The following is a 242,100-nucleotide window of genomic DNA, read 5'->3' as shown; positions in this document are numbered from 1 at the left end:
GTTGCATGACCATTTTAGCAGAAGTGTGACTGCTCAGGATAGAATTTTCTTACACTGGGTGTTCCTCCTCTTCAATTTTAAATTGAAAGAGTTTCTGAGAATAAAAAAAGGGGAGAGCAGACTTTTCTTCCTCAGCGTATTTGTTTTGATAGCGGTTTCACAGGGGGTTGCCCCTTGTGTGAATGTTCTCATGGCAAAGTTTATTTGAGAAAGTTCTAACCCCTGTTGCTCCTTCCCCTTCCTCTCTGTCCTCCCTTCAGCTGGTCCTGGGCAACTCTCTTCTCTGAGAGGCAATGGTATGAGTAATGGCACTGAAATAGTCTGGATTAAAAAAAAAAAAACAAACAAACAAAAAAACAAAACCAAAACAATAACTCCAAAAATACATCTTTTGTTTCCACAGAAAATGTCTGTGTAATATCTCCATTGTTCTGGAGCAGCAGGTAATTTCTGAGAAATGAACTATTGGTTTTCCTATAGAAATATGCCAGATAATAATGGAAAAGATCCCAAAGCTAAAGTTTACAGTGACTGCTACTGCAAGTCTTTGTTTCTGGATACCTCCCTTGATAAATCCTGCAGTTATGCTCAGAGAAACGCAGAGCGCTCCCAGTTATACCTAAAGGCAGCAGGAGCCATAGTTTGACTCTTAACACCATAAAACACTGACAGGCCACTAGCAACTCAGGTTGAGCGCAAAAAATTACTGCATAATTTTGAACAATGTTGAAACCCAGATTTCATAAGACCAATCATAAGTGCAGAGATACTAATTATGAAGAGGGCCATATTAAAGGGCCTGACATCCACATCTTCTAGCAGCCTGTGAATGGCGAATGTAGAAGAGATGATTTTATATATAGAACAAAATATAGGGGGAAAATGGAGCTAAAATAGATAATAATAATAATGTGCATCCTGGGAAAAAATATTTGGAATAAAGCCAGCTTTCATCTATTTGTGTATGCTAAAGGCACAAGCACAACTGCTTTCCTCCCAGTGGAATGTTTGAGTGATTGCCTGAATGAAAGAAGAAAGTCCTAACTTTGCACAAAAATAAGGCTCAATAATATAGTTGACAACTCAGCAGAAGCTTAATAACCCAGTAAAAAATATTGACCTTTGCAAGAATGATTCCTTCTTGACTAGAGCAGTATATTAGAAAATGCACATTTCACTCATTATTATTATTTATAAATTCTCTTGTATCATATTGGAGGAATAATGCTTGGTGTCTGGTTTTAGAGAAAAAAAATGACGTTTAAATTATTGTTATAATAATACAGGATTGAGAAAATGTTATTTGTGAGAAAGCTCCAAATGAGGTGGGGAAAGAAGCCCTTTCATCTCCCTCAAGTGAGTTATCAGGAAAGTTTGGAAATAATGAGACAGTTGTGTCCATTTAAATTAATTCATAGGATTCCCTACCTGGGGAGGGCTGTCATCTTTTTGAGTGTTGATTACCTCTGTCAAGGAAATTGATTTTTGCTATTCAATGCTGTCATATTGGTTAAGGTATTAAAACTGAGGCTATTTACTCAGATTAGGAATATGATATGGAAAGCTACATGGGTACAGAGCTCCCTTGAAGATCAAATTCTGAATGCAGAGGATGTGGGCCCAATATTTTGTTCCCCCTCACAGAGATGGGAAAGGCCTATGATCACAGGAGAAAAAGAGCTACTGTTTTTATGGCACACAGGTCGTCTTCTCTCCCCCTGTAAAAGACTGAATGGCTTTGCTATAGCAATAAGAAACCTCTGTTAGAGATAGATGACCTCTGTAAACTCAGATGGCTCAGTGCTGATCCATCCAAGGCAGCTCTTTCTACAGCGATACAGCTTGCTAGTGCTCTAAGATGAAGAGGCAGCTGTCCTTCATGGCTATACAGATACTACCATCGGGCCCTACCCCAGGGAAGTTACTTTAGAATCGGGGGGGGGTTGACCCATGTCATTCACAGTTGGTTGGGAAACTTGCTTTGACCTGAGTTAATGGATCTGCCATTCAGTTTGTTCCTTTGAAATTTGATTTAAAGAGATCCCTGGGTTGGAGCAAAGCTCTACAGACTTTAGTGGGCTCCATCTGGATGTTGGGCATTCACCTGTGCAGAGCAGATGACAGGACTTTGGGCATAACGTGGAGTGTCTCGTACAATTTGAAGATGCGACTGATGAGTGCTGTCGTGACCAGCTTGTGACTCAATTTCAGCCATGCAAAACGTAAAATTAGAACTTATATAAATGCACTGCATACAAATACCAGCAATCTCAAAGTCCTACATTACTTAAAAAGAAAATGCCTCTGTGAAGCCACTGCTGCTTTCAAAGGTTTTTGTTATCTAAGCCAAATGCAAAGTAGTTCTTTTTATCTTCAGAGCACTCTATGCATATTAATTCATTCCTGAAACATCTTTGCAAAATGGGTACTGTTATCTCTCACCTACAGATAGACAAATTGAGACTGTGTGATGGGAAAACATCAACACCCAACGAAGTGAGCCAAGTTTCTTTACATGTAACCCTTCACCTCTCCACGTACATCCACCCTGGAATACCAAAGTGGTTTTAGATGTGGTAGCCAGGTACTTTCAGCAAGGTGAGTCATTTAGCCCATGTGGTACATACCCTGCTCCAGAACCTGCATTGCTCAAGTGCTTGAGTGGGTTCAGAGCTTGTTCCCTGTTTCTCCAGTGCTTGGTATTAATAGATCCTCACTATAAATAGCTGAGGTTTAACATCCACTTTCTGGTTTTAATTTCCTCAGCCCTGTGCTCTCCTTCTGACTGTCTGCCAGGCCTATAAACCAAAAAGGCAATTTGACTCACTAGACCCAAGATGAAAACACTGCCTAAATATGGGAAAACTTTTCTTCCCCCAACAATGTTAGCTCAGTAAAATAGAAATGTTCTTTTTCTGGTAGAGAACTTGGATTTCCTTTAAAGGGATTGCATCCTTTTACAGACTGTGTTCAAAATCATGAATATAAATCTGTGACAGAGCCCAAATCAAGATTCTGGAGTTTCTGAAGTTTCAGGTCCCACATCTATGCAGTTATGTTTAGCACTATTTATACTTGAATATAAAAGCATGGCACATTTCAGTATGGTAAAGTTACAGCCCTTTGCAGTGCATAAAGCCTCGGATGTATACTGTAAAGCTTGCTTGAAGTATTGAGTTCCAAAATTAGACAATGCTAAATCTCTAGAGGTAAAAATATATTTTAAAAATGATAAATATGAATGGAATGCTATTTTTGAGATTCAGGATACAAGAGAGAGTTTAAGTGGAACAGGAGCAGCATTTATATCCTTTTCACAGCCTTTGCTCCAAATAATCACATTTCAGCCCCAACAGATCCAAGGGAGTCTGTGAAATGCGGAACAGAATGAAGGAAAACAAGGGTGGATGAAGCTAACTTAAGAAGAGTCTGCAAATGCAGCAACAGCTTTGAAGTCTCTCTCTCTGGTTTAAGTCACTATAAATTATTGAGAAGCATGCTGAAACTCCTGTGCATCTACCATATGCCTTATTAGAAGGAATCTTAAGTACCTGCCAGATCGGTTTTTACAGTAAGGAAAAGAAACAAAGTTATGGGAGTATTGCAATATTGAAACCGGTATATTCTCTTCCAGAGCTGGAAGTAATAATTACACCTTTCTTTTCACAACATGTTTTATCAGCCAATTGCTCTCCAGGTGTTGATTTGTTAAGGAGAGAACCAAACATTTTGCTTTACTGTTTAGGTAAGCATGCACAGAGAGACAATGGTTAATATTTAATGTGTAGAGCACCTTAGCAGTACACAGCTCTTTATACAAAGTACGAGCCCATACATCATAGCACCAATGAAAGAGAGCAGAGCTGAGGCTAAGCATTGGGAATAAACGTAAAGCAATGGCAAAGAGCACTTTGTTTCATGGTCACACATTTCCATGCGGACAGAGCCTCTGCTCCCAGTGCAGCCCTTCCCAGAGCTTGTGAACCTCGCGTAGGGAGCAGGCCAGAGGAACAGCTCATAGCAGCCACCAGCTCCTTCCACACAAGCTGCCACCTTTTCCCCAGGAGTCACTACCAACTTCCCCATCACTTCACCAGGCATGGGCACCTCTGAGAAAAGGGAGAAGCTGCAGGGCCCAGAAGAGATGGTGGCTAGGAGCTGGCTGCTGCCACCACCAGCTCCCCAACAGCCCCTTGGAAAAGCACACCAAGGATCTCGCTGGCACGTCTTTTCCTGTCAGGCCACAAGGAACTTGTGGGCCATATCAGGAGCAGCTTTGCCTCATTTATTAATTCACAAATTTCAACAGTGAGTTTAACTTGATCTGGCAAAAAGCTAGAGAGACTATTGATTTTGGATGTGAGGTACACCTGACAGAGTTGTCACTCTTGCCCTGGGAATCAGCCCCCACTAAAATGTCTCAAATGGGAAAGCTTAGACCATGGTTTTTAAACTATTTTTCATAGTGGCTGTTGGCTTTCACTGCAGAAAGAGAGAAGAAATGGGAGGAGAGTAGAACGTTTTCTCAAGTGTGGCTTGCTTTCTCTCCCTTGTTTACTAACATGATCTTATAGAAGTTTGTTTTCACCTGTAGTTAATCCAAATCAAAGCTGAAGCACTGCTGCTAATGGTATCTAAATGTCTGACATTAATTGGATAGTGGGAAACATATTTCATTAACCTGTGGTGGTGATAATGAAGACTATTCTGACTTCTAAAAGCAGTCTTTGTTAAATGAATGCCATTCTGCAAGACTTATCTAACCAAATTGATTAAATAGCAATTACTCCCTCTAAGCAGCAATCCTGCAGTAAAACTAAGGGATATGTGCGATAGCTTTATCCCAACATGATTTCAAAAAATTCCAAGAATTTTCTTGCAACAGACAAAATGCTTCTGTGCAGCAAAAAAGGGGTAAGACAAAATTAACATCGAGGCAGTACGTAGCAGCAATGTTTCTTCCTTTGATTGTCATAGTGCTGTTCTTGCAGAGCTACATGTTAGCATTCATCTGTGTGGTAGAGAAAGAAGCCCTGGCTGTAGGGAGTATAAATAGGATTCTTTATTACAGTGGCTGGAAGCGGATAAAACCTGCTGTTGGGTAGTCCCCATAGCTATCTTTGATAGGCCCCAAAATGACAACAGGAGGAAACAAATAAAACACAACAGTGTTCCCTCTTATACAGTCAAGCAAGACAGAATAGAGATTTGTATTAGAAACTTCATTGTCTGGGTGAAAAGAAACTGCCATGGATATTCTTCTGAGGGCTACCTACCCATCCATTTTTGTTCCACCAGTTAATATCTAGGATTTGTCTAACCCCCCTGGAGTGCTCGTCATGGGTTACTCCTGATGTTCGACTCCTAATTCACGCTGTTGACCCCGCACCTCTTTCTGACAGGGAAGTAAAGCTGTTCCTAAGATAAGGTGTGTTCTAGACTTTTCGATGGGGAGTAAGTAACAAAAGAGCTGTGTGCGTTTTTTGGCATAAGCCATTGCAATGCTGTACGTTCAGGGTCCCCACCCTGTTCTGACACACACACTGGGTGCTGCACAGGGAACAAGCATCCGGCTTGAGTCCCTCTCATCTTCGTAAGCCACTCCCCAGGCTAAGAAGCCTGCAGCCTCAGGCTGAAAGTCACATTATGTCTTTGAATGCTGGATTCCGTGTTTGCCTGCTGATTTAACTGAGGTTAAGTATCTGCCTTGCATTTGCTTGCTTATTCTGTTTATCTATCTGTTGCACACACTGCAGTTGCTTTGTGCATTGTAACTGCTGCTGCCATCAGAAGAGACTTTTCATCTGGAATGTGCATGAAGGCCTGAGATGAGTGAGATTCTTCTCTAATTAGTATCCTACTCTATCTTTTGCTATATCGGTTCTTGTTCTTCATTATACTTCCCTGCTGGCAGAACTGGTTTGTGGGTTATACAACATGCAGTTCACAGGAGATTCAAAATGTATGATGAGTTGTACCCTAACTTAGGCAGGACTTGGCTTGGTTAGCTATGTATTTAAGTATGGGTTTTCTATATTACAAGCTACATTTTCATTTTATTTTTTATTTGGAGTTTCATATCTAACAGAGAATGGCATTTTTCTGTCAGACCTCAGAGAAAGTACTGTCCAAGTCAGCAATAAATAAGCTACTGTAAATAAGCTAATGTTTGTGATGTTTAGAAACATTATACATGTGTTTTTGTTAGGTGCTGAGTTCATGCATCTTCTTTCTCAGGGTCCTGTAGATTAATGCTCTAAAAATATGTTACTACGTAGATCTACCGTGGGGTACAGCACAAGGTAGTACGCAGAGAAACCAATGCTAGAGGCCATAAATTGAATCCAGGAACAGATTTATTGTGTATCTGAGGAGAAAATAAAGTTAAACTCCAGCAGGAATAAAGAAACTTTACCAGAGGCAACAACAAAAACAGTCTCACTCAAGGAGTTAGTCAAAATCAAGCCTTCTGAAGGCTGCTTCCATTAGGAGAAGTAAAGGTTAATACAAAGAGGTTTACTGGAGGAACAATAGTTTACATACAAAAAGTGAAGCATTTGTTTTTTCACAAACTAAACAAAGATTGCCTATAAAGTCCTGTTTCCCTGAATGCTTTGGGGCTGCAGCAGCATGAGATAAGTGCTTGCAAGCCTTTCACATGCCAGAAGAGCTCTTTCAACTTTTTCTAGAGGCTAAACCTTGCCAACTGTGCTTGCCTTCCTTCTACACCTCTGCGTGCTTCCACAGGGTTCCTGTTGTTCCTCCCGCATGCAAATAGGTATAATTAAATCAGGTCTCCACCACTGCATTTCTTACCACCCCCACAGAAAGCTTTGGAACCACATGGCCCAAGCTAGTGCCCACACTTGAACGGGTTAGCTGTGGCTTACTGGTTACCTCCGTTACCATAGAACAGAGGGGTACATAACTCTTCCCGCACTTCGCCTAAGGTAGGAGGCACATTGCAAGGCTTTTATTCAAGTCGTGTCATTTTCTGACTCTCATATATTTTAAGCAGAATTGGCAGCACCGTCTATGTTTAAGGTTATTCAGTGTTTTCTGTTTTCGGATCCCTTCTCCAGTTATTACACTAAATTTTTAATCATTGAGGGTGACGTTTTCCAAGATAATATCTATCTCAGATTGACATTTCACACTTAGAAAAATGTTTTGCCTCTTGCTGACATTGCCAAAAGACTCTCTGTCTCTCCCTGGAGATGGAGAACAAGAGAGACTGAGAGCAGTGTATAAAAAAGGAGGAAGGGCATGCCAGAAGGGGCGGTCGGTTGTTACCCTGTTAAAGCAGGCAGAACGGACCCGTTGCTGGTGTACAGCAGTTCAGAGCCAGCTTGAACCAGCTGCTCCAGGTCTGTGCTGTAACTAACTGAAAAGAAAAGAGACAATTACCTACTCTGAGAAGCCCGTACTGCACTGCAGTGTACAAATGCTCTACAGTTACCATGAATTTACTGGCTGCATGAATTTCTTCTATCACAGGCTGTCACCTCACTGCTTTAAATACATCAGTGTGCTTTAAGAGGATTTTCTCAAGAAAATGAGCATTTGTGACTGATCTCCTGGTGCCACAGAGTTGTCACGATTCTCTTTTCTGAGGAGACCTTTATTTTCCAGAGTGACATTGTAATAAGTTACTGCTCACTGATAACATCACAGAAAAAAAAATTAACATAGTTCCTACCATTTGGTTGGGATTTGCAGGGTGTGTGCGTTTGCCCTTGCTTCCTTAGCTGTTTAACTCCCAGGAGCAGAGCTCCCTGTTTAAAGAGGCAAGTGCAAAGTCCAATAATAAGTGATAATTATGCCTGGCTAAAGATCGGCAGTCGAGCAATCGGCTAGTATTTGGGTTAATCTCAGTTAAGTTACCACCTATAAGAGAAACAGAGAAAGGTCTTCTGTTTTCAGTCTTGCTTTCATTCCCATAAGCTAACATTTTGTATTTTACTACTGTATTGACATCTTGGACAACTTTGAACAAAGCACTTTTTCCCATAATACCTCATTTTCCTGCCCTATCAAGAGGGGCTGATACTTCCTCCTTGGTGAAGTGCTTTGAGAATTATTACTGAGAGGTTCTCTGCCTCTCTTGCTCTCTCCTTGTTTAAATTGGTGAGCTAAAGATTACTCGGTACTAGAATGAGTCTGAGTCCAGAGGAAGATTCAAATGCACACCAGTGTTCTGGAAGAAGATTTTTATCTGAATGAGTTAATGACTGATCCTCGGTACACATCCATGAACTGTACATGGCTAAAGTTTACAAGAATCTCTAGCTCGTTCCAATAAAGTCAGCAGGTACCAGTGCTTTTCATAACATAAGTATATTCATCTCCATATGCCCAGCCCAGGTCAGGTGACTGAAGTCTGGAAAAAAATCAGTCTCTGAGTCACTGCTTTTTTTCTATGTTTGCAAAAGTAAAACCCAATGTTTGCAATTGCAAGCACACAAATAAAATCCAGGAGGTGATCTGACTGCCTCATTTTTAGTGGAAAACGAAAGGGGTGGCTGTAAGATATCAACCCTCTTCTGGAAGAGAATAATTTCACAAAGAGACAAAAAAAGTGAGATCCTTGGCACATGGTGGCAGTTGTCCCAGCTACACCAGTTCCCCCTGTGCTTGTTGCTGACCTGCTCTCTAACACTGAAACCAGAAGACCCACTCATTTAACTTCTGCCTTGTGAGCCTTTGCTGCTGCACGTGCGGTAAGGGTAGCACCACCATGGCGTCTCTCTGCTGCCGTGCCTCCCACGGGTCAGACATGGCTGGTGCCTCACACAGGTGGTCCCCTGACATCAGGAGAAAGTGTGTTACCATCAGGTCCTGCGTGCCAAGCAAGCCTGCTGGAAAAGACTCAGCAGGAGCCTCACACCGTAGCACAGGACTCTGGAAGAAGGTGATGCCCCATCACGTGGTTCCCCCATGCAGATGTGGCCATGTTGCATGCACGACTTTGTAGGTGCTGACGAAAGGTGTCCTTGTCCCTTGGGAGACAAGGAAGTTGCAAAGTCAGCAGCTTGCCTGAGCAGTCCATAAAATCTTATTGCTGAAGATGTAAGAGCATAAGGATGGCTGTATGGATCAAATGAAAGGTCTCTCTTGCCCACTTCCTGTCGCTGACAGTGGCCAAAAAAGCCGTAAGAGTGGGGCAAGTGCAGAGTGGTACTTGCCCAGAATATTCTTCCAAGCCCCAGCAATTCATGGGCTTCCTGGCAACTGAAGGCTGTGTTGGACCATTGGCAAAGGGAGAACATCCCTGGAGCGTAGCTGACTGTACTCCCTCTCTTTTGTGAGGAAATACTCCAAGTATGGCTGATGGCAAATGAAGCAGCATGTTACAAAACAGGAGGCCATCTTTTGAAGAAGCCCTAAAACCTGGGTTTTCCAAACCCCAGGAAATCCTTGTGTAGCGGGAGCACCACTTCGCAACTGGTTTGCCTCTAACTGCACCGCATCAAGTTCCCTGACAGACTCAAAAGCTCTCATACCACAGGCTGCTGCTACCCACTCTCGTGGCAGCACAGGTGCAGATGTTGTGCCTCCAAACATCATGTCCCTGTTCAGCAGGTAAATAGGTGCGTTCAGATGCTGTTGCTATAGAAGTGAGCCTACTCCCAGGTCTCAGCAGCATAGCCTCTGATTGTCTTTCTCAGTTAACATTAATTAAAATTTAGAGGGGGAGGCAACTGCTTTGGCCTGAATGAACCATTTTAGCTGGAATCATTACTGATGCAAGTATTGCAGCTCCATCCCTGGCATCAAAACTCACTTTTAAGCGCTAAGACTCAGACGTCTTTGAGAATTTTCTCGTTAGAAGAGGGGGACTGCATTACGGCCAACTTCTTTTCACTACACTGATAAATCTTACAGAAATTGGGCCTCCTTCCAGGGAAGGCATTTCAGCGGTGAACGGTGAGAGAAGGCAGCACAGGAAGACGGTGGGGCTGTGCGTGAGTGGGGGGCAGCGGGGCCAGCCGCGGGGCCAGGCGATGGGCCAGGGCGGGGGCCGGGGAGGCGCCGCACCGGCCGGGAGGAAGCGGAGCAGGTGCGGCGCCCGCGGCAGCTACTTCCCTGCGCGGGCCGCGGGGGGAACTTGAGCCGCCGGCCCGCGGCCGCCCGGCTCGGGGAAGTTGCCGCGCAGCCCTGGCCCGGGACGGGCGGCGGAGGGCCGGGGTCCGCCATACCGGCCGCTGGGCAGGTAGCGCGGGGCGGGGCGGGGCGGGGCAGGGCAGGGCAGGGCAGGGCAGGGCGGAGGAGGCGCCCGGCCAGGTGCTGGCGGGGAGGGCAGGGGCGGGGAGCGGCGGGCAGGTGAGGGGCCGGCGCAGGGCGGGCGGGGCGCGGAGGGAGGGAGGTGCTGCCGTCGGGGCTATGCCGGCCCCGCCACCCCCGGGGCGGGAGGGGCGCTGAGGACCCCGCGGCTTCTCCCTCACTCTCCCTCTCTCCGTCTCTCTCCCTCCCCGAGGATGAGCGGAGCCGAGGGCGCGCCCTTCAGGCGGGCGGCCATCCGCAAGAAATCCAGCCCCGCCGCCGTCTCCAGTGGAGCAGCACCCACCTGCCCCGCGGGGCCCCCGCAGGGGGCGGCCGCCCGCAGGACGCCCACAGGTAACGGCCCTAACGGTTCCTGCGGTCCTGGCTGCTCCCCCGGCCTCGCCGTCAGGGCGGGCGCAGCTGTCGTCACCGCAGCGCTGCGGGGGCGTGCGGAGGAGCCCCGCGGACCTGGGGAGGACCTGGCGGGCAGGCCCGGGGCCGGCTCGCTCCGGGGGGAGCGGGGAAGGCGGCAGCGCCGTCCCGCAACAGATCGCTGCCGCGCGGGTTCGGTTTGGGCTGACTCCCACGGCGAGCTCCCGCGGCTTCCAGTGCCTGTTGGGCTGGCAGCGGGCGGTCTGGATAAATAAAAGGTTCTGTTTCCTCTTCAAAGTCAGGGAAGCGGCTTATTTAGTAAACTTTCGCCGTGCGTGCCTGTGCGGGGAAGGATGAGGGCTTGCCCCGGCGCCCGGCGGGAGGAGCCGCTTCTCGGAGGGGCTGAGCTGAGGCGGGGGGAGCGGGGGGCGGCCGGGCTGGCGGGGCGGCCGCAGCTCAGCTCGTACCCTCAGCCCCCCTCTCCCCACGAAATGTTCCGTACTTTTAACAGCTCTTAGACGGGCAAGAAAGCAGTCTTCCTCCTCTGACAGACCCGTGCCTCACGCCTGCCCCTCCCCGCTGCCTCTTTCTTTGCCTCTTTCGGCAACAAACCTGTGTTAGACTTGTTTGACCTTATGCTTCAGAAGGCAGCTGCTATGACGTTAATGCGGTACTATGAACAGGGACGGTCAGCTGAGGCTGGTTATCTGTGTTACCTTGGCCATGCTGTAAAAATAAGCGATCATAAAATTCAAACTTAAGAAGGTTGTTGCTTATGGGCAAGTTAAGGCACACGCCCATTTATCTGTCTAAACCCTGTGATTCTGTGATGTGACAGCAGGTGTGACGCGCTGTGCTTTATGCTTGTGGTGTCACGGCAGCTTGGCTTTATTCCATGTGGAAGGACAAAGTGAATGAAATAAAGCTTGAAATCTCTGACATATCCTTATTATATTGTTGGGAATGATGACATGCCAAGTATAAAGACAGGGGTGTTTTGCTTGGGGACTGTCTTTTTACAATTTCCCGGGCAAGCGGCTTGCTTAATTTAACAATGAGCATGCACAGATAAGAACAGGCTATCACGATGCTGTTCATAGTGTGCTTTATTGTAGCTTTACAGCGTATTGAGTTTAGATAAGTGTGTGAATCCACAATTTTTTATTGGTGGTGGGATTTTTTTTTTCCAAGGCTTTACTTGCGTGTTTACATCGGGAAAGAGGAATTGGCAGTTGTATTTGTCGTATGTAGAGTCAATGGATTTCATTCTCCTCTAACAGAGGTACGCTAACAACCGGAACCCTGTCTTTTCTGTTAGTTTCTACTTTAATTTCATTAGGCTTCTGTAGTTGCTAACTGTTACCTTAAGACTCCTGGGTAACAGTTTCATACTCATCTACAATCTTTTATTGTTGCTCTTTTTGTCTGAGCACACACCAAACCCACCAGGTGATTTTTATTTACTAAACATATGGGCCATCGCAAGAGCAACATGCTGCTTTTCCGATGTCCCTGCACTGCAATAACCGACTTCATAGTACTTTCTTGCATTATGATTGCTATATATGATTATAATATGAAAAACTCACAAAATTAAGATAAGGAAATGAATCTCAAAGGTGTGGGAAGTAAAAGGGAGACTCGGTGATGATTTTTAGCTTTTCTCATGTAGGTACATAAATCCTCCCTTTTTTCACTCATTTCTTCTAGAAAATGAGGTGAAGAAGCCTTGTATATACAAACAATTTCTTTTCTCTTAGTGGGACTTTGGCTCCCTATCTGCTCCTCCTGTTGGCAGTGGCCACTGTGGCATGTGCTCCAGCATCCTGTAATCCCATTATAGCTTTATAGCCTCCCTCTCTGTTCTTTGTAGTCAGAATGTGACTGCGCTTGCTTCTGTTGCCGATAAAAGGTGATCGGACTGCCTTGATTCTGCAAGTATAAACTTTAATCCCCAGGTGCAACATAAAGCTGGGTGTGTTCTTTTGCCTGTCAAAAAAAAAAAAAAAATTCAGGTGTTTACACTTCTCTGGCTTGCAAAATGCTGACTGGATTTTAAAGGGGTTTTCTAATGTACGAGTATGCCTTTGACCTGCTTGAAAACCTTAGGGGGAAGGAGAAGTTAGTGCAGCCCACACATCTCCAATCCTTGTCTCTGCCAAGCGTTGTGAAATATGCTGGCTACTTACGGTACTGCTTGGGGACAGGACTCTGGCAATTGTCTCAGATCTGTATCTGGAAAGCAACTGGAGAAACTAGATGTATTACATGAGCTATATTTACTTATAAATGCATTAGAAAAAACCTGGATTATATATATGGCAGGCATATCGGAACTCTTCTTAGACTAGCACAGTGTATGTTAATTAGTGAGAAGACTTAATAAGAGCTATTATAACTCCTGTACACTCAATAGTTTCCTCAGAGCCTTTGACATTGGCCTGATAAAGTAGGGAATATCACAGGTTTTCTATGCTGGGAGACAGAAGATCTGGAACTATTTCCATTCTTGGTGGTGTTTGAAAAATTTCTAATGCTGAAAAAGGCTACTTAAGGTTTCCGTTACAGCGCCAGACTTTTGTTATGCACTGCAATCTGTGTCTGACTTCTAACAGAAAAATATATCTCCTTTTCAACATACTATAGTCCAAGTCATTCAGGTTCATTGTCGTGCAAAATTGCCACTGAATTTTGTTAGTGTTTCAGTTTGAAAAAGCTTGGTGTGTTTAACTGCCTACAGGACAAAGCAAAAATTACTTCTTATTAGAAGTTGTCGTTAATTTAAAGGTTTGGACAAAAGAGTACTTGAATCTTCAGAGATACTTTGAAATGGCTGGAAAATGTCAAGGCTGATATCTGGAGACAGGCTGGAGAAGAGCGTTCAGTGGAGTAGCACGATTAATAATCTGTTTTTGAAGGGAATAACTAATGCGGATCTGGTGTCTTTTTTTTCTGCTAAATTAGAATTCAGAGTTGATACTAACTCGAACAAATCTTTACTTCAAATGCATGGATGCATGTTAACTCAAAATTAGCTATCTGCCAAGATGCAGGTGTAGGCTACTGCTTGCTTGTTCAGCACCTTACACAAGCCAAGAGCTCTGCAGAGTGGCAGTACTTTGATTCCACATCAGATTAAGCTATCCTAGAAGCTTGCATCTCCACTTAGTTGACTTGATTTAGCTGTGTAGTGAAGACATAGCTCACAACACAAGGACACAGTAACTGGCTTTCATAGCAAGAAATCACTTCTTCCAGCTATCAGTACAGTCACCTTTGTCCTTGCTGCATGTAGTCTAGGTTAACTTCTTGTGCAATTCAAATCCTGCACCAGTTCCTTGGCTTTGTTCGCTGAAGTGCAAATTTATACCCTTTCTGGACTATTTTCTTCTGTTCCCTTTTTCCTAAATATATGTCTGCTGGCACTGTACTGTATATTGGCAGTCTCAGACATTGCAGCGTGCCTCTTAGGGAGCTGAGGTAATTTGCATTCAGGACAGCATTCACTGCAGCAAGGTATCTGCAAACATTGACGGAAAAAAAAATAGTTCCCTGCTGCTACTGGTGTATCTCTGCCTGTTAAATGGATATGATTTTATGGGATGATGTTAGCAAAATTTCAGTAGTCTTCTGAGTTTCCATCTTGCAGTGGGAGATAACTAAATGAGACTCTAATAGCATGCTGCTCTAGTCTATGAAAAAAGTCTTTATTGTTCAGGAGTTTATTCTTTAAAAGATTGAACAACAACTATGCCTGGTCTGAGAGTTTTTCATTGTTGTTGTTTTTGTTTTATTTTTGAAAATAAAGTAATGAACTTTGGGCTATCATTCTCCTTGCTCCTGGCTTTGTGTTACCCGCTGCATTTTGTTGACTGGTCTGCAGTGATTGAAAATCTGATTACTATACAGTGTGTTCAGGGAAAACCTACATGATCATTAGGGTTAATCTAAGCAGTGATTAGAACCTGTAGATGCATTAGACACTACCACGAAAGAGAACTAGTTGCCTTGCACGCTTTTCTGGTGAATGCAGTGGTTTTGAAATTTTTCTGAAGTTGAGATTTATCAAGGAGGGCTGATACTTCAAAATACTGAAAGAGGAAGGTGAGCATATAGGAAATTGCTTCTAAATATTCCTCTCCCTTCAAAAATGAAAGTAAAGTACAAAAAATTGCTTTATGCGGAACTTGCATGAAAATACGTTTTCCTGTCTCTTATTAGAGAGCTTCCTGTTTCTGTGGGCCAGATTAATCCCATGTTCCTCCCACTGAAGCATAGTGGTGTGTGCAAGTGCCAGGAAATGGAACTTAGCTTTCTGAATATAATTTTACTATTTTCTTATTCGTTTCTTCTCCCGCTTCTCCTCCAAATATTTAGGATCAAAATAATCCCTTTAAAGCCAGTAAGTGTACTGTTTGGTTCACAGACTGTCCAGGAAAGTCACTTATGTGTATCTTGGGTTGACTTGGTGAGGCTGTTTAGCCCTTCCCAGACAACATCTACTTTACCCAATGATTGTTATTGGTCTTGTAATACTGAATTCCTTGCGATCAGGATGGTGATTTCCTTAAATAAATTAGAATTTGTATTCACAACTGCTTGACTTGCTAATGACAACGCACAAAGGGTTTCAAAGAAGAGTTACAACTGGATGTGAATTTGCTGAAAATAGCGTAAGTCTGCTCTTTGCTGGGTGGCCTTCTTTAGAATATACTGCAACAGCGCAAAATTGCAGAAGTGCTGGTAAATACCATTGCTGAAGTGCTTTTAGGTGTAGTTGAAATTGGGAAAGTAATAGCTTGCACACACAATGCAAATTAGTTTGTTGTACAGAATCACAGGAGCAGGTTGCTTTTGCAGATAAATGATTAAATACGGTTGGGAGATTTTTGGATTGGAAAAGGAGAGCTTGCTCGAGGAATGTGTTACTTTTGGGTGACCAGTAAAACACAGATATTGAGACTGTTCATACAAAAAATGTAATGATTTGCCCTTGGCTATTATTTTGTCCCTTGCCTGTCAATACCTGTGCTGCTGAAAACTGCAGTTGTCAGAGTTTTCACCTACTTCTTAAGTCATGGTGAGGGACTATCTCATCTCTCAGCATTTCAGTCAAAACTCTGATTATAACTGGGCAGTATTTTTATTTGATGCTGTATGTCGGTATGTCTTCAGTACAGTGTGATCTGTGATAAAGCGTTCCAGCTGCTGTATTTTGCAGTGTTATGTCTTAAAGTAGCATTATGCGTTTGCTGTATAAGACAAATTATCTTCTCAGGGCAAAGGATTTGCCGGAGGCAAAGGAAAAATACGAAGTAAGCAAATTTTAAAATAAGATACTTGTGGGCTTTTTCCTCTAGTTCTGTTAATGCTGGGTAGATTTTCTTCAAAACATTACTGTCCATTCAATATTTTAATCAAATTACTAACTGTGAATCTTGTAGGTGAGACTCCTTTTTCTACGAGGGGAAAAAATGGCTTTCTGTTCCAGTATGGGATACTGTATGTAATATCTCTCCTGAATATAAGGCAGTCCAGGATGAATAGCTACACTTAGATGATCAGAATGATCCCTTCCATCACGTTAAATCTATGATTAAACTTTGCCTCCAGCTCTTGATGGTCGAAACGTTTTAATCAAATGCATAGCTGTGGACAGCTCAATATATTCTGGCAAACTGGATCAACAAACTTCTGTACTTCTGACAAGGGGAAGAGAATTCTGTTCAGACAGGGTATCCCCAGAGCGGTAGTTTTGTCAATAACCCAAGCAAGTAAAAGGAGGAAATCGAAAGAAACTTTTAATGATTTCTTGAACTAGCTGCCTTGGAAGTAGCATTTTAACAGAGATGGCTTTAGCAGAAGAAATGACTTTGGAAATTAATGTAGGGAAGGGAGGATGGGGCTTTGTTGAAATGTTGACAAATCGAGTAAAAATCAGAGATGTGGTCCCAGCGTACAAATACACAACAGTAAGGCAATAGCAGAAGGTACAGAGAAATGAGTAAAAGCAGAGGAGGAGAAAAACTAAACTGCAACAGTAGTGTGCAAAGCCAGACATGTTAAGAAATGTATTTTTAATGAGTTTCAGAGCAATTTGACCCCTCTGATTACAGTGAAACTTGGTAAAATGGGGCATAAAACGGATTAAAATTGGAGGCAGAAGACATGGAGTTGAAGGTAGGGCAGAGCAATGAAATAGTGTTAGTTACTTTAGTGCTGAGCATGTCACAGATGTTAATGTAAAATATGTTAAATAGCCTGGAAAGAAGGAAAAGCGTGGTGAAACTGTAATGTGAGATGTGAAATCCTGTGATTTATTCCTGACTTCTGAACAAATGTTGTCTTGCAGCAGAGATGATAATGCAGCTGACTTACAGGTCTAGCCTTCCCCATGTAAGTACCTGCTGGCACTTGCCCTCCCTCTCAAACAGATGGTAGTGTGCCCGGATGTAGATGAGGATCGCAGAGAGAAGATGGTGACCAATGATTAAAAATAATTGACTGATTTAGTAGCTGGATTTCTTCTGGCCTTAAAGATTTGGCTTTTTCTTAATTGAGCATGTGATGTTTCTGTGCTAGGCTTTTGGTTCTCTTGGTCGCTGTTGTGACTGAGTCCTCATGGGAGGGACTTCCAGCTCCTGTAACAGTACCCAGCCTTGTAGCTGTATAATTATGTTGTAACTCTGTCTGGCTCCTGCATACTTGAAACCTGCGGGGTTTGAGCTGCCCCGAGTGCTAGGGCTGCGGTACCGGGGCTGCTGGTGGCCCTGCTGTTGGCAGCTGTCCTAGGCCCTGGTTTAGTGCTGTGTGCCTTCTCTGGACCAGCTGGATTTCTGATTAACCTTCTGTGTGATTTCTTTGGGGACCTTGCAGCACTCGAAGGAAAAGTCAATATAGAAGTTCCTAATGACATCTTTGGACATATCTTCTATTTCTGTGAAGCACGAGAGGCCTCGATCTGGGCAAACCTGAGAGCAGATCCTCCAGCCCATACCTGGTGGCTTCTGGGGGTAGAAGAGGGAGGGAAGGAGTGCAGAGCTCCCTGCCACTGCTCCTGGTTCTGGCTGAGGATCCTGACCCAACCGGTCTCTGTTCCTTGCGGAGACTGTTTAATCTTTAAGCTCCAGCTAGTATGCTGGGGTAAGGCAACTTTTTATTCATTTACTTAAGGGTCATGTTGGTAGCTTTTATCTTTCTACTAGGCTGAGGCATTCAGTTGCCTAAGCTGTTTCTGACTCCTAGGTTCTCTTCCACCATGAAACAGGTATCTTAAATCAAAAATCAAAGTTACGGTCTACTGCAGACTTAAAAAAACCCCTATAAGTTACCTGAATTGTAAAATTGTTAAATAGTATTTGAAGATAAGTTTCTTTTTAATATTTTGTCTTATATCAGAAGGGCTTGATGACAATTTCTTGCAGTGAGTAATCAGAATGTTTTTCCTCTTTGCTCTCACAGGCCACCATTCACTATCTGGTCTGTGACACTTTAGTTTCTCAACTGAATGTTAATATATGCATTATTTGTATTAACATCAGTAGTTGAGTCAGGAAATGAAACTTACTGGCTAATTACATTCATCTTCAGAACTGGTGATTTAAGAATCAAAACAAAGTCACTGATAGAGAAAAAAATAAATTGTTTTTGATAGAACTGAAACTTTTTTCAGTTTTATGCAATTATACTGATAGCCTTTTCTTCAGTTGACTATGGCCAAAATGTCCCTATCTTAATACAAGGATACTGTATACTCCTTTTCATTCAGTTTGACACTTTCATCATTAAGAAATTATATTCCGTCTGTGAAGGTAGACTCCTTTTGTACTTCAGCTACTCTCCTATGGGCTAGCAGTACTATAGCATTCAAGAAAGTTATGCAGGGTGACAGACACCTGAGGATGGTTTTCAAGAGTTCTTGGGAATCCTTTTTATGTGCCCTTTGAATGCCTATAACTTCTTAATTCTTAAAAAAGAGGGCTTTTATGTCTTTAAAACAAAAGCATTCTCAGGTAAAAATGTGATTTTAGGGGAGGCTTTGCAACACACCTGGTTTTTGTGGTATATACAATAAAATGAGAGTTGCTATCAGTGCATACAATTATTCAGCATTTATGTTCTGGCTTGTTTTAATTCTAAATATTGAACTATGTGACTTTCATTAAGATTCATTTTAAATTTGAAAGCAACTTGCATCTATTTACTACTAAAAGTAATTGTCCATTTTAGAAAAGAGTGGTTGTTAATGCCAAAACTTAATGAAAGTCAACTTAATCTGACCCAACTGTTACTCTGTAATTACCTTCACACTCTCTTGAGTTATGCATGATAATGCAGTAAATAGTGTTCTTTATTAATCTATATCTGATCCAGTGGACAAATATGCTCACCAGTCTTACAAATGAAGGGCATGCTAATGCCTGAGCTGGCTGTTAACATGCTGTTTAGAGACCGCCACGCTAGGTCAGGTAGCAGAAGGTAATTGCTGTAGTGCTCTGCGGTGGCTTTTGTGGTTAGGGTGAATGGAAGGGTGTAAGCAAGTCAAAACACAACAACCCAAGTGCTTGGTTGTGCATGTAATCTTATTTCTAAACTTCCTTATATCATTTCCCTGTCCTGTATCAAGCGTAGAGGCTATCTTCAGAATAACATTCCTGACGTGCAGTCAAAGGGGGAGAAAAAAGTCCATCCCATCTGCTGTGTATAGCCAACAAGAGACCTGGCTAGTATTGGCGTGGGCTGCCCTTGGTGTTCAACTTCAGCGTGGAAAATTGCCCCTTTAAGTGTTTGTCTTATATATTTTCTGTATAAGGACTTTACTGCTTGTGCACAGGATATATTAAAAGCGTTTTGTTCATGGAAATGAGAATAATATTAACATTGTGTGTATTAATAAAGAATTTAAGGGAACTTCAAAACCCAAATGAGTTACCTCTTCCAAGGATTTTGATAGAGTTCAAACAAACAAGTGTCTGTTCATCCTAACAGTGGAGAATCATTACTTCCTGGTTTTAACAACTGTTAACTTTTAACAGTATCATCTCTGCTTTCCTTATGTGGCCTATACCAATGGTGTAGTTAACTAGTTTTATATGGGTTTTTTTGGTTGTTTTCAGCAAATGCAGTTGAGCTGTAACGGAAAAGTAGGGAACCGTTTTAAAATCTTACTAATATTGGGATGTCGGAATGTGGTATGTAACGTGAATATCGTGTCCTCTTTGTTATTTCCTAAATGCCATTCAGCAGTTGTGTTGGACTGGATCCTGATTAACACTAATCTTAATTGGGTTTTGTGCCTCATGTAAGTTACAGAAAATGTTGCGATAGGAAGGTGATAGGTTCTAAATGAAAAAGGGGAAAAGAAGGGATTAAGTAGTTTCACTGTGCATGTCTTATGATTTGCTGGTTTAAATATTTATATCATTTAGAAAACTGAAGAGTATTTTTAGGGGTGTCTCACGCATCTCAAATTGTCAGATTACTGTTTCCCCCCCAGGGTTAAACAGTGATGTTTAAAGGCATTTGCCAAGCCCTTATTGATTGCTTGTATTCTGCTGGAGTCAAGGCGTACATGTTCAGCATTCATCTGAAATAGCACGTGGTATTTGACAACTGTGAGGAGGACCATGATCCTCTTATGAGACATCAGAAAGCCTTCACAGTCTTCTAGAATTTCTTTGATACAAATAATTCAGACTCTTATTCTTTAAAATTCATGACTTCTACTGTGGTTTTCTGAGAGAATATTAACATAGCCCTTTCAAAAAGGGAAGTATTTTTAAACCTGACACAGAGAAAAATGGCCAGTGTCAGGAAGACTGGGTTGGTAAATGCTGCTGAAGTACCTGCATGGGGAACAGATCTGGGGCACAGCAGTTTAACATAACTCTTTTCCAGTTAATGTGTCTAGGCATGATGTAATGAATGTTCAAATTTGGTGGTTACAGAATCCAAACTGTCGCTTATAGAGAAGTGACTACACAGCACTGCAAATGAAAACTCAAGTTATGTTGTTCGGGGCCAGTAAGTGTCATAAATGCCCCTTTGTAGTGCCAGGCTTTCCGATTCTTTCCTTTTGCCTGGAGGTGCTTAGGACATATTCTACAGATCAGGAAAAAATTACAGAAATTCTCTATTAGAGTGACATTTTGGAGAGAGTGTGCTGGAGGAAAAAAAAAAAAAAAATCAGATTCCCTCTGCTGCCCTGTGGTGTAAAGTGCTGTTGCTCACACCGATGCTGGCTTAAAGAAAAAGAAAAAAAAGTAAATCTTTCACTATTTCCTTCCTTTGGTCCCAGGGAAGGAGATTAGAGACCTGAGCAGAAGTAGGTGACTTTTGCCCTGCGAAGACTATGGGACTGCGTATATTTAGCAGTTTTCTATTTTCCACAGTGCTCTGCTCAGTTCTGTTTGCTAGTCCAAAAGTACGTATAGGAAGAAAAAAAACAGTCCTGCCCCTCTCTGCTTCCCATATGTTCATTCTGAGGTAGTCCTTTGTGTCACTAGTATTTGGGCTGCCATTGTGCCCACGTACCACCCTGAATCTATAGTTTGGGATGGAAATGGAGGAATATCTCTAAGCATTTTTGCCCCCTGAAGAAATCAAACAAAGTAGCTGTCTGCTATCAAATGTTAGCTTCAGTTTCAGGAAGGAAAAATGCCTTTTAAATATGAAAAATGAGAATATGTAATCCTTGCTAAGACTGACAAGGACTGCATGCATATTATAGTCAGTGAGATGATAGGCAACCCTAAACGTGGGTAAGGCTAGCAGAGCTGGAAGCTGAAGTACACAGAGCTGAGGTATCTGAAGTACTACAGTTGGATTTTTTTTTTTTTTTTTTGTACATGTGGAAGGGCAGGTTGTTTGAAGTTAAAATACAGTGTTTACAGTGGCTCAGGGCATAGAAGCAGGATCAGCTTTCTGATAAGAGTTTTTTCCAGGTATGGTACAAGGGGTTAGAAAAGCAGGGGACTGCAAGCTGACTGCATGGTGCTGAAAGGACTCTATCCTAAGGGTTTTTTAATTTTTTTTATTTTTCTTGGTTTATGGGCTTACATTGAGAGAACGCTGATGGCTGGTAAGCATGTTAAACTTTAAATGAAAACTTCTGAACTGCATTACAGCAGCTGCTAACAAGCCACATAGAATAAAACTAGGTAATCTTGTGCTAATGAAGAAGAACCTCCGTTTTTACCATAAGCTCTTGAATGACATATAGATGATTTGCTTCTATTTACTTGAATGTTTGTGGAATGTATACTGTTTTCTTCCCCTGTCTTTTTTTTCTATATATGCCTGTTATACCATTGAATGATCTGCTCTTTAAATTACAATTATATAATTCATTATTTGGGGAGTGTGGTCCTTTATTGTAACATGGTTCCTGTTAGCGTGGGTTGGTTGGGTGGTTTTTTTGGTTGGCTGTTTTTTAGTCCTGTTGTGGAAAACACGATTTTTAAAATAAGTTCAGTTAAAATCTTTTAGCAAATTGGAGGTCAATTTGAGAGACTGTAACCTTGACCTTGCAGGTCAATTGAGAGACTTCGGTGTTATGTAAAATAAAGAGATTTGATATCCATATTTTGTTGGGTTTTTTTTGTTGTTGTTCAAAAGGTTATAGGTGGCTTGCCACAAAAAGAAACTACTGGGGGGGGGGGAGGATTTTTAAAATATTTTTTTTAATTATTATTTTTACAAACAGCAGTGGGTCAGCGTTTAACCATTTGGGTCATAATGGCAATCTACACAAATATTACCTAAAAGTTCCTAGAAAATAAGGAACACCTTCAAAAGCTGAAGTAGAAAATAAGGAAGTAAAAATTGTGATGAAGAAAATATAAAGGTCTCTGAGGAGAATGTATCTAATGCTAGGTGTCTGCCAGCTCACAGCACTCTTGCTGCACAGGCTGCTTCAGCCAGCTGTGGTGCTGCATTGTTGTAGCAAAGGCACCAGTTTCTCAGTGCATTGGCTTTGTTGCGGGCATTGCAGTATAGGTGGGTCTTCCAAGGCACTTTTATTGGTAATCTAAAAATATTCCCTGTGTATAAAACAGCAGGGGGGCAGTCTAATCCCTAATGTAATTTAATTTGATAGACTGTACTGGACCTAAGCATTAGGATACAGTTGGATATGGATATCGTTTGGACGTAAGCATTTGGGTACAGTTAATACCTTCAGGTATTAAATCTTCAATTGCATAGTCTCCTCAGCATGGTGTAAAAAGAAAACAAGCTCTTTCTGTTCTGAACAACTGGAATGAATAATCAAAGTACAATAATCTCTTTTGCAGAATGATAGTCTCTTATTTTTCTTATATGTTACATAGCATGATGAGATCCAGATCTATCTGGATACAATAAGAAATTATCAAAGAATTCACTACCAAGAATTTAATTTAGCGGCAAACTACTATAGGCTGCCTTTTTTGATTCTGCTATTGTTGTTGTACAATGATTATAATGTAAAAGAAATAAGTTGAAGATCCTTTTTGCACAGCATATTGAGTCAATGAGAAGGTTTTTTTTGATGTGACCTTAGACTAGTTTGTTTCTTCCTTCAACTCGTCACTCGCGGTGGCTACTTTTCCTTAGCAAAAACACCATAAGAAGAGTAAAGCCAACTCTTTTACTGTTTGCTCCTTCTTAACTTGGAAGGTGTGTGGTTTTGGGTTTGTGGGTTGGGTTGGGTTTTTTGTTTTTGTTTTTTAAATATTATCCTGTTCCCTAATTAGGACTTAGCAGAGACATTTAGGAATATACAGGCAAAACAGCTTTATGAAAAGATGCATAATGTTTGTTTCCTGATTAATGGATTGTGGAGACTGTCTGCATGTCCCCTCTGATTCGCTTATCTGATATTAAATAGGAGGCAGGTGTTCTATTAATTCTAGTTTTGATGTTTCAATTTAAAAAAAAGAAATAAAAGCATACCTGTGTTTTACAATTCAGGTTAAAATAAATGTAATTTTATATGCTGACCTCATACATATGACAAGAATCTGAGTTTTGAAATCTAAAGTTGAATTTCATTCAACTGCAGTTAAGGTAATTTTAATATAAAGTTAATAAGGTAATTTATATTTAAGTAATTTTATTCAACTTCAGTATCTTTCAAAACTTTGACCATTTTGGTTTACATGCAGAATTGTGCCTTGCTGTGTTGAAAATGTGAAAATGCAATATTAGTACATAGTACCTATGGAAACGTAAAATATGAGCAGCTGCATATTGCTCTTTATTGACAAATATCAGTAAAACATTGTATGAGATCCAACAATATGTAGGCAAGTCTTGACAGATAAATATTTAACTCGGTGTTGGTACACAAGCTTAGGTAGGGATGCTGCACTTAGGCTCAAAACAAGCAGGCAAAGTCAACGCAGTAATTTCTTTGACTTCATAGTTGAATTTAGAACAACCCTATTTCCCTTCCCCACACCACCTCACTGAACTCTTCACCAACTTCTGTTAAAAAAAAAAACAAACAAACCAACCAACCCTAAACTGCTTCCTTGCTGGAACCAGAATGCGCAGGGTGCGGCCTGATTTATTCATTCTTCAGTATGTTCACCGCAGCAGCTATATGCACACAGCAGTGGGGAGGGTGAGCTTTAGACGACGGACTGTTGACGTTTTTCCAGCTGTGAAGTGTTGTGGCCGCTTGCTGCCGTTCTTTGGGCCGGAGCTGGTGGGGTGGCCACTGTCACCGCAGCAGTAGTGCTGTGCTCTGACGGTGGGGGCTACTCCTGTATTTCCAGTTGGCTCTGATTCACCAAAGTTGGTCTGTGTTTAACTGCTTACTAGTGACTATGGCCCTGGCCTGCGGATTGCATTTTGATTTAGCAGTTGCTAGGGGCATAACTTGAAAAGCTGGGGAAGCTCCTTAGAGGTTCTGAGCTTTTCATACCCAGTAACAGTGTTGGTCGTACACAGAATGCTTGTGACTGTATGGAGGAGCACACTCTCTAATGGATTACAGCAGGTCCATATGTCTGAGTGCTGTCATCATCCCATCTGTCTGTTATCAAACTGTTTCGCATACTTCCCTATGTCTTCTTTTATATGTATGTTCAGATGAAGCTCCTCTCCCAGTGCAGGTTTTAGCAAAACAGAAAACTGGCTGACATGGAAAATAACTGCCTTCATGATGAATGTTCATACGTGGAACTTTTCTGAACTCTTTGAAACTCTTGAGTTCTGACCTACAGTCAGTAAACCAGGTTTAGTTTAACTGATTCATTTGCAAATATTCTGTGCCTGGTAATGCTATGATTGAATAGAAATTTGTTGTGCTGAGTAAATTGGCCATGTGATATGAAAGGTAAGGGGATTTCTACCCTATCAGCTGTGTACTTATATCTAATCAGACCTGGTCTTTTTTATGGTCAAGGCGAAATAATATGACCAGGTAGAACATAAGTTTGTTTCCCACAGATGTCATTCAAAAAAATCTCTTTCGCCGATTAATCTGTGATTAATCATAAAATGGTTACATTTAGCAGTAGCTTAGCATGTTAGTTTTCTATCCTTAGTTCAATGTCTAGAATGAAAACAGAGCAATTCACCTCCATATTTCTTTCTCTGTGCGTGGCTAACTTGGAGCTGGAGATCAGTGACAAAAATTTGGAACAGAACATAAACTGCCTGTGGAAGTGGATAAAGATGATTATTGCTGGTAAAAGACCCTTAACCTTTTAGTGGTCAGAATTCCTTTTGCTATAATTCCTGCGCTATCCTTTTCATATCTGGATTGTGGTCACCTATGCTGAATAGTGAAGCCTTCCTAAAGGTTTTCTTTTCTGCTTCCATGGCCGTAGATGCCCTTACAGAAAAACAAGTGTGAATGCAACCTTCTTCTTGTGTTCCCAGGCTTTAAGTAACTTATAACTTCACAGGTACTTTCAGAGAGTGCTCCAGAAGTCTTAAGTGAATCCTGCTCTGAATCTGTCAGTGAATCTGCTGATGGTTGGCAAAATAAATCTCTTGGTAACTTTCTCTCCTGTCCCTCCTTCTTATGACTGAGCAGCATAACAAGGAACGATGTAAAAGTTAATGGGTATATTTTTTTGGACATAAGCAGATGTACTTGTCAAGTGTGCTTCCACCTAAATAAGAACAAATGATCCCTAGGACTGTTTTGTCAAATTGTAGGCCAAAACACTGAATCCTGTACTATATCATGTCCAAAATTAGTAAAAACATCTGACCCGTGGTTTTGAATTAAGTGTGCTGCTATACTAAAGCCACTTGAAAATCATACTTCATCTGTCCCAGGTGTATCTTGTTGCCCACTTCAAATCAGTGACCTGACTGGGAAAGTCAGTCCTGGTTTTACTAAATTATCATGCTGAGCGATCAGCAGTAGCTCTTAGTATGGTGACCGTAATTCTCAAGATGACATGGAGCAATCTGAGATCAATGGCATCACGGGCTGACGATTTCATAAGACCGAAATCTTCTATTTGTCTGCAGTTGGAGATTGGCTGGCTGCTGTTAGATTTCTGGGATTTTAAGTGAGAACTGTGGGGTATTTTGCAAGTGAAATGGAAAACCAGTATTTTTTGGTCTCATTAAAATAAAAGTCTTGATATTCCAAACAGTAAATTTTTCATGGTTTAATTTCTTAAAAAACAAAACAACCTATTGTAGATATCCAAGATTTTGATCAGATACTGGGTCTGTGTTGCTAATGTAATATCTAACTTTTGATTTTTATTTTCAAGCAGCTCTTCATAGCAGGTAATACAGTTTTGAAGGGCTTGAGACTCTTTACAACTTTGTCTTCAAAACCAGCATGGTTTCCCTTGTAATGTTCTCATTTGTATATCTATTTTTCGTTTCAGGAGCAAATTATCAGCCTTAAAAGGTTTTGCAAATATTTCCTTTAATAAAACATTTTTGACCTATTTATTGTAATCTGCGTGATGGCTATAGTTTTACCTCCAGAATTGTCTTCTAAGCAAAAGAAACCTTAAAGGATCAGTAGCCCTCCCTCTCCTTTCAAAAAGCAGGAGCCAGCTACTGTATTTTACTTGATTGGCATCTCTCTCTTATTGGACAAATAAGTATTAAAGCTTCATGTTGCTGTGTAAACCACTCAAAAAGAGTACAGTGCACAAGATTGAAGGTGATGTTTCTATATATATCTTTAGGGTGTTTTCACACCACAGACTATTAAGTTAGAGAAACCAGAACTGCTTAGCTGGTTATCGCTGTCGGACTGCTCTGCTGATACTGAGACTGCCTTGACAGCATTGTGGTGAAGAGACATCCTTCAGAAACATTGACCTTGTACACAGTGAATACAAGATGTTTCAGCTGCAGGGCTATTCCAAAACTGTTTGATATGATCTCATTACTATAATACTTGTGAAACTGAGAAGACATTACTGGAAGCTGTGGTGTCTTTTGTGTCCTGGATCTCCTGTGAAAATGATTTCCTTCAGCCAAGTAACTAAGAGTAAGATGAAGGATATTTACAACAATCTTATATGTATTTTCAGCGTGGATGCCTTGTTCTAAAGATAAACTGGCAAGGATCAGGCGTCTTTTTCAGACATCTGATGGCCCTCAGGTATGAGTGACAAAAAACCCTCTTGTTGATGTCAATTCAGGCTTTCCTATAGAAATAATAGGCAATGCTCAGCAGGCAACCAAATTGCTCTGTAAGGTATGGTGACGTGCAGTCTAACAATATATTCTTCTGGTAGCTACAGAAGTGTGCTTTCCATTCATCCAGACTTTTAATGTTCACTTAAGTATCTACTTTCTGGAGCATGTGTTACACATGCAGAGTGCAACGGTCAGAATGAAGGGGAGGTGTTCTGAGCTCGTGTTGGTTCTTGGCATCTTCCTATGCATCTCTACATAGGAGCAAATTAATATGAGAAGGTATGTCAGAAGATAGGCGTAAAGCTCTCGCTTTGAAAAAAAAGCATATTAATAAAGTAACTGAAAAAGTGCAATATTCTGGTGAACAAAAGTTCTCCCTCATTTTGGCCTTGAAAGCCACAAAAGGAAGTGAAAGACGGCGAGCCCTTCAGTGTGTAGATCGTGCAGCCACCTCAGATGTCAGCGTTAAAAATGTGAGCAGGAAGTCGTTGTGGTATAGAAAGAAGTATCCTTTGACCTAAGGAGACGAAATGAATCCATAAATTCTTAACAAATGCTGTTATATGTCTTCACTGGTAAGTAAATAAATTACCGTGATTAGACAAAACTGCGTCGGAATAGTAAGGGCATGGTATTGGTGTCATCATTTTCCACAGAACTTTTTTCTTAAGGCAAATATTTAATGTAGTGGATATTTAAGGGAAGAAGTAGTTGGGGACTTGTTTACCCAGGAATGTTAAAGTGCAAAAAGAAAAAAGAAAGAAGGAAAAAAAAAAAAGAGAAAAAGATGTAAGCTGTATTCTATTCCGCTGACAATGTTATTTAGAATTAAAATAGCCCTTTAAATTCCCATCTATAGTTAATAGGTGACCTGTAGTCAATAGGATTGATTGTCTATTTCTAAATCATGCATAGGCAAAGCAAAAGTATTGCTTAGTGTGGTTAATCGGAGAGTTGTGAGAGCAAGGTTGAAAGTGTTCCATTCTACAGCTGGGATTTTCTGTACAAATCTAACAGCTAAATAGCCTGTTTTTCTGAGATACTGACCTCTTCTGAAAACCAGTTCACTAATTTACAAGTCTCAATACTGGATTTGTATTTTCTAACTTCAGGCATGCAAACCAACAGATTCAGGTAGATAATTTGAAAGATTAGTGTCAGTAAGTACATGCCTAGGTACTGTGGCTATTTTCGGAAATCCAACAAAAGTACGTATCATCTATAAAAAAGTTTGCCTGCCCCTTTTCAGAGTGTTAAATTGTCAGTAAAAGCAAAATCTAACCTGGCCAAATGGCATCTGCAGACAGCTGTGGTTTGTGCTGCAGTGAAAATGTGAGGTCTAGAATGCAGTAATTAGAGAAGGCAGTCAATACTTGTTAATGAAGGCAGTGCTTGTGATCTGACTTTGAAGGGGGAGCAAAGCAATGCTGCCCTTCCTGCGGTGCCTTATTGACCTGCATCCATGGAATAATTGGCATGCATTCTTTATGAATAAATAACCTATTTTCCAAAAGTGGTGGAAATAGTTCAAGAAAAATGGAAGACTTAGGATCGCAAAGGGTATGTCTGGGTACATTATGTGTGTGCGTGCAATTATAGGGTTTTTTTGGTGGGGTTTACAAGCTCCAATAGCTGCCTTTTAAGAACAATTTTCATGTATTTTTTTTTAATGTAGCTCTGATTTTTGTTAAATAGATCAGTCTAACAGGGTTTTACTCCTCGTAACTTGAAGGAGGGGCATTTAGTCTGTGAACTGCTTGCAGCTGTGGAAGGATAAATGAAATATGAGGTGTTTGGCAGACAAGCTTTAGAAATTCTTCTTTGAGTGATTTAAAAACCTCTCTGAGAAAGACTGCTGCCGTGTAATTCCATTAGCTGTATGGGATGCCTATGCAGTAGCCAGGCATGTTACTGCCCTTGAATTTGCATTTTGTCCACTCCTTTATGTGTGCTGTTCCCATGAACTGTTTTTCCGCTTTTTTCCTGGGATGCCAACCTCTAGGAGGTGATCAGAATAGTCAGCTTGTGTCAGTAACCTCTTCTTTATTGTAGCTGTCAGACCGAGTTTGCCAGGATCAAAGATGGAGAAAGGGTTTCTATTAGAAAATGAGTCTTTGCATGGCATTTCTTTTAAGGCTATTCTAAATCTGGCTTAAGATGAAGAACATGTCACTGAGGTCTCTGTTATGCCATTTAGTTCCACAGTTACAGAAGTAAGTACGAAAGATGGAGAGCTGCTCATTTTCCCATGAAAGAGGAAAACTACTACTTTTTTCCCTTTTGGAGCAAGGTAAATGAAAGAGAGAACTTTCGGGAATTCCTCTATGAAGCATTAGTGCATCATTTTAACCAGTTTTATTCAAGGTAGTTATGCTGCCATGAGCGAGAGAAACTAGTACAAAAACCAAATTCTGCTTCTTCAGTTTATCGTGCTTGTTATGCTTATTAGCATGATTTGGTAGTGATCAAGGCTGTTCTCAGAACCTCTTAGAGCAGCCTATAAACATGCTGGGTAAGGTCATAATATAGCACAGTACTCCTAGAGTGGCTCCACATAAAGCAAAACGTCCCTTCCTTCTGCTGAGTCCTGGGCTCTCAGCATTCATGATTCCTGAATCTGTCACTTGCAAGCCCGCGCTGACGTATATGGATTCATTTATTTTCTTCTTTAAAAAAGCTTCAGATTTTGAAAATATTTTATTTCTCAATTAATACTGAGAGCAATGACCACTTAAAATCTTACTGGTGTTTTAATGGAAAAGACTTTTTGGAAGTGACTTCTGTCAGGACTGCCCTAACTTAACAGTTGCAAGATGGTGCAGTGATAGACCGCTGGTGCTAGTGGTGGGCTTTAGATTGCCAGCCTAATCTGACAGACATTTAAAACTTCTTTGCTGTGGTGTTTACAAGATGCGCACACAAACTTTAGCAGGGTTGACCTGCTCATATGTTGAAACCAGTTCTAGACCTGTATTTATCAATGGCTTACTTTGTACATGGTTTATGTTCAGATGTTTACAGTCCTTTACGTTTTCTGCACGAAACTTAGCGTGGTGGGATCTTGATCTTAATGTGGAGGCTACTGCAAATATCACTTCTGTGCTCATAGATGGAGCGTTATGAGTTCAGCCTTTCAGTGTTTTTTACACTGGTATGACTCAGGAGAGAAAGAAAGGTAGGAAGTCAAGCTTTTGAGTACACTGAACTTCACCAAAATTGAATGCTGCAGTTCAGGCTTATTTTTTGCTCTTTCTCTCTCTGGTAAATCGGCTCGCAGTACTTAACTTGAAGTGCAGCTGGGGCCTTGTTTGGGAAAGCATAACCTCAAAGCACAAGTCTTGTATGACTAAAGAATGAGCTATATTGGGTCTATCTGTTTGTACTGTTTGACAGATGAAAGGCCTTACTTAGATTTAGATGCTTCCTCTTTGCTGCCTTGATGGAGCCATGAAGTCCATCCTCCTTCGATGAGGCTGTGTGTGCTTTGAAGTAAGGAGGGAAGAAAATGATGCTTTAAACAAGGCATTTGTGTTCTTGTAGGAGTTCTGAGAACACAGTGGAAAGAACTGATGTTCTGAGTATGAACCACCATTTTCAAGGGAAAATGTTTGCTTAGAAGAAAGTATATTAAAATTATATTGCTAATTCTAGTTCTGTAAATTTTACAGAAGCCAGGCATAGGGGGAGGAGAGGGAGTTCAGTTTTGTTTTTGTAAATCCAAAGAACAAAGCATAGTTGACTGATATACTTACCATTGTTTCTAGATAAAATGTTGTCTGTCACCCATAAAAAAAAAAAAAACCTTCCCGTCTTCCTAAGCTGCTGCTTGTGTTTCTAAAGTAACTGGGACAAACCAAGCCACCTACATTCAGAAAATCGTAAAAATGTCTATTTGTGCCAATCCTATACTCACTTCTTTTGTAAACTTTGTCAAATGGGGACTTCTTAGTAATAAGCACCTATTACCTCTGTACTAACTTTGAGAGAGACTCCAGAAATATTCAGTTTCAGCATTAGTCAAGTCTGTGACCCCACGGCCTGCAATGATCTCGGGTAAAACTGTAAACACCACAGTTGTTAACTGAAGTTTGCAGCTGTAATGTTCTTTAAGAAGAAAAAAGGGAGGGAAAGGAAAAATGCAAGTTCTTTCCAAACACAGAGTGCAGGTTTTAAGCAGGTTGTAAATTAAGGGTCCTGTCTTGCATTGAGGGCGGTGCTATCTGCAATCTGCTCAGTAAGGCCTTCACAAGAGGCTTAAGTGTTGCTTTTGCCCTGCTTCTTCCACTGTTTCTTCTGCGGGCTGCAGGCTGTGGAGGAAGAAGTGTGGGGGTTGTAGTGTGAGTAGGCTGTAATGTGTGTGTGTGTGTGTGTTCATGTGCTTGTATGTGTAGGAGACTGCTGATAATCATACAGACATGCAGCAAGGGAAATGTGTGTATTGAGGTAGAGCGGATTGGCAGAACAGATAAAAGAGAACAGAAAAGGTTACATGTGAGGAGATAGGGCAAATGGAGTAGGTAAGAAGGTAGATGGTCCATCAGTTGTCCTTTCTGCATAGAATGAGTTTTCTTCTTTGAAGTTTGGTTTGGAAGCAAACACATATGTTTTGCTTTCACTGAATTCAGCAGCTAAACGTGCTTGCATGCTATTTATTACCGGAACCCAAATGAATCATGTGGAGCTCTAACATTCTCATCTTTCTAGCTAATTTACAGGCAACGGGAAATATGCCAAGCTTGTTTGTTTTTTTTAGACTCATAGCTCAATACCTTTCAGTTTCCATACTTGGCCTCAGCTGCCACTGAGCCCTTCCCCAGGCTGTTGTAGAATGTGTGAAAGCAGCCTGCCTGCTCCTTCTGTGCAGCTGATGGCCCTCCGATTCTACCAGTGACTTTCCTTCCAGAAAGGTCAGTCTACCAAGGTGGTTCTGTCATGAGTTCCCCACCCCCAATCTTTTTTTCTTCTTTCATTCTGATTTCTGTAATGGTCTCGTTCAGGGCTTGCCAGACATTGCTTTGTACAAGGCACTGGCTGGCTTAAAAGTTACTGTTCTCTCCTGGCCTCCTGGGACTATTGGAAGTCCTTTTATCTGAGTTGTCTGCCATAGTTCATGAAGTCCTAGCCCTGTACTCTTTTGCCTACTGCCATGTTATGTGATCTTCCTGTGAATTTTTGTCCTTGGCTTTAGGATCCTGACATTGCCTAGAAATAGCTCATGGTCTTTTTTTTTTTTTTTTTTTTTTTTTTTTGCATCAGACTGCATTGTAACTGTGAGATTTGTGGAGCAGAAAGACTGTGGTACACAGCACTGTAACAGCAATGCAAATCAGTTCTGATGAAATACAGTCTTCATGTAGTGGAGGTTCCCTGATCACCTAGGTATCTCAGAGAGCATCTTGTTCCTTTGGGAAACTTGACTTGTGTCCAGTTTAAAAAAAAAAAAAAAAAAAAAAAAAAAAAGTTCCTCAATAATACTTTATCTCCCTGTAATAGTCAAAATTAAACTGGTGAGCCAATGTCAGTGTGTGCAATGAGGTTTATTTTTAAAACTTCTTTCTTTGTCTTAACTGTATTCCAGATACATATTCTTATCTTCATACCTCCAGAAGATACAGTGAGTGTCTGATAGATAACTCTAAACTTGATGAACTTTCTTTGAACTGACTCATCTTGACACTTGAACTTTTAAATATCATTGCATACATATCTGTAGCAGAGGAAAGGATTGGCTAAGAAACACATCTTTTGTTAAGAAGGCATTTTTTAACTGACTTGTACCGTGTGAATATTAATTTTTTTTTTTAACTGCCCTTAAATGTAGTCAAGCCACTCTGTAATTATGACAAACCTCTTTGGTGTCCTGTTCCGTCTTTAGTTTTTCTCTCTCCTTCTGTGTCCCTAGATATGATTCTTGAGGCTGAAGTAGCATTTTTAGGTTCCTGTTTTGTGGGCCAGTTTGTTCCGTAAATAGAAAAGTAAATGGCCGTCTGGCTGCTTTTTCAGCAGGAAGTGTATACTGCCTTAGAGATTTGTCCGATGGTCACTGAAAGTAACGGCCATGCTGATCGCTTTGAAACAGCAGTGAAATACGATAACCATGATTGAATTGCTGCTATTGTGATAATGGTGGAGGGGAATGCTATAAATAATGAACTGTCAGGTAGCAGTAAAACTCTGCCCTTTTTTTTGGTATAATGTTTGTGGTTTCCAGTGGCTTCTACTTTTTGTCATGCTTGTTACATAGATATTTAAGCTTTTATAACAGTACCTGATGATAGTCTTCTGGCAAACAATCACCTTCAATGTGGAGTAGCTTCCCACACACGTTGGGTACTGGTCACCCTTGTAACTACAGAGGAATAAAAATACATCTGCCTGTTCCCTCACAACTGGTAAATTTTAGATCATTCAGTTGCTTCTGATTCAAGAGAATAGGTAGCAGAACTTCTGGCTAAAAGTTTATAGGCTGGAATAAAAGTTTCCTGGTTGCCTTGAGTGGTTAAAATAAGTGTCAGCTGGTTCTGGGGCTGTTAAAGGACATGACGCTGTGCTTGTGGATCTGAGTTTCTTCCTGCGCCTGTGTGATATGATTTTTCCAGCTGACGTTGTATGTGATATATTTGAAACCTAAGTGCAGATGTTATAATGAATCACTTTTTGTTGGTTTGTGCACTTTACATCACTTCTTCCTTCATCATCTGCTTGAGGGGGTTCCTGTTAACCTCTCAGAAATATCACAGAGGTGATTTGATCATCTTTCACATCACTTTTGATATCAATGCTATGCCATACAGACAGATTTTTCTGTTTAAAAAAAAAAAAAAAAAAAAGAAGAAAGTTATACTTTATAGTTTAGTTGCAAGCACACTGTTATGTGGGGAAAACCTTGATACTTTTTCTTGTTGTTTTTTTTTTTTTTTGTTTTGTTTGTTTGTTTTTAAACTAGATTTAGCCCTTTTAAGTCCTAAAATACTTGGAAGTATGCTTGTCACCAGTGCTTCTCTCAAAATCTCAAGAGATAGCATTGCTGAGAGCCCTGTACGTGAATAATCTTAAAATACTGAGAGAAATTTTATATCTGCTGTCTTCCCAGAAGCACCATGCATCACCCAGTAAAAATAGATTTGTGATGATATAGTAGTAGCAACTTTCTCAGTCTAGAAGTTGTTCCCTGTGGAGTGGGATGTGTGGAACTGAATTCAGTTGGGCACATGGGAGACTGGCAGCTCTGTGGGTAAGGATGTGAGCAGGAAAAAAGCAACATTAGTTGCATTTTTGGAATAGTTGTTTTGATGCTGAACCTGGGAAATCACGAGATGACTTTTAACGAAATCCCTGGTATCCTGGAAATTCGCTTTCTTCCCCATGGAATTTTTCCTTACAAGGTCAGTACTTAAACTCCCTAGTGGCATTTTTTTAATATACTTTTAGAACAGCTAACTCTTTAAACTTGGCAGAGACAAGCAGCTGGAGCCCTAAAATGATCCTTGGCAGTTGACTACTGCTTTCCCCAGCTGGCAAGTTTTCCTGTTGTTTTCCGCTTCCCTTTTGTGTCAGGCAGTTGGTGATATTTGCTTGTCCTGTAATGGGAAAGCAGTTTCCTCCACCCCATATTAGAAGAAAGTCTGACTTTTATTTTGATTTCTGGGTCACTTTTTTTTTTTCCTCTCTCATGTAGCTGCTTAAAAACACCATGGGTGCCATTCAGAATTCTGTGTTCGTTTTTCTTGCTTTATAAATATCTGCAGAGCCTCAAGTAATTAATGATTGTTTCCTCCTTGTACGTTCATAGTCAGTGGGATTATTAATGCTATCGTTGCCGACACAGAAGTCTGCACGGAGAATTAAGGAATATATTGAGCACAAAAAAAATTCATTGTAGAGCCAAAGAATTTGAACTTAGATTTCTTAAAGTAATTCAGTAGCTTACCATCAGACTTATTCTCTTTCATCATGGAATTTTTGATGTTTTAAATTCTCCATGTAGGATATAATATAGTAATTCCTTCATTGATTCCTGTTTGGATTACAGTGTTTCCCAGGTTTTGTCATGGATAGATTTCTGTTTCCTTGGTTTGAAGCATCTCTAAGACAAATGCAGATCTGTAAACTGTTTGTGCACTTGAATGTGAGGAAGACACAGTGGTGTGGTGAGCTTTCTTCTTTGAAAAGGATTAACGTGTCCTGTGCTCCATTCTTGTTTTTAATGGATCTCATTTATCTCATAGAGGGTGAAGCCACCTTTCTGAATTGAAGGGTTTATTAAACTTTTACATGTTTTCTATAGTATGGTCTTGATAATCTATGATCTCTCATCTAAGCTTAACCTCTCTATTGCCCCAGAGTACTCCTGTAAGTTATTCTTCTCTAGCCTAAATAAACTGCTTAAGAATTAAGTTAGATGTAAGTAAAAATTCCAGACGAGTGAAAAAGAGTCCAAATTAGTTTTTTCTGAGGTATGAACTGCATTGTTTTATGGCATATTTTAGCAGCTGTGAGTATTGTTAGTTTCCAAATTGATGACACGTGGTGTTCCAGGGAATTTGCTTATGACTTTAGCTAAGGTCCAAGGTGGTGGTGTGCTTCATCCATGGAAATTGTCTGCAAACATATTTTCTGTGAATAATGATAATTTGATATTATTATTTATGCTTTCCTGCTTCTTCCGAATCCCAACCCCGCCTCTGAATAAAAGCCGAAGAACCCAAACCTGACATATTAATCTGATATTTAGTGTGTCCATTTATTCTTATACAAATAGTTGTGCCATGCCTTCATACACCAAAAATGTAAAAATTCTTTTCCTTCCATGAAGTTACTGACTCTAGAACTCTTCAAAGGACCTTTTGGGAAAGAAACCCACCAAAACAGTTTTGCAAAGTTCTTCTTGGCTCTTTCTTGTTTATGTTTTCTTTCTGTCATGTACACAAACAGTTCAGGGCAGGGAAAAAACTTAAAACACTTGAAACTCACCAGATGAAGAAAGATAATGACTAATGTTTACTGATTACGTTCTTGTGGTACTTTAAATTATATTCAGAATAAAGCAATTTGCACAGTGTTAAACTGTGGTATTTGAGCTTTGAGGAAGAGCCACCTTATCCCGCTGTACTTACATTCTTGGAATGTTGCCCTTTGGGTAGGGACAAGATGGTCAGACAGGGGTTCTGGGGATGGCTCTGGCTCCCAAAGCAACTTCAGTAATCCTCTGGAAGACACTGGTCAATTGATAGGCCAGCCAAATTACAGTTATTGCCTGGAAGACAGGGAAAGGAGAGAAATACCTTTCTTCTAGGTTAATACTGGATTTGATACTGTTCCATGTTGTCATTAACTACCTGGACAATGGAAAGAAGGGCATCTTCAGCAAGTTTGTGGATGATACTAAATGGGGTGGGGAGCAGTTGATACAGGTAGGGTAGGGATGCTTTTCAGAAGGATTTTGTCAGGCTGGAAAAATGGATTGTGAGAAATCTCATGCAGTTCATCACGGGCAAATGAAAGTTTTAATATCTGGGTTGGAAGATTTCTGTGCAATAGTACAGGCCGGTGGTTGGAGAGCAGTGCTGCAGGAAAGGACATGGGGAGCTGATGAAGAGAAGGAATGTGAGTCGGGAATGTGCCCTTGTGGTGAAACAGGACCAACTGCAGCAGGTCGAGGAAGGTGAGTCTTTCAGTGACAGTTCTGCACCTGTCAAACCACATCTGGAGTATTGTGTCCAGTTCTGGGCTCCCTGGTGCAAGGAAGATGCAGCAAGTCCAGTTGACTTAGATGATCAGGGGCTGCCACATATGACATAAGAGCCTGACAAAACTGGGTTTGTCCAGAAGAGACGTCTATGGAGTAACTTATTACTATTTTCTGTCACCTAATGAGGTGACAGAGACAGACTCTTTAGAGAGAAACAATGTTAGCAGAAGAGGCAACAGATGCAACTGCAACAAGTGAAATTCCAACTGCACATCAGGGGAAAAATATGACATCAGGGTGGTCAAACACTGGAAGAAGTGCCCAGAGAGCCTGTGGGATCTCCATCCTTGGAGGCACTTAGAGCTCAACTGCCAAGGCCCTGAGCAACTTGATCTAAGCTGGTCCTACTCTGACCAGGGCATTGGACCAGGTGACCTTAGAGGTTCCTTCAAAACTAAATTACTCTATGAGCTGAGGTAGGGGGGAGAGTGGCTTGAACCAGACAGGGTGTGACGACGCTTGTTAGATTGTGATCTGCAAATGTTCCTGTAAAAGTGTAGATGCCTGACTGCTTATCTGGAAATATAAATGGCCCAAAGCATACAGGCAGTTTCCTTTTCTTTTATTTTTTTCTTACTTCATTCAATAACGTGCACTAACACTTAAGGTAGTGACTGTCTTACAGCAGTAAGACAGTAAGAATATGTATTACGGGAGGGGCTGCACTGAAGAAGCCCTTACTGAAATAGTCTTTGTCATTGGCTGCTGTTCTATGTAAGGCAGATAAAGTAGTTTTTTTCCCTCTTCAGAAAAGAAAGAAGCACAAACTCCTTTGTTTTGGATAGCAAAAGAAACCATGAAGAGTGTTACGGTCATGATTCATGCGTCCTCTAGTTCAGCACCTTAGCTGCAAGAACTTTTCTCCTGTGGATGATTTTATTTGCCTTCCATGTCTTCATTTTGTAAGGAAGTTATTCAATTATATACTCATTGAATATACCATATAATATGTGATATTATATCTTGAGACATCTTCCTTGGTCTGTTAGTTACTGTGATCATCTGTCCTGAGGGAACCATAGACTTAATATAAAATTTCTTCTTAAACAGTCATTTTTCATTTTCTTTTTAGGTGTCCAGGTACATAAAAAATGCCAGATAAGATGATAATGTGCTCTATGATTCACATCTTGCAAAAGTGGATTCCTCAAATGGGAGCAGCAAATAGTCATGCCTGTTATAGGTGGGCATTTAGTGGCTTGTGGTTTGAATTGACCGCCCAACTTCAGGCACCTGCTTTGAAAGTCTTTTATGAAAATATCATCATACGGACAAATAGTTTCAGTTCTGTAAGAGGTAAAATGTAATCATTTCCACCCATCCCCCATCACCAGTCAGATAGAAAGGCTCAACAATGTATTCCACCAAATGCCTAGGACATATTGCAATACCATAAGTAGGTTTAAGTCCTCTACAGAAAAGATCAAAGAAATCCTGGGAAAAGGCAAAGCTGACCTGTTTTTTTGTGGTTTGTAAAGGGTTTTTGTATTATTACTTTCTAAAGGTGTGAGTGTAGAACATGGAGCTCTTCTGGCTGCAGTATGTCTTTCAATGTGCAACTGATTTCAAAGTCATGATGAGAATGTCCTTAACCATAAAAAGATTAGGAAGCAGCTAAAGAATAAGTAGCAATGTTTGCACTCTGAAATGGTGAGTCAGAGTCATGGGTGTATGTGACCATGGACTTGGCAAAATGCAGGGCAGCTGTTCAGAATCCGCAGTAAAAGGGAGAGAGACTCAAATGAAAGTGGGTATCTTTTTTTTAACTTCTTTTATGACATTGGTCACCTAAACACCTTTGTATTTAAAAACAAATTTTCAAAAAATTTCTAGTGTGTATTTGCTGAATAGTAATGTAGACAGCATGAAGGTTTTGGCATGAAGTAAACTTAAAGAGCTTTTGTGCTTCTTTAGCTCCATGAGCTATTTCCGGTTTACTTGGCTCTTGCTGCATGAAAAAGTCTTGTGTGCTGCCACTGCTGATTGATATAATTTACAATTTTAATTCAGAGGGACATGTACAGAATGTACAAGTGTAAGGACAATCAGATGTTGGCAACCTGATGTTATTTGAACATGATTAATAATAACTCTGCAGGGCCTGTCTTGTTTATAGACTTAAAACCAAACAAACAGCCTTCCCCCTCACGCCCCCACCCCTGCCAAGCCCTCACCTCCTCTGAAATGAAAACAAACTCCTATGCTTATGGGCATGTTGGTGTTCTCTAGCAGGTCATCTTTTCCTTTAGCTTTCTTGCTTGCAAATCTATGAGCCAAATGATGAACTGGATGAGCTTCAGTTTTTGTTATCAAAACTTTCTTTTCAAGGAGTTTGCGTTTTTTCTTATTGGCTGTTCTACTTAAATTGGATGTTGAGTAGATGAGTCTAAAACTCTGCAAAGCCACTGTTCCCAGAATACCTGGGGGTTTGTCCCTTGGCTGTGACATAGTGTACGAGCAATAAAATCTAAAAAGGGAACACTCAGTCATCTTTATGTTGTTTATTAAAAAAAATAAGTTTATTGAATATAATCAAACATAGCTATTGTTTTGTTATTCCCGTGGAAATGAGAGAGACCGTGGTGCGAACGTGGAAAAAATTCCTCTGCACACACATAATATTTTTACTTATTTTGGGTTAGAGGTTGGTAGTCTTCCTAAAATACAGGCCCTTGGCAGACTTTAGTTTCAATATTCAAGTGAAGATATATGCTGTCAAAGGGGGAAGGGAAAATAGCAAGTATGTTTGCCATCCTGTACTGTACTTAGGCAGGCTTCCTGTGTATCCCGAGAGAACTTCTCAGATCTTTCTGCTCCCAAATCTAAACAACATAATCCCTCAAATCTCCAGAGAGATTGCTGAGGAAGACAGTAAAGCTTCTTGTGGTTTACAGTGTCCTCATAGTCTAAATAACTGTGACTAGAGTCTCTTTCAGCTATTTCTTCAGTGTTTCCTGAGCTCTTGGTGAAAACAAATTGTTGAATTTTCCTTTCTAAAATAAAATATTGAGCAGTCTCTCCCTCCAGTCAAAAAGCAACATAGGTGTTTCTAGCTGCCAGCTGCTGCTTTAGAGGGAGGTGGTAAATGTACAGGATGTATATTGTGTTGAGAGGAACACACTCACGCTCAGTTTGGCAGTCTTCCACTGCTTCTCTGTTGTGTTGAGTCAGCTGAAGTATTCATATCCATTTTTAGCATCACTTTTGATAAATCCCAAATATAGATGCCTTTGGTTTGACAACTGAGTGCCTTAAATTTGGATGTGCTAAATCTCTGAATTCAGGAGTGGATGCATTTTGGAGATTGTTTGTTTTGGATTGTGTAGGACTGAATTAAAAATCTATTCTGGGGTGCTCTGTCTCAGTTCTGTAGCTTCCAGGTATGAATGTCACAACTTATTAAAGTATCTACTTGTTATGGAATGGAGTGACTGATTAGTAGCTGAATCTGAAACCTGTTAGACTAGAGATTTTGCTATATTGTGTCCCATCATAGTATGGGATTGCCATAAAATTAGATTACAATTTACTGGAGCAATAGAAAGAGACTATTTGAAGAGACAAAAACAATCAGTCTTACAGTGCAGCCTTAATTATTTGTCATAAAAGGCTTAATGTAAGTTTAAATAAAATAATAGAAGTTTAAATAAGTGACAGTGTAATATGTGAGGTAATGCTACTGTATGCTAGATAATTGGGGTCCAGAGGAGTTAAATGCTCTTTGTAGACTGTTGGATGCAGGTGTTTTCCTGTTGATGACAGCAATCGCTCCTAATGGTTATAGTGCTGAAATCAAATGTAACCCTGCAAAATGAAAAGCAGAATTTTTGTTTCATTTGTTTCTGTTAAGCTATCATTTCTTTCTATAACCTGAAATTGCAGGAAGAAAGAGCGTGAAAAGTCAGTGTGTCTGCTGTTAAAGTTGCAGGAAGTTGGTAGAAGTAACATGACCAAAAAGATCATTATAATTTGTACTCAGCTTTCCAATACTGGCTTCGGGGCTTGAAGGAAAGGGTGAGGAGGGTGTCTGGGTGAGACAGTGGACAGCGTTTGAGATGATGATGTTTGAACTCCATTTTTTGGGGGGGAATGCCGAGGATCTTAGCCCAGCTAGTAGTTAGGAGAAAATGAGAGAGAGGTCGACTTATGCTAGTAGCATCAGGTGGCTTTCTAGTGAAGAACCATTAAAAAACAATTCCTAAATTCATTAGCAGAACTGTCTGGCTGCACTGTATTTCTATTTCTCTTCTATTAGGCTGAGGTAGGTGTAGTGTGTGCATTTGATGATGTAGTCTTCTCACAGCCATCTTCCCAGGATGCTTCAGGGCTGAGTGCTGGACTATGTAGTCTCCTAGTATTTCTTCCATTCATGCATTTCTAGAACTATCTTATTGATCATTAAATGACGATTTTCTGAAGTCTAAATTTTCGCACTTCATGAAGCAATAGTGCAGTAGACACGTGCTCCACTTTTTGTTTTAGCTCATGGTGCTAAATTGAGGAGGAGGTGCTCTAATGGAGTCTTCCTAGTGCAGCTGTTTGTGAAAGGCACTGTTTTGCAGATACCCTTAGAATGTATGGGGCAATTTGTCTTGACTTTGCAAGCATTTATCCATTTGTTTTTCTGCTTTGCATTATGGTTGTATCTTACTGTTATGAAAGTCAGCGAAGTCTTCAGTAGTTTCTCAAAATAAAAGGACACCAAAAAAACCCAAACCCCCAAAACCACTGTAAAAGATTTCGCCTTTTTATTTGCTTAATTCTGTCACTTTTTTATGATTTCAAACTTTTCCCAATATGAGGGCTGTGAAACTCTTTCATGTGGTTCTTCAGATTTGCTATAATTATTCTTCTGCTGACAGGAGTTGGGACTTCTAATGTATTGAGAGATAATGATACTACCTGGTTTTTCAAGTAATCCTTTTCTACAGTTGATGCCTGTAAGTTGTGCTTATAAGGGGATTCACATGTTACAACTTCAAAGGAAGAAGACTGTTTGAAAGAGGCAGTTAGTTACACACAGTGGTTTGTATGACATAGCTTACACCTCATGTCTTCGGAAATCTGTTGAAATAGGCTTTTTCTTCTGCGTGTAAATGAGCAGTGGAGTATTTAATAGACTTCTAAAGAAGCTGCATGGAGCGGGTAGTGTGACAGGTGAGTATCTGGCTATCTAGAAAACTTTCTACAGAAAGCTGCTGGCATCATCTCTGCCTGATGCCATGGGATTTTGTCATTAGGATTTGTTACTGTGGCGTGCTGGAAAATGTCAAGTCTTTTATTCTGCCTGAAAATTCTCTAGTACCACTTCAGTAATGTAATAGTCAACACAGAAGAGAGTCAGAAGGTTTTGGCAGTCACTGCCTACATGTTTCTATGCTGAATTTTGCATGGCTCAACCATGTAGCACTAGAAGGTTCGGAGGCCTTCTGCTGAAGTTGGGTATAAAGACCACAAGGATGAGAAGCAAAAATGGAAGAGCACCAAATGCAAATTACAAGATTGTCGTGTTTACGAGTTTCCTAGTACTGGAAGATAATAATTAACTCACTGCTAGACAGTTTAATACTATGAAAGGAGTAGTGAGACTACAAGTGGAAGCAACTTATACAAATCCTTTCTCTGAATGTATTCATGTGTTTCTAGTTCTTCACAAACTAAAACATAGAGCCGCTCTTCTACATTGAATGACAGCCATTCTGCGTTGCCAGAGCGGCCCATTATTTTCTTAAGTGAGGGTTCTTAAAATGTCCTAAAGATTTGACTAGAATATAGCTTATATAATGTGGAATAGAACATAGCTATAGAGTTCTCCTCATTGATGGCACTGAGTCAAGTGAATCTTGACCTGTAAGGATTTTATTTCTTTTTAAAGAAACATTTATTTTCTTTGACTTAAGTGCCCACTTGTACAATCTGCTGTTAGTATGTGTTGAAATATTTCTTGTTGCTTATTTCCTGAGCTATGTCAGTAAGTTATGAAATTCAGAACTTCCTTTTTTATATAATGAGTTGATAATGTTCATTCTATGCCAGTTTAAGGACTGTCTCCTAGATGGATAGAGTTACTTGCACAAAAACATTGGAATGTAAGGATTTCTGCTCACAGTACTGACATTCCTATATAAGGCATGGGTAGCTGTAAGTAGATCTCTTTTTTGCCTGGGTTGTTTGTTTGTTTGTTTGTTTTTTTTTTTAATAGCTTACTGTTTTTGAAGTAAATTTATGACCTGTGGGAAAGTCTCAGAAATATTTGAAAATAAAGATATACGTAGCTTTCTCATCCTGGCCTGTAGCTGATGTACTTACAGATCTCTTTTAAAGAATCAGAAGACAGCAGGAGTCAAGTAGGTTCTCTAGTGACTTGTGATCAAACTTGTCTGTGCAGGACTGCATTCTGTAGTCTAGATCTAGTTTTTCTGCTAATATCAACAAGAAAGTATGTTTCTTCCTGTCATTGAGGAAGGAGAAGTCATCTGTTGGCGTCCAAGGGCAGTTGCACTGAATTGAATTCTCATCACTTAGGCGAGGAGGAGCAGAAGCAAAACACAAGTGTGTTGATCCAAGGCAGCTGTCCCCGCAATGAGAAGTTGAATCTCATGACCTTCCTCACAGCACGCGATGGATTTGTGTTCAAATGTGAACTTATTTTCTGGCACTTTCCTAACCTTCCCTTCCTATTTTTCTGTCATATGCAGCCTGAGAATAGTCATGATCTTTGAGACTATGGATGGGAGGGAAGTGGCGCATGTCATTACAGCCCACCCACATCGTTAGCTAGCAGTGCATTGCCAAATGTTCTGTTTTCTTGAAAGTGAAGTTTAGATAATACTTATATCTACTAGTGTGCCTATATTCTAGCTGTTTAGAATGTAAGTACAGGCAGACTGGATGGAGAATATTTCACTGTAGTGTGTATATATACACTATATATACGCATTTATACTATATTGTATTACTTGAGAGGGGTAGAAATGCTGTTAAATATTCATCCCTGTTTGTACTGCATGGTTTTGACTCAATGAACTCACCAGTGCTATACCAAAGACAATCAAAACTTCAAAAGTGTTTCCAAAATTTTTTTTGGTGAGCAAGATCAGTTTAGTATTTCTGCTTTGTACGTATATTTGTCAGTCATTACTCATTTCTCAGAATGTGTAGGAATCTTTCTTTGTAGGTCTGTCTTGATTTATGTTCTTTATTTTTTTTCCCTTATCCTTATGTGTAGCAAGTACTTCTGCAATTAAAGACAATCTATGAAAAGTCTAGATCTTTCAAGGTATTGGAGTGGCCTATGTGCTAATATCCTTCCCTGGCCCCTTGTAGCAAAACAATAAACTCCTTGAAAGATATGGCTCCCTCTCTTTGTTGTATTGTATGTTATAATAATACAAGCCTCCATGATATTGTTACTGCAAGTGGAATGCTGTGCAGTAATAGGCTATACTGGGTCTATTACTTATATTGAAAATAATTTGAAAAAGAGGTGACCTGTGGTTTTGGGCTATATGCCTCTAATGCCCTGTATCTGTCATGGGTCCACCTGGAAGCCCCAGCTGTGACCAAGACCCCCAGTACTCATCAGACTTTTCTAAATAGTCTCTGCCAAAACCTTCATTTTTTTTTGCAGCTGTGAAATTGGTTGCTCATCCTTGTGGGAGGAGGTAGACTGCGAAGAGAACTTTGAGCCATTGAAATAGATGCAAAATAAAAACAGGAATATTTTGGGTGACTCCAGTGGAACACATAGTTACTGTCAGCCTAAGCAGTACTGTAAATTTGGGTTGTAAAAAAGCTAATGCGCTTGTATAAACTATCACAGGAGGTAGCTAGAATTTTTAGCTTTTGGTGGTGTGGTCTTGGCAGCTATGAGTAAATCCTGCAATACTGCTTTTCCTTCCACTTAGCAATGGAGCTGTTGGCTGTGGGCATGGATTGGGCACGCTCCACAATTGCCCGATATATACCCAAGCCTGGATTCTTTAGATGGGTTACTGCTGGCTGATCTGTCAACCTGCTGAAGGGTTGGGCTAATCTGTTGCTCGGTCAGAAAACTGTTACAGACTGCTCAGAAAAGTGTTTGTGTTGGATCTAACGCAGGTGTTTCTAGGTCTTAGAAATCTGTGGCAAAGCGGTGCCCGCCAAGTTTGGTGAGGAATTTAAATCGAATCAATGTGTATTATGTGAGTGGGTCTGCTAAATGCATTTTAAGAATTTTTCTGCGTTCTTTGCCACTAATAGGTTAGCCACCTGCAATGGGCTAAAGCAGAGAGATGCTGATATAATATTTAGTACAGCTCAAATACCACTGCTCCCTCTGTACCTCAGATTACCTCTATGAAGCATAAAGTTCTGGAGTTATAACAGCTTTTTTTCTTTCCAAGTTTAATTGATGAAGTATGAGAACTTCCTGTATCTGCATGGAGGAGACTAGTACGCTGAATATCCGTAACATCTTGAATTATTTTATGGTAGCATGGTTTCTCTACATTTCCTTACTCTCCTACTGTTTGTGGTTTTTATTGAAGGATACTCTATAGAGGAGGGAATGTACAGGCTATTCTTCTTCCAGACACACCATTTCTGTCTTTCTTTACAAGTTCTGGTGGGAGTTGTCCAAGCCAGGGTAGAAGAGCTGTCCTGCAGTTCCCATCCAGACTTCTCAGAAACTCTTCAGTTAAGCCTAAAGAGAAAGGAAAGCCCCGTGGCCACAGTTCCCACCCATGTGCTACTCTGATGTCTATTCTGCTTTCATTGAGATCTTAACTGGTAAATAAAGAGCACAGGGCAGAGCCCCTGGGGTCAGGCTCTCCCCCAGAGCTAGTTTTACTCTCGCATTGCTCAGAACCACGTCCAAAGAGCTGTCTGTGATCTCTCTTTGAGCCTTGCGTGTCTGAGCTTTGGCTGGCTCAGCTGTCAGACGCTGAATGTCAAACCTAGGAGGCTGCTGCTTTTCCATGGAAACGCTCCGTGCGATTGCAGAAATAATAAGGCATGTCTGGTCGTTGCTATGCCCTATTGTTGGATGCTTCCAGACACTGAACTGAATTGTCCTACCTTGACAAACTGAGTTTTCAGCTGAAATCCAGCTCTGCTTTTGTCATCCCTCTTGCTTTTTTTTTTTTTTTTTTTTTTGAATGCAGATGGATTGAAAAGCATTAGTGTCACAGATTATTCTGCTGTTGGAATGCAAGTCCCTTGATGTTGGCTCTCCTATTCTCTCTGTTCATGCACATCTTGCAAAACCAGCTCCAGACCTCTTGCGTCTGGGCAGGTACCACGAATATGAGCTGTCTCATGCCTTGTATGTGCAAGGCCTGAGCTGCAGTATCCTCTTCAGGGAGGCTGTGCTATCGTATATTCTCCTTAACAACTCTTCCGTGCACTACGTTTTACTCTTGACATAAAAATAATTCAATGTTTACAAAAAAATCGTGTTAACTCACTGTTTCTTTGTGATCAGCAATTTCAAAGAGGATTTTCTTTGCTAGAGAAAGGAGTTCTAATCTAGGGCCTCTGGACTGATGGATTTTTTAAGATTACATTTTGCATAGAATCATAGAATTGTTCAGGTTGGAAAGGACCTCTGAGATCATCAAGTCCAACCTGTTAACCTAACTGCCTGGTCCACCTCTAAACCGTGTTCCTAAGCACTGCATCCGCACGTTTTTTGAATACTTCCAGGGACTGTGATTGTACCACTTCCCTGGGCAGTCTGTTCCAATGCCTAACCACTCTCTCCATGAAGAAATTTTTCCTAATATCCAATCTAAATCTCCCCTGGCACAACTTTTACATAATTTACTTTCCATAATACTTTAAAATTATATTCATCAATGTGCCTGACTAACTCTAGATATGCTTTGGTGTTGGCTTTAAAGAAAAAACAATGTTCTTTTCTACAGGCATTACTAACTTGGAGGCACTACTGATACAGCTCAGTGGGAGAGGTGCCATAAAGTATTGGGAAACTAAAGTAATTTCGGTTTATGGAATAAGGGTTTCAGTGTACTGGGCTGGTGCTGTTCCTGATCTGAAAATAACTCTTTGGAGACATGACAGTAGAAGTCTTGTTTTTTCTACTTCTGTGAGAAATTTAATTTCATACCTTGAAAGTTATTCTGGAGGACTGCCTATGAAGGAAGGATAACTTTCAGGCTAGTACACCAAATAGGTCACTAAGATGGCCTAGTATGAGCTCTGTCCATATTTCTTTGTTGTCCTTCATGGTGATTGCCAAAAATAAACATCCACAGAAACAGCTGTTGTAACATTGGAAGAATTGTTGCTGCAGTGGATGGAGACAGTCCATGTCACTGAACTGGTGAGAAGGCGATAGCTCGTCTCCCTGCTGTGAATCCCACTTTTGTAAGCAGTAACAGTTTGGAAGGGAAAGGTTTATCACTCAAAATGGTGACATCACTTAATCAAGCAGCAGCTGTAAGAACAAGAGCAAAACAGTCACTGCACCTTCTCCCACACCCAGCACGAACGTGAACACCCTGTGAGAGAAGAAGAAACTCCATAGTCTTGTTCCTTGTGACGTTGAGGAAGCATATGCCGATGCGAAACCGTGGGGTTTGAAAACACTTGGGAAGTAAGGGGAGTGCAACTCACCCAGGCATGAGGTGTCCGTTTGCTCTTTATCTGTGGAGGTGCTGCTGAGGAAGCATTTGCTGTCTGCAGTGCTATAATTCATTGCTTTCCTTCTGCACAGTACCATGTTTTTTTACTTTAGGAAAACAGCCAATTGAGGTAAGACTGGAAGAGCATCTCTGTCATACAAAGGGATCTTAAAGGACCAGTGAGAAAGCCATAGCCCTTCTATGCTTATCACAAAAAATGTTAAATCTTGGGATTCTGGACAAGTAAGAGGAAATCTTGCAAATTTCAGCCCTTACAACTGCTTACAGAATATTTTTTTTTATACTGCTAAAAATGTAGACATCCTGTTTCCCTTGAAGGGAACTTCCTCAATAGCACATGATATCAAGTTAAAAGAAATACTTACATATTATATTGAAGCTACTTTCTTTTTAGAAACAAAGGTCATGCTATCATAGAGCAATACAATAGACCATCTATCTGCTCTATCTCTGGTGGTAACATACAGTTGGTACAACTGTCAGGAATTACAAGGTTGTTTTAGTAGAACTCTAAGAAGAGGCATGAGAAATGGGCAAAAGTTTGAAACCATGCATGTGTAAGGCCTGGTGTCACTTACTTACATGCTGTGGTTGGCTTTATAAAAAAAGCTTTCAAATCTTATGCAGAGAATGGAGACTAACTTCTGTCAAATATGCCTTATTCTAAACTTACGTAACTTATTTTGGGTGAATAGATTTTAAGCGGTCATCACAAAAAAAAAAAAATCAATTTGAAAACCAGACATTTCTAAAGTCTAGTTTGAGTATCCATCAACCTGTGTAAAATAACAAAGTCTTAATCTACCAGATAGCAGCTGGGACTGGAAGAAGCTGAAGCACATGGTGTCATGGTTATAAAAGACAATATCTTCAGTGGAATCAATTCAGAAGACAGGATGTCAATATGTTGTTCATTTTTCATTAATATGTTCCAGCTAAACCCAGTTTATTCCTAAACTCCTATCTGGCTTAGACTGGGCCAAAGATTAAGGGGAGATGGCAGGTTTTCTTTCCTTTATCTACCTCTCCTCAAAAGCGTCTTGGATGTGCTGTTTTCCTTTCTCCTTTTCAAGTAGTTTGAGTAAAACATTTGTCACATATACAAAGGATACATGGAGCAAGTATACACCAAAAAAGTAACTTACCTGTTGCTTCTGCCAAAATTTGTCGTGCATCCCATTGACTTGTGTGATGGCTGCTGTGTGTAGTTTATGCAAATTTTGGTATTGTATCTGTGTAAAATCAGACGTAAGAATTAAAGAAATTCCAACTAAGACACTGAAATGGATTCTGACTGTTGTTGCCCCTTATTCTGCTAGCAATCCTCCTATGATGAGTACAGCTAGTACTTTTTCAAAAACAGACGGTCAAAGGGTTTTTGTCAGTGTTTGGCATTGGAAAGCCTGTTCCAAAATTGCTTATAATGTTTCAGTAAACAACATCATTTTTTAATACAAAGTTAGAAATAACATAAATCTAGAAAATTACTTTGTAGGTCTCTTTCATGAAGGAAAAAAAAGAAAGACTAAAACTGAACTTGAATCCCTGTAATTTTGAAGTCAGTCTGTTTGCCGAGAATTGTAATTGCTACAGTGTTTTTTTCTTTTTCCAGAAATGCATAAATACATAAAATCTATTAGTATATTAAAACTAATTTCTGAGCCATGGCCTTTTTTTTTCCCCAAGAGGCAAAACAAGAAATGCTATCGGTGTGTTTCATAGCGCTTAAACACTGAAAAGTTTTTATTATTAACAATTGGCAAGTTAAATAGGAAATTGGCTTCCTTACATACATTATTTTACCCTTGTTGCTGATGCATGATTAGGTTTGGTGTCTGTGGTTGCTTAAGAAATTTTTGGTGATGTAAAGATTGATTATTTAGAGGAAGAAAATGGGTTGAAATTAACGGCATGAGTCAGAATGATCTACTAGTCCTGGAGGGGAAGTTGGCGGACCTGAGTTTGGTCCTGTGCCTGTCACCGGTACCTGCAGCACCCTTGTGAGCTCTGCGAGTCCCCTCCAAAGTCTGGGTCCTCTTCAGCCACCATGGTTTCCATGGCGGGGACTCTCGTACGGCACTGTTAGCAGTGATCTGAGAGGCTTCCAGTGTTAATGCACTAGCAGTTTAATGGCAGTGTCTCTTACTAATGCAAGAAATACTTAACTGTGCTTGCTGTGAAACAAAAACATCTTCGTTATGCAGTGAGGATGAGGGAAACTGAAAATTTGGGGCAGGGGAGAAAATTACTGAGCTCTGTGCCTGGAGCCACCCAGAGGAAAAGACGGGCGTTTTTGTGATGGTGGGTTCCAGCACAGGGTTTTTCGGTCTTTTACAGGAACAAACACTGCCCTGCAGGAGCAGCTACAAGATCAAAGGTGCCATTAAGGGAGAAAGGAAACCATTTTCCCTTCCTCAAAAGCATAATTCAGCAGACCTAAGTTAGCATGTAGGAACTTGAAGTCCAAATTTGGCTCAGCTTTAAGTAAAATTAACCACTTTTTTTGACGCACTTTTAGTCATAAGCGCTGCATGGTTTTGAGAGTAAGGGAGAGAAAGTTTGAATGCGTCAGTCAGTCCATGGACTACTGTGCTGCGTGCTTTTTCATATCCAGTGGTTTGAACCTTAAGTATTTTGAGACATGGTGCAGTATTTAAAGGCTTAATATGTTCTTTCAATGCTCTTTTTATTTTGCAGACAAGATCATTGTCGGTTGGTCTTGAAAAGCCACTTCCCTTTTCCCTCCAGATAACGTCGGTGGGAATTTCGCCGAGCTGGTGCACAGGATCTGGCCCGGTGAGAGCAGTGGTTTCAGGCACAGCCTTGATGCAAAAAAAGGCTTTTCCAGACACACCCCCCCGGCAGCCTGGTTGTGCAGCGGAGAGGCACGGCGGTTTTGCCTGCTGCTGAATCAGCGTTGGTCTTGGCAGATGCGGAGCAGATAAGCCCGGCAGAAGCCCTAAGAGCAAAAGCAAGGGTCTGTGTGATTCCTGTTGAGTAAAACCCAGGTTGGGAGATGATAATATTCTGGACCTTGAAATTGCTCCTCTCAAGGAGATAGAGATCAGGCAGCAAACCTTCCCGTCATGCTGAAATGAAATCCGTTCAGGGGAAATAAGCCTGCCTTCAGAAAATCATTTTGTCAGGGGGAAAACCAGTCCTCAACTAATTTCTCTGAACCCTGTGTTTTAATAGTAAATGAAAACTCTCGTTAGCTTCACCTCCATCTTAGCATGTGTTTTACCTCCCTTTCCCCCCTGCACAACGTGGGAATAGGCAGCATCAAGGTTAAACCTGGTTGCAAGCTTTTGTTAAGGTGTTCAGCCTGCTTGCGAAGGCAGGGCACCTGCTAGGCATGCCCAGTGAGCGCTAGGAGCTGGCTCTCCCTTCATTATGGCTTTGCAAGGCTGAAGCACAAAGAGTGCTTGTTGCCCAGTCCCCGGGAGTCTCCCAGTGCTACCACTAGCTGGGGAGGACTGGTTACCATGGAGGCTGCCATCTGTTCGCTCCCCGCTGGAATGTGATTATCCTTGCTGGGTTGGGAACGAGCAAAAGCAGGGGAGCGTGTGCTGTCGGCAATTATCTGCAATGGAGTGCGTTAATGGAAGGCTGAAATTAGCTAGCTGGAGGAGGACATAAAAGGATTTTACCAAAACTATTTATGATTTCTAGCCAAGAAGAGTAAGCTTTTTGCAAGGTCAGTACTAAATTCATTATGTATTCAGGTAATTTTTAATTAGTGCAGTGGGTTTATGATTTAAGGGTGGCAGTACCATGGTAATAATGCTTATTGTTAAGAGGGTGTGTGAGGGGAATTGTATTTTAAAGATCTCTGTTTGTCTGTTTCAGTTCAAGCAGTTTTATTCAGGGTCGTTAAAGTAGTAAGTCAGAACAATAACTGGCCAAACTGACACAAATGGAGCAATTCATATCTCTTTATGAAATGCTGTTCGCTGCCAAGTCTGTTTGATTTACATGCCTTTTCACGCTGATTGCTTTTTGTCTGAGTGATTTCTTTTTGGATGCGATACGTGTTTGGTTTTCATACTGGCACAAAGGGTGAGACGAGGGGGAAATGTTCAAACAGAGCTGGCGATACAATGGATGTTTAGGGTGTTTTATGCAGTTTGCTCAGAGGAAGCAGCGTAAGGGAGGCAGAATGCAGGAGCAGGTTTTCCACTCTTCGTTCCCACCCTCTGCCCCTCTTTCCAACTCACCAACTGACCAAACATTTTGGACTTTCTTTTATAGCGCTTAATTGTATGGAGACTTGACACGAGTTTTCAGGATACTCTGCAAACATCGTGACTGTTTTGATGGCAGGATTTCATTTAAAGGGGAAACCAAAATTAGAATTATATGCTTGTAAGGCTTTTGTGCCCTATAAAAGACTTTTTTGTTGTGCTGTAGGAGCTAGGAATATTAAATTTTTTCATAATAAATGCACAATGAACGTTCATGTGCAGTTCAAATTACTGACTTAAACGAGGAGCGTTAAAAATAATTTGTATCCCAAATAGACAAAATGTTACTTCAGCAGATATTTTTAGTCACGTATGGGCTTTCCCTTTTCAAATAAAGCTCTTATGCTGCATCCCTCTTGCCAGGACTGCCATTTTTATTTGGTACAGGGGAGGATACTACTAGAGGCTTTTAATTAAAACTGTGTCAGTCCTAATTCCACCGATGTGCACTCTGCTTTTATGCACTTAAAATGTCAGTCCACTGGAGCCTGGGAGGAAAGTTACCAATGGAGTTAATAAGTCACGATTGCAACATATTTGACTAGGATAAATTTTTAACCTACGAGCTGCTTTCCAAGTCTTGGTGCCTAACAAAAGTGAGTGTGTGGGAGGTTGAGGGGGTTTTTATTTCTTTGAGTACTTTAACTGTTTGTGGTGTACGAGCTTTTCTTGTGCTTGTGGGAACCTGGTATATGTGCCTGAAGTCCTTTCAGACCATGTCACACTCGCACGGTGGTGGAACTGGGCGAGCACTCGTAATGGAAGCTGTATCATCTTGTAATTAAAAAGACTTTTTTTTTAACACCTTTCTTCTCCATAATATAAGTACTGTGTTGTCATTGAAGTGGATGATTTATGCAAAACTTGCTTTTAATGGGCTGCAGCAGACTTGTTCACACATGCAAGTTGCAGGTCTGTAATTGCGTTGTTAAAAAGAGCGCAGGAGGCAGATTGGCTTTTGTGCTTGAAAAGAGATTGGACTTTCACCCTTCAGATGCTGTGCTGAACCTAGCTGGAGGGAAGGGCAACCACCCCAAGGTTATTCTGTAGCTGGTGTGGGATGTGTTTCTGTTCCCTGGTCTGTTTCTAGTAAGGTAGCTGTTGCTACAGGATTCGCTGTTGCTGTGGATGTAAATTACTGTCTCATTGGCAAGTCTTCACAGACAGCAACACTCCTATTGACATGAAGGTAATGGCTTGTATATCCTTTCTGGAGATGATTTCTCCTGATTGCTAGCTGGTGGTGTGCTGAGAAGCTTGCTTCTCCGCTGCCTTTGGTAAACCTGTTTCAAGGATAAATAGGGGACTTTACATATGGCATTCTCCAGCTCTTATTATATTCTCTGGGCACTGTGTAAATGTCCAAATAGTATTGATCAAGCAATTTTTTTTTTTTTTATTTCAGTCTTGAATGGTCTATATGTGGCTGTTGAATAATTTTTTTCTCTTATTAAATTTTACTTTAGGTCACTAGGTCAGTGTTGATTTGCGGATGCAGGATTTAAAGACTAGACACTCTTTAATCCATTTGAGCATCTGGCCTTTCGTAGTAGACATCCCATTTCCGTGTAACAGAGGAACTGTTAAATGTCTGTTTGAAATTAATTAATTTTTTTAAGATTTTTTTTTTTTTAATCTTTGGTAGATTATTACAAGTGACTCTGATGTTTATGCTTAATGCAAACAAATGAGAGTCAGTGTAGTCTGCTGCATGATCATGCTATGTGATACAGGCTTTGAGAGCCAGCAGAGGTGACGCGTCGCACTGAGTAGTGATTTTTTTTTTTTAAGAGGGTAAGCTCAATTTAGCTACATCCTTAACGAAAAAAGACATTTTGAAGGAACTCCCAACTAAGTAGTGTCTAGAAATACAACCTCGTATACAGTGGGTTCATCATAATCTTGTCTATAATGTTTGTACGTACTAATCTTTCAGGAAACTTGTCATTAAATGGTAAAATCCTGAGTCAATATATAGGAAGCTGGCTTTTGCATATAAACGATCACAATTGTTTGAAGAAAACAGACAAGTCTTTCTGCTTTTCACTTGACACATGACTGTGGAATGCTGTTTGACATGACTTGGATTTATTTATACATTGTGTTCGGGCTGCTACTTGTCGGAGCTTTTAAACACGCTTAGTTTTCAGTACACTTCTTTTCTGCTGTTTACTCGTGTATTCTGAACATTAAAACAAACAAACAAAAAAGCCAAGGCTCTGTACAGTCTCTTTATAGCAGCATGACTATTTCAAGGTTAAAGCCTGCAGCTCCCTCTGAAGGGCCAACTGTTTTGGAAAGTCCTGGTGCCTGTTCACAAACTGTTCTCTTTGCAGCTCCCATGAAATAATGGAGTCCTCGGGATGCTGGATGTGGGAGGATAAACCTGCTGACACAGGCACTGCTGCTGTTGGTCTGTTCGCTGGGCCTTAGTCATGTAACATTGCTTGTGTCTTATGCTTTGTATGGGCGGGGACAAAATGCAGGCATTAACACTTTTTTCCACAATGCTAGAAATTGCTGTACCAGATTTTAGAAAACATCAAATTTGTTGTATTTGTTCTAAAGCAGATCACCGTACTACGCAGGTGCAGTGAGACTATGAGTAACTAAATGTGAGACACTGGCAATGTGCAGATTAATGATACGCCTATGAATTGTGGCAGTTTGTTTTTTTTTAGTCTTTTCCAGAGGGGCTTGTGTTTAGAACAGAATTACGTTTGTCCTTCCTTGTTGAGGTGTCTAGTTGAAGAACTTGAAGACTCAGAGCTGTTCTGCAGATGATTTCAGAAAACATTCCTCCCAGGTAATCCTTGTTCACAGTTGGGAGAAGAACAGGGTGGGGATAAATGACTGGATGCCAGCAACAGTCTATCTTGAAGTGGAATAATTTCTAAGTTTTTTTTTCAGTTCATCCAGTTGCTCTTACTGTGTGCAATAATCACCTGTTCATTTTAAGCATAAAAATACTACTTGGCTTGATAGAAACATGGGAATTGTTTACTTTTTGATGAATAGCTGAGCAAAGTGTGTACTTGAGTACATTTGGGAATGTGGAGCTCAGGACTAGAACGAGCCATTTGGTCACTGAGGGGTTTTGTGTGGGTTTTTCCCTCGTCTCCCTCAGGCACAGGCAGCCATGTAACTTAGATCTCACTTAGATATTCAGTAGACTTTTCTTCTCTCACGCTGAGCATCAGACTGTTACTGGCTATGGGAAACAAACTTAGAAAACTTTAAACTGTAGTAAATGGCCAAAGTTAATATTATACTATGCTTCAGAAACTGAGCAAGAAAGATTGAAGTTATTGCCAATGTCATGAGATTCCTGCAGAAAACTTAAGTAGGCACTTCAGAAATGAACTCTACTAGCAGCATGATGGCTTACATGGACTCAGTAGCTACAACCAGTGCTTCAGAGGAAAGGGAACCCAAAGCAGCCAAATTTTGAATCGGAGGGAAGAGTAGTCTTCTAGTCCTGATAGATGGCTAGTAGAAGTCCTTTTCCAACTTCTGATCTTTGGAGGCTCCTTCGTTGCAGTTTTGTTATGCTTGTTCTTGACTATCTGTAGACATCTGCTGGCTTGTGTATCCTTTGGACTGTACTTTGCTGTGGTTTTCCCACCACCATAGAAGCACTTTACCGTCCTGAAGATTGTATAGATGCAGCTAACTCTGGTATTAAAGGGTGTTGCAACTTGTTTGTTCCAGTTATACTTGTAGTAACACTTACGGGGGGGGGGGGGGGGGGAGGAGAAGAGTGAAACAAGTGAAACAAAGTACCACGCAAGCTTTTTTAGCAAAGGCTCATGAACTGGGGATTGAGGCTTCAGAAGATCTGAATTCCAGTCTCTTCTACAGTTAAGGGTTTTGTTTTGCAGGCGTTGAGTAGTGCCATGGGTGGTGTGGTGTATTCCCTGGAGCGGTGTCAAACATAGCTGCTGTTTAAGTAGTAGAGGGAAAATTAGCTCAAGAGATTGTAATATTACTTGAAAGAACAAGTTGATTCTGTAATGAGTTATTTCTGCAGGGCACAACCTGAACTTCTCACTTGGAATTTTTCTTCCTAGTATCTTCTCCTCAGTCCCTGTTAAAGGAGCAGCAGCTGCCCGAGCATTCGCACACCATTCAGGGAGTCGCACACACACCACGCGAGACTTTATCTGCTAGGACCGGAGTCCCTTCGCAGCAGGCAGCTCCACTGAGCTGACGGGTGCCCCTTTTCGCCTCCTCACTCACACACACACTCACCCTCGAGCGCTTTCGCTCCCCTCAGGCTTGACCCTAGGTTTCCCCGAAGCAGAGTTTCCGAGATGACGTACGCCAGGTGAATTTGAGTCGTACAGTGGTGAACAGCAGCTCGAGCTGGGTGCCTCTGGGGAGGGACCCCGAACAAAGAGATCCCTGGGCAATTATACCCTTACAGTCTAAGTTCCCCTCCCCTCACACAACGGTTCGGTCCAATAGCAATATTTGGGTCTGGGGTCTCTTGTTCCTTATTGGATCCTTTCCCTGTCTCCAGGCAGGACATTCCGTTTCTTATCTTGAATAGTTGCAGCTTCTGCTGATGGTTTCGGCTACCTTATCTTCCTGGTTTGCACTGGTTTCAGGACCTTCCTTCATGTAGCTAAGTAAGAGTTCAGCATATGGTCAGCGCATCTAGGTGAAAGTTCACAGCTTGCAGTCTAAGGCTTCAACAGGTCTTTGGATTCTTATTTAAGCTAAAAAGTGACTTCTACAACAGTCTCAGCATCTCTTATGTGCTCCTACAGTCCTGTCCCATTTCCTACATGAGTTAATATATATATATATATATATTTTTTTTTTTTTTTTTTTCCCCTCTTCCCTTTCTTAAGGAGGTCACCGATGCTCAGGAAGATGGGTGAAAGCATGAAGTGTCTTTTCTGTAATTCAAAATAGTTTGATGGCTTCCCGTATCATGCTTGCAGCAGTTACATTGAGACTGAGATCTATTACCTAGAATAAATAATTTGATGCTATTTTTACTTGCATTCATCATGATTGAGTATTGTATACCTGTTGTTAAGGTCCCTAAAATATCGAAAGGGTTCATAGGTTGTATAAAATTACCTGTTGCCTTTCTTTAAAGATCCTGTGCCACTTTTCTTTACAGCTGTAATAGTTCTTTGGCAGCTCTATGTGCCAAGGCAGTTTCCATGACTAATTTTGATGTCTGTCCTTTTCAGTGGCTCTTGTTTATGCGATTGCTTGGAGCCCTGTGTTGCTGTTATGACTTGGCCACCCACTGTAATGCAACTAGCAAGTGTTTTTGTCCCTTGGCTTGTCAAGATTTCTGTGTTAAGTCAGTTTTAACTGTGGAAGCTGCTGCAAACAAACTCTTAAAGATAGCTGCTATAAGCCAAAATAAAATGGAAGACTTAGTGGTAGAATTAGAGCTTTACCTAAGAATCAAAACACAGTTAAAATCTAATATGATGAAATATTCATAGTCAGCAGTGTGAGCGCTGTTTCCTGTTAGTAAAGTCAGCAATGCTGCACCCCTCTGTTGTCTGCTAGTATCCTGTTATTTTGGGTAAATGCTCTTTAGAAAAACTTAGCCTAGAACACTGTAGTTATAGCACCTTGCCCACCAATTTTTTTCCCATTTTACCACTTGTTCTGCAAGCTGTGGCCTGATTTCTGCAATAACAGGATAATTACTGCTTGCATTTTGATATTTTTTTTTGTGTATGTGTTTATAAAGCTGATTTTATTGATTGCAAAATATAGTCTTTCTAAACAATTGTCTTAATTTTTCCAGACTTGTCTTATTGCTGATATTCCTCTGGTATGACTGAGAATGTTGCAAAATTTTTCTACTGTTGAAAAATTCTGAAAACTAGAATGCTTTTTTGCTTGCTGCTTAAGACAGGAGTAAAACTTCAGTTCGTAGCTGAGGGGTTCTTTTGTGTATGTGTGTGTCTTCTGTGGGACATCCTCAGCTTCTGTGAATGATCCACAAAGCTAACAGAAGTGTGATATTCCTGCGATCTGGTATTAGACATTTTCAGTGCAAAACAATGCACAGGATATAGTCCTGATAAGAGGAAAAAGCCACTCAATCCAACATGATCTACTTAGTTCTTTGATAGTGTAGTTTATTTGTCATGTTTTGGTGGATTAAGATTTTCTTTGTAGATCACTGAAACTGCTTTAATCCAGTTTATCTCAAAACCACGTGGCGTTTTAGAATCTCTTCCTGTAAGAAAGACAAAAATGAAACTTGACTGTCTGTTTTATAGCTGGCATCTTCTCTGATTCTAGGTTTTTAGAGTTCATAGATAGCAGTAAAAGAACTGTGGGGAAAAGCTTATTGATTGCTTTTGTGTCAAAATAAATGATGAAAAGCTATTACCATCTGTCTGATGAGGTCTGGGGTGTGGATAGCAATAAAGGAAATCATAGTTTCATTAGTGCTGATGTGGTCTCTGTGAAGGCTGTGTTTAACTATCAGCACAACTTCACTATGTAAAACAGTCACAACTGTCTCTCATCTTGCACCCTTATTGCACCAAAAGCTGAAATGCACTTCTATGTTCTCTTATTTGTCACCACTGTCTGTATGGTTAGCTTCCTTTTTTGAGAGTTTGATTTGAAGAGCTCCTTTTTATCACTTTTCTCTGGATGCTTGAGATACGCAAGGCTGGATGGACTGGAAAAAAGCGGTACTATGTCTTAACGGCAGGGCAGAAAAAGCTCTGTAAAGAAGGTCCCGATTTGCTGACTATCCTTTAAGTACTAGATTAAATTGGCCTTAACAGGGCAAAGTCAGAAGACTAAAACCGTTTATATATTTGAGGCAGAAAGAAATAGTCACGAACAGATAGTAGAATTTTTTTGTCCTGAGACCCGCTCTACTGAAAGATGTCCCTGCCCATGGCAGGGGGGTTGGACTGGGTGATCTTTAAAGATCCGTTCCCACCCAAACCATTCTATGGTGCTCTGATTTTTAGGAACTTAGGTGTTCTGAAGAAAGTTTATCTGATGCTTTCTGTGATGTGATAGGGAGGACAGAGAAGGGTGGAAGGGGAAAGGCAAATGTGTTGTGCCATCAGGTTTCTTTTCCGTAGAAAGCATGGAGTCAGAGTTAAGGTAGAATAGATTGAAAATGCCTATACTGTCACATATTCTGTGCAAGAAATATAAATGGGATTCAGGAAAAGACTAAACAAATTAATGGTGAATATGTCTTCCAGCAACTGGTAAAATACAGTTGCACAAATGCATCTGCTGACATGGGTGATCCCTAAACAACTGATGCTGGAAGCTGTGGGATTGAGGGAAAGATCATTGTGTGTTTGCTGCCTTCTGCTGTAGGTTACCCAAACATTTGCTACTGCTTCTTTTCAGACACAGAATATTTGATTGAATTATTTTTTTTTTTTTTTCCTGACCACAGTTCATATCCTCTTGTTTACTCCAGAAATGTACTGATGTGTTCCACTCTAGGGTTTATTGTGAATCTTCCATGCTGTTTTTTATTAACTCAAACTGAGAATAATTTGTACTTTATTTTTAGTATCTATCACTGCCCAAACTTGTTTTTTATATGGAAGCAAAATCACTGTCACTGCATTCTGGCCTGTTTCACTTACGAGTCTTTGTACTGTTTGGGTTTTGAATGTGGCAGGGGTAATTTTTAAATTGTGGATTTAGCCTTCTGCTGTACTGCTGAATCTAAGAAAAATCCTGTGTGGTGGTCCTCCTGGCTTGGGTTGTGGGGTTTTTTGGTGGTGTTTTGGTTGGTTGGTTGGTTTGTTTTGGTTTTTGTTTTTTGGCAAAATTAACTGGAAAATGAGAGTCTGTGCTCTTAAGCTGTTTTGCAAAGATGTTAAATGAGCATTATGTTTAATCTGTGAAGGTGAATAAAGACAGGTGGCACAGCAGTACCAGGGTGGGTCACAAGCTTTATCATCTTCCCTTTTTTCCACCCTTCCTTAAAGAAGGGTATGGGTTTCTGTGGCAACAGCTACAATCTGGTCCCCAACCAGTGGGGCACCAGAGCTGCCCTCCTGGCCTCGCACCACTCAGTTCTGCTGGTCTAGCTGTATGTCCTGGCTGGCAGGAGAGCGCAGTGGCAAGCAGGAACGTCACCGTCGGAGGTAATACTGTCGCTGGGTAAGAGGCAGCAGCTGCGGTGGAGTCAGGAGGCCTGAATAAGCAGCCTTCTCAAGGGGGAAGGCATGGGAAGGAGAAAGCAATGAAGACAACATGAGAAAAGGCAGAGCTGCAGGGCCAGAGGGTCCTCTCGTTGTATCTATTTGCTAACTGTGTGTTAGTGTAATAGAATGGATAACACTATAAATAGTAATTTGCTCTTCCCTAAATCATAACATGAAGCTTTCTCTCAATTTTTTAATAAACAAAGAGGTATAAGAAATAGTGAACTGTTAAGCCATTTTTTTTAAACAAGGGAGTTGGCAAATCAAACCCAGTTGATAAAGGCAAAGCCTTTGACCACTTCCCACATCTAAAACCAAAAATCCTTTAACAATTGCTGATCTTTCTTTGCTAGAGAAGATTAATTGAAAAATGAACCACAGATTCCTGGATTATTTTTCTAAGTATGGGAAATACTTTAAGCTACAGAAAAACAGCTTTACGTGGTTAGTGTAAAACATAGAGTTGCCATAGCAAAAGCACTCCTTTTGTAAATGTTAATAGAATAGATGTCAGTGATGTGGTGCTCAATGATCTTCAGTATAGTTCTGTAATTTTGTAGAAGTACAACCATTTAATTATTTGTTTGGAGGGTTTTGTAGTTGCTTGTATTACTTTTATGCTTGGCCTAAATTGCAGACACCAAGATGCTACAATGACAAATGCTGTACAAACGTAGGACAAAAAGGCAGGCTTTTCCCCTAAGACCTCTTATTCCGTGTCCTTTGGGTTTTTGTGCAGCCACAGGCTTTCCCTTTGGGGCACGTGATACAGCTGAGCTGGAAGAAAAGAAAAAAGATGGAAAAATACTGCTGTTTGCTTGCTAATTATGGCATGGTAGTTGTTCATCACACCTGCCTTGAGGTTGCTTGTCTTAAATCCAAATCCTTGCTTGTGAACCAGGAGAGCTAGGGGAGGGAGTGATGGAAGAATTTTTGATTTCAGAACTGGGAGGGAAAGTGTCCTTACAACAAACTTGTTTCTGTTTGGGCTGCAGATCTAGAGTCTTCCATAGTGTTTCTCACCTTGGGGGCTAGTTACCCATCTTTTTAAGGTGCTCTTGTTACTTTTCCTTGTTGCAGTAGTCCTGAATACCCATTCCTAAGGTCCGTCCCTGCCTAGCCCACTCCTGTGTGGACTTTTCCTCCTCCCTTCTTTTTCTGGTGGTCATGTGTTTCTGTAGCTCATTTGCTTAAATCTAGAAATTTTTCCCCATCTTTTTATTCATTATATACCTGCAAATCTTGAGTTGTCATATGGCTGTTTCTTCCTTCCTCGCATGCCTGTGTGTCAAAGCTTGAAGGATGCAGCTTAACAAAACAGGAAATAACTAGGTCTGTGTCCCGGATGGATTTTGTTCTTCTCTCCCACCTTCTTCTGTTGACACTGATGCTCATCTGATCCTATGGGCCACCTCAGCCTGCTAAGTTAACAGAACAATCCAAAAGAAAATGAATATGTTTCTGGCAGATCAGTGAGCTGAACCGGCTTGCTGCAGTGCAAGACCCGGTGCAAGGAGAGGAAGAGCAGGATGTTCCTTTGCCAGCAGCCAGCCACTGGCTTGGCATAACAGAGCTCTTGGGCTGCACACGGACTCTCTCGCCTTGTCTTTTCTGAGGATATTGGGGAACCACGCATGAATTTCATCCTTCGTGTAGCCATTCAAGGGTCCTTGTCAGCGCTTCACAGCTACTGCATTCAGTCATCATTAACCTCTGCAGTCCTCGGGCTGACCCCCATTGCTGCCCCTGGATGAGATGTCGGAGCTGAGTTAATGTGGCAGCCTGGCATTGGGAAGGGCCATCATGTCCCTTCCGCCTATGCTGAGCTATGCTGTGCTCTGATCTCCACCATGCGCCTCCTGGAGCTTGTCACACTGTACAAAACACTGGTTCAGCTTGCTCACCTGGAACAAAACAGTTTGCTTGTCCAGCCCAATGCAAGCTAGCAGGCAATTTCTGTAAGGGAGGAACATGATATAGCTGCAAGGGGTAATGATGGGAGTGGGATATGTTCATCTTGGTAGTAGAAACATTAAACTGAAATGCATATCTAACATTAACCACATCCTTGTGGGCTTCATCTCTCCACTTCCTTGGTAGAGAGGAGAAACTCCTGAACATCCATGTGGTGGTTTCCCTCATTTGTAACTTGTTAGTTGGCTGCTTGACTTTTTAAGCCATTTACTTTGGTGCCACATTTAGGCTCTGCAGTTTTACTATCTGCCCATGGTGATCAGAGGCAGGAAGCCCCCATCGCATACCCCGTTACAATCAAAAGAAACCACAAAGCACCAGTGGTAGGCCTTGCTTGAGCTCTTGCACAGTGCTCAGAAAGAAAGTAGAGGATAGTCATTGCTTCAGTACAGCAAGAAGGTGCAGGTAGGAGGGGCAGATGGTCACCCTCTGTTTAGCATGCCTGGGGCAGTGCATCTTTCTCCCAAATTTTGACCTAGGCCAGTGTATGTTTCTGCATATCTGCAATTCCAAAGGTGTCCTTTGTTTTGTGTGCCTGCACCCCAAGTGAATTTTCAAACTTTTTTTTTTTGCCTTGTTATAGAAGTATCTGTTCAAAACTACAGTGAATAGTATTTAGCAAGTTGTGTGCTTTGGATTTTTTTTTTTTAAGGTATGGTTTGTATCCAGCCTTCTTCATAAAATCACCTGTTATTGATTTTAGACTATCCCAAGATTTGTGAAAAGGGCAGCTTATGGAAGGTCTGACAGAAGTGGAGGTCAGTTTGGGACAAGGGTGTGTGGTGTCTCGCTAGCTAATCCCATTGCCCTTGGAATAGCTGGGAGCCAAGTAGAACCCCTCTGCAGACTACTGTTGGGCTTTTGAGAGAGGCTTTTAACAGCACCTCAGAAACTATTTTGGGATAAGGAGAAAGCATGCTTTCATTTTTGCGTAGGACCAAACTGCTGTGTTTTTGAAGTACCGGGGTGTTCAGGAGAAGGGAGAGGTATAGGGAACAGTGTGAGTCAACCACACCTACTTTATGGGAGCCCTGTGAAAGGTACCTTTTTAGTTGTTGTGGTTTTATGTCTCTGTTGGACTCATTGAGATGTCTAAAGATCTCTCAGGGAAAAAAAAAAGTTGGGGGTTGCTTTCAGTGCAGAGCACTGATATATTGACATTCAGAAGTGTTTATGCTGCATTCTGTGCTAGGCCGACACGTGGGTTACTGATCCTTTGGCTGGGACAAAAAAAATCGCTCTTTCTCCATCAGTGCCTTGCAGAAACTTCATATCGTGTCCTGACGCAGCATCCTCGGCAAACTTCAAACACTTTGTGCCTGAAGTGAGTCTGCAGTAACGAGGAGCCAGCTGAAGACAGCCATACGAAATGTTAGGCTGTGATTCACTGTTGCATGAGCTAATTTTTCAGGGGTATGTGTCAGTGTGGCATGCTGCCCATGCAGCTCCTCAGGTTTCCTAACAGTACTCGTACTCATGTGACTTCCTTCTCAACTCCAGCTTCGTCCCATTAAGAATATTCAAATGAGTTGGGTACATAATTTGAGTCCCTTATCTGCAAAATAAGGAAAGTACTGAGAGAAAGCTTGCGATGTTTAGTTTGAAAAGCGCACGGTGGTGGAGAACAAAGTGCGTGCCATATACTTACTGCAAGACACTTATAAAAACTTCTAATTACTGGAGTGATGAAGTCATATGATAAGCTAATAATTTTGATTTGAGATAACATAGTTTCATAAAACTTAACTAGTCTGCTGTGCAAGTCTCTGGACTAAGAACATGCTGATTTTAGTTTGAATAGCTATCTTATTCATACTAAATGACAGCAACTACTTGTCTTAGTAGTACAATTTTAATTACCCAGTAATGAGAATCTTTTATTTAACTAGTTGTTTTCCATGCCTTTTCATCTGCTTTTTAGATAACTAACTTTCTTTTGTAATTAACTTTTCTTTAAAGTTCACAGGCATGTTCTGGTGACAGGTAAAACATAGCTGTACCTCTTGTTGATGAGTTTTCAACTAATACTTGCCAATATAGCTTTATGGTGCAGTTTGTACTTCGCACGCTTCTGCTTTTAGAATAAGCAAAGTTAGGTATAAAACTCATGTGAAAGCAGGGGAATAGGTTAATGAGATGTCCTCATTGTATCAGTTTTAATCTCTCCCAAATCCCCTTATCTGCTAGCTAATCAAATAGGGATAAAACAATTAATCTTTTACCTTTTTTTAAAAAGGAGGAGTTAAGCATGTGTTTTGAAGATGGGCTTTGGAAACGTCTTTATACTTGTTTTAATGTTGCTCCTTGTGGAAATGAAATAAAATAAAATTCGGTTTTCTTCAGGTTTGTAAGATCCCTTCTCTCTCCCTGAGCAGTAGCCGAGCTGCAGTTACTCTCCGTGGGCTGTTGTGACCCAGGGGTTTGCCTGCGTGGCCCAAGGTGGACCTTTTGGGGCTGGTCAGAGCTCTGACCTCTCGCCTGTTCTCTGCCTCGTCCCCTGTGGCAGGGATGGAAAGAGCACAAAGTCTGGTAGCTTAAATGTCATCCCTCCCACACGCGTCACATTACAAAGTTTGCCACAGTTGTTAGATACGTTTCCCCAAAAGGGAGACTTGATTTCCCGTCTGGCCCCTGCTTTTCCTTGTGTGACCCCTTCTCTTTGCTTACAATGGTCATGTAGCTGCTTATCTGAACCAATTGCTTCTTGTATTATTTTGTAGCCATTTGTCTTACAGTTTTACAAACTATTATATTGCTCGTGTGAAAATTGAAAACTTTATTGCTGATCCCATCTGAATTTAAAATCTGTCACATACTTGTATGACAGGCACTATCAGTGTTTTTTCTGGTTAGGAAGAGTACATCAGGCTGAAGAAAGGCTGGCAAAGCCTCACTGGCCGGTGGATAAACCAGGCTGGTGGGGAAAGTGGTTTGTTTCAAATATGGGAAACTGAGCAGAAAATTTATCTTCGCTCCAAAGGCTCTTCTGGAGAGAGAAGGTGTTCTGTTGTAGATATACTTCATGTAGAAGCCCAAGCAAGGGGGCAAGCTTTGAACTCTTGGAGGTGAACTTCAAAATAGAAATGTAACCTATGCATTGGAGTTCTCTTAGTCTGGTTATGAAACTCAGTTACTGTTATTTTTTGTTTTAATAATGCGTTGATGACCTGGGTGAACAAAATTTTTGTGTGTCTTCAAGGAGCCTGGGATTACTTGCTAGGAATATCAAGGATGGGGAATTGCAACTTTCTAGCCCAACAGTTTAAAAATAAATGCTAAAACAAAAAACAACACGTGCAAATCTTGGTCAAAGTGTTAAAAATGGGTTCCATTTAGATTTCAAATCCGTATGTGTGGAACTTGCATCTGCTCATCTCAAGAAGAAAAATGCACCAAAGTTTTGAAATAATTGGAGGAAAATAGTTTTTTACTGTTTTTTTTGGCAAAACCCGCTCTGTTCACCATCTGTAAAAGAAAGGAAATAATTAGCTGCGCTATTCCAGAGAGCTGTCTCCTCAGTGAAAAACAGATATTCATAACAATGGATTGTTTTGCAAGTGTATACCTCGTAACCCTTGGTACTTGTCCTTCAGAGCAGCTCTGCAGTGGCTAGCCTTGAACGTGAGGACTGCAGTGGCCGGTAGTGGCCGGGGCTGTAGGGAGCTGTGGTTTGGACCAACACAGTGGTTGAAGATGACCTCAGCTGCAGCGAATGACAAGCTGGCTGCTATATTCTGATTCCTATTATCCAAACTGACAGGGCTGGATTTTAAATCCCGGTTTCTTTCTCCTGCTGTGATGAAAGTGTGCCAGCCGGGGATCACATGGTGTGAGAGCTGTGAACAACAGAAGAAAGTTACTTTCAGTAACTTCTCTTTTCAGTTAATCCTTCCACTTTTTTTTAAAAACATGCATTTTCATAGTTCAGAATTCACTCTAATATCTTTGTATTCTACCCTGGAGCATAATATCTAGTTTACGCCATTTAAAAATCGATTTAAAATTATTCTAGTGAATTTTAATCTGTGCCAAATAAGCTAATGTTTTCAAGACAATTCTTTAATGTAGACTTTTTTGGTCACTGCTCCGGTATCCTGTGTGTTGCATTTACTTCATTCTAGGCATAAATTTAAGTACAGATTATGCAATGCAAAAGACTGTTAGAAACATGCATCGTGCAGTATAAAGGGAGAACAAAGTACCAACCAGAGAAATGCACTAACTTGTCCTTTAACCTTGATACTGCTTTAATTTCAAAGAGCAATGCAATTAGTAGTGACAAAACTTTCGTAGTAGCTGAGGCATTAGACAAAACAACTTACAGTAGTCCCTCCTCCTCCTCCTCCGCCTTTCTCCAGCAGTTTGCAGGTTACATAAGCTGATTTCTTTGTTTTTTCTCTTTAATAGTGAACAGACTTCACTCTCTTCTCTAAGCGGACTGGTTTGCATGCTTACGCTTTTCCTCTGAAAACAGGCTTGCCTTCAAAGAGGGAGGAGCATAGCGTTACTGAAAGACTCAGCATGTAAACTGTCGGCATATACTGAACATCTGGTGAGAAGTCCTTTGCGGCAGCTTATAGGTCTTGTAAATAGGATATATGTGAGCCTGTCATAGGGTTATTACCATTGCAAAATCAATTCCTCGTGCGGTGGTACTGGAATAGATTTATAAACAATGTCTTCTGAACCAGGTAAGACTGAACAGGATGCTTCTGTTAAACCTTAATCTCTTCAAGACTTGGGGTATATTTGGGTCCAGGGACACTAAGAGTTAAACTTCCTAGTTTGAAGCAAACAAACCGGTAAACATCCAGCTGCCTTGTGATGCAGTACAGCTGGAATGCTCTGGTGGCTTTTTCCTCCTATTCTCTGTAAATGAGCTTGCAGTCTCTTGAACTGCTTGCCTAATACATCTGCCACACCGAGAACTCTGCTGCTTTTGGCTGGTTTTGCTGCTGCTTTCACCAGCTCGAGACTTTCTTAAAAGCAAATCAGTTTTGTGATGTTTATAAATGGTTTCTGTTTCTGGCTTATCTGCCAGATTCATTGCGCTCTGTTTATAGCTGCAAGGTTTCTATAGGACACTTCTGTCAGTTGGCATTGGCTCTAAGAATTGTATCTCTCACTGTTTTAGGAAGTAGGTGTGCATTTCTGACTTATGCTCAGCTCTTCACATATAATGTTGCAATAATCCATTTAACTGATGCTTATGCTACATTTAATGTACAGAAGTGGCTTCCAGAATTGAAGAATGTTCTCTTTTATTGCACTATCTAGTGAAAGGTTTGGATTTTTTCCATTGCAAATATGCTCGTAGCTGAATTTTTAAGAATACTATTGAAAACACTGCTTTACTTGAAAGCGAGTGCACTTTTCAGTTCTGAGAAAAGTTCAGCTTGGGGTAAGTTAAATTGAAAGGCTTACCCAACCCTAACAGTTTAATATAAGACAGTAAATATTCTGAATTAAGTTTTCCACAGAGAGATAGATGAAATGGATCTGTGGAAGGTTTGTGTTCAGAATGCTGGTCTTCCTCTGGAAAGCCCTCTGAGACTAAATAGAGGGAAGGAAGTTACTGGCTTGAGTGAGTTTGAGAGATTTACTAGAGAAGCTTGAAGTAGATGCATGCAAATGGCTCTACCCCAGCTCTCCTGATTTCAGTACTTGTGGGCATCTGATTTTTCTTGGGTACAAACAATACTTGTTTTAAAATCATTCTGTTGGCTCCTTATCTGTTTTATGATCAAGTTTGAAATTGCCTTTCTCCCTCTAGCTTTTGATAATCAATCAAAACAATGGGAATTGCACCTCTCCTCCCGCTCTTTGTGTCATTTTTCTGTATCTTGAGAAGAATCTACATGGGGATGTAGGAGACTTTTTTTTTTATTTTCACTGATCTAGCTCTTAAGAGCTATTTTCTAGGATCTGTAATGCATATTCTTTTCCTGTACATGTAACCCTAACAGATTTTCAGGAAGCTGAGTGTGGTGCCATAACTACTATTTTCAGTATTACAACTCATCTTCCCTCTTGCCCTTTGGCTTACTTCGGGTTAGTTTAGTTTGCAGAGGCCTACAGTATACTTACGTATAACAGTGGCAGTCTGAATGTCAAATATATTAGTGAAGCTGTGATCTTTGATTTTCTGCAAGATCAAATATGTGAAGTACAAATACATTTGTACGTGCTTTAAGGTGGCATAGGTTATACCATCATGGTATTTTCCAGGCAGTCTATTTCCCGGACTCCAGTTAGAAGTTGTATGAAAGCATTTAATGTAGGAGTGGACTTTGGTACAAATACCTGGCTTGAAGGGTAAGAAGGGGTGAGCTTCTACCAGCCTGTGGAATAGCATATAGATACTCCTAACATCACCTTCTCAGGATGGTGTAGGAGACCTACAGAAAGAGACAGTATGCATAGAAAAGGTGACAGCAGCTAGTTCCAGTCTGTGTGGGTTTGAAATCGAGTGGACAAATATCCCTGGACCCTCCTAAATAGTATCTGAGGGAAGCAGTGAGTCGCTTGCTGAAGCACTGGCTGCCTCCAGTCCGAAAGGGGAAGAAATCCTTCCAGTGCTGACTGCTGGGACTGAGTGAGAGGGGAACAGCACAGCTGAAGGGACAGCGCCTATAGGAAGGTACAAATTCACATGGCAATTTATTCATTGCTATCGCTATGTGCATTTGAGAGCGTGCCTAGGTGCCTAAGCAAAGCAGTTCTTCCAAGTGCTAAAGGCCTGTAACAAATATGGAAGAGACAGAATGTACTTTTTCTGAAGCTTTGATGTTTTTGAAGACTGGAATTTTATAGATTTTTTTTTTTTAGTAGTAGTATTCATAATAGGGTGAAAACATCACTGAAAAACTGATTTCAAGCAATGTAATTTTAAAAAGTTCAATGATACTGTGACCCAGAAGTCAGCAGAGAGTTAAGTTGTTTTCATTAGTACCATCACTACACTTTGCTTTGTGCAGCACCCCAAGTCTTAAGTTAGTCTTTGTGGTAGGTGCTATATAAACAGAGACAGATAGTCTAATGGTTTACATCAATGCTTGTAAACCCAGTGAATTTGTTGAGTCTTTACTAAAAATTCAAAATAGTTATGGAATGCTCTTCTTCCCTATTCCCCTCCCCCCCCCCCCCCCCCCACCCTGGCTTTATGGTTATTATAAAACAAAAGGATTAAATTCCTTTAACATTCAGAGTTTGGAAATCTAGTGCCTGTGTGTTCCTTACAGTTTGACAGGCAACGCTTGACCTTGAGATGGGTAGGTAGTTAGGAAACACAATCTTTCCTTTAGATTGCCGTAAAATATTTAATGCATTGTGACTGCTCTTGCTTGCTTGTAAAAAAGCCCTTACATCCATGACCTGTTACTAAAAAAAAAGAAAAAGAAAAAAAAAAAGTGAAAGGAAAAAAAAAAGGTAAAAGAAAAAAAAAAAGTAAGAGAAAGGAGGAGGGGCAACAACTGGGTTAGGTCATGTAAGGTGTAGAGGGATTGGGGTATTGCCAAACCTTGTATTATAAAAGAAATTAAATGTTTAGCCTTAAACAAACATTATATTTTTGAGAGTAATTTCATAGATTTTATTTGCATTGTTTTGCAAAACCTTCTTCCCCAACATGCAAGCCATCAGCTTTTTTTAATGAATATTTTGATACTCTTTCTTCTGATGCCAAAAACTGAGGCTCTCAGGAAAACAGTAAATATTGCATAGGAGTCAGCAGCATTTTGTTGGGCTGCAGTTCTGTGAACAGCTCGAGTGATCCAGTGGGCAGTTGCTGCCAAAAGGCTGCCCAGTCCCTCCCTGGGACTTTCCCAGACTTTTGGTCTCATCTACGAGCCAATTCAGCTCACTCACACAGCACAGAACTCCTGTGATAAAACCAGTGTCCGCTTGCCTGCTAGCTGCGGGGGGTTACATTGGCCTGGAGAGAAACCCAACGAGTGTCAGAGCCGGTAAGAAATAAGCAGTGGGAGCTACGGGGATGTAGATGTAGCTGCAGTTCGGGTTTGAGCAGCCTTTTTTAGTCTGTCCTGGGGCCTTCAAACGTTTTCATTTTCAAAATGTTTGCACAGTGAAAGGCTGCACATCCCTCAGATGTGTTGGACAAAACTTGAGCTATTACAATATTATTCCTCTTCCGGAAATGTTGAGTTTGATGTATTTTTACATTGCGTGACTTTTTTTTTTTTTAAAGCATTTCTTATCCATTTGTACACTCAAAGATAAATATTCATATGACTATTAAGCTTTTTGGAACAGTATGGTAAATATTCACCCAAGTCTGCATCAAAAATTATTTTAGTTCTCCAACTTAGTAAGTTTTATGAAATGACATTTTAAATTCATCATACAGTTATGTTCTTTTTTTTTTTTTCCTTTTAAAAAAAGCATATTTTAAATGGGGGTCTGGAAAAGACAGGAGAGAGGACTAAGCAATAGAGTTGTTCTGAATTTATATCTCTCGGCCAGTTCATAGCATAAAACGTAAAGCTGTTCCAATCTGTATAATGTTCAAGAGGCAACTGTACTGATGTGCAGGTCTGTCAATCTGGAGTGAATTCTGTGGGCAGCACGGATAGTGGTCGTCTCTGGTAATTTAGGGTTCAGGAATTTGTTCCCCATTTGGATTCCAGGCAACTTGTATTTGACTTCACAGATGGTGGTCTCTCTCTTGTTCCTTATGGACAAGAGACAATGTAAAAGCTGGCATAATTATGGTAGGCTTTAAGGGGACTGGACAAGGAAGGTCCTTCTTCAATAACTTCACAGGAAGGCCCTAAATGTACTTAAACCAGGCTTTTTGTGTCTGTTCTTACTTTTTTTTTCCATCCAGGTCAAAAGCAGGAAGCACTTGAATTCTTGTGAAGTGTCCAGCTTTGGGTTCTTTATATTTCTGGTTTGGTGCAGTGAGCATTCCCAGGGAGCTGCTTGTTTTTTCTGTGTTTCGTAGATGATGGTTGTTAATTACTTGGCAGGGAGATTGAGGCGCTTGGGGAGCCTGACAGTGGGCTGCCTGCCCCTGGCTTGGGGGAAGAAAGGCATTTGCCACCGAGCAACCAGAGTGCCACACAGTTGCGCCGCTCGTGCTGCTGTAAGGGACGACCAACCGCGTGTTTCTCTCCACCTGCGCTTTGTTCTTGATCAAGTTCATCACGTTATATTTACTTGTAATCTTTCACATAACGGGGGGTAGTGCCTGGTAGCCTGTTGTGATGCTATTGTGCAGTTAAAACCCTGCAGCCTCTTCTTTAATTAGGGCATATTACTTTAAATCTCAGGCCACACATTTTTAGAGAATAGTTTTTCGATTTATTTTTTCTCTTCCTTCCCTACTGTTTGCTCCAACCCCACTGAGATGTGATTCAACAGAATTAACGTTATCTAGTGGCTACTTGCTTCTGGAACGGGAGTCTTGTCTTCCTTTCCCCATCACTGAATTTGCATCTTTTCCCAAGCTCCAGTGCATCTAAGGTGAACGAGTGCGTGAAGCTGGCTGCTTTTTTTTGGCAGGGTTACATTTCTTATGGCTTAACTTTCCCGGACTGCATCCTGGGGCTAAATGTGTGCCGGCACTGATGCACAGAAAGTGGTGGGAGCAGGCAGCCAAGAGGAGGGAGGGGAGCGGGTGGAATAACTCGTGTCCGTGACAGCTGGCTGCTGGATGGGCTTTGGGTTGTCAGATGCTGTCCGGACACATGTACTGCCTCAGCAGTTGGATCTGGGAAGCAGTTTCCATCTATCAGTGATAATTTTATTGGCTTGTATTGAATAATTGACTTCTGTTTGGATCTTCGGCTGTTCTGCATTTTGTATATATTATATTACATATTTATATCTTTAAATTACTTGAATGCTATCAGTGTGTATATACAACTTCTGCTCAGATCTTCTGAAATAATAGATCAGTTACAGTTTCAACCTTCTGTAATTAGATTATTTTTTTTTTTTCCTCCCTTTGGGTCTGTGGGGTTTTTTTCGGTTTGGTTTGGGGTTGTTATTTTTTTAGCTTCCTGTTTCTAAAAATGCTTTCTCTTAGCAGTCCTTTTATCAACAGAAGGAGCTGATTTCATGTCTCAAAGCATATGGGTATTTTCTAAAATAGCTCTAAGTTGAGATGAATATGAAATAACTGCGCAAATAATGGCAGAGCAGAAGATGAAAATGTCAGTGACTGACTTGTTAGAGAAGTCTTCTGAAGCAGTATATACTGAGCAACATGGTGAAATTTGTAGTTAGATCAAATGTATCAATTTTTTTTTGAAACCTGTTAGTATTTGTCTAAAAATCTAAACACACTGTTATTTCATAATTGCTTATCATTTGTAGAAGGGGAGGTCTTTTGTCATTGAGTTATCACTGCACTTGCATAGTATGTATGTGTTAATCTATCATCTTGAATCATTCTAATGGTTTGTATGAGATACGATCAGCTGCGTTTTTTCCTCACATGACCCCATTAGTGCAGGTGCTCTCCTTAATATGAAGTTAGACTGTGTTGCCCAGCACTGTGTCATGCTGGTTATCTTATGTATGATAACATGAAGAAAATAAATCATCTTAAGACTTGACAAATAAAGTGAAAGAAACATTTAGGGCTTGGTGCCACAATCCTGGCTCAGACAAGTGATTCTTCTGTGATCAATGAGTCTGCTTATACAAATAGGATGTCTTATTTAGTAAATAGGAGCTCAGAACATTTAGAAAATAATGACTGCCATCTGTGCTGGTGTCAGTTAAAAACTCAGTGAAAAATTTCCGTGTTAAGTAAAATAATAGTTGAGGGGATGTTGCTCACCTCACACAGCTCTACACAGAAAACTAAACGGAAAAAATAGTTTGGGGAAAACTTGGTGGAGGTGCGTCCTGTTCATCTTTTCTTGTGCTAGGGCTCACAATCAAAATAGCTATTAATGCAGTAGGAACACAAGAAAGCCCCGTAAACCTTACTCAAACCCTTCCTTTGTGAAACATGTAGGGAGCTGTAAAGGGGCAGGGAGGAATTGGACCTCAGATACAGGGCTCACCATTTTTCCCATGATCATGACAGGGGAAGAGGTTGAAGGACATAGTCAGGACACTCCTGTGATTTTGTGAAATACTGCCGTATGAGAAGCGGTTCTTGAGATGAAAGTTGTCATAATGTGTTACGGCACTGGCAAAAGGCTGTGCTGACAAGGAGGGAGGAATTACCTGAAGTTACCTGATGTAGAAATGAGACAGTAACAGCAAGGTAGCTGACTTTGGTTACAGGATCAACTTACCCTGCCTTCTCCTGGCATGATGAAGCTGCTGCTGCTTACTGTACCTGTTTTCTTTTTCAGTGTTTATTTTTGTGGTAACCTTGTGGTTCTTAAATACATGAAGCTCATGGTACATGGCTTGTAGGGTCAGGAGCTGTGCTCACCCTTAAGACTTATAGATAGGCTTAATAAAAAGAAAGAAAAAATATTCTCCAAACTTGCTGAAAGAAATATTGACATTATTTTATGAAAAACAAGCCATGAAAAGTCTCTGCAAGTAAAAGAACACTATTGCATATTTTCTTTTTAGATTTTGGACTTGATCATACATGTGCAAAGACCAAAGTGAAAACAAGCATTTGGGGAAATGTTTTGTAATACAGGAACTAAGTATGTTAAAGAGCAGTCCTTGGTTCATGTAAACAGAAGTCCTCTTACTCGGAGCTCTCTCTTCAATCATATGTCTTTCTGGAGATGTGGCTTGTCTCTGTTCATGTAAGAAACCTTCATTATTCATTAAATAGTTGATGAATGACCACCATCAGCAAAGCCATTGTCCCAGCGTGTATGAGTGTAGGTGACTCATAAGAACCTTAGTGTAAGAGATGCTGTGTTTTTGGCAGAGGACCTCAGTCATAAGCTGCTACTTTCAAACCGCAAGCTGCGCATTGGCAGCCTATTCTAAATCAGCATTTTCCAGTCAAGGGAGACCCTGGTGTGCTTCAGCCACTGAGCTGGCTAGTTCTGCCTGCTCCCTCCAGCAGCCCTGCTCCCCTGTGGCAGGGGGAGCAGCAGCGGTAGGTTTCTGGAGCTTTTACCAGCTGAAGCAGCTGCTCAGTCAGTAGCAAGGCCCGAAGGCTTGCTGCCTTCCCTCCCTACAATGGGGGAAGAGGTACGAGTAGAAAACCACAGCAGCAATGACCGAGAGTAAGGTTGTCACATGGTATCTCTGTGACTTGCAGCCTCTGCAACCTGTCTCTGAGCAGTGCTCTGTAATTCCACCCCTGCAGTCATCAGTAACCCTCCAGCTCCTCTATTCCTAAGGTGCCTCAGCATCGGTTTTGCCACCAGTAGCCTCCAAAAACTGGGTGATTAGAGAGCAGTGGCACTGCTAGACTGTAGACAACAGTATGAAAGCAGTGGTCCAGCAGTGGAAAGGTGTAGATGATGGTGGCTGCTGGGGGGCTTGTTCTCAGAAGGCTCAAAACTGTCCCTTTTTAATACAGTTTTAAAAAGCTGTTCACTGTTTCTTTTTCCATTTTATTTTACACGACTAGTTAACATTCATAGTATGTACCACTTGGACTTTATCAAATTAACTTTGATTTTAAAGGCTACACATTTTGAAGATGTGTTGTTGTTTGGTTTGTGGTTTTTTTTTTTTTTGGTTTTTTACTTGCTTTGCATTCCCTTCCCTCACGTTGCATCTCCATATTCCAGAATGTGCCCTCTCTGATGGGGAATGTACTGTAATCAGTGCATGTTGCATGGAGAAACCATAATTACTTCTCAGGAAATAGTTTTTTAGGCTCAGTCTGGGAAAAAGCCATTTGAAGTCCTGTACAGTGCTTTTTGTTTTATTGGAACAGCACCAGCAATGCATGTTATATTACTGTGCTAATCCAAAATTTAGACAAATGTTGAAAGATAATTCTATTAACTGCTGACTTATTCATTTTACTAAGGCTCACAGCAGATGTGCAGCTCTGCCTACATGGAAATGATTATTAGATCGGAGCCAAAAGAACAAAGATCACAGCCAGACAGGACAAGAGACTAAGGCACACTGAGTCTGCCTGCTGCAGCCGGTGTTGGCAGGACATTTGTAGTGAATCTGAAATTCACCATTCAGTCCTTCACTTTGCATGATGTGTAGTATACTGAGACTGAGATCAGGAGATTATTGTTGTTAAATCTTATTTTGATAATATTTCAGTGCTTCCTGTTAAGCTTGGACTTTATATGAAGCAGGTAACCTATTTAAATGTAGTGGCATACATAGCTGGTAACTTGGCAGTAGTAGCAGTTACTATAAGCTGTATTTCAGTCTAAAAATGAAAGTTACTGTGGGAAAGATGGATAGTTTCCTCCAACCAGAACAACTATAAAGCTTGATGAAACGTAGAAGAGGCAACATTGAATGCTTGAGTCTCGTGAATACCTGCAAACCAAACCAGTGCAGTAGTGTCTCATCTTCAACCAAGCAGATAAGTGTATGTATCTACTTTGAATTGGGTTCTATCACTGATGCTCTGCATAACCCAGCTTTCTTTATTAGAAATGAAATTATTTGAAAAGTTAAAGTCGTTTCTCTTCTTAGAAGATCTTTTGTGTTGCGCACAGTTAAACTTGCTGCAGTTTGTTTCTGTTCTCCTGTATTACTGCTCTGTGTGTTTTGTAAGTGTTGTTGTAACATACTTGGTGTTATGCATATCACAATTTGGAAACCTCTGCTCTGTGTTACTATGCAAGATAGCATATCTACCAAGAAGTTGAATATTTTGTAGTTCTTAGCAAGTATTGTGTAGCAAGCATTTGCCCTGCCAGTTTTAAGTTCAACATTGTTTCATCTGTTGAACTTCACCATCAAATGACCCATTCACAGGGGTCACTGAACTAAAAGAGCAATGTAGATACACTTTTTGCTATCTACAATTTACACCTACCATATTTACTTGAAGATTTATTTACTACATGCAATAAATGCTATGAAAGGGAGGATAATATCTGTTCAGTAGTTCTAAGAATGTTCCCATGCAGTAAGAAATAATAGCCTTATATGCTTTACGTCTTCATTATTCCCAGAAAGCAGTCTACCTTCTTCTGTTGAACTTAAAATATTTTCACCTGTGTCTGGAGAATAGCTTTGCAAGAAAAAAAACTACAATTTTGCATTTTACCAGTCTATTTGAACTAATCCTTTAATAGAACCTGATCTGTGTCCTGCGCTTTGCCAAGATTCCACTTCTCAAAGATAATTCTAAACCTTCTGATATTTGCCTTTTATTTTTTTTGGCCAGCATATTCTTGCAGAAAGAAAACTAATTTCTTCAGCGAGACAGCCCTCCTGACTTCAGCAAAAGTTATTTTTTTCCTCTTTTTACAGCATTGGGTTATTAACTGTTTGCAGCATTTCAGCAGTGGCTCACCACAGTAAAGGCTAGCCTGATGTTTAACCTTTAGAGGTAATCTGCACAGAACAGAATACCAATATGAAGTTTTTGTACTATTCTGCAGCTGCAAAGCATTCAGAACTCTGTCACCACTGTGATGGGAGAGGTGAAGATATATCAAAACACAAATGTATGATTACCTTGAGGGGATAACATTTAATAGAATTTGGAGGAAGGCAGATTTTTTTTTGTTTTCATGAGAGAAACTTGGACCTCCAGGCTTCCTGCTCTCCTCCTCCATACCCCTAATTTTCAGATAGTTTGGGCTTAGTCCAGTTATTCTTAAAACATGTTTGGGTATGCATCAACAGTATAAGCCTCTTGGTAACATGTCGGTTCCTCTCACAAACAGGACAAACCTGTGAAGGGTAGGTACCAAGTTACTAGAAACTTATTTTTGAGGGCACATTTGGACACGATTGTGGGCAAAATCCATGACCTGATTTACTAGATTTCCTGCTCATGCCTCAACAAATCTGTTGTTGTAACTGCCTCGGTGAGAGGCTGCTTTCTGCCTTCTTGTTTGTGCTTGGGAAGCTGCTCACTCTTGTCCTGGCCTTGCTACAGCTCCTGTAGTGTTTAGTAAGTAAGCGAGTGGGTTGAATTAGTCTAGTGTCAGTGCTACTTAACACTGTTCTGAACTGATCAGGAGATTGTATGGCTAGGTTACTGCAGCTAAACCAATGCTTTGGTAGACAGACTGTTAGCTGAACCTCCACAGACCTCCAGGGATGAGTAGGAAGGGTGAAGCTTTGCATTGATCTTACATAAAAAGATCTAGCAGTAGAACATCAAGACCACAACCATTATGGCAGGTGTTCTTGGGACTTAACACACTAGGTATACATGACTATATTATTTTAAGAGAAGTAATTTTGAGACTTAAATTTTGCCTCCTGGAAGTCACAAGAGAATAACCCCTTTTCCATAGACTTTGGTTGCATCCAGAAATGCAGCATTTCTTTCATTCACAATGTATGATCAAGAGTGGGATCACAATGGCAGTAAAAATTAGACAGTGCTGGAACATACAGATGCACTATGTGCTGCAAGTGGGACTGAAAATAAATCATAGAATCATAGAAGGCCTAATGGTGTTGAGATTGTCTTCCTGAAGCTTATGGAACTGCTGATGGAGGACCTATCCAATACTAAAACATTAGTTTAACCTTTTGTGCATATAAATAAGCCATTTTTTTCATGTTACTGCTATTTCAAGCTGGCTGATTATGTTTGTCTGAATGTTCATGGCTCCAAGTTATTTCTAATTAGAATGCTCTGAAAAAATAGGTAATGAATCATCTAGTTTCAAACGTTCTTGCAGATGCAAGCATGTTTGCAAGCATTCTAGCTTCTCATTTCCTTGCAGGTGATAAGCAAAATAATTGAGTGCTTATCAAATTTACAGTCTTTATTTTTCTTTTCTGTTAGTTATTTATTACCTTCTCTTTCTCACTTATATTCCTACCTGCCCTCATTTTAATTTTTTTTTTAAATCTTTCCCCACCTTTCTTTTCTCTTCATCATGTATTTAATCGTCCCTGATTATAAGAGGTGGTATTAATCATACACTAGTGAACACAGTAACTAGCTGTTAGTATTTTGTTGCGTATTGCGTTTCTGACTTCAAGTAAAATTTCTCAGCTATTATAATGCATAGGAATAGCAGTAGTATGCAAGAGTTTCTTTAATCAGGTCAGAAATAATTGCAATGGGAATCTATTTCAGCCCAGTAAAAGCTGCAGGTTTTTGCAGCATGTCTGACTTTTTGCATATATAATGGAATTTTAAGTTGTTTTTACAGGGCAACAACGGTATTTCTAAAAGGTGGACTGTGTTACTGCTTACTTAAATGGACAGAATTGAGCAGCCCTACTGAAACACAATGCCCCTTACTGAGCTGTAGTTGGGGAGTTGGAGATTTTGAAGCGTATTAGCTGTCAAATCTGCAGGCAAAATAGTTTTCAGAAAGCTCTAAGACTTCACACCTTCACCCTCATTGCAAAGTTATGAGTGATCTGAATGTAGATTTATAAATTACGTGCAGTTGCCTACCTGACTTGTGCATTGTACTGATCCTGCTGGAGTTACTCTTTCTTAAATTTATTTCTGAATTGCGGATTCCTCAGTTGGAGTGTAAACGGCTACAGTATGGTGTGGGATTCTGTAAGACAGGGAAATTCAGCCTGTCAGCTCTTTGATGGAGACAAGAAAGACTTGCTGGTATGACCCCCTGTACCATCACCTTGGTCTGTCTAAGAACTTTCAGTACTTTCACCTCCATAGGAGAGACAGAAATGGCACTTAAGGTACCTTCTTAGGCATTGAGGAATGGTGTGGGACACAGCTCCCACTGCTGTAGTACAATACAACTTTTTGTGTATGGAGCGATACCCAAGGAAACAGAGCTAAGGAATTTCTGCCCAAGATCACAAATGTCTCAGAAGCTTCTGTACATGGTAGGCCTCATTACATTATCCGCGTTGTTCTGGGACCAGCCACCTTTATGTTCGTGGGAGATCCCTTGCTAATTGAATGAAATGGAAGAGGGAACGATGCCATGTTGCAGCTGCGGGTGTCTTGCATGCATTGTGATCTGAGTACTGGTGCTTCGGTAGCGTGGGTTGTTGATCTCACCATGGACCTCTGCAAGTCTCTGCGTTTGTAGAGGCAGCTTCTTGGTGTAGTTCTACTTCAGTGTTTAAAAGGAAAAATAAGCTTCTAAGAAATAAAGCATAAACACTTGAAAATATTGTTGGAATCCACAAAACGCTGAAGAATCTTTAAGCAGTGTTGAGCAATAGCTATGGCATCTCTTTCCACTGCTGTTCTAAGAGCAGGCTTGGCTGTTGCTAGGAATGGCTCAATATGATGGATTATGTCATCGGAGAGGGAGATGGATTAGATCAGAGGATCCAGACTCTGCAGACCAGCTGTTGTTCAGAAGACATCAGAGGATCACCTTATTAAATGGTTGAGTGGGTTTTGGATTTGCTTTTTTTGAAAACATGCAAAGAAAACCCCACTCGTGCTTGCATTTCTACTAGTACAAGCAAGCAAAGGTAAAATGATGGCAAATAATAAATTCAAGTTTTCAAACTCTACCATAATCATTTTGTTAAAAATGAAAAATTGTGACAACGGTGCAATAAATGATAAATGGGTTTTCCTCCTTTCCCTTGCTCCTCCCTGCAAAAAAGTTGTGGATTTTTTGGATTCAGAGATGAATGAATATTGACCTAAGTGAGATCTCAAGGTCCTTCGTATTATCATTTCAAGTTTTTAATTGTGTATACAGAACAAATTGCTTCCACACCCCAAAACAAAAGTGCATGGTTTAGGCTTGTGTAATCACATTCTAATAAGTGCTTTTATTACAGTTTCCATTGTTTGAATATGTTTTGCTCTATGTTTTCTTCCAGCTTTCTTACCAATAGCAGCATATTGATCCTCTTAATCAGAATAGATTCCATTCTGCTAGGAAGAAATGAAACAGAAGTGTCAGCTGGCTTTGTGCTTTGCTCTTATTTTTTTTTAATACTTATAATAGGAGCCCTTTCTTACAAAAAAGTTGCAATACATTTAGCTAATTTTTGGATGCTACCTTCTGTAATAAAATAAACTTTTTGAATGTATAGCGTTTTGTGGACACTTTGAATACAGAAATAGAATGGCTGAACAAAAATGCTCTTTTTTCTATAGTTCTGTTGAACAAGCACATTGACAATTCAGATAGAAAAAAAGTCTGTTAGAAATTGTAATCTTTCTATAGAAGAGCTCAGGCTAGTGTCGTGGTTTAACCCCAGCCAGCAACTAAGCACCACCCAGCCGCTCGCTCACTCCCCCCCGGTGGGATGGGGGAGAGAATCGGAAGAGTAAAAGTCAGAAAACTCATGGGTTGAGATAAAGACAGTTTAATGGGTAAGGCAAAAGCCGCGCGTGCAGGCAAAGCAAAACAAGGAATTCATTCACTACTTCCCATGGGCAGGCAGGTGTTCAGCCATCCTCAGGAAAGCAGGGCTCCATCACGCGTAACGGTTACTTGGGAGGACAAACGCCATCACACCGAACGTCCCCCCTTTCCTTCTTCTTCCCCCAGCTTATATACTGAGCATGATGTCATATGGTATGGAATAGCCCTTTGGCCAGTCTGGGTCAGCTGTCCTAGCTATGCTCCCTCCCAGCTTCTTATGCACCTGGCAGAGCATGGGAAGCTGAAAAGTCCTCGATCAGTGTAAACTCTGCTCAGCAAGAACCAAAACATCAGTGCGTTATCAACATTATTCTCATCCTAAATCCAAAACACAGTGCTCTACCAGCTACTAAGAAGAAAACTAACTTTATCCCAGCTGAAACTAGGACAGCTAGTCATGGTGGAAGTCTTTTTTTATACCCAGCTCTTCAAAGTTTAAACAACATAATAAATTCCAGTGAAAGGCAAAGCATGTTTTTAGGATGTGACACTCTTAAATGGAAGACGTATATTTTAATTTTCTCTGTAGAGAAGTGTTAGCGCTTAATAAGTGTGTTTGTAGTCATTCTACCTTATATTTAATCCTGCTTCTAACTCTTCGTTTTTTCTATGTATTTGTTTTTCAGGCAGCAGCATCTGTCCAAAGTCCTTAATATTGTCTAGATCTTGTACAACAAGTGCCACAACCAGGCTAGTTGAGCAGAATGTACACAATGAAGCAGCTCAGGGAATAAATGGAAGTGTGCCAGTCAAACAGTCTCCACGTTCAGCTTCAAATCCAAAGCCACAAGGTAAGTAGTCTCAAATATTTTTGTTAGGGAAGTTGTTCTTCATCTCAGACTTTAAGAGAAATAAAGCACCTTGAAAGAACTGTATTTGTCAGAAAGAAAATAGTGGGGTAAAAGCCTGCTACTGAAATACAGATGTTCTGTAAATGCATTATAAGTCTGTAATTTCTGATAATATTTTGCTGAAAAAGGTTCTTAGAAGGAAAGTTGGACTTACTAATATGTTACAAGCACATAGGTCTAGCTACCCTTTTTTGTCTCAAATGTCTAGTAATTTGCTGTGCGCTTACTGCCAGGCAGCAAGTGTTAAATTCATTCTCTGCCCAGGAAGTGGCTAGTACGTAGAGATGGGAAAACGCTTGTAAGCCCCTTGTTTGTATTAAACTATTGCCAGGGCTTATTTTTCAAAAGGATTACTGTATTTGAGCTGAAGGTTTTGATACTATTCTTGGAGTGTTTGGCAGGCTGGCTTCAAGGTAGGGGTGGTGGGGAAGATATTCAGGGCCCTTGGGGTTCTGGCAGAGCTCGAGAGGAGCCCTCCTTCAGGAGTATGTGGAAAGATGGGAACTTTGTGCAGTAAAAGCTAACCAATAATGTCTGGAGAGTAGAACTAGATTTCCCTTCTTTCTGTCCATAAACAGTATCTTCACTTTTAGAAGCTAAATAGTTCAACCTACATGTTGACTTATATATCTAAACCTCAAACCATCTTTTTATGTCGTCTTCTCAGTAATATTGATGATTCTGCTGAGGTTGATCACAACAAAGAGTCAGTATGTTCTGGAAGTCTTGGATTTGAAGTGAATCTGTGCTGATGTCTTTTAGGAGTGACATTCAATAGGAACTTCATTCATCTCAAAAGTTAAAAAAAATTATTTTAGAAGACTGATAGCATGATTCTGCTCAGTGAATTGGATTCTGAGACACAGTGCTGATGTGACAGAAACTAGAATTACTTACAGGAAGCTAGATCACATCTAAATCACGTATAGAAACTAGAATCACATAAAGTCATCATGTAGTGGATTTAATAATTTGTGTATCAATTAATGGGAAAATGCATCTTGAAGAATTTTGCATCACTTCTGAGTTCATCTTAGAGTTAAGGAGGGAACAAATTTATTGGGATGTCAAGAAAGTTTTGTTTACTTAGGGAGAATGAGAGCAAAATAAAGCTGTATGTTTTGTATTGGCGAAAGTTCTATAAAAACAGGCAGTATTGTTCACTAAACTAAGATGTTTTTATCAGTCATATGTAAACATTACTTAATTGAGTAGTCTTTCTGCACCAGTTCCTAGGTCTCTGAAATGCATTCTCTGAAGCTAAGTTAACAAGAGAAGATGTGTTCTTCCTAAGAAAAATATTTTAGAAATCTGTTAATGGATAAACAGAAATGGGCAATCAATAAAAAGATTTTAAGCCTTTGAAAAACAAAGCCAGCCCACTGATTATAACTTTTAGCTGTTAGATAAATTAGGAGTTGGATATTATTGGACCCCATTCATTCAAGTCATTACGCAGCTGTTGTTGCTCTTTCCTAGTGATGACTTCTGTGTTTGTCAAAATTCCTTGCTCCAAAATGTGGCATAGCCAGGAATAGTGTTGTAGTCTAAGAAATGCAGCTGTGTAGATTATATTCAATAATACTGTTGTAAATAGTATTTTGTGCCTGCTTTGTTCATGGGCCTATGTCTTTCTCCATTTATTTCTATTAAATATGTGCATCATATTATAGTTATATAGTGTATCTTTTTGGCCTTTTTATTTAATTGAAGCAAAACAAAATAGAATGAATGAGATAAGCATTTGGGAGTCCAAACAATCCAAGCAAACTGAATTGCTTTAGTTTATTGGTTTAAATGTGGTTGCTCTTCTTCTTTTTTTTTTTTTCCTAAGAGCTTTTCATGTGCAGGTACAGAAACATTTTTGATTTATAGTAGCAGGAAATGTTTTTCCAAATTGTTGTTCTAGTCATGCAAATATTAAGTGTTCTTTCATAATGAAAGGAAACAAGATCACAGACCTGAATTGTAATGCCAATGTATTTGGTTGTTGATGAACTAACTGCAAAATGACCTTCATCTAACCTACCAAAATGTATATAATTAAAATGAGAGATATAAAGATGACTTTGAGGTTGCATTACAAGTGGGGTACAGCTACTTTTAGTAAACTTAGCTTTAATAGAAGAAATAGAACTTTAAGATAGAGGAAAAATGTCCAAAATCTTGCACTTGAAGTGAACCCTGGACTCCGAACCTGTTTTGTCTGTACTTGGTCTCTGAGAAGTAGTTTAAATATTTGGAAACAGATCACTCAGGGTAGCTAGGTCAAGTGAATAAATTTCTGCACAGAATCCAACGTAAAATTCTTTCTTTTAATTTTCATTTTTTTCCCCCTGGCATTTCAAGAAGAAAACAAACTAGCTGTCTAATACACTGACAGTAACAGAGCAATTTTTGTTCCCCAATAATTCTTTCCATCAACAATTTAGCAATTCATATGTCAGATTTTTGTGTTGAATACAGTTTGATTCATGAAAATCTTTGCAAATTTGGAACAAAGCCTGAAACTTACTGAAGGCCGATGAGGGAGTTAAGCAAAGAAATCAGGACTGCGGAGAAAAGCAGTCGCTGTCTGTACCAGCTGTGAAACGTGGTGCTTTGCCTTTGCATCAATGCAGTGCATTCTCTGATAAAGTGGACTAATCCAGACTGGAGGTAGTCAGTGGAAATAGCAAAATACACTACTGAGTTCCAAGGCATGAGAGATGAAGCAAATTGTTAGATAATTTGAAATTTGCCCTTACCTACGAATATTTGGGCAGAGATCTGAACGTAGCAATAGCAGAATGCATGTAGAGTAACATGTACAAATTGACCAGTTTTTTCTAGTTTCTTCTATACCCTGCTCTTTGAACCTCTTGCATGAGCTTTATATGATGCCCTATTACTAAATACTGGGCACTGAAACTGTTGTCTGTACCTGGTAGTTTTATTGTAGAATGGAAAATACGTTGAAATGTCAACACTTCTGCAAAGCAGTGAAGTGTCTTGTCAGTTCAAGACTGTGCATCAGTTGCTCATTTAAATTTTTCTAATGAGTGCTTAGGAGTACTTGTGAATCTCCTGCTGAGGTTGAAGAGGCATTTTTGTTTGGGTTGGAGATGATTTTCCACTCCAGGAGATGGCCTGGTTTGTGCTACTGTGAAATGGAAGGGACGCAAAGCATTCAACACGGAGATTTCAGCAGTCAGTTTTAGCTAACGATCTACTGTGTAGCATCAATCCTGTCCTCCTTTCTCAGTTAATTATAATATAGTCTGTGGTTTTGCAGGTATTCAGTGTCCTGGGCCCAGAAAAGCTGTAAGACCTCTTAAAGGTCTGGGATGTAGACTGTACATCTCTGGCAAATGAAACTTCTACAATTAAAGGTGAACTGAACTAAATCTGAGAGCTGTTTCTTGCTAGACTTCTCCAGTCTCAGTGGTGCTTTAAGAAACCTGTAGCAATGTCTCTTTTATCAAAAAAACCTGTTAAATCCCAAGCATTATTTCCAGGAAGAAGATAAATGAGAGAACAAAGCACATCTGATTTATTATTGGTTGTCTTTATTAATATATTATTGGAAGATACTTGTTCTGCTGTGATATAAAAATACGGACTTGCACATCCTAAAGAGGAGATGACTTTTTCTCTCTTTCTAGGTTACTCTCTTTTCTCTCTTTCTAGGTTACTAGTTACTAGGTTACTAGTTATTCTGTACTGTTCTTGTGAGTGTAAATCTTTGTATCTATCCACCTGTGCTCATTTGACCTTCCTGAAGGTGATGGAGCATGCATGCAAGGAGGCGATGAAGGATGACTCAGCCAGGAGAGCTGTAGTTGCTTACCACAGGAACTTTTAACTGTATTTTCATTGAATCAAAGTGTAGCAGCATTTTTAACTAGCAGGAGTTAAACGCATAGAGGGACATTGAACACGTTACACTTTCCAACAGAAGAGAGAAACGATCTTTGCTAATATGCTTTGGAGTTGGCAAAGGTGGTTGCGCCTCTTGAGCCATTTGTAGCATTACCTCCTATTTCCTTATGTGTATGTACAAAGTTGAACTCACAACTCAGCACTGCAGCTTGAATCTTGATTAGGTATTTTGGCTAGTGTTACAAAGTAGCAGCTACCTGAGCATACTGAGGGGTTTTCTTTGAGTAGCATATGCAGTTTCTATCTCCTAATGAGCTCAAAATTCTACAGTATAGAAACAAGAGTATTTATAGACTCAAACAGAGCTCTCTATTATGCAGGGTATTACAATGGGCCAGTCTTTTCTCTTTTCTTTTTTTCTTTAAGATCCTTGCTGTGTGCACATTGAAAAATAATCTGATTAAAACAAAACACTTCAGAAGTACATTGAGGGGAGAATTAATGGAATTTGTTTTCCATAATTCCTGTTAACAAGGTTGACCTTACAGGAAGGCTTGCAGGTTTATTTTACACTGCTGATTCTTTTCTTTTCATTGATCTTGTGACTGTCCTTTTCCTATTGCTCTGTTTCTGAAACTTAGAGTAGCTACAGCAGCAGCTGATTAGGGGAAATGCTGTCTGTTAGATGGTAATAGGGAGGGGTAAAGAAGAAAATATCTTGCATTAGTGAATTGGCATGGTTGTTTGGTTTGTGGTTCTCCTCTGAAAACATTGCAGGGACTTTCAGTATACGGGGCTTGTCCAGTTTGACCAGAGGTTCCTCATGCTTGCCCTACTGAAATGCTGCTAAACTGGCGGTTTTTCAGTAATAGCCGCAAAAGTGTGCGACACCTCCACAGAATGTCCTAGAATTTGATTTTTGTCCCAGTGGATCCACTATAAAAATAGCTTCCAACTAATTCCTTCTGCTTTATCAGTAGACATTAATTCCCCCAAGTTTAGTAGTTTTAATATATCCTTGTGGGGATATTAACATTTTATGAGATGTACAAAAGAATTGAAGAGATGTACGAGTCCATTAAATAAGAGAATTCACAGGACTGCGGGTTATACAAAATCTATTGTAAGAGCCAGAAGTGTTTCTACAAACTAGCGTAGCATCCACCCAGCGTCTCCTTTCTTTCTGTTTCCTCCCTGAGGGAATGGCAGTGCCCACGCTCAATTACGTGTCCTGCTTTTTCCCAGTCCGCTTGTCTCGCCTTTTTTCAGCTGTCCCATCGCCTTTGTCAGCGCAGCAAGCTATTCAGCACTTGGACAATTATCTGATGCTCGTTGGCCTAATTCTGCCAGACCTTCTCCGAAATCCCTGAGAAGAGGGAATATAGGGAAAGCTGCTCCGCTGCACTGCAGCTGCAGCTGAGCAAATGTATGCAGCTTCTCAGGAGAGGCTTCAGTTGCCACACATACTCAAGCAGTTACACAATTTAATATTCTGCTTGTTTCAGGATTGCATTGTAATTATTTGAAAATTGCAGTATTTTAAGTCATCCTTCCTGCACTGCATCTTTCCCCACACTTGCTTTTTTGCTTGTGTTAATATATATAACATAAACCTTGAAAGGACCGAAGATAAACATATACACAGTAAAAGCATCTGATCTACAGTAATTCTCTTCCTTCTCCCTCTGATTATTTCATTTGTCATCAATTGTAGTTGATGTGATTGAAGTCTTAAGCTTTTTGTGGTACATTCATTTTTTCAGAGTCCCTCATGGTAATTTCAGACTGCAGCTATCACTACAATCCCTCCTAAGAGCAATTAGATTATTGGGAGCACAGATAAATATTACCTTCTATAACTTTAATGCAAGGTAGTGATGGAAAGTCATCCTGAATCAAGTGTTCCTTCAAGTTTATCATAGTTTCTGATAGTATATTTGCAAGAATTTTTTCAGCAACGCTTTCAAATGTCAGTTGACAGGATTTAAGCTAATTCTTGTGGTGCACGGGTTTTCCAGGGTAAGTCACTAAGCTGTTCTAGAGTCAGCGAAGTGAGGAACATGGCTTTTTCACATCCATCTATCGTGTATCCTATACTAGTGCTTAGTTTTTCTACCATGAGAGTTGCACGTGATTGCTAATGCAAGTTTCTGTCCTTCTTCCCTTCATGTTTGCTCCCGACAGGTCTGTGTAGTTACTGGAGGGCCGGCGCCTGCGGCATGCCAGAGCATTGGTGCCTGTGGAGCAGTGGCTGAGCCCCTGAGGCTGCCGGTTCCACTGGCAGTGCATTGCCTGCTCCTGCCCATCTATGCCTTCCTTTTATTAAAGGGCAGATATAGTCTTTATTTTTCACTTCCATATCAAATGTTTTCACTTCTCCCCACAATATGTTTTGGGAGTGTGTGTGGGAATGAACAGCATTGTGGTCTTGGGAATTAAGGACCTTTCCATTAAGTCTCCTCTTGTTGATGCAGCCGGAGGTGTGTTGCTCTGATAGTGGAACACATTCGGGCCCTGTCTGTGAAGTGCTGCTGTTGCCCACAAATGCTGAATAGTTGCTTAAAGAGATAAAAGTTGATTTAAAGATCCCCCAGCACTTGTGACTTTAGTTGTTTTATGTGTCACCTTGTCTTTTGCGTTCTAGCCACTGCTGCACTAAACAGTGGCTGATCATTTACAATCTGGTTAGAAGGAGTTATGGTAGGGATGGGGAAAAAGCAAGAAGAGCAGAAAATATTTTCAGGGAGCCAGGTTTTCAGCAGTATAAATAGACAAAGGTTCGCTGAGTAAAGGAAGCTAAAAGCTGAAGGCAAATACCTTTTCCGCTGACTATTATTATTGAAGTCACGAGGGAGAAGGTAAAGAATGAGAGCACCAGGGTTTTGGGGCAGCAATTTTAATCTCTCTCTGGAGCCCCACGGCACAGCTAGATCCTCTGATTATGCTTACTTCTTTTTTTATGATAAAAACTTGCATTTATGGAGGCCACGTATGTGTTTACTACAGTACACCAACAAACAAGAACCCCCTCCTCCCCAATTTACTAGCTCGTTAAAGTAGCATGTGGTCCGGCTTTTATCCAAGAAATATAACAAGATGCCTGATACCAGCCAGTGCATTAAAAACTATATGAAGTGCCTGTATTGATAAAGCAACTTTACAGTTAAGTAAAGCCGAGAGCATCTCTTCTTCATTACCATAGCAAGTTCTTATGCAGAAGTCTCATGTATGTTCTGGCAGTTCAAAGAAACAGTCCATGAGCGATTGGTTGTTGTTGTTGTTGTTTGCAGTGCCTCCAAAGCCAGTTCATCTGCAGAAGGTGTCACCTGTTACATACCAAACCCCTAGGCATAAAGCTTTATCAAATCAGAAGCCAAGAATGGAGGAAGAGACACCCACCCCCGTTTCTAGTGTCGCAAAGGAAAAGTCCAGTAAAGTGTCAGATCTCATCAATCGTTTCGAGGGAGGCAGGTATGTAATAGAATTTGAATTGGTTTGTAACTCTGTTTTGTGTGGATTATTGGAACTTGAACATGTGAGGAAGAAAGTTGATACCGAGGTAGTGCTCAAACCAATTCCTGCCAGAGGAGTTGATGGCAAAACTGCGCGTGTTCTGAAATCATGCAAGCCAATTGTATATTTGGCCTGTACAAGGTATGCTTTCTCATAAGGTGCTAGTCTTAATTTTTCTTTTAAAACAAACAAACTTGTAGCATTTTTAAAACATCGTGAAAAAATGTCAGCAATTTGAAATAAGTGCTGGTTTTAGAATGAAACTTTGGAGATAATCTTGAATTCTTTTGTTCTTGCAGAAAAAAAAACATTTCCTTTTATAAGCAAATAGAAAAACCTGAAATCCTGATTTTCCTTTTATATTGATGTAACCTCTTCAGATCATTCACATAAAGAGGGTGAACTGTACGAGTTATTTGTATTGATATGGCATACATTCATGTCGTGGTTTAACCCCAGCCAGCAACTAAGCACCACACAGCCGCTCGCTCACTCCCCCCCAGTGGGATGGGGGAGAGAATCGGAAGAGTAAAAGTCAGAAAACTCATGGGTTGAGATAAAGACAGTTTAATGGGTAAAGCAAAAGCCGCACGCACAAGCAAAGCAAAGCAAGGAATTCATTCACTACTTCCCATGGGCAGGCAGGTGTTCAGCCATCCCCAGGAAAGCAGGGCTCCATCACGCGTAACGGTTACTTGGGAGGACAAACGCCATCACACCGAACGTCCCCCCCTTCCTTCTTCTTCCCCCAGCTTATATAATGAGCATGACGTCATATGGTGTGGAATAGCCCTTTGTCCAGTCTGGGTCAGCCCCCCCTGGTTGTGCCCCCTCCCAGCTTCTTGTGCACCTGGCAGAGCACAAGAAGCTGAAAAGTCCTCGATCAGTGTAAACTCTGCTCAGCAAGAACCAAAACATCAGTGCGTTATCAACATTATTCTCATCCTAAATCCAAAACACAGCCCTCTACCAGCTACTAAGAAGAAAACTAACTTTATCCCAGCTGAAACCAGGACAATTCACTAAACTGTTTGCTTCATAGTACTTAGTGATTTTGGTGGATTAGCTTGATATTTTTGAGTTTTGATACTGCCTTTTACAGGAAATATTTGGAACCTTGAGAAACATGAACGACAGTGAACTCTGCTTTCACAAAATAGTGTTACTTGCCTGTCTTTATTTAGATGTGTGTGACAAGTGTTATAAGCTCTGAAACAGAAGTTACAAGTATATCTGCTCTGTATAAAGAGAGCGACCTTCTGAGGAGCATGAGGAGCCAGAGTATTAAGACTTTCACTGAAAGAATTTCCCCTCAAGATGGGGGAAATTTAATCCTTTATACACAAGCAGCTGAGCGTTGCAAAAGTACATTTGCCTAGTGGGATAGAAATCGTTTCAGTGCTTCATCTGCAAGAAACTTCTGTCATTAGGTAGACTTAATTGCACTGCTGCCATGACAGCTGCCAAGATGGGAAAAAGAAATTACTGCAGCAGTGGAGGTCCTGTGAATTCTTCTAGCTCAGATCTCCAGTCCTGTTATCACTTTGTTTCCCAGTCTTCCTCCAAAGCATTGTCCCGGTCTTTTTAACAGTGTAGTATCCCTAGAATAACAATTTTATCCTTTCGGAAAGGAAACTCCTCAGGTTCATCATGCCCTACACCAATGAGCCCTACATTTCTACCTCCTAGGCATGCCTGCTGGTTTGTACAGAAACTCTTTCAATATTATGCAAATAAAGGAAGCTATAAAGAGAGCGTTGAAAACTTTCTTATTTGTAGAATTTTAAAAATAAGGGCATTTTTGTTTTGGGGGAGTTGGGGAAGCAGAGTTGATTTTTGGCCAACATCATTCATTAAGTACACCCAATAGTATCTGGCAATGACTAAATTCTCCTCAAATCTATGATCTCTGCTTATGAGAAACTTCCATAATTAGCATGCCAAGTTCTGGAATATCCTGCTGTCATCATGGAAGCAATTCCTGTTTTTGAAATGAGCTCAACTCACAAAATGTGTCTTCCGTGAAGGTGAACTTCGCTTGTAATTATTGGTCTTCAAATGACTAGGTAGCATGTTCGTGAACTGCAAACTGTGATTGCCAATTATGATAACATATTTTCATTAGTCTGTACAGCCCACAAACATGTAGGCATAGCAAAAAGTTATTAAACCTCTTTGCTGTGTGCATGCAATTGAAAAATGTAAATTAATTCTATCTTGGAGTTAAGCATATTTTTTAAAAAAGGCATAATCTTCATACAACTAAAGGAAAACTAATTTAAATGTTTTTGTTATATGATGGAAAAAGATGAAGCTAGTGTAAGATATTTTTTGAACTTTGTGTATGGAAGTGCAGAATATGCTTACAATATTTGTGTAAACTGTCCTGTAAATAAGGGCTAAACATACAATTCATAAGCAGTTTTCATCTTTCCAGAAGATTAATGATCCATACTAGGAACAATAAGTTAGAGGACAGTCATGGTATCGGTTTGCAAGTTCAATATGGCTTGTTAAATGTACTTCAGACAAAAATGTATAGGTTTTCTTTTGGTTCCAATGATTTTTTTTTGTTTGTTTGTTTGTTTTTAAACTATAATGAAGCCAAGCACTTTTACAGAGTACGCTAACATTTACATTAGTCTAAAATTCAAAATCTCAAAAATAAAACAGAGAAAGAGATAGTGAAAGATACAAACAAGGGATAACATATGTTTTAAGCGGAGATAAAATAGGGAGGGGGAAAAACCTTCAGAAAAGATGCAGCATGATGAAAGGACACTGCTAAATAAGGAAACTGGGGGTAAAATGGGATAAGAATTTAAAGCTCCTCCTGAAATATGCTGAACTAAGGAAAGGGGTGCTAAATGTTCTTGGACGTTTTTCATGCATTTTGTATAATTAAAGGACAGTTAGTGAACAGGCTACTTTTTAGTTTAAGCATTGGCCTGGGACTTGGGAGACCCTGAGTCTTTCGCCATTTCTGCCAATAATCTGGGACGCTTTGGGCAAGTTGCTTCATGTATCGGTGCCTTGGTTCCCTTATCTGTCACATGTAGCTAATCACACTGTCTTCCGCTTTACAAATGAGATTCAAGACACATGAGGATGTAATGAATCAATATGGATGGCACTCTGGGTTTCCAGTAAGAAATGCATGTTTGTGTGTGTTTTAATGGAATAATGCCATTCAAGTCTCGATGGCCGGAACTTCCTAATATCAACACAGGAAAAAATGGTTTGGGAGGAATTGGTTATATGGTGCAACTCTCCTGCTCCCTGTACCAGGGATTTGCTATAATGCCATGTTTAATTTTTCTCTCATCTACATTTTGTTTGTTTGGTGTTTTTAGCCCGTTAAATTCTAGTGATTTGAAGAAAGATTCCTCTGTTCTCCACATTTCTAAATCTCAAGGAAGATATGGGTCAACACCATCACCTCAGCCAAAACTCCCCTCCCAGCACCCACTACAAAAACAGGGAAACAGTAATACCGACAAAACTCAGGTTGCACAGCTACGCACAGCCAACGGAGTAGTAGCACAAGACCAGAGAGAAGATGAGGACAGGAGATTACCTGATTGTGGCTCTGCTATGTCCACCCCAGTTCTGGATAATGCCATCAACAGCAGCTTGATAAATGGGGAAAGAGAAAGTACTTCCAGAGAGTCATTGCAAAGTATGACTGCTTGTGAAGGACAGATGCTTAACAGCTGCTACAGGACTCCAAGCAGTGATACACTGCTCTCATCTGAAAATGAAACTCTAGAAATTAATACTAATGTGAAGGAAGAACCAACTGAGGAAATCAGTAAGCGAGATCAACCTGTAGAAACAAAGGTAAAAAGAGAAATTGTTTTGTTCTTGCTATATTACTACTTTGTGTATTTTCTCTAGGTTTTTATTTACAAAAATAAGAGCAGGTCAGGAACTTGACAATCTTTTGGTTATTTTTCCTCTGAAAAAAGACATGAAAAAAGTTTTTTCCTTTCCTTTTTTGCCCTCTCCCCCTTTCCTTTTTCGCCCTCCCCCCCTTTCCTTTTTTCCCATTAGCTATTTGAGGTGTAAAAAAAACTGAAACTGAAATATGTGTACATGTTTAGCACTATGCTTCAGCTGTGCCAGACTACAAGGGACACATAACAGTGGTGTATATAAAATAAAATTCCACGTGTAGTAAACTGCAGTGACAGGGCTTCAGGCAGAACCGTCGTGCGAATCCTTAACTTGGATGTAGTTGTCAAGTCAAAGCTGGAAAGGCAGTGGCAATCTGCTAGCTATCAGATAGACGCAAGGTTCAGAGTATACTAAATATATGCCTTGTTAGCAAGGAGAACTTAGACCATGATGAATTTGAGCTTCCTTGTAAGGAAGGTTTTAAATAATTAAGGGAATAAGTGGGTGGAAGAAAATCTGTCTTTGGAAAATTAATTGCTGAAAAATTGTGCATATTTCTGCTTCTAAAAGTTTGATTATGCAGTTTTCCTTCTCGTACTGAAACACTGATGGCCAGTGAACATCATTAACAGTTCTGGTCCAGCCGTGCTATGTGTGAGTCGTGGCAGAGGGGGCTGGGCTCTACCCTCCCAGTCTTCCTCTTCACCGCAGAGCCAAACAGCTGAGCACTGATAAAGCCCTTCGCTGCTTGTCAGGAGCACACCTGCAACAGTTAACTACAGACCTCTCCAAGCCCTTGAGTTTGGATACCTAGGGGTCACATACATACACGCTTGAGGGTAAATTCTGCGTGGGGGAAAGGTGGATCTCAAATTCTTGTGTATTGCAGGATAAAACATCCTAGGTAATGATAAGAAGACGCTGGGGTGTGGGGGTTTTCTTGTTTGTTTTGGGGGTTGTTTTTGCCAGTAATGAATGAACGTTATGATTCCCGTTTAAACATAAGCCTGATCACGGTCCAAGGCACCTTTAACCTGCCACACCTCTCATTATGTTTCTATCTCCTGTTTGGTAATGCCTGTTTCCCCTCCCTGTGCCAATAAAGTGTGGAATGCTCCGTGGGCAATGATGTTAAGCTTGAATCCAAGTCACACAGTAAGGTGCTGGCAGCATTTTCAGGAAAAAGCAGAAATGGAAGGCAGTCCTGTTGTAAAGTCCAGGAAGGAACTGGGCAAATGCTAATGGCAGAAATCTCATCAAGATCTGTCTTTGAGCTGCTGGGACCAACATGTGTGATCTGTCCTATATTGACCAAAAGTCAAATTATGATGTGTAACATAACTGTTACCAGATGTATTGTTTGTTGGTGCTTGAAGGGTAAAAAACCCGAAACAAACCAGACCTGTGCAGGATGACTCTTAGGTCAGCATCGGTGGAGAACTGAATCTGTAAAACTGAACTGGGTCACGGCAGCACTTCCTGAGGTACCAGCTTGCTTGCGATACATCCCCTTTAGTCTAGTGAGATTAAGAAGTACGCCTACCACAGGCTAATCGAAGGGCCATGCTTTACAAAATCAAACACTGATTTATTTTGGATTAACGCAACCTATAGATTGAAATCAGTCCTGTGGAGCTCTAAATAGCTGCTGCCATGCTGTCTGGAATAGGGAGAGGGTGATGAGGAACAGGAGAGGTCTGGCAGAGCTTTAAGCTGTTTCTGGGTCCAAACAGGCACTGGGAAGAAGTAAGAACATTTAGACAGTCTGTGATTTTGCTAAGCGCCCACTTAGTCAGTGAAGAATCTTAAAACTGGGATGCAGTCCAGTTGAAGTTGCACTGTGCTGACTTACAGCACCCTTTTACTCTTTTTAATTAAGCAAGCGTAGGTACAATTGAGTAAAAGTAATAGGAGCAGATGCATGTGAGTTATAGACAAACTTTAAATTACGCATCTGTTATATATATTTTGATACTGATGCAAAGTATCTTCTTTATCTCTTGCATGCCCTATTTCCTAATTCAAGGAAGAGAAGAAAGTGGTGCTATCTCTTTGTAAATGCATACATGTACAGCAGAAGTAAATTAAGTCTAGTCCTGGAAAGGGTGAATTAAATTGGGGAATGGTGCAAAACCAGAGCAGCAATTATTTTTTAGACTTGGAAAAGAAAGCTTATTTTGAAATAATGTTGCTCTTAGAATTATTTTTTTCCCCTTATCACTGTAGGTTTGACTCAAGTCAGATTCTTGCAGGTTCTGGAAAAGTTGAGACAAAACTTACTAAATTTGGCATTCTTCTTAAACATTTTCCCCAAATGACCAGAGTAGAGTATGCTTTATTTCTCATATTTACTGAATTAGTTTGAAGTCACAAACCACAAATATCACAAGCAAAAAGACAATTAAAAGTTAAAAGTTTCCTGCCTTGCAGCAGAAACACCTTCTGTCATAAAATTTGGTTTGCCTAAAACGCGGAGGCTGAATAGTACAAGAACACCCCAATCAATTAACTTCCTGAATAACATCTTGTGAGAAATCTGCTGCTAGAGCTAACTGAAGACAAGAAGACAAATGCTTCGGTATTTGTTGTGAGACTGGTAGGGAATAGGGATATAGACTGCATGCATGCCACAGATGGAGAAGAATCCATTACGCATCTTTAATAAAGCTCTTGGTTGATGTCTCCTTTTAATGGCAGTGTTGGGGGCTCTGGTGTTTCAGATGCAAGACCTTGTGGAGATCATATATTTCTAAATGTAAGGTGAAGTTTTGATTAGGTAGGGTGAAACTTTCTTGCTAAGTTAACTTTCTGCCAAGAAATGTTTTACTGTTGCAACACTTCAGAGGTTCTACTGCTTCTTCCTGGCTCTACAATTTCATGGTCCTCTTTAGCAACAGTAAATCATGAACAAAACTGTATATCTTTAGCACCCAATATAAATGCATAAATCTTCTTGAGAAGAATCACTTCTTTAGGGATACCAGGATCTTTACTGCTTTTTTGTTGGTTGCTATGCAAGAAACTCACCCATCATTTGTGCAATGAACTGTTGTATGGAGTTAATATGCCCGAAGGTGATGGTAGCATTCAGGATTTTCATTTCAGGTCTTGCAAAATCTAGTGCTTTCCTTGATTTCAGAAACTGAAGACTCAAGAGATTAAAGGACATTCTCCTGGAAATTTACAGTTATATTCCCAATACTTAGGGAAGAAAGCTTTGGATCATGAAGCAGCTATGGCATGAATGGTTTTAGGAAAGAAAAACCCACTCTGTTACTGTAGACCAAACTCAGCGTTACAAACAAACAAGCACAACAGAGATTGAATGATATTTGTTCATACTCTACATCTGTCCTCTGTTTGTGTTGCTTAATATATTACTGCAAAGCCCTTGGGGCAAGAGCTACACCTAAATAGGAGTGAATCATGTATAGCATCACTGTCATGTTGGTAGGTATGGTTTTGTAGGAGATGGCTCCTGTTTGGTCTGGATAATAAGTTATGGCTATATTGGGATTCAGGTTTATGTAAGCGTGCTTTAAATTAGCAGAATTTTTGCAAGTTTAGGACAATAGAAAAACAGTGTTGGGAAATACGAACACAGATGCAAAAAGTTCATACTCTCAGCAGCATTTTTCATACCTCTTCTTAATTTCAGAGTTCAAGAACAATTTAGGTAAAAATTACTTGCTTTTATTTCTCAAGCATCCATAGTAATGTAATGATTCTAAGTATGTAAAACTTTGTACTAAAGAATATATAACTAGGCCCAGGTGAAATACTCACTGTAAGTATCCGTATAGAGACAGAAGTTTGCAGTCCTGCCTGATGCACCTACTGCTATCTCACACTTCTGATATTTTGATCAGCCGTTGAAATCCTGCACCTCTGTGAACATTCTCTATATATCACACCAATCATTTCTGTTTGTTTTTATCCATTGAGTTGCCATGTGTTAGGGATTGTCATAGAAGTTTGAAATGTTCCCTGAAATCACTGAGAAGTTGTGCTTGAAGCGATAGTGTATGTGTCCAGGTATACCTTGTAGTAAATTTTTGTCTCAGTACTTTTTGTTAACTGCAAAGAACCCAATCTAAATACTAATGTACTAAAAGCGTAAAGAAATCGTAGCAGATAAATATAAAACTTCTCCAGAAAAAAAAATGTCTATTTCTTTCATTTCTATTATCTTATTATTCTACTTGTGAAAAGAGATGTGTGCATTTATGGTTAATAAATGAAAGTAAAGCTTAACTAGTAACTTAGAGAATTAAAATTCCCTTTTACTGTTAATTACTAGATTTGATACAGTACTTCTTTAGGGAGGCATTGAAGTTCTCAGAAGTTGAATGTTAATGTTTTCCATGGTTTTTAAAGTTTTTTTCTTTTAAGAATGTTCCCCCATTATCTCTACAAGGCTTTTCAAGGCCGTTTTGTTGAACAGCTTTAATAACACGGCTCCATGTCATTCTCACTGTCACAAAAAACCATTCAGGATTTGTTTCCAAATTATGTTGTAAGAGTTGCTTCCTGCTACTCGGAATAGCCAAATTCGGGTCTGCAGAACCTGAGCCCCGTCTTGGGGCTTGCCTGCCCTTAGCCCATAGCTTGGCTGCTCCCTGCGTGCCGGCTCCAGGGAAGGGTGGGTGGGCAGCTGGGGGTGGAGGTGCAGCTCAGCTTGGTGTGTGCCATGGCAGAGCTGGGATGTGGCTGCAAATGAGTTCCCTGGCAGAAGGAAATTTGGCTTATGCCGGCTGCAGCACTGGCTTCGCGCGGTGGTGAGTCTTTCCACCAAATGTGCCTTGCTGTGTAGCATGGCGCTGCCAGGACCCATGTGCCCACCCATGCATCTGGTCCCAGTTCACCCCATGTGCTCAGGACAAGTGGCTGCCACTTCTGTCAAGAAAAGCTCTGCAGGAGACGGGTGCCACAACTAGCAAAATAGCCTGTGACCTGTTGTTTCCAACAGGAGGGAAGCTGGAGTGACCTCGTGGAAACCAGGTGTTTTCTTTGGATGGGATACTAGAAAAGACATTGAAGTGGGAGAATGAGTAGGGAGGAGGACAGAGCTAGTAGTAGAAAACACATCTGGGAGTTCATGTAACATGTGGGCAAATATTGAGATGGCGAGATGGGAAACTGAGGACTTCCCTAAAAGAAAACTAGCGATACAATTTTGTGTTGTTCTTGCACTGATCTAACCCTTTAGGTGGGTGTTCTTGAGCTGTAATAAGAATGTGCCACTGTGATTAAAAGATAACGCATCTGTGGTGTGTATTTTTTTCCCTACATAGAAGATTCCTGAGTCGGGTAGTGCGACTGATACAGAAAGGAGACTGAGGTTCAAGAATTAGGAAGATGTGTAAAGTCGATACGGAGGGGATGGGAAAGCTGGGGTCAGAGCATAGTGGGATTTGCCCTGACTTAGGAGTGAGGATTAACTGCTTTCTCTGAATTGCTCAATTTTCAAGGCTGCTATGCGTGATTTTCCCTCTCTTAATTAGTTCAAGTAATTTTCTGAAAACTGTGGATTGGTTCTGTAGCAGTGCTTCAGGGAGAAAGTGGGGTTTTGGGCAGAGGAAAAAAAAAAAAATTGCCAAGGTATCAGTAGCCTCTGTCATTTTGTGCCTCAAGTCCACATGTGAGATCCCTTGTAAATGGCTGCACTAAACGGCACGCTGTGGCTGTAATAGCTAGTCCTTCAGCTCCCTGCAATGTCTCTTGACAGCACTTAAAATGCTGTTCTGTAGGTTACTGTGGTTGCTATGCTGATTTAAACAGATTTAATGAACAGCTTTGAAGTCACTATTGAAAGCCTGTATTTAGGGAGGAGGCTTGCTGTGTAGTGGTGTGACTGTGAACACTGCAGATTAGAATTGAAATCTGTTCAAATTTGGAATACTTATTGAATACTGAAAAGGAGAAAAAAGCCACTGAAGTCCTTTAAATGAAAAGACTGTACTTTAATATTCGGTATTCTGCAAACCATCTTTATAAATGTACTTGCAAATGTTTATCGTACTCTTGTGGAAGGCAGTGTGTGGTTTGAAATCAGAAATAATTCTTTCAAGCTCTCCTCTTTATTTTTTTTTTTTTTATGAAGACTTCTTACAGTTTGTCTAGAAAATAACCACTTTCCCATAAGCACCATGATAAGACTGCCATTTACTTAGGAAAGGCTTGGATGTCATTAGATGTGAACACTTTTGAGCACTAGCACTAAGTCTGGAAGAAAAATCTTGTAATGGAAGTGTCATTTTGTTGAATCTGATGCTTGTCAGCATGAGGGATTTCCCTAATGTTTTAATATTTTAGAAGGCTGTGCTTTCATTGTTTGTTTTGAAGTAACTTCTCATAGCAAGTCACAATTTTATATTCTAATGTATTTAGTTTAATAATGAAATTTAAATGAATGTTTTAAGTTTCCGTTCAGCAGCAGAATCAAAAATATATTTTGTGGAATCAAAGACTTTAAAGTGAAAACTTCCCTTAAGATGCAAAAGTGACTTCCATAACGACCTAGCGAAGGAGCCCTCTAATTGCAGTCAACAATTAATCAGCAATGAGTGTATTGATGAACATAAAACATTTTGTACAGTATTTTTCAATAATTCTGTCGTGCAAAGAACATGCAGCTCAACTTCTGAAACGGGGGTGGGGGCGAACACTGACTCATCCCATCTGTTCCCTTTTACCCTGCAAAACAGTTTTTCCAGCTCTGAAAGGTCAGTGGTACTCGACTACCAGGATGTGAGCTGATCTGTGAAGCAGGGAGTTGGTGCTTTGGCAAAGATCCCTGTACAAACTGAGAAATACTAAATGTTTTAGGCTTTGAGTTTTAGTCAGCAGTTTGATTTTTATCCTCCTCTGACTTTTGTATTTGTTGATTAACCACTGGAAAGTTTGTATTTTCCAAAATTGGTGTGACTATTACTAAACGTAAAACTTGGATTCCAGTTGCATTTTGGACTGTGAGGTAATCATATGTCTTTTCAACTTTTTTTTTAGTATTAAATTATGTTTTCTTCAGTATCCTAAGAGGAGTTCTTATTTTTCTCCAGGAGACAGATGAACAGAAACGGCACAAAATTGCCAGTGAACTTCTGCAAACAGAAAAAGCCTACGTTAGCCGACTTGACCTCCTAGATGGGGTATGTTTTTCTTGAATTTGTTTTTATTTTCTTGCCTTAAATTCACTTGAATAGCTATGCATAAGTGTGCATATAAATGATATAAAAAGGTGGTATGTTTTTCACATTTTGCTGACTTTTTCATTCAGACATTTGCAGTTGCCACGTAACTGCCTATGTTTCTATTTTAAGAACACTAGATTTTTAAAAGTACTAGAATTTTGCGGATATTAACGCAATAGGTTCTCTGTGTGTAAATGTTTCCATAAGCTATAGTACTGCAAACCTCATACTGGTAGCCCTTCTAACAAAGGGGATGGATAATGTTACAGTCCTTTCTTGGCTTCTGGTGACATGGACAAGAAGGGTATCGTTTTGTAATACTGAAGTCACCTGCCCACTACAAAATTACTAAATCTTTCAAATCTTTGAGGCACCTGAACAGGATTTTTCTTTAGTGCCAAGGAACCTAGGAAGATGCCCATTCTAAACTGTATATGCCCTATTTTCTCCACGATATGTTTAGAGTAAATCCTATTGAAGTGAACAGAAATTACTCTTCTGCAAGGAAAGGTTTGAATTCCTGCGCTCTGTAGACTCAAACTGATATTTGTTAAATGTGAAAGTCTCTAGTTCTTGAGTATTTTCCTTTTTAAGCCTTGTTTACTTTCTCATGTAACACCTACATCCATTTTACCTGGATACCTATAGCTATGCATTGCCTTACTCTGTGATACATTTCTCAGACATTGCTGTTTAAATTTCTCAGGTCTAATGCATAAGTCTTGTACACAGAGTTGAGGAAAAAGTAAAAAGCCTCAACTGATATAATAATTGTTCAGACTGCTTGGGGATCTAAGTAATCATCTTCATGAACGTGGATTTACCTAGCTTGACCCACACTGGGATGGGTGTGGTGTGTGTTTTAAAAGACTAAGTATTTGGGGGGAAAAAAAAAAAAAAAGCAGCTTTGATTTAGAGAAGTTTAAAAATAAAAAAAGAAAATGTTTACTTCATTCATAGGTTTTTCTGATGGGTAATGTACAATTCTTTTCCTTGGTGTGATCACAAGTGCATTACTCTTATGCCTGTTTCCCAAATACTAACTGGACAGAGTTCTGAAAAAATGAGTTTCAAGCACAGCTGCTCAACTGCTGCTAATGAGAGGAAAGCAGACAACTGGGAAGGGACTGTTATGTTTCTAAACTTGGTTAAAAAGTTATGTAACCTTTATAGTCTTCAAAGTAATTTGTCAAAATTAACTAACTGTCCTCTTGGAGATGCAGCAAAGTAAGAATGTTTTAAAATATATGTCAAAGTGTATGGCTTTTTTCCTTTTAAGATACCATTGCTGTCTCAGTTGGGATTATTAAAGTTCCTGTCTTCAGACTCTCCTCTTCTTTCCCAAGTCCTTTCCCAAACTTCTGAAGCCCTTTCTAGGGAGAAGCAGTCTATTCAAACACGGGAGAGGGAGATAGAGGGTCCATAGCTCCCCATAAGCACTGTTTTACGTGATGTGCACATTAACAGCTGCACGCGTCTCTAGCCATTTTGTAGCTGCATCTAGCCAGGTAGAGCCCTGTGGGATCTCTTAAAGAGACTATAGTAGAGTCCAGTCAGAACTGGGCTCCTTTTGTGCTTTAAATGGTATGTGGGGACCGCTCATAGTCTGCCAACTACTTTGATTTCAAAAGAATAAGGGGATACGGCATGCAAGCAGAGTGGTTGGGCTAATGGTGATCAGACATCTTGCTAATTGAAGAGAAAGCAAGAGTGGAAAATACGACTGGAAGACTGGGAAAGCTGAGATGATGTAGCTGTTAAAACAGACAGGATGCAAGGAGTCAATCCAAAATGGCACTACTTCAGTTTGGCTTTCCTTATGTCTGCTCCGCCTGCAGCGCTTTCCTGGCTCACAAGAAAAAAATTGGGGTGTAAGGGGAGGAGAAGCTTTTAACTTCTGGTGAGGGAAAGACAATAAATGAGTTTGTCATTACCTGTCTATATTACTGAAATACTGATTTTGCCTCAGTTGGAGTAGGAGGGGTGGATAGGTGGTCTTCCATTGATGAAAGATAATAGGCTGATAGGTTTGGGGCTCTTCTTCTGTATTGCAGGTATTCTATTCCAGACTCCTTGAAGAAGCCAACAGAGGTTCATTTCCAGCTGAAGTGATTAACAAAATCTTTTCTAATATTTCATCGATAAATGCCTTCCACAGTAAATTCTTACTTCCAGAACTTGAGAAAAGAATGCAAGAATGGTAAGAGGCGATTCACTGGTTAATATTCTACTAAAACCATGCCTGTAGAAGCTCTGTCACAGGGTTGAGGTAGGGAAGGTACCTTCATCATTAAGTGCTCCAGGCCCAGGAAGTACTGTGGGTAGGAGAACATCTGCTCTTCCGCTTTTCATTGGGGTCTGACTCAGTAGAGGACTTGTATCATTTGCTCAAAATAAAGGACATGTATCTTGCTGAAGCTGGTGAGATTACTCATGATTAAATGCCTTGCTGAATTAGGGGTTCAGACTGAAACTGTGTGCTACTGGATGAATTCGTAGCACAGAATACAAGACTGAGATAAATAACACGTATGTGTTTTGTGCTACCCTTGTAGCACAGCAACCTTCATCTTTATTGCTTTCTGTAGTAAAGTAGGATGTGGTTTTTGTTTTCTGCTTGAAATCCACATCCAGGTCAGGAATGTTTTGGGGACATCTTTTCCTCAGCTTTTCTTGATAGGACCTCTATTTGGAGCAAGCAAGAAGGATAGCTGAGGTGTAAATATACTCTGTAATGATAATATACTATTGTAGTATCTTTCCCCTGCCTTGGTGTTTGCTATTCTGGAGATACTAAAATATAGCCATGTATTTTTGGTCTCTCACGTAATAGTCAAAAAAAAAAAAAAGAGTCCCAAACCGTTGCTGCTTCCCTAACCTATTTGGGAAAAGGGGACGCCTCATTTAAAAGGAAAAGAAAACAAACAAACAAACAAACAAACAAAAAAAACCCAAACAGTAGAAACTTGTGAATATTGTTTCATCCAGTTGTTTCACTGTAGCACCTGTTTGGTTGCTGTGTTCCATGTTATCTGGGGTTTATCGTGAGGAATTCTAGTGTTTGTCCAGATATGGTTCCCAGGTACACTTTCATAGAACACCTTAATTGTCAAAAATCACACTAAAAAAATCACAGTAAATAATGTATTCTTGTGACATATATGAAAAAAACCTCAGACCACACAGTGGTGCTTTAGACAACAAGCTATGTATCTCCTGACTCTGTAAGATGATTCCCCTTTAAAATAATGATTCTTTAAAATGGAATAGTTACCATGCACAAACACATGGTAGCCCTGTATAGTCTATAATGCCAGAAAGTAAATAAAACCTAAGCATCATGGAATGTTGCAAAGTTTACACTGTAACTTACGTTCCTTGCAGAGTGACTGTGTACAGTAAATCCACCCTTTTCTTCAGATCAGCTGAAAAAATCTGATAGGAAATTCGAATGCCTGGATTAAAATAGGGTGCATATTCATGAGAAGTGGAGTTTAACTTAGTCCAACGATGTTTAAAAAGCAGCTTACACTATATTATGTCAGTGCTGTATATATTTGAAATGAATTTTGTGACGTGCTCTTAAAATTTTGCTCTAGGCACTTCATAGAGCACGGAAGATGGGTTGCACTACATTATGTATTTGCAAAATGCTAAATTGCATGCTAATAATGTGTGTATAATTACATAGCTTCAGAGGTTGAAAGTGCTTTTGCAGATGAGCTTTGACTATTAGTGCAAAACTAATAAATTGCATCATAAGGATATTATCTTTCCTGCATTGCTTGGAAACAACCTCTGTGCCGTACCTGAGACAACCTGTTTAAATGTCCTTAAAACATTATGCTTTTGGAAGGAGTTAGAAGAAAGGGTGCAGTTGAAGAGAACAACTTCTGATCTTTGCTGGAAGAAAAATCTGGGATAATTTTCTGTCCCCGTCACCAGTCTCTGAAATTGTCTGGCACAACAGCTTCTGCTAGATACAGAGCTCACTTTCCTCAGCAGTTCCGTTAATTGGACACAGAAAATACTTAAGTGTGTTCTATCAGTAGGTTCATGCGCTTCTTCTATTGTTCTTTACCTTCCAATAAAACTAGTTGGATAAAAATTTCTGATGCTTTCCCTGAGTTGTGGTTTGTTTTGAAAGCTCAAGGTAAAAATACATAGTTTTGCAACTGGGAAAGCCAATCAGAAGCAGGTTCTTCCTTCTTAGAGGAAAAGGCGGCGTGAATCTAAGCTGATCGGGTGGAAATGAAATTGTCTGGTAGTTGCATTTTGAATGAGTTGAGCAACAGCTGGAGCTGAATATCTCTTTTACAACATATGGCTTGAAAACACTGGAAGCAACCTTGTTGCAATATATTTCCCATGAAAAGAGCATAACCGTGATCCCACATCAAATAACTATCTAACTCTGTCTTTTGTACCTGAGGATGACCAATAGCAGGTACCTGGGGAAGAATATAAGAACACAGTGTGATAGCCTCTGGGAGGAGGGGTGGTGGTAAAGAAATTATTTCACTCTTTCAACACATAGTTTTGGAATCTGTGGCAGTTAGAGAGCTGACCTACTTATATGATTTGTTTTGCTTTGAAACTGCAACTTTAAATTTTGTTGAATGCCTGTTAGCTTGCATATTGGAAGAGACAGCAGCTGTTCTGTAGTCACCTTTGCTGTGCTGTGATTTTACAGACCTTTGCTTGGTTTTCTTGCTGCTGTTTTAAATAAGATGCTACAAATCATGATTAGTAAGTCAGCTATTTCGTGTTTGAGTTTTTAGAATGCAAATATGAATACCATCGTGGTCTGATAACATAGAAATATGAAGTGTTTCTGTACATATGTTACAATGTGAAGTCCTATTTCTTAACCCACGTAATGATGCTGGCTGTGTTGTCTGGCAAGAGTGCAGTGCTGATTTGAGTCCATTGTAATAGTTCTCTTTTGGATTTGTCTATCCAAGAGAACAGTAACTGTCCTGGACCTGATGGCATTTTAGTAGGACTTCATATTTTGGCTCATGGTGTGTAGTGTTTGAATGAGATGACCTAGTTATCTGTACTTGTAAGTCCACCAAGGGAGGACGCTGTTCTCAGAAGGTGCTGCTCTCTGAGACTTCCCCTGTCCTTCCTATTCTTCCAGAGAACGTGGATCTTGTCTTTCTTACCTGAAATGATGATGAATTTGTGCTTTTACAGCCTCAGTCTTTGGACATAATAAGGGACATGAAAAGTAGTTTTGAAAATTTTGAATCTTCAGAAACAGTGAAATTTTAGTGCTCTGTGTAAATGAGCTGCCATAGGTATCGAAGGAGCAGGCATAGCAAACTGTTCTTAATTCTTGGTTTACACAAGTTTTGAGATTTTCTTTTAATGTCTGTGCGGTAATAGTTGTGAAACAGTTAAGTAGAAGTATTCTTTTTTTTGTGCTAGTTTCGTAGATACAACAGATTGCCGCAGTCTTTTCTGCTTTAAGGTTTTTTTTTTAATTGCAAAATTTTATAATTACTTACCTGTTAAATTTATCAGAAAACTTTGATGTCTGTGTTTTGGGGTTTTTTTTGTGGTGTTTTTTTGTTTCTTCTGGTGACCTTTAGAAATGTATTCACATTTTCTTCAGTTCTGTTGGAATTGGCATGATTTGTATTTTATTTTCAGTTAAAAAAATGTGCTGCTACATTGCAATAAAATGACAATCCGGGGAAATAGCATTCAGTGAATCAAAGGAGTGGGTTTTTGTTTTAAATTGCTAGCTTGCCTTTGAAAGTCTATGTGTCTGCTTGCATGTAGAGTGGTTGAACAAATATGTGAAGCTAGTTAAGGGTGGAGAGCCTTGGTGATTTCAGAGAGCAACTTCCCACCCTGTCTTGTCCCCTTCTCTAGCTGCCAGGCCCAGCAGTAGCTCAGACCTCTGCCAGGTCGTACATAGGTGCCCTCTGCCCCCACTGAGGGAGCGGGAGCTGAAGCTGGACTGGCCTTTGCCACTCCTGGGAATATTTGCTATTCAAATAACTTTTTGCTTCTGCACAGCTTTTCTCTTGGAGAAGTGGTATGTTGGAGTAGACTGTTGAAGTAATGGCAGTAGATTGCTTCGCTTTAGACCACTACCACAACATTGGTTTCAGTCTTTCAGAAATGTGGAGGTACCGAGTTTCTGAATCTGTCCTTGAAAATGAAATGTGAAACGTGTTTCGCATTGTAGTTCTCAGAGATGCATGCGTGCCGTTCCGCTTTCTTTGTGTGCATCGAGAGTGCAGCTTCTCTCTGCCTCTCCATCAGTTTCTTCGCTATTCTGTTTTATTTGAAGATGCTATCAATAATTGGGAAAGGTATGGGAAAGTTCTCACAAAAGACTGGAATCCAAGGGATTCTCTGTACTTCATAGGTTTTCTTATATAAATAATGATTTTTAAAAGTTGTGAATACATGTATTTATATAAGGCACAGAAGGGAAGCTGTACAGTATGGATTTAGTCCTCAAACAAAACCACAGGTTAGCTATTTAGAGGGTAAAGTATGCTCAAAAGAAGATAATGTAGTTTTAAGGAACTGCAAATAAAATAAATTAGGTCATGTTTTGTAAACAAAGCTTTTCAAGTTTTTCTTTATAGATAGCTTTTCTTTCTTTAGTGCTCTATGTGACCTATCATGCTTATACATGATCAAAGAGGATATAAACAGTCTTCCATGTTAACTCAGGTCAGTTTTAATGGTTACATTGGCAATCTATATGAGGCGATCGCAAACAGAAGGATTCTCTGTTAAACGCTTGTAACCATTTTATAACTTTGTGTGAATTTCTTTCCTGTTTGCTCTGAGATTCCGCCCTCTTACTTTGCAGGACTACCACCCCCAGAATTGGAGATATTCTGCAAAAGTTAGCTCCTTTCCTCAAGATGTATGGAGAATATGTGAAGAATTTTGATAACGCAATGGAACTGGTGAAAACGTGGACTGAACGGTCACCTCAATTCAAATTCATTATTCAAGACATTCAGGTAATGGGAAGAATAATGTAGATCTCCAAGTAATACAAGCATATATAAAAATATATAGATTTGTGGGTGAAAAGCGGATTAAAGAGAAAACCAAATACCAAATCCCTTAGACTTAAGGGTTGTTGGTTTTGTCTGCTTCACACCGCATTCTGTTTCTTCTCCTTCTCCCTTCACACGTGCACAAATACGCACACAAATCCAGCCTTTCCAGTGCAACATATAGGACCAAAGCATAAAGACTGAAACATGAGAAGACTAAAAAAATACTACATTTTGTTGTAGATGCCAAAAGTAAATACTGTTTTAAGGTAAAATGACCTACCAGTGCAACTATCGATCCTTGCACTGAATCTGTAAGTATTCTGCTGGCTCACACCAGTGCTGTTATGCAGAGCACTACACTTTGGAAGTAAGTATATAATCGTAAATGCTGAGCCACAAAAGGTAAAGAAAGCTTAACAGTTAAGCAATGCACCATTCTTTTCAAAGGTGCGTTTTATGCCCTCTAGTGCTCCCTGTAGGTTTCTCTCTGAATTGGCAGGTATGTGTCTTCTGCAGACTGAACAGCTAGAAATAGGATAAAGTATTTCTACTTAAATTTTACTGCTGTATAGGGTCTTGTGATTCTAAGCCAGGGAAGACAACTATGTGTATTTTAATTTAATCTTTTAATTACATCTAAGATTATGGAAATGAATATGCATCTTAAAACACAGCTGAGGGGGGTTTACATTATAAAAGAAACTCCAAGGCGGCACTCCCTTCTCAGATAGATAAATGAGCTATAAAGGTTTATTTTCAGAGTTGTTTTCTAATACATGGTCATGAACTGCTCTTATTAATTCAGTTGTAATTCTTTTGTCTGAGTTATCACAAAACTAAGTTAAAATACGCTAGAGTTTGGGAGCTTTTATTGGTAGGACTTTTATTTTTGAATTCTACTGGATGCTTAGAAAACTCTTTTTACAATTATTTTTAGGAAAGAATTTCCAATTATTTGGTTTGGTAAAGTAGTTCTATTTTCTTTCAGAAAGTTTCTCATGCATGTTTCAAAATACATTATTTCTGTTTTATCAATCATAACTTTTATTTTACTATATCCTAATAACATTTTTGCCTGCTACATTGAAATACGTTGACAATTTTTTAGAAGGAAAAAGTGTGTGGAAATTTGACATTGCAACATCACATGCTAGAACCAGTACAACGCATTCCACGCTATGAGATGCTTCTAAAGGACTACCTAAGGAAATTGCCTCAGGATTCCCTAGACTGGAAAGATGCTGAAAGTAAGTATCTTTGAGCCATTAAAAGAGCTGTAATAAGATATTTAGTAAGAGGATACTGCAAATTAAAGATATTTTCAGTAAAAATAAAGTGAAGCAGCAAAGTTCCTCTGAAAAGAATGATAGAATTTCTTCAGTGGAGTTTTAGGATTCTTTGAAAAAAATCTGTTTGAATAGTGGATGAAGTTAAAATAAAGCCTTTAGTATTCTCCTCCTGGAGTACCTAAGTTTTGCAACAGTGCAAAATTTGTTTGCTTTGTGCATGTTCAGGGGTTGTGGTGGGTTTTTTCTTTTTTTTTTTTTTTTTGTCAGCATTTTTGCTTGCTTTATGCACATTTGGAATGTATATCTCTTACTTGTAAAAAAAGTGGAGTTATTGTATTTTTAAGCTCCTGTAGGGAAAAAGATCAGCCCATTTTAAAATTTATTCCTCTCTGTATTTGCACAAGAATAGTTCAAGCTTTTTCCACGGATTGTTCAAAATTACTTGCCAGATAATTTTCTGAAATATTTCATTTTTAGTACCGTTACTGTAAATATTTGTTATGTGAGCTGTTTCAACTAAAAAACGTAGTGTGACATTCTGGACTACTTTGAGAAAAGAGGATGGAGAACCATGACTGTTCATGTCACAAAAAATTCTAAGTGCTTAAGCTCTAATGTAATCTGCAATAATTCTCTTCTGATCTTTCCAGATGATAATTTCTTTTTGCTAGCTGACTTTCTTATGGTTTCCACTTTACCTTGGTTAGTTTTTATGGATAATTTAAGAAATTTATTGTAGTGTTGTAATTTACATAAAAGTGGCAAACATAATTTCATAGAATGATCTATTTTTCTGCTATGTAATATATAAATATGTAAAAATGCAGCCTTTTTTGTTTAACTTTTTTCTTTTTCTTCTGTCTAGAATCCCTGGAAATTATATCCACTGCAGCAAGTCACTCTAATAGTGCAATAAGAAAAATGGTAAATGATCCTTGTTTCCTTGTTCATTTTTTAATATGTTATAATTGAGTATTTGGTGAAGCTAGGAGTGTGAATTGCAAGTCTTCCCTATAATGGCAAAAATGGGTTTCCTGGGTTCAAGTGATTGCTCCTACTTAATGTATTTATACAGCTCCTGAGAATGATTGACAAAATTTGGCATTGTGCTTAATTCTCTCAAGTGGAAAACAGGACAGACTAGGTTCCTCTCCTGGCTCAAATAGCTGACCCTGTGTTGGACTCTTAACCTTGTTTCATCTGTTTCCATCAGTGGAAAGATAATGTTTGTAAAGAGTAGTTACTGTTTCTGTACCATATTGGGGTGACATGATAGGTACTTCATTAAGTATGTGAGATATTTTGGACAAAAAATAACGCAGGTGGTATGTATAACTGCATTTTTTAAATTACCATGGAGATAAAAGTACTTGTTGCTGCATCAACTATGTTAATCAATCCGCAGGGCTGACCATACATACTGGGCATATATGTGTTTTTCAGAGCTAACATTCTCCAGTTTTACACTAGCTCCCATCATTTCATTTAAACATGCTCAAAGATCTACATTTTTAATTAATAAGTTTTATAACTGTGTTTTCACTGTAAAGGAGAATCTAAAGAAATTGTTGGAGATATACGAAATGCTGGGAGAAGAGGAAGACATTGTGAACCCTTCGAATGAGCTGATAAAAGAAGGACAGATCCTTAAACTCGCTGCTCGCAATACGTCTGCTCAAGAACGGTACCTTTTTCTAGTAAGTATGGTGGCCTGTATTTGCAGGAGTGGCTGTATACCTTTCTAGACTTGAAAGAACGACCAAAGAGAGAGGGAAATCCTCTCTAGTTGATGTCAGTGTCTTTTCACTAGTGATATTAGAGCACGAATAAACCTTACACTGCTTACAGAAGGGCTTGAAAATGCCATTTAGAATAGAATACATGGTTTTAAATAAATGGAACCAGCATCCAGCAACTCACTTTTAAATAAGTGGCTACTGATTATAAGTGCAGGTCCTAGAGCATGAGAACTTTGATGTTCTCATGAAACTGAAATGTAAGAGCTTAGGATTATAGTCCTGATAGATTGTGTGTGTTGACGTCCCAGCAGGTCTCATGGTCCTGTGGGAGCTTGTTATTGTGGCAGGTCGTCCTCTTGTCAGGTGCCTGTGTCCTGTCTTGGAAGTGACAAACTACAACCACGCTCCCTTACAGCTCTCTTGGAAAAAGTTTGATGTAGTTCATTGCTTCCCATGCATTAAAAAGTCCTAGTACATTTTTGTTTATGGACCTCTGGCATTGCATGTCTTCTGGTTAATAAAGACTAGTAATGGGTTGTTGAGGCACAACTCCTACTTATCTGTGCTTCAAATGAAAGGAGAAACCGTTGAATCCTAAGACCTCAAGTGGGGCTAGATAGCTGATTAAAATGATGTGCACTTCATATGAGAGGTGACAAGTTCAAATGTGCTGTATCTGTGATACAGACTAGACAATAGGCTAGACAGGATTTCTATGAAATATGAATTGACTGAAACAATAATTAATTGTGAGAAAATGTGAGGGGAAAATGTGCGAAACTTAAAAACTATAGATCTAATAACTGTGATTCTGGGCTGGGGCTTTAGACATTTAAACATTATTTAAAGTTCTGACCTTTAATAAAGGAATATTTCTTTGTCCTGCTCATGTACTTTTTTTTTTTTCCCCCTGTGATATTGAGTGTTTCAGTGAATGAAAATTGTAAGACAGAAATGTCCTCCTATCTTGGAGAAAAGACAAATAATGCCCTCAAATAATATTGGTTACAGCTTCTACAAAACCAAATGTTTTTGGTTCAGGGTAAATATAAACGTATACACTGAAGAAAAGAGTTCTTATTCTGCCGTTTAGAGTAGGTTTTGCAGAATTGGGGCATAAGAATGGGGTTTTTCTAACAGAAGGTTTACAATGGTATAAAACATCTAGTCTGACTATAGTTGGTAATAAATGCTGTGAAGACTGCTGTATATACAGAGCAATTATTCTTATATCGACTGAAGCCGTCCTTTAATCCTATTTCTAACCAAATAAGAAAAAGGAGTTGTCTTGCATGAGAGCTTTGGTCTTCTCGTGTATCAACTAAGCAGGAAAGAACCTGCTTTCTCACCCACTGAGTCCAGCTTTGTGACACTGTCTCAGATATCTACGTCTGTGGTTTTGTTAATGCAAGGCCATGTGTTTATTTTTTTCCCAGTTTAACAATATGTTGCTCTACTGCGTCCCCAAATTCAGCTTGGTAGGATCAAAGTTCTCAGTTCGAAACAGAGTTGGCATAGATGGTATGAAGATTATAGAAACTCATAATGAAGAATATCCACATACTTTTCAAGTGTCTGGAAAAGAGCGAACACTGGAGTTGCAGGCCAGGTACGCAAAGTCTTTTTATCTAATTTTTGGAGGATTAAGTACATACACAAAAAAGATTGGACTGATAGACATGGATAAAGATGCAGGGGGCTTCATCTTAATGTCAGTGTTTTGAAAATGGCCGAGGCTGCCAAAAACGTAAATTACCAGTCCAAGAATCTCTTGGAATAGAAGATGCACCTACAGTATATAGTGCATTGCCTTACCTTGCGGAAATACCCAAGATAGCTGTGAAAGGGCTGGCTGGAAAATTGAAAGCAGCGTACCTAACTGATGCAAAGGCAGTCTGTCTGACTTAAGTGTTTTGGGACACCAAGTGTGTTAATCTCTGAGCAGTGCTGCTGCCTCTGGTACCTGAGCCACCTTGGTAAAAATGGGTCTGTCCACCTCAGGGCATGCCCACCCAACGAAACTCCCCACCCCAGTGGGGATATGTCCACAGAACATAGTTTTCCACAGTGGCAGATGGGCACCTGCTTTCCTCCATTCCTCAAGCCTGGTTCCAGTCTACGTGTTTTCCTCTGGTCCCAGGTATCAACCTCACTCTGGAAGGCAAGTTCTCCTTATAGTTCTTGGGTCCTTTTCCTCCAATTGCACTCTTCTGACTGGCACTTTTCTGCTTTCCTTGTTAGTCCTCCTGTCCTCTTCTTGCTGGGTTACCTTCCCATTGCTGCTTTTTGCATTGCCTAGACTAAACCTTCCCCGTCTAGACTGCCCCACTTCAAATAAAGTAGGGTGCTCCACCTCTCCTTTTGGACCTGCTTAAAGATCCTGTTCTTAGCAGTCAGGATTTCATTGCAGAGAGGCAAGGATTAAATAAGCAGGAGGATATCCATGGTAGATACAGTTCTGTGTTGACACCGTGTATTTGGGGACAAACCATAGCTTGCTAGCAAACGAGCTTGCAAGCTACTTTCCTTTATGGAAAAAAATTTGTAATATTTGATGAGAGTAACAGCAGTGAATATAGAAATATGACAGCATGTAGAAATATACCTACACTATAATTGAATTTGAAATTAAATATATACTTTGAAAAATGACAGCAAAAAGCTTTCCACTGAGCTCTGCAAGACTTTTGGGGCATATGTTTGGCTATCAATCGCATCTACTATAAATTGCTGTATGATGTCTTGCTAAGTATTTGGCAAGTTGTCACACCATACGTCCATTTCAATGGTGAAAGATGGCATCTCACTGTACTGTTTGTGAAGTACTTTTTAACTGGAAGAAAAGTGCTGCAACAAAGTAAGTTTATTTTGTCAACTTTCCCGAATTATCAGTAATTAAAAGTTTATTGCATTAGTTTATTTTAGGTGTGAGAAGAACATGTTTTCATGTTTTGTTTTGTTTTACAAGCATTTTTTAGAATGCCTTGTCTGTACAAAATTGTGAAGGAATAAGTACCAAACGAGATATTATTCAATTATATTAGAAAAATCTCAATTAATGTATGAGTATTTTATGTACCTTATACCTTAATGTCCTTGATTCATGAGCTTGTATTAACAGTGTTGTAATGTTTAGTTTACCCTTGGGTTTTTCTTTACTAGTAGGCTTCTATTTATTTATTTTTCAGAATACTATTTGAGTACTTTGTCAATCATTGGTTTTAAACAGCTGCTAGATTATTTCTTTGAGAGGTTGCTGATCTGGTATGACATTTAATAGCTCAGCTTTTGTTTTTTAGTGTAAGCAGGTAGGGAGAATTATTTTGGCTGTTTAGACAGGTTTCTTCTGCCTCGTGTGCAGATGGTAGGTGGGAAGGGGAAGCGCTTGTTTAGGATTCTGCTTGCTTAAAAGTTGTACTAATACTGTGAAACAACATATGAGGAGCCATTTTTATTGAGATGCTGTAAAAGCTCTCTTTCACATCCTTCATAGTAATCCATAGAAAAATACAATTTTGCATGGCTGATATTGCATGGCTACAGAAGTTGGTTTTTTTTTTTGTTTTTTTTTTTTTTTCCCACATCATGATCCAAGGAAGAAGCCACTTTTGAAGAGCCAGATTTACTGTGGTTCTAATTCTCATCTTTCTGCCTTAAAGTTTGCAGATAAACTGTACTCGCTACCAACACTGGCCAGTAGTTTCTAACAGTATTATTACTTGTGATACAAGACGTTTTTCCAAAGATTTGAATGTCAAAGTCCTGCTGATACATTTTAAAGACAAAGCTGTCATACAAGATCAGAGTTGAATATGCTTCCTCTCTCATCTCTGTCTCCTCTGTATATCTTGTCTGTATATCTCATCTGTACTTACTGTTAAGGTATCTGTATCTGCCCTAATGCACATCAGGGAAATTTCTGCTGTTTGGTTTCTATTATTAAAGCAGAGTTTTCCTTTTGTTTTAATTGGATACTCTTCTTGCCACTATACACAAGTTTAAACAACAGCAGCAAAGAAAAGTGTTAAGGAAATTACTTTTGTTGGGGAGGGAGGAAGATTTAAGAGATACACAGGAGAAATGTGTGTTAGCATGTGAACTTGATAGTGCATGAAATGAGAGGAGAAAAAAAACCACCCACACCTAAATTAAGCATTGTCCTCTTTTCCTCTCTATCATGTTCTCAAAAAAAAACTCTAATAATGCAAATACTATTACTACTTTTAAATGCATTTACATTTATCTTTCAACTTGAATTCACTGCTTAATGGTTGCAAACTTGTGAAGCCTGAAGTCATGCTTTTGTTTTCTGGAGAGTTTTTGGTTTTGTTTTTTTTTTTGTTTGATTTTTTTTTTTTAAGTTGGACAGTTAACAATTAGTGTTGTTTTAATTTAAGTTCCTGAGAATTACTTCAGAAGCTAGGCTTTTGCAAGAAGTTGTTGATAGTGAGATAATGTTTCCTGAACTAGTTTTGGACTAATATGTCAAATATTTCTTTTAGTTCTGAACAAGATAAGGAAGAATGGATAAAGGTAAATTCATCTACCTTCTTTATTTTCTAAATGCTTTTTCACTGAAGCAATCAAAAAAGTAACATTCATGTTTTCTGGCTGTAGCTTCCCTCTGCTAATCAATAAATGGTCAGAATGCAGAGAGTCTGTTTTAAGTGTAATATGTTTGAGGAATTTATCCATTGTTTCCTTAGGCGCTTCAGAATACTATAGAAGCTTTTCAGCAGAGGAATGAAACTTTCAGAAACGCAATTGCTAAAGAATATGAAGACATGCCTGTTGAGGTTTCTGTAAGTTGCTGTTATTCCTCTGTAACCGTCTTAGTACCCATTTTGTTCTTCAATAACTGGAAAAAGTTTGGCAGAAACTTTGTTTTCAAGCTCATCATTCTTATAGCAGAGGAATTACAAAGTAGTCATCTTGTTGGTAACTGTTTTTCTTCATAATGCCAAATCTTATAAACAAGCCTCTTTTTTTCTTGAAATGCATAACAGATTACCCTTTCAGTGATGCATAATGATTTTTGACTGGGTTCTTTGTTATTTCTTGTATAGATTTCAAAATGCATCTTGAGCTGTGTTTTGCAATTTCCTTTCCAGAGGAAGAGAGTAATTATTTTCTCTATTTAAAGTACTCTGCAACTTTTTAGACTGACTTTTTTTATCTTCCCATCCTCCCCCTGCCCCGCTTCAGAATGCCGAGCTTGGGAAGAGAGCACCGAGGTGGATACGAGACAATGAAGTAACCATGTGCATGAAATGCAAGGAGCCCTTTAATGCGCTGACAAGGAGAAGGCACCACTGCCGAGCATGTGGACATGTAAGTGCAAAACCCTTGCTGCTGTAGCTGGTGAGCAGGCTTGGGAACAAGTCTAAGCACCTACTTCTGGTGGCTGCTTGTTAGGCTGCAGTTTTTTGCTGTGCTTGTGGCTGAAAGCAGAAGCTGTGTATAGCATACCACAAAGCATCCTCTCTCTGCTTTAGTTGTCGTGGTAAATTTGGAAGTAATTTACAGCAGAGGAAGATGCACGTTTGTGTAAAATGTCCCAAGCTCCTGGACATACTATACCGTTACTCCTGAGTGGCCTCCACTGATCTCAAGTTTCAAGACCACATTAAACTGGCATGAGCCAGCGTTATCCCTGGCAGCACTGGCTGCCTCCTCTTCCCATTCTGCTACCTTCTCTCTCCTCGTCACAAGAAGGCCACAAAGACCTGCAATTAAAACTTTTTCAGTGGATTAACTTGGAGCTGTTCCCAGCTGGGTTCAGTGTGTAACTGTGTGAACATGCATGAATCATCAGGGAAGGAGAGAAGGTTAGGAAAGGGAGAGGGTATTACTGCTGCTTTCCATGTATGATGCTGCTATGGTAATGCATGCCACTTTAAAGTGACTATGAGACAGTGGTATGACTTGAGAGTTTTCAGAAATTAATAAAAGAGCAAACATACTGTGCTTTCTTTTCCTGCCATACAGCAGCTATGCCTTTCTCCAGCAGGTGGTAGTGCAAGCCCAGGTTTAATTTTTGTTTTACAGGTTATCTTGTACTATTTCTTTCTAATGTTTTTATGTGGTATGGAGGCTTACTGCATTCACAACCCTGCTTTTGTGCTTTGCAGGACACTAGAGACTTTTTCAGAAGCTCTGAATTATTGATTATAGAGTTGTCGTCTGTTTGTTTTTTTTTTTTTCCACAGATCATTCTGTCTTAAAACTCCTCTGTTAATCTTAAGATCATACCCTTCCTTTTTATTCCTCCTTTAGTTTAGACTCTTAACTACTGTCCTCTCTTGTAGTTCTGTCATGTCTCCTTCCACTTTAATTTTAAAACATTTTTCCATGAGAATTAATTTGGGTCAGTGATAGTGTCTTTCCAGCAGTGACTAATTGGGAATACTTCAACTAGTATCTCTACAGAATACTAGTTAAGATAGTGATCTAGATTAGTACTGCAGAGCCCTGGTCCACAATAAAATTTTGTTCAGGTGCTTGAATGGTTCAAGTCCATTTGTGTACCTTTCTTTCTTGAAATACTTCACTCACACTTTTTATGCAGGGCATCTCTTCCCCCTGAAAGAACGTTTCTGTGGAAGAATATTTCTAATGAAAGAACTTCTCTCAGCTCTTCTTGCATTTCAGTTTTCTCTATATAATTTGTGAAAAGACAAAAGACTGTGACATTGCCTTATGTATTCTGTGCACTTATGAACAGATTTTGAAACTGTAAATTTAATATTTCTTAGGTTAAAAAATTAACCATTTCTGATTTTATTGATTTTTTTAATGATTAAAAGTGCATCTCAGTTGTACATTTCTGAGATCATGTAGACAACAAAATGGTAAGTGTACCTTTTCAGGTTGGCATCTAAAGAAGCTGAATTTTCTTCCTGCAGCATGGTTTGTGCTATTTTCTGATTCTATTCCTAACTTTAACCTACAGATATAATTGAAAGCCTAATGTGATTTTATACAAAGTACAAGGTTACCACCAGGTAAACAGTAAAAAGCACTTCTAGTTAAGAAGCAGTGGCACAAATTTGGAAACATCATTATTTTCAATTAAGTTACAGTTGACATAATAGGATCATAAAGCAATTATCTTTCTTGTTCTCCATAATTAAACAAAATATTACTGATTAGATATAATAATATTAATTTTAAATTAAATTGTTTCCATAAAGTTTTATAAATACTTAAGTTTTATATGTTTGCTTATCTTTTTTGTTTCTAAGGTGGTTTGCTGGAAATGTTCCGATTATAAGGCACATCTGGAATATGATGGCAATAAATTGAACAAAGTCTGTAAGGACTGCTATCATGTTATAACTGGTTGTACAGACAGTGAAGAAAAGAAGAAGAAAGGCATCTTGGAGGTATGTCACATAAAAATACTATATGTGCATAGTTGCAAATGGTTTCGGCTGATCGGTAGGTGAAAAATTGTAGCATTCTTGCAGGGCTATTTTCTGTTTGAGAAATAAAAAGTATGTGGACCAAATTCATCCCATCCAATAGATTTTTGTTTTTCACCATTCATCTTATATCAGCTTATATCAGCTAATGTCATAAAACATTACCTTTCCTTGTCAATCTTCAGTTTTCTTCTTCTGCACTTAAGCTGTTGTAGCAACAAAAAACACTGCTACTACAATGATTCTTGAAAACCCATACCCAAACTGAAAGAACTGGGCATGGAGGAGAGGGGAATGGGTGAGAATTTTGCTATTTAGAGTCCGAGTAGTAAGATAACGTTTTGATCAGTGTATACAATGTACCTTTTAAGTCATGAGGTTGCTCTCAGCTTTTGACATGTATGAATTCAAGGTCTCAATCAGACAATAAAGACCCATGTTTCTCTTATGATCGGGGGAGAAATAGGCATCTTACAATTCCAATTAACCTTCACATTTCTTAAATTTCCCTTTATAGGCCTTTCCAAAATGCCTGACATACACTAGAGAAATATCATCCTGACTTTGTCAAGACATATATTTATCTTGGGATGTAATAGAGAAGGATTGACTCTTGAGCTGAATACCAATAGAAAAAGAAGGCAAAAATAAGATACAGATTATAATTCCGTATACAGTTCATAATCCATGTTGGCTTGACTACACTTGACTACACTCTCTCATATGAGAAAGAGTAAGGAGCACAGAAATCCACTAGCTTACCGTATAGTCAAGAGTGCTGTTTCTTGGCATGATGGCTTTTTTCAAGGTAGCTGAAGGAGCTACAGTCTCTTAGAAATGGCTGTCTGCATGCTGGGTCTCATGACAATGAAGTGGTTGGTACCGTGTTGCAGCATCCAAACAGCATGACTACTGAGAGAGGAAAAAAACTGATGCAAGGAAATTTTAACACATTATCATTTTGTGTGCTTTCTGTTCTTCTTAGGATTACTATTTAACCTGAGTAGCATATCACACTGTCTTCAGATTTTAAGCAATTCACCTAATCTTTTCTCTAGGATTAGTGCTTGCAGTCTTATATTATTTGTAGAAAAGTGTTTGCATATGATTCTGTCGTAATATTTTGACTGCCAAAATAGAGTAGTTGTTACACTGGATAGTTAGTGGCACTTGAATGCCTAACATGATGTTATTTTAGAAATCAGACATTGTTGTAGATACTAAGATACAGAGAAAGGCTAGCTGTGGTGGCAAAATGAAATCTGGAGTGATCTAGAAGTGTATAATCCAAAATTACTGATGAAAGAAGGAACAGATTACACATGTTAAGGGAGTACACATGATTGTATGTATGTAATATATAAATATTCTCCCTAAATCCAGTCCTTCATGATCCTAGGTATTTGCTCAAGCTCTTTTGCTGATGCTATCCAAGATTTGATATGAATGGTGATGAATTTCTGCTTTTCTGTTCTGTACGTTTTTAGTCTTTATTTAAGGAAAGTTTATTTTCCTTTTTATGCTTTATACTATCTCCTAGATTGAATCTGCAGAAGTGTCTGGAAATAGCGTCATATGTAGCTTTCTTCAGTACATGGAAAAATCAAAGCCCTGGCAGAAAGCATGGTGTGTTATACCTAAACAGGAGGCTCTCGTGCTATACATGTATGGTGCTCCACAGGTATGTACAGAGAAAATGGAAAAGATTTTAGTAATTATTGTCACTGACATCTGAGGAAGAGAAGTCGAACCAGTTGGGAATGGCGGAAAGACCCAAGTGGTTTTTACTAACCTGTATAGTAAACAAGAGGTACCGGGCAGATTAGTTGGCTGTTCTTAATCAAGAACGTTTCCTCCTCCTTAGGATGTTAAAGCTCTGGCTACAATTCCACTTCTGGGCTACACAGTAGATGACACTCCAAGAAGTGCTGACCTCCCGCACAGCTTCAAACTGACGCAGTCTAAGTCTGTGCACAGCTTTGCTGCGGACAATGAGGAACTGAAACAGAAATGGCTAAAAGTTATCCATTTAGCTGTCAAAGGTGAGACACCAGAATGTCAAAATGAACTGCAAGCGAATTTAGAAGAGCAACCTGAATCTTCTAAAACATCTGAATGCTGAAGCTTAAGAACACATGGTATTTTAAAAAGATTTCAATTGAATTTGTGGTTAGCCTTTGTTTGCTCAATCAATTTAAAAAAAAAAAAAAAGAAAAAAAAAAAAGAAACTTCTTACTACCGTACACATCTTAGCACTTTATGTTTGGGAAAAATTCTGGTCTTTTTAGGGATGTTTTTCTTGTATTTATGTTCTGTCAATAAAAGTGATGTACAGGTCCATTTCAGAGACTTTTTAAAAAAATGTGAATGCTATTAAAAATACTTAACTAACTTTACTGTACTACTTGTTTGTCATGATGCAATTTTTTTGAAAATCCAGTTGCTCTTCGGTTAACATTTGCTACTTTCATTAAGAATGCAAATATTGAAGCTTCCTACTTACATGTTAGGACTTGCAACAGGATAAAAGATATACCTCCACATTGCCAAAATAGATCTGTAGTTAAATATGCAGGGATGGTTTGGTTTAATGTATGTAGTTTATAGATTGAATTCCATAGATCTGTACATATGTTGTATTTGCTTGTCTCTTTTTAATTAATGCAAATTGCTTTCACAGGTATATTGGTTTTAAAGTTTCAATTTATCGAGGAAACAATCTAATGATTTTCAATCTAGAAATGAATACCTAAAATACGAGAAGACAATATATAATATATGTACAGTATTAAAAATGTACAATACTTGATTTTTTGCTTTGATTTTGTGATACTGGGTTCCTATTAGTGAATAATTTATTTAAAAAGCATGTTTTCTATTTGAAATTAAACACAGTCCTAAATTAACAAACACTGTTCAGCGATTTGTTTTAATAGCTGACACTTAATGATCTTGACATTTTTATGCATTAAAAAAAAAGCCGTAATGTAAGTGGCATGCAATGGACAAATAAGTTCCAGTTGTGTTTAAAAGAGTAGTCGCTTTTCTTCAGTGTCCTATCACTGTTATCTTTTAAGAGTGCAGCAGTTCATTACCGAAATGCAGTATGTGGTTTGAGAAAAAGCAACAGATTCTAGTGACCCTCTGGGAACATGTATTTTTGCTGTGACGGTTATTGGAACAAAAGAACATTTTGAACTTAAATCTTTTAATTTTTGCAGAAGATTAGCTACTCTAATACTTATTTATGACAACAATCTTCAAGGATTATTGTTGTAAAGCTTTATACAAATCTAGTATGAGGTCTGAGTCTGCAAATCTCAAGTTGCATTAACTGACATTATTTTCATTCTGCTTATGGGAATAAGGACTTGTGGGCTCTACAGCATTAAGTCCCTTATGAACTTCCATTCCTATTAGGGTTTTTGTACATAGAGGCAAATGACCTCCCTAAAATTTTTACTGTAATATCCTTGGATGAAATATGACAAACTCGGAGGCAGTGATTTACTATCAAGCAAGCAATTAAAATCATTGCCATCTTTCCTTTTCTGACCCATCAAAGGAAGTAAAACAGGTAACTTCTACAATCAACTTGTCACAAGAACATTCAGGAGTCTTCTCAGTATAATTGCAATCTGTATTTTAAATCATGTTAAGCTGAAGAGCTCAGGTTCAAGTCCAGTTTTGTTAGTAACATGAGGGTAGATTTAAATTGTTGCTTTTTTTATAATGAGATTCCCAGACAAAGTATTCACTGAACTCCCACTCCCACTTTATTCTTTTTGTGACACTATAGGGGGGAAAAAAACCCCAACTTATTTAGCATTTAACAAAAGATTGTTAAAGTAACCTCTGTTTTTAGCATCACGCGTACATGAGTACACAGTGTCTGTGATTCTTTGGTAAGAATGTCATGCAACTTACTGTTAGTGGGCTGGGTTTTGCTCTCACCTGCACAAATCCAAGATCTACCATGGCCTTTAGACTTCAAAGCTTTACGCTAGTGTTATTAATTATCAGGACATGGCATTGTAGAGTACTAACTCTACAACTGACTTTGTGCATGTCAGTTCTGAATTCTTCCTTGGGTGCTCCATGTGTCCAGATTATTCTGGGTGTAACCCTAGCATTACTTTTATCTGATGTGCAAGTTCTTCTGTAATTCGGTAGGAGACTTTAAGTTATTTCTGCTGTCTGCTGTATTTATCTTTATTTATGGGCAGCTCAAGCCCGTTTTGATTCACGTTGGTGAGTACCATCAAATCTTCGCCTGGGTCTCCCTAGCTAGTACATGCCATCTTCTGCATACCTTAGTGAGGGATGGGGGAACATTCAGGAAAGCAAGAACTCTCTGTGGCTAATTTTCTTTCATGGTCATCTCCTGAAAGTGGGTATCTTCTAAAAAAAAAAAAAGTCTCAGGTGCAATTGTGGGATCTTGGAGGGTCATCTTACCACATCCTAATGTATAAAAACATTGTTTCCCATGTTCAAGTTGTTGAGTGTAAGGGGAGCAGTTGACTTAAAGGAGTCCTCAGATAAGACGGACTGAGCAATTCTGAAAATAATATGATGGTATGACTGTAATCATGAAGTACATTCTGTTTTCTAAGCTCCTGCAAACTTAATTCTGAGCCAAGTAGGAAGACCTATTCCAGCTAAATGATTAGGGAAATTATTAGAAGCAGCAATTTCTGAGCTGCCTTGTTGTTACAGTGATATTGAATATCTGAAGATGCTTGAATGATTTCAGCATCTCCCAGACGAATCCCTGCATTTGAGCATAAACAATTTGAAATGAAGTTATCATTGGGAGTTATTTATTTGAATGTTAGCCTCATGTTTGCTCTTGGCCATTAAAGTTTATAAAGCACAGGATATTTTATTTACCCTAGTGAAACCTATTTCATGTTCTCATAATCAATTGCTTGGTTGGAATTGTTCTCTTCTGAGTCAGAGTGTCTTGGCACTCAAATGTATGGTCCTGTGTGTATTTTGTAGGAAAAGTATGTACCATCAATATTAAAGGAGATCAGAAGATGGAGAAGTTGCATCTAGATTTAACCACCCTAACTGTTTTACTCCATTTTCCACAGACAAGGCCCCCTTACAGCATCAAAAACTCTTTCTTTAACTCTTAAGTTGTAAATTATGACCGCAGAAAAACAAATTCAAAGTAGTAACTGCTGCAGCTTAAGTATTGTGACCAAAGCAGTCAAATTAAAACCATTATTCTAACAAGGTATAGGCTGCTCCCATTTCAGCTGTTAAATTGTTTAAAAAAATTTTTTTAAAGTCATTAAATGTGTTAGCATAAAGCTGTGTGTGCAAGGAATAAATTATAAGTGAGCATTCATTCATAATACATGAATGTATGTGAATGGCTCTGCTGAATTATTTAAGCTTTGCGATTCTTGTGTTCAAGAAGTGCTTGTTTCTCACTTTAAAAGTGATCAGTCTTCTGTGCGATTTAAAGCAGATTAGAAGTTATTTTGTGCATTTTTTACCTGTGTTCAACCAGAACAATGGCTTAATTTTATCATGACATTTGTTTGGAACATATTAATATATTTTTCAAAATGATTTAATATTTTTCCCTTATCATGGAAAAAGTGTCTCGTGACATCTGCATGTCTGCGCCATTCTTCCAGATCCTCTAAAAATTGTTTTCTAGTATCAGGTACTCCTGCTTGGTTGAAGAGCTGCTGTAAAATCTATAGCATCTAGTACTTTCAAATCCCTTTACACTGAGTAGTTTTGTTTATTCCAAAATGTATTTAATTTTTATGTGCAAAATAGATCCTGAGCATAGAAAACATTCTCTTCTATTAAACCACTTTAATTACATGTAATATATAGTGGCACCTTTTCATGCAAAAACATCTCGAAGTGCTTTATGAATGTCCTCAAAGATTCTAAATCCCTTTAATAGAAAAGAGGATTTTTATTCTTCATATTTTTAAATTATGGATGAACCAAGGCACTGATTAAATGTAGAGTAAATACACTACCACCTGAGTAAATTTTAGATGATGTTATAGAAGTATGCTTTAAAGAGTTCCAAGTGGAGCCAGGAGGGAAAAAAAAAAAAATATATATATATGTAAAAATAAGTGGGAAAGATGTGGAAACACTTGACAGGTTCTTTGGGTTTTGTTGTTTTATTGGTTGCTTTTAAACCTACATCCAACCATACAGCTAGTATAAAAACCGGTCAGCTTTTCATTTCAAGACAAGATTAAATAAAATGAACAGAGGGTAATGGTTCCTTATACTGAAGGGAAGGCTTTCAAGAAAGAAATAAACATTCCATATAGAAATAATTCTAAGCAATAAAAAAGGAGCTTTTTGCATAAATCTATTTAGAGATCTTTAGCTGGTATAAACTAGCATAGACCTGCTGGAGCTATTATACCTTCAGCAACTTAAGTTCATGTAGAATCTGCCTTACCTTATAGAAAGACACTTGTGGAAAATCAAGATTTCACCAGTTTGAGAGCTGCTGACTTGCTAAGTCTCATCTGGAATCACAGTGGTCAGTTGAATTTCAGATGGATTTCAGTTGGAGATAACTGATGTAAGGGTGAATGTAAAGAGCTGGAAATATATAACCCAAAAATAAATGATTGAAGAGAAGTAATTTTGTGGCAGAATTGACTATCCTTAAGATAAATCCACTGGTGAAATGGGCATCATTCTTAGTCTGCGGTGTACTGTTACTTGAAATCTGAAATGAAATATATGGAGTTATGTTGGGTTTTTTTCCTCTAGTCTGTGGCCCTGTTGGTATGAGGAGATTACCTGGCTGGTTCTGACCCATGGGACTGTAGGGAAGTATGTTCCTTGGATAGGAGTTTTAATCTGCTAGTCAGATTGTTTCCCAAATCCTTTTCCTTTAACAAAACATAACAGTAATTAATGATTGTATAGGTGTGTATATATACACACAGGCATATGTCTCTGTGTGTGTATATATATGTGTGTGTATATATATGTGTGTGTATATATGGAGACTATTATTCAGATGATCTGTTTTCAAGCAGTATTTTACAATCAAAAATACACTGTGCTGCATTCAAAATATAATGTATATATACATGACTGTTGAGTATGCTTTTCAGCAGAAAAAATCGACAGAAGTAGATCTACTTTTGTGGCATGTTTACTCTTTCAGCCTAATTTAAAAACAAAACAAACCCCCCACACTAAATTCAGTACAGCATTCGATCTGCTTCCTTTAAAACCTCGTGATTAAATTTCTTCCCAGACTGTGGCAGTTTGCTTTCACCCCTTCCTCTTCCTAGCACAATGAATGTAGAATGTGGTTTTTCTCTACTAAAATCTTCAAGCATTTTTTTTTGAATAAAACATGTTTTCAGCCACTGCATAACGTCAGCCTTCTTCAGTTTATAGTTCATCCTTGTAGATTCATTAACTATTTATGGTGAAGACATTCAGAAAAGGGGGGAACTGTGTCAAAGCAGTTTTGCATGTATGTGCCCTAGTATTTTTAAGAAAGAAACTAAATTTGTTGCATATAGGGAACAGTTTGCAATAGAAGTATTGTTTTTTTTCTATTAGTATGTTCTCTATTCTGCAGCCCTCAAGGCAGGTTAATACATTAATTTTAGTGGGAGCTGGATCAGCTGTAATGTTTGACATCAGAATTATAGGCTACACACTGTAATTCCCCTTCATTATGGAAACATTTCTGGTTTTAATTAAGAAAACACTTAAAAAATACTCATATTTGGAAGAGGTGTAAATTTGTTCCAGTTTTGCAATAAAGTAAAGAATATTAAAGAGGTGAAATATAAATGCCGTTGTAAGTTGTGCAAATGTAAGTGGTCATTTTTATGGTTGAGAAACATATGAATGTAAAAAATTTGCAGATATTGTATATATTTTCTGTAATATATGTAAATTTGGTCATAAGGTGGGTGGAGAATTGTAAAAATTAAGCACTTTAATTCCTGTTGAGTACTTAAAAAGAAAAGAAATTTGTACCCTGTAAAATAAAAGCATCATTAAATAAGCATTGCTGGTTGACTTTTTTTGGTCCGCTTACTCTTTACTTTCTCTGCTGATGAAATGTTTAAAGGCATTTCCAGTTGTGCAAGGCACTATAAAAACTGATCTGTTGCTGAAGTGCTGGCTACTCACAAGTACCACTAAGTCAGTGGAAGATATGTTCTGAATAAGTAAAGGGCTGTATGTAATGCGGTGACGCCTTAGATTGGGAAGAGAAAAGATGCAATCCTTCACAGTTTAGATCCATATTTCTATAATGGGAATAATAATGTTCTCTCATATGACCAGGACGGTATGAGAGTACTTCATGGGCTTCTACACTGCCACCCCCATAGAACAGTCCAGAAAGAAAGGAGCGCGTTCTGTGTAGCCCCGCATCTTTCTTACTATTGCTCGAGCACTGCTCTGAACAAAAGGACAAAACAAAACATTCAGCAGCTGCTCAGTGTAATCTCCTGTGCACTGAATTACAGTGGTGCTGTGAAGCAAAAATGATCAGGTAATTAGCTGGATCATGATCCTAAGCATAGGCAACTTTTTGATCCTTTAAATTCATTCGCTAGCTAAGCACACATTCAGTTTATGGAAGTGCCACTTAAACTGCGGCTACTCCTTTTCTAAGTATCCTTTAACAGACAGAACTATCTGCAGTTGCCTTCAATTTCCATCATCTGTACACAGCAAACCTGGTTTGATTGTATCTGATTCATTCTTGATATTCTTGATATTCTGCACGTGGGCACAATGTTACAGGAAAGACTTCACCCAAAATACAGAGAGGAAAATTTACTGTATTACTTGTTAGTTCCTGTCTGGAAGAAGTTGAGTACAGGAATTTTGTTTAGTTTTTACTTTCTCTTCTCTTTGCAAATGAATCAGTGTTTGAAATAAGTACTGATGAACCACAGAAAGTAATGCTTCCCTCTCCATTTACATAACTTTTTTCCACTAATTTTTCTGATTATTGTTTTGCCCTGTGATTAACTCTGTTCCAAACCCATTATTTTCCTCATTAAACACAATGCAGTGCCTTCTACATGGAGACAAAAATAACAGAATTTACCCCAAAATGTGCTTTAATAAGAAAACACAATTATAAAATTCAAACTCCAGGAAATCCATAATCACAGCTCCTACTTAATTCCTTTATATCAGCAGGTTTAATAAGCACTGACATTTCTACTCAGTAGCAAATTATCCAGGAGCCCATCGAGTACAGGTTTGGTAAGTAAGTGGTAGGCGTCGTCTCCTCTGGCTCTCTGTAAGAGCCTGACTAATACTGCCTCATTACCGCAGAGTTGTTCTTGCCATTGTATGAGCTTCCTGACATGAGAAAAATGGCATGCCTGCCTTTGGGAAACACAGTACTTTGAGCTTGTTTGCTTTAAAAAAATTGCTCTGGAGGGTCCTGTGGTGTCTCTAATGAGAAGAGGGATCCTTACGGGTGTGACCTTTTTGTCTTGGAGCCTCTCGCCCTCTGCCTCCTTGGCCCTGTGCACTAGGCAGCTATGAGAATATGAAGCTGCCTCAGACCCAGTTCATGTGGTAAATCAGGACACACCTGGCTGAGTTTATTTGCTTGAGGTCTACCCCATGCCTGTGTTGCCAGTTTCTGTTCTGATCTCAAAAACATAATGCTCTGGTGCCATGAGCAGGGTGTGCTACCTGCTCTCTGTTTCAAATGGGTACATTTCTTTGAGTTACAGCATATTTTTCAAATGACTTTTGCCGATTTAAAGTCTTAAGGTATGAGTCTATCACATACCCTGGTAAGTTTTCCAGTTGTTAGCCACACTCTCTGTAGGTTTTTTTTTTTTGTTTTTTTTTTTTTTTTAAATTGTCACTAGTCAGAACTTACGTAGCCTCCAACCATCAGGATCTTATCAAAAGAATTCATCAAGAGTTTCAGCCACTAAATCTGTGCTCTCTTTTGAGCATGTTTTAACATAGTATGCCCAACTCGTTCTTCCAAACTCAAGGTAAGGGTCCCTGCTTCAGGGAAATGGCTTTTGGACTCTGATTGCTACTGAATGGAGGAGCCTTCCCACAGTGTGAAATTAAATGAATGACCCCATGATGGAAGAAGATACAGATTTCAACCATAATTCTGTTTAGACCTATTGCCTGCCTATGCAGAATTGCCTGCTTTGCCTGTTCTGCCTTACTCGCGTGTTTCTTGGCTTGCAAAAGGGAATCCAAATCTTTTAGCTCAAGGCTTTGGGATGCAGCATTTACAGAAGACCTGCCTTACGTATGTTTTATTTTGGAATTCGATTTCAGACTAGCACTAAGCTGGTCCTATTGACTGAATGCTCATTAGTGGCTGAAGTGCATCTTGCAGTTCTGTTTCGCATGAAAAGACTCGCATCCATGTGCTCCAAGACAACTCCGTTATACTAAGCAAAGCATGGTAGGCAAGACGTCAAGTGTCCACTCCAGAACTGCAACACTCACCTGAACTAAAAAGCTTAAGATTGATGCACTTGAAGTATCCATTGGTCTTATACGCAGGCTGTGATGTTGTAAATCGCATATGCTCGATTGTTATATTTCCAATTTAAACTTAAAATTGTGCCAATCATAATATAAAAAGCAGCATGCACAAGGAAACATGTATTATAAAAATAAAAAATGCTCCTCTTGACATACTGTTTCATCTTAAAAAAAACACAGCCTTATTTAAAATATTAGATCTAGAAGTAGAAGATACAAGCTCAATTTCTCCTGAATGCCATCAAGTTTGCTGTTTGCTGCTTCCTGCTTCCTTGGTTGGGGTAAGGTGTTTTTCTTTTCCGTTCTAGTTATATTGCCTCAGCTGAATGCTAACTAACCGTGCATTTTGTTTTCCAATAAAAAGTTACTTTCTTCATAGCAGACGGGAGGTTATTGCCTTTATTCCCAAAACCTTGGTCCTTTAAAGTAAAAGGTTTTCACCTTAAAATTGGACTGCAAACCATTCCTTATGCGAGCCGCAATTATTTCATATTTTCTTTTGAATTTATTGATTGGCATTGCTTGAAGAATACACCTGGCAGACTCCTTGAGAAATTTACCCAGTGGGTTTTTCCACATTTAAAATCACTTTTCAAGCTCTGTTAGGCAATATGTGATCCAGGAGATTCCTTGACTTAAGTCGACAAAAATTCTGGGGAAGAAATCCTTGGGTTTCACACCACCAACTGTTGATTCCTCTGTTTGTTCAGTGGCGCATGGTATACAAAAGAAGCAAGATACTTCTATCAAAAAAGGTATAATTAAAGCATCTACAATGATGTGGCGAAATACCAAGCAAAAATTTCCAAATTTTCTACACTAGACTGCATAATGAGCGTGAGAAACAGGTTATTTATAATATCCATCCTCTGACTAAAGAAGTCCTGTAACAGATGTTGAGGTTGATTGTTAGCGAGCCCATCAAAATGCATGAGGAAAACAGAAATCTGCTGTTTAGAAGTTAAGAGGTTACTTAGTACTATGCACTTGCACCTCATATTGCCAATCAATGCTCAGGCAATGACAAATTCAGTAACGCACCTTCACTGGAGAGGAAATGAACTGCTCAGCTGGGATACATCTAATTGTCCAGTTGCCACTGGAGTGGTGAAAATCATTCACTGAAGCAACTGTTACTATTGTGGCTCCTATTGCAAGAAGTCTGACTGCCCTGGTTGGGGGTGGGGAGCACTGTTGTACAGCAGTTCAGAACGATACAGAGATTATTTTCATCTCCAGCCAAAGCTTTTACCTCTATGGCCTTGTCAGAAACGCTGATGTCTTACAAACACTTATCAGAATGCTCGGGTTTTGTTACTTGTTGATGAACTTTGACTGCTGTGTTTGCCTTGTGGTCTTACCCTCTGTGCCCTGCCCCTGCCTTAACTTGAAACCTGCTTTCAGTTCTGCAAGCATGTTTCATGAGAGGCTGCGTGACACTCCAAATGTGCAATGACTTTAGTTAAATAACTTCCCTGTGAATACAGTGAGAGAACATAAGGAACTCCCAGTTGTTTAGTTTGTAATATTGTCCAGCAAAGTTGCATCCTTGACCCAGGATTATTGTGTTTGTGAGAGGCTGGGTCTCAGCACAGGTAGCACACAGCTCAGGGATTCCCATCAGCACTGTGACCTTCTTACAGCCAGCTGGAGCGTGCAGGAGAGCTCGCTTTGCCAATTCTGCAGAACCCCTGGACTATGGATTCGAAACTTCTGATTTCTGTCTCTTCTGGAAAAAGACCAAGGTTTAGAATCTGTCAGTTTGAAAAAAATCTGTGTAGAACATCCAAACAAAGAGTCATTCCATCAAGGGATTTCAGGAATTTATTTATCTCGGCTTCTAATCGTGTTTGCTGTGCAGATGTCTGGTCTAAGTGCTATGAGAAATTGTTACATCTGTGATGAGGTTGCTCTGGAGAATACAAAAACACCATTCAATTTGGCTTCATGAAAAACCAGGCTCTGCCAGACCCATATAATCGCTGCATTACATTGTTCCAAAAGGTGACATTACCAAGGAATAATTTACAAAAGTATTTTGCTAATAGTGTTTGTGCAGTACAAAGTAGTATGACTACGTACGCAGTGCAAATGTTATGTTACATACTGGATACATTTCGGTATGGTAATAAAATATTTCTTTCTTTAGACAAATAGGATGGCAAGGAAATATCCTTTACTGAGGTGCTACTTTGTGGTCTCCTTGTCTGGCATAAACTAATTAAATGCAAATGACTTGTCCACTACTGTCAGTATGTCAATATAAAGAGACTCCAGCTGTCTGAGCAAAAATGGAAGCAGGTGATGATGCAAAACTATAAAGAAATTCATATCATGGAGAAGAAAGACTGGAAATTTTGTTCTCCTGACTTGAAACATAAAAACAAGGAGGCTTAAAATGAAATTAGAAGATGACAAATTTAAAACTGACACCAAACTGATTTTTTGCACTATGCATAATTAGATCATGAAGTTTACTGTCACAGGATGTCACTGGAGCCACGAATTTAGTGTGATGGGACAAAAAAAACTATTATATGGTAAGTAAAGCAATCTAGTTTCCAGTAACATAAAACAGAAGAAATATTGAACTGTCTACTTCAGATCTTACAGCAATATCAAAATTATTTAATACATAGTTTGGGGATCAGAAGATCTTATTACTGCATTTTTGTATTTTCCCCAGAGCGCTGGTGCTGGACCATCTTCGAGATGACTGCCTGAGGTAGATTGATGTCAGGTCAGATTCAGTGTGGCAGTTCCTGTTTCCTCACGTCAATTAACTTTTAGTAAATAACCAGTCTGACTACTAATGCCTTTTATCAGATCTTTGAGTTTCTTGCTCACTACAATAAAGTCAGCCAGGGAAAGTTAGAGTTAAAGCTACAGATGACCGTTGCTTGTTAAAATGTTCATTGCTTTGGCACAGTCCTCAACCGGGCTGAGGTAAGGGCTGGATTTTGTAAGTTGGTGCAGGAGATGACACTTCATAGCAGAGGCATTTCTGGCTCCCACTTTTTAGCCAGAAATGTACAATGTGTTAAACTTTGCATTCTGGTGTTTCCTCGTCTTATATCTTCTTTAGTCCTTTCTTCTTGCTTTCTTTCATTAATTCACTTCCTCCATCTGCGCTGTGCTGCTTTATTTGGGTATTCTGCTCTTGACAGGTCTTTCGACATCTCTGCGGGGCAGGCTAGGTTATCTCAACTTGATTCAGCAACTGATATTTTCTTTGTGTGCTTCTTGAAATATTATACTGATACAATTCTAAGAATAGCCATACTGGGACAGACTAAAGGGCAAGCACACGCAGTGCTTCTGCATGATACTCTCCCAGCTTCCAACTATTGTCAGCTCTGAAACATCCAGAGCTAGATTTGATTCCTGCATAGCTATTTATTTACATGCAATACATTTCTTTTCCTTAAACTTGTCCAAACGCCATCTGAATCAATTTAAACTTTTACTGTCTACAACATCCTTTGGCAAGGAGCTCAACTACCCAGCCATGAGAGGCTACTGCCTTTGTTTTGTTCTGACCTGGCTCCTTCTAGTTTCATTAAATGCTCCCAAAATACTTGTATTGGAAGGGAGAGTAAACAAAACTGATGCTCTTCGATCAACTCCAGGCTGCTAATGATTACACAGACCTCTAGTCCTCCCTACCCCTTGCCATTTCCTTTGTAGAGTGAAGACTCCTAGCTTACTTAGTTGGTCTTGATATTGAAGCTGTTCCACACCTTTCATCATCCTTGTTGTCCCTCTCTGACACTTTTCCAGTTCTACATTCTCTCCGAGATATCCCACTTCTGGTCTAAATCAAAATATAAACCAGGTTGCACTTGCTCCATTTCACAGTGGTGTCCATGAGGTCATACGGCAAAATGAAAGTGGCAGGAGAAAAGAGATTCACATAGAGAAATAAGCTGGTGTTATCTATCTACTTCAGGTGCAAGCAGCTTCTATTCATGTGCAACAAGGGTGCTTTTTTTTCTTCTTCTTCCTTTTCTTTTCCTTCCAGGAACTCAAGGAAGGAGAGGCAATGAGGCTCTGTGCTAGACAGGGAACAGCAAACCCTGTAGAAAGAGTATTTGCTGTGTCAGGTGTACAATGCGGTGAACGTTTGCTGTTGTCCTGGAAGCAGGAGAGGCAGATGCCAAATGGCATCCTGGTATTGATGATCTCTGAGTGGAATCGGCTCCAGCACACTGAAAGCTAATGGGTGAAACTGCTGGATAACGATGCCTGCGTGGCTACGGCAAGAACCGCCCACCAACAGGTCATTCGGGACCTTCTTCACAAAGTTTTACGTGCGTTAAACTGTTTCTCTGCATGCTGAATACACATTTTTGAGCGTTTCAGTTTGCTTAGCCATTTTTATGCTTTTATCACGAAATATTAGCCCTCTGACAAGCAGTGCGAAATTTCCTGGGTAAGAATGAGAAACTTTGTTCTAAAGATATAGAGACAAGAATATATTTCCTTTGTATGTTCTTTCTTTCAACATTTGAGGGTTTCAAGATATGAAGAACTGGAAAAGACTAATCTATATAGAAGAAGAATATAAATTCTAATGCCATCCAGAAGCTGAAATTTTTGGAAGCATTTTTAATCTGTTGGTTTACAAGAAAGAACAAAGCCAGAATTCAATTCCGTGCTAGCGTATTCATAATTTATCATTGAGAAAATGCACTCAAGGGAAAGACATTTAAGGATCAGACAGCCTATTTGTTGTGATCTTGCATCACAAGTGTCATCCTCTGGTTTCATTGTCCTTCTGTGTAACGCAACTGAGTATTAGATCTCACACAGTTTCCCACTTCCCAAGCCCTGCCAGACACCTCATCCAAACCTACTACTATACACCTGAGTTAGAAAACTTCAGATTGAATTAGCTGACTCACAGCGAAAACAAAAGTATCCACAAAAAACCAAACAGAATAAATACAGCCATTTAAAATGTGTCCATTATAATTCTTGATACAGGAACATAAGTGGGAGAATATTCTTTTTGCTGCACAGTTTGCAGGACCAGATCTCCAGTTCTTTTCTCCCCAAGAAGAGTCCTCCATAATGGTTCCTCCCCACCCCCAGCAGTTTTATTTTCCTGCTCTGTTGGCTTTGTGAGACTAGATGCTGACGAAGTCTAGCAATTTGCCATTCAGCACCTTTTCCTTGAGGTATTTGGGCAGCAGTGACACCACATGTAGTGAAGCAGTGGCAGGGCAGTGGGGGCACACATTTGGTTATTTCTCGCTTTTCAAGAGTTTTCAAAACACGGTGCCTTGAATAAATGTTGCCACTCTACGCTGCTTGCTAAAAACTACCCTGGGCAATGATGAGGCCTGCCTCCCCCACATGGGCTGCCTGCGGCACCTCAACTCACAGGCTGCGCCGCTACTGGTGATCCCCGGAGGGGATCAGCTTTATCGTACCAAAGGATAGAATAAAACCTGGGAATGGCTTGTAATACAAGACCACAGCGACTACGCCGTCTGATCTTCAAATGTTTTCGGCCCCTGGGCGCTTGGAAAGCAGGAGCTCTGCCTCCCCGGGCGGGAGGGGGCCGCTACACGGCGGCGGTTGACAGCCCCCAACGGCCGCCGCCGCCTGAGAGGGCGCCCGCGCGCGCTCTCCTGCGGACCTCCCCCCTGCACTACAACTCCCATGATGCCTGGCGGCGCTTGCGGCCGGGCTGCGCCCGGCGGGCGCGCACAGCCTGCTGGGGGCCGCGCCGTGCGCGGGGGCCGGCTCCAATGGCGGCAGGCGGAGGGGGCGGTTGACGGGAGCCGTTGCCCGTCGCGCCCATTCATCGCCGACGCCTTCCCCCGGCCCTTGCCCTCCCCCGCCGCTATGGAGGCGCTGATCCCCGTGATTAACAAGCTGCAGGACGTGTTCAACACGGTGGGGGCCGACATCATCCAACTGCCGCAGATCGTGGTGGTGGGCACGCAGGTGAGGCGAGGCGGGGCAGGTCGGGCCAGGCCGGGGTGGGGGAGCGGGCGGTGCGGGCCCTTACCCCCCTGAGGGCAAAGTCGAGGCGTCCATCGCGCCTCCGGTGCTGCTGACCCGTGGTCGCCTCCGCCAAGGGCACGGGGGGACGCGGGCAGCCGAGGACGGCCGGGGCGGGCTTCCCGCCCCCCGCCATTCTCTCCCCGGGCTTCCCACCATTTGCAATGGGAGTGCCTCTTCCACCGGCCTCCCTCCCCTTCGCGCTTCTCGGTAGCGGTTTGAACGGTGGAGGAGCACTCGAGGGCTGCCGGGAGGGCCTGCCCTGCCTCTCTCCTTGCCCCGCGTCGGCCCCCACACCGGGCGTGGGGGGCTGAATAAAAGGGATGTGGTAGCGGAACGGCATCTTGCAGGCGTGGATCGTTTTCTCTTGCTGCGAGTTCTTCTGCCGTTTGGACCTCTTTGTCTTAGCTGATGATGGGGAACGAAGGCGAGAGTCGAAGCCAGCCTTTGTTGGCCGTAGCAGTTACAACGTGTGCTTCTCAGCCCGATAGTGCTGCTGCTGGGCTCGAAGATAGCTCACGCCCTTTCAGATCTACTCAAATGGGATGCCGTTCTTCAGGAAAACTTCCGTCATGTGTGATCAGAACTGCAGCAGTCATAAGGGAATTGAACATGAAACGCTAAACATAACTAAAACTTGAAGTTAACGGATCTCTCTTTTTGTTTCTGTGAAATTAAGAGTGTTTATTGAATGTGTGATGTTATTTGACAATTGCATGCCTACCTAAGACAGTAATACCAGCTACTCTGCAGTCAGGGATTTCATTACATGACTTAAAACACATGAGCTGTATGTTTAAAGCTTGCACATTGCTGAAGCATGGAATAGGTTTGCTCGAAGCCAGCTACAGTGTCAAACTGGTTGTGAGGCAACCAGCTGTCATTCTCTTATACCAATATAAATCAGGTAGATTCATTGACTTTATATCAGCCACTTAATAAAATAGATCTAAAATACTTGAATTGGGTGGGAGAGACTTTGCACTGGTAAGTTATATTAGGCACTTGCTATTTTTGTAGCTGGCGGGAGTCCATCACTTTATGAAGACATTTAATCTCCTTTATATTAAAAATCGTACAAGCAAGCTGCTGTTTTGGTTGTTTTTCTGTTTTGTTTTGTTTCAGTTTAGTTCTGCAACAGAAAGTGCAAGGCAGAGGTGTGGCATTTTTATATGTAAAATTAATATTTTTTTCTGTTTCACTTTATGAAATGCAGTGAAGTGGCTTTTTTTTTAATTATCATCCTTTTAAACAACTTTGTCCTAGTTAACTTTTCATAAGTATGTACAGTAGACACTGAGAGTTAAGACAGTATTGACATGCATTTGACCTTCAGTAGTCTACCCATCAGTATTAATATCCATTCAGTGCTGTATTCAGTATATTCATAAAAACCCTTGAATTGGTATGATACTTCTTAGCATGCCAAAACAAAGTCCTTTATAGACTCCAGGAAAATATATAACAAAATATCTAGCAAGCTGTATCTTGTTTTTTTGTTTTTGTTTTTGTTTTTTTTCTTCACGGTTGTTGGAAGAAATAATTGTCTTTACTGATATGGTAGTTCTGTAGATGGTTATTTTGTGCAATGAGTCTTAAAAAAATTTAAATAAAATTTTATTATTTTATTCATTTGAAGTTAGTTTATTGTAGACGAGATTTCTGGAGATGTCTTAAATATGGCCTTAGAGCTGATAGTTTTGCTGCTGGTAGCTTGCTTCCGTGGTTTTTTGAAGTGCGCCTTGAAACAGTCTTGTCTCTTGAGGTATTTTTGGTTAAGTGGTATGTGGCCTTTAAGTTTGTTCACACAGTTGTTTTGTTTGTAACCTACTGGCATATGCAGTCTTTTTCTTCTTTGAATAATATTCACAAACAGTTTTGAATTTTGCACCTCCATTTTTCTTTATATGAAACAAATGTTACCAGTTAAGATTTCTGTAACTCTCTGTTAATTGATTTTGCTTTTTTTTCCTTCCAGTTTGCCTGTTGCTTTTGTTACATGACCTTTTACATAGTCAACAAGGAGAAGAAAAATGCTTTTTTAAGTAGCTTTTGCTGCTTATTTTTCTCACCTGTCTCCTGGATCTCTCCTCTACCCTTTTATTGGTTTGTGTTTATATCTTTCTTCAGTTCTCATTTATTTCTACTTCTGTGCATCAAGTTAATTCTTTCTTTTCTAGAGTATGTAGAACTAGAAACTGCTTATAATCCTTAATTTAGCTTTGGAGGTTTTCTGTTTCCCATGTCCCCTTTGCCCCTCCTGTTGTTTTGGGATTCATTTCCTACCGTCCTTGTGTTCTGAGCAGTTGAAGTGTCTTAATTTTTTCTCTTTCTAGATGGATTTTGGTTCTAATTACAAAATATTTCTCAGTAAATTTCACATATTTAGATGGCCTCTCACACTTCTTTTAGTGGTGTTCCTGTGACTCAATCATATGAGAATTCCTTCTCATTGTCCACATAAATACCGTGTATGTTATTGCTGTGTCCTAGTACAGGGTCTATTAAGAAAATTGAAGACTCTGCTGCCGATAGGACTCGGACAACACCCTCAGATTGCCAACTTGTCATCACTATTTCAGGGTTTTTTTTGCCATTCCCAGATAGGTGTTCTGTTTTTTCCCCCAATTCAGTATGTCAGTTCCATTTTTAGAACTGTATTACTGAAGTAAAAAAAAAAAAAAATCCAGGCTGGGAATACTATATAAACAATATTTGTTCAATAATCCTGTAATACCCAACCTTTTGATGTATTTTATACAAATGCTTTGTGATCCGTACTTGTGAGGGATAACAAGGTGGTGTTGAAGTGCCCCAACCAAACACATTAAAACTATAATAAAAGGAGGCAAGGGGACGAAAAGAAGTTTGGTTAGTTATGGCTTTTTGTATGTTAAGGGCACATAGATGCTATCACAAAAATGAAATGCCTACACTATGAAAGTGGGCGTGAGTTTTAGAATAAAATTTAAAAAAACCCAGTCAAACAACAAAATCTCTGCCTAGAGATGTGTAAGAATGAATAGCCTTTATTTTTTTCAGCTCATCAATTCTTGGAATCTGTTTTGGGTTTTTAGAAGTCATCAACCTAGTTATATATAAACTTTAGTGTCCGTTTTGTAGCAAAGTTCTTCCAATACTGACATTACAAAAACAAGTTGTGGGCTTTATTTGTACTTATTGTACTTTATTTGTACTTTATTTATACTTGGTAGTGTTGATTCTAGTAGAGACATCATGGTGAAATTGATCTAGCAACTAGTGAAATTCACAGTGAGATTCTTAAATGACCTTTGAGGTGTACATTTGTATAGTACTTTTCCTCAGTCTTCAGTTAATGCTATTTTGGGACTTCAAATGGGGAGGTGTACAATATTTAACATAGACTGTTCTATTGGATGTTTCTGTCCGAAAGAGCTCTTTTGTTAGCCTCTGTGATTGGCTCACGGATGAGCATTGCATTTATTTTTTTGCTGTTTGAAATAAGTATCGTGTTTGATCAAGACTAAACCAACTTTTATTGCCAAGGACGAAGGTTTCTTGATCTGAGATAATAGATAGCCTGAACATTTGGATATGTATATAACTGTATATTCTGTTAGGCTAAACAGTTAGGATGGTAATTTGCCCGTTAAGAAGCTGACAGCAATGGGAAGTTAATGGATGGTCCTGGCTACTGGGATGAGGAGAAGAATCCAGTGGATGCTGTATCAGAGTATCTGGTTTAAGAGAGACTGGCATTATGGTCATAAACTTCGAATGCTCTACAGAGCTTCTGTGACCCTTCCCTATCAGGGAAGGTGAGGAGGAACAGAAATTTAAGCCACTGCAGCTTATTCAGTTTATTCAATGTATCCTACATTGTGTTGGTGAAAAGCCAGTTTTAGATGACGGAAACTCCAGCTTGTACGAAGCAACCAGGAAAACCCAGGAATGTCTTTCTCCCTCCTCTCTTGGTTGTCTTTTTTTTTTTTTTTTGGTCCAGTGATCTTTCCTCCGATTTCAAGCAGATGCAAAAAGACATTTGTATCTACATTTGTAAAAAGGGATGTAAGTAGAGCATAGCTTCAATGCTGGCTATGCTGGCTGGGGAGAGCTTGGTTTTTCTCCTAAATGTTTTGCAAACTTCCTGGTTTGGTTTCTTGTTTGTTTTGATATCTGACTTTCACTGTATCTGGTTTTGGGCATAACTGTTTTCCTTTTTGCCATCCCTTCCTCCTGTCACATCAGGCCCTGACTGTTCTGGTGTCTGTTTCAGACAGCCAGCAAAGTGAGGCTGACATTAATTAGCTGTTTACGTTTACCAGACATAATATAAATTTTGCTGCTGAAATTATATAGTGCAAACAACATTTGGCATTGTGCTGTTTCTTTTATCTGATGGGCCCTCTCAGTTTCTGAGCAGCTATGCTTTTTAGGTCCTGAAGGCTTCTATGGTTGGAAGGATGGGGTTTTCACTGTGTCTATGTGCAGACTTTATATGAATTAAAATAAAATTATAGGTCTAATAACCGTGATCTCCTCATCCTGCCTTTAATCTCTACAGTTTTTTAATATGAAAGCAATATTAAGCATCTTTTAAATGAAGATACCGATTTTATTGTTTGCAAACACCTGGTTATTTTGAAAGAGTGGAGAGAATACACAGTTGTAAAAGGATGTGAATGAAGTGGTAGTTTTTCCCCCCACTAGTTTTGTGTGCTTGCTGCCAGGGTCCTGTTCATCTTGTGGTTGGCAATTGTTTTTCTTGAAAAAACTTGTATTTTAATTAGAATGGCTGGATCTTGTATCTTGTCCACAGGGGACAACACAAAGGAAACATGTTTTCGGGAAAATGAAGGGGAAGAGTTTTAAAGCTGAAAGCCCTGGCGAGTATGTTTCAGAATCTGGAGTGAAAACAGCTGTGTAGTTCTTGGAAAAGATTTGTTCGTATGGTAGCCAGAAGGTTGACTGGCTTTCTCTTAATTTTTTTTATCCCTGTTGTTTAGAACTTTTTTAATTTGAAGATACAAATTGGCTTTGTTTTGATTCATTTTACTGAAAAAATAATGAATATAGTAGAATAAGCAATACTATGTAAGGTCAGTCTATATGGCTTTGAAATGTGGATCTTCAAATACCACAGTTCCATGGTCTAACTTAGAGAAGTTCTGTAGTCATTGTTTCTAATTACATGAGGTATTTTCTTCTTAAGTGAATTAATGGAGGACTTTGGGAATTGATGTATTGAGACAGAATACATCTGCAAATCTTTTCTTTATTTGCTGTTGTTTGGCATGTATTACATTGAGATATGGTATAAATACAGGATTCCTGAAGAATTTTGACTGAGCTGTGCAAATTCTGGCTTTCCTTACTGCTTGTACATAAGCTGTCTTTTGTGGAGGAAGTTCCTGTGGCAGTTTCCTCCTGACTGATTCAGGGAAGCTCTCTATTTAAGTGAATGCAGAATGGCCTGCAGGAACAAGAGTCTTGTAATCCGGACAAGGTCTTTCACAGAGAAAATGTATTTTGCAACAGCCAGCAGTGCATTATGCTGGTTTCACTGCTTTCTCAATTTGGGATCAGCCTGTTAGCTCTTCTGCATCTTTCTAGAAGTATAATTTTGTTTCAAATAATGTCCTACAGTAATTCATTGGGCCTGCTTATAACTTCAGAATTCTCTTCTGATTAGTAAATATGTTTTTAAATTTGTTGGCTGTTTAGAACCAGTGTAGCTTGAGGTGTCCCTAGTTCGCATAGGAAAATCCTGCCACAATAGGTATTCCAACCAGAGCAGTTTCCTTGTGGAACTGCTCTGGAATTGCATGTGTGCTGACCTTTTATTTCAGAATAATTCATTATCGCAAAACAAGGAAAGAAAAAAAAATCATGCTGCTCTTTAGTTATAGCATGCTGAACTCTTCCAGGGTAGCTACTGCAGAGAACTTTTCAGAGCACCTATCTGGGTAATATTCCTATGGATGAGACCCCAGCAAAAATGCATTAGCTTATACTTCCCAATAATAGAATTAAAATTTAGTAAACCGTATATATATGTATTGCTAAGAGAATGATTTAGCCAGCAGGACTTTTATAATTCTTGTATGACAGAAACTGCAAAATTGCCACCGTTCTGCTTCGGGTGCTAAAGTAGATGCGTTGCTTTTTTTAAGAGAATTCTTCAGGAATTATTATGTGTCATTGAGAAATCTCTCCTACTTCGCAGTTCCTTACTGTCATTCTCAAATGTTGGTTATTGTTGTGCCACTGAAAAAATCATAGGAAATACTGACATCGCTGCCTTTTTGTTTTCTTGTGCTGTCCTGCAGTAAATCTGTGTTGTGTTGCAGGAGTTCTTTGCAGTTTTTTCCTATTTGAACAGATAATAAAGAATTTACCAGTTTGTCCTATCAAAAGCAATGCACAAAGTTCACACCCCTTTCAATCAATTTTCTTGTTGGAAGTTCCCCGGTAGTTTATTGGACATGTTCTTATAAAGGCTTTTTTCCCACAGATGATTTATTTTACATTGGCTCCACAAAGCGATTATGAAGTCTAAAGACAGACAGAAGGAAGGCAGCAGATTCTTGTAAGATGACTTGAAATTTGTTGCAGCTGATACAAGTCCATTATCATTTTAATAATACTTGAAATATGCAACAATCGACAATCTGAGCAAATGACTAAAAAATCTCATGGTTCTTGTGCATCAGTGAGACTCCAGGTGAGTCTCTGTTTTTATTGCCTTCTTGCTGCATGGACTTCCTAAGAAAAAGAGCAGATTCTGGCTTAGTTACTGAGCTAATTGGTGGGATCCAGTGAGTCGCAGGACCGTGAAATTTGAGAGGCTTGGCATGCCTGTAAGGACAACCTCATTGGAGCATGAAACAGTAGTCCATACAAATCCGCAGGAAAATGAGTAGACATGTAAGGAGAGCAGTGTGGAGGGAGCTCATGACTTGAGAGTCAACGCAGAAGACTCATGCAGCATGTAGAAGTGAGGACAAGCTTGCTCAAGGATATAAAAATACTGCCTGCATATGCAGAGATGCTATTAAGAAAGCCAACGTTCCACTAGAGTTGAAACTGGTAAGGGACATCAAAAGCAACAAGAAGAACTTCCAGCACTGCATCAGCAGTTTAAGAAGAAAAAAGAGAAATGAGGGAAGTATGGGCTTGCTTGCTCACCGAGGCAGAGGCACTTGGTGCGTTCTTTGCCTTGGACTTCACCAGAAGGGTCTTCTAGGCCTTTGTACCTATAGACAGGGCTCAAAGTGGAGGGTAACTATCAATAGTGGAAAAGGATTGGATCAGGGTTCTCTTTTGGATATGGAGAGGGCATCTTTGCATGCTCTTGGGTATAGGGCACAAGTCTTCTAAAATTAGGAATGCTAATGAGGACTTAGAAAAGAATAAGAAAGCCAGTGAAGTAAATATTTGGGATGAATGTGAACAGTTGTTCATAGTGTTACTTCAAAATTTTCAGTACAGAGTCTCTTCCATTTGGCTTGTCAACAACCCTGAAATGTTTTTGTAAGCAACATCTCTTGCTGTTAATGAAGCTGGACAATTATAAAATCATGCACTGCTGTCTGCTGCCTCTGAATTCCTGAAAATGTGGTTAGTAATACAGGAGGTTGCAAACCAAATTTCCTCATAAGAATTAGCGTAATGGATGGGAGCAAATGCCTTTTGATACTTAAGAAGTGCACACAGTTGAAATATGGAGGGACGAGTAAAGAAGAAATGAAGGATAGGGAGGCCAAAGCAAGATCATTAGGACTGCTAAACAGTAGAGATGCCAGCTTTTTCAAGTGGATCACAGTTCTTACAGATTTCGGCTTTTTAATTTGTGAGAGTAAGTGCACAACTGTTTCTCTGTTATTGTGCCCTTTATCCTTGATTGTTTTAGATTAACCTGAAGATGGTGTTGACAATGATGAAAATATAACTGTTAAGGAGGCAGTGAGAAAGCTGAGAAGATTTACATCATATATACTGTCAGTATGTATTGAAATAAAATATTGAAGTCCCTAGGTGTGTCATCTCTTCTTATCTTAGTACTTCTAGGAAAAATGGTTTTACCACCCATCAAACTCAAGTGCTTATCTGTGAGACTTATTATGGTTAACAGAGCAGAGTGTTAAACACTCAGCAATGGAAGTCTGACACAATGGTTAAAGAAGCAACAGACAGCAAGGTGCTCCTTTACTTGCTTTTTTTTTCCTGAGCAATCTATATAAAGTTCCTCTAGATATCACAGCTTATAGATATTTCAAATTAGGATCGGGTATGGGTCCAGAGGAAAACCTGACTGATCTGCCACAAAAGGTTAGAATTTGTTAATGCTTTTCTGGACAGGTCATGAAATGAATTTATGCATTTCAGTCTGTGCTTAAAATCATGATGAGCATTACAATGAGATGACAAAACAAGCGTGATGCTGCTGCAGACTTATTCCTAAAAATTCTGTGGTATCTTTGGTCATCAGTATTAGTCTCTGTCTACATCGGTTGTATGGAGGACTGGCTGAGCTGAATTTGTATTCTGAACAGACCCCGTATCCCTCACTTTCCCCCGCTGGCATAAAAAGATGAGCTTTGTGTTTACTGCTTTCTTTACCGTGTTCCCAGACAGTTCTTGGTAATGGAGGGGTATGGAGCCCGGATTAAGGAGTGCGTCATTAGATACCGTATTATGTTCCAAGAACAGATTGCTTTAATAAGGAAAAAGGAAACATAATGCAATTTGAAACAAATTTCCTGATGTGTGTAGTACTGTAGCGTCTCATCTAATGTATGACTTTACATTTGCAAAGGATCCAGGTCGTTCCTTCTGCATCCAAAGATAACTGTGGGAGTGGTGTAAGACACGGTGTTTTAGTTCCGTATGTAGTAGTCTCAGCTTCCTGCAATACTGCTCTTTTGGAAAGACCAAACAGTGAGCAGTAGTGTGCAGCAACTTGTCCTCTGGATTTTGGCTTCCTGTCTTGATGAGGTTCTTGGTAAGGACTTCAGCTAGTTATTGCTATCCCTTCTCTACTTGGATTACATGTTCAGGAGAAGCCACTTCATCTAAGTTTCACCTCCAGGTCTTTGAGACTGAGTGATCATTCCACCCATGTGTAAGAAATCTTGCTCAAGAGATGTTAAAAATATTTTTAATAAATGAAACTCTGGTGGTTTTGGTTTTTTTTCCCAGTGCAGCTGATGAACCTTTATCATGTCTCATCTTTTTGAGCAGGCATTCCACTTGTTTCAAATTATGAAGTTTAAGAAGTGGTTTGTTGTTTGTCACTCTAAAATTCATGTTTTTTTCACATTCTGTAATATCAGTAATTCTTCAGAAGTATGCTACAACGGGAGCTCTCATAGGGAGGGTTCTAGAGTTTGTGCTTTGGTCAGATTGTTCTTCAGTTACTCTTTGGTAAGATTTCAGTGCCCAATATCTTGTCATCAGCTCCTTGCATGGAAGGTGCCCAAAGTTGATTGGAGAAGGTCAGTTGAAGGAAATTATTAATTACTTTCTAGGGGAGTCTCTTGAAGCAAAAAATCTTAATAAAGCTGCATTTCTCTTTCCTGTGACCCTGTCCTTATCCCTCCTCTTTTGAGACAATTGACCTCACTGCTGTCAAATTTGACTTAGATTTGCTTTGAAAAATATATACAGTCTGCATTGGTTTGTTATCCACTTATTGAGACAAATGACACTGTTGATAAAACAGCATTTTTCTGTGGCGTAAAGCATAGTTATAAAGTGTTGGAAGAAAAGAAGGCTTTCATTTGTCGTCATTGTTCGAGATTTCCAGGGGTTTACCCTTGTATTTTACTGTTTATTTCATGCTTCTGTGTACAAGTCCTATTTTAATAGGTTCTAATGCTCTCATGTAATATGTTCCTGTCTTGTCTTATTGCCCTAGTAGAAATGTGCTGTCTGATAGCACTGTGTTGCTTGATCTCTGCTGATCTATTTTTTCAGTTTTTAGAAAAGTTACCTAAGATGTCACTAAATGTATGATGTTTAAAAGATACTCAACACTGCTGTTATTTCATGTTATGCTAGGTTATGTACTCATGATTTACTAGAAGTCTTGAATCTGTTCTTTCAGAACTGGTAAGCTGAATTGAGGTTGTACAGCAGTAGTGCACAGTCTAGCTGTCAAAAGCATCTGTTTGGGGTTTTTTTTGTTGTTTTTTTTTATTTTGTTTGTTTGTTTGTTTTTTGTGTGTTTGGTTTTTTTCCCCCCAGAGAATTGTTTGGTAGTGCCATTAATATAGGAACATTTCCTAGCTGATGGCAATGATTGTCAGAGGAGGTTTTCTCATGGCATGTCCATGTTAACTTTCCAGCTGCAGAAAACTGCAAGAGTTTAATACAGTTCTATTAAAGAGACAAAATCTTATTGGTCAGACTTTCAAAGTATTATGTTGACATATCTGGGTCTATTGTTTATTGTTAGTTTTAACATGGCAGTAGTTTTGAATCACTCTTAAAACCCATGTGTTCACAGCTGCTTATTGGACCATGTAGCCCAATTCTGCATTTTATACAAAAGTGCTACAGGAGAACATTTTCAATGGAGACTCTCAAAGCGAATTTGTAATTTAAGTATTAAGTATTTCACAACTTCTTACAGTTTGTTATTACGTAGACAGATGTTTGCAGTCAATTCAGTTGTAAATGCTTATATATACACAGAGAGAGAGTGGGAGAGACAGTATAAAACAATGTTTGTTTGTATACTTAGAGTATAAAACAATATCTGCACTTATGAAGCTGATGTAATACATTATACAAAAAAACCCAAACAAACCAAACTGAAAGGAATATAAGATTGTAATACCTTAATGTATTCAAGTGTACACAGGTAATATCTTTTTGTGTAATGCTCTTGTTAACAGAAGGTTAAATTCCTTAATCTAGAGAGTGAATTGTTACTGCAAGATGTTAGAAGATTTCATAGTAGAATACATAGAATTTCCTTCTGAGCGTTGTACAGAAAAACAATTTTTTCTTTTCAAAAAATTTTTCTGCAGAGATTAATATTTGGGGTGGAAAATGTTAAATAGGATATTAATTTTTCTGGAACCTGTTACGTGTTTAATTTAGCCTTAAGCGATAGAAAATACATCTGTCTACATGGCTTTTAAGTGTCCCATGGCTTTTAAGTATCCCAAGCAGGTTTAGACAGTTATTGGTTTATAGCAGACTTGTGTCCTTCAGTGCCTATGCAGTGTCATACCACTGTGTTAGATGCAGTGAGTCTATCAGGTGCTCCTTTGGGCACTGTTTAGCAGAGAACAGAATAGAGCAGTGTTTGCAGGAGTGATGAAAGCAAGCTAAAAGTAAAATATTACAGTATTTTGATGTTTAAGAAAATCATGTAGCTGTATTCCAATTTTCAGAGCAGTGGAAAGAGTTCTGTGTTGGAAAGTCTTGTGGGGAGGGATCTGCTCCCACGAGGTACTGGAGTTGTCACCCGGAGACCCCTTATTCTGCAGCTGGTGCATGTTTCTGCAGAGGATGGTCGGAAAACAGCTGGAGATGAAAATGGTAAGTGTGATCCAAGAGTGTGTTTTGCCTAGTAGGAAAGAGACTTTTAATCTTTCTTGTTCGTTTGACTGAAAAATCAGCTGTAATCTTAAAACTTGAGTGTGCTTTTTAAAATTTACTTGGAAGAAAACATAGCTGTTGTCACATCTGTTCTGTCCATTTAAAAATGTCACGAAGTAAAAATCTTTTTGGATATTCAAAATATCTTTAATGTTTTAAGCTTTCCTGTTTGTTCTTAGGAAACACTTTTGAGAAAAGCAGGCCAAAGAAAGCGTTTCAGTTATGATAATGATTGTCTAGAGTGTAGATAACATGATTTTCTTGTGTGTTTGTCTTCCCCGCCCCCCCTTTGCTGTATAAATAAGGTTTTTCCTTGAGAGGATGAGTATGTGACTTTTTAGAAGGAGGTTAGGAAATAGTTAAGTTCTGAATAGAATGGAAAAAGGAGAAATGAAAACAAACTTGTAGTAGATGCAAACAGAATTTAATGGACACGTTCTGTAGGTTAGAGATGCTGCCTTACTGGGCTGCACTGAAAGATTCCAAGCACATCAGGAAGAACACTTTAAACGTTCTGAAGCTGTCTAGTTTGAAGCTTGTGTCTTCTGTAGTGTTTCTATATTATCCTTCAGCAGATCAAGAAAGTAACCTCAGTTGTCCCTTGGGAGTTTAAACGCTCATTCTGTACTAACTAGTGCTCTTGATCTTATGAAAGAGCAGCAGGGGCACATCCACCTTCTGATCATAAGATAAATCTTAGCTTTTTGATGTAGACAGTAAAAAGTACACAGGGCTTTGATGGCATGATAAACTTGGGGCTGTAATTATTAATTCTCATTGTGTTCAAATTTTTTTTTTAAATTTGTTTCTAGCAATAGTAAGTCAAGGCATCAGAAGTTCTTTACAGTATTTATTTTCATGTAATATTTATAGCCTTTGGTTTCTGAAGAACAGTTACTAATATTGTGCAGTTTAAAAGGTTTAAGCTCTTAATGTCCATTATTGCCGCAAGCAGAGAACACAATTCGGGTTCATAACAATTAAGAACTTCTAGTGTGCAATCCAGAGTGTGCTGGATTGTGAGAGATTGTAGGACAATTCAGGTTGGAAATGATCTCTAGGTCTCTAGTCCAACCTCCTCCTCAAAAAAGGGCCAACTCTGAACTGAAGACCAGGTTGCTCAGGGCTTTATCCAGTTGCGTCTTGAAAACCTCCAAGGGTGGAGAATTCAGAGAGTCTCTGGGCAACCTATTAGAAATGGCACATTTGATCTCTTTAAATGTGGTTTTATATTACTTGCATTGTGCAGTGTATAGTTTCTAGTCCTTTTCAGAATGTTTTGATTCTGAGTTGTAGGATAAAATATGATTTGAGAAATATCGGACTCCACCTGGAGTACTGCGTTCAGCTCTGGGGCCTGCAACATAAGGAGGACATGGACCTGTTGGAGCAAGTCCAGAGGAGGGCCACAAAGATGATCAGAGGGCTGGAGCACCTCTCCTATGAAGACAGGCTGAGACAGCTGGGGTTTTTCAGCCTCGAGAAGAGAAGGCTCTGGGGAGACCTTATTGCAGCCTTCCAGTACCTGAAGGGGGCCTACAAGCAAGCTGGAAAGGGACTTTTTACAATGGCATGTAGTGATAGGACAAGGGGTAATGGCTTTAAACTGAAAGAGAGTAGATTTAGATTGGACATAAGGAAGAAATTCTTCACCATGAGGGTGGTGAGACACTGGAACAGGTTGCCCTGAGAAGCTGTGGATGCCCCATCCCTGGAAGTGTTCAAGGCCAGGTTGGATGGGGCTTTGAGCAACCCAGCCTAGTAGAAGGTGTCTCTGCTCATGGCAGGCGGGTTTGAACTAGATGATCCTTACGGTCCTTTCCAACCCAAAACATTCTTTGATTCTATGATTTTGTTCTGCTCTGCAACTTTACAGGTATAAAAGATGGTTTTGTAATTATAGTGTTCTGAGTCAAGGCAGAGCCTTAAAATGGATAATGATGTTATTGCATAAGGATGTTGGGCTAAATTAATATTTACAAGGCCCATTTAGATCTTTGGGGGAAAAAAATCAATATGTAAGATGTACATGTTACAATTTCTTCTTGATGTTCCTTTGAGACAGATGTGGGCTTGTTTGGTAAGAACAGACAAACCTTTATGAATTACCAGTTGCATTTGAAATGCTTCTCTTCTCCCTCCAAAATTAAGGCAAATTGCAGTCTAAATGGTTTTGTCACTGATCTGGTCTAGCGTATGTACAGATTGTGTCTTCTGAGAAGATGGGATCAAGTAGCTTGGAAAGAAAAAAGATGGCAACCTCTTATCCTGGCTATGCTGTCTGACATTGTAATAAGCCACTATACTATTACAGGTCATATTTTTGTTTGTTATGAGGTGGATGTTGAGGTAGGGTTGAATATGTGTTTGGGATTTCCTAGAGGGAATTCTATCCATAGTCTTGCAGAAAAGGATTTTCTGTAGATGAGGGGTTTCTTCTTTACAAATTGAATATGAGACAAGAGAATATCAGTCTAGGCATGCTACTCTCTGAATGTGCTGATAATGAACTCTCTGTGTGCATAGATACTTTTATGCAACTGCCTCTTTATTTTGTGTTTTCTGTGTTGTGATTTGTCACCTTTATCCATCCTAATGCTTGCTCTAGATATGTGCTAGTATTACATATAAATACATCCATTTAAGAATAGTACTAGTCTGTGGTTCTTAGAAGCTTACGTTTTCCCTCTGAGTGTTTGCATCCAGAAAGCTTCCCTGATTTTAACACAAAGCACTTTGGATTCCTGTGGTATTTGTTTAAGCACGGACAACTGCCTTGTCTTTGTGACTATGAACGAAAAAATTGTGTCTCTCCAATAGCTTAATTTTGACAACTTGTGATGCTTGTGAGCTGTCAAAGAGTATAATTTCTTATCAATTTAGGGTTTTTGTTTGGTTGGTTTGGGGGTTTTTTGGTTTAGGTTGGTTTGGTGTTTGTTTGGGTTTTTTTTATTATTTTTTTATTTGGCTCTTGGGAGCACATTGGGAAAGATTGTTGAGAAAGAATTTCAGCCAGACATTTGAACTAACTTCTGATTTTGTAACATGCAACATAAAAGATCATCTCTGCTGTTCTTCAAAGTCACCAATGAGCTATGTGATACCCTTGGACGGTGGTCACTGCACTAAATCAAGATAGTCAGAAAATAGCAGAGAGATGAATTTTCCATTAAATATGAAGAAATGCTGTGTTTTCATAACATGACATTTCAAGCTGATACATATATTCTACAGAGATGTGTGTGGTTTGGTGTGAAGGAAGTGTTCTCGTTATGCTTTTGCTGTTTATTGTTAGCCTCTAGTGATTCAGCACATATGATGTGTTTGATGTGGTGATACCACACTCTGGTGTTCTCTTACCAAATTGCAAGAGAAGCAGTTTTCATGAGAGAACTGGGCCTGGTCTCATGAATTATTAAATTGGTCTTCTAGCTAAGACCTATTCTGGTAACTTATCCATTTGTTAGGACACGGAAAACAGGAGGAAACATATGAATGGTCAATTAGTAAATGTTTATAGGTTCCTTTTTTTGCCCATGATAGGAAGCTGAACATTATTCAAATTCTGAACAGATAGAATTGATATGGAACACAGGAATAATTAATACAGATCAATTGCTTGCTAAGTCAACACTGTTTTGTCAGCTTTTTGCTCTCTGCTTCAAATAGGAATTTCTTACCCCTAGCTCCCAAACAGTGTGGACTGCTTCATTGTACTTAGCTTTGTAGAAACACAAGCGAAAATGAGCTTTTGCGAAAAACAGCTTGCCATCTAGTTAGCGTCAAGGATGAAAAAAATGGTACAACATACAGAAGGGGTTGGAAGATGTGCACATGTTTTTTTCCCCCAAGTTGGATTTTCTTTTTTTTTTTTATTTAGAGAACAAGAGCTAGGAAAGGATGAGGTGATGGTGGTGGGGGGAGGAGTGTTTACATGGTAGTCTGCTAGGTCCAAGAGCTGTGAAGGTATGGGAACTGGAAAGCTAGGAAAACAGGTAAGATTCTTCATGCTTTGCCGATTTTTGTCCTTTTTAGTATTTAGGAAGTTCTCATTGCCATGCTGCAAGAAAGAAATCCTCTATGGTGGTAGCCTTTTATGACTCTGAACAGCTTCTTTGTGCTCCCATTGTGTATGAAGAACATTTCTACTGATTTAGGAAGGGAGAAGAGACACATGAATAACTGAAGTCAGTTAGCACTGTACTGTATTTGAGCTTCTCAAAGGAGCATTGCAGTACAGGAGATAACAAATAACGATTTGGTGGAGGGCAGTCCTGAGAAAAATACATAATCATGTCTAGTTTTCCAGTATGTTAATTCAAGTTTTCAGGTCTCACTGCAAGATACGAAAAGCCAGAAAAGCAAACAGACTGTTGCTTTATTCAGGGGATGTTTTTTTGAAAGGCAGGATCTGTTTGTTCTTAATAGCTGCTGTTTTAATAATTTCTTATAATCTATAGTACTTAAATGACATTTCAGTCATTATAAAATTCTGCACACTTTTATCTAGCATTGAATCTTGAATGTAATCAGGTGATTAATTCACTTGAAAATTTTGCCTGAAAAGCTTCCAGAAAATAACATAACCAGGGGAAAACTGATTTACCAGTGAAACTAGTGATAAAAAAAATGTTCTACATGTAAACCAGAACATTGGATTGTTGAATGTAGGCTAATTAAACTATTTTCTCCTTGCCTTGAGCATCCTTGCATTTGAGTAATGCAAATCCTTCCTCCTTTCCTAAAAACTGCTTTGCATTAAATTAGAGCTATTGGGAACTTTTTCTCAAATATTAAAGGGGTGTCAGTACAGACTTCCTCAAAAGAGTGGGGCAAGAGTTTCCCTGCTGTATAAAATGAAACTTGTAAAAGCTTATACTTGGACCAGATGAAATTTTCTGTACACCTCAGAAGACTGCATTTCTTTATTTTTTTTTTTCTTATTACTTTTTGATGTGCACCAAGGCCGAGGTTAAGACTAAGCCATTTATCATGGCTTCAATCTTCTCTTGTGTTATATATAGCAAAGAACACTTGTGGCTTGTGAAAGCTTAAAAAATTTCAGTCTCCTTTGATCCGTAGATGTTAACAAGTTAAAATGCAATGCCTCTGACTGGAATGCATTTTTTTCTATATGTATTTTAAAAAGTTAATAGATTATACTAAAACAAAACATTTCTTTATACATAGAACTAAGCCTAGTACCTGGCTGCAAATGCCTATGCCACCACAGACCCAATAATTTAAGACTAAACCAGTGTGTCCTAGGAGGACATCATCTCCCTAGGAGGGACATAACAGGAGAGTGCTTGGTCCATATCTTTCAAATGTAATGGTGGCAGTATCTTGCTGTATCATTTTCTTCCTGGCTTTATGCCTGTCTTTATTTTCTTAGATTCAGTTTTTAAGGGGATGAGCAATACAGTCTTGAAGATACTGTAGTTTCTTCCTCTATGTACATTTTTCTTTATTTCCTCTGAACTGTAAATAAACTAAACCTGTTTAATAACCTGGAATTAATGAGCCCTTTCATTTTGCACTTATTTTGGAGACTGGTATGTAATTTTGCCTATTTACCAATCAAGACAAACAAAAGCTGCCTCCTAACAATGGCTTTTTCATAGCTCATGTGCCTGCAGAACAGTAAGGATAAAGGTAGTTTGTTTTTTAAATTTTTTTCCTTAATGGATCCAACCCATCTAAATCAGCATGTTTCCATTGATGATAAACCTTTGACTTACCCACCTGAGCAAGACATTAAAATAACTCCCCAGATGTACTAGGCTTTCCAAACTGATGAATTGATTGTTGTTGTGCTACTTGCGTTTTGTGCCAAACAGGCATGTGCCAAAAATGTCTTCACCAGTTTGTTTTGATTCGTGCACTTCCATGGTGCTGTACTGGCATCACATAAAAATATAGAGTGGTAAACTCATCAACCCTTCCATAAAAAGGTTTTTTTGTAATGGGATTTCCATAAATATTTTGGGAAAATTAAAAGTTGAGGAGGGTGATAGCTAATATTGTCTCTTCTAAAGTCTGTCTCAGAACTGCTGTAATTAGTTTCTTAATTGAACATTAGAAAGATTGATGCAAAACCTCAGATTTCTTTCCCATACAGTAATATTACTTCCAGTGACATTAAATTGTTTCCTTACTCTTTCTCATTCTTGCCATGAGTAAATGATGAGAAACACATTTTGCCAAAGAAGTTCAGCTTTGCGGAACCTAATGGTGCTGTTTTCTGTGCTCAGATAAAAATATTGTGAGCTGTTGGAATTAGATGAACAGCAGTAATAAAGTCATCATCAAGTAAACTTTGTCGTATAGAATATCTGATTAATATGCATCATTTATCAGTGTTTAGTTAAGATCTTATTTCTGTGCATATTGTTAATATGTTACGCATTCTCATCAATAGTAGAATAGCGTGCACATCTGTCTGCATGCATTTGTGATCTTTGTAATACAATCTGGTACTGAAAGTTAATAAAATGCTATATTAAATATGATTAAAAATTTTAAACATCATTCAATACTGTTTCTCTTTAACTGCAGACCCTGCTACCTGGAAAAATCCAAGACACCTTTCTAAAGGTTGCCTTTATCCACTTGCTTTTTCTCCCTATGCATAAAGTGCATGCTTATATACACTAAACCACATACATTTCATGCCACTTTATTGTTGATTACACTTTTACTTTTACACTTTGGCTACTGTGTCGGTTGATTATTTTGCTGAGTCTTGTGATCTGGTTGATTTTTAGTTTTCTGACCTTGTTGCCTTAGAATGAGGTGATTTTTTGCTTTTCTTCTGTGCCATTGCTGCTTCATAGAATTTCCTGCACTTCTAATTCCCAAATCCTTTAAAAAAATATCTACTGATCAGTATCTTGAACTTCAACTTGAGCAGAAAAAATGTTTTGAAAGATGACTTGATTGTAGGTAAGCAGTGTGTTTGCCAAATGGCCAGATTTCTTTTAGACTACTCTTCTAGAGCAGATTGCTGTATCAGGGAGCAGAGGGGAAATGACCACAAACTGAAAATTTGAAATGGAGCTTATCACTAATACTTTGAAAACCTAGTTGTGGAAGTATGAGTATCTCGCAGCGTGACTCAAACTGCTGCCTGCGCTACGAAGCAGGAATTGACAAAACCTCCTTTGCTGTTTCTGGGACTGCTTTTGAATAGCCCCCAAGTAATTCTGGACATGCGTGGTGACTGACAAGAGTTAAGATGTTTGGTCCTTGACAGATTTGGGAAGAGACATCTTCTAAGACTCCACTGTTATGCAGACTTCTTATGTATTTTCTGTTTGCTTTGTTTTGGTTCTACAGGTTTTTCTAACTTTTTCTTTCAGCTGCAATTTGATCTCACTTGCATGGTAAAAGAAAAGATGCTAAAAGCTGGTATTTTTTTCAGGTTTTTTAAGCTATTGCTAATAATTCGTTTGTTTTCTGTTGCAAGCTGATATTTAATGGCCTAGACCATTTCTGAAAAACGGTAGAATAGCTGATTGGCTCAGCCACAATTAAGAAGGTGGACTTTGTGTAAGAGAGACAAATTAAAGAGGGTAATGAGATGCAGTGTTTAAATAAGCAGAATCGTAAATGTATTTGTAGTGAACTATTTAATATCTAACAGTAGAAAGCGGACTAATTTTTCTCTTGCTGCTTGAAAAAAAAATCACATTGTAGTTTTCAACAAACAGGCTCTTGGAAAAATGTCATTGAAACACCTGCTTCTTATTCCTCATGTATCAATTCTTTGTTTTCAGAGATAGATGCTGAAGAGTGGGGTAAATTTCTTCACACCAAAAATAAGGTATGTTTACTCTGATGGAGTAGCAGTGTCATAAATACACTATCATATATATACTTAATTCTATATCTCTTCCCTTGACTTTCACCAAAAGGTTATTCTACCTGCTATACTACATGCCAGAGTATTGAGGATTTTCTGGTTTGCTTTTTATGAGTAGAAAACTTCTGAAAACATTCTTTTGAACTCAAGACAGAAAGTTTATCAATGGTTGTCTGTTGTGTGGGTCATTGATTCTGCTGAGATATTTATCTTAATCATTTTTTGTGTGATCTTGTTGATTTTTCTTTTTTGTGCATTGGCGAAATTAGAATAGACATTGCAAAGATAAGGAAGTATATAATCACAAGTCGTTTCAGTCCACTGAGGAATTGGCTACTTCAGAGATTTATTAGAAAGCTATAAAAAGGAAGGAAGAGCCTAATGTGCACTGGGGGGAGAAGCAGAAACTGAGATGACCTACAACTTCAATAAGCAAGTCAAAGCTTAATTCTTTGCTTGCAGAAAGTAATGTTTTTGTTGGCAGATGAATTTGTTTATTACTTTAAACTGATTTCCTGACCTTTTAGGCAGCGCTAGAAATTGAAGAAAATCTAGAGAGGAATGCGGAGGGAACCTGTGCAAGGGTAGCTCTGTGCTAACTTATTTTGGATTGTTGGAAGGAGAATAGTTTTGACAAGAGTGGAAAAATTTTGTAATAAAACTGTCTCCTTGTTCTTTGTCTTCTTCGAGATGAGAACAGGTTCAGGCTACATGTTGTTTATCAAAGGATGGCAACTAGATTAGAAATGGAATTAAGTGTTTGGTGAACACTGTTTTTTACCTTGTCTGACATCGGTGGGGTATAAGTGCTAATAATTGCCATCTCGCAGTATTAATCAACAGATAAATACCAAGATTCCAATTTCTGTAATTTTTAGCACTGGTGGTTGCTGTTAGCATTAGCTTAAGGGCTAATAGTTATTCTTATTTTTTCTCACCTTCTGTATACTTAGTTACAGGGTTTTTCACTGTCTCTTGGGAGAAGAGAGCATTATTTTGCAATTAGGTAAGTAGATGCTGTCTTTGATTTTTAAACATTTTTTTTTTTCTTTCGTACTTCAGATCTATACAGACTTTGATGAAATTCGTCAGGAAATAGAAAATGAAACAGAGAGGATTTCTGGAAATAATAAGGTAAATGTCGCACTGTCCATCTTTGTCCTGCTATAGATTCTCTTGCTGCTTAAACCTTTCTTAAACAGTTTTGGTAGCTCAAAGTGAAAAGCATGGAGCTATTCTAATTAAAAACACAGTAATGCTGCTTGCTATCTTGAGATTTTTTTCACTGCGTTCGTGAGATAAATGACTTCAGCTAAAAGAAAATGCAACGAATTGCTGTTGCTTTACTTCAAAGCTTCCGTAATAGTAGTGCAAAAAATAAACTTCAAGTTAAACCTGCTTCCATTTTTCCACATACATGGCTTTATGTATAATTATAAAATAGTCTATTCTTGCATATCTATATAATCACTGAAATATAAAAGCTTTTATGCATTATATTGAGGGGCAAAATAGGGCTGCTTCCAAAGACAAAGGAATTGGTTAACAGATGTGGCTGGCTTTTTTTCTGTACCATGTAGTTGTAAGGTGTATGATGGAAGAAAGTTTTTCTAGTATGAAACTACAGCTTTTGGCTTTCTAGAGGGTGCATTTAAATAATCCAGTACAGTGATTAATTTTTGTTACTAATATATTTCTAGGGGATCAGTCCTGAACCTATTCATCTTAAGATTTTTTCGTCTAATGTTGTAAATCTGACTCTTGTGGATTTACCTGGAATGACAAAGGTAAGATGCAGAATGCTTCTCTTCTGACTCGCTGTGAACAGTGTATGTTCACTCTTTGGCATTATCCTGTATTGTTAGATAAACAGCTTTCCTCAGGTTAAGTAGTTGGTTATATACATTTAAGATGTCACCATCCTCTGGGTAACCCATGATAAGATTTGGGTTTCTGGTGCTCTTCGGTGTTGTATGACGTAGATTTGCTTAAGCTCTTCCTCTTTCTATACAGAACTGAGGGACTGGAAGCATTGTGCTGGCTGCATGTTCTTTTTAATAGAAGAGGTAGTCAAAGTTTCAAAGTTGTACCTGCAGATAGATGGCTAGTTGACAAGTTTCAAAATGTTTTCCGCATTGCTTCTCCAGAAGTTGCTATGCATATTTTGCCTAAGAAGTTGTATAAAGTGAGGATACACTAGAAGAAACATTCAGGTCCTGTTTGTTCAGGTTTTGTACCGAATAATTTTCTGTGGCACGAAGATGACAAGATGACTTCTTTCCCTGCCTATGCACACCTACACAGCCCACTCTGCTAGTTGTGCAGGTGGTTCTTGGATACCAAGTCTTCTTGACAGCAGTATCAAATAATTTGAATTGATTCTTATTCCTATAGGAGTGTTTTTGATTTTTATACCTTTCAAGATCTTTCTTTTCTTTCCTGTTTGTGAAGGGGGAAGGAAAGGGCTGGAAAACTTTATCTTGAACCATTGTATTGGGTATGAACTTTCAATGAGCGGTCTCACACAGGCTTAAATATACAATTTTGAACAGTTCTATGTTGTTTTTTCTCTAGGTGCCTGTTGGTGATCAGCCTAAGGATATTGAACTTCAAATAAGAGAGCTAATTCTTCAATTCATCAGCAACCCAAATTCAATTATTCTGGCAGTCACAGCTGCTAACACAGACATGGCCACTTCAGAAGCACTTAAAATTGCACGGGAGGTGGATCCAGATGGTAAGCAGCAAGAAAAACTGGATCCTGTAACTCAACTTCTTTTTTAAATTAAATCCTGAAATAAAACTGAAGTCGTTTGGGCAAAAAGTAGTAAGAAAAACAAATGTCACTGCATTTCCTAGAAAATAGAATTATTATATTTGCCTAAAGACTTCCTGCTGCAGTCTCTGCAACTCAGAGAATGCTGTGATGAATTAATATCTAATAGATTTTTGTCTTACAAATAGGCCAGATGACTATTTCAGTAGTCATAGGAGCCACTTCTGTTTCCAGAGCAGCAAAATGGCATTACAGAATGTTGGGGGTTTTGAGATTTTTAGTAGTTTACAGTGGTCTGTTAGGATGACTTCACGCTTTGTTGTCCAATGTTGTTTCTTTTGGTAGAGGAAATACGCCATCCTGCAGCTAGTAATTGACTCTCTAGCTGTTAGTAAGAATAAAATGAGTATATATTGTCAGGATCCATTTTGGTGTCCTGCATTTATGTGACAGAACTGACTGATTTGATTTAATCTAAAAAGAGGATTATAATTTTATATTCACCTAATGACTTTGAAACAGATCTGGAGCTATTGGGTGCCTGCTTCTTGTTTTTTGGAAAGTGCTGTTGGTACCATTCACTAATAAATGGCACTGTGTGGTTTGAAAGAATATGTAAGAGTATACCTGGAAAATTGGTATACTGAAATTAGGCTAAAATTTAGTGTTGGTATGCTGTACCCTCAAATTTTTCTTCCCGTGAAGTGTAACATTTCTTGATTGTGTTCAAACTGCAAGTCTGCTTTGGCCTGTCTGCCTAAGCCTTTACAAGTTCCACAGCTATGTAACCTTGAGGGAGAACCTCTTCTGGCAGTCTTCTCAGTCAAATTGCCCTGGTTCAAGGCAGCAGACCCTTTTCTTTTAATTTACCCCTATAAAAATGATCAGCTGTGACTTTTGGATCACTTCCCAAAATTCTAAACCTTAAAGGTCTGGAGTGGCAGCTCATGTTGCAGGTTCATGGTATGTAATGAGAACTTGAAGTACTAAAGTAGGTAGACTCTCTGACTTGCATTCATCTCAAAGTTTCAGGACCCAAGAACCTACTGATTTCGCTGAGGGTACTGGTTTATTTTTAGATTTTAAAAAAGTGTGTTATATTTTAAGGAAACAGTTCTTGCCTCATTTTTTTCAGACCCAAGAGCCCGGGAAATATTAAGGTCCCAGACAAATCCTGTGCATGTTAGCCTATCTGTTTAGATGTGCAGTATTTACCTATTTAATGAATTTAGGTCCTTTTTCCTCCACAGTGTCCAATCTGAAGCTTAGTTTTAATTTGGAAAACATTCAGTCACATATTTAATAAAATATGTTTCATTTGCAAAATCAAATCCCCTAAAGCTTCTTCAGTGGATGGATTTCAGGTTATTCAGTCTCTTGGGGCTTTCCGCTATGTATTTGATGCACTATGCTGAAAGTGGGCCTGTTGCCTCCTTTAGCAACTTCTCCAGTGGGTAGTGGTGTTTCAAATATAGTTCCAAACAGATTGCCATTACGTCTGGTCCTACCTGTATGCTAGAAATACGTTCAGTCTGCTCACACTTGCGAGTCCCCTGCCTGCCTTACTTAATCTTCTTCACAAGTGCTTAGTAACACCTCTAACCTCATGTAGCATGCAAAAATGTTTGCTGTAATCAGTAATTACTCTAATTTCAAACTGCATGCTTCCTAAACCTTTTTCTTTAACCAGATCTGTATGGGGAGCAGTACCTGCCAAATACTTTTATACTCCTGTTAAGTGCTCCAGGTAGATAGACTAATACCACATGTTCTTGTGCTAGTCTTTGCTGGTTTGCAATATTAAACTTCATGCAGCTGTCTGAGGAACTTTTTGAATGATGAGTTTTAGCTACCCTGATCAAGGCAAAGCATCCCTATGAGTGAGTTTTCCTTTTGGTAGGTCGAAGAACCCTTGCTGTTATCACAAAGCTGGATCTCATGGATGCTGGCACTGATGCTATGGATGTGCTCATGGGAAGAGTGATTCCAGTCAAACTTGGCATCATTGGAGTAGTGAACAGGTCTGTCTGGGCACATTCATGCTGTTTTTAAAACTGTGTAATATGAAGTAATGCTTTTGGCTTTTTAACGATGAATTTAGTTTTAAGAATAAGGTGACCTGATGTTGAAATAAACTTCTGAATAAGCGAGCAAGAAGCTTGTTGCTCACTTTTCAAAAGCCTGTCTGTTCTTCTTCCACTCAACCAACTGCTAATTTAGAAAGGAGCAGGGACACTTCTAAAAGAACTGTAGCATCAACTTCTTTCCACTGTTGTTTTTAGCTTGAGGGATGCTTCTGGTCAGCTGTTCACATTAGCACTGATCCAGTACAGATCTTGTATGTATTAGTGCTAACTGCATATGGCTATAGTACTATTCACTTTATTTTTTTCACTAGCTAGGTCAAATCTCATGCAGTTTTGATAAAAGTGTTGCTTAGTCTGTGTACAGCTGCTACCCATACTGATTTGTTGACTATGCTGCATGGAACAACAAATAAAACCCTTTATTGTCTAAGGAAGATGAGTTATGTATGTAAAGCAAAATCCAGCTGTTAGATGTCCTGTCCAGAAAAGCAGAAGTGTAAATTATTTTTACTTTGCATCTAATAACTAGTGTGTAACTCTGCCTTTTAACTTCAGGAGTCAGTTGGATATTAACAATAAGAAGAGTGTAGCTGATTCCATTCGTGATGAGTATGGTTTTCTTCAAAAGAAGTATCCTTCCCTAGCCAATCGAAATGGAACCAAGTATCTTGCTAGAACACTGAACAGGTATTACATATTATGTAAAATTAAATAAAATAAATGTGTGCTTTTAAAGATACTTTAAGATATAAATTGGTGTGTTATAAATATTTATTTTTACCTTTCCTTTCCCTTTTGGTGCTGTACAGTGATACATTAAGGAAAACTCTGTTTGGTTCCAAATTCAGTTTCTGAATTTACTGTAATTTTCCTAAGTAAATGTTTTCCTTTGGTGATTATTTTCTGTTTCTTCTCTGTTTTGATGGAAATGATAAAGCTGAAACTTTTCCTCCCTTCTAATGAGGGACTGTTTTCTATTTTTAGACTACTGATGCATCATATCAGGGATTGCTTGCCAGAACTGAAAACCAGAATCAATGTTTTAGCTGCTCAGTACCAGTCTCTACTAAATAGCTATGGGGAACCTGTTGAGGACAAAAGTGCCACTTTATTGCAGCTTATTACCAAATTTGCCACGGAATATTGTAACACTATTGAAGGAACAGCAAAATACATAGAGACTTCAGAGCTGTAAGTACCAAATGGTTTTCTAGAGTATTGACTGAGCAGTTAGATTGACCCAGTGGCTCTTGCTGGCTTTCACTGGCAGTGGTACTACACTAGAGCGTAACATACTCAAAAATGTTTGAATCCAAGTAACTGTAAAAAATGTTTGCAGTGAGAGCTCTTTTCTTGTTTGCTATTTCAGTTGTTACTTTATTCTTTCAGATGCGGTGGAGCCAGAATCTGTTACATTTTTCATGAGACCTTTGGAAGAACTTTAGAATCTGTTGACCCACTTGGTGGCCTTAACACAATTGATATTCTGACTGCCATTAGAAATGCTACTGTGAGTGTTCTTGTGTATTTCTAAGTGTTGTTGCTATATATTGGATTCGAAGATAAGGTTTCAACAAATTTGTGCTCCTTCAGTCCTGTGAATTAATGATCTCAGCTGAATGAGTTAATATGAAGAGGCTGAATCCTGCTTTTTGGTATTTTAAGTGGAAAAATTACAATATCCAAATTTGCAGCCATTATCCTATGTGGAATGAGTTTAAGGTGAATGCTTACATCTCATGACTGTTACTTACAGGCTGAAATAAAGCTTGGGCCCAGCTTTGGCAACCCTATGCTGAAGCCATTAGGTATTACAGAAATGGTCATGGAAGACTGCCTCTGCGTTTATTTTGCATTAAGCACTTCTGTTAGTTATGAAGACTCAGTCTGAGATGTATGGGCTAGGACACATTCAGATATTCTAATTCTATATAAGGGACACAACTCTTCAATGGTTCAGTGTTTACATGACAGATTTGGTTTCTTGTGAATATGAGAACTGGTATTGCTAAGAATTAATGGAGTAAGTTAACTTTTAAATTTTGCAGTATATAGAATGTTCACTCCTTAGAGCTTGACTTTGGATGTCAAACACATAAGTCTGCTTTTGTACTGTGTTCTGTTGGAAGTGAGCAGACAGTCAGCTTTCTGCATGGACAATAATTACTCAAATTTGGAGCGCATTAGGTACTCTGCAGCAGTGATCTGTGTGCATGCTCTTATCCTTCTGTAAATTTAAAATGTAAACCAGCATTTAGTAACAGGAGAGAGGTCTTTTTTTTATGTGACATATCACATCTTTGTGTTTCTAAAGCTTATTTAATTTAAAAAAAAAAAAAAACACCAAAAAACAAAAGAAAGGAAATTTCAGGTAAAAAATGTTTTATGTACAGCTAAGCATTTGTCTGTATGATCATAAATGAAATTATCCCAAACACTGTAAATCAGTGACACTGTATTATGATTATACTTAACAGAAAACCCACCTACCTTGCAGTAAGAAGTGTATGCCCAGGACTGCCAAATAAATAATGGTAACTTTTCTCTCTGAAGTTAGGAAGAGAATGTCTTTGCCTTTATAATAAATTTGATTTAAACTTGGATCCACAAATGTGAAAATGTTTGTTCATAGTTGTAAGCCTACAGTGACATTAGTAGGTAGAAATCTTCAAGATTCTATAAGGATGCCGGTTAATCATTATTTAACACAGAGTTTGTCTTTAAAGGTGATAACTTTATATTTTATAGCTTTTGTATTTAAATATTTTTGTGACATATTTTACTCATAAGACCTGTTCTTTTGGGTGCGAGCACTGTGACCTGATTTATTCTGGGCTTCATCAGCTACTGCTTCTTAGAAATGTGTATTGTTTTTAATACACAATTTAGCAGCTTTTTCTCTCCTTTTGAACTAGGGTCCCCGTCCTGCCTTGTTTGTTCCTGAAGTTTCATTTGAATTGCTGGTAAAAAGGCAAATCAAACGTTTAGAAGAACCTAGCTTGCGCTGTGTGGAGCTGGTTCATGAAGAAATGCAGAGGATTATCCAGCATTGTAGTAATTACAGTACACAGGTAAAAATGCATAGTTTAGAATGATCTTTGTAATTATTGGGCTTTTTTTCCCCCCACTTCCCTAAAAAATTCTGGAAGTCTCTTCAGTAAATTTTGGTTTTGTTTTTAGGAATTATTGAGGTTTCCTAAATTGCACGATGCCATAGTTGAAGTAGTAACCTGTCTTCTGCGTAGAAGACTTCCTGTCACAAATGAAATGGTAATTTTCCATCTACTATAATTTTGCTGGAAAAAGTATGTGTTTTCTGGAGTCCTTCTTGATGCTTCTATTTGCTCTGTAATGTCAGGAACGTAACCCAAATTATTAAAGGAATCTTAACTTATATTTGTTAAACAGCTAGGTATTTAATATCTACACAGTTTGAAACTTCTATATTAGAAGATAGATAGATACCTAAAAAACAAAGGAGTAGGGGGAACCCTCTTCAGCTTATTGTCACATATGTTTCAATTTCCCAAGGAGAATTTTACTAAAATTTGGATTTAACATTTCCTAGTCTTTCTGATATAGGTATATTTCCCTCCCTTGTAACAGAAGCCGTGCATTTTCTGTAGAGTTTGGGATGCAATGATGAAAATTAAATTATAGTCCTTATTCTGTGTGTTTCATAGGTAAAATCACCACAAAATGTTCATTTTGCCTGTAATGCGCTTCAGCTAGTGAGAACTAAAAATTCAACTTCTAGCTTTGAGTAAATATGTTTTAATATAAAAGTCTGCTTTGGCCTGCTTATTGGGGAGGAAACAAAGTGTTTCAGTTATTGACTCTGTGTATGTTTGATGTGAAAAGCAAAAATTATTCTGTATGCTTACTATTCCCCATAGCTAGCCATCTCTCACTGGTTCAAATGTTGTATGTGGCTTGTGACTGAAGGTTGACTATATAGCTCACTTCATTCCTATATAGCTTACAGTCATTAAATTGCTGAGTTTTGTTTGTTTATTGTTGGAGAGGGGTTAGCTTGATGAAGCTAACAAGTTAAACTGATGTAACATCCAAAATGGCTCAAGGTCTGAATGCGTTGCAATGAATGAATCAATTCCCTTCTTGCCTTCTGGATCAGGACTTTAATGTCTTTGGGGCAGTAAGAACAGTCTTTTGCTATGGACAGTTAGACTACGCTGTCTAGCGTTGTAGGTCGTTGCTCTTCACTAGCATTAGATTTACTCACTGAATTTTTGAACTCTGAATGGCATTGCATTGCAGGTTCATAATCTAGTGGCCATTGAGTTAGCTTATATCAATACCAAACACCCAGACTTTGCTGATGCCTGTGGTTTAATGAATAACAACATAGAGGTAAGAAAATACATTCTCTTAAAAAGTCTTTTGACTCCTTTTAACTGAAAGCCTAAATAATTGGTAAAAGAACCAATGCTTCAATTTCTTTTGTTGAAGCATGGTTCTACATTTTTGAAGTATAAAAATGTGATATATTACAAATATGATGTATACTCTTGTGATCTGTTGATTTGTTAGATTTATATTGCACATTACATTCAGGAACAGTGGTTGATATTTCACTGAAAACAATTCTGCCTGTAGTTCTGTCTGGAAAATAAGATGGGCACCTAACTGAGTATTTGCTATTAAATGAAATTTTTGCAAGAGAAACTTCAAATAGGTAGTTGTGAAATACTCTTTAATGTTGAATTAACTGCATTTTGTCTCTGACAGTGTATCAATAGCTATAAGGTTCCTCTCATTCGTGAAAGGATAATACAAGTATTGTTTCCTCTATTCAGGTTCTAATTTCTGCTTCCTTTCGGCATTGTTCTTGAATCTCTGTGTTACCACGCTTCAGTCTCCCTAAGACAATTTTCTCCATCAATCTCCCATAAGCCTTGTACAATTTCAGTAGTCTCTCTGTTTTTCAAGCCTAGCTTTGATTGATAATACTTGTTGCTCTCATCATCCTATAGAAGCAGATGTTCTACAACTGATCTGCTCAATTCTTTCTTGCAGTCTGATTTTGTTGCAGTACTTCATCCATCTGGCTAAGAGCTCACTAATATTCTTGTGTTCCCCTGCTTACCCAACACATTCTTTCATAGTAGTGTTCTTTTTTTAAAATGCTTATGTTGTCATTTCTGCTCTTTAGTTCTAACCTTTTACTTTCTTCTATACATAAATTTTGTATTGACTGGGTATGCAATTGAATTTGCCTTGGTAGACTGCTCTTGAATCTAGTTCAGAAACAATGTGTGTGCAAACCGCCGTGAGTACAAAAATGAGGACTTAGTGAAGTTGAATGTATGAGATTATTGTATTATCATGTCTTACTTAAACTAGTTCTTTCCCAACATTTTCCTGAACAGGACATTGAAATTTTTGAAGAAACAAAGCACGTAAAACATCTTATCCTTATTCAGTGGACAATCAATTCTTAATTTCAAGAAAAACCAGATCTTTGTTTGTCCCGAATGCTTCAAATTCTCTTTTGCTATAAAGTGAATTCTGCCACCTCCTTCTTCCTTTTGGGCTAATCATAGTTAACCCTGCTGGCCACAGAATCAAATCCTTTTAGATTACTTTGAAGATTTAAGGCTTAATGAGGGCTGTAGGGTATCTATGCTGAGCCAAACTGCATAGCTTTGATCTTGTTTTTTAAAGGCTCTAGTTTTGATGATGGAGTATTTTGCAAAAGTTTTTATATTGAGAATTTACTTCTGACCAGGTAATCAGTTTAGTTTTATCCAAATAATTGAGATTTTCATAGGATCATAGTATGACTGTATGACGCTGGATGAAATGAAATTACTAGTGTTTGTCTCTAAAATGTAAGTCATCTATAAAATATGAATCTTGCATATGTGTTGATACAGAGTAATACGTAATTGAGGTCTTGCTGGATTGTTTTTAAAGGAACAAAGGCGTAACAGGTTAGCCCGGGAATTGCCTTCTGCTGTGCCACGAGACAAGGTAAGTAAATGTTGATTTTTATTTATTTATACATTTTAAAGTTTAATGCAATCTCCTTTGATCCAATCTAAGTATTGGAATCTTTGATATGCTGCCCTAGTAACAGTCTTGGGAGCTTCCAGGTATTGATTTTTTCTTTCAATTTCATAAGATAGAAGTGGAATGTTATTTTCTTCTTCCAAAGATGCAGTTTTTGGCAGGTTTTAAATCTGGGATTTTTGAAGACTTGCCTATAAATTTACATTAATATTACACTTACCACTTGAACGTCATCCGAGGTAAGGCTTAAAAGTGCCTGCAGATGTTAAAGATGGAGTCAGAACTTGCATGCTTAAATTTATGGCTGAGATGCTGATTTCAAAAGATAAACAAGTGATTTTAAACATTCAGTGTGCCAACATAGTGACTTGGTGGTTGGTGGGTTTTGGTTTGTTTGGGTTTTTTTAGTCACTTTTAAAACTCAATTTATTGCAGTCTTGCTTTCTTTGGGAGAAGATGGTGGAGGTGATGTTTTCAGTTGATCATCATAATCCAGTCATGTATTCTGTCTCTGAGCTTGCTTAGTTTTACCAGGTTATGGGATTAGTTCAATGACAAATAAGTACATGGTTGGAAGAACCAAGTGCTATGGAAAACATTGCCTGGCTGTAGAAATGAATGGTCTGACAATCAGCTGGAAATTTAGACAGTTAGGTATTTAATATTAAGTATTTAGAACCCAAATGTAAAGAATATAGTTTAAGCTCCTCACAGGTTGCAACAGGAGTTACTACAGCTGATAGAAATAGGTTCATTAAGTTTGTTAACTTAAAAAGTGAGACAAAGTCCCAGAATGGATCTAATATTACTGCCTTTAATCAGAAGAAGCCAGCTGATGGATGAACTGGGAATTTAAGGCAGCTATTTAGAGATTACTTTACAGTGCTCTTTGATCCTTCTTTTTATTGACTTCATATTTATATCATCAGTGTAGGAGCCGAAATGAAATTGAAGGTCAGATAAGGCAAAAGTCTCTTAACTGTCTCAGAGATGCCTTTTTTTTTTCCTTTTTTCTGCTTATATTACTGTTTTGCTTGCAAATTCAAAATATTTTCTTTTCTGGAGTTTTAAAGATGCTAGTAGGTAAAAGTGTATGAAAATTGCTAGGTAGATTCGGTGGTCTTCAGTTGAAATTTTTTTTTTCCCCCCCTCCCTGCATTTTTTACCTTCCTTAGTCTACTAAAGCTCCAGGTGCATTGACACCTGCTTCCCAGGAGACTGTTACTGCTGCTTCTGCTGAGGCTGATGGCAAGGTCTGTCTTGATTTTTCCTATAAGCACTGCATGCACATTTCTGTTGTTGTGCACCGCAGATGGGACGGAAAGCAGTTTGTATTTAGTGCTCTGTCACTGACACAGTATGCCCTACAGAGTATAGACTACTTGGCATTACTGATTTTAGTATGTGCAGTGGCAGGTAAAGATGTGCCATTAGGTGGCAAAGTCACTGCTTTCTGTTTGAACTCTTGGTTGCAATATATCGTGGTGCGAGTATGCAGCATAATTTGCCTCAAACTGTAGTCAATAGATTGTTTGGTGCAACGGTATTGTAATCAGAAGTGTTCAGCATGGTTGTTAAACTGCATGTTTTTAATGTGTTGACAGTTAAAGGAGGAAGACAGAAGATAAGCTAAAAATGTGAGTTTCCTGCTTCCTGCAGGGAATCTTTATAGGCTTTGTTCAAACTGAACCTCCTTTTTGTTGTTTCACATAATCATTCAATCGCTGGTTTACTTATATTCGTGAAATGTGTTCTGCAGTGGTTTTTACACTTGGGTGTGCTGTCTCTCATGTTAGAATAACAGCTCTTTACTGTAAGGACTTCTGCTAATTGCTTTCACTTGGAGTCAGAAAAGATGGGTAGTCACAAGTTTGTGTGTTAGGAGTACCAAGGGGACTCAGGCTTTCTGCTTCATTGCATATGCACATTCAGCTTCTAGTGCAAAGCTGCCATTTCGTTCCTGTACAAAGTAGTTAAAGTCAAAATCTAGTCAGTAGTAGAACTTTAACTATTATTTTTGTCAAAGTTTTAGAGGTTCTGATATGCTGCAAACATTAAAAAGAAGTCAAGAGCTACTGTCAGGATACTGTTGTGACTTACGAAGTTGCAGGAAGCTGCCAAATTTGGTTTAATTTGTGTTTCCCACAAAAACTGTCCTTTGTTACGTGGTACATACTCAACACTCCTTCTCGTGAAAGAATGTAGCTTTGTTTCTGACACTACTTTGGAGATAGAGAGCAGGCTCCACAGTAATACTGAATGAGAGTGGCATAGGGATTTTTGCCATTTTGAATAGCTGTCTTGCAATCAGAAATAATGTGATGGGGCTTTCCTCATCAATGGTTCTCTTTTATTAGCAGAAGTTGGTTTGAATTCTTATAGTGCATTTTTTTACAGCACCTCTGAACAGTTGTGCAATTTTAATAAAATTTCTGATGTGCACAGTTTAGCTGGGTTTCCTCCTAGCATGCAGCTGTTGGTATTCTATTTGCTATGCTTCGTTTCTCCCTCTTTTTTCAGACTCAAGATCAGTCTGTGGTGTTTTAATTGTAAACACAATAGATAAATTTAGCTTATTTCCTCCTCTATCTGAGACAAGACATAAGTAGTGGTAGTTCAGAGCCTTGAATGTTTTTCAAACAGCAATAGATTTTAAAGCACAGTAGTAAATAGAACAGATACTAGGCTTACAGAAAGGTACAAAATAAAGATTACCACTGTTCCACATCAAAATAAATTGTCCTTTTTTTTAAATACTAATTTAACACGTGGTAGATACCATCTACTAATACTTCTCTTGTCCAGTGATTCCTAACGTTGAAGAGTTGGGTGTTATGTCCTTTTCTCAGGAGATCAGCAAGTCATTCTTTGTCTGGAACTTCCTAGAAACTCCGATCTTCACTTCCAGAGGATGGAGATCTTTGTTTTGTTTTGATTTGGTACAAAAAAAGCCTTCTGTAAATTGAGGTCTGGCAGCACAAATACGTTCATAGCTGTGGTACCTGGAAACATAAATGTGCATATTTTTTCACTGTTGTTATAAGAAACTTCAGTTTATAGTTAAATAAAATACCAAAGAATTTAAATTCAAGTCTTCCAAGAGCTGTGGTGATCTTCAAAACGTACTTTCAGAATGATCCTGATAGTATAGGTTGTATTGCTCCAAGGATGTATGGTAAAAGTGGTAAAAGCCGAATGATTTAGGAAGACCATTCTATATTTCAGAAGTGATTTGTAGACTCTTAAAAAGCTGGGGAGCCTCTCTGTGTCAGGCATTTTCATACCATTATTAGGAAGAATGTGAGTTTTAAAAGCTTTCATTTTACTGGTACTTTGTGTCAGCTGTGAGCAGCAAAGGAAGAACAAAGGTGAGGAATGTGAAGAATAGAATGAAGGGAATATACTTATGAAAATCTCATTTTTAGAGAGTCTTACAGCTTACTTATAGTAAATTTGATTAGACACTGTTTTGCAGTGCCCAAGTTCTAACTCTCCAATGTTTCTTCATTGTGCTGTTTGTGCAGGCCGCTCCTGGAGCGGGAGATGTGTCTCAGGAGCCTGGAACAGGCAACTGGAGAGGATTGCTGAAACCCTCAAAAGCAGAAGAGGTATCGGCAGAGGAAAAATCCAAGCCAGCTGCAGCCCTACCTGCTAGTCCTCAAAAAGGACATGCTGTAAACCTATTAGATGTGGTGAGTCATGAAAGACAAACACCTCCTCTTTGTAATTCAGGCTCAGGAAAGAAAACATCTAAATTCCATATCTTGTAACTTTGCTATTAATATATGATATCTTTGTAAAAAGTTACTATTATGGGGACAGAGAGCTCTAGCCAGTCTCTTCTGCTTTCCTGTTTGCCCAGTCCTTCATCTTCCCCCCCCCTCCAGTTTCAGCGTATGATTTGGGATAACTGGCTTCCTTTCACAAATTCTTGTGCAAGTGAACTCCTTGTCTAGATGGCTCTTTGTACAGAAACAAATCTCAGCTCATGTCTCAACTCCAATTCCTGCTCTTTTTTGCTGAAGTTGGCATTTTATATTAGAGGAAAAGAATCATTGAAGACAAAAGCCACTTAAGTTAAAAATAGATGGAGATTCTTTAAGTGTTTAGAGAGCTTAGTTCCTTTAGTGAGCTTTTAAAAAAAAAATTTAGTAGTGGTGCACTCTGACCTGTGTTTCATAGATCTGGATTTTGACATGTCTCTAATTTTACTTCTGAAGAATTAGAGGTTTATTGCAAGACAGTCTACATCTATCAAACCATTGGACTAAAAGAGCAATAGTTTATTTTAGACTCCACAGTTTGAGTTTTATTTACTTATGCAAATGATCAGAATTGGTAAACAGAGGCTTTTTTTTTTTTTTTACATAGCCTGTACCTGTTGCACGCAAACTTTCTGCCCGTGAGCAGCGAGATTGTGAAGTGATTGAACGACTTATTAAATCTTACTTCCTTATTGTCAGGAAGAACATTCAGGACAGGTAAAGCAAAACTTAAAACAAAATTACAAGAGTAATGTATATAATCTTGTTGTTTTATCGTGTTCTTATGTTTGTAAGCAGAGAGAAAATATGATTTTCTTTTTTTTAGAAGGGGCAGCAGCAGTAAAACTTGACCCTTTACAGAATTAAGAAGCCTGAAGAAGCACTTCTTTTCTTTAATGGTTTGAGTTCTGTATTATATTGAGTGAAAGGTTTAATTAGTTAGGACATGGCTGCTTTTCTGGAGGATACTGCAATTCAGATTGATGATTTGCAGCAAATAACTGGAATGAACTCTAGGTGCTGTGTACCCCTGACAGAACTTAGCTTTGCCATCCTGTTATTTCAAATGGGAAGGCTGAATAGGAACTACTGTGGCTAAGTTTTCTAGTATTTAGCTATAAGGATGGAAATAGCATAAAAGTGATATTTCTGCTGTATGCAACTATGGAAAGTGCCTTTAAAGTTTTGCTTAAAAATTGTCATACACTTTTTTTTTTTTGTAATGAAGAATGATGTAAAACTTTGCTTTGCTTAAGTCTTTGTGGAAAGACCTAACTTTTTATATATATTTTTATATATATATATATATATTCCCACATATATGGAAAATTTTGGGAGAAATAAGGGAATCTGGAAACCAGGGATTAGAGCAGTAAACTAATATTCTCCTCAATATAATTTTTAGTATTTCATGGTAGGGAATTGCTTTGTTTACCTTAATTTTACTGCAGTGTTAATACTAGTAGAGTTACCTCCTTGCGTACTCTAAACAAACCCTTCACATTCTTTGCAGTGAATATGTGTATATAACGAAAAAATAAAATGCTATCTCAAGCATTATAAATTTGATGTATTAGGAAATCCTTACCTAATTCAGAAACATTTTTAGAAAATACCTCTCAAAGATGGTACTCATGTCTATCCCATATCATACTCGCAGAACTAATTCAGGCTCTTACTTGGATGGTTTGAATGGTATCTGTACCCACACAGCTTTGAACCTGAGTTTTGGGTTGGTTTCACTCTTAGCCAGGTGACTTCCAAAATACTGTAGGTAGGCTTCTTTCTTAAGCTCTTCTTTTGGTAGAACTTGCAAGGTATTGGCTTGAAAGGAGAATGTAAATTGAATTACTTGAGTACTAATAGCTCTATATGGTCTCATCATGATTTCCCAGAAGTCTTCCCACAACTGGGTAGTAAAGAACCATAAAGCAGCAGAATGTAGTGGGCAAATTCCCAGCCAAACTTAGGAGCATGATTCTAAAAGCTCAGATGTGTTGATGGATCCCAGTTGATCCTGGGTCTGTCTGTCTAGTCATGCATGGTCCTTGTCAAGTTAATTCTGCAGTGACAACACGGCTTCACTAAGGGCAGATCGTGCCTGACAAATCTGGTGGCCTTCTATGATAAAGTGACCTGCTCGGTTGACATGGGGTGAGCGGTGGATGTTGTCTACCTGGACTTCTCCAAGGCTTTCAATACGGTCCCCCACAGCCTCCTGGAGAAATTGATGCGTTATGGCCTAGACAAGTGGTCTGTATGGTGGGTGAGGAATTGGCTGGCGGGCTGCACCCAAAGGGTGGTGGTAAATAGCTCTTTTTCTAACTGGCAACCTGTCACAAGTGGGGTCCCCCAGGGATCGATATTGGGCCCAACGCTATTCAATATCTTCATAAGTGATCTGGATAATGGTATCAAGCGTAGCCTGATGAAGTTTGCAGGTGACACCAAACTGAGCAGGGAAGTAGACGCCCTGGAAGGGAGAGCCACCCTGCAGGAAGATCTGGATAGGCTAGAAGAGTGGGCTAACAAGAACCTTACGAAGTTTAACAAGGACAAGTGTAAGGTCTTGCACCTGGGAAAACATAATGGATGTCACGGATGTCACCTATCTGGATTTCTGGAAGGCCTTTGACATGGTCTCCCACAATATCCTCCTCTCTAAATTGGAAGGATATGGATTTGATGGGCAGACTGTTCGGTGGATAAGGAATTGGCTGGATGGTCGCATCCAGAGGGTAGTGGTCAATGGCTCGATGTCCAGATGGAGATCAGTGACGAGTGGTGTCCCTCAGGGGTCTGCACTGGGGCCAGTGCTGTTCAGTGTCTTCATCGATGATATAGACAGTGGGATCGAGTGCACCCTCAGCAAGTTTGAAGATGACACCAAGCTGAGTGGTGCAGTTGACATGCCTGAGGGATAGGATGCCATCCAGAGGGACCTGGACAGGCTGGAGAGGTGGGCCTGTGTGAACCTCATGAGGTTCAACAAGGACAAGTGCAAGGTCCTGCACTTGGGTCGGGGCAATCCCCAGTATCAACACAGGCGGGGGGATGAAGGGATTGAGTGCAGCCCTGCTGAGAAGGACTTGGGGGTACTGATAGACGAAAAGCTGGACATGAGCCAGCAAAGTGCTCTCACAGCCCAGAACGCCAACCGTATCCTGGGCTGCATCAAAAGAAGTGTGGCCAGCAGGTTGAGGGAGGTGATTCTGCCCCTCTGCTCTGGTGAGACCCTACCTGGAGTATTGCGTCCAGCTGTGGAGCCCTCAGTACAAGAAGGACATGGACCTGTTGGAGAGGGTCCAGAGGAGGGCCACAAAAATGATCAGAGGGAGGGAACACCTCTCTTATGAGGAAAGGCTGAAAGAGCTGGGGTTGTTCAGCCTGGAGAAGAGAAGACTGCAGGGAGACCTTATTGCGGCCTTTCAGTACTTAAAGGGAGCTTATAAGAAAGATGGGGACAGACTTTTTAGCAGGGCCAGTAGCAATAGGACAAGGGGTAATGGTTTTAAACTAAAAGAGGGTAGATTCAGACTAGATATAAGGAAGAAATTTTTCATGATGAGGGTGGTGAAACACTGGAACGGATTGCCCAGAGAGATGGTAGATGCCCCATCCTTGGAAACATTCAAGGACAGGCTGGATGGGGATCTGAGCAACCTGATCTAGTTCTAGATGTCCCTGCCAGTTGCAGGGGGGATGGACTAGGTGACCTTTAAAGGTCCCTTCCATCCCAAAGCATTCTATGATTCTATGATAATCCAGGAGTGCAGCTCAAACTGGGATCCACCTGGCTAGAGAGCAGCTCTGTGGAAAGGGACCTGGGCGGTCCCAGTGGACAGAAAGCTCAATATGAGTGAACAGTGTGCTGCTGCGGCCAAGAGGGACAATAGGATGCTGGGTTGCATCAACAAGGGCATCACCAGCAGAGATAAAGAAGTCATTATCCCTCTCTAGTCAGCGCTTGTCAGGCCACATCTGGAATACTGTGTACAGTTCTGGTCACCATTATACAAAAAAGATGTGGACTGGCTGGAGGGGGACCAGAGAAGGGCCACTAAGATGATCAGGGGTCTGGGAAGCCTGCCATATGAGGACAGGCTGAGAGAACTGGGCTTGTTCAGCCTTGAGAAAAGGAGGCTTAGAAGTGATCTTATCACCATGTACCAGTACTTAGAGGGTAGCTACAAAGAAGATGGAGACTCCCTTTTTACAAGGAGTCACACGGTGAGGACTAGGGATAATGGGTACAAGTTACTCCCAGGGAGATTCCAGTTGGACACGAGAGGAGGATTTTTCACAATGAGAACAGTCAATCATTGGAATAATCTCCCCAGGGAAGTGATTGACTCCACTACGCTGAACACGTTTAAGACTCAGCTGGACATGGTGCTGGGCCATCTCATCTAGACTGTGCAAATTCTTGCCTAGAAACGTTGGACCAGATGATCCTTGAGGTCCCTTCCAACCTGATATTCTATGATTCTATGAATTGCAGCACTCTGAGAATGAGCAAAGATTCTTTATCTGCCTTGATTTAGGGCTATGGGCACATGAGAAGAGTGATGTGGTCACTACTTAATGAGTCAGTACTGATTATATGTCAACTCCCAGTTCACTCTAGTTGCAAAATACTGCTGCTAAGAATTACACCAACAAGGCTGTCTAAAATAAAATTTTTTATTTCTCAGTTGGGAATGCCCATCAGTATTCTTATTGTCAGTTACTGTCACTCTGATGAAATAACCTCAGGTGTGCTAACTCAATTTTTGATCCTATGTTTATATCCCCAGATTTTGGTACTGCGTTAGTATGATGATTTGATTTTGTCAATACTCATGTAAATATTTTCCCCCACTTTTTCAGAAGAGTACTGCTACACATATCCTAAGTCCTAAAGAAAATCAGGTTCAGCTAAATTCAATACTTGGAATTCTTTTCAGGAAGCTTAGTGGCATGGAAATCAGAGCTAAAACAGTGGTTTCTTTCAGGTGTTTTAGCCTGACATAGATCTGAAAAATGTTGCCCTACAGATTCTGTAGTCTCTTTCTGATGGATTGTTCTTGATTCTCATTGGTTGCTGCCTGCCTCCATTCCGGACAAATATGTTTTTCACACTTAAACTCAATTTGCAGTTTTAAATTACCTTCACATTATGCTCTCTGATATCAGAGATAATGTGGCCTGGTGTTTGAACAGTGATCCTGTTTTCAGTTCATCTGCTAAGATTGGATATATGAATTTTTTCTTTGCCTCTTTCCTTTCTCATTCACACATTAAGATTGATTCTAGGGTTGAAATACTTTAGCTTTTTGTCATGCCTAGCACAGTGGAGACTCAGATTGGTTTCTAGTGAGCAAAGTAATTTATTCTTATTTTATTTTTTACGCTATATATATATTCGTGTTCTTTACAATCCAGCTATTCTATTTGAAAGAAATTCAACAGCTCTTAAATTGCACAAGATACTGCATTTACTTGAGAGAGAGAGTTTTTATTTATGGTAGTGGTAAATTCCTGGTAGTTTGAGCCAAGGTTATGTGTAGGCACTTGCTCACACTGTGCATTCTTCAATCTAGAACAGACCTGGTTTTGAATAATCCTTTCTGAAGAAACAATCTTTCTGTGCTTGCAGTGTGCCAAAGGCAGTGATGCATTTTCTGGTGAACCACGTGAAAGACACTCTTCAGAGTGAGCTGGTAGGCCAGCTGTATAAATCCTTGTTGTTGGATGACCTTCTGACGGAATCTGAGGACATGGCACAGCGCAGAAAAGAGGCAGCTGACATGCTAAAGGTATTAAAAAAAATCGGGAGTTCACAGGAGTAGTTAATTAAATTGAAATCATATAAATGTGAGATTTTTGGAAGACTTGCCTTCCGTTTTTCTTTGCTGCTTTTTAGGAGTATGCCAGTGTAGTACTTCTCTCTGCTAGAGGAATGAAAAGCAATATGTGATCAGAAACTATTATGTAGATTGAGTAGTTGGGAAGAGGCGACTTAAACTGTATTTTGGGCGTAAAGTAGAAGCTCTGATCTGGTGTTCTTTTCAATTATACATTTGGTTTTAATAATTTGCTTTTATTTAACTTTACTTCATAGTGTTCAGCAGTTCTCTTTTGGGCAATTAAGCTTACAGTGTTTTAAGTGCTTGTTCATGTGTATGCTTCACCCAGAGCCTACTGGTGAAGCGCTGCTGTATCTAGACAGTACTCCATAATGTGAACAGTGGCAATGTTGGGACTCACGATGAGCCCTGTGTACATCTGTATGACAGTGTTTGTGACATGTCTGTGTTACAGAACTCTTCATTTCTTCATTGTTCAACTATGTGGTGTATCAGAGTGATATAAAGTGATATAAAATAGGTACAGTTTACCTTTTATTTTGAGGAAGGTTTAAAGCATTAAAACTGCAGTGAAAAAGTCTGCCCTTCTTGAGTATTCATAAATACAAAATGTGAAGACAAACATAGGTGTTACTGGCTACACTGATTACGTAGAAGTTGCTCAAAACAATGACAATGAGCTCTTTTTGCTTCTAACTGGAAGTTCAGTTTCCAATTAATTTTTAATTCTTACCTCTCTAAAGAAATGATTTAATGACACCTATGCTAAGTTTTACCATGACCTTTTGCTTTGTAGTATTTTCCACCTGCCTAATCTTTTGCAGATGGAAGGCTTGAGAGTTGTTAATCAATGTTGTAGGTCGTTACCACTCATTTCATACTGAAAAGTACTAGCTTTAATTTGATTTTTAACATCACACTTCCTAGACTGCTGCTGCTATCTCTTTGAGAAATCTCTTTAGAAAAACAAAATAACTTTGGCTTTTCTGTCTTTCTGCATGCAGGCCCTGCAGCGAGCCAGTCAGATCATTGCAGAGATTCGTGAGACACATCTTTGGTGAAGATGGTACCAGCCACACTATTTATATGCATCGGAGGTTACATTGACTTGAAAATTGCTAGGCATGGTATACGGAGTAGAACTTTTATTTATGAACTCTTATCTGTGTACTGCAACTGTGTAAATCTGCTCATGTAAAGACAGTTGGTTTGATTTGCAAACAGAAATATATGCTGTATTTTGCAAAAATAAGTCGTATTTAATCCACATAATAAATGGCTCTAAATGTTTCCTTACCAGCTTTCTGGTGCAAATTAAAGCAGACCAAGTCTACTGTCTCAGTGACAGTCTCATTTGAACTTGGGGAAAAAAACAGTCAAGTTCCAGTGCCTGACTTGCTAAACAGGTTGCCTGTGGTTAAGATGGACGGTGTAGTCTTGTGGCATAGTTTTAAGCTGCTTTTACAATAGAAGTTTAAATACTGTGAAGAGAAGAGAGCACCGAGTATTTTCTTTCATCAATATATTGCATGCACTATGACAGATGGAGGTATCAATTTTATAGCACAGTAGAGATGTCTACCGTATTACTATGTATGTGTGTCCCCATTTTTTTTCCCCAACTGTTAAAATTGCAGAGAAAACCTTGAACTTCATTTAAGGGAGTATCATGTAGGAAGAATTAGCCTGGAGCTTGCGAACAGTAAGGGCCTACTAAAAAGTGGGTGCAAAGTTATTCATGTGCACTGGAGCTTGTGTATAAATGTAGGGGATTATAATCAGGTACAAGGACACCTTCCCCTTCCTCCCCGCTGGGACCAAGCCCCTGGACCATCCGATAGCAAATTTGTTCTGGCAAAACTGAAAAATAAAAACGCATTTCAAAACTGTTATGGGATACTAAGTGTTTGTTTTAAAAACAGATTAAGTTGGCCAGGGAGAAGGGGATCCCCACTACTTCTTCTGAATTTTGGAATGTATGACAGTATGAAACAAAGTCTGATGTATTGCAATATTTATAGCAGAGATTAGTTACTTTCGAAGAGATTTTACTGTGCTGTAAGTAGCTTTTTTTCTTTGTTTTGTTTTGGTTTTGAGGACAATCCTAAAATTAGGGAATTTCAGGTTGGAAATTAAGTTGATGAGTTATTTTCTTCTGATTATAATTCACATAGATGGATAAATATTGATCACACTAGCCTTTAAAAAGTAAACATTTTAATTTTTATGAATAAAAAATTATTTAAACTCCAGCCAGCACACTTGCATGTACTTTTCAAGCAGATTCTCTTTTTCCTATGAAGTAAAAATGTTTACTATGATGTTGCTCATATTTTATATCTTTAACACAACTTGCATGAAAAATAGGAGACTGCTGTTGACACCCGTGGCTTGCTTGTACGATATTGGGCCGATATAGCGAAGGTTTTATTTACCACATTCAGTTCCTTCCCCGTTTCATCAATGAACAGAAATGGAATTCTTTTTGTAAGCTGCTAGAGACTGAGAATTTAAAAACTGTTAAGACCTCAGTTTACAAGAAGGTCTTGTTTTTCTCATGGCAGTCATCTTCACTTTGGCACCGATACAAGCACAAGGAGTCAAGTCTGACAGACGCAACTTTTGGATACTTTTATGCGTGATCTGCCGTCATTCATGCAGAACACAGAAATATTCTGCAGTCTTAAACAGCCTGAAGTGTCACGATGCAGGCATTACATGTAATGAACGCAAAGGAAGCAATTTTAACTTCCGGCGCTGTATGCAGGGGTGGTAGTTCTCGGATTTAAGGAATGGGACTGTAGTGACGTTGAAGTGCGAGCCGCTTTTCCAACAACGGGTTGTGGTGAACAGTGAAAGCTTTTACTAGTTTTGTCAAAATCGTTACTTTTCTGGTTGGAATTCACTTGACGCCTCTCTCCCTTTTACTTTTGACATCTAAGAAGAATGTTTTCAACAAGGTAGAGCTGTGAACTGCCACCTCGGCTTTAGCTCCCCAAGCTGAGTCAAGTCTCTTGTGAAGACATATTCTGACTTTTTTGGTTTGGAAGTTTGGAAATGCTGCATAAAGCAAGTGAATTCCGTTTGTTTAAGAAATTCCTGCAAGTGATAACTGGCTCTGTAATGTCATGTGAAATTTCCAGTGTTAATTTGTTTTTTGAAATGTTACGACTTCTTTTGTCTAAGTGAGTTTCACAGAACTTTCCAATTTGGTAATGTTTGAGTGCCAAGGAATGAACTTGGTTTGTAATCCTTAATGCAAGTCTTGAAAAGTCCATGCTGTAAGAATCCTGTTATTAAATAAACAGATAATACACCAGATTAATTATCCCAGAAATCAGGATTTGAACTGGCTTGTAGTTCAGGTGGTAGGACTTACATGCTCTTACAAGTTAGGAGTGTAACTAGCGCTATTTGTACAGCCTTATGTATGTTTGCACTTGCCCTCATGCAATTCTACGTTGTTAGCTCCTGTACGGTTGCACAAGTAATGGTGTAGACAGGCTGCTAGTGGCTACTAATGGTTTTTAAAGAGTCTGTTGTCTGGAATTCAACTGCAATGCTTAAAATGCTATTGCTACGGCCACCATTAGAAGAAATTATGGGGAAACCATGGAACAAAGCCTCATGAAGGTAGCAGCTGAGCAATTCCCAGATTAGACTGATGGTTTACGAATGTCTTCTAGTTCACCTTATTTCATTTAAACTAGAAATGCTTTTGTTATCAGTGCACAAATTTCAGCTAACTTAAAATAACTTGCTATCCAGTGAAAGACACAATCACGGGGGAGAATAACCACCGTAGCTAAGTTTAGACTAGTCCATGTTTGACGTGAATACCTGACCTGTGCGTGGTACTCCTGTAAATAAAACCTAGCATCCCTATGTGAACAGAGTTTGTCAGTAAATGCCTTGGGCTTTTTAGTAGTCGGTTTCAAATTTCACTTAGTGGAACAGAGGGGTAAGGGGGGTGTCTGTGTGCTTCAGACTGTACTCTCAAGTAACCATGACAAAACTTAGTAACACTTGCCTTTATCCTCTGCTTTATGGAGGATTGGCTTTGAAGGATGCCAGCTTGGATATTGCAAACTCGGGTCCCTGCTTTATGGAAGACAGCAGGGGAAGCAACTTGCCAGTCTGTCGTGCCCCTGTTGGTACCTTGAATTGCATTACCTTGAGTGGTTTTTTTTCCACAGTTAAATCCTTTGGCTATGAGAGCGATGGCTAGCTAGTGCTTCTGTAGATACTGAAGATCTCAAGTGCTTCTGCTTTTTAACTTGTTGCCAGTTCAGCTCTGTGCTTGGAGGTGAGAGCTAGGTGATGAATGCTTCAAAGTTTCAGAGAAAAACAGTCGGCCACCCGAGTATGGTTTTATGCCCAGTGACACTGTTTAAACTGGTGAAGGTGCTTTCGTGCTCCGCTAGCTCCCTTTTAGTTTACTCGCTGCACCCCTTTCACTTTCACCCCTTACCTCTTCACTGCTGGCTGCCACAATAACGTTACAGTCAAGTCCTCCCGTTTTTGCTGTCCCTAGGTGCTCTACAAATGTGTTTGGTTTTTCTTTTTTTTTTTCACTATCTGGCCCAAATAATCACTTTTCCTCTCGCGCTTCCACATCACGCAGTTGTAGCCATGTTAAAATCTTTAATGTTAGTTACGACTTGTTTCCATTGGAAGAAGCTATGTCTCCGATTACCTGAACGTACCTGTTTTGGGGTATATGAGAAACGAGACGAGGCTAAGAAAGATTACTTGGTTTTTTGGTCATCCTTCATTCTCGGCCTAAGTGTTCAAACGCTCAGTTGCGATACCCTGTCCAGTCGTGCAAAGTAGCGGTTGTGTCCAGCTCGTTCTTTGGAAAGAGTCAGGGAAGGGTCTGGCTTGCTAGGAGCCGGTCAAAAAGGGAAGCACGGACTACGTTTCTTGGCGTTCATGGATCTTACTTAAAACCTTGTACGCAAAGGATTTCATTCCCTCTTTTATTTTGTTCGTGTAACAGTAAATAAAATGCTTTTAATACTTGACCAAAGTGGGTACTAATAGTTTTAAAAAAATGCTGAAATTTGTGGGTGGAAGTGTATCTGTCTGCACCATTTGGAGATGAAGGGAACAAGGCAGGCGAGAGATCGGACATGAAACATGGCTTTACTCCTGGGAGCCTGTTTCCCGCAAGCAGAAAGTGAGTGTCAAACCTGATCTGTTGAGTTTCTCTGGAGGGTAACCTGGGTGTGTACTGGTATATTGTGTTCCCAGGTGCGTGGCTCTGTGTTGCTATAATGCTTCTGCCATTGCAGGAACAAGGCGGCTATGTCAAGTGGATGAACTCAACTTTCCCTGCCCTCCTCCTACCCTTTTCAGGTCAAGGCTGTGATTTTGCCTCCACGCGCTTTCTCTAGGATAGCGCTGATCATTACTGCAGCTCAAGGCAGAGTAACGAGCAACACAAACTGGTCCTGAGGGCTAACAGGACAGGGAGAGCTTTTTTTTAAGGTAGGAATGACTCACCTACTTTTTATTTTTTTCTGTGTAACAGAGATGAGGACAGAGAGATCTCATTATCAGGCAGAGAAGTGGGATCTAGGAACTGAAATTCATGCCAATAACTCCATGTGGTGAGCTACTGAAAGTGCTACCATATTGCAGTTTAATAATCCGGAGACCCTGGGAGGTATAAGCAGCAAGCCACTATAACGTGTCCCTACTGAAATCTTGATTGACACTGCAAATACAGCCAACATCAAGTTGATCACATCAGATTGATCCACATCAAGTTAAAAAACAAAAACCCAACCAGCCCAACCCACGACAAGCCACCTAAAAAACCAACAGAAACTCCCCACCCAAGTACAGAATATCTGGATTCTGGAGACTTGCTAACATTTCTTACCATTTCCCTCTTGTTCTCAGAGGCTGGGTGGTTTTAAACCAGGGGAAATGCCGTGACTTCTAACCACACAAGAGGTGGTGATGAGTTACCACATTCAGGTGGCTCAGATCAAGGCCTCTCCCATTGTGGCTGCTGTGACAGCAAAAGTGTATTGTCTAGGAGTTTCACGGCCTAGGAGACGATTCTGCGCGGCCCGAGAGCGAGGATTACCCTGCACCTTGAAAACAGCACTGCAGCCAAGGCCCAAAGCAATCAGTCACCTCCTGGGACAGGCTGAGGCTTTCCTATGTGTTTGCACTGGGGCAGGGAGGGTCCCTCAGGAAAAAAGTTTGAGCCAGCCAGCTGCATTACTGTATTCTCAGTCAAGTAACCAGTGCTAAGGAATTCAAACAGGGGCTGGTGCTACAACTAATCTTGGTCACCGCATGTGGGTTTTGTTGTTGTTCAGGTGACCCGGCTGCAAGTACTGTGGCACCTGTATTGCCCAAGCAACCCAGTCCCCAGCCCCACCATGGGAAGGGACTTCAGCAAGGTGGTGTACTCCATGCTGATTTGATGCCAGGTGTGGAAGCAGCTGTAGTGGCTAGTAATACAAAAGGGGGGTGGTGGGGGTGGTGTTTTGGAGCAATACAGCAATACGACCTTTAAATGGAGAGGTTGCTGGTCCAGCAACTCTCCGAGAACCTTCTCACTGTCATGCTGTCTTTGCAAGAAAATGAGGAAGCTATGATGATCCCAAACGCTGGCTGGGCCGTCAGCAGTAGGATCACTTTCTGCTCTTTCCTGAAGAAGTGCAGCTTTTGCATGTTGCCCTAGCTGAAAGGTCTGGCTTTTTCCATTGCAGAAGTGCTCTAGCTTCCCTCACATGTGTCCTGGTCCGGACAGCCTTGTGCTGCTGTTCACCCACAACTCCTAGGCCTCTAAAGTTAAGAAAAGCTTTCCTGTACATGCTTCAAATTTTCCTGCATACTACGCTGTCTTGCAACCTACTGTAGAGCCCACAGAACTAGTGGCAGGATGTACCTTTGACAAAGATTCGAGATAGCAGAGATGCATCTGTGTAATTCACAGGACTGAAGAAGCAGAACGAGTGTCACCCACGTTGCAAGTCACACTAAGGACACAGGAGGCATAAAAGGGATTTGTCAGGCCGATTTAAGCTTTGAAAAGCTCGGTGGTCTCTTAGGCTTCAACAAGTGCATTTGCTCTGCGTTACCCCTTTAAGGCTGGAAAGCTTTTTTGCAACGTGCCCCCATGCATAGCCAATAAGAAGCTTACGTATTCGGGCTGAATCATTCTACTTATTTATTGTGACTCTTCTGCAGCTTCCATCAAAGCAGACCTGTTCAGAAAAAAACATGTTGACCATCGGGTGGTTCTCCTTACCCACTTACGCAGGTTTCTCTGTTAAGATGAAGTCTCACTGGCCAGCAGCATGCATCCTCTGGGCGCAGTACTGGTTTCGCATACGCTTTTGCTCATCTTGCTGTGGATGATGCTGCGGAGGACCTGGCCACTGTTCTCCTCCTACAACACAGAAGGTTGTTAAAGGAGGGGAAGAGCATCTCCGTCTTTGGACTCTGAAATTAATTTTTTTCATCTTCTTGTGCGTATCCTCTTACGAATGGTGCTTTGAATAAGGCAGAGTATCTACAAGTCTCTTCAGTGGTGTAACTGAGCTGCCTTTATCTGAACTCCGTTGGTGTATTTTGAGAATGAAACTCTGGTGTTGGGCAGTCTGTGAGCTGCGTAGTAATGCACAGTGTCAAAACATCTTCAAGTAGCTCTTTGAGCAACAGAGTTGAAACGATACGTCGTTTTTGGGAGACGTTCTGTTGTCACAACTGCAGCCATTTTATAATGTAGTAATTTTTCTTTCCAATCCTAAGCAATGATACGCCGTTCTTGAGAATATGCTGTCCAAGGATAAGAACAGTCTCAGGACTAGTTACTCGAATCCCATTTATTGAAACTCCACCATCTGTAATTTTCTGATACCTTAAAAAAAAAGCAAAAACAACAGCTGGTAATTGCAAGCAGCAGCTATTTATTGCTGTTAAGTGTTGAAAGTTCAGTTAAGGTTTTTTTGGTTGGATCCATAATTTGATACGTTTTAATTCTCTTGCACTTTACTTTCAGTCCAGGTGGAGAGTGACTGAAATTGACCTGAGCCTCTACCACTCCCATTCTTTCTGAGAGGTACAGGGAAACTTAGGTGCAACAGCCTATCATCAGGTGTAGATTTTACAGCTACGGTACATGAGACTGCATTATCCTGCACTTTTACCTCGAAATGGAATGAGGCCACCTGCTCCCCTCTTCTTTAATGCTCGCATGTAGATCACTACCCTGTGTCTCCTTGATTTGACTGTCCTAATCGCTTAACTCCTGAAAGCACGCCACTACAACCTGTTTACGTGAGGTATTACCAAGTAACACAGGTGGTAACATACCCACTAGGTCCATCTGGAATGGCATTTGCTTTGCGACACAAGTCAAGAACGTTCATTCCAGGTTCAAGCATCAATTCGGCTGAAGGAGCTTGTCTAAAAAGTTCCTGTAACTCTTGGTCAGACATAGCTTCCAATGCCTCCACGCTGCTGTAATAAAGGGCCTGAGTACACCTGTGAGAACAAAGGTCATTCAAAAGACAGTGCTAGTCTCATCCTCACACAAAGTACTGCTCAACTGAACAGGTTCCCCTCCCCAGCTTCTTCTGAGGCTCCACAGTAACTGAAGGACTTGAAGTACACCCCAATTTTTTTGTTATCGTAACCCACTGCACTGCAATGGTTTTTTATATTGTTAATGTATTTTGAAGTCTACAGGATTAGTACGTTTTTCTCTTTTAACAGCTGAGCAACAACTAACTACATGAAAATAGTCCCTGAAAAGCTATGGATAGCTACCATTGAATAAATCTGAAAGAAAACTGCTCAACAAATGAAACTTCACCTCTTAGCAGATTCTAGCCCCTCTCTGCCGTGAACAAGCTTGGTTACTTCTGCAGCAAGTCGCTTCTGAGGGCCCCATTTTTCAGGTTCTTTCGCATGCATTTCCATGATGTGGTCAATCTCCTCAAGAGGAATGAAGGTGAAGAGTTTCAGGTATCTATGAGCAAGGAAAAAAATATTTTGTCTATATAGCCATCATTACAGATTTCCTGCCTTTATCGTTCAAACTTCATTAAGTACACTAAAATGATTCTTAATAAATTTAAGAAATCCGTATTACAGATATTTTGTCCTTTCAAAGAACTCTTTGTTTTTGGCCACATGCTCCAGCTTACCAGGATAACTCACTTTTTATTTACTGTTCGACTTAGGGTAGTGTCTTCAGACGTAAGATAGTGTCAAATGCTTTTATAAAGCTTGTATTGCGATCAACACCTTGGTTTTCTCCTGAAACGTTTACTTTACAGGATTTATTGCAATTGTGTGTCAATTAACAAGGTTTTATATTATATTCTTAATAGTTGCACAACATGCTAATGCAAAATACCACTGCCATTCTGTGGTAATCACGGGACAGAACTATGCTGTGTATTGATGAGTGACTACCTCAACAGGAAGATTATGCAGGATAATCAAGAATTTAAAGGTCCGTATCTGAGTGTAGTCCATTTTAATGGACTTGCAGTGTATTAAAAAAGGTACCTTTACTGTCACAAAGTCTGAACACGTAACACGTTTTAATGTTAAGCACCCACATAGGCTTCTTATCAGACTGAAAACTGTTGTGGATGCAGAACCTAAATTTGAAATCTCAGGGCAGAAACCTTTGAGAGAAGTAAGTTTAGTTATGAGACAGGTCACAATGTGAAGAGGAAGTACGTGTCTGAGGTTTACGAGTACTCAGATTGGACAGTAATATTGGAGGTTAAAGAAAAGCAGATTTAAAAGAGAACATAGAGCAACTTATTAAAATTAACGTAATGCCCTGAATAAAGCTATCCGCTATTTATTTTCAGCCATGTAACCGGCACACCAGCAGGGAGGCTAGCCATCCATGAAGGCAACCTGTCAAATGGTATTTCTTGTATTTTTGCTACGCTTTGATGTTCTCATTATAAGATTTTAATATTTTTACACTGGTCAGTAAGAATATGAGTTATGCGTTGATTCAGAGATAGCACAATGAATCCAAGACCCGGTTTTGCTCCTTGGAATTGCTCTACCCTAAGAAATGATGATTCAGAATTTTGTCTTTGTACGTGCTACAGCTTTAAGTAGTAGTTGGGCAGCGTCACTGTCTCCTAGGCGTGTTTTTATCTAGAGCAGTGGTCTCCAAAGTGGGGTGCCAGCACCCCAGGAGGGATGCAAGATGATCCACTGGGGTGCAGGAAAAAAATTTTAGAACTTCTGTAGTACGTTTATATAATCTATAAGTAAATATATATGTATTGGGGAGTGCATGCTCAAAATTTGTTTTACTGATGGGGCACATGATCAAAAAAATCTGGAGACCGCTAATCTAGACAGCTAATACAATCATGAATAGGAACTTCTTGGCTTTTTCCTAAGAAGGCAGTATTTCAATTTGCTTAGGGAGATGCAGTTTTTAATGTGATGCAGTTCTACAAGCTAAACTTTATGTGTTTGTTTATAACCAGTTAAGTAGTTTCTTGCAATTAGAATGTGCTGTTTCTGGATACCTCATCCTAGGTAAAAGCTTGTAGTAATTGACATCTACTAAACTGCAGTTGCTTATTACTCAGCAGGGGAGATTTCACTCGATACCATGATGTTACGGTACTGAACCTAACAAGCCTCATAAGATAAAGTCACCCCACTGGCAGAACAAAATGTGTTGTGCTTTACTTGTTTGTTCATCCACATTCTAATTTTACGATGCATATGCCAGCATACGGAGACAGGTTCCACTATCCTGTATACTGAGGAACAAGTCATGCCTGTTTATTTAATGAACGTACAGTTATAATTAACATATACTTCTACAAGGAGCTCGCGTTGCACATATCCACACAGAACAGTTACAGAGAACAGTTAGGATCAGGTTTTATAAACAATGACAAAAAGCAAGAAAAGGAAAACTACTTACTTTTCAACTATGTTATCTTGTTGTCTGACAAAAAACTGATACAGCTCAAATGGAGAAGTCTTATCTCTGTTTAGCCAAACTGCATTGCCAGCAGTCTTTCCCAGTTTATCTCCAGTGGTACTGGTAATAAGAGGTACAGTAATTCCAAACACATCTGTTCCTGTCATCCTGAGAAGGAGAAGAGTTGCTACATGTTAAAAAAAAATTAAAAAAAAAAAATCACATCTTGGTAAAGTTGAGTAAAACTTAAGCATTCTTTGAGATTCTATCCTTGATATAAAGCAGTTAAATAAGCTGGGGTGGGGGTGGGACAAAAGATCCCAGAACACTGTTCTGTGAAGAGCGCTTTAAGAAAAAAAAAACCCTTGAACTTAAAAATTTAAGTTCTTTTGTGTGTACAAAGAAGGTTACATCCTTGAAGTAAGCAGTTTTGCGAGCAACAGCACTAGCAAATGCAAGTGTCCTGTATGTTTTGTCTTCTGCTCTGAGCACTAATTGAAGCTGCTTGTGGGGCTGGGACACTTGTAAGGCTTTTCTTCTGTGCTGATTCTCCAGCGTCTTGTAGTAGTCAAGCACGCACCGAAGTAGAAGCATTGCCACGTACTCACTGACTTGCTTGTATGCTTCTGCGAATTCTGTAAGACTCACACCAACTTTGGTGGATAAGCAAAAGCTCATCATCATCACCACCATCAGGTTTCATTTTATTTCCAAGAGAAGAAATGCAACCGCCTGGACCGATACACCACAACTGCCTCTACTTCGGTGTGATTACGCTGGAATGTGTCTGCCAGCACCAGACTTGTCTCGATGCTGCCCCACGTTTCAGGATATCTGATTTCGGTTCTTGGGCAAACACATTCACTAAAACAAGAACGCATCCCTTTTCTTGAAGATTCGTCAACGTTTCACGGAAAAGGCTTAAAACCGCGGCCAAAACGTGCGTCCCTGCCAGGCTCACGGTCGCGACAATGAATTCTTCTCCTCGAGCCCCCCAGTCGTGCCTGACGCCAGCCCTCCGAGGGGCGGCTTCTGCTCCCGGTGCTTCAGGGGCTGCCACCGCCAGGCCGCAGGGAGCTGGGACTCCCGGCGCCCTCACCCCGCGCCTCGCCACCCCTCACCGCCTCCGGGCCGGGCCCCCCGGGCCCGAGGGCAGGGCCCTCCCGCCGCGCCCGCCCTCCGCCCCGCCGGGCCCGGGCGTACTTGGTGACGAGCTCGTAGCCGGACATGATGTTGCCCATCTGGTCGGCGCCCCCCAGCTGGACGCGGCAGCCGTGGCGGAGGTGGAGGTGGAGGAAGTCGTAGGCCTGCAGCGCCGGGTAGAGGAACTCGGCCAGGCTCATGCCCTCGGGGCTGCGCAGCCGCGCCTGGCAGCTCTGCCGGCTCAGCAGCGTGCCCATGCGGAGCCGGCCGCCGGCCCCGCCGAGGAAGTCGAGGAGCGGCTGCCGGCCCAGCCAGCGGGCGTTGTCCAGCAGCGCGGCCCGCCCCAGCCGCCCGCCGCCCGCCGCCCAGAAGAGCTCGCGGTGGTTCTCGAACAGCCGCCGCAGCCCGGCCCGCAGCCCGCGCGCCTGCGCCCGCACCCGCTCCGCCGACGCCGGCTCCCGCGCGCGCTGCCGGCCGCTGGGGTCCCCCAGGCGCGCCGTGGCCCCGCCCACCACGGCGATGACGTCGTGGCCGGCGCGCTGGAAGTGGAGGAGCGCCATGACAGGCAGCAGGTGCCCGACGTGCAGCGAGTCGGCCGTGGGGTCGAAGCCGCAGTAGGCGGTGAGGGGCGGGCGGCCCGGCTCCAGCAGCCCCGGCAGCTGCTCCTCCGCGCTCTGCGCCGGGAAGACCTCCTGGAAGAGGCCGCGCTCGCACTGCGCCGCCAGCAGACCCCCGGCGCCGCGGGCCCGCCGCGGCTGCTCGTGGGCCCGCCGCCGGAGCGGGAGCGGGAGCGGGAGCGGCGGCGGGGCCCGGCGCGGGCCGCCCCACAGCCCCGCCGCCCGGCCGCACCGCCGCCCCAGCGTGGGCGCCGCCATCTTGTCCGGGGGACGCTGGGATCGGGGCGGGGCGGCGGCGGCGGGAGGGCCGGGCGGCCGAGCCCCTGCTGCCGGGGAGGGGCTCCCTGCGCCGCCTCCCGTCCCCGGGGCGGTCCCCGCCGGTCGGGCTGGGCTGGGCACCCCTGCGTGTGGTGCCTGTGGGGGCGGGGGGAGGCCGTGACGGGCGGCGGCGGGAGTGGTGCAGGCCGGCGGCCGTCCCGCGGGGTGTTAAAGGCGATGCCGACAGAAACGCGCTGTGTTGGCTCCTCCGTCAGTTGCCTTCCAACCCGAAATGCCGGGATTTCAAACTGCTTTCAGGCTCAAATACTTCCGTTGGAAATCAGGTCTGCAGCTTTGACGCAACTTGCATGAAAAATAGGAGACTGCTGTTGACACCCGTGGCTTGCTTGTACGATATTGGGCCGATATAGCGAAGGTTTTATTTACCACATTCAGTTCCTTCCCCGTTTCATCAATGAACAGAAATGGAATTCTTTTTGTAAGCTGCTAGAGACTGAGAATTTAAAAACTGTTAAGACCTCAGTTTACAAGAAGGTCTTGTTTTTCTCATGGCAGTCATCTTCACTTTGGCACCGATACAAGCACAAGGAGTCAAGTCTGACAGACGCAACTTTTGGATACTTTTATGCGTGATCTGCGGTCATTCATGCAGAACACAGAAATATTCTGCAGTCTTAAACAGCCTGAAGTGTCACGATGCAGGCATTACATGTAATGAACGCAAAGGAAGCAATTTTAACTTCCGGCGCTGTATGCAGGGGTGGTAGTTCTCGGATTTAAGGAATGGGACTGTAGTGACGTTGAAGTGCGAGCCGCTTTTCCAACAACGGGTTGTGGTGAACAGTGAAAGCTTTTACTAGTTTTGTCAAAATCGTTACTTTTCTGGTTGGAATTCACTTGACGCCTCTCTCCCTTTTACTTTTGACATCTAAGAAGAATGTTTTCAACAAGGTAGAGCTGTGAACTGCCACCTCGGCTTTAGCTCCCCAAGCTGAGTCAAGTCTCTTGTGAAGACATATTCTGACTTTTTTGGTTTGGAAGTTTGGAAATGCTGCATAAAGCAAGTGAATTCCGTTTGTTTAAGAAATTCCTGCAAGTGATAACTGGCTCTGTAATGTCATGTGAAATTTCCAGTGTTAATTTGTTTTTTGAAATGTTACGACTTCTTTTGTCTAAGTGAGTTTCACAGAACTTTCCAATTTGGTAATGTTTGAGTGCCAAGGAATGAACTTGGTTTGTAATCCTTAATGCAAGTCTTGAAAAGTCCATGCTGTAAGAATCCTGTTATTAAATAAACAGATAATACACCAGATTAATTATCCCAGAAATCAGGATTTGAACTGGCTTGTAGTTCAGGTGGTAGGACTTACATGCTCTTACAAGTTAGGAGTGTAACTAGCGCTATTTGTACAGCCTTATGTATGTTTGCACTTGCCCTCATGCAATTCTACGTTGTTAGCTCCTGTACGGTTGCACAAGTAATGGTGTAGACAGGCTGCTAGTGGCTACTAATGGTTTTTAAAGAGTCTGTTGTCTGGAATTCAACTGCAATGCTTAAAATGCTATTGCTACGGCCACCATTAGAAGAAATTATGGGGAAACCATGGAACAAAGCCTCATGAAGGTAGCAGCTGAGCAATTCCCAGATTAGACTGATGGTTTACGAATGTCTTCTAGTTCACCTTATTTCATTTAAACTAGAAATGCTTTTGTTATCAGTGCACAAATTTCAGCTAACTTAAAATAACTTGCTATCCAGTGAAAGACACAATCACGGGGGAGAATAACCACCGTAGCTAAGTTTAGACTAGTCCATGTTTGACGTGAATACCTGACCTGTGCGTGGTACTCCTGTAAATAAAACCTAGCATCCCTATGTGAACAGAGTTTGTCAGTAAATGCCTTGGGCTTTTTAGTAGTCGGTTTCAAATTTCACTTAGTGGAACAGAGGGGTAAGGGGGGTGTCTGTGTGCTTCAGACTGTACTCTCAAGTAACCATGACAAAACTTAGTAACACTTGCCTTTATCCTCTGCTTTATGGAGGATTGGCTTTGAAGGATGCCAGCTTGGATATTGCAAACTCGGGTCCCTGCTTTATGGAAGACAGCAGGGGAAGCAACTTGCCAGTCTGTCGTGCCCCTGTTGGTACCTTGAATTGCATTACCTTGAGTGGTTTTTTTTCCACAGTTAAATCCTTTGGCTATGAGAGCGATGGCTAGCTAGTGCTTCTGTAGATACTGAAGATCTCAAGTGCTTCTGCTTTTTAACTTGTTGCCAGTTCAGCTCTGTGCTTGGAGGTGAGAGCTAGGTGATGAATGCTTCAAAGTTTCAGAGAAAAACAGTCGGCCACCCGAGTATGGTTTTATGCCCAGTGACACTGTTTAAACTGGTGAAGGTGCTTTCGTGCTCCGCTAGCTCCCTTTTAGTTTACTCGCTGCACCCCTTTCACTTTCACCCCTTACCTCTTCACTGCTGGCTGCCACAATAACGTTACAGTCAAGTCCTCCCGTTTTTGCTGTCCCTAGGTGCTCTACAAATGTGTTTGGTTTTTCTTTTTTTTTTTCACTATCTGGCCCAAATAATCACTTTTCCTCTTGCGCTTCCACATCACGCAGTTGTAGCCATGTTAAAATCTTTAATGTTAGTTACGACTTGTTTCCATTGGAAGAAGCTATGTCTCCGATTACCTGAACGTACCTGTTTTGGGGTATATGAGAAACGAGACGAGGCTAAGAAAGATTACTTGGTTTTTCGGTCATCCTTCATTCTCGGCCTAAGTGTTCAAACGCTCAGTTGCGATACCCTGTCCAGTCGTGCAAAGTAGCGGTTGTGTCCAGCTCGTTCTTTGGAAAGAGTCAGGGAAGGGTCTGGCTTGCTAGGAGCCGGTCAAAAAGGGAAGCACGGACTACGTTTCTTGGCGTTCATGGATCTTACTTAAAACCTTGTACGCAAAGGATTTCATTCCCTCTTTTATTTTGTTCGTGTAACAGTAAATAAAATGCTTTTAATACTTGACCAAAGTGGGTACTAATAGTTTTAAAAAAATGCTGAAATTTGTGGGTGGAAGTGTATCTGTCTGCACCATTTGGAGATGAAGGGAACAAGGCAGGCGAGAGATCGGACATGAAACATGGCTTTACTCCTGGGAGCCTGTTTCCCGCAAGCAGAAAGTGAGTGTCAAACCTGATCTGTTGAGTTTCTCTGGAGGGTAACCTGGGTGTGTACTGGTATATTGTGTTCCCAGGTGCGTGGCTCTGTGTTGCTATAATGCTTCTGCCATTGCAGGAACAAGGCGGCTATGTCAAGTGGATGAACTCAACTTTCCCTGCCCTCCTCCTACCCTTTTCAGGTCAAGGCTGTGATTTTGCCTCCACGCGCTTTCTCTAGGATAGCGCTGATCATTACTGCAGCTCAAGGCAGAGTAACGAGCAACACAAACTGGTCCTGAGGGCTAACAGGACAGGGAGAGCTTTTTTTTAAGGTAGGAATGACTCACCTACTTTTTATTTTTTTCTGTGTAACAGAGATGAGGACAGAGAGATCTCATTATCAGGCAGAGAAGTGGGATCTAGGAACTGAAATTCATGCCAATAACTCCATGTGGTGAGCTACTGAAAGTGCTACCATATTGCAGTTTAATAATCCGGAGACCCTGGGAGGTATAAGCAGCAAGCCACTATAACGTGTCCCTACTGAAATCTTGATTGACACTGCAAATACAGCCAACATCAAGTTGATCACATCAGATTGATCCACATCAAGTTAAAAAACAAAAACCCAACCAGCCCAACCCACGAGAAGCCACCTAAAAAACCAACAGAAACTCCCCACCCAAGTACAGAATATCTGGATTCTGGAGACTTGCTAACATTTCTTACCATTTCCCTCTTGTTCTCAGAGGCTGGGTGGTTTTAAACCAGGGGAAATGCCGTGACTTCTAACCACACAAGAGGTGGTGATGAGTTACCACATTCAGGTGGCTCAGATCAAGGCCTCTCCCATTGTGGCTGCTGTGACAGCAAAAGTGTATTGTCTAGGAGTTTCACGGCCTAGGAGACGATTCTGCGCGGCCCGAGAGCGAGGATTACCCTGCACCTTGAAAACAGCACTGCAGCCAAGGCCCAAAGCAATCAGTCACCTCCTGGGACAGGCTGAGGCTTTCCTATGTGTTTGCACTGGGGCAGGGAGGGTCCCTCAGGAAAAAAGTTTGAGCCAGCCAGCTGCATTACTGTATTCTCAGTCAAGTAACCAGTGCTAAGGAATTCAAACAGGGGCTGGTGCTACAACTAATCTTGGTCACCGCATGTGGGTTTTGTTGTTGTTCAGGTGACCCGGCTGCAAGTACTGTGGCACCTGTATTGCCCAAGCAACCCAGTCCCCAGCCCCACCATGGGAAGGGACTTCAGCAAGGTGGTGTACTCCATGCTGATTTGATGCCAGGTGTGGAAGCAGCTGTAGTGGCTAGTAATACAAAAGGGGGGTGGTGGGGGTGGTGTTTTGGAGCAATACAGCAATACGACCTTTAAATGGAGAGGTTGCTGGTCCAGCAACTCTCCGAGAACCTTCTCACTGTCATGCTGTCTTTGCAAGAAAATGAGGAAGCTATGATGATCCCAAACGCTGGCTGGGCCGTCAGCAGTAGGATCACTTTCTGCTCTTTCCTGAAGAAGTGCGGCTTTTGCATGTTGCCCTAGCTGAAAGGTCTGGCTTTTTCCATTGCAGAAGTGCTCTAGCTTCCCTCACATGTGTCCTGGTCCGGACAGCCTTGTGCTGCTGTTCACCCACAACTCCTAGGCCTCTAAAGTTAAGAAAAGCTTTCCTGTACATGCTTCAAATCTTCTGGCGTACTACGCCGTCTTGCTTCTTGGCTTTTTCCTAAGAAGGCAGTATTTCAATTTGCTTAGGGATGTGCCGTTTTTAATGTGATGCAGTTCTAGAGGATATTGAAGAAGACACAGGCAGAAACATGATGTGTTGGCTCCTCCTTCAGTTTTTTTTCCAACCCAAAATACCGGGATTTCAACCTGCTTTCAGGCTAAAATACTTCCTTACATTGGAAATCAGGCCGTCAGCTTTGAGTAGGGCGTCTGGCAGAACGGATACCAGATGCTTAAAGTAGTAACATTGTGGCTCTAGAACTTAAAAACTCCAGAATTTATAAACTTTAGAAGTCTGAGTCTGTTTAAAACACTGTCTTGGTGGGATTTAATAGGAAATTGGATTCAGTGTCTTCAGATGTATTGTACTTGCCCATGAACTTCCTCGTTCTTCCCAGTTGTATTGTTAGTTGAAGTAAATCACTTCTGCTGGCATGGCAGCACGGAGAGAGGGCTTGCTCCGGTCACCGGCCACTTCAAGGAACTGCCAGTCCAAGAAAAACAAGGTTTGTGTTGTTATTTTTCTAGCATTTTCCAGAACTCTTCACGCCTCCTTTTGACTGACTTCCTGCTTCAGTTTAACAAAACGACGAGTCTACTTCAATTTAGTGGGAGCAGTAAAAGACACTAAAAAACTTTGGAATGGTGGGACTTGATGATCTTAAAGGTCTTTTCCAACCTAAACGATTCTATGGTTCTGTGCTTGGTATGCTCTGATGCTTCCCTAAAGCACCGTAGTAGGAGGAAGTCATGAGTAGTTGAAGAAAAAAAAAAAGGTGTGAACAGCATGTTTGAGTATGGAAAATATTATTAAGTCTTTTAGAGAAATGATATAGTTTTTCATAGAATCATAGAATAATTTCTGTTGGAAAGACCTTTAAGATCAAGTCCAGCCATTAACCTAGCACTGCCAATTCCACCACTGTACCATGCACCTAAGCACCACATCTACCCGTCTTTTAAATACCTCCAGGGTTGGGGAATCAACCACTTCCCTGGGCAGCCTGTGCCAGTGCCTGACTACCCTTTGGGTGAAGAAATTTTTCCTAATATTGAACCTAAACCTCCCCTGGTGCAGCGTGAGGCCATTTCCTCTTGTCCTATTGCTTGTTACTTGGGAGAAGCGATTGACTCCCACCTCGCTACAACCTCCTTTCAGGTAGTTGTAGAGAGTGATAAGGTCTCCCCTCAGCCTCCTTTTCTCCAGGATGAACAACCCCTGTTTCCTCAGCTGCTCCTTGTAAGACTTGTGCTCTAGACCCTTCACCAGCTTCGTTGTCCTTCTCTGGACACGCTCCAGCACCTCGATGTCCTTCTTCTAGTGAGGGGCCCAAAACTGAACACAGTACTCGAGGTGCGGCCTCACCAGTGCCGAGGACAGGGGCACGATCACCTCCCTGGTTCTGCTGGCCACACTATTCCTGCTACAAGTCAGGATGCTGTTGACCTTCTTGGCCACCTGGGCACACTGCCAGCTCAAATTCAGCAGCATGTTGACCAGCACGCCCAGGTCCTTTTCTGCCAGGCAGCTCTCCAGCCACTCTTCTCCAAGCCTGTAGCATTGCATGGGGTTGTTGTGACCCAAGTGCAGGACCCGGCACTGAGCCTTGTTGAATCTCATGCAGTTGGCCCCGGCCCAACGATCCAGCCTGTCCAGGTCCCTCTGTAGGGTCTTCCTACCCTCCAGCAGATCGACACTTCCACTCAACTTGGTGTCATCTGCAAACTTACTGAGGGTGCACTCGATCGCCTTGTCCAGATCATTGATAAAGATATTAAAAAGAACTGGCCGCTTATAAACAAATTTCAGCTAACTTAAAATAACTTGCTATCCAGTGAAAGACACAATCACGGGGGAGAATAACCACCGTAGCTAAGTTTAGACTAGTCCATGTTTGACGTGAATACCTGACCTGTGCGTGGTACTCCTGTAAATAAAACCTAGCATCCCTATGTGAACAGAGTTTGTCAGTAAATGCCTTGGGCTTTTTAGTAGTCGGTTTCAAATTTCACTTAGTGGAACAGAGGGGTAAGGGGGGTGTCTGTGTGCTTCAGACTGTACTCTCAAGTAACCATGACAAAACTTAGTAACACTTGCCTTTATCCTCTGCTTTATGGAGGATTGGCTTTGAAGGATGCCAGCTTGGATATTGCAAACTCGGGTCCCTGCTTTATGGAAGACAGCAGGGGAAGCAACTTGCCAGTCTGTCGTGCCCCTGTTGGTACCTTGAATTGCATTACCTTGAGTGGTTTTTTTTCCACAGTTAAATCCTTTGGCTATGAGAGCGATGGCTAGCTAGTGCTTCTGTAGATACTGAAGATCTCAAGTGCTTCTGCTTTTTAACTTGTTGCCAGTTCAGCTCTGTGCTTGGAGGTGAGAGCTAGGTGATGAATGCTTCAAAGTTTCAGAGAAAAACAGTCGGCCACCCGAGTATGGTTTTATGCCCAGTGACACTGTTTAAACTGGTGAAGGTGCTTTCGTGCTCCGCTAGCTCCCTTTTAGTTTACTCGCTGCACCCCTTTCACTTTCACCCCTTACCTCTTCACTGCTGGCTGCCACAATAACGTTACAGTCAAGTCCTCCCGTTTTTGCTGTCCCTAGGTGCTCTACAAATGTGTTTGGTTTTTCTTTTTTTTTTTCACTATCTGGCCCAAATAATCACTTTTCCTCTCGCGCTTCCACATCACGCAGTTGTAGCCATGTTAAAATCTTTAATGTTAGTTACGACTTGTTTCCATTGGAAGAAGCTATGTCTCCGATTACCTGAACGTACCTGTTTTGGGGTATATGAGAAACGAGACGAGGCTAAGAAAGATTACTTGGTTTTTTGGTCATCCTTCATTCTCGGCCTAAGTGTTCAAACGCTCAGTTGCGATACCCTGTCCAGTCGTGCAAAGTAGCGGTTGTGTCCAGCTCGTTCTTTGGAAAGAGTCAGGGAAGGGTCTGGCTTGCTAGGAGCCGGTCAAAAAGGGAAGCACGGACTACGTTTCTTGGCGTTCATGGATCTTACTTAAAACCTTGTACGCAAAGGATTTCATTCCCTCTTTTATTTTGTTCGTGTAACAGTAAATAAAATGCTTTTAATACTTGACCAAAGTGGGTACTAATAGTTTTAAAAAAATGCTGAAATTTGTGGGTGGAAGTGTATCTGTCTGCACCATTTGGAGATGAAGGGAACAAGGCAGGCGAGAGATCGGACATGAAACATGGCTTTACTCCTGGGAGCCTGTTTCCCGCAAGCAGAAAGTGAGTGTCAAACCTGATCTGTTGAGTTTCTCTGGAGGGTAACCTGGGTGTGTACTGGTATATTGTGTTCCCAGGTGCGTGGCTCTGTGTTGCTATAATGCTTCTGCCATTGCAGGAACAAGGCGGCTATGTCAAGTGGATGAACTCAACTTTCCCTGCCCTCCTCCTACCCTTTTCAGGTCAAGGCTGTGATTTTGCCTCCACGCGCTTTCTCTAGGATAGCGCTGATCATTACTGCAGCTCAAGGCAGAGTAACGAGCAACACAAACTGGTCCTGAGGGCTAACAGGACAGGGAGAGCTTTTTTTTAAGGTAGGAATGACTCACCTACTTTTTATTTTTTTCTGTGTAACAGAGATGAGGACAGAGAGATCTCATTATCAGGCAGAGAAGTGGGATCTAGGAACTGAAATTCATGCCAATAACTCCATGTGGTGAGCTACTGAAAGTGCTACCATATTGCAGTTTAATAATCCGGAGACCCTGGGAGGTATAAGCAGCAAGCCACTATAACGTGTCCCTACTGAAATCTTGATTGACACTGCAAATACAGCCAACATCAAGTTGATCACATCAGATTGATCCACATCAAGTTAAAAAACAAAAACCCAACCAGCCCAACCCACGAGAAGCCACCTAAAAAACCAACAGAAACTCCCCACCCAAGTACAGAATATCTGGATTCTGGAGACTTGCTAACATTTCTTACCATTTCCCTCTTGTTCTCAGAGGCTGGGTGGTTTTAAACCAGGGGAAATGCCGTGACTTCTAACCACACAAGAGGTGGTGATGAGTTACCACATTCAGGTGGCTCAGATCAAGGCCTCTCCCATTGTGGCTGCTGTGACAGCAAAAGTGTATTGTCTAGGAGTTTCACGGCCTAGGAGACGATTCTGCGCGGCCCGAGAGCGAGGATTACCCTGCACCTTGAAAACAGCACTGCAGCCAAGGCCCAAAGCAATCAGTCACCTCCTGGGACAGGCTGAGGCTTTCCTATGTGTTTGCACTGGGGCAGGGAGGGTCCCTCAGGAAAAAAGTTTGAGCCAGCCAGCTGCATTACTGTATTCTCAGTCAAGTAACCAGTGCTAAGGAATTCAAACAGGGGCTGGTGCTACAACTAATCTTGGTCACCGCATGTGGGTTTTGTTGTTGTTCAGGTGACCCGGCTGCAAGTACTGTGGCACCTGTATTGCCCAAGCAACCCAGTCCCCAGCCCCACCATGGGAAGGGACTTCAGCAAGGTGGTGTACTCCATGCTGATTTGATGCCAGGTGTGGAAGCAGCTGTAGTGGCTAGTAATACAAAAGGGGGGTGGTGGGGGTGGTGTTTTGGAGCAATACAGCAATACGACCTTTAAATGGAGAGGTTGCTGGTCCAGCAACTCTCCGAGAACCTTCTCACTGTCATGCTGTCTTTGCAAGAAAATGAGGAAGCTATGATGATCCCAAACGCTGGCTGGGCCGTCAGCAGTAGGATCACTTTCTGCTCTTTCCTGAAGAAGTGCGGCTTTTGCATGTTGCCCTAGCTGAAAGGTCTGGCTTTTTCCATTGCAGAAGTGCTCTAGCTTCCCTCACATGTGTCCTGGTCCGGACAGCCTTGTGCTGCTGTTCACCCACAACTCCTAGGCCTCTAAAGTTAAGAAAAGCTTTCCTGTACATGCTTCAAATCTTCTGGCGTACTACGCCGTCTTGCTTCTTGGCTTTTTCCTAAGAAGGCAGTATTTCAATTTGCTTAGGGATGTGCCGTTTTTAATGTGATGCAGTTCTAGAGGATATTGAAGAAGACACAGGCAGAAACATGATGTGTTGGCTCCTCCTTCAGTTTTTTTTCCAACCCAAAATACCGGGATTTCAACCTGCTTTCAGGCTAAAATACTTCCTTACATTGGAAATCAGGCCGTCAGCTTTGAGTAGGGCGTCTGGCAGAACGGATACCAGATGCTTAAAGTAGTAACATTGTGGCTCTAGAACTTAAAAACTCCAGAATTTATAAACTTTAGAAGTCTGAGTCTGTTTAAAACACTGTCTTGGTGGGATTTAATAGGAAATTGGATTCAGTGTCTTCAGATGTATTGTACTTGCCCATGAACTTCCTCGTTCTTCCCAGTTGTATTGTTAGTTGAAGTAAATCACTTCTGCTGGCATGGCAGCACGGAGAGAGGGCTTGCTCTGGTCACCGGCCACTTCAAGGAACTGCCAGTCCAAGAAAAACAAGGTTTGTGTTGTTATTTTTCTAGCATTTTCCAGAACTCTTCACGCCTCCTTTTGACTGACTTCCTGCTTCAGTTTAACAAAACGACGAGTCTACTTCAATTTAGTGGGAGCAGTAAAAGACACTAAAAAACTTTGGAATGGTGGGACTTGATGATCTTAAAGGTCTTTTCCAACCTAAACGATTCTATGGTTCTGTGCTTGGTATGCTCTGATGCTTCCCTAAAGCACCGTAGTAGGAGGAAGTCATGAGTAGTTGAAGAAAAAAAAAAAGGTGTGAACAGCATGTTTGAGTATGGAAAATATTATTAAGTCTTTTAGAGAAATTAGATCATCCAGATCATTGATAAAGTTCTCAAACAGAACTCACCGCTTATAAGAAGCTCTTCCCATCTTGGACAGTCCTGCTTTGTATATTCATTACATAGGTAAGTATTGGGAGACTGTGTATTTCAGAGGTGAATATACATCATAAAATTGGAGGTATTTAGTTTGTCCAATTGCTCTTGGGTTCACACAGCCCAGAGAAGAATTTTTATTAGAGATTTGAGCAGTGCTAAATAACAATACTGATACAAATCTATCTTTTAATTCATCACTTTTGAGGGGAGAGCATTTACATGTGCGTAGTGGTCATAGGTCAACATCTATTTGTCCTGGTCAGCTTCTCTGATTCACCAAACTGATCTTGACATGGCATACAAATATTGACAGGGTGGGTCCAAGGTAGTGTCAGAGGCAAAAAGGAATGTACATGACTGACTAACAGGAGAGAAGGAAGATATAAAAGTGTTAGTTTTGCCACTTGAAAGCTATTCTTATCGAAGACTTCTTGCTAACAGACCTGCAGGTAAGTGAAGTACAGAATCGTTCTGTTATATCACATTGGGGATAAACATGATGGAGGAAAATCAAGTTTTGGTGGAAAATAATGAAAGAAGAAAAAAAAAAGTCTGTTAAGCATCAGTGAGCTAATCCTAAAGTGATGAGGTATCTATCAATGGGAAATACTTAATGCTAGTGCTAATGATGTTTTATAAGAAAAGGTGCTGTGAAGTACTTTGTCATTGGACTGATAGTTGCATTCTTAACAGGGATGGTATAAATTGTTCTTGTTTTTCTGAAGATTTATTGTGCTGGCAAAAAGAAAGGGGATCCTCAATACAAGATACCAGATTTTCCTTTATGTTTTGTTTGCAGTTATGTGGGGTGAAGTGTGTTTATTATTTGTAAAACATGAATAAACACAAACAAGTTATATGTTGATATATACATACATACATATATATATATACATACATGTACACATATATTCTCTTTTACTACAGTGCTTTGCTTCAGAAGTAACTTAAAAGGAAGAGTTTTTTTTCCTTGGAAGAAGAGTCCTTCTGGAGCTGAGGAGATGGAGGATGGTTTGTATGCCTTTGATCCAGTTAATCATCTCAATACAGTCAGCTGAAATGCGCACATCTCTTCAGCTTCAGGATATAATACAAAAGCAAGGCATCACAACTGAATTTTGACTACTTTGTAGATAGAATGAGCAGCAGGAGTTTAACCACAACGCAGAGCTTTTCTTTGAGTATTAGTTTCTGTGGGGTTTATTAGATTTGTTATTTGCATGGTGGTAATGCTTTATGACTGTTAACCAGCTCAGTGTTTTTTAGCAGTAAGTGGTGCGCTCCTTAGGCAGCACCAGCACAAACCTTTCTGTGTCTCACTTCAGTGTATTTTCTAACAGTTAATCTGTATGTGCAGTATATAAACAAATATGTCTTCTATATTTCTGTTTTCCTTTACTCAAATACTCTGCCTTCATTCCCCATATTACCAAAAGTGCAGCAATCAACAGTGTGTTTTCTGTAGCATGAACCTGTTTGAATTCGCCCACTAATTGTGACCTCTTTATTTGGACCCCCTCAGAGAGTCATCCATGCATACGCTTAGAAAAGAAAGATTTGTGTATGTTCCTAGCTCGTCTTATGGAGGAGTCTCCGGAGTGTCGTGCCCCATCTGTCGAGGTACGTAACAGGCTATCATTGCTAGGAAATATTTTTGCTGCTTGTTTTACTGAGAATTATCCTTTAAAATATGCAATGACATCCATCAAACGAAACATTTATAACACAAACCTTTATTGTGTGATTGCTGCTTTTGTGGCTGAGTGAATCTGGTGAGTTAGGTGGTCCATTCTAGTCTTGTGTTTTAAAAGTTGCTGGTAATAATCAATGCTGTTAAGCTTTTCACTGTAATCTGATAAAGTTACATAAAGATACTGGATTCCTAAGTATTGATTAATACCATTTTTTTCATTTCCCATCACTATGTCGTATCGCTGAGGCATACCAACATGCCTTATTTGTTAATCAACCCCATAATGGAACGGGAGGAGATTTCTAGGGAAAAGTGGCACTGTCTTGTGTTTGCTTTCCCTACTTGAAAGATGGGGATAAAATGATGTTCAGTTGTCTACATGTAGGGATATTGTGAAGATTATTTTGTGTTTACCTGTGATTTAAAATAGCAAATCATTTTTGTGAGACAGTTGTTGGCCTCCCTCTGTCCTTCCTTCAGTTTCTGTTCCCAATGATCCTGGTGATGCACATAGTTTCAGTCATCTAGCCAGAGCTGTCATTGCTTTTGGGAATGACACAGAGCAGTTGAAACACCCAGGTAAAAGTATGTTCATATATTCAAATTGACAGCCTTGTCAATATCTAGAATAGTATTAGACAGCATGGACAGTGGTAGTGTGTTTCCTCCTTGGAGTCGTTATTAACTCAGGGAGTACAATTCTTCATGTGAATGTCTCTGAAGATATTTTAATACTTTGTTCATTTATATTATGAGAATAGAGCATATCACAGGTAGTAGCAAGCCCAGCATGCAACTCTGCCTTTTGTATGCCAGACTTTTTCAGTGTTGTGAGTCTTCCTCAGATGCATCTCAGCAGAGCTTTAGGCTGTGAACTCATTCGTGTAAGGAACAGTTAAGGGATGACATTTGGTAGGCGAGAGAAAACAGAAACCTTTCTCTGCACTAAGCTTGGCTGTAGCAGCGCTAGCTTGTTAAGCAGAGCTTGTTAATCCTTTCCTCACAGGATGGGAGTGACAGACTTTGCAGTTCAGGCCTGGACGGTGCTTTAATGATAGTGGAATCGGTCCCAGATGCTCTAAGGGCCATTGTGCTTTTCTGAAAGAAGTAACTGAAACTCCTATTTTATCATTTATTCATGTTCTCATTTCCACAGTGAAAATACATCCTAGCTTTATTTTAGTTGTGAATATGAAAATTAAATATTTTATCTTCAACTCCGCACACTGTTTTGCTTGTGTAGAAAGCTTTTCCTACTCTAGGTTGTCTGAGAATGGTTTATAAAACTATAGATTAAAGACTACATAGTGATTAAGTTAGCAGATAACAGTAACAGTGACGGTTATACTTTTGAAAACTTTAAGAACTACTTCTTAAATATTACTGGATTTATAAACAGTTGGTCTCGTATGGGATCTAATAAAAACAAAAAGCTTTGAATGTGTAACAGTGGAATCATAGAAATGAGCTGAAATCATCTAATCCATTTTCTTGCAGTGAAGCAGTATTAAGTCTAATTACACCACCCTTATCAGATACTTGTCTAACCTGATCTTCAAACCATTTTATAGGAGCGATTTCTCAACCTTCTTATGTCAAGCTTCAGTCTTTCTCCTAAATTTTTGTGTTTTGTTGTTTGTTTTTTTTTTTTTAAACCTCTAAGGTTGTTCCTTCCCTAGATTCTCCAGTGTGCTTGCATTTTTGTTAGAGTAGGACGAAAACCTGATGTGACACCCCTTTAGATCGAGTAACTACAGCTGTGCAATTCCTGTAAACATCTATCATACATGGAGGTCAATAGTAACGTTGTGTTATTGGCCTGTTGAACTGTAGTTCACAATAGTCTCACGACTCTTTTGTGGCTAGCAGATTTCTATATTGTATTTGCTTGTTCAGTTTCTGTTTCCAAAGCAGGATCTTGCTTTGCTTGGTTTTGGTTTCATCTTGTTGCTCTGCAGCCTTTTCTGTATTCTTGTTTGCTCTCCTTTCCTGTTGTGTAATGTAACCATGCCTCCTTTCATTTTCTTCCTGCGATTTTATATATACCCTTTTCTTTTTGCCTTTTGTATCCCTTGCTAGTGGAAGTGTCTGTATTTTTTCATTAATTTAGTCTTTCTAATTTTAACAGTACATGCTATACTATTCCTTTATGCTCATTCTTCATATTGCCTTTACTTCCTTTCTTTTTTTCTGATTCTGGTTTTGATAAAGACCTGTTGGTACAACCAAAGTGGCCTCATGGTGTTACTGACTTTTCCTTTGCATCAGGATATTTTAGTCCTGTTTCTCTTCTACTAAGTCAGACTCTCATAGTCCTTGGATTATTTTTCTAAGAGACTTCCTAACAGTTCCTTAAATTTGCTGATATATGTCTTTCTGAAATCATTATCATCATTCTCTTCTTACAATATCCTTTCCTATGTATCACATCATCATAATTTTTATTGGAATTACTTTCCATTTTCAGATTTATGGTCATTTCTTCTGTGTTAGAATCAAATGTAAAATATCTGTTTTCTCATTCATTGCTGTAATGAAAATAGGCTACGGCATGTTTCCAGAGCTGCAGGTGTATCCTGAACATGTTACTTTTCTAGCTGCTCTCTCCCATAGTTAGTCTACCATTATCAAAAGATCCTTGAATGCATCAGATGATGATTGCTTAAAGGATTAAAAAAAAAAAAAGACACCTCATCCTTTTACCTTTTGGTCAGATGATCAGTAATAGATCTCTGTTGATATCACTAACACTACTTTCTTCACTCTTTCTTTGCTTAATGCTATTATTTCTTTGAGAAATTGACAGAAATACATGTTTACAGTCTTTTTGAAAGATGTTAGTGAATCCCAAAACTGGTGTTGTTTTCTGAAAAACAGCGCAAGGTATTCAATTCCCATGCAGACATCCGTCGGGGCAGGTGGAGTGGCCCTGCGTTCGGGGAAACGTTCCCTGTAGGTGTTACTGAACTTCAGAACAGTTGAATCCAGAGATGATCACCTAGAATAGATTATTCCAACTACTTCCGTGACAGAGAAGACAAAAGGTTTCCATTTCAAATCTAAGTTATTCTGTGATTCAAATTTGTTACCATGGAGTGTATCTACTAGACTTGTAGAAGGGCTGTACCCAGCGACAGGATAACTTACTTTTTGCACTATTGTAGCAACAGTGGGCATTAGAATACCTGCCATTACATGAATGTACAGAAGATTTAAAGAACCTGTACACTCATCATTGATTTTAATACCATTGTCTTTTTTTTTCCCCTACCACAGCTAATATAGTGTTTATAAAGAACAAAGATATATATATGTGTGTGTGTGTGTGTATACATATATATATTATTGGAGAAATTTGGCTAAAAGAAACAAATAGTTCTGAGAGTGATTTAGGAATCCATAGTTTGATCTTTCCAATTGATTCCAGTTTTGGTTTCATGTGTCTCTTAATTGGAACAGCACTGGATTTCTTGAGAACTAATGCACAGAAAAAAATCAATTCATACTAAATTTACATTAACTTTTCAGAAAGAGAAGTTGTGATCTAAAGATTGTGGGACTAAAGAGCAGTTATATGTGATACAATGTGGCAAAACCTATAGTGTATTTCTGAATCTGTATAAAGCATGCATGCATGTAAAATCAAATCTGCTGTGGAAAATAAGCTGGCTTTTTTTCTCTCTTCAGTTCAATAAGACCGGGATTGTAATATGCGAATCGGACAGAGTACACAAAATGGTAGCTATGAGTTTCTCCAAACCTGGGTTGCATGCTGTACAGCAAATCATTCGGTATCTTCCCTGTTCTTTGCGTGACTGCACTGTGTATTTGTCCAGGAAACCGTGCACAACTTGTACCACATTCCTCATTCAAGGTATATAATACATTTTAAATCAATCTGTGTTAACGGCAGTTCTGCCTGAATAAGAAGTTCATAAATGACCCCACTAAGCATCACGTCTAGAAAAATGTTGTACGTGGCTCAGTCCAATAAATCTCTCCTTAGTCAAGTAATCCTTTTTTGTGCAGATAGGCTCTAAGAAATAAGTACGACTGCTTGCTTGGGAAAGGATTGGCAAACTGTGGGAGGTCATTTATGAAAGTGAAGTACCAGTTTTTGCAGTAGTTCTATATTCAATTCAGATCCCATTGCAATGGGAGTGGTTTAAGCTCTGTGGGTAACTATATAGGTTTTGGATTCTAGTATATCCATAGAATTGCAATGCAACAGAAAATTGGCCCACTGTTTTAAACAAAAAACATGTGAATTGATTGTCCCACCCAACTGTATGGCACTTTAAGTGACTTTCAACGTTTGTTTTTAGGTTCAGTTTCTTCAGTCTATTACTGGCCAATGGCACCTGAAAAAAAGGGAGACGATTCAGTGGTTAAGGAAGACAGTCAACAAGCTGACCTTATGTTTCTTAGGAGTCATATAAGTAGCAGTGTGCTCTTACCCATGACAAGCTTTGAAACTGTGAAAATGATTGCAAAAAAAATACGATGCGAAGGACAGTTGAACAACAATTTTAAGTTGCTCGATGATCAAACTAAAGACTTTGAAAAATATTTTTCACTGTTTAACATACATAGCTGCAAGGATACATGTGTCAAGCGGATCAAGAATGCTTTACATTGCTATGATTTTTTACGGGAATGTTCCCAACTTGAGAAAGAATCTGAGGAAAATGTTCATCGACATGCTTTGCAGCTTTGTTATTTTTTAGCAGCAAGATCTGGTAAGTTATGATGAAAGTATATAAAGAATAGTAACTAAATATAAAGAATGGATTCCTGTATATTTATTTTTTATTATTGGTGTTGATTCATTCAGCTACAGCAAAGAGTAAATATTTCACAACATATGTGTGTATCAGAGAAATTGGCATGCTTTCCTAACAACTGCTAAAATATTTTTCATTAATGTATTTACTACACTAATGTAGAATATTATTGTTTATAATGTTTGTTGCAATACTGAACTTAAACCTAAAGCAGAAGATGGAAACATACTATAGAAATATAGAAAAGAATATTTTATCACTTAATCCATTTGGGGGGGGGACAATATTATATATATATATATATGTATATATGTATGTATATGTATATGTGTGTGTGTGTATAAATTTGAACAGTCTCAGTATATTGTTAATATACCTAGGTGGACTTATAGCAAATCTCATCAATGGAAGATCTTATAACCTTTTATATTCTGTTATCAGGATTTTCTATCAAGTTAATAGTCTACAATTACTAATCAAAGAGTAAGTGTTCCTTGAGTTAGATGTTAAGTTGTTGTGTTCTTCTGAAACCTGACGTTTATTGTACTTGATAGTAGCTATACCTCATTGTGTTACTGTGTATGGGTGTCTGTCTAGAATTGTATAATGTATATGCATGGATGGATTCTTTCAACATACAAGCAGTCACTTATGGCTTCCATTTCTATATCATTAAAGCAATACATGTTAATCTGTAAAATATGTTTTTAAGTATGAAAAAAGTATGTTTTTTAAGTGACATGAAAATCTTTCTCTCTTCTAAAAGATGATCCAAACCGAGGTGTGGGGTGTGTTCTCTACAGTCAGGATGGATATTTTGTAAGTAGATTGAATTCTCCAATACTTGTAAAATTTCTATTCAGTGCTCCAAGGGATGCAGTTTATTTGATCCAATGTAGACATGTGCAGCGTAGACGTCTACTTCTGAGCTATTGGCCCTAGCTCCCCTTTATAGTTGGTGGAGATCTAGAGTGTCATTCACCTCAATCCAGAGTCTGGAACCGGTCAGGTGGACCTGGTCTTCTCCCTTGAATATAAAGGGAGTCTAGGGTGACTAGTTCAGGTGTAGACATGTAAGAAGTTAAGGGAGATGAATTTCCCTCATGAACACACTCTCCCATAATAAATATGCTAATAGTAATGATAATATTTTATCATTTAACTTTACAAAAATAATCCCTGAGGCCCTCTAAAAAGGAGAATCCTAAGTTTCTTGCAAAGGTAGAGAGACAAAAAGATGGTGATGAAATTGATGGAGAACAGTGACCTCACTGGATGCAAAAGCAAAATTAGCTCTTCACTGTGTTAAAAGGCATAACATGATGGGGTGGTAAGATGCTTGTGGCAAACTGTTAAAGCTGATTAAAAATCTGATATAAATAGCCATAAAAACTTAGAAGATGTGTGCACCTAGAAATATATAGACAGCATATATTTAGGATTTGAAGCTGTATTAGTATACGGTTAAAATGTTGCTGATGTTTGGAAGGGTCTGGTAGATCTCGATTATTTTATTTCATTTGTTTTTTTGGCAGTTTGGGGCAGGTTATAATGGATACCCCATTGGCATATTATATGCAAACTTGCCCTCTGCGGGGAGAAGAAACCAAAGGACTGGACATGCAAAACAGGAATTCGTTCTCCATGCTGAAGCAAATGTTCTCCTATACAGGTTACTGTTACAAATCTAGTAATGGAGTGACTTTGCAGGCATTCTTTATGACAGTAGATGTGAATAGCATGCAGTGTGAACAAGTCAGTGGCTAACCATGCATTTCCTCTTTGACCTTTCCATCTGTTCTTCACCCATTGATCCAGTTTCAAAGACTTAACATTTTACAGCTCTGAGCTTACAATCAACATTTTAATGTGTGCGTTTCCTCTCCTCCACCCCCAGAAAGGAGTGGTACCATCTTGTATTCCCACACTGCCATCATAGTTGCCCAATCTCATTGGGATGAAGCTCTAAACAGTTTTTGAAAGACACAGTTTGCAGCATTCTGCCTGGCAGTCTTTTTTGGTGGTACTTAGACTAGCAAGAGTAGTGTCAAGTCAGCGAGATCCCTTAAGACTCTAGCTGTCAATAGTTGGAGAATCACTAGTCTGTAAAACCATATGGCTCGGAATAGTAGCACTTTTATATACACAGAAGTAGAGGAAGCAACAAAGATCAAATATTTGAAGGGAAAATCAAGATGAAATAGGAAACTTGGGGGAGGAGATAGAGAGTAATCAATCTAATTAGAAATAATAGTCTTCAATGAAAATACTAAATTTATTTTAAATAAATGCAAACATTATATTTAGTTTTAGCTTTGCAGAAAATGAATTAATTGTTCATATACATATGTTTTTCAGATCAAAAGCCAAAATAGAAGAGAGTGATGTTCTTTACTGCATCAAACCTCCCTGTCATGACTGTCAGAACCTTTTGAAGGATGTGAAAATCAAGACAATTTATTGTGTGAAAGAATCGTCCAAAAAAAGTCATGAAGTATGCTTATGTAATATTATTTATTTATTGTCATAATGTTTATTGTCATAATGTTTTATATGTTTGGTGGCAGGGGGGTCAGTTTATTTATAGTTGACTTACAAACAAACACATCAGTTCTTACTCTTCTGTATAGGAGAGGAACTATAGCAGATCATCGCCTATGAGGTGCTTCATCCTTCGTACTCATATACAGCTGAAATTTTATGGCTTGCTTTCTGCCTTGGAAATCTTTATACTCAGATACTTCTAACGTCAGGAAAGGAACAACTTACATGTTTTAGGATCTTGCACTGGGAAAGTCCAACCTCCTGTTTAGCTATATCTGCACGGCAGAGCTCTGGAGTGCTCCCTGATTTTGCCTCTGAATGCTTATTCTGGCTGTGCCTGAACTCTTATGATGATGAGACCTGGATATGTGTCTTGGTTGCTATATGCAGGAAACATGGGCATAAATGCTGAGGGGAGCTGTGACATGCTTCATTAAGACCTCCAATATGAAGGAGTACTTCTGTCCTGCATTGCACACACTTAACTTTTAATCCCTCAGGGTAAATGCAGCTGTCTTCATTCTAAGTCTCACATTCTCATATTTGAAGTGTCTGATGAGTTTGGCTTCACTGTTTACAGGTCTGTGCCCAACAAGGTATTTTTGGCTCCATCACAAGATATAGCCCTCCATTTAGTGGAAAGAACAAATATTTTCCGAGTTTGCACAGGAGTATTATTCCTTTCAGGGAAGTCCCTTAATTACTTAACAGGCTTTACTTGGATGTAATTTAAATTAAATAATTTGTGTATGGCTTTGGAAAAATCTTTCTGAAGGAAAAGGTCTCAGTCTTGGTTCAGGCCCAAGTATTCAAATAATGTCCATACTCTAGATTACATTCTACCCCTATAAAGACAAACATGGCCAAGGTATTCAAAGTCTTCTTTGCCTTGGTTTTTACTGCCAAGATTTGTCCTCAGGAATCCCATGTCCTGATACCAGTGGGAAGATGTGGAGCAATGAAGATTTACCCTCAGTAGAGTGGAATCTGGTTATGGAATATTTAAAGAAATTGGATGTACACAAGACCATGGGACCTATCAAGAAGGTGACTGGGGGTAGTTAGGATGGATTTATGAAAGGGAGAACATGCCTGACTAACCTGACATCCTGACCAGCTTGGTGGATGAGTAGAGAGCAGTGGATGTTTTTCAACTTGATTTTAACAAGACTTGCAATACTATCTCCCACAGCATCCTCATAAACAAACTGATGAAGTGTGGACTAGATAAGTGGACAGTGAGGTGGATTTACAACTACCTGAACTGCCAGACTCGGAGGGTTGTGATCAGCAGCACAAAGTCCATCTGGAGGCCAGTCCCTAGTGGTGTACCCCTGGGGTGGATAGTGGGATCAAAACTGTTTAATATTGTTATTAATGACCTGGATGATGAGTCAGAGTGCCCCCTCGGGAAGTATGTAGATGATCCAAAACTGAAAGGAGTGGTTGGTACACCAGATGGTTGATTCAGAGGGACCTTGACAGGTTGGAGAAATGGCAAAACAGGAACGTAATGAAGTTCAAGAAAGGGGAATGCAAAGCCTGTGCACCTGGGGAGGAACAGTCCTATGGCCCAGTACAGGCTGGGGCTGGCTGACTGGAAAGCAGCTTTGCAGAAAAGGACCTGGAAGCACTGGTGGGTAAGTTGACTAGGATGCAGCAATGTTCCATTGAGGCAAAGCCCAACAGGCTCCTGGGCTGCATTAGGCAGGGCATTGCCAGCAGGTTGAGCGAGGTGATCCTTCTGCTCAGCACTGGTGAGGTTGTGGTTGGAACATTGTGTCCAGTTCTGGCCTCCCCAGTGCAAGAGAGAGATGCACATGTGCGAGTGAGTCCTGCTAAAGGCCATGAAGATGATTAAGTGATGGGAGCATTTCTCATATGAGGAGAGGCTGAGAGAGCTGGGACTGATCAGCCTGGAGAAGAGAAAGCTCAGGTGGGATCTTATCCATGTGTATAAATATCTGGTGGGAGGGAGTAAAGAAGACAGAGCCAGACTCTTCTCAGTGGTGCCCAGTGATGGGACAAGAGACAATGGGCACAAACTGATATAGAGGAACTTCCACTAAAACATAAGAAAAAGCCTTTTTGCTGTGAGGGTGATGAGCACTGGAACAGGTTGCCCAGAGAGGCTGTGGAGCCCTCATCCTTGGAGGTACAAAAAATCCGAGTGGACAAGGCCCCAAGAGATCTGCTTTAGTTCACCCTGCCTTGAGCAGGAGGTCTGGACTGGAGACTTCCAGAGGTAGCTCCCAACCTCAGTGATTCTGTCAGTGCCTGGTTTATTTGTTTGCTTTTAAGTTGGTTTTTTTTTTCCCTTTTAGGGTCATCTAGATGATTTAAAGAAGAACTTTGACTATCATGAGGTAGGTTTGCGTATTGAAGATTAGACGGAGGGTTGTATTACTAAAAAGTATTTTTGAATATTTATATAATAAAAGCATAGAATAGTTTGTTTTGATATGTGTCGTCCTTCTGGTTTGCCTTGTTTATTTTTTTTTCCTGTTGTTTTTAAGAAGCACATTTTCATTAGATGGAAAGTTCATTAAAATCTATTGAGTGTTCATGACCCATTTGATGATATGTAAATATGTATTCACCTGAATATACACATCAGAGCTTTTCTGTCATTATTTTGCATTCCATCAGTAGTTTTGGGAGCCAGTCATTCCCAGATATCATAAAAAATAATTCAGCAGGTAGAGGGCAGGTCAGAAGTGGAAGCAGATGATGTAGAAAAGTATTGCTTCACTTTTCAAGATCCATCAGATACATCTGATGGAGGTAAAGCAGTCTGAGGTGGGAAAAGAGGGAACTGGGACACACAAGACCACTGATGAACTGCATAAATTCTTTGAGCAGAGTAGGCTATGTAATTGACTTTTATCTTCCTCTATAGAACAAGAGCTTTAGACCTGGAATAGACGAGCATGACTTTGAGGACTCACATTTGTCCAGTGGGGCAAAGAAATCCTCATGGTAGATTGATTAATAGCTTTTAGATATAATGGCAAATTTGAGCAGACAAATTGTAGAAAGTACTAAATAAATATTCACTTACGCTTTAAATAAAATTATTAAGTTTTTGTTTGGTTTGTTTTTTCCAGTGGAAACAGTGCAAAACTCAACTTACAGCAGGTATGGTTAAGATTAATTTCCTTGTCCTTTGGTACTGTTCCATTTGGTTTCTTTCAGTATTACTTGGTGTTTAAACTTAGAAGCACAGTATGTTACTAAGTATTTTTCTTTAAAGCCCTTTTTGCAGCATGTAATAAATACAACAAAATCTGATTATAAATTGTATCTAATTATTGTAAGTTTAATTGAGTTACCCTTAAATTAGTTCTGCTCATTCCAGCCTTCCTTTGGAACTATACATTGTAAATATCTGTACCCTGCAGATTCCACTTCTGCCACGATACTTCTGAATATGCAGAAGACAGAATTATACAGAATTGTTGCCTTTGAGGTCTGTAAGTGGCCAGACCCCATAACTGGTTACAGTTGAAAAGACAGAGGAATAACATAGCAAGTTTTGGGGGTTGATGGTTTCTGTTCTCTTAGTCATTAATTTTTCATTTTGCCCAAATGACTAATCAGCATCCTTCATGACAGTTTTCTTATTTCAAGCCTTTCCTGTGAATTTCTTCTAGCCTTAAATGGATATATCCAAATCCTTGGAGGTACTGGGCTTGAGTCTTCTCCCCATGCTACTGGCTTTATGCTGTTCTGAGTTATGCCAGTTAGGGAGTCAGGTCTCCTACCACAGAATAATGTCATTAACACTGAAATTTTCTTAAATAACTTACAATTTTATTTAGACTAGACAACCAGTAAAAAGTAACAGAAGTTTTTAAGAACACTGCACAACATTTGAGAATACACAAAATCTTGTATACTTCTTGCTTGGTTTAAGCAAAGACAAAGCTGGCACTGAACTAAACTTTTGAAGTCTTAATGATTTATAAGCTGAAGCATCATTGCACTTACTGAGGGAGAATAGGGAGTTGAAATTAAATCAAGAATTGGAACAAAACTGAAATTAGAAACTCCAAAAATGTTGCTCACCATATCTTCACGGAATGTGAAGATACAATGGACAAGTGAGTTGGGGGAAAACTATGTAACTGAAGAGGAGTAAGGGATAGATTATTTTAAAATTGAGGAGAACAGTATATATTTGCAGTAGAATGAAATCAAACTGATGGGAAGAGTGAGAACCACGATGATGAAGTTCACATAAGGAGGATGACAGGATGGCAGAAATGAACAAGCACAGACTCAGTATCAGAGACAAGAAGAGGCAGTCCTGAGTGTGAAAGCAAAGGGAGAGAGGAGACAGTGTAGGTATTGGCCATTCTGTATGTGAGGAGAGTATTATGGATTTGTAAGTTAAAAAGGTGGAATTGAAACTTTTAAAAAAAACCAACAACAAAAACCCAATCCAACTCCCTTGTCGCCACCACCATTGGGGAGCCACATTTATTTCTATGTGAGATTCAGTTAACTGGTTTGTATCTGGGCAATTCCCATTCATTTTAATATAGTTTCTTTCTGAATAAAGTGTCAGAGCCTGGACTTTGATGTCCTGACTGTCAAACATTGTCCTAAACCAATTGTGGCTTCTGAGATGCCCAACTCACAGTGGATAGTCTGTCAGTGTTGATAATGAGAGGATGAGGGCTGATACACTGCTACACTTCATGTAATCTCTTCTTATGTGATATTCCTAATCAGATCCTTTTCTTTTCTGTCTTCCAGTACCCAGTGATTCAAAAGACAATGGAGGAACAGAAGGAATGAATGATGAAGGCAAAGTGAAATAAATTTAGTAAACTTTTCACTAATCAGCATAGTTTTTGGTTTCCCTAATTTCCTATCCTTAAACAGGGTTGAATAAATGTAATTGTCCTGAAAGCAGTGAGCTGGATATTAGACAGTACAGAAAGCTGATACACAAACCTCTGACATATGTCTCTGGGAGTATATTTGTCTTCATTTTAATTTTACCTTAAGTAAAATTAATTTCATAATTTTTTTTCAGTCTTACCTAATGTCATTGAAATTTTGTACTATGATAGTTGAAAGATATAAATTTTGAAGAAGAGTATGACATAGTGGAATAGAGTTGGCCATTCCAGATATTGAATATTCCCATACTGTTTCTTCCCTCTTGAAGTCAATAGAAATCATTTCCTATGCCAGAAGAAAAAAGCAGATAGTATAACAAAAAAAAAAAAAAAAAAAAAAAGAGATCCGGGGTACCTGTGCACTCTGTCAAGCAAAAGCTCCTAGGACAATCATTACCATTTGCCTCAGAAGACTGGCAGGCATAAATGGATGTGCTGATGGGTAAAGTGCGAAGTTAAGGCTCTTTACAGAGTAACTGGCCAATTGAGCTCTGATACATTATTAAGAAAAAGTTCTTTACTTCAACATGCACAGAAATTATAACCTTTTTCCCCAAGTTTTCATCTAGGACTGGAGAGCTAGATAAGTATCCTTTCTATCTCATTACCCATAATTATTTGCTAATTTTAGGACATTACCTACTTTTTGCTCCAAGACTGTTTTGATTAACTTTTCTTTCCATTGTTTCTTTCTAGGTCCTCCTGTTCCTCACCTGAAGAAAGAAGACTTGTGCATCTTCTTAGCACTACATATGGAAAATTCACCAAGTGAACCAAAGAAACCTGTGAGTTAAGTCAACTCAAGCATATTAATTGTTATCAAGGCTAAAAAAGCCATACTGTCCAACAGGATCTTGATTTAAAAATTACTGACTTGGTCTTGTGGGCAAAATGATCTTAATTTGGGGAATTTTTACTTAATTCAATTTATTGCCAATAAATACAAACTTATGCTTGCTTAATTGGATGTGGAGGAAAAAAAGAAAACATAAGGAGTTAAACATCCTCCATCCCTTTTTTTCAGGTTCAACTTAAGCCAAACACCTACCCTTCCACCTTCCTAGTCTCAACTTCCCTTGTTTTCACCATAGGTTACTCTCAGTCGGTCCCAACTCCTTCAGTGAGGTGATGGGAGGTGCAGGAGGTTGGGGCTGTGTGCGTGATGGTTTGTCTGCAGCTCCTCTGTGCTTTTTCCCAGTTTTCCTCTGCTCCTCCGTGCTTCCTACTGGCCCTGTCCTGGCATGAGTTGTCTGCTGGCTGTGGTCCTTCAGGAGTGTCCCCCCCCCCAGTGTGGGTTGCTTGGGCCACAGTCCCGCAGTTAGGTTTTTAATCTATTGTATGCTTAGACTCTAATAATTCTTGATAAATCAAAGCTGTTTGAGTTTTTGAAGCTACATAGATGTCTGGTGGCTCCTACCGTGAGTATCCTTTGGTTAGTGTTGGCTTTTGTTTGAAACTACACCTTGTCACCCCTTTCTCCTGTTTTGGTACTCTGCTAGACCAGCTATTGGGATATTCATCTCCCTACTTTTTCTGTGATTTTACAGACTTACAGACTTTCCAAATGTCTACCTATTACCCCTTTCTGGACTCCAGTCAAAGTACTTGTGCTGTTGATCTAGAATACTACAATTGAGTTATGTGCTGTAGACACACCAGAACTGACTGAAAATCCACAGGAATCAGCATGTTTCTAGACCGCTTGATCCCTACCCTTTTGCAATAAATTTCGTTCTTTTTCTGTGGGATCCTTTGGTTGCTATTACTTTACATACACATAATCTGGAGTGACTCTCATTCACTGAATGGTTATACATTCATTTGTATATGTGTACATTTATTTGTGTATTTCTACGCAGTATTGCAAAACTGGAATCGTTGTCTGTGAAGCGAGCAAGCCAAAAAGGATTATTGCCATGGGCTGCTCAACAGAGGAACTTCATGCTGTGCCAAAAGTGCTGTTAAGGTTTCCTAATGCACTGAAAGGCTGTGAAGTTTACATGTCTCGGATGCCTTGCAATTATTGTGCAAAATTGCTGGTTCAAGGTCAGTATCAGAAATGAAATATCTCCTAGACTAAGACTGCACATGTGGCGTACTGACAGGCTGGTAAACTAGTCATGCCAGTTATTTCTCTTCCTCTTTATTTCTTCCATTTTGCTCTCTGCATTTTTCCTCAGTTGATTCTATATGAATCATTCAGATCACTGTCACAAGCTGATGTAGCTAAATATCTTATACAATAAGCTGTGATTATCAGAGAATATTAAGATGTGATTCATAATGTCATTGTACAAATTGTTAGTATTTACTAACACGTGGATCACGAAGAGTGCAAGTGAAATGAAAAAGGAGCCACCAGAGCTCGTAGAGATGTTTGTTAAATGAGAAAAAAAATTAAAGGAGTGGTCCCAAGGGATGTGGAAATCCTGAAAAAATAATACATAGATAACTGACCCAATAAAATAAACAAAAAGAAAACAACCATTCCCATTTAAGTCATTTATCAGAGGAGAAATGTACCTCAGGTATTAACATTCAGGATAACAAGGGAAGTAGGTAGATTTTTTGCAGACAAGTTAATCTGTAGTACTTCACAAATAATAACGCACTACCTATATGTTGAATTTTCTGATTTTTTTAGATGCTTGATTGATATACATATCTTTCCTCTACATAACTTCAATAACTTCCTGTATCTTTTTAAAACAATCTCCTTGTTTTGGAAATTTTTACCATTTGGTAAATATAAGTAGAGACAAAAGTTTAATCACCTGGAAAAAAAAAGTCGTGAATTGTGTATAAAGTTTCCTTTTTGACTATGGAAATAGTGTGTTAATAAAAATATTTTAATATTGTTTTACTAATGTGGCAAAAAGCTGCAGCTTGCGTAAGTATATTCCATATCACTTTACGTTTATTAATGGGAAAAATGACCACTAGTATTTCATATTTAATATTAATCTTGCATATATGTTTTCTTTATTCAGCACAAGTCTCACAAGTGTATTACTGGCCAAATTTTGAAATTAAAATGGCAGAAAAGACCTCAAGGGATGATCTGGTGAAACATGCTAATGCCATCTTTACAGAAAGCTATGTTGTTGCAGCGGTATATGTACCAACAATAGCCAATCAAAGAAAGATGCAAATACTTAATTCAAATAAAAAAGCATCTTCTGATGATGATCTAATCCCAGCTGCATCTATATTTGATGAGAAAATTGATGTGGGTATTTTGAAGTGCTTAAACTTGGATCATCTGAAAGAAATCCAACTGAAAAAATATAAAGAAAATCTTACTACAGCAAAGAATTGTTTTAAAACTCTGGCAAGCTGCAAAGATGAAGAAATAATAATCTTAGAAGAGAAGGAATCTACTGTAAAGAATAATCCGAAATACACCCATGCATTACAGCTCTGTGATTTACTAGCATCCAGAAGTGGTAAGTAAATTAATATTACTAAATCGAGCTCAGTAATTCACACAGCATGGAAAAAGTCTACGTAATTATTAGTTGTATTCCTGGAGATGTAATGTGCTGAAAAAATCTTTACTTTATTACATTGCATTCTGTTAGCTAACTCATGAAACTAAGTCAAACTGCATATCTAGTCAACTTTCGTGTCATGGTGGTATTTCCTGTGTTATAAAATCAATTCATGTTGCATCATTGTCTTACAAAACATATTCAGGTTGTCTGAAGGCTGGTAGTGCAAACTGGGCAAAAATCTCCCTAAGAAAAAACAGAGTGTATTGTTACTACCAAATGGAGGTTTCTTTGCTGAAGGGGGAGTTGCTCCAGCGTGAACCCCAGGGCTGAGTAAGACCCAAAGAAACTCAGTGCAGAGGTATTTAGTTGGGCTCTTTCCGTACCGCTAGCCAAACTGGAGGAATAGGAGGAATATGCTTCTCCTGTCTTCCTCACCAGGTGGGGATTTCTAACTCCTTAGGCTGATTGCAAGAGGCTCTGGTTGGGGCCAGTTTCTCCATGGTATCAAATGGCAGGCAGTCAGTTCTGACATTGGGTTTTAGCAAGCTTTCCTATTTTTGCATTAAACATTTGCAAAACTGAAGAAGCACTGCTACGATAGGTAAAAAGAAAACAAAACTGGACATAATTATCTGTTACTTTCTCATGTTTTCCATTAGTCTGGCTGGTTGTGGTTGGTTACACTGAAGATATTAGGCTGGGTGTTTTTGTTCAGTCGTACCTGTGCAGGTTGAGAATAGGGTTCACTCAGCAGCACGACAGGTGTTTTCCACTTTATCCCAAGTCCCTGCTACTATTTCCCAATTCTTCTCCTACTGTTAGTTAAATGCATTTGGCTGTTTTATGGAAGAGAAAGCATTGCAGATTTTGACTGCTTTTAATCATTGTAACAGTTGCTCATTGATAACAATGGGGAGTCTTATGGTTCCCAGCCGTATCTCAGGACTCCCCATCAGCATCATGCCTGCACCAGCTCCCCTGGGTCACCAGAAAGTGGAAAGTTTCTAGTTTTTCTTTCCCTTTGTCACAAAAGACAATTCTGGGGTGTTGCTTCCTCTTGTGGGGGAGAAGAGAGAGAGAGAGATCCTGGGCAGCAGATGTCATTGCACATGCCTGTGTCCTGAGGAAGGTCTAACAGAACTTGCAGTTCAGGAAGAGAAAATAGTTTTTAAACTCTTTCTGAGCTGCAATGATATAAAGCATGCTAGTCTCAGCAGTGGTGCAGGTCAATGGTTTTGGTACGTCTACACAAGAGCACTAGATAAGGCAATTGAGATGAACTACAGGAGACAGAGAGCTACAAGGACTGGAAGTAAGTGTATTGATTAGCCTAACACCTGGTTAGCCTTCTTGTCAGCGGTTTACCTGGTTCAACATTTTCTGGAAGCAGTCAAGCAAGGAACAGCAATTTTGTCTCAACAGGTGTGTTCTGCATCTCTCTAGACCAGGAAGCATGAGTAAGAATGTCATACCTTTTGACCAGCAGGTTTGTTGTAATATCATAGTGTTGTATAAATTTATAACTGTGATTATTTGACTGTTTATCCTCAGACAATAATAATGGAGTGGGGACAGTGATTTACAAGGAAGACAACATTGTAAGTAAAAGTTTATGTGGTCTAGGAAATTGTGCTCTTCTTATAAAAATGTCTAATCATGATCTATTGTCATATGAAAATAATACTTGCAAGATTACTATGTAATAAGTTATCAGGCATGGAAATGTTTAAAAAAGCCCATTTCTACCATAAGAAATGCACTTTAAATTTACTAGGTTTGTGTTTATGTATGTAAATGAGGAAGTTCACTTGCATCCTACGGGCTCTCTTAAAAATTTTAGTGGAGTTGCAGTAATATAAAACAACTTTTTGTGAAAAAAAAATTTATATTCCCTAACTCTGTCCCAGAACATTAAGATGATGGATTATTTGATCTATAGTCAGCAGTTAGAAGAGGTGAAGTCCCATGTCTGCTAAACTTTAAAATAATGAGCTGATGTCCCTGATGACATTGTTACTATTATCATATTGAAATTCCATGCTTATTTTCATTTCGTATGTTTCCAAAGTGGACACGGCTAAGAAAACGTAGCTAACATTTTCCAAATCTTTTTGGTGACTTTGTGTTTAGCAGCCTCTTTTGTGTTAATTTTTTCTTCCTAATCAACTTTTCCTGTGATGATTTTTTATAAGCATTGTATTTCATGTTCACGGGAAAATGTATTTCTGGAAACAAAGGCAAATTCTACTTTTGGGAAAAAACTATTAATGATTTTCTGAAACTTCACATATCATACACGTATATGATTAAGACCCACAATGAATCATTTTGAAATGGAGATCTGCATAAACATTACCAAACAGCATTAAATGAGGACTCTCACTGAAGTTATCAACAGCTTTTAGGAGCTGGAATAGGTTGTAAATAACTAAAGGTCCCAGAACAACATTACCTTTTGTTTCTTTCTATGTTGCTTCTTTCTAGGTTGCCCTGGGCTACAGTGGATATCCAAAAGGGGCAATGAATAGTTTATTTTGCAAGAAGGGAGAAGATGATTTTGACCAGCATGCAATTGTATGTGCAGAAGCTAATGCAATTATTATGAGGTAGGAACTCATTAAATATTTTGAAGGAATTAGACAAAAAAAGTCTTGGTGTTGGATGCTTCATTAATGAAGAAATAGCTCTCTGACTAATCTACCATGGGAATTTCCAAAGCATAGAAAGGAGAAGGAATGTTACAGAGCATGGGAAGGAATTTAGTCTTATAAGGCACTGACTACAATTGTTTTTTACAGAGGTCTAGGTCCATGTGATCTTATATTGTAATACACCCAGCAAACTTATGTGACAGTCTCAGAGGTTCCTGCTAGTCCCCTGTCTCTGACCTCGTGTAAGCCCAGTTCCTGTGGGCAGTCATGGGCAGGGGTCTTCACATGTGCCGGAGATGGGAGTAGCCAGCAGCAGAGCTGTTGCTTCTGTGTGGGCTCTGGTATTACTTAGCCATTGGAAATGCAGGGCATCACAGCTGGGTGATCAACTTGAACTGCCTCCTTTAACACACACAAACTGATTTTCATGAAGTTTCCTGGCTATGGGAAATTTCTCTGCAGACTGGTAGCGCTGTTGCAAATGCTTGTGCACCTGTCCCTGGCTGACGGTCCCTCTTCTGACACCTACTTAGTGGGCATTGTGTTGACTGAATGCCCTGCTGTCACCTACTCTCATATTTAGGTGATTATGGTTTGGTGGTGAAATGAATCCTGGATACGCATTTCATAAACCAGAGTATCTGTCTTTATGGTGCTGTGAGTACACAAAGAGTAGGTAGATCCATTTCCTAAGTTCGCAAGCTCATGGTATGTACTGCAAGTATTTGCTTATCATGGGCTGGAGATCCCTTATTCACCTACCTTGGCCAGTGATGGAAGACAAAAAAAGAGAAGAACCCACTCTAGGTTCCAAGAGAAGTAATTCCTCCTGCAAACACACCTTGTTTGTAATTGTGTCAATATTGTATTTTTTCAGTTCTGAGAGAGACCTGTGTAATGCTGAACTCATCACTACGCATAAACCCTGCCCTGACTGTCTGAAAATGATCCGAGCAAAGAATATAGCAAAAGTCATTTGGCCTCTGCGAGACAGAAATGTAGGTGATATTAGAGATGGTTAAAAGCTGTGTGTCATGGTTCAAGGCTTGCTGTTCCTTTGTCCCCTCCCTGAGGACATCTTCCTAGAAACTTTGTACTTTCCCTTTGCTGGGGAGGAATTGCACAGTCTTCACCCTTTCAGGCCCCAGCCCTCTTCTTCATTGCCAGCTTCCAGCTTGTTTGCACCACCGGAGGTAGGCTGAGGGCCAAGGGAAGGATACTTCTCATGGGAGTATAGATGGTAGAGATAGCTGCTACCACTCTGAAGGGGAAGGGGACAGGGATGAAAGGTTGTGCTTACAAGCTATTCTTCGTGTCCTTCAGCAAGTGGGGAAGGTCCTGCCTACCAAGGCACATAGCCTTTAGATGGAGCTTCATGGGGCCCACCTTGCCCTCCTGCCTCCCAAAATAGGCTCTGCTCTCCTGTCCACCTACATAGGGACAGCGTTGGCTGTGGCAGTTCCTCCCTCTTTGTGAAGCCACGTACTCTTTCTGAACAGCTCATGCTCCGCTAAAGGCATGTGTATGGCTCCCTAGAAATCCAGGGTCTACATGCTTGCCTGTCTTACAGTCTAAATATCCTAGCTGGGGCAGCTGTTACCTTTGAGACAGTGGTAAGGACTTTATAAACATCATTGTTAAAATCTTTATCATTCTGTCTTAGAAGTAATGTGTAGCGGTGATAATACAATGGGGAGAACAAAAAGATAAAATACTGTACAGAATGAGAAAACTTTAGATTATTCACTATCCAAATAATACTGACAAGAAGAGCATATCTAGTTGTTGCACATTAGAAACCAAAAAAAATTAGCCATTATCTTGTAAAGGGCCTGGTAGCGTTCTCCCATGCACTGCTTTCACACTCAGCTGGAGTTGCTATTCTGTAGCACATTTAACTGTTAGTAAAAGCAATGACTACGGAAAGTTCTTACTTGCTGTAGATTCAGGTAAATGCCTAGTTGGAATGGATGGTTAGATCCCTTTGTGCTGGTAGGGGTCACTGACTGCAGATAATCCTTGCTTGCTCTTCCCTTTTTTCATACTGTCTCTTCCTGAATTAACTTCAGAAATTCACTCCAGTTTGCAACAGTATTAAAAACATAGGACGATTCACAGCTAATTACAAGTGTTTCCTTAAATCTAAGCTAAGATTAACATTTTTTTTTGGCAAGTAAACACATCTTTAATACTTTTCTTGAGACTGGCTAGATCAGAACAGGATTGGATGTAAAATACCCAGCATGACATGTATGCCATTGCGAGGTAAGAAGCCTCTTATGTGTGTTGGCCCAAGAACAGTGATGCCAAACAAGTAGTGCAAGGCAGGCAATGTCACAGCTTGCAGTCTTCTGAATTCATAATTTCCTAAAGCTGCAAAATTCTCACTAGCAACACAGGATGCATGGTGGTCCATGAGCCAAAAAGCATGAGAAGTTCTCCACAAAGTGGCATTCAACATTAAGACATGGAAATGTATTTCATTCAAGGACTTTCTTTTCCAGTAAGAAAGTTATATTCTATTTCAAGCAGCCAAACAGAGTTGCTGCAGGAAATCTAAATTTGAATTTGTTTATATATCACCAGCCATAAATTGGTTCACAACTTTGATACTACATTAACACATCTGCATTTGATAGTGTGCATTGGGACTACTACTGGTTTTCATTCTTGCAAAGAATTATCTCGGTGGATATGTGCACGCAGATCTTTCTAGAACTGAGACCATGGTTTTATTGATATCAGATAGAGTGAGTGGAGTTATTTTTTCCTTTATCAAAACATAGCTCACCAACACAAATTATTTTTAATGAGCTGGATTTTTTAGAGGCTTTTTAGTACACTATTAATGTACATCCTAGATGATTTAGTTTATTAAAAAAAACCTGTCAGTACAAAAATAGAAATATGAAATCAGAAAATTGTTTTTAAAAGTCTCTCATACTGTTTAATGGTGTATGCTATACATTTGTCACTCACTGTGTTGTTTTCTTTTCTTATCAGCAATCCAGAGGATTAACTGAAGATCCTTCAGGTAATGATGTCCAAATAAGATAATAGCAAATATGAAAAGGACAAGTCATATCAATTTTTAGCTACAATTACAACTGGCTCTGAAATATGACCATGTCAGAGGAGGAGTGGAAGAAACTAAACTGAGTGAGGTCATGAAATGTGCTAAACGTGAGACCAAGACATGAGCATTTTGATTATGTAGGTAGTGAGGAACAGTCTGTTGGAACAGGGACAGCTCACACCAACTTGGAAGCGGAAAAGATACAACGATTGCATCAAATTACTTCTTTGAAATCTCTGAGATGCTGCATCTTGTTAGCATCCCTCCCTTTGCAGGGAACTAGTTAATTCAGTTATAGACCTCATTTTTTCCAACTGTTCCTTATTCATGTCTCCTGTATTTCTGCTTTCATTTCAGAGGAGCAGTCTGTGGCTGCTGCCGATGGTAAACCAGCATAAACCTCCACAACTTCAACACGAGTTTTAGGATCCAACACCCCCAAGCCCCCCAGTATATTCAGTGGTGTTGGGATAATCAACTTGCGATGGCAGCCGCTCTGGTTATGCGTTGTGCCCACTCCCTTCCAGAAGCACAACTTACACCAATCTCCCTGCCACCTCTTTTCTTATTATTGCTTCTGGTGTGCTTTACAGGGATTTGCTTCTGTCTGCGGCTTAAGGGTAGGAAAAGCACTTGTTTTCGATGTACCTCTAAGGGGTAGTCATGCCTAACTGTGTGATGTTTGTAGCCATGAAGGCAGTGGTTATTGTCTGCAGTCCTCATTCCCTCTGCAGCTTTTCTTCTCTTGGATTAGTAAGAGCATTTGAATGAGGATTTTTGCTTTTTTGTGATTTCCCACCCTCCCTCACATTTATTTTATTTCATTTGATCTTCTTTTAAAATATATCTATAGCTTTTTATCCTGTCATCTTTTTTCAGCTGAAAAGTAACTAGTTCACTGTTTCCTTGTCTCTCTCCACCCAGGGGTATTTGGTGCTTGTGTGTCCTTTCCCCTTCTCCCCTTTTTCTTTGGTGTAATACATTGTTCAATTTTGTTTCTTATTCATGGGCCTCTTTATATGTCCTCTTATAGGCACATACCTGTTTTTAATTGGCCTTTGTGCCATGTTGATCATGTTTTAGACTTAAATTTGATCTCTGCCCTTGAAACACCAGACCAATTAATGTGGAATATGCTTTCATATTTTTCCAAGCTAAATCATTTTGCTCTAAATGAACCAGGGGTTTGCAGACTATGGTGCTGACAGCTGCTTTTGTCCTTGCCTTTAGACTCCCTCAACTGCAGTTTCAATTTTCTAGGGCAACCCCAAACCCAGAATCAACTATGAAAATCATCTTGATTTTTAAGATATCATTGTGGGAATGCTATTATTTGTGGCTTGGTAGCTTTCAGCAATTATTCCTTTTACACAGCCTCTTTAGAGTGAGATCATCAAAAAGTGTTTTGCTTGGGATTAAATTGAAGGTTATGTCACTTAAAAAAAAATAAAATTGTTTGCTGTTTTCAACATGTGTCCTCTGACTGTGTTCCCTTTGGAGATGGTAAGAGCACACCATCACACACCAAATGGCAAGGCCCATGCCATGATAGTACTCAGTACTCATGTTGGAGTGGATGTTGCTATGACTGGGCATGTATTTGTTTCCCTCACACAAGGTACATGCAAGTCTTGGACAAACCTCTGTTCTTCATTTCACCCTTTCCTCTGTTATCTGGTATGAAAACATGTGTAGGCTCTGTGCTCAGTGTGGAAACTGAGAAGGCAGCAGCAGAAAGAGAATTTTGATGCAGGGTAGCACGGTAATGTGTGTGTGAGTGTGTCTGCATGCAGGTGTGAAGAGACATGCCACTCATTATACAATGTAGGTATGACTAAGCCATGCTACAGTCATCCTGTAAGAGGACCTTTACAGAGCTAAATGCCATATGTAAAAATAACATGATAGTATCATAAGTCCAAAATTTCTCCATTCTCTGCAAACAGTCATGCACAGGCTTAATTTTCAAATAAGATAAAAAAAGTCTTGGGAAGAAAGTTGTGCATCTCCCATTTTAACTGCAACAGCTTCCCCTGGGTCATGCAGAAACCTGTGAAACTGTCAGAAATGTAATCACCATTGTAACTGCATCCCAGTCTGATGTTTTAAGTGCATGCCCATCACTCCTGGCAAAGACGGAGCAAGAACTTGCCTAGCAGAAGTTTGCAAAGAATGCTAGGCTGCTGAAAGGACTAGTTTTCTTCCAGTCAATGTTGTTAGACCCCAGCTAACTCACTGCATAATACTAGAACTTACCTATTAGAGATGATCTTTGTACATGTCAGACGCTGGCCTTTTTAATCACTGAATTATGTATATTTTTATGGGTACAGATATAATGTATAATAAAAAAAAGTCATAGTATGTTAAAGACACTGAAGTCTAAGTATTCATACAATGTGTGTATGCACATAGTGCCTTTTTTTCCCCCTGAAGCTTACGGTTTGGAATCACTTGCTAAGAAAATATTTTTTTATGGCATTACTGAGAAAATTTTCATGGCTATTTCACCATACTGCCATACTGTAACTGTCAAATTATTTGTTCTAAGAACCATTCACTTTTAAAAGAGTAAGACAAAGCCTAGGGTGATCTCTCTTGGCTGTATTCTGGGAAACCAGTAATGTAACCAGGGAAAGTAGGAAGTGTTCAGGATGTAATCCTATTAGAAGACAGGCTAAGCCTAAGCAGAAGAAATGTGGACACATTTAGATAGAGATGATTAAGGTGCTTAGCATTTTTATTGTAACTCATTAAGCTTTGTGTGTGATTATCTTCCTATAAATCCTAATGCAATTTATCTTAGCCTTGTAAGCAAATGGTTTTGGCAGGCATTTTGCAAGCATTTGCACAAAAAATACAGAACTGATAGTAAAAGCTTAGCCTTCCTTGTGATAAATAGCATAGACACAAAAGGATAATTATTTTCATGACAATAACATGGATATATAATATAGATTAGAACAAGCACTAACAAGAGCTAATAATGAGAATAAGAATATTATTTTTTCCAATTGAATTGTTCAAGAATGAGTTCTTTATCCCAGCTGTCTGATTTTGGATTCTGGATGGTGCTGACACTGAAGGGAAGGAAGAAACCATTCTGCCTGCAGACTATAAAAAAAATGTGAAAGCTGAAACTCCCTCTGCTTGCCAGTGCAGGTATATAAGCATCTTGGTGGTTTAAAGGAAATTACTTGGAGAGTTCAGGGAACTGCTATGTGAAATTAAAGTAAATATAAAAGGCTAGTATGAAAGGCCTCTGTGGAGACTGGTGAGTGCTCACACGGTTCTCTGGTCAGTAACTGATGTTGCTGGCAGTGGTAGGCACCCCTCCACCTATGTTTTCCTCATTCTTTGCTGGGTCCATGGATCCTTTGCCTTTCCTTATTCTCAAATAGATGTGGACATAATAAATTCAACCACTACAGTATTGTGGGATCTAATTCTCAAAAGAAGGTAACATTTCCTGTAAACAATTGCCATCTCCATATCAACTGAATTTCAAATCACCCAGACGCTTTGGAAACTATTACAAAAATTTCCCAGAAGGATTAATTAATTGGATTAATTTTGTAGTTACTTATTAGTGGCAACATTGTCTTTTGTGTCCCACCAGCAAGAGTGCCAGGCTGAGTGAGGACTGCACAACTGACACATCACTACAGGGGTGGTTACTTAAGTTTTCACTTGATGCTTAAGTTTTCACCTAGTATTTGATTCATATTCTTCTTGCAGAGAATACTCTCATTCCATTGAAAAGTATCAGTATTAAATGTAACTAAATTTAAAACTCTGCTTTGGTTTATGCCAGCATTTATTATCTTGTTGCACAGTACAAGGAATTCCTTCTCTCCTCTCCTCTCCTCTCAACAAAGTGAAGTTATACGTGCGTTAGCCACGAGGTGGCAATACAAGAGCTTGATATGCTAAATTTTGCTGGCATTCGTAGCATTCACACAGGTTAGGCTTTGCGGTATTAGCTAAGTAAATATATTTGCAGTGTTACTGCAGAGTTTGACTCTGTTTGCCAGTGTGTAATATGGGCTCCACATCTGCATAATTGACTTCATGCAAAAGCCAAGGAAGACTAAGCTGATTTTCTGGATCAATAATTTATGCCTTTTATGTCACTAATAATTGATATCTGTATTTAAATGGCTCAGTAGTCAATGAGAGATGTTGTGCTAGGAACTCAGCTGCTGTTAAAAGCAAAATATCTTATGAAAGGGGTTGCACTGGTGAGGTCCTTCCTGAGGTCCAAAGGGACCCAGACACCTCGTATGTGTAGATTTCCCAGAGAGTTGATTGCTTCACTCCCTTAAAGTCTGCTTCTGTCATCCAGGTTTTCGATTCACTTTTGAGGAAGGCTGATGCTTTTTATCGTGCATTATCAGTGCATTCAACAGTGAATTAAAAGTGGTGTCAGGTGGAAATTGTTCATTTCCAGCCCTTTTCATCCTCTTGTAATTAAAAGTATTTGTGTCATTTGCAGGCATAGGAAAAGTAGTAATATCTGTTTTCTACACTTACTTTCAAGGACTAGTTTTCCACCCACTGTAATGGAGAAAGTATTTTAAGACATTTTCTATTTCAGCATTACTTCTTTCAGTAGAACTCAAAGCTAGAGCTTTTCAGAAGGTGGGGTTTTTTTTGTTTGTTCTTCTCATTCAAATAAGATAGACTAAAAAATTTGTAGCACAAGAAATGGATTGCGGACTTGGCAGATGTCTCATGCCACTATATTCACCACAGTATTTATTTGGACATGGCAAGTTATTATGGATGCTCATTTTGTTATTTTGCACAAAAGTGATAACAGCCTGCTGCTGTCTTCTCTTGACATGGTACCGGTTTTCCTCTGAGCACTTTATGGGAAATGTTATTTTCAATCAGACAATACATTGTGAAGTCAGTGTGTTGGCAAATACATCTTTCAAATACACACAAGTTTGCGGTTTAGTAAATAAATAGCAACATATAGGAGAGGAACGCAGTAGGAAGCCTTGAAAAAGTAAATAACTTTTGAGAGATGAACTTCTATCAGAAGGATTTGAGACAAAATTCTGCCTGTGAGCTGGGTGTTCAGGCTGTCAGACCTGCTGTGGGCACATGTGCTGAGACTGCTGTGTATTTCAGGTAACATATAGCTACTTCTGCAAGCCCATCGACGGCCCGTATTGGTTCAAACACCTTGCCAAGCCAGGGGCATTGGCACATGCGTGCCCTTGTCCTCTCAGTACTCAAGGTTCACAATTTCTAAGGCTTGAAAGAAACAGTTGGCTGATCTGCCCTCTGGACAACACTGATCATGGGATTTAACAGTTAACACAAATGAGGACCTGTATTTGGCAGGGGCACATACTTTTGAAAGACACCTGGACTGTGGTGTGTCTCTAACCCTATCTGTTAACATCAATCTGCCTGCTTAGACAGTTGATAAACAAACTTTGTCTTCAAAGCTGATAATGGCAGATTTCTTCTGGGAAAATGTGCCTCAAGCCACTTCTGTTTCTGGAGATTGTATCCATGCACATACCAGCTTTCTTGTTTAGCCTGCAGCCACAGAAACCTCAGGCTGTGCTCCCGGCAGGTTACGTAAAATAAGCTTTAAAAGGCTGGCTGGTGTTTGAAGAAATGAAAGTGAGTTTTGGGACACAATGTTCGAGGAACTGGGTGGCTACTGCTTTCCTCTTACAGCTTTGTCCTACTACGTTCGCCAGCTTGTGGGTGAGGTGTTAGGTATAAACCCCGATGGGAGCCCTTTCTCAGAGATCACATGTAATTGGCTGCACGAGCAGAAGGCTAACTCAATTTAGTGTCTATTGTAATTGATAAGATAGCATTTCTATCCACCTAAATTGTTCTATAATGTCAAATGAAGAAGATAATTTCCTACTTTTATTAATCCATGGGTTTGGGACATCACCCTGACAATTGTGAGTGTAGAGAATAGCATGTTTGCCTCAGAAGGGAGAATTAAAAAGGGAAGAGAGGAGCAGAGTATGACTGCTAGCCTGCAAATACAGTGCTAAGGAGAGAGACTACACACCATATACTTTTCTTCCAGAAAAATGAAAGCCATTCTTGGAAATGTCCAGTGTTCTCTATTGTAAATTCTCCTCTGTGAATGAATATTTTTAGTGTACTGCTTCCTGTAGCAGCCACTTTTTTCTTCCCTAAATTTTGGTGCTCATTAGCATGGGTAGGATATGAAAAAGGCAGAGAAGAGGAAAGGATCTAAGCATTCAGAGGCAGCCACAGAAAGCTTTACTGAAATATTTCTCCTTATCTTGCCAGGAACAACCCAGAAAATCTTTCTGGAATCTCTAAAATCTCCCTGGACTTTACCAAGGTGTTTCAGTGGGGCTTGGGATGGGGCTTGGGGCAATGGCAGCAAATTTAATTCTGCCTGTGTTCCTCCAGTCTTCTGTCTATATCTGTTCTGCATTTGTTGAGCTGGGAATGAGTTTGCAATGAAATCAGTAGATATGTTTTAATTGACCTTAAATAGCAACATCCAAAAAAACCCTGCTAACGCTTAGCTTGTGTTTATCTGATATCAGAAGATGTCACGCTGCTTTGACGTGACACATTAATCAGTGAGCTGGGGTGAGAATATCTTCTTTAAGACATAGCATAGGTGATAAAGTATTCCTTACTCCCTCCAACCTCCTTTTCCCTTCCTCGCTTTTACATCTCAAAATGTGGTTTTCAGACTCTAAGCAAACTAGAATTTTCAAATTGAGTAAACTTTAACTATATCACTAGCATGTCTCCATATTTCCATGAGACACTTGGAACAATGTGCAGCACTTGGCATTTGTATGCAACATGATGATGCTGTGTCTTCTCTTACTATGTAGCTTGTTTTTCTTGTGTGTATCTTGACATGGGTTTGTTGTTTTGCACGTCTGTTTCTGATTTAAGGTATTAAACCAAAGGGCAGGAACCTGGTGACCACTTAAGCAAATGATGAAATATGGTGTTCCCTGATGTAGACAACAGTGTCAGCTTTCATTCCAGGTTGGTGGTTATTTTCCTTATACTGCATCATGTATATAAATAGCTGTCTTTAATGTTCACAGGTTATTAATTTGATGCGTTTGTGGTCTGAAAGCTAACAATTTACATTCCTGCTCTGCTCCTGGAAGGGAGATACTCACTCTTTCTTCCCAGGAATTGCTAGTCAATGCACTCTGTTCAGGCTATTCATACCCTGTGTATTGCTATGTGATAAGGGGAAATCATAGAGTGGTATTCTACCTGAAATCTTTTAGGCCTGTGGGAGTTCCCCCCAGCATGTCACAGACTTCTCCATATACGTGATAAGGCAAGCTGCAAATACTGATAAAAGAGAAAAATGTTCATTTTTCACAATGGAGGGGGATTACCAACTGCTAATCCCTTATGGATCTACATTAAGCTCAGTGCTGTTTGAAATGCCTATAAACAATGTTGAAAAGTAGGTGGTTAGTGAATGGTTGATGATGATGAGGTGATATCAGCTCCCAAAGACATTTCAGGATGCTCTAATCTAATCACATTTAGAGATTTGCTGTGTATTGAGGTGCTGTTGTATTAATCTGGTTTATCAGACATCATGGAGATATCAGAATGAGGGCTGAATGGAATTCAGGAGGAGGAAAATCCTTAAAATTAGTGTTTCTGCTAGGTTTGTAAGAAAAAATCTTTGTTTCAAAAGCAGGATCCACTAAGAGGAAAACCACTTGCTCCTTCTGTTACCAGAAATGCTTTGTTATAAGGCCTAGTTACAAACAGGGAAAATAAAAGTGGTCTGTGCCCAAATGCATTTACAGTTTAAATGCAAAGCAAAGCAGTAGCTGCTACAAACAGAAACAGAATATGAAGAAACAATGGGAAATGATGGACAGCCATAGTCTAAATTGCAGCATGACAGGAAATATATTTAGGTTAATCAATATAAGTATATCTTTGCCGTTTCATTTTTATTTGGAGAGACATGCCAATGTTTTTGCAATAATAGCCCAAGAAGTTGACGAGGGTTTTGCACAATGAAGGATTTTTTTGGGGGCACAAATGCAATGTCTAACTGCTCTTATCAGCTGAGGCTTAAGAAATGCTTTAAATGCCTGTTGCACATCTGTGTGTTTATGTCAGAAAGCTCAAGCATGGGAAAACTGATACCAGTGAAATTTTTTGTCTATCCTCCCAGTAAAATGAAGTCCTATGTAATGAACAGGCTTGCAGTAGTGCATAAGTGTCCACCAGAAAAAAAACAACCAAAACAAAACTTGGCAAAAGGTATGAACTGGGGCATCTTAAACCCCACCCTTGAGGGATTTAGGTACCATGTGGGAGGAAGGTGTATCTATCACCAGATAGAACAGATAGGTCTGCTCTCTCCTGGAGATTAGCCCCTGCACTGGGTCTTTCTCTCTAAGCGCAAGTGTCAGAGTCACCATCTGTCTCCCTTTTACCTAAGAATCCATTAACTACAGTTCTCAACTAGGATGTGGACATGAGGCTCAAGTTGCTCAGATGAGGGATCAAACAGATATTTGGAGAGTTTGGTAACACTGGGCTTGTGGATGAACCCAGGGGACGTGCAGACAGTGTGTTGTGCTCTGCTCGTCTAACTCGAGGTCTGGGAGCCTCCTGGTACGATGGATGGAGGGATGCCTAGCCTTTTTCTCCTGGGTTAGGCACTGGGACTTCTAGTGTTGTCATGGATTTTCATGTTTCTAGATCTGTCACAAAAGATCTTCATATGTTGAGAAATTTCACTGGTAAAAGAGCATTGTGGAGCCAGAGGACTTGCTATGTCCAGGGCAGGCAGATACTGAGCAGGAGATTTGCAGAAATAAAATTAAGACCCACATAGGTAGATGGCACTCAGGAGTTAAGGCCTCACAGCAGGTAATTCTGTGTGCGCCTCCTACTTTTAGGAGCCCCTCTGGCCCCTGAGGGAACTACTAGACCTCACTGCCCTGCCCAGCCTCCCCTGGGGCCTCCCCACCCTAACTGAGATCCAGGACCCCATTTCAGCTCAGCCCTGGGCACCCATCCTGGCTCCATTACAGGGATGCCTCTTCCCAGCCCTGTCTCCAGTCCCAGCTCTTTTTGCTCCTGATGGGACCCCCTGGTCCTGGGTCACCCCTCAATGGACCCTGTGGGGCTGAGCCCCTTGATGAGGTTTGTTGGGTGGGGGCTTGCCCTCAGCCCCCTGCTTGTCCCCGAGTCCTGGGGCAGCCCTGCCTGTGGCTCCCCAAAGTGCTGGGCAGCCTGAATGTGGCATTATGGGGCATGTGTAGGAAAAGCAGGTCTGTCAGTGAAACGCAGGGTGTCTAGGGATGCTGGGTGTCTCAGAAGGGTGCATTGTATTTTCTGGGTTGCCTGAAAAGTGTCTACCTTCTTCTGCAGCTCATTCCTAAATCTCACTTCTAGCCCTTAAGCTGCAGCTGTTTCCCACCTGCCTGAAGATAACCACAAGGTCAGCTTCATTGCAGCTGGAGTTATTAACACTGCAAGGACACATCAGCACTGCTATGTGATACTGGTGAAAATCAATAGCCCAGAAGCATGATGTTTTTAAGAGACAGTGGGTTTTGCTGGCTGCGAGTTGCAGTGAGTATCTGGGTGAAATGTCTGTCGGCCCAGAAGCCTTTTTTGGGCTGTGAAGTTATGATGTTGGCCAGACCAAGCCAGCAGAGACTAAAGAGCATCCAGAAATACCAGCTTCTCCATGGTGATTCAATCCAAGCCATAATGCCTCCCATCAATGCTAGGCGTAAACTCCTGAAGGCTCTCATTATCAGCTGAAAGTACGGCCGTGGTCCCACATGTCCCCAGAGCTGTAAAGTGCTGGATTTTGGCCCATTATTTACTTTCCCTTTGCCAATCCAGCACTACGCAGCAGCTGCAGGCTGGGAGACATCCATGGAAATTGAAACTGCTTAGTCATGATTTGGGTAACGGAGACTTAAAGATTTCCTTAACTTCTTGAAACGGATCATGGCAATGGACAATCCTTACTTCTGTGGGACTCCAGTGACATGAAAACCCGGCCCTGTATATCCCTGTGTGCAGTTGCTTAATTATCCTTGCAAGTAAGGAGAGTGACAGTTCCTCAGTACGATGTGTTATCTTAGCATTATGGCCTACTATAGGGTATTGTTAGCCGTTTACATTGCTTAACTTTAATGTTAAACAAGACAAGCTGTTTCAGAGCCCAGGATAACTCCTGACTGCCAAATAGAAGGGAATAAGTCCAGGAGCAGCTGTGTAACCTCAAATAACCTGAGTGTGAACCACAAATAACCCTGAGAAATTAATTATTCAATCTTTATCATGAGCACATAAACAAACATGTTTTCTATAAATAGCAATTTCATTAACAGTGGTAGGTAAAGGAGCCTCTTGCATGTGTGGCTTTGATATGGTGGTTACGCACAACCAGTGGATCATTTTTAACATTTATTAGCAATAACCATGATTACTATATAACCTTTTAAGTTATATCTGTACATATATATATGAATTTTTTTTAAAAAAGTGTGTATAAAAATAAACATACACACATACATATACACAAATACAACCCTGTAAGCCCTTTTAAAATACACTGAAGCTCATGTGAGGAAGGAAGAGAAAAGCACGGGGAGATTAACCCCACTGTTGGAGACTTTCCCAGCTGGCTAAAACCAATGCAGCTGGCTCTTTGCTATCTGTCTTCCAAAGCATAGGATTATGTCCTGCTGACATTTGTTTGGTCAAATGCATTTGAGTAGAGAGGAAGAGCACAGGTAATTTCAGAAGGGAACTTCTAAAAAACCAAACCAAACCAAACCAAACCAAACCAAACCAAAAAACCCAAAAGGGTGGTGCCTGCATCCAGCACAGGCAGCTTTGGCAGCTGCTATGATGGTCCCTCAAGTGCTACAGAAAGCTCGGTAATTCAGGGCAACACTTAGTTATCTCCAAAATATGTCAATATACTTACTGGGGACTGACCAATGTTGTAAGTCCACCTTTTCACTTACTGTGACCAGTTGCTTTTGGTTCTTTGGAGCTCTCTACTCTCTATCTCCGGTCACCACAGCTGCTGAAAACCCCTCTGCTCTTGCCCTCTCTTCCCAACTACAAGAGATGGAGATGTTGAGAAGTGTGTGTGCCCTCCATAAAGTATTGTTTCAGTTTAAACTGATGACAAGTCCTGGGAACAAACAAGGTCAGAGCTGGGGAATGGGAAGAGTGCAGAAGAGTCAAGCTAGGTGGGGGGAAAACAGCTGGGGAAAACACTTCAGAGTAAAGATTCCCCCTGCTTTCTTCTTGAAGCCAAATTTCAGTGTTAATTTGAATGACAGATAGCAAAGCAGGATCAAAGAATGCATTGATAAATGATCAGGATAAAAAGGATTTAAATGCAGCCATTCAAAGGTAAGTGGTAAATCCACTAAATAAAATCAAAATTATTAGATGACAAATCAGTTACAAAAGCTTCAGTGACACACCAGCTCAAGATACGATGCAGGAGCTACTGGGACAAAGTATGTACTTAGGAAGGTAGGCAGTCATTAGTGAAGAATCATGCCTGTTCCCCATGTGCTACATGATATAGACATTTCATCATAATGACATTTCTATTTCATTTATTTTATTTGAAGCAGATAAGTCACCGTATTATTTCACAGGCAGCATTTTTTTTCATAAAACTGCGCTTCAACAGTTGAAAGCCTTTTTGCTTTTTGGTCATTTGCATTCCACTCGCTCTTTCCATTTTACAGAGTTTTCAATGTCAGCATCTTCCCTTCAGATTATTTATTATTTTTGTTTGCTGCCTGGTACACGGTAGCATGGTTCTTGCATCTTTTAGCACTTACCTAAAGGATCATGGCAACTATGTGCAAATACTGGGGGGAAAAAAGTGGCCAGTCAGCAGTACTTTGGAGTGGCAAAAGACTCAGAATGTGGAGGGTTTTGCTGGGTAAATGAAGATGTCGTTTCACCTGGCTGGCCATGTCATGTGAAAAGCAGCAGGAGTACAGATCCAGGACCCCTGGAGAGCCCCCACGCTGCTTGCGGGCACTCAGGGGATGATTGTAGCCCAAGCGGTTGTCGCTGGTTCAGCTGAGACCCCTCAGGGCTTGCTGGAGGCTCCTGCAGCCACGCAGGTGCTCAGTGGTACTGGGATGTGGCCACCCTAATTCTCCCCACTGTGGTGTCCCCAGTGGTCTTGCTGGGTGGTGGGATCCAGACTGCCTTGCCGTCCATCTGCCCTGTTGCTCCTGCCATCCCAGATTGCAGCTGGGGGAGTAAGAGGGGTGCTACTCCAGGGCTGAGGTCCTGGGAGGCTGGGTGGCTATCTCTGGCCAAGGGAAAGCTTCAGCCTGTCTTTCGGAATACCAGGTGCTGCAGAAACAGAGGCCCAAATGCATTTTTTGTGTTTTTTCCTTTTTATTCGTCCCTTAATAGTGGAGTTATACTCGGAATTAATTTAGCTTTGGCATGTATAATTTCCACTGTGTTTATAATGGGTTTTCTTTGTGCTGAGCAGCTTGATTTTTGTTTGGTTGTTTAATATTACCTGATCTGTTGCACTGTGATGGATGATTAAGCTTTACCAGTCGTGTCATTAAGCAGTTCCTACAAAGTATGAATTCAAAAGTCTGCACTCCCCGTTCTCCCTCGATGTGATGCCTGGGCACATGTTGCATTTCATTTCTAATTACATACGTTAGGATAAATTATGTGCTATTACTCAGAATAAATTGCTCTTTGATGTAAGTTCAGCATATGAATGGCCGGTTATAATTATACCAAGTTGAAACAGAATTTAGTACTATTGTGCCTAGTCCGAAATAATTCTGTGTGTTTTATAATAGAATCAAATCAGCAATTTTCCATTGTTTCTCAGTTCAGTGTGGCCATTGTGAAAGAATTTTTTTCTTTGTAGATTTGACCTAAAAATTCAAGTGGTATGTGAATGGCATTGAGAGAGGCAGAGGAAAGGTGATCCTTTCTGGTTTGTCATTTCCAATTTCCATATCCCTTGAAAGGGAGCAGCCACTGGGTGACTCACTGCACCGTCGCTTCAGTTCATTGCGTTTTTGTGAACATGCTCAGTTCCCAATATTTGTGACAGTATTTATCATAGGAAGACACCACTCCAGTGTCTTATCTGCTCTGTGGAGTAACATAAACCAGAGTTGTATACAATTTGGCGTAGAGGGAGAAAGGGAGGACACACACTCTGTTTTCAGTCATTTAAAGATGCCGTGGATGTTCCTGGGGTTGTTTTGGTGATAAATACTGATCCTCTGCCATGCTGGAATGCACAGACAGTGCTCTGCTGGAGCAAGTCAAGCGTCTGCTTTTAAGGCAAACATAGGACTTTTTAAATGAGAGGACTAAACACATTCCTGGTGTCAGACCTTAACTTCAAGAGGTTTGGTTATTTTGGTTAATCTGTAGCCAGCACACATATTGTGCTGGGTGGAATTTGTTATCAGCCGTAGTTACAGCAGCTCCAAGGCTGTATGGAGCCATGAGGCTCTTCAGCATTCACAGTTCTGCTGTTGGGCTGCCTATTTTACAAGAGCATGTGTGTGTTTGCTCCTTTTTCGTTTTAATTATTGGTGGTAAATATGCTTCAGGAGTGAAATATGTTTTGTCAGGAGAAATCTGGAAGTGCTTTCTCAGGAGAAAAATAATTAGAAAGGTTAATGCAATCCACTCTGTAAAAGATTTTAAACTCATTTGCTTGGAGACGTAAAGCAGATGCTTTGTTCACAAAACTATATTAAATTAGCCCTAGGGGGGGTTCCATTACTGTTTCTCAAGTACAGCAAAAATGGCAAATTTAATATATATCAATTTTAAATATTGAAGATAAAGTCTGCTTTGAAACGTGTACAGTGCCCCATGCAAACCACAGTCATCTTACTGTGTGCCTTGTTTGACACAAAACTTGTGAAAATTGGAATTGTAGCTTTTCTGTATTAAAACAATAAATCTCCTTGGACAGGCTGTGTAGGAATGTGATTTTAACAGGATGGCAGAATCAATACTGAAAGCTCTGACCTGCAAGTCAGTTCCTTACAACAAACGGAGACCAACTTTAGGAACAATTTCCTATAGAGGTAAACAGACAGAGCCAATGGGTTGCCCCTGGCTGAGAAGGGCTTGCTCATTTTTTGTAGAGAGGTTTTCAGGACAGGTTGTATGTGCATACAGAATTGTAAAGGGCCTCATCCCGCTCTTTTTGGGCTTTTGAGCTACCTGTGCTCTGCCGTGAGAAGCTGAAATGTGCTGGGAGGCTGGCCCAGCAGCAATCTCTCTCTTGTCTGATATTGCCAGGGCAGAACACCAGCGTCTCTCAAGCTTGCTCTGGCACAGCGACAGTAACACTCACCTGACACAGATCACATCCGTGACTCTCACTCAACGCCTGCTTGTGCCTATCTGGCTAAAATCTTGGCTGCGGTTCCAACACTCAGACTTCCTCAAAGGCGTTATAACCAGGATGTTTCAACCAGAAGAGGAAGGGGCTAGCTACATAGATCTGTGTTGATCTGTCCTATCAGTTTTAGAAGCATTGGTTGTGCAGATTGTGTTTTCTCCTGTAATCCAGAGGGGAAACAGATTTTACAGCACAAAAACCCTTGTTCAGGTATTGGCGTGAGCATACATCGAACCTGTTGTGACCCCACTGTCAGTACTAATGTGGGATGAATTGCTGGAGTGAGAGATGCACAAAAATGATTAAAACGGGAAATTTTGAGTTCTGTGAATTTCCTCCCTTTGAGGTTAGCGGTTCCATCTGTTATTTCAGCTACAATAGGTTTGTTATCTCTGCAAATAATTTTTCACTACTGAAAGCACAGCCATCTCTGCTGGAATTAAGGCAGAAATTTGCAAGGAACAGAGGTAACTTTGGGGCTAAGATAAAAGAAGCTGTTTCTCAAGAAAGCACTTGAGAGAAATTAATGCTGCTCAATGTGTTTCTTGATCGTTGCTTAAGCCAAGATCTCATATGCTTTCTCAGGCTGATGAGACAGCAATATAAAACTTCTGCATTTTATTCCCTTGTTCTATATGCTCAAATTTATTACTTCCCCTTTGTCTGACTAAAGCCAAAGATATATGATATAGGAAAAGCTACTTGGCGTAAATACAGAAACGCAATTCAGTCTGAGGCACAGAGAGAACAACTGCAGAGGCAGATTTCTCAATGGAATGCGAGGTTTTCATTTTATCCCTTCACTTCTTCCCAGGTCATCTGTCTGGGTGACCTCCATGAGTAATATTCTTTAAGTACAATAAATGCATTCCCCTCAGGTATGCTGGTGAAGGGCCCAGCCTCAAGCTCTCCTCTCACAATTATGAAGTGCTAATAAGGCAGCTGCCCAATAGCCTTCCATTGTTTCCTGCTTGCATTTTTTTTACAGCATTCCTGGCATCTGAAATGTGATTTTTTAATCTTTTGTGTCTAACCAGCTGAAGACATTACAGCATTTGTGCTGGGTAGCAATGCCCTTCCCAGTAACTGTCTGTTTGGCTACCCCTTCCCATGGTTTGAGCCCAAGCGAACTTGCCTCAGCTTGGGAAAGAGGAAAGCCCACCTGCCCAGCCTCCACCCTTTTCTCTCCCTTCTCCCCCAAGCTCTTCCCCATGGGAAATGGGAATACTCCTCTATAAACTTGATATGGGGTACCCAGCTGTGGTCTGTCTGGCTAAGGGGCCTGCTACCCAAGTCATGCTGGCTGTAGTTATTTCTTTCCTGTGACTGGCATTTTACTCTCCTCGGAATCAAAGTTTACATATCCCATATTAACCAAAATATCCCCAAATTCTGTGTAATTGAAAGGAAAGGTGACCTGGGCCATTCATTTGTTATCTCCTCACTCAACAAGAAGTCCTGGGGAAGGGAGTCTCGCCCTAAAGAGTTACTATCTTTCTAGGGCTCATCAACAAGTTTCAGAAGCCAGTTTCTTGCCTTCTAGGACATTTGGCACCTGGCATGGTACCAACAGCCTGAATCTGCACTGGAAAATGTAATGAAGTCCAGCTCAGCCTGTTCACATACAGTCATTCACAAAAATACATGAAAAATGGAGTCAACAACAGGCTTGAACTAGTCTACTGAATTTGAAATTACAATGTCAAGGTCTTTTCCAGGCACCTGGCATAAGAGAAAACTGAAGAAAAAAAACCAGAACCAAACCAAACCAAAACCACACTCCCTAAAAAGCAACAGAAAAAAGTAAAAGAAAGAGATGTCAATAGGGTTCATACCATTGAAGGGCTCTGGCTGGGGCACCTCCATAGGCTGTGTGGCTATAAGCTACTGTTCATCTGGGGAGTCACTGAGGAGTTCAGGGCTGCCAGACCAGTGTCTTCTCCTGGGTCTTCAGGCTCCCACAATGCAGCCAGGTTGTCTTTGCTTGAGCTAGAAGGCGCCCTCCAGCAAAGAGGCCCATTGGTTTCAGCGAACTCACCTATGGTATATGAACCTGGAATTGCCATTTCCTGGTCCTGTATTGCTCCTCGTCATCCTGCTTTTATTTTCCGATCTCTCCTATCCCACTCTCTCTTTTTTACCCTGTATTGGTTTCCTTGGCCAAAGTGAGTCTTACAGAACTGCTACAAGGCATGAAGAATCATGCCTTTAAAAGCCTAGTTGCTGGTATGCGGGAAGGAGTTTGTAGTTAAACTGCTTTTAGTTCCTCAGCAGTAATCCTGCAAGTTGAATAGAGTATCAGGGTCAAAAGTGTCTTTTTCTGGCTTAATTCCTTCCTCTCCTCATTTGTACATGCTTGTTTTGTGGGAAACAAGAGCATGTTCCAACAGCAGCAGCTTTGGCCCCCAAAATTTTTTCTCATTCCCCACAAAGTCTCAAGTGCTCAATACCATCTGAAAGAACTGTCACAGAGGAGTTTCACCTATCAAAACTGTTATATAATGAAAAGGAATAAGAGTACTTGGTTAAAAGTGTGTTTACCCCATTAGGCTGAATGAATTTTTTTCTTTTTCTGTTTTTTTAATGCTAGTTTTCACAGTTGGAACAGGGGTACTTGCACACCAAACTGCAGACAATAGTTCTTAATTTTTGATTGGTAAACATTGATTTTATTGTCATAACTCCTCTTGTTTTACTTGGACACCTCCTTATCAGAATCAAAGGCCCTATGAGATCCCAAAACAATACTCTTACTTTGTTATGTGGTAGCCTGTCAGGTTTTATTTCCTAAATATGTTTAAAGTTACATCCACACCCTAAATGCCTTTCATAGTTTGATTCTTTTATGTCAAGGCCTTGACATGACACTCTTGGGTCCAGCTCACATTCACTTAAACTGCCTTAATGTTGCTCCATGTCCTCTTGCAAAATTCCTGGAAAAGTGATGAATATGTTGGCAATGAGGAAAGCACACCCTACTGAAGAAACTAGGACTTGTTCAAGGAAAGACGGGGTTAGTGGGTTAGTGGCACTTTGTTAACCAAAGGATTTAATGAAAAGCAAGATGTTACCCCTGGAAATTTACTATTCAGCAGCACAGGAATTCTGATTAATTGCTCCTGGCAAATTGCTCCCGGCAGTGTTATGTTACACCTTCACAAGAAAGGCTCACTGGAATAGGACCTGGACTGCCCAGTCCCTCCTGTCAGCGCTGTGGAAGCATTTAGTCCTATTTTGTTACCTTGGTCCTAAATATTTATAGCGCCATCTGTGAAAGAGAGATTGGCTGGTCCTATCACTCTGCATCATGGAGGGACACGCTGGTATGCGCTCTGTGGGCTTCTAGGGTACATGAGCTGCAGAGGTTTAACTGTGGCTCTCCCACCCCTGGGATGTGTTACCTCTGAGGTCACTGAGGACTTTTGTCCATCTCTGGTCGTTTTTATTTTTCTGTGTCCTCCATTTTCATTTGCCTTTGGTAATACGAAAAAAAGAAAAAGCTAGAAGTAGGAAAATATTTTGTTCAATCCGAAGTATAACATTCTTTTTTGCCCCAAAATGCGATGTTTATTTTTTTTCTTTTAAATCTTAATTGGAACTTTTTTCAGGGTTTCTGAAATGGTGGTTTCTTACCCGACACTACTGAGATTTGGTTTATATGAGAAATCACCATGCTTTCCCTCCCAGGGCAAATGGGTTAATATTATTGGGGGCCTGCTCTGCAGTGGCAGTGTGGGAGTGCATGCCCAGCAAGTAGGGAAAATTATGCAGGGTTGAGTGGAGTCAGGGGTACAGAACTGCTTATGCTAAAACCCGCAGATAGGAGCAGAGGGACACCTCTCTTCCCTCTCCGTCTGGCATGCTGGGGAGGGAGTGCTGCAGCCCAGGCTCGCGAGGCTGGCTGGGGGTGCCTCTGGTGTCCCCCTCCCTTGAGCGCCTGTCATGCGCAGTGTCGGTTTGCGGGCGATCCCGTGTCTCAGGAGAGCAGAGCAGCCCTTGGAGCTGTGCCTCCTCTTCAATGTGACTCCTGGGGAGGAGGAGCAGCAGAGCAGGAGGCCTTGGTATGGTCCTCTTTCCTCTCCTCCACCCTCAGCCCATGCACCCAGCTTTGCTGCAGCCATGCTGTTGTTGTTGTTGTTGCCATGATAGGTAAGGTGGTAACAGGCACAAGGTCCCAGCGGCGAGGCTGGATCCTTTCTTCAATGACTCTACTAAAAATTATTGCCCCTCCTGATAAGCCCTCAGCCTGCCAGGTGCGGCAGCGGAGACAGTGCCAGGTGAGTCACCACACACTCCCTGGTGGCACTTCCCAGGTGGAGGCCAACGCCTTCTCCTCGCTGCTCCCCTGGGCTGGATTCGAGCAAAGCCAGTGGGTCGGTCCCAGCAGCAATGAAAGGCTGTGCCAGCCACAGGCTGGGGCTGGCGGGAGGAAGCAGTGCTCTCCTCCTGCCGTGGGGGATTTACTTTACAGCTGTGAATTCACAGGGATGCATTGATTTCTCATGTGTAAGCTGTGGCTGCAGTAAAGAACATGAGAGACTTGCAGTGGAAATTACATGTGAAAAAACAGAGTAATCCCATTTAAACCAAAATTGAGGATGGGTGTGCCTTTCCTGTCTAGAGTTCAGCCGGCCAGCTGTAAATGAAATAGCTCCAACAGCCTTTTATTCCTACGAGTAATCAGATATCACTCATGAAGTGTAGATACGCTGTGCTTTGCAGTGCTAAATCTCAGCTATAGACAAAGGACTCAGGGGAGTAAAACCGTGTTAGGCAATTCCTGGTGCATATGGCACAGAGCTGACGTGTAAATAACACCCCACCCCGAGCTTTTAAGTCCTCTGCGCTCAGGCGGCTGTGGAGCAAGAAGAGCGCCTTCCTGAGCCGTGGCCCTTGAAGACCTGCACGCCCTATTCCCACCCCACATCTGGAACGGCTGAAACCTGCACAGCTGGGACAGGCTCCCCTTGGGTGCTTTTTCTGTTTTCTTCCTCTAAGGCTTGTTCAAGAAGACTGAGGGGACACCAGGGAAGTGTGGTAGCACTAGTTAGTGGTACTTTGGGCACCAGAATTGCAGCTGCTCTCCTGACCAGCAGGTATAGGTGAGGGGAAAACACACAGCCTGTTACAAAGCCTTTCTTTTAATAAATATCCAAATGTTGGTCCCTGTTTCTTCACAGAAATTATCCTAGTGAGTCCTGGCAATAGATAACGAGGTCCCTCCTTGACAAGGTCAGCTTTTGACTTGGGCATCTCCACTTTACTCAAGCCTCAAAATATTCAATTAGCTCCTTCCCTAAATCCTGTTGGCTCTTGTGGGATGACTGCTCTGACTAGGGACTACCAGTGCATGGGCCACCTGTGGCTGAGATTCTGTACCCTCTTGGACGTCTGATGATGCAACTTTCCACCATGCAAGTCCTCAGCTAATGCCAAGGGAGGAGCTTGCTTTGGCCAGTGGTTCAGAACCCAGGCTTTAAGTTACCAGATAGTATTCAAACAGCTTATGTTTGTGGGTTGTACATAATACATGCTACTACAGCTCTTCCAAGTTTAATGAAGTAATGGGCTATGATATATATCTTTACGACTTGTTTAGTGGTTGTGTTCCTGACTCAGTGGGCTATCTAAGAGAATGCTTCCTGAAATTAATTCCTTTTGGGGCAATTAACATCATCCATGATCATGAAATAATGCAAGCAGCAAGGCTTCTGTTTTTTCTCATCTCCCTAGGGACGAAGTACAGGTCTGGGACCAGAGTCAAATAGTTTCAAGCCAGAGAGGAATTGAGAAGGATGACTCCTCTTGTCCTCTGAAGGAAAGAGGAAGGGAGAAGCTCTTTCCAGACTCTAACATATAAGGTTATGACCCACTTTCCTGGCTCACCACATGAAAGGAGCATGATGGCATGGTATGACAGACACGCATGCAAACATTGAGAAATTCTTTTCCGGGTGTGCTTGTCTTCTGATCAGCTAACGCTGCATTTCTTGGGACTTGGCTCACTCTGTCTTTCCTTGAAAGCCCTGACCTGCACGTGTGGCGCCACAAACTGGCCAGTGATGAGACTGGTTAGAGACATGTGACGGGGCTCAGGGACCTCACTGAAAGGTACATATAAATCAATTACATGAAATAATAGCAATAAAGAGGACAGCTAAGAGACCTTGTTACTGTCATTGTGGATTTCTCCTGAGGACTGCAGCAAGAGTATTCCTTCTCTGATGAGTAAGGTGCCCGTCAGGTCATGCATGTCAGAGCCATAGCCAAGGTTGGTGACATGCCAGCTTGAACTGTGCTGGAGTATCTGCAGGCAGAGCCTCAGCCTGCCCCTGACCATGCGTGCCTGCCCTGGCCTAATGCCACACATGCCTGACACCCAGGCAAGCTGTCTGGAGAGCTACACAGGCTCAAAAGAGCCACAGAAAGACGGTGAAAAACAGAGAAGGAGGTGTCAAATAAATGCCAGAATTGATGCAAGAGAAGGCAAAGGGAAAGTATAGTCATGAGGGAGGAAACAGCAACTATTTAAGTTGGTTTAAACTATTGCAAAACCACACTCTGAGCCAGCAATGACATCCAGATCAAAACACAGGATTTCCCTGTCCTGTATGATGCTGTTGTGGCTCCCTGTGTTTACTTTGTTGTCCACGATAAATATCCTTCAACGCAAGCTTCGGGCTTCTAAGTGCTCCATAAAACTGCTGAATGATCATGTGTTGAATAACCTCCCCAAGGAAGCATTGTAAATACTTGCAATTTACGACTAGTTGAAAACTAGTCAGCAACTAGATCAGACTGGAGAGGCATTCTTTACAAAGAGAGTCAAAGTACAATTAACCGATGGTTCATAATACCTTAAGGCAATGTCTCTTTGGTTTCATCCATTTGTTTTTTTCTCTTTCTGTTCAATTCAAAGTCAATTAAATCTCACCTTAAATCATAGGACATCTTTTTCCTTGAAGTCAGTCTTCTCTTGCTGAGCTTGTGTGAAGATACAGTTGTGATGGCAAATCAGGGAGTCTAC

The 242,100-nt window shown here is 40.1% G+C and overlaps 4 protein-coding genes and 1 long non-coding RNA gene across 15 annotated transcripts; 3 read left to right on the top strand and 2 right to left on the bottom strand.

Annotated features, from left to right (window-relative positions):
* The first annotated feature begins 9,867 nt into the window (after positions 1-9,867).
* On the top strand, positions 9,868-125,264 carry FGD4 (FYVE, RhoGEF and PH domain containing 4). 6 transcript variants are annotated; one of them, XM_087766414.1, is made up of 18 exons: positions 9,868-9,961; positions 10,478-10,617; positions 81,072-81,236; positions 88,448-88,628; positions 92,024-92,510; positions 99,629-99,718; positions 101,815-101,960; positions 106,602-106,758; positions 107,909-108,047; positions 108,955-109,013; positions 109,640-109,786; positions 111,265-111,437; positions 114,331-114,361; positions 114,535-114,630; positions 115,034-115,159; positions 117,073-117,213; positions 118,793-118,933; positions 119,117-125,264. In XM_087766414.1, the coding sequence occupies exons 2-18, from the start codon at positions 10,479-10,481 to the stop codon at positions 119,372-119,374; spliced, it is 2,676 nt and encodes an 891-aa protein (XP_087622540.1). In that variant the 5' UTR covers positions 9,868-9,961; position 10,478; the 3' UTR covers positions 119,375-125,264. The 6 variants fall into 6 exon arrangements, with proteins under 6 accessions (XP_087622540.1, XP_087622542.1, XP_087622544.1 ...); XM_087766416.1 differs by lacking the exons at positions 9,868-9,961; positions 10,478-10,617 and adding an exon at positions 43,042-43,141; XM_087766418.1 differs by lacking the exons at positions 9,868-9,961; positions 10,478-10,617 and adding an exon at positions 50,344-50,442.
* On the bottom strand, positions 65,097-66,497 carry LOC148054684 (uncharacterized). The gene is made up of 3 exons (XR_015706571.1): positions 66,370-66,497; positions 65,613-65,883; positions 65,097-65,512 (listed from the first exon to the last, which is right to left on the bottom strand). It is a non-coding gene; the product is annotated as an uncharacterized LOC148054684 (long non-coding RNA).
* Positions 125,265-133,476: 8,212 nt separating the features above from the next.
* Positions 133,477-177,078, top strand: DNM1L (dynamin 1L). 6 transcript variants are annotated; one of them, XM_009473620.2, is made up of 20 exons: positions 133,478-133,732; positions 145,177-145,324; positions 151,943-151,981; positions 153,163-153,209; positions 154,311-154,382; positions 154,949-155,035; positions 155,823-155,985; positions 157,925-158,045; positions 158,667-158,798; positions 159,096-159,302; positions 159,501-159,621; positions 161,027-161,182; positions 161,292-161,381; positions 162,390-162,482; positions 164,049-164,105; positions 165,320-165,397; positions 167,669-167,836; positions 168,516-168,625; positions 173,547-173,706; positions 174,762-177,078. In XM_009473620.2, the coding sequence occupies exons 1-20, from the start codon at positions 133,631-133,633 to the stop codon at positions 174,816-174,818; spliced, it is 2,208 nt and encodes a 735-aa protein (XP_009471895.1). In that variant the 5' UTR covers positions 133,478-133,630; the 3' UTR covers positions 174,819-177,078. The 6 variants fall into 6 exon arrangements, with proteins under 6 accessions (XP_087619906.1, XP_009471895.1, XP_087619908.1 ...); XM_087763780.1 differs by lacking the exon at positions 162,390-162,482 and having other exon boundaries at positions 133,477-133,732; XM_009473622.2 differs by lacking the exon at positions 151,943-151,981 and having other exon boundaries at positions 133,479-133,732.
* A 3,847-nt stretch (positions 177,079-180,925) lies between these two features.
* YARS2 (tyrosyl-tRNA synthetase 2) lies at positions 180,926-191,524 on the bottom strand. The gene is made up of 5 exons (XM_009473625.2): positions 185,909-191,524; positions 184,706-184,873; positions 182,600-182,755; positions 182,098-182,268; positions 180,926-181,642 (listed from the first exon to the last, which is right to left on the bottom strand). Exons 1-5 carry the CDS (start codon positions 186,721-186,723, stop codon positions 181,483-181,485), a joined length of 1,470 nt encoding a protein of 489 aa, XP_009471900.2. The 5' UTR covers positions 186,724-191,524; the 3' UTR covers positions 180,926-181,482.
* A 5,572-nt stretch (positions 191,525-197,096) lies between these two features.
* On the top strand, positions 197,097-221,978 carry LOC148054683 (uncharacterized). The gene is made up of 19 exons (XM_087766113.1): positions 197,097-197,505; positions 198,406-198,489; positions 199,001-199,098; positions 202,859-203,045; positions 203,497-203,910; positions 204,722-204,774; positions 205,491-205,627; positions 206,314-206,449; positions 208,824-208,865; positions 209,607-209,637; positions 211,261-211,311; positions 212,106-212,194; positions 213,269-213,455; positions 214,400-214,855; positions 216,455-216,501; positions 217,388-217,509; positions 218,432-218,552; positions 220,558-220,588; positions 220,988-221,978. Exons 2-19 carry the CDS (start codon positions 198,480-198,482, stop codon positions 221,026-221,028), a joined length of 2,253 nt encoding a protein of 750 aa, XP_087622239.1. The 5' UTR covers positions 197,097-197,505; positions 198,406-198,479; the 3' UTR covers positions 221,029-221,978.
* Positions 221,979-242,100: the final 20,122 nt, after the last annotated feature.

This window comes from Nipponia nippon, unplaced genomic scaffold (assembly GCF_047370975.1).
Source record: "Nipponia nippon isolate SJK-2023a ecotype South Korea unplaced genomic scaffold, ASM4737097v1 scaffold_3, whole genome shotgun sequence".
Lineage (NCBI taxonomy): Eukaryota > Metazoa > Chordata > Aves > Pelecaniformes > Threskiornithidae > Nipponia > Nipponia nippon.
This window is presented reverse-complemented; position numbering and strand designations above follow the sequence as displayed.

What these genes read in the sequence shown, in the direction of transcription:
- FGD4 (XM_087766414.1), top strand. Translation starts at nt 10,479, where the DNA reads ATGAGCGGAGCCGAGGGCGCGCCCTTCAGGCGGGCGGCCATCCGCAAG. An exon ending in ATCAACCTGTAGAAACAAAG is followed by an intron (nt 92,511 to 99,628) that starts GTAAAAAGAGAA and finishes ATTTTTCTCCAG; the next exon opens with GAGACAGATGAACAGAAACG. An exon ending in ATAGTGCAATAAGAAAAATG is followed by an intron (nt 109,014 to 109,639) that starts GTAAATGATCCT and finishes TTCACTGTAAAG; the next exon opens with GAGAATCTAAAGAAATTGTT.
- DNM1L (XM_009473620.2), top strand. Translation starts at nt 133,631, where the DNA reads ATGGAGGCGCTGATCCCCGTGATTAACAAGCTGCAGGACGTGTTCAAC. An exon ending in TACATAGAGACTTCAGAGCT is followed by an intron (nt 159,303 to 159,500) that starts GTAAGTACCAAA and finishes TTATTCTTTCAG; the next exon opens with ATGCGGTGGAGCCAGAATCT. An exon ending in AGGAAGAACATTCAGGACAG is followed by an intron (nt 168,626 to 173,546) that starts GTAAAGCAAAAC and finishes CTGTGCTTGCAG; the next exon opens with TGTGCCAAAGGCAGTGATGC.
- YARS2 (XM_009473625.2), bottom strand. Translation starts at nt 186,723, where the DNA reads ATGGCGGCGCCCACGCTGGGGCGGCGGTGCGGCCGGGCGGCGGGGCTG. An exon ending in GGCTACGAGCTCGTCACCAA is followed by an intron (nt 184,874 to 185,908) that starts GTACGCCCGGGC and finishes TCTCCTTCTCAG; the next exon opens with GATGACAGGAACAGATGTGT. An exon ending in ATTCCAGATGGACCTAGTGG is followed by an intron (nt 181,643 to 182,097) that starts GTATGTTACCAC and finishes TTTTTTTTTAAG; the next exon opens with GTATCAGAAAATTACAGATG.
- LOC148054683 (XM_087766113.1), top strand. An exon ending in TACCACATTCCTCATTCAAG is followed by an intron (nt 203,046 to 203,496) that starts GTATATAATACA and finishes GTTTGTTTTTAG; the next exon opens with GTTCAGTTTCTTCAGTCTAT. An exon ending in TGCAAAATTGCTGGTTCAAG is followed by an intron (nt 213,456 to 214,399) that starts GTCAGTATCAGA and finishes TTCTTTATTCAG; the next exon opens with CACAAGTCTCACAAGTGTAT.